Genomic DNA, 288,358 nt, shown 5'->3' on the forward strand with positions numbered 1-288,358 from the left:
TTAATATTAAATAATACATGGAGAGTACATTGACTCTTGAACAAGTGCTTGAACTACAGGGGTCCACTTTATACAAGGGTTTTTTACATGTACAGTCCTGTAAATATAATTTCTTTTCCTTACGATTTTCTTAATGACATTTTCTTTTCTCTAGCATACCTTATTGTAAGAATACAGTATATAGTATGTATACAAAATACATGTTAATCAACTGTTTTATGTTATTGGTAAGGCTTCTGGCCAATAGTAGTTAAGTTTTGGGGGAGTCAAAGTTATGTGGGTTTTTGATTGCACAGGTTAGGGCAAGGTTGGGGGTCAGCACTCCTAACCTGCATGTTGCTCAAGAGTCAACTATTACTTAAAATATTGCCTGGATTATTGAAAATATATCTCAATCTATTTTTACTATTATTATCATTTCATTATTACTCATCATTATAACTTATTAATAATTATAACTAATAATTACATTGTTATAATTATTTGGAAATATATATCAATATAATTGATAAAATTAATATATTAATAAGTTATCTGCAATAATTTATTATTAATGTTACTATTAATCATATAAATCTTCACCAAAGGATTTATTTTGGAGTAAGAACTATAGGGATCACTATGAGATTTGTTAGAGGTTTTGAGGGACTGCTACAGAGATTTTTGATACAGTAACCTTTCTAGGGAAGTCTGCCCAGAGGGATTAGTTTTTATCTCTGAGTACTCACCTCTAGAGGGGATAACTAATTTAAGTAGGGAGCAGCCAGTGTATAATTGTATACAAATTGTAAACCTTGGATTGAGGAATCTTCTTTTCCCTTTCAGGTATGACTGAGGGGCGCTGCAATCCTATCTGCCCATAGAGAAGAATGAAGTATGAAGCCAAGAGAAAAAAATGGATCTCTCCTTCCCCTTAAATACAACACAGATCCACACACATACAGATGAGCAAACAAAAACACAGACCCCCGTATCATGACACATATGCTCACGTGCGTACTCACTAAAAACATACTCACATCCGCAGAACACTGTTGGAAGTTCTTGTAGACTTTCCCATTCCTGGTCCTGCTCTCAAGAGGCTTGGCATTGTGAGTTCTCTAAACCACACTTCAGAATGCTTTCATTAAGTTAATGCTTTTCATTACTTCAGCTCCTGTTGATTTATCTCATTTGCATTTTCTCCAGAAATACAATTTTAATGAAAATACCTCAAATTTTATTGCAACAAAAAACTTGGTAAAATCTCAAATTCTCTTATTTCAAAAGTATAGATCAATAAATCAGTACAAACTTGGGATTTATTCGAACTATATTTGACAAATAGCTATTAGCTTAAAAAATTACCATTTATTTGGAGCCTTAGAAACATGATACATATGCATTGTGTTTAAAAGTTGGAGGTCCAAAAATAGTTTTAATAATAAAACTAAAAGGGTCAAGGGAGTTTATTAATGTGATTGTTTAATCTATATTAATGAAGTGGTGAATTTTGTATTTTACATTTAAATTTAATTAGTAAATAGATGATAATATGGCTCATAAGAAATTAGCTTGACAATTTTAACTGAAACAAATGAAATATTAGAACTCTAGGAAGAATTTTGTGAATTAAGGAAGTCACATGAATTGGGGACAAACTGGAAATGATTTTGCCATCAATTTATAGGGACTGTAAGGAGAGTATCCTTTTTGAAATCATCTACTATATAGGAATCTACAGCTGATTAATTGCAAAAGGCTGTGGAATTTTCTGAATAAGGCAGGTGAAATAAATACTATAACATAAAATCAGTGGTTGCTGTTACATTTTAGATAAATAAAGGTTTGTGTCTGCATATTTCACATTATTAAGTTACTATTGAAGGTTTAGGGTGCTAAACCTGGGGAATTTTACATTTCAGACTTATTAAAAATTATATTATTGTGGCTTCATTTACTGGAAATTCTAAACACTGATTCTATAGTTTTCAAAACACTGGGTAAGAGGTATATTAGCATTTTTATTTCTGATTGAAAATATAATCTGATGATTAACCATTTTAGAAAATAGATTTGGAGAGCTACTTTATAAGTTGTATGGATTTTTAAAATTTAAAAATAGAAATGCAATTCTGAGGCTGCATGAAGAAATTAACACTATCTTGTACATATATACACGTAGACATAGAGATAGATAAGACAGTTGAGTGATTTTACATTAAAATAATGATTATACTGATGCTGTTTATGTTTTCCTGCTCCCAAAGTGAGGAAAACAATTATTTTTTATATTATCTCTTTGCTTAGTTTGAAGGCAAAGATTTAAAAAGTAGATTTCCTAAAGTATATTTTAATGCAAAGAATAAAAATTATATGTCAGTATTATAATAGAGAAATTTAGTAAATATTGTAGATTATCTTGCTTTTGATAAACACTCTTCTGTGTATCTCTTACATGGCTTTTTAGCTAAAAATATAACCCCGGCAGAGTTAATTCTTTTCCAGGAGTAAACACGTAACAATGGTTTCTTTGAGAAAGAGCTCATCTGAAGAGAGTTGATGACAATGTAGTTCTCAAAATTACATTGCTATTTTTCTATAGCTTTCCTGGAATAAACATTTGCCCTTTGAGTATGTTTGCAAGCCAAAAAATGCAAATTTAGTTTAGATTGCTAAACTAGGAGATTTTCAGAAATTCAGGCCAAAGACCCTCCGGTGGTCTCAACTCTGGTATCCATTCTGCTCACTGAGATTCTGAGTTCTTCCTTTGGTCCCGTCTTCCCCTGAGTCCCTGATGTCATGTCACTCCTGGTCTCCATAGAATAGGTCTGGTCTTTACAAGCCTTCAGGTGAAGGGGATCCCAGACATACTTCCTTCACTCCCTTCTTACAGACTTATGCTCCTGCCTTCTATGCCATGTTCTACCTCCTTGTTTGGGTTCCCTTTCACATGTAAAGATGCATTTACTCCTTCCTCTGCCCCATTCTAGTCATTTACCTCTTCCCAAACTATCATTTGTTGTCTGTTGCCCTGACCTGTGGAAATCACATAATGCTTTAGGTATTGGAATGAACTTTTCTTTTATTATCTAAAACTTGCATCTGCCTCTCTATTACCTGCCCTACTTCGGTTGGCAGAACTGTTTTAAGGTCTCAGTTTCTCTATAGTTTGCCATGTGTCACTATAGTTAGAAGATCATATCTGGGTCTGGAGATTATTAGGGTGGGGGGAGAAAAGGAATAGGATCAATAATTTTGCTCAGTTGAACTCATTGTTGTCAATGTGCTTTGTACCAAAGTCAAGATTAGTGTATTTTCTTCTTTTGATCTCCACAAATCTGAAGATTAAGATGAAGTTTCAGTTTTCTTGGTCGTTGCATATAACTTACTAGGGCAATATCCAATAAGGGAGTTGGATGGACTGGGGTGTTTTGGCAAGTAACTAATGGAACTATTAAGAGTTTTAGTTAGTTCTAATTAGAGTATCTAGACTAGAAATCTTAAAGCAGATCAGATATTCTGACTATATAGCTGACTGGATACCTCTAGAGAGGACTTTTAATTTCCAAGTTGGACATAGAATGTGAATTTGGAACCACCCAATTTCTTGGAAGCGGTCAAAGGTGCATCACAATCCTGTACCAAAGGCAGATATCTAGAAGGACCCATCAGATTCAAGTGTCTTAGGATATTGATCCCAGGTTGTATTAGAGCAAAAACTAGCTGGTCTTAGAGAAACACTTTGCAGAGTATTAGCCTGACTGCTACTTTTATGTGACATAAATTAGCATTATGGAAAAAAAAAACAGCATTTCTATGATGAGATATAGTTGAGAACTGCTGAGTTAAATAAGAGCAAACAAAGTCCTTTATTGAAGGACATCCTGGACACTTTAATATATGAAAGTGCTTTGTGAATCTTCAAAAAATGAATATTTTGTGAAGCATTCTTTCAAATGTTTTTGATCACTTACCCAAATTTTATTCAACAAAAAACACAAAGAATGAATGTTTGACACTAGTGTAATTTGGGACCTAGATTTAGGAAACTTATTTGATGCAGTGTTCAGATGCAGAGGGATGATTTGCAAACACGGTCATTTACTAAAATAAATAATGTATGTTGACAAATTTAATGAATGGTCAAATAGTCATGCAAATGTTTTCTTGGGCTTCCAAGCTTATAAACTCTAAAAATAGTATTTTCTACTTGAAGTAATTATACTTTGCATAATGAAAACCCAACTTTTAGGTCTGGCTATTGATTTTGGGCTTAATATTTTATATGATGGCAGGATCTGGCAATCCCAGAGGGATGCTTAACCTTGAAAATTAATGTATTTGCTCTTTCTTTCCACTGAACTATGTTTTGTAGGGATTCATAGCCTTGCCAGTTTCTGGGAATTGAGCTTGTTTTCTTGTTGACTTATGGCAACATACCCATTGCTAAAAGTATTTCAAAAAAATTTAAAAGACGTCTTTAAATGTAAAATGAAGGGGGAAAAGGACTAGAAGAGCAAAACTGAATTCCCTATCCAGAAAGAAATTTTCAGTTTTCCCTAAACCAGTTCTATGCTCAAGGAAGCTTGTCAGACTGTTTATAATATGATACATTTTGAGCTTCCACTAAAACCAGCTTACTTTAGATATTCCCAAAGCAGAGTCTGCTCTACAAGGAATTTTTTTATTTCAGAGTATCTGGCTACTGAGAGTAGATTATCAAACATGAAGTTTTCTTCCTGTCTCTAGGATACATCCAGTCATGTTCTCTGACTTTTCTCTGTGATGAAAACCACTTTCTCTGCCTACCCAACAACAGAGGAGTAATTTGGAGATATAAGGATTTGACAAAAACAATACATTTTTAGGACAATACAGTTTAATAGAGACTGGAGGAACTGATGAAAAGTTATTTAGGAAAATGTTTGTGTTGCTTATTAAATAATAGCTAAGAGTTACTGGTGCTTACTTTGTCAGATACTGTTCTAAATGTTTTGCATATATTAACTCATTAATCATCAAAATGATCCTGTAAGTAAAGTGTTGTTATTATTCCTGTTTTCCATGAGAAGAAACAGAGGTAAAGAGAAATAAATGACCTTCCTAGGGTCATTTGGTCATTTGGACCTTGGTGGTAGAAAGAGAGCGGAGTTGAACGTGAGTGTCTTGCTCCAGAACCCAGACACCTCAAGCCACCACATCATACAGCTTCTCTTCAGCTAATGGGAGATCCTATTCTTTGCAACACATTGCAGGCGACCATGAGAGTGGATAAGATACTATGATGCTTGTTTCCATTTTTTCATGATGTAGAGTTTTAGAAAAGTGCATTGTGGCTTTGCTCATGCTGTACATCTACTTATAAATTTTCAATAACTCTGTATCACACTGCAGTATAAATCATTTCAAACCAACCAGCTTTGTCTGTATTTGTCAGTGTGTCAAGCACTCCATATTCTGACCTTTTTTTCTAACACTTTAATTCTTTATCTAATGTTATTTTTCATGGACACACCACTAAAATCAGCCAGATTTATTCAATTTATCCTGCCTCCAAGACTTTGTTCGTATTTCCATTGTAACTTCTCTTCACATATCCTCTCAGATAGTCTAATTAAATTATTTCTTCAAGGACTATTTCACAACTCACTTCTCCCATGAAAATGGTGATGTCCTGACCTGCTATCTTGACTTTGAAACTTCTGAAATAGATTTTAAATATGGAATACAGTTTGTATTACAGTGGATGTGACCTTTGAGTATAATCTTAAGGATGCTGGAGGTTCACTGGGCGGAAAAACAGCCTGGGCCTGGGCTCTGGATGGTTCTGTGGAAACTGTCACAGAAGAACAAACATGAAAAAAACATTACAAGGGAAGAGCTTAGAAAAATTGGTAGAGGCCAAATATTAAAGAAGTGTGTGCAGCTTGCTACCATTTGAGGAATGTATCTTAAAAGCAATGAAGAACCAAGGAAAGATAGTAACAAGTGCAGGACTTTTTGAAAAGTCAACACTAGCTGAATTCTGTCTTGCTATGTTTACTTTGCTTTTCTCACTGGTGACAGTGTAGAGAGGTGATTTTCAAGCCTTTAAAAAATTATTACTTTAGTTCAGGTAGGAAATATTGAAGACCCCAGTGACTGAATGAGACAAGAACAGTGGACTAAAAGAGAGGGGACATGCATAGAGATAGTTTATGGTCAAGTAAATGTGAGGGAAAGGAAGAGAGAGTATCAAGAGTTATTTCTAAATTTTGATACGGCAACATAATTTGTAACAGTGCAATTAAGTGAATGAAAGATTAAAGGGGAAGTGAGTGTTAAACTCCTTTCATGGTGGGCTATCCAAGGCAACAGGTCTGTAGGAAGTTAGGTGACAACAGACATTGGAAGTTAGAGGCATATGGCGGAAGAGAGAAGTTCAAAACGGATATATACACTTGGGACTTTAGGCTACTGGTAATTATTGATTCTATATACTTGAATAAAAATAGTCAGGAGAGTATTCAGAGTAGTAGAAAATTGAGAATGCATGATGAGGCAACTTTCAAGCTAGGATCAGAGCAGAAGGAAAAGATGGATAGATTTTCCTATTCCTCAAATCATTCATGGATCTAATTTCAGCTCCAGGTCCATTAACAATGCAAAATTAAGGAAACAAACTAGTGTAGAAGAGTGTACATATGTACACTGATTGCCATTTTTTGACTTAGTATTTGTAATAAATGTATAATCTGTAAAATAGATTTGTTTTTAAATTTTAATTCAAAATATACAGGGAATCCAGATTTGCATGTAAGTCAAAATGAATCTTCATAAGTGAATGATTTTGAATGTAAGCATTATAAATAACCAGCACTATTGCACATTTAAATTGAATTCTTTTATTTTAAATATTCACAGTACAGGAATTCATTAAGCCTGAATAGAACATCATTATTTACACATCCAAGGAATAACTCCAGTGGTAAATCAGTGAAGTACTTACATTGAATATAGGAAATATGATTGAAGAAAGAGAATTCTTCTTACACATACAGGCTCAAACCCTTTATACATTTATTTCTGCCTTGGGATCTTAGCACAGATCGCTGAAGTCACTATTAATTGCAGAACAAAATTTCAAAGAATTATAACTATACAATCACACCATATATTTATAAACCCAGAAAGACATCAGTGGGCCAGAAAAATCCACGTTAAGATGGCATTTTTAAGGGAAGAAATTTCAAATGACATCTCCAGTTTAATTTGTGGAAAACACAAGTTTTTCAAATAGCTGAATATACAGATCTCCCATGGCATTTTGCCTTGCATGGCTTATTAAAATATTTGCTTAGCTGCCATAACATGTTATGTTATTTACAAATTGAATCAATGAAGGGAACAATACAGTAGCAAACTAAGAGCCCAGATCAATTGTTCGCTGAGTGCCGTACACCTAAAACATCCTGGTCAGTGAAGTTGGCCTCCACACTATCAGCACTGGCTACTCAACATTTGGATTAATGCTTTACCCCAGGATGTAGCAAGACTTAGTAGCGTGACTTTTCACTTGGAAGAGTAGCTGGACTCAACTTTTCTTACTGTTCTACAAACTTCACTGAGGCAGTTAAAACTGAACTTGAATGAACCAAATTTCTGTAAATAAATAAATAAATAAATGTATAAATAGGATCCCTCCTGTTTCAATAACATAGCAATAAAATTACCTTCCAACAGTATAAATGCTTATATTGATGTTTTAAGTCACTGAGTGCTACGTGCTAGCCTTACTATATTATGATGAATGACTAATTTCATTTGGGAAGTGGTCATTGGTCCACATACATTATGTTTGGAATTAAGCCCTTTCAAAAGCACAAGTGTATTTTCTGAAAAAAGAACACAAAACAAAAATAAAAACGTAAACAAAGCTTCACCGAATGGAATAATTTCTGTTCTCAAAGACTACTGCAAATTACTGGCATGTAGAGGCTTGGTCTTTGCAGCCAAAATTCATATTTTCTACACAATCATTTTTTTTTCTTGATCACTCAAGTTACCAAGAAGAATATTTTCCCCCTTCTCTACCAAGTACACTGATTGGCTGTTCACACTGCCTGGATGTTCTACTTTATTGTCCAATTTACTGTTGTGCAGACCTGGCCTCAATGTTTCCCCTCCCTGGCAGTAGTACTGATTTTGGCAGTGTAAAAAAAAAAAACAACAACATACTATTCTTGATTGTAGAAAAAGCTGCCAGAATATTGTGTTCATAGTATGGAACTGATTAAGATATTTTTCACATCTTCATGCTTTTATCATAGTAAATTGCTATGCAGTAAATTGTATCATTTGTCAACAAATGATTTTATTTGTTGTATTTTATTGCCAACAAGAGACTCCAAGAAGAAAATTGGGGGTAGGAGGATTTTACCACATTATGCTGCCAAGAAAACAGCAAAGCAGCATTTTCTATTGGCTCATTAGCACTAAGAATAACATTTTCACTTTACTCAAGTTTAAAAAGAATTTTCGAAAGGACATGAATCATGCACACAGATTGAGACGAAGCCTATGTATGAGTTGGCAGTGTAAATGCCCCCCCCAAAGTTGCATGATTCACCAATGGCATGCAGTTTTTAACCTAATATAACACAACCTTAATATCTTCATATAATTTCTAACACATTTTATTTCAAACATGCACTGGCTACTAAAATAAGATTTTAAAGAAAAGCTGATGTTTGATATAAAATAATCATGTCTTTTCAAGTGTGGAAAAATACTCTACAAAAAAATAAGTAGAAAAGTGGTTTCTGATCAATGTGTGATTTTATCTATAAAAATTCAGATGACTAATTAGTGTGCTTACAACAACCCTATGGGGTCTGCATTGCAATTATACACATACAGAAAGTTAATAGCATTAAACAACTATTAGCACAATGCAATTAAGTCCTTATCAGAAATAACATGAACCTATAAACTGTACATTTGGCATTTAGGTTTCAGAGTATTTTTAAGAGTCTGCTTAAATATGACAGTACAATAGTGCAAAATCACATTACATTAATAAAACATACAATTACCACCCAAATAGTTTATAGATTACTGACCCTTAACAATTCACATATTGGCTAGAATTGGCACATTTTGTTTCACCATGAGAGTTTTGACCTTCTTTACTTGAGTATACATTGTTTTATTCAAAGTTACACTTGAACTACGTAGAAAAAGTATAGACTTATGTGTGTCTGTATGTATGTTCTTGAGGAAATGAGATAAGAGAAAACATGTAAAATCCCCACTCTTCATTTGTAAAACTCCACTACAACTTTTTTCCTTTAGCAACTGTTTAATTAGAATTCCCAAAGAAATTGCCTGGTAACTATTTTCTCTTCTTTCTTATATCTCCCAGAGCAGAGACGTGGCCACATGGAAGAGAGCAAGAAGGAAAGAAGGAAAATTCTAGAAGAGTGTATGGCAGCTCATGTCTGTGCCAGGCTAACCAAACCAGAGTGTCTAATCAGGAAATCAAGATGTAACAAAAGCTTCTCAGGTGACTCTCATGTAAAGTCCAACCACCCTGTTGGTAGATGAGAAGTCAGTGGCCCAAAAAAAGCTAGCGAATTATGCAGTAGGTTGTGCTATCTGTAATTTGGGTTCTAATCTGTTTACTACTCTTTTCCTACTTTCTGCAGCTTTGTGAACTTGAATCTACATTGAGACTTGTTAGCGCCTTACTTTTTCCCTTTAAAAATCTCTAATAAACACACAGGTTGTTTCAGATTCTGAATAAACTACATTATTCCAATGAAGATGATTTTTCTCAATAATTTCACTCCGATAATTCTGACCAGTTGCATTCCCTCCAGCAAACATTCCTTTTTACCTTCATCTTATGTATGATTTATGGAAATGTTATTTTTATATTGTCATGATTACTCCACTAAACCCTGACTCCTACCAAATCCAACATTAAATTAAAAAAAAAAAGAAAAAAAAAGGAAAAAAAGAAGGGAAAAAGTGCACGTTTTTTAAGACTGCCATCAGATAGCTCTAGAGATTTACATTTTTATTTAAGAGTAAAAAATGATATCATTATTTTCACTATGTTTTTCTATTTCCATTTCCAACACTACATCTTCCAGCACAAGAGCTCTCACTGAATGTAAAGCAAAATGAATTTTTTTTTGTCAGTAAACTCCTCGTCTCAAGTGTGATAGTCTTTGTCCTTCGATTCATTGTTTTAAAATTATATGTAAAATATTTGAGATAGGCCATCTATTATGTAAAAAAGAGACGTCTCCTACTTTTACATAGAACCAGATATTCTCGGTCTGTTCAAAGCTCTTAAAGAAGAAAACCAGTGCGTGGAAGACCTTATCTCAAGGTAGTCCCTGAAGACACATATCCTGTCCTACCAGATAGTGAGCTCCCTTTTGGCAAATGGGCCTTGGAGGAGGCTGGCATCTTCAGGATTGCCTCATCTGAGGGAATGAATGTGGCTAATGAGGCCAATCTGAGATAGGGGAGGCACTCTTGTAACTCTGGCACATATTTTTGCATAATGAGTACTACAGGGTTGTTAATTTAGCCTGTGTACCATATCCGTGAGCTTGCTTTTCTATCTCCTGCACCTTCATTAATCAAAATGTAATGCAGCCATGTGCAGTAAGAGTCACCATAGTTAACATACCTCTGAAAAAAAACCACTCTTAAAATTTTTCAGACAAAATTTATATTTGTTTTTCACATCAAACTTCCAGCAAGCTCTAATTTAACATGTTATGTATACAACTAATTCAATAACTAATAATAATTTGGTTGCCAGAAAATTCAGAAAAATAATTTAATTTTTGAAGTTTTCTAAAGTTGTATCTGAAATAAACATTTCTAATGTTCTTTAAAGCAAGACAATTAGGAACTACTTAAAAATACTATTTTGAATATTATTCATTTTTGACACATAAATATAAAAAATTCCTTTAAGGGTACTTTTTTGTTTTATTAAACTATAATTTAGAAATTGTGCAAATGAACAGTTGAGATTATTCATGTCAAAATTTTATTTATTATGCAATTAGCAATTAGAGCAATCTTAATCACAGTCTGGCTAGGAATCATTTTATTTCTGCACCACTAACCAAATACATTCCTGTTTATTGAATTTATACTCTAACATTTTAAAGCGACTTTTAGAATTTTTTTAACTTTGGGAAAAGTAGATGAAGACTTGATTCTGTTTCCTAACATGTCATTAACTAGCTGCGGCTGAGCTGATGTGGTGGATGAAGTTAAGTTGTTGAATATTTCTGGCCCTCTGTCCTTACCAGAAAATCCCTCTAAGAATCTTCCTGCTATTCCATTCTGTGACATGAGCTATGCCAACTAATAATAAACTAAATTGACTGTTAATTTACTGATTGCTCATAACAGTGAGGGGAAATTAGGCCTACTTGGGTTCCAATTATTTTAAGAAATGGTGTATGTGTTTAGTAATGCAAATAATGCCTATGTGCTACCACTGCCAGCTCCTCACACCCCTTCCATTACTTAGTAATTATAGAAGATGTGAATGCATGCTTCTACACTATATTTATTTGTTTCTCTTCTTCTGAAGATTATTCCTTTGGCTTATTTAAATTTGCAATGATTCTTATAAGCTCTCTGCTTAACATTTTTCTGTTTTAGTACTGAAATTGTGGAAGTAGTTTTTATTCCTCATAGTGATATTTTATTATAGTAAATTATTTTAATGGAGCACATTATCTATTCACTTAAATGTCATTTAATTTGTCCTCACAGAAAAATCTACACTGGGAATATGGTACCTCTACTTTATGGATGCAAAATCTGAGGCTAAGAGGAGTCAAGTAACTTGTCTACAATTAGGGAATGGCAGGTTCAGTTGTAGATCTGTGATCACCAAAAGCCACGTACTGCAGTTGGCTCATTGCATGTCAATTGCAAATGACTTTTCCATCCTTCAAGCAAGGACTTTGGGACATGGAAAAGAGGTATTTTAAAACATATCCAGTGAATTAGCAGATCAGCAGATCAGAAGCATAAAATTTTATGGCTGTAAAAGATCTTAGTAATTGGATAGTTCAGTTTTCATGTTGTAAAATACAAACATGCATTGAGAGCCTAAAGAGAATGAGAGATGCTTTTTTCAAGGTGTGTAAAATTTTCTTTTCCTAATAATTTCTCCAGGCCAAGAATTGAGCAGTCATTTGTATGCACTAGTGGTTTCCAGAAATGGCCCCACATTAGTATCACCTAAAGAGTCTTTACAATTTTTGGTCTCTGGGTCCCATTTCAAATCAATCAGATCAGATCTCTGGAGGTGGGGTTTGAACATCTAGAATTTTAAAGCCTCTCCAAGCAATCTATTTATGCCTCTAGGCCTGAAAAGTATTGCTATGAAGCAATCACAACTTAAAAGAAGATTTGGAGACTGAAAATACTGTGCCCCAAATCAAGGCATTAGCCCATACCACACTGCTGCATGACATAACTAGGCATATAGAATGTCGTGGCTCTTAAAGTAGAGAAACACTTTATTGGCATATCCAGGAAGATTCCAGGTGAATTAACGGTATTAGCTTGCTTCAGTTGAACAGAATACAGAATACACTCCATTTTATAGGTGGTTATGACAAAACCTGATAACACATCAGAACTATTTGGGGAGATTTTAAAAATACAGATTCTAGCTTCCATCTCAGACCCAGAGAATCAGAAACTGTTTCTTGTTAATACTTTTTCAAATGATTCATATGCAGCTGACCCAGGAAGTTCCAAAAACATATGTATGTTTGAGAACCACTGGCTTAGTTAGGATAGTTTATAAACTATAGCAGAGAGCAGAATAACTTAGGAAATGTATTAAAAACATGTGTTTTTTTTTTTTTACTTGTTTGAAGAGAACTGAATGAGCAAGGTTAAGGAATCAGTATCGTTCATAAATACATACCTCTGGTGATTCTAGGTCTGGTGACCCAGGAACCAGGCTTTTCAGTTACACTGACAAAGACAGCTGACATTGGAGAGATTCTCTTTAAATTCTTGACAATATTTTCAAAGTAGATTAAATGAAAAAAAATATATAGCAAGTATGAGTTAAGAATAGCTAAATTGTTTGGATATATTCAATCTGGATTACTCAAATTATGCTCCCTGTTTAATGTCATCAGGGATTTGAAATGTGCCCCTACTGCCTCCCTGAAATTTTTGCATTGATAAAAAGTTTTAAATTATTGTAACAAGAATGCGGATGGTATAGAAAAATCTATAATATCTTAAAATAATGCTCCTTATATGGTTGTTTTTCTGTAGGCAATTAAGGTCTCAGTGAGTAGTGAACACATGAGTTACAAAAGACGAGGTAGAGAACAAAGGGGAAGGAGTTAAAAGAAGTTTAGTTAATTGAGTGCTTGCCATATTCCAAGCACTGCATTAAGTTCTTTCCACATATTAGTCTAAATAATCAGTTTTATACTTTAAATGTCTATTCAGAGAAATGAGAGGGAAATCTGTTTGAAACATTTACCTCCAAAAAACGATGCAGTCATTGGAATTTCATTTGCAAATACATGTATATTGTCAATTTAGATCTAAGTTAAGAGAGTAACAGTGCCAGAAAGAACCTTGCAAACAACAAAGTCCAGAGAGGTTAGGTGTCTTTCTCGAAATGAGTTTGTTGAACCTGTAACCCAGCCTAGCATTGTCATGTCTGGTTTAGCAGGCTCTCTCTCATTTTTGTTTTGTTAACTGCTCTATCTAGTGCTTATGAATATGGATGCATTCAATATGAATTACTGAGAGGGAGAATACTTTGGATAGTAGTTGAGCTTACCCATTTGTAAAATGCTACAAAATCTTTAGATGAGAGACATCCAGAAAAAATACCATCTTAACTGACTGATGTCTGCAGTACAAAGGAGTGCAGTTAGGGAGGAAAGAAAGTGCATTTCTCTCTGTGCATAGTTTGGTAATAAATATGTGCCCTTCACAGTGTTTGCACTTTATATTCTCCTCAAATACTAATTGTCTTTCCTATTAGAAACAGTTGATGTTCATATTTGGATAGAATGTTAACATGTTCCAAATCCTTTAAAATCTTCCTTGAAGTGGTACTTCTTTTGGGGTGATAAGATGTAGTAAGATTGGAAGGACATAAAGTCTTCCTTTGTGGGACACCTGGGTGGATCAGTGGTTGAGCATTTGCGTTCAGCTCAGGGGTGATCCGGGGTTCCTGGGATCTAGTCTGACATCAGGGTCCCTGCAGGGAGCCTGCTTCTCCCTCTGCCTATGTCTCTGCCTCTCTCTCTGTGTCTCTCATGAATAAATAAATAAATCTTTAAAAAAAAAGCCTTCCTTTCCATCCAATCAATAACCTGAACAGAGAAATAAATATAAAACATAATCTTTAACTGGTACCAATAAGCTAGAACTGTTCTTACACTTTTAAAAATTCTGCATGGCCTCCAATGCAATTTCTAGTCATTGAACAAGTATTTGTTGAACTCCCTCTCTGTCACAGGCACTGTGCTTATCTTTTAGATGCCGAAGTTTTTATATTTACCAGTTTGATTGTAATTAATTCGTTACAAAGTTCCCCTAAATGAGATCAGAGTTCAAGGGAACTCAAAGATATGGTTAAGCACAAGGTCTTAATGGAAGGACCTAAGCCTTCATTTTGGTAACATTACTTTATGCAAAGACATTTTCTAGGTGATTACCTTAAGACTCATGGAATCTAGTTTGAAAATAGGCAGTAAAAAAGATATCAATAGTAGAATTTCCTATTCTTTTCATATTTAACCTCCAATTGGAGGCAAGAATTTAAAGCCCCAGCAAATAATTCCTAAATACTCTGTCACTTTACATCTCAAGTGCTCTGAGCTTTCTAAGCCTTCACAACAAGAAAACATTTCTGCATATTCTAGGATTATTAGGACTTATGTAGTAAATGTAAAAATTTTAAGATGATACTGGTTTTTCACTAGGACAATTTTTTTTTTAGTTTCTACTTCATATTGTAAAATTTATGGCTGTCATAAAATATGACTGTCATGTCTTTTTTTCAGAGTTTAATAGTTCTGGATATGGAGAACTCAGTATATATTCTTACTAAAAAGACCTATAATAATTAATATATTCTTACTAGTAAGGCCTACAACTATTAACATTTAAATATTCAGATTATTGAAGGCAATAGATTTTTGATATTGTGGAATAAAACTTTTTAAATGGTCTATTCTGTTTTTAGATCCACAGTTTATCCCTTGGCATCATTATTTGTTATTATATTCAACAGCAACCTAATTTTGTTGAATCCATATTCATTCACCATGAGATATCCTTTAAAAGAATTGCAATCCACAGGATTTATTAAAGGAGTGCCTGAGAACCATATGCTATCTTTGAATATTTCACTTAAAATGTAGTGAAAGCCCATTTCCTTCTGCTAAGGCTCAACTTCTAAAATATTTAAAACAGAAAGAATGCTAACAAGCTTGATGTTTTATTTACTGTATACTTTTTAAAAAGTCAAAGTGCTTCCACATAGAGTGTACCATTCCATAGGCCCTAATTAGACCAATAAGGCATTCACATTTTTAGGAATTGAGACATACTTTTATGGTTAGGTGAGAATTCAATGAAAAAGAATGTAGAATTAAGATATATAGCACCCTTACATTGCTATCTTACTATGTCACTAGCTCTGCGTGTGTGTGTGTGTGTGTGTGTGTGTGTGTGTGAACATATCTCTTGAATAAGTATTATCTATGGATCTGGTTAACTCATAAGCAGAATGGGGGATTGGTTTGTAAACATTGCTATAATACCATTGGGCCCTAAAACTTACAGATAAATGGCCCTAGAACTGATGGGGTAAGTTGACTCATTCTTTTTGGCACTTCAAACTCAGAAAAGTTTTTCTTCTGGGACCAGGTAATGGGTTTTCAATATACAGACGTGCCAGTTAGTCACCATTATTGCCTTGGTTTGGATCATATTATCAGCGTGTGATTATAGTCAGTTTAAAAAAGAGACCAAATTTATAGTTGACAGGGTGGTGATGCCCTCACGTTTCTCAGTTCTTTGAAATCATGAGAGCCCACCACAGCCAAGATGGGTTGTCATGACACTGATCCTTTTCTGCTTTTAGAAATCAAGTGGTTTCTAAACTTATCAGTCATGCAATTTGTTTAGGTCCCTATACTTTTTGTAGGCCCAAAAGATGACAAAGTAAGACTAAATGGATGAATTAGACTTTTTTAATCTGATGAAATAAACGTGGGTAAGATCTGTCCTTATCCATGAGGACATCCATTTCTTGATGCATTATGGTTAGAAGCAATAATATGGAGAGAAACTACACTGGGTCAAATGAGTGAAGAAAGTTTGCAGCTCAGAAATATTTGATTTCCTGAGCAATTGCGGGAAATTCCCTAACTTATTTTCATTAAATCAGCAGTGACATATCAACTCCATTGAGAGGAGTATGTGCATAAACATGGACTTGAAGAAAGCTTTCATATATCTCTCCACTTAATTGTAAATTCCTGGAGGGCAGTGATAGTACCTTGTTCATCTTTATCTCTGCTTAGGGTATTGCCTGACACAACATGCTGTTCAACATGGGCAAAGAAATGAACCTGAGGATCAAACAGTCCTTCATCTAACGTCAGAATCTTCCTCTGCTCCAATCCTTCTCATGCTCCAGACAGTTCATTCCTACACAAGGCATTCTGGGTTACGGGACATATCTCCTACTTACTGACTCAAGTTTGCCTCTATCTAGTTTCCATTTGATGTAGAAGATTGTGGATTTGTGTTCTGCTAATGTTAACATGTAACAGGACTGTTAGAATACAGTTAGATTCAAAGGATGTCATCAGAACTTTCCAATTCTTTTGATGGGTTTTGGCATGAATGGAATAGTCATTAAAGATTCTTTTGGGAAATGCTTTTCTTGAAGAATCCTTAACATCCCATCTTTTCTCACCTGTGAATCTCTGCTTATATCTAGCCCTTAACCTTGCAGAAGAAAATTGCTGTATAGCAACTGCAGGTTCAAGGATGAATTTTCCAAAAACTTATTGTTTAAGTTTATTTTGGTTCTGTAAAGCCCTGAGGGCCATAGTCACATGCGCTATATATGAGTAATTACTAAAATGAAATATAAATCATCATCTCCAGTTATTATTTCTAGGCTAGAATTGTCACTTTGTTGAAACAAACAAAAATTTCCCCGTGACTTTGAATGACATTCATTTATTCATTAAATAATGCATTGAGATTGAGTTAGCATTGTGTGTTTTCTATAGATCCCCACTGTGTTATTTTAAATCTTATATTTAATACCTTAATGATAATTTTATTTATATTCTTTCAAATGACAGGACAAACTCTAAAATTTTATGTCTATTCATCCACATGGTAAAATGAAACTTTTAAATATTGGGGCTGGGGGAAAATATTTTAAATTGATATGTTATTCAAAATTGTATATAACTGTACCACTTATAAATATGATATGTATCTATAAACATCCTTTTCTTTTGTTTGAGGAAATTATTTATTATAATAATAAGTGTAAGGATTGGGAAGAGAACTGTCCTAGGTATTCTTAAGTGTTTTCAGGATTACTTCCCATGTTCTACAAATCCCACCAAATTGGATATTTAAAAATACTTGAATAATTTAATTTAAGATCATGAGAACAAGTGGCTACATTTGCAAGTCAGCTTAATGAAAATAAATGAAAAGTCTAATAGCTTCCTGAATAAAACAGTTCTGCTTCACTATCTTTCTTATTCACTACATGAATAATTCTTCCTTCACAAAAAATGTGGTAAACAGGTAAAAAGTAGCTCAAAAGAGATAGTTATGCACTTTGTTCATTTTGAAGTCAAAGAGGTTAGAACTCAATTACAAATGCTTTTCCTTTGTTACATTATGCAAACTTGGAATAGAGGTTATATTATTTAGTGAAAATATTTCATATTTTAAGATGTGTATCTTCATCTCCCAAATAGCTTAAATAGCTGATCAATGTAGAAACAACAATCATATCACAAACTTACTTTACAAACAACTACCAAAATGTGAAAAACAATGTTTGCAAATGGTAGCAAAGAATAAATTAATTTTCAGTGCACATAATTAAGTATATACAGGATAACTTAAAATCAAAAGGAGTGATTGCTAATGCTGAGCTCTCAGAAATCTCCATCAAAATATACATGTTACCCAAGAGAGAATGATAAAAATAAATTGTGACACAAAAGCAGAATGTTGTCTCTCTTCTTATCCTCAAAACTTGGATGATAGCTCATCAAAATAATTTTTCCAAGTGTGCAAATGATGGAAAACTTTAATTCCAAAACCATTTCTCTAAATTACCAACAGATTTATATTCTTGATGCCTTTTCACATGATCACAAGCCAAGCATGCATGTGATTCCCAAAATCGTGGAAGATTCACTGTGAAATCCTTCCTCCAGTTAAAGTAACTAAGGTATAACTTATTGTTTTTGTCAACTTCTTTCAGATACTTCGCTAGCTCACTGGGAGAGTTATAATCTTCCACATGAATGAATGAATCTGCTGGAATATAATTCTCGTAATTTTCCCTAGATGGCCCCAGAACAACAGGTACAGAGCCAGCTAGGAAAGCATTGTAGAGCTTTTCTGTGATGTAATCTTTGTGGATTGAGTTTTCAAAAGAAAGATAAAATTTGCAAGTAGATATGGTAGGAATCAAATTTTTATCATTCACATACTCTCCAAATGCTTGCCCATATGTATGGATTTCAATGCTTTTGCTTAGCTCATTGTAATACTTGACCCTTGCATGCTCAGGGTTCCAGTTACTTACAACCCAGCACACTAACTTCTCTTTGCTTGGCACTTCAAACACGAAGGGGTTTGTGCTCACCGTCAAGAAGCCATAAGGCACTTGGATATCTGAGTCGCGGCGGTAAGTCAGAGTCAAGTTGAAGAGGTGCTCAATACCACTCTTTTGGGGCGTGTGAGTTGGTGATTCCAAATTCATCCAAATCCATTTCTGGAAGGGTGGCCTAGCCTGCTGAGGTAAGTTAGTCAGATCCCAACTGATGTCTCGGTGATGGATCAGAACTGCATGAGATTTGTTGTATAGAGAACGGTCTGTTGTGAGATGGCATCCTTGGATGTTGAACATTGCTTGGCAGGATGTAAGGTCAAAGGTCTGCCCAAATGGCCACACCCAAATGAGGATAGTAGTTTCATTAAAATAATCAGTTTTGGTGGAGAAGAAGTTTTTCATTTTCAGCACTGAGCTGGCTGATTCCATTGGACTGAAGATCCAGCTGTTGGTGGGCTTGATGTAAATGAGCAGACATGCCATGAAGCAGCCCAGGATAATGCAGACGATTAAAAATGGGCGGAGAATTCCTTTGGATGCTGATGTCATAATTTTTTCTGTGAAACAGAAAGAGAAAGGTAGAGGAATAGTAGGTAGGGGTAGTGATGAAAAGTTAATCATAAATATAGGTACATCTCAAAATACACTTACAAAATCAATTGTATTTTCCTGTTTAGTTTTATTTTTTAAAAAGTATTTGTGTATTTATTTATTTGAGACAGAGAACAAGCAAGAGACAGAGAGAGCACCAGTAGGAGGAGGGGCAGAGAGAGAGAGAGAAGCAGACTCCCACTGAGCAGGGACCCCCAAAGACATGGAGCTCCTGGGACTCCATCCCAGGATCCCTGGATCCAGAGATTCCGGGATCATGACCTGAGCTGAAGATAGATGCTTAACTAGCTGAGCCACCCAGGAGTCCCCTCAGTAGTGTTATTAAGCCATTGAGAGAAGCGTAGCTTTTATTAAGCCAAGAAACTGCTTTTAAAAGGAACTTTCCCCTGAACTCTATAAATAGTAAGGGAGAATTTGTCATAAGTGGACCAGCTTACCTTCAAGCTGAGTTGCATTTTTTTTTTGTCCAATGACATCTTTTCCTGTGATATTTTTATTTGCTTCTAGAAAGCTGGCACAAAGACTAGCATCATCAAAGCTATGACTAAAATTTTTAGAACTTTGAAACTATATCAGATTTGTGAACATTCCCCAGTTTATATAATCACTTATTTCCTAGTGCACTTTTTATGATTGTAATATTACTTTGCAGTTCAGATAGAATTCTTTAGAAAACCAAACATTTTAAAGAAAAAAGTTTTGTTTTAGTTTATTGGTGTAAGTTCATCTTCTCTGTCAAAAATGCATTACAATAGTCCTCTTGTAAAAAATAGCAACTTGTGTTTTTTCTTTTTCTTTTTTTAGTAAGTACACTGATGCAAAAATTTGATAAATTAAAACCTCTTTTTATTTTCCTTATAATTTTTCTTGTTTACTTTTACTAATCTGTTACTACACCCAAGATCTGCTAGATTGTGATAATAAAATGCTCTAGTGGCATTAGAAAAACATTCTCACTTATGTGGTATCAGGGCATTAAAAAAAGTTTTTCTTAGCATTAGAATATTAGTATAATAAAGATAAATGGATTCTCAAAAGAAAAGAATTATATTTCAGGGAGAACAGTATTGATTTTGTGATTTATAGCATATTGCAGTTAAAAAGATGAATCAAGTTTTTTTAATTTTTTTAATACAAGAGTCTTCAGGGTTTTTCCTCTTTGACATTCATGTTTTCTCATGAATATGAACACAAATATAAAACATGTGTTTGCAAAACTGTCTTTTGATCAAATTCTTACTGATCTTCTGAAACCCATTATTCTTCTCACCAAAATAATGTGGTCTATCAATTTCAGATTCATTAAGATGTTTTTAAATCTTGATAAGAAGCTAGTGTAGAAACATGAGGCAGTTCCTTCCAGAAAAAAAGAGAGAAATTGTTCTTTAATTACCTAAATTTACGTGAATATTTTTTTAAAAATCACATTTTTTTTTTGTTGTTGTTGTTATGTAGCTTTTCTTAAAGCATAAGACATTCCCCATGTAGTTCCCTTGATTTTGTGAATCCAAAGAATCTGGATATTGTATTCTGGAGCACTCCCGGAACAGAATTATTGGATTTGATGACTGCGACTTACCATCAAAGTTAGTTTCAGCCTGTCCAGTCAATAACATAATGAGAATAAAAAAGTGTCTACCATATATTTTCAAAAAATATTAATTAACCCCTAAGCTACAGAGAAAATAGAAAGGAATATGAAAGAAATCTCAACTCCTTAGAACAAATGATGTTGATGGCATGTCATGTCTACTACTTTCGTGGAATGTGGCTGAAACAGTACTTTATTTAAAGGGAATTTACAGGTTTGCATAGTTTTGGGGAAATTAACAAAATTGTCAACTGAACAAGCTGGACAAAGAACAATAGTCCAAAGCTAAAGAAATAAGAAGTAAAAAATTAAGATAAGGACTGAAATCATTGAAATTGAGAGCAGAAATTTGAGATAATTGGTAACATCACATGTAACTATGTGAGGTGATGAATTAACTACACTTATTGTAATAATCATTTTGATATATATATATATATATCAAAGCATTATGTTGTACCCCTTAAGCTAATATAATGTTATATGTCAATTATGACTCAATAAAACTGGAAAGAAAATACTAAGATAAACCTCATGCAAGAATAAGCAAGAAAAAAGGAAATTCAGTTTATTTTATTTTCTAAAGAAATTCAGTTTATACAAACAGTAAATGATTATGCAGCGGGAAAAATAGGAAATGACTATATGGAGTAATTTTATGCTCTTGAATTTGAAAAACTGATGAAATGAATGGTTTTTTATCTGCACAAATAGAAAAATGACAGTTTTAATAAGAAATTCTTATTAAACAAATACCAGTCAGTGAAGTATAATTCATGAATGTTAACTGAAAACAAACAGTACACCTAGATGGCTTTGTAGGAGTGATATCAATAGTTCAATGAATAGAGAAGACTACTGTCATTAAAAACAATTCTAGAAAACAGAAAAATAAAGAAGTGTAACTCATACATGAAGCCAATTAATCTATTACCAAAAGAAAATATAAGAGGTTAAAAAAAGTCTATTTCACTTATGAAGATAGATACAAACATTTAGCAATAAAGAGTATTAAAATATATTATGACACAATTCAAAAGTTGGTTTATGTAGGTTCATGTATATTTGATCCTACTTTATAAATTTAATTAGTTGGACAATCTTTTAATTTTTTCTAGATTCTGGGATCTACAGACTGAGGAAATTCACTGGAGGGATCTCTTTTTTAATGGAGTAATACTAACCTTAATATACAGGATTTGACTGAGCAATGAAGTGTTGAGCAATGAACTGAGACCAATGTTTAATACTGTTTAGAAATGTTCTCATTGATGGGATGCCTATGTGGCTCAGTCGGTTAAGCATCTGACTTGATTATGGCTCTGGTCAGGATCTCAAGGTTGTGAGATCAAGCCCTATGTTGGGCTCCACACTGAGACTGAAGCCTGCTTAAGATTCTCTCTCTCCCTTTTTCCTTCCTCCCCACTCATTTGCACTCTCTCTCCCTCTCTCAAAAGGAAAAAAAAAAAAAAAAAGAACTGTTCTCATTGAAAGTTTCCTTAAGTCCTTTTTGAATTGAAACGCAACTGCAAAAACTAAGTAAATGATGTTAATTCATTATAATCAGGTTACAACTTCAATAGCCTCTGTTTAGTAAATGCTCACTCTCAGCTAGATTTTGTGCCAAGCACTTTGCACACATCATTTCCTTTAATCCTCTTAGAACCTCTATCAAGAAGGTCTTTTGTCACCTCTTCTTTACAGATGGAAAAACTCAGGGCTGGGCTGCCTGGGTGGCTCAGTCAGTTAAGTGTCTGCCTTTGGCTCAGGTTATGATCCCAGGGTCTTGTGACTGAGCCCAGTGCCCCCACACCTGCTCTCTCTCTCTCTCTCTCTCTCTCTCTCTCGCACTCTCTCTCAAATAAATAACATCTTAAAAAAAAAAAAAGAAAGAAAAGAAAAAAAGAAAAGAAAAGAAAAGAAAGAAAAGAAAAGACCTGAAGGCCAGAGATATAAGTAACTAGCTTGCCTTCTATAATCTTCTTTGAATAAATAATACAAACTCAATTGTCTATTGAGGTACATTTGGCACCTCAAGTTTTATTGTCTTGATTTCTCTGGCCTCCATCCTTTACTCTATAACTGAGGACTATTTACCCATGCATTAAATTTAGAAAAATTTCCTTTAACAAGAATACCTGACACTTACATGATACTTATTAGTGTCAAACATTGATCTTAGCACTTACACTAACATAGATACGTACACACACGCATATACTGCCTCATTATAATCCCATTTTATTGATAAAGGAAAGTGGGACACCCAGTTCAGAAGTGGCAAAGCACACTTTCATACAGACCCTAGCTATCTAGTTCGCTTGGGTCATGATCACTACATTTTATGTTCACCAATTTTCCATATTGCTGCTAGAGAACGTAATAACCAGAATTAAGCTCTATGAAGGGCTTTATTTCTTCACTGCTTTATCCTCATCACCAGAATGCAGCAGGTGTTTAATACATGCTATTTATGTTGCATGAATAAAATAGTGGATTGCTGAATCCCCTACTATGTGCAAGATAAAATGCTTGGTAACTAGATAAGCAAAAATGAGTCAAGTATAAATGAAGAAATGTGTATTTAGTTGCCTTCTTTGTACATTTAATATGTCTACCTTTAGGGAATAACTACCATCACAGTTGACATACAAGATATATCTACCACTGAATGAGCAAAATCTCCTAGTTTTGCCTGCCTTTGTCACATGTCAGAGTTGGTATCTATCTAGAATACTTCAATTCCACGACTGTTTTTTTTTTTTTTTTTTTACCAAATGAGAAAAAAATTGGTCACTAGGCAGAAACAGTGTTCCTTTCACTGTGTGCCCCTCAGTTTTTCTGCTTCCTGGACATTTTGTATTGAGGTTCTTCTTGTTAACTCTCTGCACACCTCTCTCCTCAGCTTTTCATGGCTGTCCCGATCAATTACTGAACAGTAGGGGCAGTTACTCAGTAACCCCTGCTTTGTACAGAAACTGTCAGGAAAGTTTGCTTCTTGGAGCCTAATTGACAACCCCTTGACAGGGACCTTTAAACCTACTTCTCATAACTAAAATTCAGTTGGATACCCAACACATCTTGAACTGTTAATCGATACAACCTGTTTTTAAAGGACCCACAGCACAGTCACCTTAGCTTTCACCAGAGAGAGCAATAAATTTACAGGACAAAGCAAATTATAACAGTAAATAGTATAATTAAAACTTCTTAATGATTTTTAGTAGTCTCGAGTACTATAAAAGAATATCAAGACATTAGCATTAAAAATTAACAAAATCTGGGGGCACTTGACGGGATGAGCACTGGGTATTATTCTGTATGTTGGCAAATTGAACACCAATAAAAAATAAATTTATTATTAAAAAAATTAACAAAATCTTTGGTAAAAGTATAACTTAATGGGACTCAGTGTGCACCCAATTCTGCTTTCCATTAAGAGACTGTCTTCAGGAGCACCTGGGTGGCTCAGGGGTGAGCATCTGCCTGCCTTCAGCTCAGGTTGTGATCCTGCGGTCCTGGGATGGATCCTGGGATGGTCCTGCGGGGAGCCTGCTTCTCCCTCTGCCTATGTTTCTGTCTCCCACTCTGTGTCTCTAATGAATACATAAATAAAACCTTTTAAAAAAAGAGACAGACTACCTTCAGTGTCACACTTTAGAAATATGCTCCACTAAAAGTAAAGATTGGAAGGAAGCTTGGAATAGAAGAGGTTCGAGTGTGATTCTCAAATCATAAATACACTTGAAGGTATTAGGGAGAGAAATGTGAAGCCAAAGAGAATAGGAGGTTTCTCCATGGAATGGTAATTCTACTTTAAAATTTTTCAGGTGTGTGTGTGTGTGTATGTGTGTTTTACATTGAAAGAAACAGGGGTATATTTAGGATAGAATTCAATGCCTGCCTAAAACTTAAAAGACGAAAGAGGATAGATAGTTGGGCTTTATTCCTAGATTGCAGCCACCCCCTCACTCTTCAACCCACCTCTCTGGCTCACATTGGCAGGCACGTGGGGTTGGAAGAGAGTGTTCCTGTGCCCTTAGGAGGTTGTGAGTCAACATGTTTGACAGTCACTGTGTAGTACACAGTGTGGGTGCGCGATGAGATGATTCGTGAAGTGGTAAGACATTTCATCCATGTAAAGGAACAGAACTTTGGATCTGCTTAGGGATCTTCATATCAGTTCAGTCCAGCCTTCAAGACCAGAAATGAATCATTGACAAATTAAGTGGATAAAGTTAAAAATAGTTAAGAAAAAAAAATGATTGTCATTTATCGTGACTGTTAAATAAAATTAATAAAATGCTTCTGATGGTGCCTGGACCAGAGAAAGCACAATGTTAGGGTTTGCTGTTATGTTATTACTCTTTGTTATAGTCAAAAATCAGAGCTCTCACCATAGCTGAAATTCTTTTGGAATAATAAAACCTTCTTACATCTATGCAAATTATTACCATTTCTAACCACATGTGCACACACACACATATACACAATTTCCTCTAAGTTCAAAACATAACTCATTATTAATAAATTCTGGATAAATATATAATATAAAATATCTAATGAATATAGTCTTTCAATAGTTCATTGAATTACCCTTTTTACAAAAAGTTACTCTATAAGCATGTTATATTTAAAGGATTCCATAGCAGATATTTGTTGGTTTTTATTGTCTGGATCGCTCTCCCTTCTTCTGATAATAATGCCCCAATTTCCTATTGAGATACCACCTTCCTCCTCCTGTGTGCAATCTTTGGGATTGTAGAGAATGATATTTCCTTCTTTCCTAACCAGTGTTGGGCAGATGATCCAGATCATTTAAACTCTGTCTCTGGGGCTTGGAAACTTGAATGAAAAGGTCTGGAGGGAAAAATTTTGGAGCTGATTAATCACAGTGGGGTTCCTTTATGAGACAATTATGTAAACTCTATTACCTGCATCCAAGGAGCTGCTTGGGATCCTCCCTGCCTGGGTTTGGTTCTTCAGATATTCCTTCAGCTATAAGAGCTACTCCATAAACTTGCAATCATTTTTCTTTTTGTCTATGTTAATTATAATTGTTTTTATTACTTGAAACAAACAAATCCAAGCAAACATCCACAACAAAACAAATCCAAACCAAGTAATAAGCAAGCAAACAAAAACCCAACTAATTATTTTATCTCTTTTTTCTTCCTATAGGTTATGAATTACATACCTTGAATCTTTCAAAATATGCCCATGATTATATGTATTAAAAAACTGTATATAAATTCTCAAAACAGCAAACACATCTCTTCCTTTTATGTTAAGCCATAGACTTCATCCAGAATTTAGGTCTTGGCTGGTAGGTGGTATCTGCAAAAGTCTTCTGAATACTACCCTGAATGTTCATACCCTGAATGTTCATAATTTGAATTGCCCAGGTTTATTTAATTTTGGGGTTGTTTTTGGTATTATTTTATTTTGCTTTTACTTCTTCCTGTGACTTTTATGCTAAGATCCTTTACAAGAATAAAAATGTCTTATACTCCCAATACTTGATACCAAATTATATTCTGCCTCAAGGTACTGTAAAACTTTACATATTCATTTCTTCATTCTCAAAGATTCTCTTGACACTTCACATTCCACTGAACCTTTCTCATGGGCATTCCTGCTCTGACTTCCCACAATTCTCCCCATTACATTCTGAGCCAGATGCCTTCTGTCTTTGGGAGAGATGCCATTTACTTTTTGGCAAGAAGACACTAGCTGATCTCTGGAATGCTATCAAATTCTTGTTTGTGAACCTTTCTCAAAGACCTTTGGGTATTATCTCCAGTATTTCCAAGGGTGAGTCTCTTTTATTTCCTCCAAACACTGGAGAGGCTGTTACCAAAATATGCCAGTTTTTTTTTTTTTTTTTGCCACTTATGCTTTTCCAGAATATTCCTCAGAACGCACCCTAGCGCATATTAGGATTCCCTGACTTATTTCTGCAGTGGTTTGATCTTTAGGGATATTACCTCTAAAATACTAAAAAAAAAGTCTTTCCTTTTTTCCCCTTTTCATTTTTGTCTCACATTTGTTTCCTTTGGTGTGCCAACTGACTCTTTTCCTGCATTGCAAGCGTCTTCATCTTGAACAGTTTCTACATTCACTGTCTTTGAAATTTCTTTCCAACTCAGAGATTAACCTTTTATAGTTTGATCTTTTACCTGCTTTTTTCTCTTTCTGCTCATAATCACTAGTTCTCAATCACTGTCTTTACTCATTTTAGAAGCTTTATTTACTTGCTTTAGCTGCAGTGAGAGCAACAAGATCTGACACTGAGCCCAAGTGTAACTTGGCTCGTGTGCTACCTTCCCAGAGGGAATACCACAGGCAGGGCCGGGGTGCTCTTTGGCAGCTTCCTAGAACATGCTTTCTGGCGTTCCTTGAGGCCAATATTCTTTCATAATTTGGCCATCAGCATCAGTGCTTTCTATTATTATTGTCAGGTTGTAGCCCATATCAGCCAGCCAATGAAGGTCAAGGGAGCCTTAAAAAAAATAAAAACCTCTCATTTTGAGTTGATATATTACTTCCATTCCCAATCCTAAAGATGAGAATTTTTTCCTTCCAGATGACAACGTAGAGTAATTAACCCAGGAGCTTTTTCCTGACATCTCCCTGTCCTTCAAATCTATATCCTACCTAGTACCAATTATGCCTCCTAAATATTCCTTAGATTAGCTGACTTCTTTCTACTTCACTGAGTCCAAAATCTATCACCTCTTGTCTAGATGGCTGACCTTCCTTTCTCAGTGGTACATCTGGCACTCACGTTTGATCCATTCAATTGATTTCACGATGCAGTAGACTGGTGGTTCTAAAAATGTGGTCCCCAGGCCAGCAGCAACAGCATCAGCATTGCCTGGGATCTTGTTAGAAATGTGATTCTCCCTCCTGACCTAGATATAAGGAATCAGAAACTGGACTGCAGCCCAGCAATCCATTTTAAAAAGTCTTCTAAGTGATTCTGAAATACAAAAGGTTCAAGAATCCCTGAGGTGGAGTCTTCTTTTCAAATCACGGACCACACTGCTTAGGTACTTCAATGAATTTCAATTACTTTTAAGATAAAGAAAAAAAAAGAAAGAAGAAAGAAAGAAAGAAAGAAAGAAAGAAAAAAAGAAAAAAAGAAAGAAAGAGTCTTAATGTAGTTTAAACAGTCCCAGATGATGGGGATCTTGCCTCTGCCTCCAACCCCCGTGCATGTCAAAGTCCCTCCTGCATTCCCTGCGTGGCCATGGTTGGCCCTCTCGCAGTGATGGAGTCATTATACCAGCTCTTCCTTCTCCCTGAACCCATTTCCCTTCACTCTTTGTTGATTTCCCCTTTTCATTTTTCAGCTCTCCGCTCCACTGGCAGTTGCTTATGAAAGGATTCCTGACAACCTACCAACACCCACCCCTCTACACGCACACACTAAATCAAAGGCCCTGCATACAGGTCTCATAGTACTATCTGTCATTTTTACAAAACACTTACCATAGTAGCTAGTGTCCCTATGTTTGTATATTTGATTAGTGTTGTTGCTTCTGTTTGACTATACCTAGGCTCATATGATAGACATTGGGTGTTTTCTTCAGTCCCTAGTGTCTAGTCAGACCCGGTATATCCTTGCTTTCAATGAATGTTTTTTTGAGTGACCAAATAGTTAACAATTATCAAGCATTTGTAATGTTCTAGGCACCAGGCTAAGATTTTTATATAGATTTTATCATTTCATTTTCAGGAAAAACTTATTTCTTTTTGACCATTTAAAAAAGAAATATATATCACTTTCTACATGCCAAGCATGATTCTAAGCACTTAACAAATATTAATTCTCTTAAATCCATAATGACCAGATAAAATACACACTATAATTATATTCATTTTATAGATGAGGAAACTGATGCCCATCTATTTGTCTCATGTCGTACAGTAAGTGATAAATCAAGATGTGGACACTAGTGGCTTGACTCCAAAATGTGTTGTTCTAAAAATACATGTTAAGAATTGAGAATTCCAGGTTACAATTGCAAAGATTTCTGCGAATTATAGGATTTAGGATTTATTTTATAATATATACTGCTCTGAAGTCATATGCTCATTAGAATAAACTAGATCACCAACACTTCATCTCCACTCTTATTCTGGAAATTAAGGGCCAGAACCAGAAAACTAGGAGTTTTAGATAATTCTTCTGTCCCCAAGAGAGTGCAGAGGGATGACTCAGAGCAGGGAGGAGTCTAGCTTTGTTTTATGATTAGGCTGTTTATAAAGCAATTCCAGGAATATAAAGAATAATTGACACCCAGGCCACCCTGATAGTTGTATTTCTGATAGCCACATTCTCCTTCAGGTGAATTCCTTATGTGCTGCTTTGTTGAGTCAGCTTTGAAAATTAACTAACCTCAAAGAGCCAGGTTGCCTAAAAACAATAAAGGTAGAGAAAAAGAATTATTTCAATAAAAATTTCAGTTATATCCCAGTGTTTGTGCACATAATGTCATCAGTTAACATTTTTAAAAGGATTTATAAGTATTTAACCATTACTTCAGATAGAATAAATAATTTCTTTTCTGTAAGTTTTACGTTACAAATTCCCTGTTTCCCAGCAGGCTACTACATAAGGTCCTATGCTTTTAATGATCATATTATGATTGTTTGACCTTCATCAGTCTTACTACCAATTATCTCTTCAAAGTGTCCTTCAATTGCTTTTATAAAAGGCCCTGGGAGAGAGTTTCATATGGACGAAACCTGTCTGGCAGCAACAGTCCCCACCAACAGACTTGGCTCGTCCTTCCTCATTTGGCTAGTCTGAGAATTCAGTCAATGTGGTCTCCCTTCAGCTCCTACCACCGAATATGTAGACCTAGAATCTCAAACCTAGCTATCCCCTGACCTCTAACCCTCTGGGTACCAGAATTTCTGGGTTCCTAATACATCTGGAAGACTGTCTATTTGAATCAAACTCTGTCACTAACTCTAGCAGCTTTGAATATATCAATACACTCACAATATCTTTCCCAGAACATTTCCCTTAATTTCTGGTCTTCTATCAGCTAACTGGAGAGGGTTTAGTGCAGTTTACAAGGCAAGGAAATAAATCCATGAGAAACAAACTGCTTTATGTTCCTTGGTTCTTTCCTACATGATTTCTCTAACCCTAAAATTCTTGCTTTTCAAATTGCAAAAACAAAAATGAAAATAAAAACAACACACCATCATGTGCATCAAAAGATGTTAAGAATAAGATGTTAAGATGTTAACATCAAAGATGTTAAGATACTAAGAAGATTGCTATAATAAAAGAATATATCTACCTATAGAGGCACACCTTGTATTAGATGGGGCATTGCCATGACAACAGTTTCTGGATCAGATTTTACAGGCTGATCATCTTTTGAACTCATGGGAAACTAATTAGCACTGGCTTTACTGGGATTAAATAAAAATACATCACTGTAGTTAATAAGAAGCTTCTGAAACTTCAAGTTAAATCTACAATAAGAGAATAGGTCAGTAAGAACTAAAATAGCAAGGATAAACTACTAAGAAATCAACAGCCTAAGAAACACTATGATTAAAGTGTAGCTAAAGTGATCTGTAGGAAAGAAGCAAGTTTAATCAACTTGCCTCTGAGTAATCTGAAAATGTGATTAAGATACTTAACAAAGATGATATTATTAGAAGAAAGGTAGAAAGGAGGAATTCAGAAGTGAAAAAAAAAGAAAGAATAAGGGTGCCTGGGTGGCTCAATTGGTTAAGTGTCTGCCTTTGGCTCAGGTCATGATTCTAGGGTTCTGGGAGTCCCATGTTGTGCTCCCTGTTCAGTGGGAAGCCTGCTTCTCCCTCTTCCTCTGTTCCTTCTCCTCACTCTTGCTCTCTCTGTCCCTCAAGCAAATAAATAAACTTGTTTAAAAAAATGCAAGAGTGAAAAACTCTTGAATTTAAGATATAAATGCTCCAATCCTTGGTGGGAGGGGTGGGGGTGGCAGGGAGGACTTCCATTGAATCACCATTCCTCAGCTGGCCCCATTAGCTTCTTTCTCCGTAGCCTGAATGAAACCTTCTCAGGGGTCATCTAGCATTCCTATTCTGATTTCATTCCTAATAAATAATCTTTAATATTCAGTTCACCAAGTAGTTGAATACTCAGAATAAAGCACCATATTTGGTGAACATAGTAGAGAAAATGAAAAGAAAATACATCAACAGAGAATAGCCTTATGTTCTCTCCTCCTACCACATTGGAAAAGACAAGTGTCCCATCATTGAAAGTTGATTCCTCCTCATTAATTCTGGAATCTAAATAAGTTATGTGACCTCATTCCATTTATTATCCCTGATTTTTTTCCTAATCTTCATTTTCTCTGTCTCTAATGGTTGCTTTTCATTAGAATTTAAATATAACTACAGTTCTCTAGTCTTCTATTAAAGAACCTCAACCCCCCAAAACACTGCTCCTCTGTTTTCTTTACTCTTCACAAATAGCCACATCATTCATACACCACCTCCCTAAGCTTCTGACTAGAAATCATTATTTATTCCTTCAACTCCCTTACCCAACATCTAGTCAATTATTACACTTATTGAAATGCTGTAGTATTTATTAAATCTCACTCACCTTCTCTATCTACTGTTACTTCATTGTTTAAGACTGCCTCACTTATTTTCTGGATTATTACAATGAACCACTAACTGTTATCACTGATATGGTCTTATTTTCTTCCAATTCATAGTAAATGCTGTGACTTTTTTTTTTCTTTTTTTTTTAAATTTCTCTCATTCGAAAATGTTTTATTTTAAAACAGTATTGGGGAGGAAGGTTAAGCAGCTAGCCTGTGATCCCTCCTGATTACCAGGGAGATGCTCCTGGGGAGTGGGAGGTTAAGAAGGCAGGTAACCTGGTTCAATGTCCTTGTAAACAATGATAACTTGACCTCCAGGCCACCAGACTAATCACATTTATTGGAAGGGAGATTTGTTATCTATGAAATACTTTGAGGAAGATATTCTTGGTTGAGGATTGCTTATTGTAAACAAACCTAAACTTGGATGGATTTATGAGGCATGGCTCCCTAGAGAGTGTCACATAAACTATACAACTCTTTTAAGTATAAAATAAAGATGTTTTACTATTTAAATGTTCCCTACTCTGTGAGGTGACATTGGGGGCTTCTATTATTCTAGACCATAGACCAGATATGATGCAAAAAGGAGGGCTTATGGAGATTACTAGGATATTTCCTGACTGATTGCATTCTTAAAATATTGATAGTTTGATACTAGGCACAATCTCTGATAAAAATGAGTTTCATATGGTGTCTGATTCTTTGTATTAGCTTAATGTTTACTATACAATTCTGAAGATACACAAACATGATAAATGGAAGCAGTCTATAAAGCAATTCACAGAAATAGTAACAATATCTTGTGTGTCTTTCTTTTTCTCTTTATTGCAGAGATCTATTTAGTTATTATTCACCTCTTTAGTTTAAATTATCAAGTGTATGCTATGTTTTTACACAATAGTGAGAACTAATAGATTTAAATAATTTTTTCTCCTGCTTTTTAAATTTTTTTTTTTTTTTTTTTAATTTTTTTTCATTTATTTATGATAGTCACACAGAGAGAGAGAGGCAGAGACACAGGCAGAGGGAGAAGCAGGCTCCATGCACCGGGAGCCTGATGTGGGATTCGATCCTGGGTCTCCAGGATCGCGCCCTGGGCCAAAGGCAGGCGCTAAACCGCTGCGCCACCCAGGGATCCCGCTTTTTAAATTTTTTAACCTAACTTTAAGTTGTGAGTGTTTGCTCATATCACCAAGAAAAAAGTTGATTTTTCTTGTGGGAGGGGTGGGGGCGGTGAGGAGCAGAGGAAGAGGAAGAGAATCTTAAACAGGCTCCAAGCTTAATGGGAGCCCCATGGGGTTCAACCGAGTGCTTGACCGGGGGAGGGGGGTTATGAGGGGAGGAGGCTCGATCATGACCTGAGCCAAAAAGAGTTGGATGCTTAACTCACTAAGCTACTCAGGAGCCCTGAAAAAAACTTGATTTTTTTTTCCTAAAGGTTTTATTTATTTATTCATAGAGACACACACAGAGAGAGAGGCAGAGACACAGTAAGGAGCCTGACTTGCGACTTGATCCCGGGTCCCGAGATCACACGCTGGACTAAAAGTGGCGCTAAACCACTGAGCCACCCAGGCTGCCCAAAAAACCTGGTTTTTAATGGCTGGATAAGCTTTCTACATCTGAATATATGTTAATTTATTCACTATTTACTTATTATTGGTCATAAATACTTTTTTTCACTCTTTTCTAATACAAATATTACTACAATATGCAATTTATACAGTGAATCTATTACTATTTTTCTGATTATCTGCTTAGGATTAATTTATAGACAGAGGAAAATGGGATAAAAGAGTATGAATAATTTCAAAGCCATATATCATTTAAAAAGACATAAGAACACACATATTTCCTAAAAAAGTAGAGTTCTTATTAGAATATAGCTATATGTGCTTATTTTGCATTTGATAAGGAATATATAATTTGTTAAATTTTCATTTAATTCACTTTTCTCTGATGACTAGTGATGTAAGCTTATATTTTTTGGCTACTCATATTTATGTCAAAAGGATTGTGGATTTATCTGTTTTCCAAGTTGCTTTTACTGTGTAACTTGTTAACTTGGAAGAATTTTTTTAAAAAAAGATTTTCTTTATTTATTTGAGAGAGAGAGACCACATGAGTGGGGGTGAGGGGTGGGGGGAGGAGCAATGGGAGAGGGAGAGGCAGACTCTTTGCTGAGCAGGGAGTCCAAAGAGCCTGAGATCATGACCTAAGCTGAAAGTAGAGGTTCAATGGACTGAGCCACCCAGAAGCCCCTAAATTGGAAGAATTTTTATCATTTATATGTTTCAATGACAATATATTTTCAATTTCATATTTCAAAGTTTTTGGTAGATTGTCTTTTGATTTCCCTTTGGCATTTTTAATACACAAAGTTATTAAATTTTATGTAGTCAAATATATATCTCTTTTCTCCTTTGCTTCTCTTTGTATTTATACTTAGAAAGTGTTTCAAAACTAAAGATTAGTCAAGTCAATATGCTATTCTAGGTTTTAATTGCACATGGTTTTATATTAGAATTTATAATTCTTTGGGATTATCTTCATACTTGATACATGGTAAGGAACAAGTGAATATATTTTTCAAATACCCAGCTAATCATTCCCAATGATATTTATTGCATAATCTTTCCTCTGCACATTCCTTTATTATAGTCTATTTATCAAACAATTTCATGGGATGTCTGGGTGGCTCAGTCAGTTAAGTATCTGACTTGATTTCTGCTAGGTCGTGATCTCAGGATTGAAAGATTGAGCCTGCTATCAGGCTCCCTACTGGGTGTGGAGCCCACTTGAGATTCTCTCTCTCTTTCTGCCCCCTCCCATTACTTCCATCTCTCTCCTTCTCTTAAAAAAAAAAAATCAGGTCCGGTATATGTCTAAGTTTATCTCAAAGGTATCTATTCCTTTCTGTTCATCTATCTGTTGATTGTAGTGTTGTAGCATGTTTTAAATTGTTTTTATTAGTTTCCCCACTTAGAATTATTTTCTTCAATTGTATATCACTTGTTTATTCTTTGATATAACATTAGAATTATTTTTGTCAAGTACATCCTAAAAAACGTATGACTAGTCTTTTGAAGAAATATTTCATTATGTTTATTTAAAGTAATTGAAACAGTGGCATACCAAAAGTATTTATTTTTCTCAGTGAAAATGAACTCTGCTGTTGTATTAAAATCGTTCTGATCCCAGAGTAAAATTTGATGGTGTCTTACATATATAAAATATTCATTTTTTCTGAGATATTTCATGTTTTTATTGTCTTCTGCTATTGTGTAAAGCATCTTTCTTCCCTCTCTTCTGGGCTGATTATGTCTGAAATAGATCAAAACTAATGATTTTGCATTTTTATATTTTATTGAAACACTTTACAGAACTCCTATTAACTTAAAAAATTTGTGTTGATTTTATTGAGTCTTTAAGATACATATGCATAGCCTTTGTTTTTTTTTTTTTTTTTTTTTAGCCTTTGTAAATAATGTTTTTCTTTACAATTTTTAATAGGTAAAATATGTTTTTGTGGCTTAGAATTTTTGGAATATTATTAAATAGAAATTATGATTGGCATCTTTTGCACATTTCTACTTGTAAGAACTCTCTCACTTCTGGTCATGTATCAGAATATTATTTTTTTAAAGATTTATTTATTTATTTGAGAAAGAGAGAATGAGAGAGAGAGAGTGAGAGAAGACACGTGTGTGCAATGTGGGAGTGTGGGGAGGGACAGAGGAAGGGAATCTTTAAGCTGACTCCCTGCTGTGCAGAGCCCAACACTGGGCTCCATCTCAGGACCCTGAAATCATGATCTGAGGCAAAACCAAGAGTCTGGACACTCCACTGGATGAGCCATCCAGGCATTCCAAGATACTATTTATATGTTAAGGAAGTTGCTTTCTCCTACACTTGATTTTTTTCTCTTGTTTTTTCCCTAAAAAGTTAGATGAAATAATGCAAAGCATTGCACAATTCCTAACAAGTTGTAAATGTAAAACAAATGTTAAACAATGTCATTTATTTATTTTATGGAGCACATCGTATTATTGATAAAGTTGTAACATTAGGAATATCTTTTTTGATTTGAAACCAAGTGGTTCTGACCCTTGTCTTTTTTATATTATTGTACTATATTACATTGATAACATTTCCAATTTCTTTTATTCATGTATTTGATTTTTTTATATGACTTGAGTTAATTCTGGTCATTTGTATTTTCCCAGAATTGCCCATGGCATCAAGATTTTCAAATATATTAACATCTCATTGCATAAGGTACTTTATAAAACATAACAGTAGCCGAGGGGGAATAGTAACTGCCTCTGATTTTTTTCTTCTGTAACTTCCCTGGATCTAGTTTTATTCACTTATCCTTAAAGGAATTAGATGCAACATTACCTCCTGTTATGGACTAAAAGTTCATATCCTCCCCAAATCTATATTTCAAAGCCTTAATCCCTAGTGTTTTAGGAGATGAAGCCTCTAAGGAATTCATTACAGTTAAATGAGGACATAAGGGTGGGACTCTGAACTGATAGGATTAGTGTCCTTAGAAGGGACATCAGAGACCTGGCTCTTTCCCCCTGCCACTGCAAATCCACTAGGTCATGTGAGGACACAGCCAAAAGGTGGCCTTCTGCAACCCATGGGGAGAGCTCTCACCAGACACTACCCTGCTGACACCTTACTCGTGTAATGCCAGCCTCCAGATTTGTGAGAAAATATATTTCTGCTGTTTTAGCCACCCAGTGTGTGGTATTTTATTATAGCAGTTCTAGTGGACTAATAATGTACTTCCTCATCAAAGTCTTACACATTTCCATAGCCCTCTTTCTGTGAATGTCTGTCGCAGCTCTTATTGTATTGCTCAATAAATACTTCTTGTATAAAGGAAATCAACAAAATGTCATATCCCTCTTCCTGATGAATGAACTTACCATTCAATTACCTGTGTGTATATGTTAATGGGACTGATTATCTCTAGGTATAGTGACTGAACCATTTTTTCTGGGCATGAAAAGCACAGGCACAAATCTGAATGTCTTCCCTTTTGGCATCCAAGCCACCAGCAGATCTTCTTCAATGTTATCCATTTGTCTCTCTCCCAACTTAAAATAGTCCACATGTAGTAGTTACAAACATAACAACTCATTCACTCACACTGTGTTCATCAGATGCAAACTTGTTTTTTTACTTTGATGCTATGTGAAATAAGTACTAGGTTTTATTTTTAAAAAATATTGGGGCACCTGGGTGGCTCAGTCGGTTAAGCTTCTGCCTTCGGCTCAGGTCATGATCCCAGGGTCCTGGGATAGAGCCCCACATCGGGCTCCCTGTTCAGCGGGGAGTCTGCTTCTCCCTCTGCTCTGTTGCTCCCCCTCCTTGTGTTCTCTTGCTCTCTCTCTGTCAAATAAATAAATACAATCTTAAAAAATAAATAAAAATAAAAAATATGAAAAAGAGGAGCATCGACTGGCTTCTGGACTATGTGGAATGACACATGGCACATTGTTTTATAACTGAGAACACCTGCTCTGGACACTGAGTACCTGATTTTCATTCCAGAATCTACACTTGGCTCTCTATGAAACTGTCAGGCAACATCTTCAATCTCTCCATGTCTTAGTTATTCATCTGAAAAATAAGAATACTTACCTGCCAGATTTGTGCATGTAAGATTAATTGATACATGTAAATTACCTGGAACAGTCCTTGGCACATAGCAAGTGTTCCAGAATTAGCAGCTGTGATATTTGCTACACATATGTGTATATGTGTATACGTGTATACGTGTATACGGCTTCAGAAGTATCTTTCATTACTGAATATGAAATTGCCACAGTGGCAGTAGCAGTCAGAAACTTCATACTTCCACTGAGAGAGTTGGAGGAGACTTTTTTTTTACATGGAATAACCTAGTCAACCACTCAGCAACCAGTCACTTCTCAGAAAAAGCAAAATGCTATTTTGCAGCAGTGTGAATGTGTCACTACTTGTCATTGGCCACAATGCAAAAGGCAATTTGCTCCATTTTAATTTGATTTTGTTCCATCTTTTAGAGTAATTACTGGACAATTATTTTGTCATAAACTGTATGCTCAATGGGCAAATCTGGCTCCATGAGATTAAGAAACTCATTTTCTCTGATGTGCTTTGCCCCTCTTTGACCTTCAATTTCTGAAAACATATTTTTCAGGTGTTCTCTTTGGGAGTAAGTGATTTTTCAATCATTTTCATTCTTAATTTTCATTTTTCTTGTGTATTGAAATTCCATTATTTTTCTACAGCCAGCAAACTAACTCAAACTTTTGTATATAACAAATGATAATTAAATATTTTTGAAATTTCTATGCTTATGACACAGTGTTATAAATGGGTGTTATAGCAAATATATGTAAGCTCCCTTAAAGAACTCAAAAGCCAGAAAAACAAGTAGCAAAATAAGACAACAATCCCTAGGTTTTACAGAAGCATGAACCAAATTTATTTTGAGATTCTATTATAGTTACCTAACACAGTTTCAGGTACATGGGAGGCATAAATATCTTCTAAATGTGTAAGTGAATAAATAAATGACTGAATGGATGTTTAAGCAAATTTTTAAGAACTTATGGCTTTTTCTTTCTTTGGAGAGGAAAGAACAAATTTTCTTTGGTTATATGCATTATGAGATGATGATACTCAACCTTCCAATATCTGGAAATTTCCAACCATAACAATTTCAATGCTTTTAAGAAAGTTGTTTTCTGCTCCTCATGGTATGAAAGAAGACTCATGTTTTAGAAATCCCAAAGTTAGGGAAACTGTAAAAGTTTTGTTTTGGTATATAGCAACTCTGTGAAATCTAAATATAAATGAGATCCTTAAAGCAAAAAAAATATATAATGTTTAAATATGATTCCATGAATTGCTGACAAAAGACCTTGATGTGAAGCAAACATAAGCACAGTTCAAAAGCTAAATCATCTGCTTTGAGAAGCAGTGAGAAGAGAGATTGATGCTTGTTTACTTTTTATTATACTAAATGATTAACATACTGATAGGGCTAGGAAACCCTTAGATATTATAGTTCATATTCTTTCCATTTATGTTTCAGTTTAATAATAAATTGAATGAGAAATTGAGATTCATAAATAATTATTTCTAAAAACGATGGCATTACTCAAGGCTTGGAGTTAGTCTCCTAAATTAATGATTGTCAGGTGGTTGACAGTGGAAATATTTGCAAGACTTACATTGACTAAAGATGAAGAGATTTGTGAGCATTTATGTTTCAGGCAATAGAAAATAATTAGGAAACAATTTTTAGCTGGGTGGCATCCTTGTGATAATCTAATTTGACAGTCTCAATTTATGGCTTGATAGAGTTATGAAATAGATATGTAAAAGTCAAATTATCACTAATACTACATATTTAGTGACACAATAGGAATTTTAAGCCACATATTTGACTTCTAGTTCAAGGCTTCCCATAATACAATGTCTCTTCTCTTCATGAGATGAGGAAGCTGTGATAGTAAGAATTCAAAATGAAAAATAGCCCCAAATCACATGAATTGGATTAAAACTAAAATAACTCGAATAGAAATGTAAATTGAAAAGAGAAGTCTTGCCTGGGTATTGAATGGAACCAGCAGCTTGTCTTGGTCATGCTGGTACACATTCTTTTACTGCTTTCTCCTTCAGGACACTGCATTGTGTCCTAGACACCTGAAGCCAGGGAGATTGGGTAGCAAGGGGACCCAAGCCAAATGGTAGTGTAGGTGGACACAGAAGTTTGTTCTTGTTAAAGATTTCTTTATTTATTTGAGAGAGGGAGAGAAAGAGCTCCTGCGTGTACAAACAGGGGGAAGGGCAGAGGGAGAGGGAAAGAATCCCAAGCAGACTTTGCAGTAGAGGATGGAACCTGGCAGGGGGCCTCCACTGGGGGCTTAGTCTCACTACCCTGAGATCATGACCTGAGCTGAAACCAAGAGTTGGAGGTTTAATGGACTGAGCCACTCAGGCGTCCTAGAAGTTTGTTCTGAAGTCTGATACTCTTTAAGTCCTTTTAAAAATGGGAGGATCCCTCACCCTGACCCATATTATAAGCAAATAAAGGCTGCCTATCAAGAATTGCTTCTGCTCTGGGCAAAGATTTCTGTCTAAATATTTCTTATGGGTGTGGTTGTAAGAAGAGAGTATTTATATATTTATCAAAGATTCTATTATTTGAGGGAGAGAGTGTGCATGTGTATGAGAGAGAGAGAGCGTGAGCACAGGAGCAGGGGGAGGGGCAGAAACAGAAGCAGACTTCCTGCTGAGCAGGGAACCTAGTTGAGGGGGGAGGAGCTTGATCCCAAGACCCTGGGATCATGACCAGAGTTGAGAGCAGATGCTTAACCAAGCACCCCTAAGAGTTACTCTCTAAGTGTTACTCTCTGTCGCACTATGGCAGATTCTATACTGAGGATTTTATTTTACACTATCCATAAGATAGGAATAATTTTAATATTTACCTTATAGGGTGGTTTTGAGAATTATTATTATTATTTTATATATTTTATTTATTTATTCACGAGAGACACAGAGAGAGGCAGAGACATAGGCAGAGGGAGAAGCAGGCTTTCTGCAGGTTGCCTGATGCAGGACTCGATCAGAGGATGCCGAGATCACGACCGGAGCTAAAGGGAGATGCTCAACCACTGAGCCACCCAGGTGTTCCTAGGATGGTTTTGAGAATTAAATGAGATCATTGAGTGTTTAGAAACTGCCTGCCAGGCAGACAGGACTAGATGAAAGAGCCGTTACTATCATTGTCTCATTTAATCCCAATGATTTTAAGCAATGGCTGAGAATTCTTGAATTTGTTAAAATGGTTGGAACCGATATTTGGTGGCTTTAGGGCCAGAAATCAGACACATGCTCTTCACCATTAGGTTTCTGCATCTTTCAGGAACTGCGGTTGAATGTGAACAGGGAGTGGATCGGAGACAGGTGTAACCTCCTGTTCTCTTATGCACTAGCTTTGAAAACTTTAGCATATCCTCTGAATTGTGGTTTTTTCATCTCTAAACGGGAATAACAACACCTAGGATTGCTGTGAAGATATAGAAGGTAACATGTAACAGACTAATGGTTTGAAAACTATGTACACATTTTCCTGTTTGGACTTTGAATGCATGCCCTTTATCTGAGGCTAGCCTATCCTGGGGTGAAGTGGAGTGGGTAAGTTAGGATACATTGGAGCCAAAATAAAAAGGGAAAGGAGAATGTAATTTTCAGCTTCTGACATATAGTATAAGATGCGAGCTCACTTACTATTTTGAGAGAAGATTTTTCAAATGCCTTTATTCCCTTTTTTAAAATACCAAGATCTAAGACCGAGGGGTGCTCTCTGGACCTTGCTCTGAGTAGGAAGTGCCAGACAAATTAGTGTAATATTAAAAACAGAGGGAGGTAGGAAGACCTCTTAAAAGCCATAGGGGCCTGAGTGGCCAGCCACGCCAGACCCCGGCAAGGTTACAGCGCCAAAGAAGCTGGGGGGAACCCAGAGCAGGCACAGCAACTCTGAGTGTCCTTACTGGGAAGTCCCGGATCACAGTTCTTCTAGCCTCAAACGTAAACCAGGAGAGCAGACCAGAAGCAGGTAGACAAAAAGCAAGCATCTGAGGTTGGAAGATGTCAGACTGGAAGACGGTTTCCTTCTTTCTCTTGGCCTTTATATGAGGTTTGAGAAAAGCAGATGAAAGAAGAGAATACTTGAGAGAATAAAAAATTTAAAATGACCAAAGGGTGGGGGGTACCTGAGTGGCTCAATTGGTGAAGCGTATGCCTTCAGCTCAGGTCATGATCCCAGGGTCCTGGGATCGAGCCCCACATCAGGGTCCCTGCTCAGTGAGGAGTCTGCTTCTCCCTTTCCCTCTGTCCCCTGCCCTCCCACCCTCCCACCCCATCTTGTTCCCTCATGCTCTCTCTCTCTCTCAAATAAAATAAAATCTTAAAAAAAAAAAATGACCAAAATGGACCGTTTCACTCAAGGGCTGGCAAACTATATGCCCAGTGGCCAACTCTAGTCATAGCCATAGCCTATTTTTGTAAATAAAATTTTACTGGAAAACAGACACACCCATCCATAAGTATCGTCAATGGCTACTTTTGTGCAACAATGACAGAACTGAGCAGCAGAGGCAGAGATCCTTTGGCCCACAAAGCCCAAAATACTTACTATTTGGCCCTCTACAGAAATATGCAACTTCCTAGTTTAAAGCATCAGGTACAACTTGTTTTAACAAATAGTGTGCATTAATTTATTTTTCTTAATATTTGATGGCTCAGGTAAAAAGACCAAGTAGCTTTAAGCTACTTTATTGCTTTCTTTTTACTGCTAGTTAAATCTTTACTGCCAGTTAAATCTACATGAAACTGCACGCCCAAGACACGTATGTAAATAACCATCACTGCGAGCCACAGAGTCGATGACTGAACTTATGTTAAGTTTTCTCTGCTTCTTTCAAAGTGACCATATTTCTTAGCAGGCAACATAGTATTTGGAATGTACTTAGCTGAGACAGAAGGTGAGAGTGAGGCAGAGAAGAAATGAAAATACAGCCCCTCACCTCTCCTTAATAGAGGCAGAGCTGAATGTGCGAGTTGAGAAGATGATGGGCCTTGGCCTTGGAGAGGCACCTTTTTTTTTTTCTCATTGATGAGCTCCAAGATTTATCTCCTAAACTATAGCCTTAGGGAAGTGGGAGCCAAAAGGACTTTCCTTTAGCTTTAAATAGTTCCTAAAAGAGTCTTGATATACTGGCTGAGACATTTTCTCAAAATCCAGTTCTTAGGAAAATGTCCTGCAAACTAGCTAACACTTAATTGTTAAGGCACAGCAACACAACTGAATTAGTCCCCTGAAGTATCTCGTGTAAGACACGGAAACATTTCGGAGTCAACTACCCCTCTGGAATAGAGGAACACTTTAAACTGTCTTACAAGGAAAAAAAAAGAAAGAAAAAAGAAAGAAAGAAAGAAAGAAAGAAAGAAAGAAAGAAAGAGAGAGAGAGAGAGAGAGAGAGAGAGAGAGAGAGAAAGAAAGAAAGAAAGAAAGAAAGAAAGAAAGAAAGAAAGAAAGAAAGAAAGAAAGAAAGAAAGAAAGAAAGAAAGAAAGAAAGAAAGAAAGAAAGAAAGAAAGAAAGAAAGAGAAAGAGCATGTGTATAAAACGGTTTGCATTCAATTTCAAGGAGCTTTTGTTTCGGATGTTTCCTAAATAATTTGTTCAGGACTTCAGAAGTGGGCATATATAGAAGTCTTTGAATTTCCTATTATTCACACATTATTTTCTGTGAATGCTTCTTATCTTCCCCATTCATTTTCATCTTTTTCAAATTTTTTAACTTAGCCATACTTCCTGTGTTCACTCTACCATTTTTTTCCCCTGGTGTCAAATAAAGGCATAATGATAAAAGGGGAAAAATAAGATTATAATATGTATATCTTGTTAATATGTAGTGGTCAGCCTTGTTTAACCTCTGCCTCTCAGTAATTTTATACTTAAGTGGTGAAACAGGACTGTTCCATTTCAATAGCCTTCTCCAGTGGAGAAGATTTTTAGGTATAATTTGCATCTTTCTTGTTGTAATTTGCAACCATTTACTGTGATTCTGTCTCCATGTAGATGGAAAACATCTGGTCAACCTTTTTACAGAGCTTTTTATATTCTTGAAACCAGTTATTAACAACCCTCAGCTGTCTTTTCTTTAATAGCAATCTAAGTTGCTTTAACATCTCTTCATAATAACTTGCTGCTCCTTGTGTACAAAACTGATCGCTAGGACACAATCTGAGTTGTTTCTGGAGTGGTGAAGAGTTTGCACTTACCCAATCACATCTCCTTTACTTCAACCCCTAATGTGTGGCTTGTACACCTTTAAAGTGGGCAGAGTTGTGGTCTATGACTTCAAAAGCAAGTGAGAGATTTATTGGGGCCACAGGATGCCATACTTTCTGCCTCAACCACAGGAGGAAATCCCTCATTTAAGAAGTTCTAAGAACATTCCTTGTGTTTTCCTCAGTCTTGATTCACAGAATAAAATCTCACATTTCTCTTTAGAAAAACTACACAACAATCCAAACAAATAAATTATTAACTATTTTGTTATGCAAATAATTTTTAAAAGACATTTTAAATGACAACAATGTGGCAATCACATTTATTTAAAAACTCAAAACTCTTAACAATGCCATCAGATGATAGATCTCATTAAATAGTATTAAAGAAAACAAAAGAAAATCTGTAGGATTTACATGTTAAATTATCATATTGTAAGTATAAAAGACCAGGTGTTCTATCTTGACAAATTCGTAACTTTACAAGGCAGATGCAAAAGTATTTTATCACGTAAAATATTCATCATTTTTTTTTCTTTTGTTTTTATTGAATAGATTTTAAATAAGCAAGAATTTAGTCAAGGAAGCCTCTAGTGAACACACAGACTTTGAGAGAAGGACAAGTCCCATCTCCCACCAAGAGAGAGGTAAGAACATGTGGTTATATGTGGTAGACTCATCAATTCATTCAATAAATATGATCTGTTCCTAACTTATCTTGAGGGCTACTCAAGTTGCTGTTGATACAACAGCTAAGGAAGATAGACAAGATTTCTTCTCTCATGCAGCTAACATTTTAGTGGGGGAATGGCAGACAATACAATAAAGACAAGTAAATGAGACAGTATCAATGAAAACAAGTTGTTTGAAGAAAATAAAATTCAGTACTACAGAATGACTAGTGCCTACATAAGTCAAGGGATATCTATTATATCTATATCTAGATATCTATATCTATTATTATCTTGAATGACAAGTGGGATCCAGCTCCTCAGTGATCCGGAGAAAAAACAACATAGAGAAACTACAGGAAATAGAAAGATGCCCTTGTGCCTGGACAGAATGCTGTGTGCTTTGTGAAACTGTTCATGTAATCTTCCTCACAACGAATGCATTTCCTGTCCTTCTCCATCAATCCAAATTCAAATCTCCCATTTTCTACAAGTCCTCCCTCAATTCCATAAAACTATCTATTTTGACTCCAGCTCTTAAAATATCTTTTAAAAAATATTTCAGTGGTACTGGGAAACTTCACCCCTAATGATAGATTATGTAAATATTTGTGGGTGACTCTCATGTTCTCAGAGTATATAGTTATCTCTTCAATAATGAGAATTGTGTCTCTCTATTTATTTTGTCCTCCATAGTGACAATTCTACTGACAAGTGATAGTGATAAAATAAGAATCTTTAGCCTTGTTGATATCTACCAAGACTTGCCACTTGACCTTGAAATTATGATTTACTCCTTAAATTTTCAACCTCTAACAAGTTTTTTATAAAAAGAAAAGAGGAATGCTTCTGGGTAATTACCACAGTATCTTGCCTCAAACTGACAAAAGTGTGTTAAATAAGCATAAAGTAATTGAAGCTGTGCAGATTGGGTACATTTATTAACATATCCTAGAGAATTAATCCTTGCTTGGAGGACTTAAGCCTGATTCTTAGCTGCTAGTTGTCAGTTCTTAGCCTTAAACTTTCAATGATTGTCCAGTTTTTGTCCCCCCAGTAACAAGTGCCCTTTCTTTTTCTTTTTAAAAATTGTATTTATTTATTCATGAGAGAGACACACAGAGAGAGGCACAGACACAGGCAGAGGGAGAAGCAGGCTCCATGCAGCAAGCCTGATGTGGGTGGGACTCAATCCCGGGTCTCCAGGATCACGCTCTGGACTGAAGGCCGCGCTAAACCGCTGAGTCACCCAGGCTGCCCCTCTACTCAACATTGTTAAATTCTAGACTTTCTGGTTTGCATCCAAACAATGGAATAACATGAATATCTTTGAAAAACTGAACAATGACTCTAAGTTCACTACACTATGTTACAGCTGATCTTTAAGATCCTGTGAAAAGTTATGAACTTTCAGAAGTTTAAGCAGTACCCTTTCTACTACAACACTTCAGCTTAATATTTATTTTGTTCTTTATTTGTTTAAATATTTTTATTGATTTATGAGATACACACAAAGAGAGACAGAGACTCAGGCAGAGGGAGAAGCAGGCTCGCTGTGGGGAGCCCGATGTGGGACTGGATCCTAGGACCCCAGGACCATGATCTGAGCCAAAGGCAGACGCTCAACCACTGAGCCATCCAGGCGTCCCTTATTTTGTTCTTTAAACTACTCTTAAATATCCTAATATTTCAGGAAGTAAATGGCTATAGGACATCATTTTTGTAAATACAGAAATGTCAATGTCTTCACGTTTGGTAGCAATCTCTAAACACTGATAATACTATGCAGAAACCCACACTGTTGAAACTCTAATTTTCAAGAACGAGGGCAAAAGAATACAGGGGTTGCAGTTAATAAACTGAGAACAGTTGGAGGAGTATGTGACTCTTGATCTAGAGGTCCTGAGTTTGAGTCCTGTGTTGGGTGCAGAGATTACTTAAATAAATAAAACTTTAAAAGCAACGACAACTGATACAGTGTTTTCCAAACGTAGAGACCAAATAATGAGTTGAAATTGTTTTCCAACCCATGCACAATCAGGAACAAACATTTTGACAGTAACAGAATGCATATAAAAATGCATATGGTGGCAAATGGTGGAATCCCCAGGAAAAACAGGAAAGGAAATCATTTGTTCTAGTTAGCTCACACTGATGATTTGAAGAGCTATTTTCTGCCTTTAGAATTGTCAAATGATACTCAACCAAAAATGGTCCTAAGTATCAGAAAAATTCTTTATTCTGTTAGATGTTTCAGGATCTCATGATGGTGTTTCAGGTCACTTGCTTGATTTAAGGGTTGGAGTGAATGGAATTAAACCAAGAATGAGCATCCCTTGAGTTAATGGGAGGGGGACAGCATTTTGCTGCATGGGCCCTCTTAAAAGCTGATATTTGGATTTTTAAAGTATTTAGTGTTAAAGATATCTCTATTTTGTTTTATCTGGCTCCAGAAAAGTAAGAGTCATGCAACTGAGATAAAATCACACTGAGAAACAGAGAAGGCCATCTCCATGCTTCCCTCTACTACCTGTGGTAGATACAACCCAACAGTGCCTTTTCCTGGGTCACATACCAACCATTTACTGCCTAGAGACTTCTCTGACACACTCTTGTGTGTGTGTGTGTGTGTGTGTGTGTGTCTAACATTCTTGGGAACCCGCAAAGCATTCAGAAGTGCTGGGCAGTTAATATGTGAGGAGTCAGCATTGTCCAAATGAGGACAGGAACTGATGGATAAATGCTTTTGTCTCTCATCCCCTAGGCGCACAGCTCTGACACATTTCATAAGGCTCTTCAGAATGTGCCAGAGCCATGGGCTTGAGTACCAGTCACCTGTTTGGTGGCCACCTTGATAATGCATCCTGAAATAAGCTTCTGTGTCTTTCCTCTTTCATTTGTCCTGTTCTGTGTTCCTGTTTCGTAAGATTAGATGTTCTTCAGAATTATGAGTAATCAAGTCTTTGTCTCAGGGTATGCTTTCAGGGGACTGAAATTAAAACAGTGGGAATTTGGGGGAAGGAAGAAGAAAAAGAGCAGGAGAGAATGAACCATGTATGGTCCCCCAAACAGTGGACAGTTAATTGATTTATATGCTAAATCAAGGCTTTAGGTAACACAGAGAAGGTGAGAGAGTTTTACAAACAATTAGAATTGTCTCTGAGTTTCTACTTGACTCAGAGCACAATCCCCATATGTCCCATTCTCCAGGGTTTCAAATGTGTTATCTGAATGGAGAGCTAGAAAAATATATTTCCTTCTAATCCCAGGACAGTAGCTCTCTGTCATTATTACATACTTTATGGACTTTTATTAACTTACAACAGGAACCGTAGGAAAACCATTATCGTCAACACATAAGGCAATGATTCTAAGTGACAGTAATATTAGTTTCTTACATTATTCCTATTTGATAGTATATCTCTGTAGGTTTGTGTGTGTATAAGAGAGAAAGAGGTTTTGCTTCATTTTAACTTCATTTAACTAGTTCATTGACTATTCTTTTTTAAAGGGAAAAAAAGACAGTTTGATTTTGATACAGTGTAGTTCATGATCCTAACATTTTAAAACGTGGGTTGTTTTCAGTTTATGATTGTTATAAATCCCTGTTGTTGACATTAAATCTTATTTATAACCTATTTTAAACGTCTGCCAGAGGCATTCTTAGGTTTCTGCATTTATCAAATAACACATTTAATTCTCATGAATCACAATATCAATTCAACCTACTGTGCACACTGTAAACTACTTATACTCAATTTTTATGAAACTTAGCATCTCCATAAGATTTGAGTGGAAACTCATTTTCCTGCATTATTTCACATCAATGACTTATAAATAAGAGAAAGCTTAAAATGGCAAAGTGACTTTGAGCTTCTTGAGATGTTATTTATGCACATACATTTCCTCCTCTGATCAAAGCTTTTATCCTTGTTCTTTGAAATATTATATTTCTAATTTCATTAGACATTTCAAAACACATCAGAGTGCAAGCATTTTTCAGTATCTAATTTAGTTGAAACTGCAAATGAGTCCTATTTGTTTTCAGGGATGGTTTTATTTCATTAAGTCAGAATTGGTTGTTTTATAATTACATGTGGAAATAAATAGCCTTTTCACAGGCTAATGGAAAAAATCACTCACTCAACTTTATTCCAAATTTATTTGGCTGGCAGAATTTCAAGTAACCTCTCACTTATCTTTTAAATATATTTTTTTTAAGATTTCATTGACTTATTCATGAGAGACAGAGAGAGAGAGAGAGAGGCAGTGACACAGGCAGACGGAGAAGCAGGCTCCATGCAGGGAGCCCGACATGGGACTTGATCCCGGGTCTCCAGGATCACGCCCTGGGCTGCAGGCAGATGCTAAACCACTGAACCACCCGGGCTGCCCCACTTATCTTTACCATAAGAAATTTATTTCTCTTTCTCAACATAATAAAAAATGTGAATTAAAATTGTCTCATATCAGTTAAAATCATAAAATTTCTTTTTTTAAAGATTTTATTTATTTATGAGAGCCACAGAGAGAGAGAGAGGCAGAGACACAGTCAGAGGGAGAAGCAGCTTCCATGCAGGGAGCCCGACCCCAGGACCTTGGAACCATGACCTGAGCCAAAGGCAGATGCTTAACCACTGAGCAACCTGGGTGCCCCCCTCCCCAATCATAAAATCTCTTAAAGAATGAAGGAGAAAGGAGGTTTGAACATGAGAGGAAAAAGGTTTATTTATAATGCCTACTCATTTCAAAATAGTTCTTCAATTTAAAAAAATCTAAAGAGAGAAATAAATTATCTAAATTTAAAATGCTTATATACTTTTTTCATAAATAAAACTTTTCTCTGAAAGATAAAAGTCAAATACCCACCATTTGCTTCAACGTGGATGGAACTGGAGGGTATTATGCTGAGTGAAATGAGTCAATCGGAGAAGGACAAACATTATATGTTCTCATTCATTTGGGGAATATAGATAATAGTAAAAGGGAATAGAAGGGAAGGGAGAAGAAATGGGTAGGAAATATCAGAAAGGGAGACAGAACATGAAGACTCCTAACTCTGGGAAACGAACTAGGGGTGGTGGAAGGGGAGGAGGGCAGGGGGTGGGGGTGAATGGGTGACGGGCACTGAGGGGGGCACTTGACGGGATGAGCACTGGGTGTTATTCTGCATGTTGGCAAATTGAACCCAATAAAAAATAAATTTATTATTTAAAAAAAAGTCAATTTCTAACTTTCTAAGAGCTATGATTTTGTTCCCTTTAACTTGCATTTATTGAGTACTCACTATGTGGTCATTCTATACTGAGTATTTATTTGGTACTATTTCTTTGCATCCTTGAATAACCCCTACCTCTATGATAAAGGGATTATTTTGCCATACATAACTGGCGGTAAATTTAAAACGCAACTAAGGGGATCCCTGGGTGACTCCAGAGTTTAGCACCTGCATTTGGCTCAGAGCCTGATCCTGGAGACCCGGGATTGAATCCCATGTCAGGCTCCCTGCATGGAGCCTGCTTCTCTCTCTGCCTGTGTCTCTCTGCCTTTCTCTCTCTCTCTGTGTCTCTCATGAATAAATAAATAAAATCTTTTTAAAAACCCCAAATAACTACTTCCAGTATATAGAGGAGAAAATTCGAATGTCTCAGCTATCTATTTAACCAAGTATCTGGAGAAGTTTCAACTCTTTTTGAGAAAAAAATACTGGTTTTGCCTAGAGTCACCCTTTTTAGTAGAAGTCTGGATAAAAGTAGGCAGCCCTGGTGTAAGGGCCAAAGTAATTCTTATTCTTAAAAGCAACAATTCTAATGGGCACATAAATCAGATCTCCTCTCTTTCTTAAAATATTTTAATGGCTTGCAAATACACTAATTAAAAACAAGGAAAAAAAAAGCTTCTTGTCCTAAGTGTGAGATTTGGTCACTGTCATTTTCTCACTCTCATTTCATACTAATCTCCCTTTCATACCACACTTCAGCCACACTGGTCTCCTCACTATTCCTTGTATATGTCAAGTTATTGTCTTCCTAACAGCTTTGTACTTCCCAGAATATTCTCTCCACTCCTCAGAGGGTTTGCTTCTCATTCTTCAGGTCATGATTTAGATGCCACTTTTACACAACTACATTGACACTGTCTAACTCCTATCTCCAGAGACTCGCTTATATTTTTCTATTTATTTACTTCATAGGAGTTACTACCATCTTGTTTATTAATTTTGTTTACTTGTTGATTATCCATTTTCTTTGAGTAAAATGTGAACATTGTGAATGATGCACTTTGTATTATTTCTTTAGTATCTCTAGCATAAATATTTGCATATTAATGGAGCATCTATTATTGATGATCTTTGCTAGAAATGGAATGATCGTTATGTGATGTTCTTAAAAATGCTACTAAATAAGATCCTTTACTAATTAAAAAACTCTTCAGATGAGTCCCTTGAGAACTTGAGAGCCACAACTTTAAAACTTCTTATCTCTCACTACTAACTTCCCCGTGATAAAGAGCTCACGAGTCATATCTTCAAAACTGTCAACAACCACATTGACCAAAAGTATTCTACCAACAATCATGTGAGGCAACATAACATGGTGGTCAGCATCAATGGCTCTGAGATAAAGTCAGATAGCTCCATCATTTATCAATAGCATGATCCTGGACAAGTTACTTACACTCTAAGAGTTGGATTTCTCATCTGTAAAGCATGGAAAATAAGAGCGCCTCAAAGCACTTCTGTCAGGATTAAATGAAACAACATATGTATAGAAGTGAAAGCCAACAGGTTTTTGCCACTTCTGTTCAGACATAGTAGCATCCACACCATTATAGCCTTCCTGCCTGTCGCCATAAGTGAACTTTATTCTCATTAAAGTCAATCTCCTGATTTGACAGTAAACCCTATCACCTTTCGCCTAACCAAGAATATTGAGGCCCTTTCTTTCATTATCATTCATTTTTTACTTTCTATAGCATTATTTCCATCATAAGGCAAAGAAGTTTCCCATCTTAAAACAAGTAATCAAACTTCTCTTGACTCTACTTCTTGCCAGCCACTGCTCCATTCTTGTATCTCATCTTGTAGTAATACTCGCCAAACGAGTTGTCTACATATTTACTTTCTTCACTGTTTCTGCTTGTGTTCCTGTTAAGTACATTGTGCTTAGGCATCTTCTCTTGCTACTTCTTGAAATTCTTCCATTTGTTAAACTCAATGAAAAAATCTCAGTCATTATCTTAACTTTTACTTACAAGCAATATTTTATATAATTGCTTTCTTCCTCCAGCAAAAAGTTTTAACTCTTGGATTAAATTATCATGTTCCCCTAGTTTTCTTTCTTCTTTATTAGTCATGTCTTCTCTGCTCCTTTCTTGGCTACACCCATTCTTCCCAAGCACTCAAAATTCAAGTGTTCCAGAGCTTAGTATCTGGTTCTTATAGGCTCTTTCGTTTCACAAATATGTGTAAATTACTAAATGTGTATATCTAGACCAGACCTCACGCCTGAATTCTAAGTTACTTGAAGCTGCCTATGTGGTCATTCCATCTGGACAACCCACAGTATTGGAAGCACATTGAGTTTAACAATGAAATCATGACCTTCTACAAAGCCTGTTCCATCTGTTGCCCTTCCCATCTTACTTGATGGTAACCTCCTTCTTGCACTTGCTCAAGCTATAACTTTGTAGTATTTGAGGGATCTCACTCTCTTCTCTCACACATATATCCCATTCAGAAGGAAATCCTGCTGGCTCTACCTCTAACTTAAATATAGAATTCATTACTTCTTTCCATTTTTAAGGATACTTTTAAGTGAAGTCATTGTCATTTGTCTTCTGAAATATTGAAATAGTCCCTTCTTCTTGCTTATATTTCTATGCTCCTTATAGAGTCCCAGAAGCCAGAGGTTTAAATTGTAAGTCAGATCATTTCACTCTTGGGCAGCTTCCAGATGGATGAACACATGCAGGTACTGGGAGAGTAGTGTACTCAGTGAGAACACAGAAGCTCCAAGCTTTTTCCCACATACCTTGCCCTATGCATCTCTTCTCATCTGCATCTTTTATCATATCCTTTATCATATAATAAACTGGTAAACACAAGTAAGTGTTTCTTTGAATTTTGTGAGCTATTCTAGCAAACGATCAAATCCAAGGAGGAGGAGATTAAGATTATGGGAACCTCAAAGCCAACCTCCAAGATAACCTGGTGACCTATTACTTGCGATTGGTGCCTAAAGTGGGATTGAGAAATCTTGTGAGACTGAGCTCTTCACCTGTGGGATCTGACACTTTATCTAGGTAGATAGTCAGAATTGTGTGAAGTTCTAGGACATTTAGCTGGTGTCACAGAGAATTGCTTGGTATGGGGAACCCCTCTCCCCCACATCCTATGTCAAAAGTGTTGTGAGTGTGGTAGAAATGTGAGTAAAGAAAAAACTCATGGGAATAGTATCGGTTTTTCCAACACACTCTCCATTTTATTTAGATAAAGTCTTATGATCTTATTGCTTCCTTCTTCACATCGCTGTTCATTACTTGCTTTATCAACTCCTACATATATTTGCCCTCAGTTTGCCTTAGGCATTTGACTTAAGAACTTTCAAGATCTTTCCTTATTATTTTAATTTTCAAAACTAGAGAATTCATAGTTTTTTTTTTATTAGGAATTAAGGATCACATCCAATAACTTCCAGTCTCAGAAATAGTCTTTAAATTCTTTTTTTTTTTATAATTTTTATTTATTTATGATAGTCACAGAGAGAGAGAGAGAGAGAGAGGGGCGGAGACACAGGCAGAGGGAGAAGCAGGCTCCATGCACCGGGAGCCCGACATGGGATTCGATCCCGGGTCTCCAGGATCGCGCCCTGGGCCAAAGGCAGGCGCCAAACCGCTGCACCACCCAGGGATCCCTAGTCTTTAAATTCTTAATTATGTTGCCTATCTCAAATTTAAAACCATTTTACATTTTCAGCAATTTTTTTTCAGGCTCAGTAATGAAGATACTTAAACAGAAAGAAAAAAAAAAGGTCACAAAGTGTATGGTGTGACATATATTTATTAGGTATCTGGCACTGGCTCAAATATCACATTTTTAAAAATCAACAGTACAAGGATATTTAATTTTTTTTTAGTCAGTGGCATTCCAGGGCTAATGGTTTCTTACTGATAAAAGTAAAACAAAAATTAAAAACAAAATGATACACTTTTAATTTCAAACTTAAAAAAAAGAGGTTGTTAAAAGTGAATTATGGCTCCTGTAAGTAATTCAGAACAACGTGCCAGTCTATTTTTAAAAGTCAGATGTAACATTATTCTGTAAAAAAAAAAAAAGACATTTTAAACTACTGTATTATGCTAGAAGATAGTTTTTAAACTTGCAATGTATAGAATATGCCAACATTACTATGCTTCCTTAGCCTAATGTTACATTATCATATTTAACTGCCTTGGTAGTGTAATTACTTCAAAGATTTGATCCATTAAACCTGTCACTTACATGACATTCTTTAAAATGAAAGGTATGAAAGATCTCATTTTTTTCATTGTTTCCAAAGCAAGTCAATTCTACGCTTTCTCTTTCTCTCAGTGTCTTTATCCTTTTTCTTTTTTGATTTTATGCTTTTGAAATTAATCACCATATATTCTTGAGGCATTTTTTATGCACTCAAAATCACAAGGCAAATCTAAAAGTTTAGCTGATTAGTTGTATAAAAGATACAAAATAATATGAAGACAGCTTTAAATCCACATGTGATGATCACTTGCAGAAAATGCAAGTTGGGCTTTAGCTATGTGTGGAAACAAAAGTCTCTCAATCAGGATGGGCCTTTTTGGGTATTAGAGTATGCTTGGGTCTCAATTCAGATTTTTGACTTAAGTCTCAGAGCTAGGATTAAGTAGAGATCATGTCTTATCCTGATTACCATGGACTGTTATTGATCAGCTTTTTAGTAATATCTTTTATTGTAGATTTTTCTTTCATCATTTAGTGATTATTCAAGGTGAACCTGAGATGAAAGTTTACAATCTCACTCTAAAATATCTTACTTTACTGACCCATTTTGTCTTGTGATTCTAGTTGTCTCCTGAGATTTCTTTAGAAAATTTGTCTAGACAAGTTCTGTCTAATAGAACTTCCTGTGATGATGGAAATGTTCTATATCTGTGCTGTCCCATATGGTAATTACTAGCCACACATGGTTATTGAGTGCTTGAAACATAGCTAGTGTGACTGAGAAACAGAATTTTAAATTTTATTTAACTTTATTTAGTTGTCACTCCTGTCTTCAAAATAAGGGCAAAACTGAACAACTGAAAATCAATGACTTTTTTTGGATTCATGGGAGATCTGAGGCCACAGGGCAAACTGCTACCCTCCAACTCTAGAGAGACAGAGGAATCTTGAGAATTGCAGCCACGATCTCCTTACCTGAAACAGAAGCTGCTGGGGCCATAAGCCGGTAGGGATATTTAGTGGTAACTTTCATGTACTGCTGAGCCTGAGTGTGGTCTAGCCTGAGTGCATAACTTGTGAGGGCTGCAATCTTGGGACACCTCTACATTTTCTTGGGTTTTATCTCCACCAGTTCTCACAATGAGGAGCCAGGAGCCCTCTCCTGATTCTGGTAGGGGAAGGGGGAAATAATCATTATGAGATATACTTAGAGCGATCTCTATAACAAGGACCTTCTCTCCAAGAGAAAAGGCTTTATTAGATAGAACCTTATCTGACCTGGAGGAAGTGTGTTTCTCCCATTTCAGCCCACTCTAGCTTTCTTGTATGACCTAAGAGGAAATAAAAAGCTAAGAAAGACTCGAGAAGGTCATAGCCCAGAGACATAAGCCCATTGAAGGATTGAAATTTAATCATAAGGTTACAGAACACGTTCCCATCACCCATATCTTATCACCTTGCCAACAGAACTCTGGTACATATTAGCAGTGGATTGCTGCTGAAAGAGCTAAAAGATGCAGGCTCCATACCAGGAAGACTTCTCAGGGAACTCTAAAAGAAATGTCTAAGAGAAAAATGGAGCCCGAAGACAACAGTGGAGACAAAACAAGGACACTAGCAGAATGTGATGTCTCTGGGACTTACAGCTCTAACGATCATTAAACAACAGCCCAACTACAAGGCAGACTAATATGAAATTTCACACTAAAGTCCTATTAAGGGACACTTGGGTGGTTCAGTTGGTCAAGAGTCTGCCTTGGCTCAGATCATGCATGATCCAGGGATCCTGGGATCCAGCCCAGCATCAGCTCCCTGCTCAGTGGGGAACCTGCTTCTCCTTCCCCCTGCTTGTGTGTTCTTTCTCTTTCCGTCAAATAAATAAATAAAATCTTAAAAGTTTTATTTCCTCAGTTCTTATTAACTGATACATCATTTCTAGTTTTCAACAAAAAATTATAATGTATGCTAAAAGGCAACAAAAAACACATCCTGAAGAGAAAAAATAAGCATCAGCACCAGACTCAAATATGATACAGATTTTGGAATAATCAGACAGAGAATTTAAAATAACTATGATTAATATGTTAAGGGCTCTATGGAAAAAAATAAATGACATTCAAGAACAGATGGGTAATTTAAGCCAAAAAAAAAAAAAAGGCTCTAAGAATCAAAAGGATTCAAAACCACTGTCACAGAAATGAAATATGCCTTTGATGGACTTATCAAGAGACTGGACATGGAGAGGAAAGAATCTGTAATTTTACACCCATGCATATCATTTTCAAATTGCAGAAAACTAAAGATGGAGATAAAAATCTTGAAAGAAGCCTGAGCAGATTTTAAAAATACCTTATTTATAAGGAAACAAGAATGATAATCATAGGGGACTTTTTATCAGAAATTATGCAAGCATGAAAATAATGCAATGAAATATTTAGTATTAAAAAACCCCACTACCCTAGAATTCTAAATTGGAGAAATTTTCCTTTAAAGTGATGGAGAAATAAAGACTTTTCAGTCAAACAAAAACCAAGGAAATTCTTTGCCAGCAGATCTGTCCTCTAAGAAATGTGAAGTGTTTTCAGGGTTCTGGAAAGTGATGTCAGAAAGTGGATCAAAAAAAAAAAAAAAAGAAAGAAACTTTGGTCTACATAAGGAAGAATGACAGAGAAGGAATAAAAGAAGGAAAAATAAACTCTTATTTTTCTTATTTTTAATTAATCTAAAAGATAACTGTTTAGAATAATAATAACAATGTATTAGGTGATTTTAGCATATGTATAAATGAAATTAAGGACATTAACTGTTTCATAATGGGTTGAAGGGAGGGATTGAGAAGTCTCTTAAAAACCATCTTCACGGGACACCCGTGTGGCTTAGTCTGTTGGGCTACTGACTCTTGGTTTCAGCTCAGATCAAATTCTCAGGGGCTGTGAGTTGGAGTCGTATGTGGGCCTCTATGCTTAGCAGGGGAGATGGGAGTCCTGCTTGGGAATTCTCTCTGTCTGCCCCTCCCCTCGCTCTCATTGCACACTTTCTGCCTCAAATAAATAAATAAATCTTAAAAAACAAAAACAACTATCTTCACTACACAGCAAGTGATATGGTAGTATTTGAAAGTGAACTTATATTAGTTAAAAGTATTTTCTGTAAACTCTAGACAATCACTGGGATTTTTTTTAAAAAGAAGTATAATTGAAAAAAAAATAAAAAAAATAAAAAGAAGTATAATTGATATGCTAAGAGACCAAATAAAATCATATAAGATGCTCAATTAAAACCATAGAAAGCAGAAAAGGAGGGAAAGAAAAAGAAGTAAAGAACAAATGCAATGAATAGAAAACAGTGGGCTACATATTAATTCAGTTGGATCAATAATAATTTTAAATGTGTATGTTCTATATACACTAGAAAAAATATCAATAATATGTTGCCTACACAATCCTAATTTTTTTTTCAAGATTTTATTGATTTATTTGAGAGACAGAGAAAGTGAAAAAAGGAGAAAACAAGAGACAGCACAGGAGCAGAGAGGGAGGGGCAGAAGGTGAAGGAGAAGCCGACTCTCCCGCTGAGCAGGGAGCAGGATGCAGGGCTCAATCCGAGGACTCTGGGATCAAGAAGGACTCTGGGATCAAGACCAGAACTGAAGGCAGATGCTTAACCAACTGAGCCACCCAGGTGCCCCTCACAACCCTACTTTGAAATATAAAGACTCAGATAGTTTAAAAGTAAAGGGATGAAAGAAAAATATACCATGCTACCAGTAATTAAAGAAGCCTAGAATAGCTATCTTAATTTCAGCCACAGCATACTTCAGAATAAGACAAGTTATCATAGATAAAGATGAACACTGTATAATGATAAAGTGATCAATTCTCTAAGAAGTCATAACAATCCTTAACATGTTTGCATCTAACAATAGATTATCAAAATACATGAGGTGATAATCGACAGAATTGTCAGGAGAAATAGATGAATCCATGAAGTTAGAGACTTCAACACGCCTGTTTCAGTAATTGAGAGATGAAGCAGGTAGAAAATCAGTGAGGATATAATTGATCTGAATGGCCATAAGTAGTCACCTGTGGCTAGTGGCTGCTGTATTGAACAGTGCGGCCCTGGCCTCTTGCTATTCAAAATGTGGTTTTTGGACTAGCAGTATTGCTTTGCCCTGGAGCTTGTTAGAAATATAGGGTCTTACGCCACAGCCTGAACTACTGATTCAGAATTTTCATCATTAGCAAAACACCCAGGTGATTTGTCTGTATATTAAATTCTGAAAAATATTGCATTTGACTAACAGAAAGACTAAACATTCTCCATGATTAGACTGGCATATCTATCGTTACTCATCTTTCCACTGTGATACGTAGCATTGCCTATAGATAACTATCATCAGGTCATATCTGGGGATAGTAAATAGTGACAGCATGGCAGTGTTGTCATCCTCTGGAAACTGAAGTCAATACAGCTTTACTTCTAAGGGCTATCACATTGGAAGCATCTAAATATATCTTCTACCTCAAACCAACTACAGCTGTGTCTACAGCAGATTATGAGCAGAATTTACACATGCTCTGCATGCTCAAATCATAATATTTTATATGTAATAATACCTCAGATATATGGAGTGCATTTTCTGGATAGTTGCACACATCCAGAGGGGCATCAGAGTCAGAGAAGAGTCATGGTGGTGGTGGGGGGAGTAATACAAATAAGCATCAGTTTATAAGAGATTATGCATGTAATAGAGAAATGTAGAGGAGTAGATGCCCCAAATAATATTCATAATGTCACATCAATGAATAATAGCCCAAACAAAAAGAAAAGTGGTATTTTTAGTATGTGGCTATAACTATCTCCTCAGTGAGAACCAAGAAAGAACAGTCATAAGATAAAGAACAGAGAAAATAAAATGAAAAAAAAAATGTGGCATTTGGCCCTCATTAATAGATACAATTACAGGAAAGAACAGGCCCTGGAAATATTTGGTAAAATAAGAAAAGGAAGTCTTATTACTTGATTTGCCTCAGAGAACATTGCTGCCTTCAGGCAGCCATGCTAAGGCTGCTCTTACAGCCGATTCCAGGCTGGCTGCAGCCCTGTGGTATGGCTCCAGTGACACTCTGACATATCAAATGCCCAGCCTGTTACTTCGCCTCCTCAGTGTGGCAGACTCTTCAGAGATGCCGCAGGTTTCCAAATTTTTGCTGAAGATTTTTTCCCCCAAAGATTTTAATAACCAAATAACCATGAGCCTCTCCTGGTGGGTCTTGATGGCTTTTGTATTCTCCATTAAGATTTCCTTTAGATAGTTGGGTGTACCAGTCAAGAAACCATTAGCAAATCATGATAATACAGAATTATATAAGGGTTTCTTAGACCTCACTTCTAAATACAATGCCCCTAAATAGTAGTAAAATGCCAAAATATCCAGTCTGGAAAAAAGTTTAAACATTCTACTCTAACAAAGTTTTGTGAATCAATTGTTGTAGGTTTAAGCAGAAGGACTGGTTGATACTTGAGTATGCGAATACTTTTGTCTTCAAAAAATACATTTATTGACTGAATACATTTCATCATTCTAGATGTTTGAAATATTTTACCTTAGGTATAGTGGATATAAGCAAATGTTTTGAAAGATAAAGTTACTGTTTTCTAACTGGTATCACAAGTTACTCGTGTGCCAAATAAAAGATTCTGTTAGTAGAATGCTCTTATTTCAATTTGGTAAGGCCATTATTTTTTTTTAAGATTTTATTTATTTATTTATTGAGAGAGAGAGAGAGAAAGAGAGAGAGCAAAGCGGTGGGATGGGGCAGTGGGACAAAGAGAAGCAGACTCTCCACCGAGCAGGGAGCCCGATGTTGGACTCCATCCCAGGACCCTGGGGTCATGGCCTGAGCTGAAGGCAGACAAATGCTCAACTGCTTAACCAACTGAGCCATCCAGGTGCCCTAGTGAGATCATTCTTTTGCCACATCAACTGGTGAGCTTGCCGGGAAGAAAAAGTGCTCGTACTTTGTGATATTTCACTATCTTGCTATATGACCTCACTGTTCATATACCTGGATGTTACTGAGAATATACAATCTTATTACAAAAGAGATTTAATGGGAAATAAACACATCATGCAGACAACATACAAAAACAGAACATTAACATATAATCTTCAAACACTGCTTGCACCTGAGATTCTGTTTAAGTCAAGTACTAAGAAAAGCCTGTAGAATCTTGGGATTTGGGGTTTCAAGAGAACTGTCACTTTCATGATTTTAAAAAAAGGACAAACTTGATGAAAAGAGGCAGAATTTCAATAATTGAAATGTATAAAAAGAACCAAATGAACATTTGGCTGAACTGAAAATACACTGTCTGAAATTAAGAATTCACTTGATGTGTTTAAGAGTAGACTGTTGGGAAGAGTAAAGGACTCAGAAAATCTTCTAGCACAAATTCTTGGAATGCTGACTGTCCTTCTTCTTCATATCTCATGATTAAGGGGATTCAGCACACTTTCTTCAAGTTATCTGGTATTCACTCTATTAGTACTACATAGTTACAGGTAGTGCTGGCCTATACAATGTGGTTTTTATCTAACAGAAAATGTGAATTATAGTAGAGCTAAATGTGTGAAACTGTCTCCAGATCCTATAAATATTTGTATGGTCCATGAGTATTCATATCCACATTCAGGCAGCCACCTCCAGTACTGAAACTATTCACTACTCTTTCCAGATAAATTAAAGCCGATCTGTCTATGTCTGTGTCTGTGTGTCTGCCCATGTCCATATCTATATCCAGATTTAGATCCGCATCCATATCTACACCTATCTATTCTAGGTATAGATCTATCTGTACCTATATCCATATCTATCTAAGTTTCTAGATCTATATCTATAGCTAGAGAGCCTCTTCCTTGAGCTTGGTCTTTCTTGTGTCAATCATTATTTCTACTCTGGTGTTACAGAATTAAACTAATCCAGATTTTCCTTTACTGAAGAACTGTATCCTTCCTAGTTTACCCTACAGAAATATATGGGAGTTATCTGTGATTATAATTTGCCTTTCCATAATCATAATTTAAGAGCAGAATATTCAGTCTTTAATTTCTTTTCTCTCTTTCTTTCTCCTTTCCTACCACCCTCCCTCCCTTCCTTCTTCCTTCTCCCCTCCCTCCCTTCCTCCTTCCTTTCCTCCCTTTTTTTTTCCTTTCTTTTTTCTTTCTCCTTTTTCTCTCCCTTTCTTTCATGCACATGCACACACACATTACTCCTGATCATCATCATATTCTCATCAGGATTATTTTTATTTCTGCCACATTTAGTAAATAATAAGCACCGGTAGGATGGCATTTGTAATGCAAATGTATTTATAGATAGATCTATATTTTCATTTCCCATGCTATCACCAAAATCCATTTCCATAGATAATTAAGACCTAACTATATATGATGATGAAATTATTCAAAATTTTCAATCCATATTACTAGGTGGTTGCCCTCAGATTTTTGGACTGATTTGGAAGAATGTGGTGAATCATCAAGTTGGACAACGTTTTAGCATTAAATGTGAATAACTTAATGAATAATGTCTTGAGAGTTTATAGCATTTTATAGCTTTTAATAAACCTTCATATACATTATTCCAATTACTGTGGCCAATTATGTCACTGGATTGATCCAGGTGATTGTTAGCCAAATCAGGTAAGCAAAGCCTTTCTTATTCAACTAGAAACATAGTCATGATGGAAATTAAAGCGATTTATTCTGCAAACCCAGAATGCAAAACTATAGTATCTTTCACCAGCACAAATAGTTAGTTGCTGAAAGGCTTGGACACTCCAGAACTTCATTCAAAGTACCTTTCCCCCTCTTACCTGCAACATTTCATAGAGTCACAATCCCATCATTAACACAGATTCCAGAATTTCCAATTTTAATTCAGTATGCCAAAAACCTAAATTCGTGGTGCCCACACCATTTTAAGCTTTGATTTATATTTTAAATTGGAAAGCACAGGGCATGGCAGTATTTTTAAAAGATCAGTCAGAAAGCGTGTATGTAACTACGAGATGTCCAGATGATTCTACCTTTCTTTAATTTTATCTGATGTTCAGCCTAATTCTTTTTTTTGTCTTTTTTATAATATAAATTTAAACCAGTGGGGGAAAAAAAAATATATCCGAGGGTGGTAAGAAGTAGCTGAGGTAGTAACAAAAAGTATGTATGCTTAACTTTATCACTAAGAAAGAATGAATTAGTGATGCAATTCATCAAGACTATGCATTACTTCTAACATTAAAATAGTAAGTATCTTTAAAATCCTATTGCTACAAGGTTCACTTATGAAACTGTAACACTTGAGTCATCTATATACTCATTCAGATACTGGCTTCCCATTAGGTCCTAAAGTAAAATACTATGCTAAGAATTAAGATAATGGAAACATGTATAGATTTTGGATTCTGGCTTCAGTAGAAGATACTGTAAGGTACAAAGAGTCATTTGAAATACCATGGGAGACTTTATAACAGTAAAAGAGATCAAGTGAAACAGAGTTTATCAGTGTAATTACCCTGGCTCTGCAAACCTGTTTTGGGAGATATTTCTATAAATTATATTGTTTTAAATCATCTTACGGACATATAGGTCTACCAATGCATTTGGTCTTATACAATCCATTTTAGTTTAATATCTCATGTCTTACTCCATTCTATGATTTCTAAAGGGGAGTTCTAGAGACGAGTTGCTTTTAATGATCTTTTTCCCCTTACTAACTTAAGGGTTAGTACACCATCATTCAGAGTGTCAAGCCAGGGACACAGAAGAACATGTGACCAAATGCTTAAAAATAAATATTACGAATGATACTAAAATTCTGAGTATGCAAGCCTTGTTGGCTGATATAGGATAAAGGAGAGAGAACTTAAATTTTAGTCACTAATAGTAGAGAATGGAGTCATGGACATTAGAGGTGATGATGAGCCCTCAAAACTAATACCATGAAAGCAGCAGAAATGGTTAGAGATTCTTTACATCTCCCCAGAATAATTGGTCATCAAAAGAACAGAGCAGGTTCTTTGTCTGAGGGCTGGTCCCTACAACAAAAGGAGCGATGAAGGAATTAGAGAACAATCTCTTCTACTCTGTTGTAAATGCTTGCTACCGGAGAAATTGGTAACTCCCCTTGCCAGGCCACGAATTTAAATAGATTAATATTTGGTATCTATAACATGAAAGTTTAACTTACATTGTACAGTGTTTACTGGTACAGTTTCATACATCTATACAGTGGAGGAAATTCTTCTCTCCAGCTTGTCCATTATGATATGAGGATGATTAAAGGCCATTAAGATTTCACTCTGTTTTGAAAATATATATTAAAAATAAATCAGCAAGCGTGTGTCCTTTATTTATTTATTTAAAAACACGAAACATGAAATATAAAGTTAAGACAAATAGCATTGTGAAAATTATGGTAAACACTAATTATATATTCCTCAAATAGCAGATTGCAAAAGTACAATTTAAGTCACATTGTTGAGGCCATGCCTAATTCTTTTTTAGTAATGTTTGCCCATTAGTAATAATTAAAGACTGGATAATGTAATTAATATAAATGAAATTTCAGATTTAGAGAGAAAAATAAGTAGCACTGGGAATTTGCCAAATTTGCCAAATTTGCCAAATATATTTGCCAAAAATATATTACTTTCATTTACATTATACCATTATTGAAAAAATCTCTATTTTTTTTAAATGAGTTTGCCTTTAAAGAGAAGATAGTAATAAAATTTGAAGACAAATGATCTTTGGATGATCAAAAGAGAAAAAAATGCAAGGCAGGGTTGTTCTATATTAATAAATTATTGATTCAAAGTATAATTTTAGGACTGAGTAGTTTTCTCTAAGAAGTGGATTATTTTCCTGTTTTGGAAAATATGTATGTAAAAATAGGTTATATAATATTTGAATTCCTTAGTCGAATTAGCTTTACAGCCCTACTGGCATTTTTGAGATTTAAATGTTTAAATTCTTCTACATTGTTTTTGTTTCATTTAAAGAGTTATTGAAATATTGGTTGATTTTTAAATGCCATTATTTGTTTAGAATAGGTTCTAAACTAGAACTTTCCTTATAATTAACATAAACATCCTCAAATCTAGGAGGATTGCTTACACTGATTCAATGTACATTCCCCAAATAGTTTTATTAAGCAATCTCTTTTTCAAGAGAAAAACACACAAATTTATCCAAATAATAGAAAGATCATAAAAAGATCCATATACCTTATATTTTACCTTATTAAACATTTATTTAACAAATTTTAAGGAGCTCAAGGCCCTTCTTTGTGATTTTGGTAACAGACTTCTGAGGTACGGTGGACAGAATTGTCACACCCATTTCACAATTACATGAGGAAATGAAAGTGAAGGTATTGATAATATATAGAATCAAAGAAATAACCATATCTTATTTAGCCTTCTTAGTTAGTCATAATTTCATACTGTCTCTCTAGGACTAGGGATAGTTAATGTAGTTCCTTGGGGAATTACAGAAGCTTTGCTTTTTATTTTTTTCTCTCTTTTCTGAAACAAGAGAGCAACCCAACTTTAATGGGAACTGAAGAAAAATAAAAGGGAACATTTCAAACTAACATTTCCTATCATTATTTTATTTAATGGCAACATATTTCATTTCTTTTGTTATAGGCAGTCACATTATACATTCAAGATCCAAATTGCAGCCACAGGAAAAAGGACATATTCTATTTAAATGGGCTTAAAGGGATGCCTAGGGGGCTCAGTGGTTGAGTATCTGCCTTCAGCTCAGGGTGTGATCCTGGGGTTCTGGGATCAGGTCCCACATTGGGCTCCCCACATGGAGTCTACTTCTCCCTCTATGTCTTTGCCTCTCTCTCGATGTCTCTCATTAAAAAATAAATAAAATCTTAAAAAATAAAAAAAAAATAACTGGGTTTATGGTGAGATTAAATGAAAAGAGATATTGTGTTTAAAAGAAACAGACAAACACAAACACACAAACAGCAACAACAACAAACAAGAATATTCCTAAAGCTCCATGGGCAAAAGGTTGGTTAATACCAATGAAATTAGGAAGATATCATTGATACAGTTATGCTGGCTCATAAACTTTATCCTCAAAGTATTTGCAAGTTAGAAGGAAAATTAACCAGTCCTGGACCAGTGTAAAACTTTGAAAACTTTCTAGTAATAGTACTTATTTTACTAATGAAGAGAAACATATCAGCCTCACTGAGGATGAGAAGTATCCCTTGAATAGCAACAAAGTAATTGTTACCTTCTGTGAAATTAGCTCTCCTCACTGCAACCACAAAATCCTAAATTAAAAGGTTGGAAGAGAGAGTTTAGCTTTACAGTCTCCATTTATGTAGCTATATGCAATAACAGCAACGACACCAACAAAAGTAACCAGCTACAGGAGAAAGTCTTAGATCAGAATTAGAATGTGCCTAACAAAGGAATGTTAAGAAACAAAACTAGAAATCAACTGCTTCCACAATTAGGTTTTGTTTTGTATTTTATTTTATTTTATTTATTTTATTTTATTTATTTATTTTATTTTATTTTAGAAAGAGAGCACACGGGAGGGGCAGAGAGGGGGAGTGAAAAATCTTAAGCAGGCTCCACACCCAGCATGGAGCCAGACTGGGAGGTCTCATGACCTGAGCTGAAATCAAGAGTCTGATGCTTAACCAACTGAGTCACCCAGGTGCCCTGTTTAGGTATTTAATAGTATTAAAAGCAAACAACTTATCTGTATCACTTTGCTAGGGTTGCCATAAAAAAATGCTACTCATTTGATAAACAATAGAAATGTATTTTGTCACAGTTCAGGAGGCTAGAAGTCCAAGCTTAATGTGTTAGGAAGGTTGGATTCTTCTCAAGTATCTCTCCTTGGCTTGCAGATGGCCATACTATTACTGCCTCTTCACATGGTCATTCATTTGTGGGTGTCCCTGGTGTCTCTTCCTCTTCTTCCTTTTTTCTTTTTCAGATTTTATTTTTAAGTAATTTCTACACCCAATACGGGGGCTTGAACTGACAACCCCACGATCAAGAGCTGTATGCTCTGCTGACAGAGCCAGTCAGGTGCCCTTCTTCCTATGAGAACATTAGTCACACTGGATTAAGGCCACACCCTAGAGGCCTCATTTTAACTTAATCATCTGTTAAAGGATCTTCTGTCTCAATATGGTTATATCTGAGGGGACTAGATAATGTAATTATGGGACTTTAATGTACAAGTTGGGGGGGGGGAGGCACAATTCAGGCCATAACACATTCTCCCCCTCCCCAACCAAAGACAAGAAAGATTGCTTTCATAATAAATCATTTGACACTAAATCACCTTCCCCTCCCAACTCTCAGTTACTAACTTTCTTGATTTCAAAGAAACCTGGAAATCAGGTTTTAAAACTTTATAAAGTTTTTTTTATAAACTTTTATTTTGCTAATAGTATTAGAAAAAAAGTAGGTGTTATAAGAAAGTAAACCACAACTGCTATAGAATGGAGATGTTCTTTACTCTGTTGATTGCAGGCCTATATATATATATAAAAGGCCTTTATATATATATATAAAGCCTATGGAAATGTTAAGAAGGTATGGATAAGTATTGGGACTCTTCATGCCTCCTCGCATGTACTATATTCCTCCATATGGCATAACAGTCAAGCATTTTGAAGGATTTTGACCTCAGGAGAGAATTTCCATGAGGGCTCATTCAGTGCCAACCTCTGTCTTCTGATGTGCACAGATAGGACTTGACTAGCTATAGTGATTGATTCAAAAGTGAACACGTCAATTAATTTGATCCAAGCAGAATGAAGTGTGGAATTTTTGACTACTGGGAAAAGACAAGTTCTCTTTCTGTTTGGACAATGTACTATGTGGAAGTGATGTTACAACTGCAAATAGCCATTTTGCAATCATGGGGAAACTAAGTCTAAGAATGAAGCTTTTCCTAGAAGAAAAAAAAAAAAGCTGATTGAGTTGTAAAGTAACTAAATGAGATTGTCAGCTAATAAATATCTTTTACTTATTAATATACCTTATAATTTCCAATTAACAACCCAAGTACTATTTGTTTGCTTTTAAAAAAGTACTGTAATCCAAATAAAACTATAATATATTTTTTTTAATTTTTATTTATTTATGATAGTCACACACACAGAGAGAGAGAGAGGCAGAGACACAGGCAGAGGGAGAAGCAGGCTCCATGCACCAGGAGCCCGACATGGGACTCGATCCCGGGTCTCCAGGATCGCACCCTGGACCAAAGGCAGGCGCTAAACCGATGCGCCACCCAGGGATCCCCAAATAAAACTATAATATTAAAAAAATAAATCTTGGCCAGATAATTGTGGCTATATATATAGATACTTAAGGGTTCTAGAACTGAAAGTTCAGAATTAACAGTAATCACCATTTGAGAAAATGATTTCATCATTTTTTCCCCTATATTTCTTTCATTTTCTCTACTATCTAACTCCAAGAAGCATGATGAATATTAGTAAGGTGATAACTACAAAATACTTTGATCTCTGACTTGGAGAGTAATATAAAGTATATCATTAAATATAAAAGCAAAGAGTATGTCAAATGAGATTAACCACTGGATTGAAATAATCTATTCCACTTCTTCCCCTTTTTCACATTGAAAACTAGTTGTGAAATAAGGCTAATGAGGTGGAAACATACAGTCTGATGATAAAATCCAGAAACAAAAGATACATGTAGTAGTTCTCCCTCCAGGGAAATTAAAAATTCAATAATTTCCTCTAGGATCAAGATTGGCTGTTGGCCATCCCTAGCAAAAGAGATATTTCTGAGAGAGGCAGGAAATTAATTCTACAGCCCATAAAAATAAAGACATTCTATTTTTTAAATGACAGTAGTGATTCTTGCATAACTGAAAACCATAAAGAAAATATAGAAAAGTAATGTTCAAGACATAACGATAAACAACCTCAGAGGAGTTGGGACAGTATTTCCCATATTTTCATTTAATAAGTTACTATTTCTTTCTTGTTTGAGTGAAGGTCTTTTCAGTGAAGATTTTTGTGGAGATGGTCATTATCAAGATATAGATAACTTTCTAGTTAGGATCATATGACTGTACTTCCTTAGCTTAGTTCTATCTGATTGCTCTTACTTTTCAGGATATTTCTCAATTTCATGCTTAGAAAGGTATTTAGAAAGGATTCATAACTCTCACATTGTCTACTTATAGGAAACCCTACACACTTATTTTTTTTAAATGATAAATCAGTTTTTCTAGTTGCCCAAAACATAGGAGAATGCAAGACATCAGTCTATGCTTAATGTCCTGCTATGATTTAAAGAAGCCGCAGCAGGGAGGAATGAAGCAGTGGGCTCTGACGGGACATGGAGCAGCACATCCTGCATGAATTGAGAGCAATCAATTCTCAGATGGTTTGACTTGATGCTCTTTGAGAATTGTTTATATATATTTACAGAATTTAGATTCTTGAAAATTTATCCTACCAATTATGTACAACAGTTAAATGCTTTTCCACCAGCTTTACTGGGATCTAACATAACACTATGTAAGTTTGAAGTGCACCACATAATGATTTGATTTATATATAGATATAGCAAAATAATTACCAAAGAGAAGTTAGTTGACACATCTATCAACTCAGAGAGGGACAGTGTGTGTGTGTGTGTGTGTGTGTGTGTGTGTGTGGTGACAATATTTAAGACTTACTCTATTAGCAAGTTTTAGATATACAATACAGTTACATATTTTTGTAAGTACCAGTTTGATACCACTTGACAAAGTGGTATCCCAAATAAATGGGAAAAAATGATGGGCTTGATTTAAGGCATTCTACTTTCTTTATTAATAAGAAGAATTAATAACTCCTTTATAATACCTAAAATTTCTATGTCCTTTTGTGCTGTTCATATTTAGATTTCTATAGTTTCCCCCAGAAGATACCCAGATAAAATTTGCCTGTTCTGTGGGAGGCAAAGCCTGTTTTCCCTAAACTTTGCATGCGAGAATGAAATCATTTTTCATATTATGCTCTTTAGGTGTTGCTTTTAATGCATTTTTATAAACATTCTTCTGAAAGGCAATATTTCTCCATTTACAACTCTATCAATGGAATGGGCAGTAATATTAAATTGTTTGTACTTGGCAGCACCTTCATAGGCAAAAACACAGCAAATCATTGTCTAAAAGGACAGTACCTAGAGACTCAGCATTCTGTGACCCTGAGTAGGTAAGTGTCAGTGCAGTACCTTCATCTTAAATGTTAGTGGCTGGATAGAAGATTACATAAGGATATTTTATGAAAGTATAATCATGTAGAATTGTTCAGTCCCACTCATTGACTCATTTATTCAAGAAATACTTACTGAACAGCTGGTGTCGACCAGGACCTAGGTCTCCAAAGATGAACAAAACGGACATAGCTCAGCCCTCTCCCACCTCCCACCCAGTGAGAGAGACTGGGAGTAAAATGGGCACTTGGAGGAGTGCCGCATGGGGTGCCAGATGCCTGTGGGAGGGACATCCATGTGTAAATCTAGGTCACTTTCAAATCTGAACCTCAGGGATCAGGTCTGGGTTGAATTTATAGACTTGGGTGTCACCAGCATATCCAACATGTAATAAGTAAAACTCTGACAGAGGAGGCGATGACCCATAGGAGGGCCAATGTTCAAAGATAGAATCCTGGGTCACACCAGACTTTAAAAGACAGACTTCTTTCCCAGAGTTTTCTCAGATCATAATGCTGACCTCACCCTAAGTAAAGATGGGAACAATTTCAATGGTACTAAATATATCCCTAAAATGTTTTCTCTAGACTCTGGCATTGAGGGGACCTGTGAGTAAGAGTGTGCCTTCTGGTCTCATGTTTGAATGCTTCTCCACTTCAGCTTTCTAATTTGTCATTTGTATTTCTTCAAGATTGCCATTGTTTTCTACCTCAAATTATGGAGCTGGAGATATCCTTTTATGATGAGAAGTAGGTTCTGGTGATTAAAAATAGTTTCAAAGCTCACAGTGAGGTCTCGATTATGTAACTTCCGTTGTATTAGATGGTTGCTTCCTGGAGAAATAAAAGGATACATTATTCCTTAGGTCCAAAATATCCTAGTTGGAACTCAAAGTTCATGAGAGATGAGGATAGTGAATCTGTAGATAGCAAAACTCTGCTCACAGTTTTGTGGAACAGGTCTCTTGAGAATTTAAGGAAGTTTTGTTCTGCATACCTTTGTCCAGTGAACTAGCTGTGGATGTGCTGTGAGACCATTTACAGTGCACTGCAGTGAGCAGGAAGGCAAGACTGATGTCTTCACCTGATGAAATCTTTAACGGAAGGCTAGTCTTCTTAAATTATGTCTGCATTTGATCTGATAACGGACAAAACAATTTCACTTCACCTTAGGCAGCAAAGACAAGAAAGGAAAGTATAATTTCTCACATTCCCTTTGATGGGTTTTCTTCTCTTTTGGTTAAAATGAGATTATCTTTTTCAGAAGTTGTAATATACTTTGGGGGGAAAAAACCCAAATTTCTATTATAACTACTCTACAATGGCCTGACCCATGGGATGAGACTCATCTTGAAGTAGAAATTACCCTAAGGATGACTCGCTATCAAGTTTATTCAAAGCAGTTAAGCCTCAAGGAAAGCAGGGCTCTCCTCTCTTTCCCTTAGTCTAAATTTAACATCTATTTTAGCCTTCAAATGGCTTTGGGTTAAAACATGTTCTTGCCGTTGCCAAGTGTGCTAACTTCAGTAATCATACATCCAAGATATCAATTAATGTTCTATTTGATATCTGAAAATCTAAATTGTGGAATCACACCTTTCCTTTTTGTAGCCACACTGATAACGATAATTAGAAAGCTGGTATCAGTGGCATAGCTCAAACCTCAAGATGAATTAAATTCTTTGCTATTGTAAAATTTAGAAACCTAAGATAGGAACAACGTGGGAGTTCTCAGAATGTTATCTTGCCTCTACCCCCAATCCTAGAAAATTACATATGCCCTTTATTATCATTATTGCCATCAGGCCAATTGCACACAGCTCAAGTATAGAGAGGAGGTAATTGTCTGTGGATCTTGGATATTCTGGAAAGAGGTAGCCAGTCTTTCTATTGTGTGCTGCTGCTGCAGGTGGAATGTAGGTCGATTTTCAGTGGCACATGGATGCTACTGCTGTGCTGTTGAGTTGGCATCACCTCCTTCGATCCAGTTTACACACAGCTGCCAGAATAAATCTCCTGCTCTGTCATTCCCCTTCTCAAAATCCTCCGTGCCTCGTCCAATGCGATGATTGTAGTCCATGTCAAGCCCCCAGGGTGCTCTGCTCTCTAATGCCTTATAGCTAGCTCACTGTTCTGGTTCACACACTATGAGGCTCAGGTGAAACCCTGGAACTGCCTCCTACCTCCCTCACCCCTAGCTTTTCTTCACATTACTCTAGTATTTGGAATGCTGGATCCTCCTGCCCTCCCACCCCTGATTTCCACACTTTAAAGTCCAGGCTTACAAACAATGCTCCTTTCTCTACAATGACTTCCTGATCCCTGATTGCATTTTCTGAATTTTCATGGTATTTTATCTGAAAGTCTCTAATTTGTGCCATTTCTCTCCTCTTGTGGTGATTACTGGTTAAGTCTTATCTCTCCTAAAAAGAACAAGATTCAGGTGGGCAGAAATTATCTTTTGCCCTAGAAGTAGAATTATTAAAAGTTCAGGTGAAGAAAGATGTGCTTTGAATGGGATTCACAGCTATGTTGTTTTTCCTAGCAATGTCCATATTTCAGTAAGGTTTTTGCTGATGATTGTGAATTTTTTTCCTTTTTTTTTTTTTTTTTTTGCTTATAGACCTGATTTGAGGCAACCAAATGTCTGTGACGTGGTGAAAGGAGAGTGCTTTTTCCAGAAGGGTTATACTGAGAAGGCATTTGGTTTAGACATTAAGATATTTAACCATTCAGGGTTGAAAGCATCATGGAATAATTTTTAAGTCAATATTTTAATTTTATTTTCAAAAGGTTCCATTGTGGTTTTCAATACTTTTATTGTCTGTCTTAACCTCTGTTACATGGCATCTAAATTAGCAATCATGTTCCTCATTAAAACAAATACAGTCTGGTGGTGATAAAAGAACTAAGTTCAATTTAACAAAATGCATTTTGTTAAAAATGTTAACAAAAATGTTAATGTTAAAAATGTTAACAAAATGCACTGACTCCATTACTCCAAAATGCTATGGAGTAAGATGATCATAGGGAATTATATAATGAAAGCAGTCTACTTGCTCAAGTAGCTTAAAATCTAACAGCTCAAGTTTTGAAATACGGTCACAAAAAAGCAGTTGGAGAACATTTTGTTGAGATTTATATGCATGTGTAGTCAGAGTAAAGACATCAGATTTGTTTAAATATCCACTACAGGAGTAGATTTTTTTCCCCCGAATTTAACGTTTTCTCAACCCTAGTGCAAAATATATAATTGGAGCAATCTATATCTTGGGCAATACAAAATTTTATAATCTGAATTTCTCCAAGGCCTCTCCAGCCTTAGGAATATTTAGCTGTTCCCAGAGGGTCAATGAAGTTATCAAGAACCCAGGAACAAGTAGCCTTCGTAGCACATTTCCATAGCTTGGCTGATTGCACCACGTCATATTTACTGAAAACAAACAGTAAAATTTGAAAAAGCCAGCAGTCTGTGCCCGTTTTTGATGCACTACAGAGCATTTATACTTTATCCAACTCAGTGATGGAACTTTATTGATGATTATTTGCTCATGTTTTGATTATCTGGTTTTTGATGGTGATCATTGACTGGCTTTTATCCTCCAAACTCTCCAGAACTCTATGGAGCTCTTAGAATCAATAACTTTGGAGATAGGAGAGGCTTGGTGATCTATCCAGCCCTAATTTCCCATTCTTTAGGGAAGAATCTGAGATGTAGAGTGGCTAATTGCCCAATGTCATTTAGTAACTTACAGTGACTAGGACCTAGATTTTCACATATCTTGCTTAGTGAATGATTAGTCTACTATGAAAAGCAGTTAGGAAGAATTCTAGTTATCATCAACCTTGTGAAGTCTACGATGAGTTAAACATGATTTTTAATGAAGGATTGGCCTTCGATTAATTGCACATGTGCCGCTCAGCTTCAACACTTTTTCTTCCCAACATAAATGTTTCTTTGAAGGATTCTCTTTGTAGTTGTCTCTAAAACTAATTTTCCCTTCAGTGCTCTTTATCCCTTGTTCAGTGGTTCTTTTACCTTTATCTCTGATGTGAAACCATATCAAATGTACTTTTTTTCCCTAAAATATTAACTATGTCTCAGCCCCAAAATATCTTTTATCTAGGATGGCTGTGATATCTTCAAAGAATTCCTGCAGATTAGTTATGCAAGCCTGAATCCATCATGGCTAGTATTCATCTAGCAAAGCTTTAACACTCTGCGTGAGATGATTGTTTGACCAAACCCCTTGGGTCTTCCTCGTTTCAATTAGCACGTCCCTGAAGGATGGAGAGAGGAGAAATGACTCTGGGTTCTACTAGTGGCAAATGTCTGTATTGCTTTTAGGTCTATGAAGAAGTCTCTGTCTTTAGGTTCAAGATCTGCAATTATATGCTTCCTGAAACTTAGCCTTTCTCAAAAAACACCAATATCTCTAGTATTTCTATATCTCACAGTCGCAGCTGCTTATCCTTTTCTTTTGCTTTAGAATAAAAATGAAGATAATAGGTATTGTACAAGTTGGGAGAAAAGATTGTGCTACTCTGATATTGGATAAGAAAAAAAAGGAGTTGCTTTATCTCTTATGTGAGAAGGTAATTGTGTTTATACTGATTGTTACTCTTTGGCCTGTGAATCCTTTGCACTCTATTTAATTTCTGGAAGAGAGGTATTTGCTTGTAAGATATTTTATATTTCATTATGAAATAATAAGAGAGCTAAAGCAAGCTTGATTAAATTATAGCTATCCAAAGATAGAGAATTTCTAGTTCCAAATTTAGTGTTGTACAATAGAGCTTGTCAATTACCAGCAGTAAAAGTGGCTGGAGCAGACCCATGAGCATATTTAGCTGGCTCATGGATGCATTCTTTGAAATAAATTTAAAATTCATTTCATCATTTTATGATAAAAGAAAAACTTTCACCAAGTAGTAATGCTCTTTTATGGTGACATGGAAAAGAATGAGAAGGTACATAAAATAGAAATATAAAGAAATTCCTTTGGCTTCTTTCTGCAACAAAGTGACATCACAGAATTAATTTTTTCCTCTTTAAATATAGTTCTGAAGAGGAAAAGCAAGGAATATTTACCATATGCCTGTGCATCAAGACATTTTTTTTGTTCTCATCAAAGTAGCCTATTTGGAAATGTATTTATTTATTTATTTAATTTTTTAAAAAAGATTTTATTTATTTATTCATGAGAGACAGAGAGAGGGAGAGAGGCAGAGACACAGGCAGAGGGAGAAGCAGGCCCCCCCTAGGGCGTCCCATGTGGGACTCAGATCCCGAGTCTCCAGGATCACGCCGTGGGCTGAAGGTGGCGCTAAACTGCTGAGCCACCAGGGCTGCCCTATTTAAGTATTTTTAAAAATTATATTTATTCACGAGAGACCAGAGAGAGAGAGAGAGGCAGAGACACAGGCAGAGGGAGAAGCAGGCTCCCTGCAAGGAGCCTGATGTGAGACTCACTCCCAGGACACTCGGATCATGACCTGAGCCAAAGGCAGCTCAATCACTTTACCTCTTTGGTTAGGTTTATTCCTAGGATCTATACCCAAAAACTACAGAATACTTCTGAAAGAAATGGAGGAAGACACAAAGAGATGGAAAAATATTCCATGCTCATGGATAGGAAGAATTAATATTGTGAAAATGTCAATGCTACCCAGGGCAATTTACACATTTAATGCAATCCCTATCAAAATACCATGGACTTTCTTCAGAGAGTTGGAAAAAATCATCTTCAGATTTGTGTGGAGTCAGAAAAGACCCCGAATAACCAGGGGAATGTTAAAAACGAAAACCATAGCTGGGGGCATCACAATGCCAGATTTCAGGTTGTACTACAAAGCTGTGGTCATCAAGACAGTGTGGTACTGGCACAAAAACAGACACATAGGTCGGAACAGAATAGAAAATCCAGAAGTGGACCCTCAACTTTATGGTCAACTAATATTGGACAAAGCAGGAAAGACTATCCACTGGAAAAAAGACAGTCTCTTCAATAAATGGTGCTGGGAAAATTGGACATCCACATGCAGAAGAATGAAACTGGACCATTCTCTTGCACCATACACACAGATAAACTCAAAATGGATGAAAGATCTAAATGTGAGACAAGATTCCATCAAAATCCTAGAGGAGAACACAGGCAACACCCTTTTTGAACTCAGCCACAGTAACTTCTTGCAAGATACATCCATGAAGGCAAGGGAAACAAAAGCAAAAATGAACTATTGGGACTTCATCAAGATAAGAAGCTTTTGCACAGCAAAGGATACAGTCAACAAAACTCAAAGACAACCTACAGAATGGGAGAAGATATTTGCAAATGACATATCAGATAAAGGGCTAGTTTCCAAGATCTATAAAGAACTTATTAAACTCAACACCAAAGAAACAAACAATCCAATCATGAAATGGGCAAAAGACATGAACAGAAATCTCACAGAGGAAGACACAGACATGGCCAATAAGCACATGAGAAAATGCTCTGCATCACTTGCCATCAGGGAAATACAAATCAAAACCACAATGAGATACCACCTCACACCAGGGAGAATGGGGAAAACTAACAAGGCAGGAAACCACAAATGTTGAAGAGGATGTGGAGAAAGGGGAACACTCCTGCACTGTTGGTGGGAATGTGAACTGGTGCAGCCAGTCTGGAAAACTGTGTGGAGGTTCCTCAGAGTTAAAAATAGACCTGCCCTACGACCCAGCAATTGCACTGCTGGGGATTTACCCCAAAGATACAGATGCAGTGAAATGCGGGGACACCTGCAACCCGATGTTTATAGCAGCAATGTCCACAATAGCCAGACTGTGGAAGGAGCCTTGGTGTCCATCGAAAGATGAATGGATAAAGAAGATGTGGTTTATGTATACAACAGAATATTACTCAGCCATTAGAAACAACAAATACCCACCATTTGCTCGACGTGGATGGAACTGGAGGGTATTATGCTGAGTGAAATAAGTCAATCAGAGAAGGACAAACATTATAAGGTCTCATTCATTTGGGGAATATAAAAAATAGTGAAAGGGAATAAAGGGGAAAGGAGAGAAAATGAGTGGGAAATATCAGAGAGGGAGACAGAACATGAGACTCCTAACTCTGGGAAACAAACAAGGGGTGGTGGAAGGGGAGGTGGGTGGGGGTGGGGGTGACTGGGTGATGGGCACTGAGGGGGGCACTTGATGGGATGAGCACTGGGTGTTATGCTATATGTTGACAAATTGAACTCCAATAAAAAAAAAAAAAAGAAACTTAAAAAAAAAAAAAGAAGCTCAATCACTGAGCCGCCCAGATGTCCAGAAGTATAGATAATTAAATTAGATTATAAAAATATGGCCCTTCATGTTTTCCTTTGCAGTTTCCAAATGTGTCATCTTTGTCTTTAAATTAGAGGCACATTTTATATTTGGTTTGTAAAAGGTAACCAGCATCACGGATAAATACTTGCAGTTTTGATTGCATACTGGATATAATAAAGTAGATTAAAAGGTTCTTGAGTTGTCTACAAACCAGTAGAGTGATAGGACACTCATGAAAAAGGAAACTGGAATTGTCTTTGGAACTATGTCTATTTAAAACATATTTCTGAACCTTATATAAGAGGAACCATGTTAGGCCACTTAGGTAGGGGTACAAAACTGTGTGACCTACAACAGCCTCTTGCATTTATAAACTCACATATAATGAAATAAGGCAGGTAATTTTTCTTCTGCTCAAAATCAGCCAGTTTTCCATGTCACTCTAATTAAAAGTCAAATCTTTATGGTAACCTAGTGACCTCTAAGACTTAACAAAATAGGCACCTCCTACACCCATCCCATCCTTGATGCCTCTCTGAGGTGCTTTTCCAACACAAGCTTTCTCTCTGTTGCTCCAGAAAGCCTGCCTCAGGGCTTTTGCACATCTGCCTAAAGGCTTTCTGAGATATCCACAAAGATAGCTCCTTCACTTACTTCATTCTTATCCTGAGTCAAAACCTCTCAGTGAGGTCAGTGAGGTCTTTGACCTTTCTAAGCTTCAAACTCATCCCCATAACTCATATTCCTCCATATTTATGTTCCTTAGCATTTATTACTACCCAACATATTATATATTGTACGTTTTAATTTACTTATTACATTGTCAATTTTCAAATAGATTACAAAATCTTTGATCATTGGAAATTTTGTCTTCTACATTCCCTACAGTGTACCTGAAAAAAAAAAAACAACAACACTGTCTGCTACACCGCAGATGTAAATATCTGCCTAATGAATGAATAAATAATAAGACAAAAGAACATGTTCATTAATAACTATGACATAATAAATAAATTATAAATAGTATAAGCAGAAAATTGATATAGTCTTTAAATTATGGGATTCTACAGATCTGTGTTTTGGGATGGACTTTGCAAGTGGAATTATTTTATTCTCTGTTGTATTTTCTGTACAATGGGTTTATGTGTTTAATAAATTAGCTTCTTTCTCCCATAAATACTAATGATAGAGTGCTATTATTTCTTTAGATTTTTTTCACTATAAAGAGAAGCTAGGAATATATCTATTTTTTTCTGAGAGTAATTATGAAAATACATCAATTGTTATGAATAATTCCACTATAAAATATGCAATGTTTGATAATAGATCTCAAATATGCAATTAATTTCCTCTTTTCTAATCAGCCTCCTCCTATTTGGAGTCTTAATAGCTGAAATAGCAGAGATCCATTGTGTTTTTAATCAAATTAGCAGGCAGATTTCCTCCTTTATTGCCCTTCCATAAAAATCTATTTAGCATAAAATAAGGATGCTGTAACATTTCCAGGCAATATTTGATTATGTACAGACTTAAATGCTTCCAATTCTAACCAATTATTGGAGGGTGCATCTAATTATATCTTCACTTCTAATTCAGCAATCTGTTTTTCCAGTTGTTTCAATCTGGCATATTACTCTTTTTTCCTATCAGCTGAAAAAAAAAAAAAGATATAATAGACCTGCATAGCATTGATCAAGCAATTTCCCTAAATGAATAACTGGTGTTCTTTATGGGCAACTCTGGAAGCTGCAAACAAATATCATCATTTGTTCAACTAATTGGGGGAAAAAAATCACTAAGGAAGAAAAGGATTTAAAAACTAACTTTCCACAAAAATGAGAGGCACAGATGATGTAATAAATAGGTTGCTATTAATGAGTGTGTATGTGTACCTATGTGTGTAATAGGAGTGATTGCATAGCCAAGTAAGATTACTGAAGGGGATAAACAGGAGATTCAACTTGGACAGGACGAACACTTTGATTAAGAGGTACAGTTCACTGTTTATCTGAAGCCTTACCTCTACCCTCAGTAAGTTGAGGCTTTCTGAGACAGGTACACAACAGAGTTCACTATTACCAAGTAACAAAAGCAAAGAGATGGATGGAGTTGAGTGGGGAGGGGGAATCTGTTTAAATTATTGCCCTCTGTCATATGGCCCCTTTCTAGTTTCTAACAAGGCAGTGTGATTCCCACTTATCTTCTTTGTTCAAAAAGACACATGACTGAGCCTTCCTGCCTAAAATTTCAATCTACCCATCAGATTCATAATCTTTATATATTAAACTAATCTTGTTGTTGAGCAAATAATGGTAGTACAACAGTTGTGAAAGGCCCTGTGCTCAGCACTAAGGATATGGTATGCCTGAGGGTTGGAAGTTGGGGCATGGGAAAGAGTGTACTAAAAAGCAAGAAAGCAGATAGGAAGAATGGGAGGGAGGGAAAGGGAAGGGGGAGAGAAATGAAGGAAGGAAAGAAGGATAGATGGAAGGAAGGAGGGAAGGAAGACAGGGAGGAAGGAAGGAAGAAAAGAAAGAACTATGACTCACCTGCTTTGAAGAAAGTATCCCCTTGTCTAACCATTAATCTCTATCTTATCGGGACCCTCATCATCCTTACTCTCTGGCCATCCTGAACCGTGCTTACAGTTTTCTAAGCATGCTGAAACAGTCCCTGTCTCATTGCCTCTCCTCATTTTCCTCTTTCTGTCTGGAACACCATCTAGGAAACAATCCCTAAACCTCGAGACCCTTCCTGGTCAGAACTCTGTGCTTGATGCCTACACCATCCACTCTCCACTGTTTCTATTTTACTGATCGCAGTAAGTTTGCCAAGTGTGAGTTATATGTGTACTTTCCTTCCTTGGACATGAAACTGCTTAAGGCAAGGAGCTATACTTTTACATTATTGTTTCTCCAGTAGCTCACATGGTGCCTGGAAAATACTATACACTCAGTGAATGCTTATTGAATTCATGCCTATGAAGAAATCTCTCAATTTCTCTAAATTGTTCTATTATATTGTACAATAACAGCATTGGCAGTATTTGTGGTGCTTCCCAAAACCAACGGGCACAGTTACATTTCACATGTCATTTCATCTTTGTAACTAATTTACTAGGTAAATGGCTTTCAGTACCTGCATTTTCCAGGCATGGAACTTGGAGCATAGGTGTAGAGAGGTTAAGGACCGTGTCCAAGGTCCTTATGCAATTAAAAAAAAAAAAAAAAAAAAAAAGCATTGAAATCAGATCAGGAGACAATGTAGTAGATGAGAATTATTTGGGGTTAAAGTAGTCTTGGTGCCACTTCTGGCCGTGACATTGACTATGCCATTTAGGGAAGGGCTCCAAACTTCATTACCTTAGATTTCCCTCTTTCTGAAATGCAGGTGAAATATCTGCCCTGTCAAAATCACAGGACTTCTAACAGGTCATATGACTTAATCTATGTGAGAATATTCTTTAAAATAATATGTTGCTATGATTTTAAGTTTATTATGATAAAAACTTGGATCATTCTACATATTCTCCCCAAAGCTATGCTCTTTCTTAGGTAAAAATAACACTAACAAGAAAATAACAATAATGAGAAACCCATATTGGCATAATATACAGCAATAGAGTGCTAATATGTAAATACTACTCCCTATACATAATATGTATATTTTAATGAGATTTTTGAGGATGCACAAGCAAAATAATGTCTTGATCTATCTGGTAGCTATCCTTTTTTGTAACAAGACAACTTCTGATTTAGGATCAGATTCATTGGGATCCCTGGGTGGTGCAGCGGTTTCGCGCCTGCCCTTGGCCCAGGGTGTGATCCTGGAGACCCGGGATCGAATCCCACGTTGGGCTCCTGGCACATGGAGCCTGCTTCTCCCTCTGCCTATATCTCTGCCTCTCTCTCTCTCTCTCTCTGACTATCATAAATAAATAAAAATTTAAAAAAATGAAAGTTAGGATCAGATTCATTTGGTCATACTATAAGTTCATTAATGATGAACCTTTAAGTAGCTCCTAATTCAAATCTGTTTTGATTCTGAGATTTTCTTCTCTGTAGGTCTTCTGGGATTTGGCCTTTTGTACACTTTTGGCAACTTGCAGCCTTTTTCTCTCATACTATTTTAGATTGGACACTGACATAGCCTAGCCCTTTAGTGGTCATTGCTCTTATTTATCACTTGATCATGTTTCATTTTTTCCTATTATGGCCAGAAGGAAAATAATTTAAGTATTTCTACTATCACCGATTAATCTTGCCTTTAGTATCACTTGTTCATATAAGAGAAGCTGTACAGATGAATTTAGGAACTAGAAACTTGCCTTAGGACTAGAAAATCCTACTGGGATTGATTTTCTGTGTGCTATCTTCCTATACTCGGTTTCATCTCTGAAATCACTAGTTTTAAAAAGGATTTTATAGCTTCTTAGGAAAATTTATGAGCAAGATACTCATGTGTATAAGCTGTTTGCCTTACCCTTGATGTTAAAATACCCCTTCACAGATAAACATATATTAGTTAGATGTGTTTTAATTAAACCCTACGGAATAGCTAGAATGTAAAGTGGAGGAGCGATATGGTTAGAATCGAGAGAGGTATGTCCAGCAGACAAGGAAAAGGAGGTTATGCGTTACAATTAAACTAACCAAGTTGCATCCAGCTAAATCTCAGAGAAGACAACCAGTATCTGGAGAGGTAGCAGTATGTCAAGGACCAGTTTATTACTGTCAAATTCCCCAGGTTTCCTGGGTTCTCAGCTTGTAACACAATTCTTGAGCTCTCTCTGAAAACTCAGGGAGTTAATTCACCATGCTTCCTTTCCCTGCCATTCTGGATCACTACATAAAATGCAAACCTCTGAAAAAATTCATCTTTCTTTTCACTTTGATACTGCTCTGCTACTCTGCCTTCCTTTCTCTTGACCCAAATGCATTTGTCCTCAGTTCCCTCTGAAAGCCTTTGCTTTCTTGCCTTAATTTCTTGGCTCTTGCTTGAGACTCCTCTTTCTCCTATAATTCCACCAGCCTCAGACTTTTCTCCTCAGTATCTCTCCACTTTTTATCCTCTACTTTGGGTAAAATCTTTTTATAAATTTGATGGCTCTCCAAGTAGATTACTTTCAATTTTTTTTCTTATCTCCTATTTTCCTGCTTCTTGTTTGCCTCCAATAATCCTTCAAATTTTTGGTGTTTGACTTTCAGCTTTTCCCTTTACACTAATTCTTTTTTAATTGAGAGCAATCACAGTGTTTATACAGATGAGACATCCAACATTATGACCACTTGATTGCTTAACCACATATCTCCAATGACCTCCATCTGGATGTTCCTTCAACCATGATCCTCATGGCCAGTCACCTGACCTGTAGCTTTATTTCTGAAATCTTATACTACCATCTTTCTCAGTTCATTGCTTCCACTGAATGTGCTACTGAATTCACTTGATCTGTAAACCTTTCTAACTGCTTTGCCATCCTCTTCTTATATATATTCTATTCTCTTACTTAGGCATTTTGTCACTAAAGTTATCAATTTCCTTCCACCTTGACCCTGGGTCAATCCAACTTTCTCTCATTTCCTGCATTGGGATTGTTCAACACTTATAGAGAAAATCATGCAACCAGATGTCATGGTGTCAATATAAATTTATTGTTCCTAACTCAACTGGGTCCTCAACAGTTTGACAAAAAGTTCCTAGTTCATCCATTTCTCAGAGTGGCTCTTTCATAACCCTGAGAACCTTCCTAAAGCCCTAATGATTTAATCATTTCATTCACAGCAGAAGAGACTGCCTTCTACTTCAAAGAGAATATAAAATCCAGAAAACGGGAAATCCTTCAATATTCCTTATTTAAACTTACCAAGTTATCTGCATGTATGTTCATCATTACCATGTTTCCTGTAGACATTGTGAAAGATGCATTCCTCTAGATCCCATCACTTCTGGCTTCTTTAAGAATCTGAATTAATCAACTATCCCTTTGCTTATATTTTCATTGTTTTTCCTCTTCACTGGGCCTCTCCTATCTTAAATATAAAATAAAGAATAAATAATATTCTCTACTTATGTCTCTGTTTTTCACTATCTTACCACTTTCCTTCTTATCAAAGTAAAAAGTTGATATGTTTTCCATCTCTACTTCCTGACCTCTCACCTAATCTTTCGTCTGGTTTTTGTCTTGCTATTTCTCTAAAATTGTGCTGACCATGATCGCTAACAATTGATTCATTAATAAATTCAGTGTACGTTGTTTCATATATATCCTACTTTACCTTTGTTGTCATTTTGATAATTATTCCCTCTTTTTTAAAATTATAAAATTTTTAATTGAGATATAACTGACATATAACATATTAATTTCAGGCATACTACATAATAATTTAATATATGTGAATTTTGCAAAATGATCCCACAATAAGTAGTTAACATTTATCAACTCACATAGTAATTTTTTTTTCAGTGATGAAGAAGACCTTTTAGTATCTTTCAAATATATAACACAGCGTTAACTATAGTCATTGTGCTGTACATTACATCCCCAGGACTTATTTTATAATTGGAAGTTTGACTCAAGTTGCCCACATTCTACTCCCATGTCAGTTAACCTACAAACTTTTTTTGTATCTGTGATTTCAGGGTTTTTTTGAGGGTGGGTGTGGGGGACTATAAATGAAATCATATTGTATTTGTCTTTCTCTGACTTGTTTTACCTAGCGTAACTCACTCAAATTTCATCCATGTTATTGTAAACAAATTATGGAAACAGCTCAAGTGTCAATCAACTGATGAACAGATAAAGAAGATGTAGTATATATGTATAATGGAATATTATTCAGCTATAAAAAAGAATGAAAAAAAAGAATGGAATCTTGCCACTTGTAAAAACGGATGGAGCTAGAGATTATTATGCTAAGTGAAATAAGTCAGTAAGAGAAAGATACATACCATATGATTTCACTCATACGTAGATTTTAAGAAACAAAACAAATCAGCAAAGGGAAAAAGAGAGAAGCAAAACAAGAAACAGACTCTTATCTGTATGGAACAAACTGATGATTACCAGAGGGGAGGTGGTTGGGGTTAAATGGGTGTTGGGAATTAAGAAGTGCACTTGTTGTGATGAGTACTCAGTGTTGTATGGAAGTGTTGAATCACTATATTGTACACCTGAAACTAATGTTACACCGAATGTTAATTAACTGGAATTTATTTATGTATTTATTTTTAAAAGATTTATTTATTTATAAAGGAGAGTGAGAGTAAGCACGAGCTGGGGGGAGGGTATGGGGAGGGGAGAGAGAAAAAATCTTCAGCAGACTCTGCACTGAGCAGAGTCCAATGTGGGGCTCAGTCTCACATGTTCCTGATATCATGACCTGAGTTGAAACCAAGATGCTTAACTGACTGAGCCACCCAGACACCCCAAACTAATGGGAATTTAAATAAAAACTTAAAAAAAATAAACTTTCTTCCTTTCTAGTACTATCCTACCTCCTTTGTCATAAGAAAGAAAGGACAGGTAAAGTTTGCTGCTTACTTCCTTATCTCATTTACTGCTTGATTTTCTTCAGTCTAGCTTCAACTCCAAACACTACTAGAATTCCTCCCACTGAGGTCACTAATAACTCCAAGTAGCAAATCCAGAGGTTTTTAAATATGTAGCATTTTTTAATATTATTTATATACAATTCTCTCTTTTAAAGTGTACTATTCGATGGTTTTTTTAATACACTTACAGTTGGGCAACCATCACAATAATCCATTTTAAAAGACTTATACTCTGAAACTATAAGAAAACTATAAGCCATTCAAGATATAAATAAAGGGAAAATATTTTGTGTTCCTGAGTTGGAAGAAATACCATTAAAATGCCCATACTATCCAACCTACAAATTCAATGCAATCTCTTTCAAATTTCCAATGACATTTTTCAAAGAAATAGAAAAGACCATCCTAAAATTTGTGTGGGACCACCAAAGACCCTGAAAAGCTGTAGCAATCTTGAGTAAGAACAACAAAACCAGAGGTATCATGCATCCTGATTTCAAACTATATTACAAAGCTGTAATCAAAACAGTATGGTATTGGCATAAGAACAGATATCTAGTTCAATTATAAAGAATAGGGGCCCAGAAATATCTCACACATTAATGATCAATTTAGATCAATGGAGACAAGAATATGCAATGAGGAAAGGATAGTTTCTTCAAAAAATGGTGCTGGGAAAACCGGACAGTCACATGCATGAATGAAACTGGGCCACTATCATACCCTATGCGAAAAAAAAAAAAAAAATCAAACAAAAAGAGAATAAATACTTGAAACTATAGAACTCCTAAAAGAAAATAGGTGGTAAGCTTCTTGACATTGATTTAGACAATGTATTTTTGGATCTGACACCAAAAACATAGAAAGCAAAAGCAAAAATAAATCAGTAGGACTACATCAAACTAAAAAGCTTTTGCACAGGTTTGCCTGAGTGGCTCAGTTGGTTAAGTGTCCGACTCTTGGTTTTGGCTCAGGTCATGATCTCATGAGTAAAGGTGGAGCCCCAAGACAGGCTCTGTGCTCTTCGGGGCATCTACTTGAAGATTGTCTCCCACTGCCCCTCTGCCCACTCTCACTCTCTTTCTATCAAATAAATAAATAAATCTTAAAAAAAAATAAAAGCTCCCGCACAGCAAAGAAAACCAACAACAAGATGAAAAGGCAACCTATGAAACAGGAGAAAATATTTGCAAGTCATATTTCTAACAAGAGGTTGATATTAAATATATAAAGAAAGTCATACTCTGTCCTTTTGGGTTCTCTTTCTACACTTAGGTCCCATGACCCCGCTCACTTGTGTCTTTCCATCTGTAGCATCTACTTAGTCATCGAACTCCTTGTTCCTGTTGTGCTCTCTAAATTTCACATTCTGCCTATTGTCTCGAGTGCCTTCATTCATTACCATGACTTCACCCATTTGCGAGTATATGCCTGTGCCTAGGCCTTTTCCTTGAATTCCATAGTTCCTTACCCAACTATACACTGGGAATCTCTTGATTTTCTGTGGGTGCCTCAAACTCAACATATGTGAAAACAGATTTTCCATTTACCTCACTGAATTCTGATGCTCCTTTTACGTGCCTGATCTTAGTAAGTGGCTCCAACATCCACTAAACACCAAGACCATAAACTTCAATCACTTTTGAATTCTAACCTCTGATACTCACCAATCTTTAAATCCTGCCTTTTTCCTCTAATATATTTTTAATCTTTCTAATTCTTTCCAATATTATTGTAACTACTTTCGCTCAGTTTTTTTTTGTTTTGTTTTGATTTGAAACAGTTTTCTAAATAGGTCTCTATTCACCCTTCACATTATTGCCACAATGGTCATTTTAAAAAGAAAATTTGGAAACGTTCCAAAATTTTCAGCAAGGCATAAAAGATTCTTCATAATTTGGATGCTGTTTGCTTCTGCTTTCTTACTCCTACTGCTCTCAAAATATTTTTGGCAGACATTCTTCCTACAAGATTTACCAGTATCTTTCATATGTTAATGAAAAGAAACTTAGTGAAGACTATGGTAGGCAACATTTCTGAAATTTATTTGATCAGAGAACACTTTTTCCTTTTTTTCATAGAAATAGTTAATAATCTCTCAGAACTAGTACTTTTCCAATATTTGGGAAAATGATCTACTAGCCTATATATTTTATCTAGATCTTATTCTCAGGATCAATATTGTCAAAGTATAAAAACCAATAAGAAAAAGACATTTCAGAAAAACTAATCATTAAAGTATAGCTTCCATATTGTATTATAGATAACCTGTCACAAACATAATACTTTTGGGATACTTTGAAAAATGTCTTTTAATTCTAACCAAAGAAATAAAAATAAATCCATATTTGTCTAGATTTAGCAAAGAAAAATTGATATTCTATAAATTGAAGTGTTTTAATTATTACCCAATTCTATGGTCAATATAGGACATAAAACATTCTTTTATCTTTCAAATGTGACATTTTTTGTCAGATTTTAGTTATATAATATGTGGCATATCTTAGAGATTGAACACTAAAGTGGAAGAATATGAATGTTTTCAATGATGAAAGTAGCTTATTAAGCAAGAGTTTTGTTGTCCAGCCCATATAATGTTAATTTCCAGCCAGTAGACAATTTTTTTAAGTATGGAGATTAAGTTGAGGTTTGCATTTTCCACACTGAAGGCAATCAATAACCAGTTAATGAATTTTTTGGAAAAAAATGACCTCTGCTTTAAAGGTATCTAATTATTGTGACACTTTCTCTTTGAAATTTTAGTTGAACACTTTAAACTGTGTTCAAGTATTCCTGAAAGAGAAACTTCTGCTTTAAAAGAGATAACACGTGCCGCAGAAAGCATAGGGTTTCTTGATTAGCAAAATTCATTTGTAGACTCTTAAAAATGTCTGTATGTTAAAATGACAAGTGATATAAGAGATAGAGAGGAAGGGAAAGGATGCTTTGTTAATGAAACCAAATCAGTCCTGACTTCTGTATTGCTGACAGACTCCACACCAATATAATTTCAGCCTGCTAAGTGTGTCCTCAACCTTGTAGCTAACCATCTGTGCTAACAGTTTTTGCTCTCTTTTTTTTTGCATTAGGAAGTGGCATTTCAAATTTCACTTTCCTTGTAAAAGTAAAGTGTCAGAAAAAAGAACACATAGGTGCTTCAGTGCTGTTCCACAAGAATATTCTTTGCATGGCTTTCTTTGGAAACTATCATTTTCAATTTGTCAGCATGTGGATCTATTTTTATAAGACAACAGATGAAAAAATAGAAGCACATAAAAGAAAGAGTAAAGAATAAAAATCAAGTTAAACCTCACCTTTGTTAGGATTATCCTGCATCTTTTTTTTTTTTAATTAAATTCAATTTGCCAACATAGTAATACCTAGTTCTGTACTGGAAAACTATTGCTGCCTTTTTTTTATTTAATTTTTTTTATTATTAAGAGAGGGCAGAAAAAAAAAAAAAAAAGAGAGGGCAGGACTGATTCGAAACCGATAAGGTCTATGCCTTCTTGTAGTTTATTATTGAAAGAGGCAATAAGAATGGAGACAAGCATGCAGAATATTCATCAACAGGGTAAACTGAGAGGACAATCCAGTAGTTCAACAGATGAGCAGTAATGAACACATAGACCCACTTTACTTCTTTTAGTTATCCCTGGAACATTCCATTGATCTCCTCAGGTTACAGCTTCAGGTGCTCTGTTATACATAACCTTTTAAATAAACTTTTAATTTCAGGGTAGTTTTACACTTAGAGTCATGTAGCAAACACAGGATGGAGTATTTTTTATACTTCAAATCCAGTTTCCACTATTGTTAATGTCTTATGTTACCATGATTCATTTGTCACAACTATTTAACCAATACTGGTACATTATTGTTCACCAAACCCCATGCTTCATTCAGATTTCTTTAATTTTTATCGATTTTTTTTTTCCATAGAGTTCAGGCTGATGTAGAGTTTATCAGGTTTCAACATTGTTAAGTTCCTCACATTCTCCATTTCCATACTGTAGTATTTGGGCAGAATTCATTAAATGCAGCTCACAATTAAGGAGCTGGGAGTTTTTTCCCCCTCTCCTCTAAGACACAAATTATTTGGACTTCTGTATGAGAGATCTGTCTTTTCACTCTTATTTATTTATTTATTTATTTATTTATTTATTTAATCATTTATTCATATAAATATGCACTAATGGATATTCATTTTATACATTGAATTATACTGTAATACTACAGCATTTACTATGTTGATAAAGTTGTTCTATTTTACTTTACTCAAAATTGGACATTAGAAATTCTTACAGTTGGTTCCTTTGATAGTCTTCTATTCTTTTATTTATTTGGATAGTTCCTTCAGGCTCATCTTGTGTCTTCCTTGCCCCTGCCCTGAAATCAGCCATTCCTTCAAAGAACCTTGGTTCCATTTATTGGAGAATGATATTAGAATCTCTTTATGTTTTGAATGGAACAGGTATTGATTGAAAGTTAGGGAATGAAAAGGAATCTGGGATTGATTTTTTGTTAAGGAATACAACTGGCCAAAAAAAATGTGTCCTTTGACAAATGGTCTGACAACTACCATTTAAGATCACTAAACCTACTCCCACCACACCCCAAATGAAAACATATGTGAAAGGAGAAATTTAGAATATGAGAAAGAGGAAGATAAAACTACAAAGTCTCTGAGGAAAAAAGTCACATCTCATGGGTTCCATCCCTGCAGCACCTTACTACATGCTCAGAATTAATAAGCTCTTGATAAATATTTGCTGATTGATCTAAGATGGCCATGCATCTAAATTTTGGCCTGATGTATATGGAAAAGGTAAATGTCAAAGGTTTAAAAAAACCTTTAAGTTTCCATGTGCCCATACACTATTCTATTTTTTTCAGTATGTAGTCTATATGCTGTAAAGATCAAGTCTGATCCATGTCATATTAAAATTTTATATTCATAAGTCATATTAAATTATTTGTGAAGTGTAAGAATAGCTTTTGATTTGAAAGTATGAGCATACTTATTTCTTTTTTTCCTATTGCTTTAAAACCCCACCATGTTCTCAACCTCCTACTCACACATATTCACAATACTTAAATGATTCTTTATATTTCTTTGGAGTAAAATTTGCTCTCTTCTGAATGTAAAAAGCATTAGCATAATGTGCAAGGGCTGTGAAGGAGATATTCCTATAAGCATGACATCAATCTTTTAGCATCTGCAGACCACATAATGGATACTTAGTATGCAAAATGATTGCCAATTTTAGGTATATTAAAATGTTTATCACAATTAAAATATAAAGACAAAATGTGATAAGACATTATATAATCATTTCATAATGCATGAAGATGATGCTGTTTATATCTGACTCAAGGATAAATAGATTCTAATGCATTTTGTTTCTTAGTAAAATTAAATTCAGGCTTTCAATTATATCTATTAAGATTTACAGCAAGCATTCAGAAGCTTTGTTAAATAGTTTTGAATGCTGAGATATTTCTCCCTGAATTCAACTTCTGGTACTTCATCAGATATTAAGTCAACATATCATGCTCACAGCTAAAAGGTTAAATGATTCAACTCATTCAACCCACTGGAAGTCAAGGGTAAATGACTTTCTAATTTACTCTTTGGTGATATTTTACTCTGGAATGATTTCTTCATGATACAGCCTATAGATGTGATTTTTAAATATACCCAATGATATCCCATCTATTTATTCAATGTATCAATAGGAATATATCTATATACTCCTCAGGCAACTAGGAAATAAAGAAAATCAAGTATTAGAAAAAGTCTGTAAGTGATCAGGCCTTTTGCAGGATTTTCCTTTGGCCTTAAGGGATCCTATTATCTTTATCTCAGAAAAGTCATGTTTCTGTCAATGAGTAAGTGGTTTTGTCTATGCTCAAAACTGAACATATCACTGAGATATGCTGCTTGAAGAAGTCACTTGAAGTCACAGAAATGGCTGGTCTTGGGAAGAAATGTTTGTTTCTTCACTCTGATTTTAAATGCACCTTTGCTTTTGACAACCAGTATACCGGCAAAGAGAAAAGCAGAGTTTTACATTTGCTGTGCCTATCTTTACGCTGTATACTCAGTATCCACAGTCTTTTCATATTCCCATTGCTCATTATTTCTTTTGATGTTGAACTATGGTCAGAATTAATTAAATTTGCTGGCCAACTGATCCTTGGCCAAAGCAGTTTAAGTATTGGCATTAAGATGCAGCCTCTGGCCATTTGCTTATTAATACCCTTCCCTGGGGCATAATAACTGGTGCTTATTCATCTCTAATCCCAGTAGAATATTGTCTGAGGCTACAATATTTTTCCAATGAATAATGAGCAGTAACTAAAGAAATGTCCCTCTCTCCTAGTACATTTTTTTTTCCTAACACAAATTTTCAGTGAACAAAATGTCCTTCATATATACGAACCATATACATGCTAACACTTGATTATACCACACAGATCTGAATTTTGTGTAACTATAGACAAAAATATGAGCCAGAACACTCAAACAATAGTTTCTTTTTTTTCACATTTTTAAAGAAAGATTTTTATTTATTTATTTATTCATGAGAGACACCAAGAGAGAGAAGCAGAGACACAGGAAGAGGGAGAAGCAGGCTCCATGCAGGGAGCTGGACGTGGGACTCAATCCCGGGTCTCCAGGATCAGGCCCTGGGCTGAAGGCAGTGCCAAACCGCTGAGCTACCCAGGCTGCCCCAAACAATAATTTCTTAATGACATTGTCTGCAGTTCTTTTTTTTTTTTTTAAAGATTTTATTTATTTATTCATGAAAGACACAGAGAGAGAGAGGCAGAGACATAGGCAGAGGGAGAAGCAGGATCCATGTGGGGAGCCCAATGAGGGACTCAATCCCAGGACCTTGGGATCACAACCTGAGCCAAAGGCAGACACTCAACTGCTGAACCACTTAGATGTCCCCCATTGTCTGCAGTTCATAGTATGTGGCATTTGGTAAAGTTATCTAACAAGGTAATTTTGCCAATAACTTGTTTTTTTCTTCCTAAGGAAAATATTAGTTCTTAACTTTGCAACTGGTTTTATAAACTCCTCAGCAATTTCATGATTTGTCCCTTTGTGAAAGTGCCATAAAATTTGAATGTGTCATGCAACTAGTTGACAAGATGCCATAATAGTCAATACATTGGGAATTAGGGACAACTGAATTGCAGTTGTCCTACAAAATAGAATTTAGGTTATTCATCAAATATTAATTTTAAATTTTGGGAAACAAATTAGGAAATACTAATAAAAGGTAAGAAGTACATACTCCAGGAGAGAAGTAATATAGTGAAATGGCTACACCTATGGGTTTGGAATCAGTTTGTATTGGTTATAATTCTAGCTTTATGTGGAACTTCTGTCAAGTTATTTGTCTATATTAATACTCAATCACTGGTTTGGTAAAATGACATTAATGCTGGTACCTACCTTACAGGGTTATTATAGTAACTATGTAAATAGTCACTATATAAATAGTTACTATAATAACATATACATTATATATTATATATATAAAATGCTCTTACTTTGTCACATAGTTGTCATTCAATAATTAGTGGTTACATTTGAGAATGAAAGGAGAAATATTTAGAAAAGGGCACAGGGAGTTTCATAAAAAGATGGAAACACTGTTTGCAATCTAAATATTAGATATAGAGCAAATGTTTTTGAATAAGGTTAAAAATTATGGTTCAAACAAAGGATAGAGTTATCCTGATGCAGTTAAAACAATACCACTGACTTATATTTATTGACATAAAAATATATTGAAGATAGAGTCACAAGACTAAAGAAACTTATAAAACTCTATGATGTCATCCCATTAATAGCAATAAAAAATTATTAGTTGTAAGTATGCACAGAATATACCTTTAAAACCTATACACCAGGGCAGGCCGGGTGGCTCAGTGGTTTAGCGCCGCCTTCAGCCCAGGGTGTGATTGTGGAGACCAGGGGTCGAGTCCCGTGTCGTGCTCCCTGCATGGATCCTGCTTCTTTCTCTGCCTATGTCTCTGCCTCTCTCTCTCTGTGTTTCTCATGAATAAATAAAAAGTCTTTAACAAAAAAAAACACAAAACAAAAAGCTATACACAAAATATTAACACTGTTATTTTTATTTTTTAGTATGAGCTGAAGTTTTATAATGAACATGCTAATTTTATAATCAGAAAAATACATTTTTTAAAGATTTTATTTATTTATTCATGAGAGAGGCAGAGACATAGGCAGAGGGAGAAGTAGACTCCCTGTGGAGAGCTGATGCAGCACTGGATCCCAGGACCCTGGGATCATGACCTGAGCCAAAGGCAGATGCTTAGCCACTGAGCCACCCAGGTGCCCCCCAAAATATTTTATTTATTTCTAATTTTTAAGATTTTATTTATTTATTCATGAGAGACGCAGAGAGAGAGACAGAGAGAGGCAGAGACATAGGCAGAGGGAGAAGCAGGCTCCATGCAAAAATCCTGATGTAGGACTTGATCCTGGGACTCTGGGATCACACCTTGAGCCAAAGGCAGATGCTCAACCACTGAGCCACCCAGGCGTCCCAAAATATTTTATTTTAAAATGCATTTTCCTCTCTGTTTATATCTCTTCTCTTTACTTCTCTCTTTCAACTCTCCAAAACTTATTTATCTGATATATGTTTTTAAAAGATTTGCTTATTTATTTGAGAGAGAGAGGGGGAGACTGTGCACATGACAGGGGAGGCAGAGACAGAGAATCTCAAGCAGACTCTCTGCTGAGCATGGAGCCTGTCACAGGGCTTGATTCCATGACCCTGAGATTGACCTGAGCCAAAATCAAGAGTCAGATGCTCAACTGACTAAGCCACCCAGACACCCCCTGTGTCTGATATTTTTTTAAAAACTTGTCAATCTTATATTTATCGGGGCTTCTCTATTTAGGAGTCATGAAAAGGGAAGTACTTAAACATATCTGAAATTATTTTAAAAATTACTCTTACTTAGTTCAACTATTACAATTCTACAGTAAAAATTAAGTGAAGTAGAATTATAGCTGCCCAACAGAGGAGCATAGGAACTTGCAAATAAATATCTCTTCAAAGATCAAAAAGCAAAATTTATTTTTTGTTTGAGAGACTACTGATTTTGGAAATAATCTTAACAAGGTATAATCTATACAAACATACAAAACTAGATAAGGCAAAATAAAACTATTTTTGGTCGGTCCGTAAATTGGTGCTTGATAATCTCTTCTGCAGAGTTGTAGAACTAATAGTTAAAAGTTATTGAAATGTATTACATATGAGGTACTAAATCGCATATAGAAATTATACAGATTAATTCTGTTAACTGTCTGAGAAGACAGGGGTAGTTTTATCCTCATTTCATAGATAAAGATGTGTAGCATAGCATGGTTAAATAACTTTGTCCAGGGTTCCTCAATGAGCAAGTTGTAATTGAGCAAGCTGAGCAAGCTCAGAACTGAAACTTACTGGTCTGCTTTCCCTATTTATTAACTGAACCTCAAAAGATGTTTGTATTATTTTAAAAAGTTATTTAAAAAATTGATTACTCAAGTGTTTGCAATGATCATTACTGTTTTCCTTTTACTTTATATTCTTCTTCTAGCTGCTTTCATAGTTATTTAAGCAAAGCATCATAGAAATGAAGGTAGCGTTTTAAGAAAAGAATTGGGGTCTGAATGTGGGAAAAGTTTCTTTAGAGTTCTATCTCTCTGGTGCTATCATTTCGGGCAATGGCATTTAAAGTTTTTGACTGTGACCTAAAGTGAAACACACATATAATGCACATGCACACCAATGATCCATACAGTCCACATATATGCAAGAATATTAAAGAAAGAAAAGTCTGAACCAGAAAAAATAGTATGCTTTTTGCTTATTTGTCTTGCATTTTTAGAATAAGAGTCTGTAATAGGACTTTGATTATTTCACAAAGTTTTTGAGAGAGCTTATAAGAACTGTTACATGCTTCTTACATTTTAACACATACTATTATAGTATCTCAAAACATACTAGCAAGTATTTCCTAAGTTCAAAAATGAATGTGTCCAAAGAGAGAGAGAGAGAGAGAGAGAGAGAGAGAGAGAGAGAATGTGTCTAAATCTCTAGGAGCAGGACTTAACAAAATAAATTTGAGTTAGCAGAAATAGTCAATAAAACATGCCTAATGGAGTACTGACAAGCTTCCAAATTGCCATCTCTCCATCTTACTACCAGTCCAGTGATAGTTTTCAACATTTTTGTGAAGATATTAAAGATATTATCCTATATCCATTTTCTATCATCTAATTCATCTTCCTCTATTATCTGAACCATGTCTGCTATGGAATGCACACCTATACAGGATAACCAGATTGTAACATGCAGCTGAAATTGGAGAAGGTCAGATTCTATTTTAGGCAAAATAACTGACATTTTGCTCATTTTCAGGAGCAGCTTATAAATGCTTGTTAGGAAAGAAACAGCAGATATGTTAAATTCTTGCAAACTTTGTTTTTTACTCAATTTCCCTCAGAGATGTTGAATATTTTTGAAAATGTGTTTAGCAAAGATTTCTTACTGTAAATAAATTATTAGCACTTGTAGGAAGAAAATATAGCAGACAATACAACACACAAAAAACTTTCATATTTGTTCCAACATCAAATGATGCCAATGTATAAGACACCCAGATGACTAATAGACGTGTAAAAGAATGCTCAACATTACTCATCATCAGAGAAATACAAATCAAAACCATGAAGAGATACTACCTCACCCCTGTCAGAATGGTAAAATAACAGCACAAGAAACAACAGGCATTGTCAAGGATGTGGAGAAAAGGGAACTCTCTTACACTGTTGGTGGGAATGCAAATGCATATGAAGTTTCCTTAAAAAGTTAAAAATAGAACTACCCAAGGATCCAGAAATTACATTAGTATTTACCCAAAGAATACAAAAATACAGATTTGAAGGGATACATGCACCCCAATGTTTATAACAACATTATCAACAATAGCCAAACCATGGAGAGAGCTTAAATGTCCACTGATTGATGAATGGGTAAAGAAGATGTGTTATATATACATAATGGAATATTACTCAGCCATAAAAAGAATGAGATCTTGCCTTTTGCAATGACATGGATGGAGTTAGAAAGACAAATATTATGTATGATTTCACTTATATGTAGAATTAGAAAGAAAACAGATGAACATATGGGAAGGGGGGAAGAGAGAGAGGAAAATAAACCATAAGAGACTTCTTAATGATAGAGAACAAACTGAGGACTAATGGAGGGAAGAGGGTGGGCAGATGGGATAGGTGGGTTAAGGGTATTAAGAAGGGCATTCTTTGTGTGTGTGATGAGCACTGAATGTTGTATGTAAGTGATGAATCTCTAAATTCTACTCCAGAAAACAATATTGCACTGTATGTTAACTAAGTAAAATTTAAGTAAAATTTAAATAATGATGCAAATGTTAGTGGAAAAACATACCATGGGCAATTGGGGAATTTTGTAGAGTCAGGAGGGAAATACAATTAATGGACAAATGGCATCATTTGCTTCTACTCCATTTCATGTTGGGACTTAGGCAAATCTCTAACCTCTTTGAAGCTCTATTCAAATGAGAAATAGAGACTATATTACCATCTTCATAGGACTGCGAGGATAGTCAAAAATAATTCTTGTAATTTACTTAAATGTTTTAGGCAATTAGTAAATTTTCGATCACTTCCATTCCCCTGATTCCTCTTCATATATTAGGTAAATCATAAATCCTTTGATTGTTTGGAACAGGTGAGAAACCTCCCATGTAATAGGGTGGAGGAGAAAGATGACTACTTTTGGTTTTTGTAATATCTGAAACCAGAATGGGAATTCTGAATAAGAAACCTTTCTGAATAAGAAATCTCCATCTTGGTTTCTTTGGGGGATTTGTCAGAGTGGCTCTCAGAGGAATCAGGGAATGAATGTGTGCAAGCTGGGATTCTCTGACCACCGTCTAAGTTTCTAAACAAGCGCATTATTCCTCTGAAGGTGGATAAGTAGTAGAATGAGAAATAATCTGTCTTGATAGAGCTTTCTCCTCTGGGAATTTGGAGCAAATGCCTGATTCCTCCTTTCAGTTAAAGAATTATGATTAAGCTTAACAATGATCTAAAACAAAGGGGTGTGTGTGGGGGTGCACGCGCGTGTGTGCGCATGCATTTGGGAGAGTATAACATCCTCACACGTGTAGCCTGCACAACTTTACTGGTTACTACTAGCAGCACTTAAAATGTAGATATGGCAAAGAAGGAAAGAAAAAATATACTGAAATGAGGAAAATCAACCCAACTTTCCAAGTGTTGTTTGTACAATGCTGGGTAGCTGAATATTTGGAAATATTCAAGATATGCTCTATTTTTGTTTTGTTTTTGTTTTCACTTTTCTTCAGACAGGTGGTTGGTATGTAATTGGAGCAATATAAAATTTAAGTTAGAAAAGAGCAAAGTATAGCAGTTTGTAGTGATTTTTTAGAATAAAAGAGAAAGTGGGAATTCATGGAAGAAAAAAATAACAGTAGCAGCTCATATTTATTAAGGTCTCCATGTAATCTAGGTACTGAGACTTGCACTGACATGCATCATCACATCATCTCATGTGAACCTCAAATCCCATGATGAAGTTGGTGTTACCATTGACTCAGATTTATAAGCACAAATAATCACTATGCTATATCAACACCCTGAAAAGAGTCGGAAATAAAGGTTAAATTTTGAAGAACTTCCAAAATAGTGCAGAAATGGCTGTAGAATAGCAGGCAACAAGGTTACATTGTCACAAGGAGAAGAAAGATAAAGTTCCAAGAATTTCCTCTGACTACAGAAGAGACAGTTTTAGAATGGGTCAGAAGGATAATGAACAACTGTTCTATCTTTACACTAAGTATGAAGACATGTATATGTATAGTTCAGTTAAAATTGTGTAGAAGAATAAATACTTTAGCACATTACCCTTAAGGGAAAAAAAGAATTATTTCTGTACCCTTGGAGAAGGAATATATAAAGCCAGGTTGGATATTAATAATTGCAACAAGTGAAGAGTCTGAAAGTTTCATTCAGGCTCATTCATTGAAGGGAATCTACAGCATTTCTTTAATGCCCAAGAACTAGGGAATCTCCATTTCTTCCTTTTTGAGAGGTATTTTCACAAAAGAATAAAGGTCTATTAAGTTTTTCAAGAAACCTATGAAGACTCACAAATTGTGTTACTGAGCCATTGGAGGATGGTAGGAAGGACATGTAATTGGTGGTGTATGCCACACATTTCTACTGAGACATTTGTACCCACACCAGGTGCTATTTTCCTTTTATTTTATTTAATACCAGTGCTGAAACTACATGGATACTGATTAAGTCTTTTGTAATGTTTTATAAGATTACTCAACAAGAATTTCACTTCCAGCAGAGAAAATCAAATTTTAATTTTTTTCACTTTTTGTCAAATACAAAAATTATTTTTCAAATACGAGGGTCAGAAATTGGCCTCCCAACAAACATGCTGACTGAGATTCGCACTACCTCTCCCACCCTGCAGTGTGGTGTTATTGAGGAGGTCCTCATTTTTTTCCAAATGATTCTAATTTACCAAAAATACTTGATTCTAGGCAAAAGCAGACTCTACCAGTATGATTAAAAAATACATAATGAAGGCTTCATTATGGAAAAAAAGAGAAATATTTAGAAATATCAACTTTTGAGAACACTATTATTAATGAACTGATAATTTACCAATAAATTTTCTCTGAAAACATTTTACTATGTAGTATCTATATTTGCCTGACTCATAAAAAGTATACAAGTATTATAATAATATATTCTTTATTATTAAAATGTAAACAATTCAGGAATATATAAAGTAAACAGTAATACCCAATCTAATATTTCCAGTCTTTCAACCCTCTTTCCTCTTCCAGATATTAACCACTTTTGTTTCAGCTTGGCATATATCATTCTAGAATTTTTTCATTAACTTTATATATATTTGTATGTATCCAGATATATTTATACATTCATAGCATATATAATTTCTTTTTAGGTAATTGGGGTCATTATACTTATTTTTTTCTAAGACTTGCTTTTTATAGTGAGTGGTTTTGATACTCTATTCTGTTTTTCCATATTTATTAAATTATTTTCAATGGTTGCTTCGTATTGATTGGTAAGCATATACTGTTACATATTTTAGTCTTCTTCTATTGATTGACAGTTGATATATGAACCATATAAAATTGTATCAAAGAAAAAATATCCCATAAAAGCCCATTGCATTTTCTTGCTTATTATTAAGTAAAGGTTGGGCTTCACTTCCTTTATTTGTGGATAGTATTTATTTCTTCTTTTATGAAATGACTACTCATACTTGACTTGCCCTATTTTATTGTATTCTTTTTGTAATTTAATTAAAATTGATTAATTTTAAGTACTTTTTACATTTTACAAAATTAGATCTTTGTCTAATATGACTTTGGCAAATATTATCTCCCAATTTTTTAAAAAAGTTTTTATTTATTTATTCATGAGAGACACAGAGAGAGAGAGGCAGAGACACCGGCAGAGGGAGAAGCAGGCTCTAAACTGCTGAGCCACCAGGGCTGTCCTATCTCCCAATTTTTTAAGTTAAAAAAGCATTTATTTTGTTTATAGTGTCTATTGTTGTTACTATTGTTGTTTATTGTAGTTTAGCCTATTACTTATTAAATATATTGATTTTAAATTTGTCTTAAGAAGTCTTTTAGAGGAACACCTGGGTGGCTCAGTGGTTGAGCATCTGCTTTCAGCTCAGGGTGTGACCCCAGGGTCCTAGGATGGAGTTCCACATCGGGCTTCCTGCAGGGAGCCTGCTTCTTCCTCTGCCTATGTCACTGCCTCTCTCTGTGTGTCTCTCATGAATAAATAAAATCTTTTTTTTTTTTTTTTTTAAAGAAGCCTTTTACAATTACTTAAAGAAAAACTAGTTTCTAACAAGAGAAATTATCTCTCAGGCTAAATAATAATCTGAAACTATTTATAACAATAGATTTTTAAAGAATTATTATTTAGGTTAATAAGCATTGACCCTTGGATCTAAATTCTCTGTTCAATTATTTAATATTATTACAGACAATTGTTCATTTCTGTTTTAATCACCATTTTATACTTCTCATTCATGCCTGGCCATGTTCCAACAAGAAAGTTAAAGAATGCAGAGATGGCATTACCTCGTTCTCCATGGAATTCATTTAGATCAAATAAATATGTTTATAATAGCAAATAACATAAATTTAGGTGCAGATTGGAATTAGGAATGTATGCATATAGTGACTACACTCAATCTCCTAGTTGGAAACAGAGGCAAGAGAACCTCGCTTTGAAATGCCCCCTGAAGGAAGGGAGAAGAAATGTGTGGGAAATATCAGAAAAGGAGACAGAACATAAAGACTCCTAACTCTGGGAAACGAACTAGGGGTGGTGGAAGGGGAGGAGGGCGGGGGGTGGGGGTGAATGGGTGATGAGCACTGAGGGGGGCACTTGACAGGATGAGCACTGGGTGTTATTCTGTATGTTGGTAAATTGAACAACAATAAAAAATAAATTTATAAAAAAAAATGAAATGCCCCCTGAAGCGTAACTCCTTGCATATAATTGATAATTTTCAATATGTCCTAAATTTACAGAATAGCACAGAGTGATATACATATACGTACTTTTTATTTGAGTGAGCACTTTCAACGGCTCAGAATTTTAGGGAAGCAAATAATAATGTTCAGAAGTTGCAGAAGAGTTTTTATCTGCACATGGAGGAGAGACATGAAAGATAGGCTTAAGTACTGTTGGGGGTAGAAGGGGACTGTCTACCCTGACAACAGCATGGAGTAGGTGGGAAAATGAGCTCAGGTCAGCTTTTGCCCTGAAAAGCTTACATAGATTCCAGAGAGAAGCACCACCTATGTATGTCTTTCCTTCCTTCCTTCCTTCCTTCCTTCCTTCCTTCCTTCCTTCCTTCCTTCCTTCCTTCTTTCTCTCCCTCCCTCTTGTCCTTCCTCCTTCCCTTTCTTTCCTTTTTGAAATCCTTTATATCACTTTGTACAGAATGCATTCTTGTACAGAATGCAGCAGTGAGATTACAAAAAGAATCATGAATTAATGGTATAAAAACAAAGCAGCTAGAACCTCAAGTAGAATCTAACTCCAAAATGCCTTTAGAAGAATTAACAGGAGCCTTTAAAAGGGCCTGGGTAGCAATGGGACACAATTCAAGTAATGGCCAAGGGATATTTTAGTGAAAGGACACTGATGCAACTGTGACCCTTTACATTTACACAGGGCTCTGAGGATAGGGGTGAATATTCAGAGAACCTCAATTCCAGCTCTGCTCCCTTCTAATATGTATCTTTGGCCCAGTGACTTCATCTTTCTGAACTGCAGTTCCCTCATAAAAATATCAGAAAAAGTATTCAGTCTCTGGTATGTGATTGAAGTCACATACGTTAAATGCCAACACAATATCTCATGTTGCCAAACTAAAAAATGCTAACAGTTATTGTTATTATAATACTTATAAGTACTTTTATAAGTCATCTCACTGTTCAATTTGTCATCCTTAAAATGAAGTTAAGATAGAGAAAGAATTATTACTATTCCTAAATGAGTAAAATTAGATAAATTGCCTAATATCCCTACAGACAAAATCACTGGGCTTTTGACATTGGGTCTCCTGGGTCTTTTGGTTACACAGTTCTGAGGAAAAGTAAATGCAGTAAATGATGAGAAAGAAACATAAATAAAAAGATACATTATTTATGTATTCCTTCTGGGTAGCGACAGCGTGCTAAGTGCTCTATACATAATTTTATCATCATTACCATCTTGGGTACTGGAATTCACATTTTATAGGTAAAGAAAGGCACATAGAACTTAATTACTCATATAAGGTCATAGCAGCCAATAAATGGAAGAAATGGGAATTTCTTTTTATTCTGTCTTGCCCCAGAATACAAGCTCTTTTTGTGAGGTCAAGCTGGAATGAGTCATCTATTGATGTTGCAGGAATGGGCTGCAGAAGAGTGACAGAATGGAAGATATAGGCATCATCTGCAATGAGTTACTCTGCACCTAACCTACTAAGATGCTTTCCAAAAAAGGGAGAGAGAGAGAGAGAGAGAGAGAGAGAGAGAGAGAGAGAGAGAGAGAGAATATAATAGATCTTAGACCTTTTGGGGAAGGTTTGGCCCAAAAAAGAGAGGGGGAGATTTAGTTTTGCATGACAGAACAGAAAGGGTGGAAGTAGAAACAAGAGAGGCCAATATTTCAGAGTCTGAATGTCATTAAAAAAAGAAGACGTATTCACAATTGTTAACAATGAAGGAGAAGGAAATTTAGGAGGATGAGGGCCAAAAGAGGATTTTGGAACTGGCAGGAACAACCCTCTGGGAGGAAATGGCAGCTAGTCTACAATGAAATACCAACAAGTAACACACAGTTTAAAAGGGAAGGAGAAAGAAAGAATGCAAAAACAAAACAAAACAAAACAAAACAAAAACAAAGATCAGATACTCTAGGTAAGTATAAAATTAGAGAAAAGTAGTTCTGTGATCTAAAAAGTTTAATAAAAGTTAACAATTATAATCCCACTAAAATGTAAAGTTTTATGATTTTTTTACGTGAAATAGGAAATTTTCATTGAGAACTTTATTAACTTACAGAACTTCCGAGTTTCACTTGTCTGTTCAATGGGTATACTAACTTTCCACATTTACTTCACTGTGTGATACTGATATAGTACTTGTCAATCAGAAGACTGCATTAAGAGCAAACTTCTAGTTATTTTTTAGTCTTCCTTACTGAGAGCACTTCTTGGCATCCTTCATCATTTTCCCCAAGAATTTTTTTTCTCATATGGTTGTTTCAAATATAGCACTCCTCAAAAATGGCTGATTTTCTGCAGCTGTGGTAGCAAGTAACTATCAGGACTGGTTTTAAACCTGCTTACTCAGTTATTGACAGTTCTAAAAATCATCTGAACTGATTTTTTACACAAATTTGATCAATTAATGGCAATGCACTTCAGTAAACATGCATCGGAAAATCAACTAATTAGTAATAATCTTAAATTTTAAAAGTCAGTTGATCAGAAAAAGACTCACTTTGAACATGCTTATGAAAGTCAGCTAATCAATGATATTCTTACCTAGGTAAAAAACCACGTTCCTACAACATCAATACATTAAATACTCTGGAAATCTGTCAATCACTGAATTCCACTTTAAACCCAAACCCTGTATAATATTAGCAGCCTTCTCTGCTCTGAAAGCCTCTACCTGACTAGTGTAGTTCTCCTTTCCTTAAGTTAGCAATAAATTCAGCAGTATGATTTTTTTGTTTAAAATATTAAGGATTGGTTTTCATCCTTTTGGCAGCTAAATACTCTGGAAATTAAAAATCTGTGCAACGATTTTGGGAAGAATATAGGTAATCATTTTCTCAGCCTTCATCGTTTAATTTCTAGAAATTTGCTCAGACACCGCATTATCTTTGTAATGCATTTTTGCATGTAATGCTTTGAACAATCCTATAATGTGAGTCTTTTTATTTCCACTTTATATTTAATGAAAACAAGGCTTATAAAGTTTAAAACCTTTTCTGTAGCCACATACCTAGTTACACTCTGAATATCTAGAGACTGAGTCTTAAGTCAGAATCTACTTGCTCTACAAGAGAAAATGATCCAAAATAAGGACAAAAATATTTGTTAAAAATTTATAATAAACCATTGTTTGTATATATGAAAACCCATGAACATTCAAATATCAAAGATAAGAAAAGAGATAAGTAAATAGTCATTATAAGGATTATAAGGATAAAATAATGACTATGTATGTTAAAGTGCTTAGGATTTGGGATTGAGCCTAAAATCAAAACACAAAATTATAATTATACCATGTAAAATTATGTGTATATATGAATTGAGAATAAAAGGAAATGTGGATAAATATCTATGGGTGGTTGGATTCTGGGTGAAATACATTTTATTGAGTTTTTAAAATATTGTTTTAATATTTATGTAATCTAGGTTACTTTTGTATATTGTTTTAATATTTATGTAATTACAAAAGTAAACTAGATATAAATTGTAATCTCAAAAAAAAAATTGTAATCTCTATAATTGAAGTTCCCCATATTCTATGGGAATTCCAATGTCCCAAAAGATTCTTGAGAATTCCAAGGTTCTTATCAACTCCTGATTATTTAGTGCTCTCAATTCCTACCCTGGAAATTTAAAAATTCTACTCATGTCTTATTCACCATAAATGTTCCCTTCCTTCTACTTTGACCTGGATGTGGAACTCAGTCTCTTAATTTGCTCCTGGCACTTCATGGAGACATAGTTAGCAGGTGTTTCTGAAGTTTTAGATGGAGAAGTGTTATACCATAGCAGAGTATGCAAGTTAATATTGAACACAGATCATCACTCTCCTAAAACTCTTTGAGTCACCCAACATATCACTCATCCTCTCCTCCCTGAAGATTTACTGATAAATTCCCCTCACTTTGTCATGGAAGACAGCTCTCCATCATCAACTTCTGCTTTGAACATAATGAAGATTTGATATTGTGCATCCATAAAACCAAGGGAGCATATGCCTTTAGCAGCACAGAGATTTATTTTGATATATATTATTATATTCCAACATAGGAGTGGAGAATCATTATATTCATTTTTGAGGGTGTAAGTGACATCGATTTAAAGTCACAAATTTTAAATTAACATCCTACTGTGTTTCAAGTCAAAAATAATATGAATTTAAAAGAAATGATGAGACATTAAAAAAAGGAAGGGAAAGATTAATTTTATGATAGGAAGATACACTGAAAAGGAAGAAAAACCAAAATAGAAATAGTTGAAAACAATTAAAATTAGACTTAAATACTATAGAATGGTCACATTTATTTTATAAGACTAGCTAGAAATCTCACAGGGCTAATATGAATGATTTTAAATAAAAGTTTAGGGTATGTTTATCTCTTTCTACTTATTCTAAGTACCTACTAACATAAATATTCACACTACAGTATTTTTTCCTAGAGGAGATGGTTCACTGTGAAGTGTTTTCTGTTTATAGTGTAGCTACAGGGAAATCATAGTCACTAAAAATAAAAATTTAAGGCCAATTTGACAATAATAAATTCAGACTTTCCAGACATCTTTGTCTACTAATTCTTTCCCCAGAGCATATAATTTGAAGTATAGTCTTAGAGCTGCTTATATCTGCATATTCAAAATAAAGATATATCATTAAAGGGATGAGAAAAGAATATAAAGTAGCAGTTATTAAAGGTACAGTCTTCCATTGGCATTGACTTGACTATGCTACCAAAGTAAAGGTAAATGGACTTTTTTGGGGCAACCAAAATAAAGCAGTAAGTTTTCCTGGACACAAAGCATACAACTATTTTCTCCTCAGTTTTCTCCAAGTTATTATTATTATCCAAGTTCTGTGAAATTCTCTATCATTAGCTATTTTCTAATTCCTTTAAACATATTTTCTACTTCTGGATAAAATATTATCCCTGGTATGGGAGATATCAGGGAGGCATAACAGAACACTTTGTCTGTCTTTCCATCTATCCATCCATTCATCCATGAATTCATCTATCTATATACTCTACCTACATCTGCTATAATCATATAGGTGTCTGCAAATGTAATAGTCAATACCAACACCAGGATTCTGGAGCCAATCACACTTATGGTTCCATTTATGCTACCCCAATTACTCCTGAAATTACCTGACATCTTAAGCCTAGTTTCCTTAATTGAAAAATGTGCTCAATGGTATTTTGTTTAGAAATTCAATAGAAATTCAATTGCAAATACTTTTGAGCACCCATTATTCACCAAGCAGTACAATAAGAAGGCTTCATACAAAGAGAGAGGTCTTACAAAAATAACTTTTATGAGTAACTTCTTGAACAACAACAAAAACAAAAACAAAAAATAATAGGCTTTTACTATGGTAGAAGGGGTTTAGATTACAAGAAAGAAAATAGTGAGAGCTCTAAGCATTCAGATATGGTAGAGGTAGATTTGGAATTTTCTTGTCAATGTATATTTATGTATTGTAACAGATGTCAAATGAAATTTACACATAAGATGGATCAGTTTGATTTTGCATATGTCTTCTCTACCTACTATACTATTATTTGAAAGTATAGGGATTTTTTTCTATCAATGTATCTTCTTTTACTGTTTGTCATCCTCTTATCCAAGAGCTTTTCAAATAGCCTAATAAAGTATTTTCAAATTACCTAATAAAATAAGTTCCCTAAGAAGTTGGCATTGTGATTGGAAAGCAATAGGGAGAAAGCTTGATTTATTGATAAGTGAGAGTATGCTATAAATTTATTCCATATTAAAACTGCCTATGGATTATCAGATCACTCTTAGAGAAACTGCAGCATATAGTCATAGTGATGCAAATGCTAAAGGCAAGGATCACAATGTCCAAGTCTAGGTCTGCTTTGTTTTATAAAATTTATTTCTTCTGAAATACTATGTATAAACCTAATAACATTATACCAAGGAAGACTGTTATCTAAGAAAAGACATGATAAATTCTTTTGTGAGAGAAAGGATCATTTTATAATAAAAAAATAACTTCTCAGTTTATGTATTTTGTGACTTTTTTGGTTCTCATTCATTAGATTTCCTTAAAGTGAAAGTATACTTACGTGTAATATAAATAAATCAGCAATAGTCATTTCCAAACTAGTAATCTCAATTGGATTTTGAAGTTCAACAGAAAATAGATATTTCAGGTGAAATTTTTCCTTTAAATATGAATACTTTTTCTTTTAGTAGTGTACAATTTGTTAAAAATTTTTTAAATGAAGGGAAAGAGCTTGGTTATGTCTGAAAGTTAAGGAAAACAAGAATATACTCTAACAAATTAGAGTATTTCCATGTAGTGTGGACTTCATTATGTGGTACATAGGTCAAGGATTAAGAGTTAAGCAAGGTGTGTTCTACAGAGATGCTCAACCCTTTACAAGCTGCTTGCCTCTAGGCAAGTCACTTAACCTAGCAGAAACTTCTATTTTTTTGTTTACAGCTAAAGAATCTTATTTGAATTTCCTACTTTGCATGCTCACTATAAGGCTGAAATGTCATATGTGTACAAAGAAACCTTTATACTCCTAAAAAAAGAACAAAGGGATTTTGGCCTTGTAATGCAATATTATTGTGTTAGATAAGGTACACAAGCCCTTAAGTATCCCAATCTAAAAAGACATTACAGTTATTTTGGCCATTTATTGATTTTTTAAATATCAGAATGTATATCCATTTATGTAATAAAAACTACAGCCAGTCATAATGATTGTCAAGTTGCTGTGCCTGTGTGACCAACAAAGCTGTACTGCCAAATAATATGGAACCAAATGGCAAAATTTAATTTTAATTAAATTTAGTTAGAGCATTACAAATTAAAAAAAAACCATAATTTTGGATGGTTTAAGTAATATGAATTGTTAAAGATGCAAATCTATGTGAAGAGCTCTTATAATTCTCAATTTTTAAGTAATAAAAGAATGTTTTTATGGCAAATAAGAGCATAGGTTCTTAACAGCTTAGAGTAGATAGATAAAAATGGCAAAATGTGTTTATCACGGGGGTAGAAAGGATTAGATTACATATGAGAGGAATCTTTCAACAAGTAGATTTATCACTGACCAAGTATTAAAAACTTAGAATTCATTTTTAAAGATATTAATAATAATATATCTATAAGTAATATAAGTATAAATAATATATAAATATATCTATAAGTAATATAAATAATATGTAAATATAAATATTCTTATCTATATCTAAAAATAATATAACAATTTATAGAAAAGTTGCCAGGAGGTACAGAGAACTCCCTTTACCAGCTTGTTCCACTATCAAAATAATCATGGTACATTTGTCAAAGCTAAGAACATTGGCAAAATAATATTAATACGGCTGCAGATTTTATTCAGATTTCACCAGTTTTCTCATAAATGCCTCTTTTCTGTTTCAATATCAAATCCAGGGTACCACATTGTATTAAGTCATAATGTCTCTCTTGCCCCTTTAGCTGTGTTTCTCAGTCTTTCATAATCTTGAAACTTTTGAAGAATACTGGTATTTTGTAGTACATACTTCAATTTGACTTTGTCTCATTTTTTTTCAAGATTACAATGGAGCTCTGGGTTTGTGGAAAGAATATAACAGAAATGAAATATACTCATCACATCACACCAGAGTACATGGGGGTCAACAAAACCTATTTTGGAGATGTTAAGCATGATCATTCAATGAATGATATCTGCCACATTCTCCATGGAAAAATTACTTTTCCCTACATATCTATACTCTCTCAGGCAGGAAGTCTAGCTCACATTCAGAAGAAGAGGAATTAAGCTTCACTTCCTGGGATGTGGTGAAGTATCTACATATATTATTTGGAATTTTTCCATAATGAAGATTTTTTGTCATTTATCTTTCTAGTCAATCATTTATTTGCACCAATGTGAATTCGTCAGTATTTATTTTATTCATTAGGTTATAGCCTAATACAATCAATATTTTATTTTACAAAGTGTTTTAGTTTTTGTTACTGGGAACTCTTTCTCGTTAGCTCCTGTATCCTTTTGACATGCCCTAATCACTTTTTTTTTTTTTTGCCACTTTTTCACTTTCTAGTACTAGAAGATAGTTGAGTCTTAGCTACATTTTTCCTTCTGTATCTCCCAAATCAGCCATTTTTCCTGATGGCCTGGGTTCCTTTCTTATTTTTTAAAAAGATCTTATTTGTTTGAGAGAGAGAGCAAGAGAGCATGTGCAGGGGAAGGGATAGAGGGAGAGGGACAAGCAGACTCCCTGCTGAGCCACTGGAGGGCCCCTGAGTTCTTTTCTTAAATTGGAGAATGGTATTTAGTAACTAAAATCTGGACTTGGGGTATGCTCACTGCTACTGTGGTGTTACTACTTCTGGGACCTTTCCATAGGTAGAGTTAATAAATAGTATGTATGTATACCCATGTATACACACATATACATACTTATTTTTTTAACTGTTTGTAGGTATGCTAAAATAAAAATTAGTTCATATTGATATCTCTGCCTAGCATGATGAGGTTAATTTTAGCTATTTCCCTTTGATTATTTATAACCTCTTTCACTGACAATGAAGAACCTAGCTTTCATTATCAGCAATTCATTTATTTTCTCCACCCTAATATAATTACAAAGTAGTTACATACTCACCTGTACTCGAGGGGGAGAATTATCAAAGGGTGTACAATGTCTATGTACAATTATTTTCCCTTTAGCATTATTCATTTTAGTTTGTGCCTCTAGGAAGACTGCTTCCCAAAGTTACTTAGGCTAGACCCCTTTTTTCCCCATGGAGAAAGAGGTTATGTATTACATTTGTAATTTGGTTATATTGATTTGTCACAGTCTTTAGTCCATCTTGGTATATCAATATCCAATTGTCTTCTTATTTTTAATTTGCATACTATATAGCTCACTTTGTGTTATATAGTTCTATAGGTCTTAATGAATACATAGTCATCTATCCAAAATTGCAGTACCATGTAGAACAGTTCTATCATCCCTGAAACTTCCTCACACTATCACTTTATAGTCAACTCTCTTATATCTCCCAATATCTCTTATATATCTCCACTGATTTGTTTGTAGTTTCTTTATTTTGCTTTTTCTAGTATTTAAAATATATGGAATCATAGAATATTCAGTCATTTGGGTCTTTCATGTTTCACTTAGCAAGATACATTTAACCTTCATCCATGATGTTGCATAAATTGACAATTCTTTTTTATAGTTCAGTAATATTTCATTGTATAGTTATTACTATAGTTTCCTCATTTATTCACCAACTGAATAACATTTAGGTTATTTTGATGTCATAGCAATTACAGATAAAATTGCTATAAATACTCACATATAGAATTCTGAGTAAAAATAAATTTTAAATTCACTTGGGTAATATAGGAATGGGATTGCTGGATCATATGGTTAAGTGTATTTATTTTTTTAAAAAAACTGGAACACAATTTTCCAAAATGTTGGTACCATTTTGAATTTCTATCAGCAATGAATAAAAATCCCTATGGCTCTGCATGCTCACCAGCATTTAGTATTGTCAGATTTTTAAAAATTTTTATCCATTTTAATATGTGTCTAGAGGTATCTAATTGTGATTTCAATTTGCAACTCTCTAATAACTAATAATGTTGAACATCTTCCCATATACTTGTTGCCATCCATACATCTTCTTACTGAAATTCAGATCTTTTATCCATTTTTAAAATTTTTTAAGTCTTAAGACTTCTTTATAATTTCTGAATACAAAGCCTTTATCAGATATGTGATTTATAAGTCTGAAGCTTATATTTTCATTTTGAAATGAAATATATTTTAATGAATATATTTGACAGAGACATTTTTAAAATTTTTATTTTACTTTTTGCTTCTGAATCACTCATTGTAATTAGAAGGGCTGTGATCAGCTAATTCCTTTAGTTTCAATAGAGTGTTTACACTGAAGCCGATTTAAAACAAATTCAAATGTACATTATAGCCTTAAGGTTTAGATCTTATATATTTTCTTATATATAACTTCTCCTGGATAAGATGAGAGTGGTTAAAATTTCATTTTTAAGTCGGAAGTCTAGAATTTGACATTTTTTTCTTATTAATATTTTAAAGTTACAGGCTCAATTGGTGTGTTCTAAGATCACCTATAAAATTCATTAGGCAGAACTATGGCTTTATGTTAACATATCTCTGGAAAAGAGTTGTTCAATGTGGTAGGTATTAGCCATATGGAACTGTTGAGTACTTGAAATGTGGTGAGTGTGACTTAAGAAATCACTTTTAATTTTGGTTAATTTAAATTTAAAAACTGATATTCAATTTAGTTATTGGAATCCTTAAGTATATGTGGGACAACTTGGCTTTGTTAATCTACTTTTTTTCAACTGTAAATTTTATGAAACCTAAATACAGATCAAGAATATCCAATAAAAATGTGGTATCCTAATTGATATGTGCTATAAGTACACACAGGATTTCAAAGACTGAGTATGAAAAAATAGGACATAAAAGGTGTCTATTTTTTATATCAATCACATGTTAATGATTATATTTTGAGTACATAGGGTTAATAGAATATGTTATTAAACACCATTTTACCTGCTTCTTTCTGCTTTTAAAAAAATGTGGTCACAAGACAAATTTAAATTGCATGTTTGGCTCATATTATATTTTTTTAGATGGCACTACTTTAAAACCATATATTGTGTATTAAGTTATATATTGTGTCAAAAAGCATTCAGTGTTCTGAAATGGCATGCTAATAACCTACCCACCATCACTCCAGCTTCCACAGTATAACCAGTCATACCCCATTCCCCTTGCTTTGTAGAGAAAGATCAAGGCTCACTAAGCTCCAAATTACTGGTGGTAAATGTTAGATACTCAGGGCCCCTGTAAGGAAAGGGACAGAAGAATGGCGTGCAAGGTTTGGGGTGAGTATTGCAGATCTGGCCTTATCAAGTATTGTTAAGGAACGGCATCTCCTGATGGCCTAACCATCTCATAAATTTGGGGGACATTTCTTATTAGTGAAGGGCTCTAGCTCATGCCTTATTTTCCTGAAGAAAAGGTGTTGGGCTACCTCCTTTCCTTCCCACTGCTGTGAGGTAGTACTTTCAGCTTAGTACTTAACAACATAGTATACCAGCCTTTCATTCCCTTCCTTGCTTTCTGGCAATGTGAAATTAATAGTAAGAGTTTCACTTACCAAGCAAAGCCTTCTTCTCCTTTTTATGTAACTTATTAAAAAAACTAGACACACACACACACACACACGCACATGCACACACACACAGATGATTTAATGGTGTAGGTATTATCTTGCCAAAACTAAAATAATTTTTGAAAACATAACTAACATAGAAATAAATTGTCCAGACCTTGAAATTATATATTATATTTTTAAAAAGATAATTTCAAGATTCTAATACTTTAGCATAAAATTTTGTAGGTCCAATATTTTTTTTAAATTACATAAAACTAAAGAATAGTATAGAAATATTAAGGATATTAGATAAAAGATTTATTAAAAATATAACTAACCCTCAAAGCATATTATTCTATTACAACAGACAATTATATTAAGTTTTAACGTTGATACATTAAATCTAAATTTACAGAATATCTCTTCCTAGAAGATAAACTTCTACAACTTCTCTATACTTTGAATGAATTTCAGTTTACAATAATTCTAAAACAATTTAAGTTACCTATAAGTTCTAATTGAACACATTTCTCTCACACTCAAGCCAGCATTGAAGTAAATATATACTTACAATATAGAGAACATATCATGGGAAGCACATAAGCAGTTGTTAAGCTATTCCACTGTATTATAAAATTCTTGAATTATCACATTCTAAGCCTGTTGGGAAAGAAAGAAAGAAAAAGTATGTTAGTTAAATGTACTGGTTATACTACATGTGCAGTTAAATGTACTGGTTATACTACATATGCAGCTAAACATAGACTCTTCTCTATATATTATTGTATCCTTTGTATAAATATATTATTTCATTTAAGTTTTAGAATAATGCTAATGAGTTATATAAGTCATTTGAATATATACAGGAAATATTATTTTTAAAAGATTTCATTATTTTATTATTTATTTAATATTTATTTAATATTTATTTTATTTTATTTTATTTTTATTTTTTTTAATATTTATTTTAGAGAGATAGTGTGTTGAGTGTGAGTGTTGGGTAGGGTGGTTGCAGGGAAGGGGCAGAGGAGGAGAGAGAGGGATGAGCAGACTCCCCGCTGAATGAGCCTGTTTGGGGGATCTATCTCTCAATCCTGAGATCATGACCTGAACTGAAATCAAGAGTTAGATGCTTAACAGACTGAGCTACCAGGTGGCCCATAAAAGAAATATTATTAGAAAGAATTAATGCTCTAGTTGAAACTCTAAGGAAATAACATATCTTATTAACCAAGTATACTTCATGGTATCTATTTTTTTTTCCACCTACAGAATAAATTTTAATGTTTTTTTTTTAATTTTTTATTTATTTATGATAGTCACAGAGAGAGAAAGATAGGCAGAGACACAGGCAGAGGGAGAAGCAGGCTCCATGCACCGGGAGCCCGACGTGGGATTCGATCCCGCGTCTCCAGGATCGCTCCCTGGGCCAAAGGCAGGCGCCAAACCGCTGCGCCACCCAGGGATCCCCCAAAATAAATTTTACATGTAGACAAAACCAAAACCAAAACGCAAAACAAGAGGTTTACTTAATTATCTGGATGCTTAACAAACTAAAGACCAAATAATTAGATGATTTGTCCAAATACCTTTAATTTTCATGTTGTATGCCAGCTGCTATGTTCTGAATTTTTTTATCCTCCCCAAATTCATATGTTGAAATCTTTTTTTTTTTTTTTAATTTTAGGTAGGCTTCATGCCCAACGTGGGACTCAAACTCACAACCCTGAGATCAAGAGTCACATGCTCTACTAATTGAGCCAGCCAGGCATCCCCAAATGTTGAAATCCTAATGCCCAAGATGATGGTATTGGGAGATAAATAGCATCAGTGCCTTTATGAAGAGGATCCAGATAGTGCCCTTACCCTCTTCACCATGTGAAGACACAGTGAAAAGATAAACATCTATGAATCAGGAAGCCCACTCCAAACACCCAAGTCGCCAGGACCACAGCTCTGGACTTCCCTGCCTCTAGAATTGTGGAAAAGAAATTTCTGTTGTTTATCAGCTACCTAAACTGTGACACTTTGTTACAGCAGCTCAAGTGGACTAAGATGCTTGCCCAAAAACATGAGTGACTATAAAATGCAGGTGAGTGCTTTCAAGTCTTACTGAATTATTTATTCTATAATGAATGAAGACTCCATTGAATACAAAGTGGGAAGCTGACCCACTGACATTATCCTAACTGAGAACAAGTATAGTGGAACTATGGAATAATTTACTCAAAGTAAAATAAAGAGCAGATTTAGTTTTCTCTTTAAGATAATGCCTTCACAAGCTATGTAAGGAATGTATTCCTTGTCAAAAACGTCTTTTTTACTGTAGAACACAAGCCTCTTAAACTTAGAGGTTTCTAAGTGGAGGTTAGGAATTCCGCACTCAGTACACGTAAACACACATCCACACATGCACACACATGTGTGCATGCATGGACTGGGGGGCACATGCACATACACACACAAGCCTATCACATCCCCCTCTAATGTTCCCCAAACTCCTAACCCATTTCTTCTTCCTGAAATAAGTGGATTTTAAAGCAAAATTCAGTCAGATTTCTTTCTGGATATATATATATATATATCACACACACACACATATATCTTTGGCTTATGTTTAATAAAAAAATAATTCCCCCCAATGTGGTATTCCTCTCTCCCTATTTACACTCTAATATTGGATTCAAATACATTAAAAATATATTAAAAATAATCAAAATATTGAGTACAGATCTGGCATTTCTGTCTTGTTTTTAAATCTTTTCTCTTTCAAAGACATAAATTGCAGATGAATAGATTGCCTATATTTTGTAATAGCTGTTGAAGGTTTTTAAGTGTTTTCGATTGACATTTAACCAATATTTTAAAGTGGGTTTTATTAGCCTCATTTTATGGGGTTTCGATAGTTCAAACAAATCATTCATATAAGAAGCTGGAAGGTATAGCTGGAGTCAAATCCAGCCCTAATTTAAAAGTGTGTACTCGAAAAAGTCTTCACTTGCACATGGTTTTCCTGGACAATGTTTAAAAGATAATTCTGCCTAGACATCTACTTTAAATACTATTTGATATCAATTTGAAAAATATTAATGAAATGTTTTGTAGGGTGGATCAAGTTTCTGTGTTGAAATCGTATATATCTTAGAATTGTTAAATGAGCAAAACCACAAACACAATTATTGCATGTAACATATGTATGTGTTATTTATGAATCTTGACATAAAGATCAACATATTTAATAAATTAAGAAAAATAGAGAAAGGGCATTTATACCTATCTCAACTGGTTCCAGTCTGTTATGATACTATGATGATTTTCTGCCTCAGCATCAAATGCCATTCTTGCTTTGTTTTTACCAACCAAATCTTATTTGATGCTTTCAAAATGATCCTTGCTGGAAAATCAGAAAAAAATATTTAAAATCCTACCTAGAATGAGAGCAATAACGAGAGCCAATAAGTAGCCTGAGTTTTCTTATCTAATTGGCAACTCAGATTTGTGTATGCATGTGTGTATTTCCCAAATTATGGCTATGATTTAATGTGCTGAATAAAGTTGTGGAGTTATTATTTTTGTTGATAAAATTTTATCTAAATAAAATTATCTTTATCTTTTTTATGTATTACATGTAGAGAAATAATTATTCTTTTCCATTCTCTACATTTCTGTCTAAACTAGTCACATAATGATATGCATTTCCCTTTCTTGCTTTCCTATATACCTGTCTTTCCTTCTAGGGCAGTCAAAGCATCTGCCTGATGTGGGGTGAAGGTGGGACAAGATCCTCAGTTTTTGTCATTTAAAGGATTATTTTGACATATGGATGAAGTCAGGCAATTTGAGAAAGAAAGAATTTCTATTTTTTTTTCTTAGATTTTATTTAAAGAGACAGAGAGAACAGGGGAAAGAGCAGAGAGGGAAGGTAGAGATGGGGGAAAGAATCTCCAGCAGACTCTATGCTGAGCGCAAAGCCCTTAGACAGGGCTCCATCCCACAACCTGGAGGTCATGACCTGAGTCAAAACCAAGACTTGGGCACTTTACTGACTGAACCACCCAAACGTCCAAACAAAGGGAGTATTTCTAAATTCCTCCAGTTCCCTTTTATATATAAAGACTAAACTTCGTGGATTAGTCTATTATGTGAGCTCTTGCCCAGATCCAGAGGTTCTATAACTTAAGGATGAAACATGAAAGTGATTCATTGATTTTTTGCTTTTTTTTACTTTTCATCTTGATGTTTGTCAGTAAGCATAAATGACTACGTTTGCATATAATTTTATATAAAGGAGTTGGAAATCATGTAGAAATGGCAATGGGAAGAAGCCTGATTTGTCTATTCCTCTGACAGTGGCCCAAGAGGTGGACAGAAAGGAGAGCTCCCTGGGAGGGGAAAGTGGGTTTTCTCCTCTCAGCTTCTCAAGGCCAAACCTTTAGGGGGGACAATTTTCAGGACTCCTACTTGAGGGAAGGCTCAAGGTTTCTGCTTTTGCTTTTGGGAAGAGATTACTGTGCTGAGTAATCCCATGCTAACATGTGGTAAACCAGTAGTGTCACAAGGGTCTCACACCTGGAACAGGTCCAGTTTATGAACCCAACTCTCCCTAGGTTATCTGCGACATGGATGATGAGTGGAGAGAAAAAAAATGGGCCTATGGGGAGCAAAATGACTCAGATATAGGGGTTTGTGAGGCTTTCTGCTTTAGCCAGGTGTCGGAAGAGGGAAACAGCAATGACTGGAACAGCGGAGACTGATGGACTTGGTCGCCAAGATCCAGGGTGGATTGAATTCACAGAGCCGTTCAGCACACAAAGCTAGAAGCTGAGGTATGTCAGCTGCGGAGTGGCTCACAGCAATGGGACCAAGTTGTCATCCTGAGCAGAGGTGGTCAGGGAGGGTAAGCCTCATGAAGGAGGTCACAGCTGAGGGATGGAAAGGTCTCAGCCTCACCTTCAGGACTGAGCAATACGAGAAGGGACATTAGCTACAAAGGGTCAGGCAAAGAACAAGCACAGCATATTCAAGGAGGAAAAGAAAAAAATCCCAGTGTGCCCGTGGTATAGTAATCCAGGGCACAGTAGTGTCAAGTTGGGGGTTGGTCAGGGGGTTAGGATTGATAGACAGGTAGAAGCCAGATGAGGTTGGGCCTCAAAGGCTATTGTAAGGAGTCCAGATTTTATTCATGGTACAGTGGAGACAGGAAAGTTCATCTGACCAGTGGACTAGTATGATCTGATTAAAATTTTAAAACTTATTTCAGATATTCTGTAAAACATTTAGTAGAGAGGCAAGCCCAGAAGCAGTAGCCAATCTAAAGGTGAGAGAAATGTTTGGATTTGGAGTGTATCTGAATAAAGTATAAAATCCTACTCATTTATTTCACCATTTCACCAACACAAATGCATTTTTGAGTCATTATTATAGGGTAGGCTATATTTTTTTCTTTAGCAAAGGGTTAATTTGAAAAATAAAATTTATATAGATATTTATGTAAGATAACTGTCAATTTGGGTTAAATTTACCAAAAGGTGAAAATATGGAGACGTTTGTTTTATATAATGAAAAAGATATGTTGAACCAATTGTTTCAAGACAGTATAAATGACTAATAAAAGCACTATATTGTTCTTATAAATGAAATGATAGGGAAATAGATAAATGGAACATTACTTGTCTTAGAAAGAAGAAAAACTCTCGGGGACTCTGAATGATGTTGTTCGAAACATTTCAGATATATCCAAAATTGAATTTCATTAATAAGAGTAAGTTCCTTAATTCAATTCACCAAATGTGGTGAAAGGACATTGAATTTTGAACAACTAAAGACAATCCCTTCATGCAGTTTATAGTAGTAAGTGAGATTTGCTGCCAGAGGAGATCACTGAGCCAATTCCTGTGGCTATACTTTAAACAGAATTTTATGACTTCAGAATTACTAGACTAGGTCCTTAAGCCTTCTTTAATGCAACATACATTTTAAAAAATGTGTTCTATATAGCAGCTGCCAGGTGCTATGGCTAAAAGGGTGGCTGGAATACTATCCTGTCCTTGATGAGTTCATAGTCAAGAGGAGGAAGGGAAGAAAGAGAAATGAAGAAATCTGTACTAAATGTCTGGCTAGGGGCACAAATGTAACAGTATTCAATTTTACTTGGCTGAAGCTTGATAGTGTAAAGTGAATGTTGAATGGTGATGGGGCTGTGCAGTATGAACACAGATAAGGAATACAGAGATAACATAATTTGGGATAAAAAGTAGTGTGGCTTCCCCGGAGCAGAGAGATAGGCAGTGTGATGAAGCATAGGTAGGAGGCAGGAGAAGGGAACAAGAACCAGCCATTGGAGGGTCTCAGGCTAAAACCTTGAATCTCATTAACACTAATAATAATACCACCTCATAATAAAAGAGTGCTCACTATATACCAAGCACAATTTCCAGAGTTTCATACACATAATTATATTTTACACATAATTGCCTTCTATCAACAAGCCTATAAGATATTATTCCAGCTTTAGAGAAGAGGAACATGAAGCACAGAGAGGTTAAACAACTTGTTCAAGGTTGCCCAGTGTGGAAATGATGCAGCTAGACTGCAACAGAAGCAGACAGATTCTAGAGCCCTGTTTTGTCTTGTGAGGTCAACATTGGATAGTTTAGCCACAAAGGATTTTTTTTTTTTTTTGCATATTTTACATGGAAAGGGGGTCCTTTTCCAACCATAGAAAATGTTGGTTTGCTCTTTTTATTAGGTGGAAATGGGAATAAGAATCCTGAAATTAAAAGCACAAAGCAAAATGCTCTGCGTCACTTGCCATCAAGGAAATACAAATCAAAATGACCATAAAGCACCATTTTACTCCAGTAAGAATGGCTAAAATTAACAAGACAAGAAACAACAAATGTTGGCGAGGATGTGGAGAAAGGGGGCCCTCTTGCACTGTTGGGAATGCAAGCTGGTGTAGCCAAAGTGTGGAGGTTCCTCAAAAACTTAAAAACAAGGCTACTATACAACCCAGTAATTGCACTACTGGGTATTCACCCCAAAGATACAGATGTAGTGAAACAACGGGACACCTGCACCCCAATGTTCATAGCAGCAATGTCCACAATAGCTTAACTGTGGAAGGAGCCATGATGTCGTTCAACAGATGAATGGATAAAGAAGTGGTATGTATGTACAATGGAATATTACTCAACCATCAGGAAGGATGAATACCCACCATTTACATTGATGTGGACAGAACTGGAAGGTATTATGCTGAGTGAAAAAAAGTCAATCGGAGAAAGACAACTCATATGATTTCACTCATATGTGGAATATAAGAAATAGTGAAAGGGATTATAAGAGAAAGGAGGGAAACTGAATGGGGAAAAATTAAGAGAGGAAGACAAACCATGAGAGACTCCTAACTCTGGGAAACAAGGGTTGTGGAAGGGGAGGTGGATGGGGGGATGGAGTAACTGGGTGACCTCCCTTAAGCAGGGCATTTGATGGGAGAGCACTGGGTGTTATATTTTGTGTTGGGAAATTGAATTTAAATAAAAATTTTAAAAAATAAAAGAAAATTTAAAAAGCACAAAGCAAATGAAGAAAAGGAAGAGAAAGGGAAATTATGTTTCTTGAGCGTTTTGCTGTGGGACAGATTTACTGTGTGGCTAGATGGTGAATGGTCACCTTCCTTGGTCTGTATCTGCACAGAAGCTGGAAAAAAGTGATTATGGGAGAAGTATCTGATGTGTGCTTGCTTCTTAACTCCTTGATTGTTTTCATGGTCTGAATTTTTTCTCAGTTTAGGCTTTCCTCTTATTCCCTTCTCTTTTATGTAGCTAGCTTGGATGATCTGTCTTGACCCTTAATCCTTAGGGGAATATGATACAGATCTGTGTGAACTGCACAAAACAGGATTGGTGTTGTGGAAGAGAGCTAGCTCTGAGTATTGCAAATTCTTCCACTTGCTGAGCTGCTTGCTGTAGGAGACATGGACGATTCATAAACATCAATGTGTTGAGGATTTAAAATATGCTTGGATACAGGTTAGTAAATGCTATTATTATAGATGTTTGAAATTCTTTCAGAGTATATATATATATATTTTATCTGTAGAACATTTTTAACACACACTTTTTGAGGGAGGGTGAGCAGGGTGCTTTGTTCTCTTAAAACCTGTAGAACCCTGTAGGGCAAACTAGTGAGCTTCTCTCATCTGGGGCTTGAAACAGTACTATAAATCTCATTGTGCATTCTCCCCGGAACATTTGTTTTACCCAAAGATTTAGGAAAAAGGAATTTATTCTAAAATAAATAAAGGTCATAAATACAGTGTAGAATGTACATATATTTTTAAAGATTTATTTCTTTAACCAAGCATTTATTGAATCTCCACTATGATAGATGCTGTTCTGGTTATTGGGATTAAAGCAGTTATTCCCACATATTTATCTTATGTTGCTTTGGGAGAAAACAATATAGTATGTTTTAACATGTGTATGGGAAGTCTTTTTTTTCACAGTTTTATTGAGAAATAATTAACGGATTTCACTGTATAAGCTTAAGATGTACATCACTAAGATTTCATTTACATATGCTGTGAAATGACTCCCACAATAGGTTCAGCTGTCATATCACATAGATACAATTAAAAAAAGAAAGAAGAAAAACAAATTCCTTGTGATGCGATCTCTTAGGATTTATTTTTTTTTTAAGATTTTATTTATTTATTCATGAGAGACAGAGAGAGAGAGAGAGAGAGGCAGAGACATAGGTAGAGGAAGAAGCAGGCTCCCTGCAGGGAGCCTGATGTGGGTCTTGATCCCAGGACCCCGGGATCACACCCTGAGCTAAAGGCAGACACTCAACCACTGAGCCACCCATGTGCTCCTTACGATTTACTTTCTTAACCACTTTCCTACACATCATAGAGCAGTGTTAGCTATAGTCATCACATAGTACGGTACATCCTGTTACTGATTTATCTTTCCTTTTTTTTAACTGAAGCATAGTTGACATGAAATATTATATTAGTTTCAAGTATACAACAGAGTGATTTGACATTCATATACATTACAAAATGATCACCCAAAAGGTGTAGTTGCCATCTGTCACCTTACAAATTTATTACAATATTATTGACTGCATTCCTATGCTGTACTTTACAGCCCCATATTTATTTATCTTATAACTGGAAGTTTGTAGCTTTTGACCACCTTTCTCCTATTCCTCCTACCCCCACTCTCCACCTCTGGTAACCTTAAGTCTGATCTCCTTTTCTGAGTTTGCTTTTTGTTTTGTTAATATTTCACAAGCAAGATACTCATACCATATTTGTCTTTCTCTGTCTGACTTATTTCACTTAGTATAAAGCCTTCAAGATTTGTGTTGTTGCAAACAGGTAGGATTTCTTTATTTTTTATGGCTGAATAATATTAATGGCTCACAACTTCTTTATCCATTCATCCATTCATGGACACTTAGATTGTTTTCATGTCTTGGCTATTGTAAATAATGCTCCTGAGACCACGAAGATGCAGATATGTTTTTGCTTCCTTAGGATATATTCCCAGAAGTGGAATTCTTAAGTCATATGATAGTTTCATTTTTAATGTCTTGAAGTTCCTCCATACTGATTTTCATAGTGGCTGTACCAATTTACAATCCCAACAGCAGTGAGCAGGGGTCCCTTTGCTCCACATCCACGCCAGCACTTACCTATTGTCTTTTTGATGATGTCCCTTCTAATAGGTGTGCGGTGATATCTTATTGTGATTTTAATTTTCATTTCCCTAATAATTAGTTATGTTGAGCATCTTTTCATGTACCTGTTGGCCTTTCATATATCTTCTTTAGAAAAAAAATGTTCAGTCCTTCTTCCATTTTTAACTGGGTTATTATTTTTTTCCTGCTGAGTTGTAGAATTTTTTTTACATATTTTGGATATTAATCCTTTATCATATTAATGGTTTGAAAATATTTTTTCCCACTCCATAGGTTTTCTTTTCACTTTGTTGATAGATTATTTTGCTATATAAAAACCTTTTAGGTTGATGTAGTCCCATTTGTTTACTTATTATTTTGTGCTTTAGGTGTTATATCCAAAGATCATTTCCAAGACTTATTCAAGGAGTTTATCCTGTTTTCTTCTAGGAGTTTCATGGTTTCAGATATGACATTTAAGTCTTTAATTTACATCATTTTTTAAAAGTTTTTATTTAAATTCCAGTTAGCTACTATACATATAATATTAATTTCAGGTGTATAATATAGTGATACAACACTTCCATACAACACCTGGTGCTCACCAAAAGGGCACTCCTTAGTCTACATCACCTATTTCATCCATTCCTCCCATCCACCTCCCCTCTGGTAACCATCAGTTTGTTCTCTATAGTTAATTTGTTTTACCTTTCTTTTTTCTTTTCTTTTCTTTTTTTCTTTTTTTTTCTTTCTTCTTTCTTTCTTTCTTTCTTTCTTTCTTTCTTTCTTTCTTTCTTTCTTTTTCTTTCTTTCTTTCTTTCTTTCTTTCTTTCTTTCTTTCTTCTTTCTTTCTTTCTTTCTTTCTTTCTTTCTTTCTTTCTTTCTTTTTCTTCTTCTCTTTGCTCATTTGTTTTGTTTTTTAAATTCCACATCTCAGTGAAATCACTTAGTATTTTTCTTTCTTGGACTCACTTATTCAGTAAGCATTCTAATCTCTACCTCTATTCATGTCATTGCTAAAGACAAGGTTTCATTTTTTTTTTTTTTTGATGGTTAAGTAATTTCGAGTTACTTTGTACCAGAGGTGTAATATAAGGATCCAGTTTCATTCTTTTACATGTGAGTGTTCACTTATCCCAGCACCATTTATTGAAGACACTGTTTTTTCTCCATTGAGTACTCTTGGCTCCCTTGTTAAATATTAGTTGACTGTATATGCTTTGGTCTTCTGAGTTCTCAATTCTATTCCATCATTCTGTCTGTTTTGATTATTATAGCTTTATAGTGCAGAGTGAAATCAGGAAGTGTGATGCTCTTGCTTTGTTTTCTCAGGATTTCTTTGGCTGTTTAGGGTCTTATTTTAGCATATAAATTTTAGGAGTTTTTTTTCTACTTCTGTAAAAAAATGCTATTGGAATATTCTTAAGAATTATATTGAATCTATAAATGACTTTTTGTAGTATTGGCATTTTAACAATGTTAGTTCTTCCAACCCATGAACACAAGATGCCCTTCCATTTGTATGTTTTTTATTTCTTTCACCAATGTTTTGTAGTTTTCAGTGTATAGGTCTTTCAACTCCTTGGTTAACTTTATTCCTAACTATTGTATTGTTTTTGATACTATTGCAAATGGGATTTATTTATTTACTTTTCAGAAAATTTATTATTAGTTTAGGGAATTACTACTTACTTTTGTATCCTACAACTTTACTGAATTTGTTGATTAGAAAGAACATTTTTTATTAATATTTTCTACATACAAAATGATGTCATTTGCAAAAGGAGACAATTTTACTTCTTCCTTTCTAATTCTGATATCTTTTTTTGCCTTTATTTATTTATTTTTTTACATTAGGATTTCTCAGTACCATGTTGAATAGCAATAGTGAGAGTGGAAATCTTGGCCTTGTTCCTGATTTAGAGGAAAATTTTCAACCTTTTATCATTAATTATGATGTTAGCTGTGAGCTTGTCCTATATGACATTTATTATGTTGAGATATGTTCCTTCAATGGTTAATTTGTTGAGTTTTTATCATAAATGAATGAATTCTGTCAAATGCTTGTTCTCTTATCTATTGAGGTGATCATGATTCCTTTCATTCTGTTAATATGGTGAATCACATTGATTGATTTACATATGTTGAATTATCTTTGCATCCCATGGATAAATCCTACTTAATCACATTGAATGATCCTATTAATATGCTGCTGATTCAGTCAGCTAGTATTTTAGTGAGAATTTTGGCATCTTTATTCATCCAGACATTGACTTATAGTTACCTTTCTAGTAGTGTCCTTTTATGGTTTTGGTATGAGGATAACATTGGCATTGTAAAATGAGTTGAGGAGCGTTCCTTCTCTTTGATTTTTTTTGAAAGAATCTGAGAAGGATTGGTATCAATTCTCCTTTAAATGTTTGGTAAAATTTACGAGTGAAGCCATCTGGTCCTGGGTTTTTCTTTGTTAGGAAATTGTGGATTACTGATTTAATCTCCTTACTAGTAATTGGTCTATTAAGATTTTCTATTGCTATGGGAAATCTTTCCATGGAATTTAATTTATGAGTATTTTTCTTATAGAAATTGGACAAATAAAGTATGAATGTTTTGATGTAGACCAAGGATTAGCAAACTGTGCACTAAAGAAGCAGATGGTAAATACTTTAGGCATTACAGTCCAAAAGGTAAAGTCAAGGATTTCTGTAGCTTCTCAACTGTTTACAATTTCTGTCATAATTCCTCAATTCTGTTGTAGTGTGAAAGTAGATAAATAATATATAAACAAATGGCTGTGGCTGTGTTCCAGTAAACTCTTATTTACAAAAACTAGCAGCAGGTCAGATTTGGCCCATGAATCATATTTGCCACCTTCTGGCTTAGACCATAATTAACTTTTAAATAAAATTTTACTGAGATATGGGTATAGAAATAGTTTCATTTTTCCCATCTTTAAATTGAATCAATAAAGTTTAAGCATTCTATCTCCTCATTTCTCTAGCTCTGCTGGGAGGTGGGAGAGGGTGGTTCTTGAGGTAATGAATCCAAGAAGAGATAAGCCCTGACTTATGATGTGACAGGCCAAGGAAAGACAGGCCAGTTGGTAGCTCAGGAACTGTGATGAACAGGATGAGCATTGGGCTAAGCTCCAGTGACTGCTCCCAAAAAGCAAGTGCACTTTTTGCTTGTTCAGATGGTGTTTTGATTTCTGATCCTACTTCTTAAAACCTTCCCTGGAAGAAGAATCTGGAAATGGGAGCTAGGAAGTAAAGTCAAGATAAAGATTGTATGATACTTATATCCATCCTCAGTCACACACATCTAGGAGATGCATGACTGGAACCAAAGATGGGAGACAGGCCAGGGACAGATGGCTAGTGACACTGGTTCTTTTCTTCTTTGCCTGTGACAATACCAAAAAAAAAAAAAAAAAAAAAAAGGAACATTTTATTTTATAAATACCTGTTGTAAGGATGTTCAGTGAGACTGAGCTAGGTGGAATAAGGGAGGGTTTTGATAAGCTGTCTTTGCCGTCTGGACAACCTCCTCCCCCCAGTTCTTCTGACAAAATTAGTGAAGGCATTGAGAAAATGGAAAAGAGTAAAGCAAGGATGGAAAACAGAAGAGAAGCAGGGGAATAGGGGGAGAGAGAAGGAAAAAGGGAAGAGAAGTCTTTGAATATTTCTCTTAGGCTCCAAGTGTGCTGCCTGCTATCTATGGCCAGGATCCCAGAACTCTGGGGACATTGGGAGGTGGTTCAGGCTTTCACTCATGTCCCTTGGATGACTTTCTTTGGAAGAAGTTGACAGTCACTGAATAGATTTTCCCGGTATACTGAAAAGCATAGAGATCACCAGTGTTGAAAAGGTTAGGATTCACTGGTCTATCACCTTTAATCCTGGGTTCTCACACATTAATAAGGATAAAAATTATCTGATTGGCTTATTAAAAATAGATTCATGAACTATTTTTCATGAGATGCTGATAAATAGATTTGGGATAGGAAACAGAATTTCCACATATAACAAGCCCTCTACTTCTCAGTAGAATTTGTTGCATATGTTTGGGGAACCACACTGTAAAAAGTCACAACTAAGTCAGTTCCAGATGTATGTAATTAGTTAGGCATTAGCAAGGAGGGATAAAGGAGATGCTGGTCACACCCTAGGAACCCCTCCCTGAGGCTTAACAGCCATACCTTCAGAGTTCTCTTAGGGCTCACAGAACAGAAAAGGCCTAACCAGAAAGCTGGCTCAGAAGCCACCAGGGAGCTTGCAAGAGCTGAACATGCATACAAAAGGTGCATCTTGGCCTTAAGTTCACTACAAAAGCTCATTAGAAACTCATATAATACATAAATGAATACAGTCATAGCCGAATGCATCATGGATAGGCACATGCACAAAACTCAAAATGTTATGTATCAAAGCCAAATTTACATGTACACAAAGTAGGCTTAAGAGGGAAGCAGCTAGAGCTTTTCAGTGCCATTGCTGCTCTTGCATCAGCAATGCCCACTTTCTCTCTTGAAAGAGTACCGTACTTATCTACTCAATAAACTCTATATTCCCATTCTGGTCTCGGGTCTCCAATTCTTTCGTGCATCTGGGACAAGAACTGAGTGACCTGGTAACACAGAGTATTTAAAACAGTTGAATAAAAAGCACTATAGAAACTCATATGATTACTTAAATTTTTTCTTGAGTATAAGTTAATTGCATGAAAAATAAATGTTTCACTATAAAGTTTAATTATAAAACTTAGGCTGTAGCTTTTTAATTCAGATCAAAGTCTCTTGGGAAATCAATAATCAAAATAATAAAATTTAGAATAATATGTTTGTAGTCAACAAAGAAAAAATGCTAAACCTAACAAAAATGTAAATGGATATTTTAAAATGGCAACTTAATTTAGAGTAATGTATTTCCTTTTTTCTAAAGTGTTAAAACTGATGAAAGATTTTTAAATAATAGAATTTCTTATCAAATTCTGAGTCTTAAATAATGTTCTGAGAAAGAAGAAATCCATTCCAATTTTAGCTGCAATTTCTACATTAAATACAATCATTTGAGATATGTATTGATCACATGCAATTTATGAATAAACTAAGTCGTTTAAAAAAGGAAATACATTTATTGTTCAGAATATAGGCCAATTTTTACAACAAAGTTGTACTCTGGAAAGCATTTTGCATACAAGAAAAAGCATTTTGTTTTAAAATGCATTCATTTCCTTTTGAATAATTGTAAAACTTGAATTTCAGGACTTTAATGGCCTAAGTAAGTTATCATATCCTCTGTCATTATGGTACTCAGGGATAGTGTTCCAAGATTGTGAATGCATGCTTACTCTACCATGAAAGCACAGAAGAGTCCAGATTATCTGACTTAAACTTTCCAAAGACTCTTTTGCTTTGTTTCTTATCCTTCTTTTCATCTTCTTTTCATTCACACTTAGGAAATAATTTGGAAGAAAAGAAACCCAGGCCTCCCCAAATCATTTACATTTGTGTAGTTTTCTGTTGCCAGAATTTTTGCCTGGATATCCTTCATGTTTTCCATATATGAGTCTAAATCCACAATAACATGACAAAATTAAAATGAGATATAAAGCCATTATTCATATAAATTGATCCAAAGAAAATACTTAAATATTTATCATAGAAGCAAAAACATTGCTAAAGGAAAATAATAAGCTACACAGCCTAAGTTTTCTGCATAGTATCTCCATTTTGTAGATGCTCTACTCTGGGAAGTGGGTCTTTTTGTTTGTTTGTTTGTTTGTTTATTTATTCAGGAGAGACACAGAAATAGGCAGAGGGAGAAGCAGGCTCCATGCATGAAGCCTGATGCGGGACTCGATCCTGTGACTCAAGGATCACGCCCTGGGCAAAAGGTAGGCATTCAACCGCTGAGCCACCCAGGTGCTGAGAGGTGGGGGTGGTGAGGTAGATCTTGATCCATGGGTTTGCTGAAAATGAGGAGCTGGAAACTCAGGAAGCAGGTACAAAGATTGTTCTGATCCCTATGATTCTATTCATTATTGTTACATTTGTGTTACAAAGTCCTTCTTTAAAAATGCAAACAAACCTTAGAGTTACTCTGACTTTGATATAAAATTATTTAATTAGATGGATCTGGTAGCCCTTCTAAACAATTTTCTAAATATTAGCTTCCCCTACTGTAGATTGAATTGTGACCTGAAAAAGATCTGTTGAGTTTTAGCCCTCAGTATTTGTGAATGGGACCTTATATGGGAAAAAAGTCTTTGCAGGTGAGATGAAGTTAAGATAAGGTCACACGGGATTAAGATAGGCCCTAAATCCAATACTTGTGTTCTTATAAGAAAAACTTTGGAGACACAGATACATACAAAGAAGAAGGACTGGTGAAAGCAGATACAGAGATTGGAGTTATGCTGCCGCAAACCAAGGAATGTCAAGGATTGCTGGCAACCTCTAGAAGCTAGAAGAGGTGAGGACAAATTCTTCCTGGAGCCTTTGGAGCTTTGGAGGGAATCTAGCCCTGCCAACACTTTGACTTTGAACTTCTAACCACAATAATTTTGAGAGAATAAATTTCTATTGTTTTAAGCCCCCTGGTTGTAGTAATTTGTTACAGCAGCCCTGTGAAATTAACACAATCTTCACAGATTTAACTTTGATTTGGGTAAGGAATTACTTGAGGTTATGGTGGGATGCTATAGTGAGGAGTTCTTGATTAACAAGAAGGTAGCGGGATCCCTGGGTGGCGCAGCGGTTTAGCGCCTGCCTTTGGCCCAGGGCGCGATCCTGGAGACCTGGGATCGAATCCCACGTCAGGCTCCCGGTGCATGGAGCCTGTTTCTCCCTCTGCCTCTCTCTCTCTCTCTCTCTCCGACTATCATAAATAAATAAAAATTTAAAAAATTAATCTTTGAAAAAAAAACAAAAACAAGAAGGTAGCATGACAATTCTGATCACCTGGGAAATGGAAGCTAAGGGCAGAGAAGAAGGGAAGTATCTTAAAAACTACATACACATGAATATGTGTGTGTATTTATACACACACACACACACACATATATATATATGTATATGTATATATTGACTGAACTTACACTCTTCCCAAATAAGGCTGTTACATGATAATATTTCTGAAGTATTCACTAGGCTCTTTCCTTAGCACCCATTCAAGTGTTTAGGTCATAACTTGGTTAACTGCCTCAGCTTATGTTGCAGAGCTGAAAGCAGCTAGCCTATATGTTTCCTCCTGTTATTTTCCAACAGCCCAAAGCCTTAGGGAAGCAAAAGGGGGTCTAGATCGTGCCCACTATTTTCTTGGTCTTCTTCATTATGTTCTAGGCAGTCCAACCTTTTATCAATTCCTCAAAGTGCTTTCCCATCTCAATACATAATCTCTATTGCCTTGTTTGGTATGTCAAATATTCTAGTGTAGCTGTATGTGTGGAAGGAATATAGGCTTAAATTATTCTCTAGTGTAATATGAAGGTGTTTTTCCATCAGATTTGTCATAACGGGAAAACATAATTTCTATGTGCTATATGATGTGGGTATCAAATCCAACTACATTTATAAGATTTAATTCAAATTCAGTGAGACATATGTAATTATAAACCAAGTCACACATTTAAGACTGTTCACATATACAACTCTAAGTTAAAGATGATTGTATTGTAGCAAAGCCTGTCTCAAAAAGTAGACTCATGCACCATTTGGAACAGCTTTGAGAGAAAGAATTTATAACTCTTCTTGAAGAGAAGCACCTGATCATGAAAATCTTATTGGCTACAAATAACTCAAAGCAATGTTAGGTTCTAGGATTTGCATAAGAGGAAAAAAAGCAAGTATCAGAAAATTATCCTAGAAAGGAGATATCATATCAGTTTATTCTGTTTAATGAATGTTTGACCTGATAATCAGTTCTTTTTTAACTTAGGTGAATTCCTATTTCTACATAAAGTTTTTCTGATACATAGTTCTTACTTTGTCATTACAATAATATGATTATGATATACATTATCCTTTAAAGATAAACTGTTCTCTAGCATATGTCATTTTCAAGAAATAAACAATGATCCTTGCAAGAATCCCATTATCTACTTCTATGTATTGATGTAATATTAGGAAGCTGTTATCTGCATATAATTGGATAAATCAGGGAAGTTTCATTGTGTTTTACAGAAATGTCCACCAATTACCTTTTGAGGCTTTACTTGCCACCACACATGCACTCATACACACACAAATGCCATATCAAATGAACTGAAATAACTATGAATAAGTTCATATATATCTTTATGAACAATGCAGATATATCTTTATATACATACATTTCTTTATTCATCATAGGCTAAAAAGATGAATTCCTAGTGACACTAACCAGGTAGAAAAGGAGAATGGGAAAGGATAAAGACTGTTCTTCTGCTCCTCAACTCAAGGAGAAAGATTGTGATCTCCTTAATGAAATAATTGGTCAAGTAATGAAATTTTCTTTCTCTCTCTCTTTTCTTTCCCTTTCTTTCTTTCTTTCTTTCTTTCCTTTCTTTCTTTCTTTCTTCTTTCTTTTTTCTTTCCTTTTTTCTTTCTTTCTTTCTTTCTTTCTTTCTTTCTTTCTTTCTTTCTTCTTTCTTTTTCTTTTTCTTTCTTTCTTTCTTTCTTTCTTTCTTTCTTTCTTTTCTTCTTTCTTTCTTCTTTCTTTTTTCTTTCTCTTTTGTTTGCTCTGAAAAATTATTCTTGAAGATCTTTTGGTAAAATAGAACACACACATATGCATAAACTGGAAATGTTTACTTAGAGATTTATAAACAAATTTTTTTATAAACTTAAAATTTTTCAGGGTTAAGAACACTCAGATTAAAATTAAATGATTAGATATGAAATATTTAGTTATATTTAAGATGAATACCTACTATTTGCTTTGATGTGGATGGAACTGCAGGGTATTATGCTGAGTTAAAGAAGTCAGTCAGAGAAAGACAATCATCATATGGTTTTACTTATATGTGGAATATAAGAAATAGTGAAAGGGATTATAAAGGAAAGGAGGGAAACTGAGTGGGGAAAAAACAGAGAGGAAGACAAACCATGAGAGACTCCTGACTCTGGGAAACAAACAAAGGGTTGCAGAAAGGGAGGAGAGTGGGGGGTGGGGATGGAGTGACTGGGTGACAAGCACTAAGAAGGGCACTGATGGGATGAGCAATGGATATTTTACTATATGTTGGCAAATTTAATTTTTTTTGGCAAATTTAATTTAAATTAAAAAATTAAATTAAAAAAAGAATGCATATTTGTTGTAGTTAAAAGCAAATAATACTGAGTAGCAACCCCACTGCCATCTTTATTTTCCTTAACTTCCACTTGCATTCAAAAAATCAAGTCCTACTAACTTTTAACAATTTTTCTCCCTCCTTTCAATCCCACTTCTATTGCCACAACTCAGAACTTCTTCATTTACACTAGGGCAATTACAGTTTTTACACCTTCTGTGTTGTCACCAGTGAAAACATTCTAAAACACTGATAGATACTCAGGTTCAACTCATGCCGTTCTATACTTCAAATTTTTTCAGTAGTTCCTCACTGCCAGAAGCTAAAGTCCAAAAATTTTAACATGGAAAGTAAGGTCTTCAAATTTTAAACTCCCATCTTTATTTGTGGGCTTGTCTATCATGATTCCTTACTTTATCCCAGTCACACAGGGCTGTCCTCCATTTCTCAATTACTTTATATCTTTAGATATTTTCAGAGCTCTTGCCCATATTTTTGTTTTTGCTTAGAATATCTTTTAAAACTTGTGAAGTTATGCTAATCCTCCAATGCACAATTCAAATGTCTCCTATTTTATAAAACTTCATCATTGAATCCTCTATGTTTCCATAGCATTATTTCAGATCAATGTCAAAGTATTTCCCTTACTTTACCTTGTATTTTAATAAGTGAGTTCTCAATATTTTGTTTCTCCATTAGACTATAACTTTTTTCAGAGCATTGACTGTATTTTTTATGTTGTCTTCTTAGAACCCATAAAAGCTCCTTAACCATAGTATTTGTTCAATATAAATATTTATTAGTGTTTTTAATTCAAAATTTTAATTTCTTTTAAGAAATTTTATAAGATGGTAAGAAATTACAAACATGGTCAAACTCTTATGTGCCCATTGCTGTTTTTTAAAAACATTCCCCTGATTTTATTTCGAAATATTTTTCCACGTATATGAGTTAAAAAATCACTTTTCCCCCTTTAGTAGTGCTTTACAAATGAATTGAATCAATTTTAACCCCACTTTAGCATTTGCAGAATGAATTAATAAATATAAGAGGATTTACTGGTATTCTATTGACCCTTCTGTTGCAGACTGCATAAAAATCTCAAGGGCTAGTTTAGAGTTCAATTAATAAAGATTACACATAAGGTACAAGGTCACTTTGTTCTCCCTCCATTGAGCTTTTTAGTCTGAAGTAGATACTAATTACTGAACCTATGTGCAAGAACACTGGGAATTTTATCTGTATCTTCTTATATAAATTGGCCTTGGAAAATTGGATCTGTATCTTGCCATCAAAAGGCAACCATCAGATAAGGGCATTTAATTATCCAAATACTCAAATAAATGTATTAGTATCAGGCAAAGTATCAGAAAGTTCAACGTAAATTTTATATACCTGAGTGCATATATATTCAGAACCATTGTGATTTTGTTGCATTTTATCATTTTCTTATGATTTGGAAGGAGGCACTCCAAGTATCAAATCTATGAATGGAAACATTGGCAACTGTTCTCTGAGAGGTGTTAATGAGATACTGTTTTTGACATTTTAAAAAGAAATACAAAAGATGCAGTATAAAAAGAAGAAATGAGAAATAACCATAATAACACATCCAGTTTTAGCTTTAAAAGGATGAAATTATCTTTCTGTAATAAAACCAAGTCACATATTCCATATGTGCATGAATTTAAAATAGTAAGAATGTTCTAAGTGAGGCACAAAGAGGTGAACTGGCTCATCTAAACCCACAAATTGTTGTAAATTATTTTTAGCAATGTGCTTCCTAGAATAAGCCCAGAGAAAACTGCAACCTTTATACAGGACGAAATATCCTGAGGTAACTTACGAGAATCTCTCTATTATTAACTCAACAGTTTGACAAATATTTACTGAATAACTACTACGCGCACGAGGTTCTGAGAATGCAGAGATAAAGGAGGCATAGAGTCATTCTTCAAGGACTTCACAGTACTTGAAAAGATAGATACAAAGGAAATTTGGTATATTGTGGTAATGACTGTGATAGGGACTTGCACAGGATTTCATGGGAACATAAAGAAGGTATGCACTATTGAATCACAGGGAAAGACTTCACAGATGATGTGATACCTCATTTGAATCATCTAGATTTCAACAAAGCGTTTAAAATAATTCCTATATCTTTGTGGTTAAGGTGAGCATTTGTTGATAGTATTTTTGTGTAGTTTGTTGAATTTTTAGCTGATAAATCTTTTCTACAAATAATACAAGTTAATATCTTTGTGTCAACTGCAGAAGGCTTCTTGTTTGTATTACTGAATGTTTATTTGCATTATTTTGAAATCAACTATTTGATGACATATTGACATGCTTAATAAATTTGGAGGCAAAAAAAAAAATTTGGAGGCAATTTTAAAGAGTTCAAGTTACTATGTCATAAAATTTACAAAAATTTTTTCACAGACTAGAACAGTGAGTTGAAACTGACAAGGGAATTAAATAGTAAAAATAGAGAGTTAGGTTTAAAAGTCCACTGAGAAAGTAGAAAAATGTAATGGCTTTAGCTTAATCAACTCGCAGGTGACCAAGACCTAGAATTTTAGCTAAATGAAAGATCATTGAGGCTCATGGGTGAGGCAATGTTGCTTGGAACAGTAATGAAATCTTGAACTATATATTCCAGGGGAGAAAAAAAAGGCTATAGCTTGACCCTCTCTATCACAAATCAAGAACATTCAGTTTGGTATCATAAATGATGCAAAGTGAAAAATTATCCGAGTACGGTGATCTAAAAATTATAGGTTTTGAAAATCATGCTTTATAAGTAAACAGTAAACAAAATGAAAGATGTTTTGAAAAAAGGATCTCAGGGGTAGTAACGCACATCTAAAGTAACTAATTATTTGTTCCATTCATTCATTCAATCTAGAAGTCTTATTTTTTCTCTGTGTTTTCTATTTTAAAGTGCCAGTGTGCCAGACTCATGCTGGAAATAGGAAATGAATTCAACAAATAGCTAGCTCCCTAAGGTCCTCTTATTCTAGCATAGAATATCTGTCCTAACCCAGGCCTAGGGGCAGCACTTTGAATTTCCTCTGGAAATTTTATGAACGACTTTATATGTCATTGCATTTTCACATGGAGGTGACACTCTTAAAAGAAATTGTGGTTTAAAAATATTTAGGAAGCATTTGTCTAATGCAAGAGTCATAGGCACATAGTGATGAAATACAAAATAAGAATACATTATGTAGGGTACTTGGGAAGAAATATGAATCGCAAATTTTTTTACCCCAGAAGGAAGCAGGACTTTACCTAATTTCCTAGGATTCCCTTCTTTTGGAAGGTTTTATTGGCAGTTGCTGAATATCCTTTTAAAAAATGATTCTTTATATAAAATTTCTTCATAAAGTATGAAATTGAATTATAGTCTATCCTAAGGATCTTAATTTTCATTTTGTTTGTTTTATAATGTTCATTGAAAGTTATTTATTTTCAGCTTTCACCTTCTCACCTCTTCTATATCACAAATGAACTAAAAGATGTCTTGATCTATAATCTCTCTCTTATAAATTTTACTAATTCCTTCACTCATGTACCAAACATCTTTTTTTAAAGATTTTATTTATTTATTTATTAATGAGAGATACAGAGAGAGAGAGAGAGAGAGAGAGGCAGAGACACAGGAAGAGGGAGAAGCACGCTCCATGCAGGGAGCCCAACGTGGGACTTGATCCCCAATCTCCACGATCACACCCTGGGCTGAAGGTGGCGCTAAACTGTTGAGCCACCAGGGCTCCCCACCAAACATCTTTTTAAACTATCTTTTATGCAATGGTATGCAAGGTAAATATTCAACAACCAGCTCTTGGGAAAAAGATCCAATTTGTAGTGTTTGTTGATTTCCACAGTGCAAATACTTCCACTAAGGCCAATTCCAAGTTACCAAAGTATGTCACTGAAAGAAGAGTTGAGAGAGAGGCACATAAGCTGCTCTGGAGCTAGGGAGCTGCTCTTACGATCACATCAGTGCTTTTATGATCCCAACACTGTAGTAGGTACCAGTTTATAAAGATGATTAAGACTGTTCCTGCTCTCAAGGAAGTTCCCTTCTACTATGGAAGAAGAGTATGTAGTACATGACTACTCATCTACTATCCTCCACAAGTTACATACTGGTTAATCATGTACACACTAGATGCTGACCTGCAACCTCTAACTCTGTGGTTTGACTTTGGATACCTTCAGCAAATTATTTCCTATTTATCATGTGCTTCACAGTGCATGTTCCTTCCATGTCTTACACATAGACAATATTCAATAAACAGTTGTTAATTTGAAAGGCCAAAATGCTGAAAAGAGCTGCATAATTTATACACTCTTCATTAAACAGCTGCTAAAATAATATTTTGGAAACTCACTTTTTGTAGATTCTTCCTCACTTAATATCTTTGAAGCCACTTTTATTTTTTTCTTAGGAAGAAAGATAATTAAATGCTCTTAAATAATATAGACATAAAGAAAGGCATATTTCAGTGTTAGTCTTTGCTACAGAGATCTTTTCTGTTTTATATCCTAATATGTAATACATAATTTATTAACTCTTCTATGCAATTCCTTAATATACATTTATGTGTTAATTGCCAGGATTGGCATATCCTTACTACTTGTCTGGGACATGCTTCATTCAATCCCCATGGTTCTAGTTGGTGTTGTCAATCATAGTATCCATTCCTTCTCATCTAGGGAGAGACACTTAAACTGCATCAATGGTATTAGGCACATGGGAAAGAAAGTGGCAACATCAGAAAGAAAAATGTTTCAAAGGAATTACAATCCAATAAACACATTTCATGAAAAAAAATGACTTCCAATTCACTCACTGATTTAACAAATATTTGGTAAACACCTTTAATCTGTGAGAATTATAGTAAGTACTGGGGATACACTGGTTAGAAAGCAAGATGTAGTCTCTGATTTTATGTGAAGGAGGTAAAAACCTAATAGGAGGACAGATATTAATCACACAATCTCATACATAAATGAGAAATAACTGATATGGTGCCCAGAAGAAAGAAATAGTATGGAATATGATAAGAGTAAAATATGTCTCCTGAATAAATGAAGAATGGGATAAGAGATGAAATCTAAATAGAAATTATGTAAGTAAGGAGAAGTAAGTCTAGGCTATCGCAGAAAAGAAACAACACGCAAAGACCGTATAGTGAATTGTGACATGACACATTCAAGTGTGTGAAAGAAGCCAGGAAAGGCCGGAGCACACAGAGCTAGAAGTATAATATTTGACAATTTAGAAATGCTGGCAGAAATCAGATCATGTAGAGCCTTAGGATCCATAGTAAGGATTTTGGTATTCATCTTAAAGCTATGAGAAGCCACCAGAATATCATAAGCAGGGGATATGCTCTGAACATTCATATTTTCATATCTCTGCTTTAAATATATATAGCCAGAAACATGCTCTTACATTTTTGTTCATTTTTAAATTTCACACATGTAGTATCAAATGTTAACTTTATTGGTACACTCAACATTATGTTTCATTATATTTCCATGAAGATGTATGCAGGTCTAGTTCATTCATTTTATCTGCCATTTACAGCTATATTGTAAAAATATTTTGGAATCTATTAGATGATTATAAGTGGTTTTTAGATCTGTTAATTTGGTAAATGTGTTGATCAGTTTTTTACTGTTAAAATATCACTGAATTTCAGGGTAAATGTACCTTGCCATAATGTATTATTGTTTACTGAACTGCAGGTTATAATTTGATATCTTATTAAATATCATCTCTGTATTATGTTTATAATAGCATACTAAACTTTACATTTTCAAACTGTCTTGATCTGATTTAGGTCCAAACTGTCTTGATCTGATTTATACTCACATGATAATATTAGCATGAAAACTTTATTTCTTGGGACGCCTGAGTGGTTCAGCAATCGAGCATCTGCCTTCGGCCCAGGGTGTGATCTTGGAGTCCTGAGATCTAATCCCACATTGGGTTCCCTGCATGGAGCCTGCTTCTCTCTCTCTCTCTCTCTCTCTCTCTCTCTCTCTGCCTGTGTCTTGGCCTCTCTCTCTCTCTCTGTCTCTAATGAATAAATAAATAAAATCTTTAAAAAACAAAACCTTATTTCTCAAAGTATATTCTCCCTTAAGAATTCCTTTTTTTTTTTTTTTTTTTTTTTTTAGAAAAGATTCTATTTATTTATTCATGAGACACAGAGAGCAGCAGAGACATAGGCAGAGGGAGAAGTAGGCTTCCCATGAGGACCCTGATGCAGGACTCGATCCCAGGACCCAAGATCATAACCTGAGCCAATGGTAGATGGTTAACCACTGAGTGACCCAGGTCTCCCTCCCTCAAAAATTCTTAAAGATATAATGAAACTTGTTTATAAAGCCATCTTATCTTGGTGTTGTCCCTCCCTATGAACTTTTTATTTGGAAAACTCTCAAACTGATAGAAATGTTGAAGTATTATTACAAAGAACATCTGCATACCCTTCAATGAGCTTCACTGATTAACATTTAGCCATATTTGTTTACTCCCTTTTTCAATTCTCACTCATCTGTTCTCTTCAGTCTCTCTCTCTATCCTTAACTACCTAAAAGCATATTGCTTGATTTCATGACACTTCTCAACTGGATATTTTGAATTAAATATCTTAAGAAAAAGAGCATGCCATTATCATATCTCAAAAGGCAGTAATAATAGCATGTCATAAACTGTGGCATTGATGTGTAAAGTTTTTTCAATTGCTTCCCAAATGTATTCAAAACTGCTTGTTTTTTGTTTTGTTGTGTGTGTGTGTGTGTGTGTGTGTGTGGCGCGTGTGTGTGTGTGTGTGTGTGTGTGTGTGTGTTTTAGCTAGAATACAACCAGGGCTCATGTGTGACTTTTGGCTATTGTCACTGTTTAGTCTTCTTTAACCTAAAATCATCCCACTGACTTTTGCTTCTTTATTTCTTCGCTTTATTTCACAAAATTGAAGTTTTTGAAGAGAATACAGTAACTTATTTCATAAAATATCCAAATTCTGTAATGTTTTCTCATGGTTAAACTGAAGTTGAACATTTAGTGCAAAACTGCATATATAATGCTTTACACTTCTTATTGCATTGTATTAGGAGTCAAATAATGTTAGGTTGTCTTGAATTGGCAAAACTATGCCTTGTCACTTGGTTAAGATGATGAGTTCTATGCTGTGAATGTACGTTTTCCCTGGTTTCTTCTCAGTGCTGGCAAGGTACTATTTTAATACATGTTATTGGATTGAAAGGCATTTGTGCCTCCTGGTAATATACTGAAAGCTCAGCTCAGCTTCCCATCTTGCTCCAGGATAAGACCTTGTCTCTGCTATTAAAAACCCAGACCATTATTGTACTTTTGGCCTAAATGCAGGAATATGGACGAGATTAATCTTCTAGACTCAAACAACAACAACAACAAAAAAGAAAGAGAAAAAATATATCAAACAACAGTTTAGACATTAGATTATCAGGCAGCACAGGACAGTGATCCCTGAGAGGGGAAGAAAAAAAGCTCTATAACTTCCCACAGATCCCTGCGTGAAAGTTTTCAGGTGAAAGGTTTCAGGCTGTAGCATGAGGAGGGGGAACCAAGGTGGAGCTTGATGGTCTTCCAGAGTTAAGGAGAGAAAATTAGGAGTTCAGGGAGGCCAATAGGCTAGAGTTCTCAGGGATAATTATCTGAAAGGAAAAAAATTCCATAGCAAATATCTGAAGATAAGCAGAAGGCCCCCTCAGTTGACCATTAATCAGCAAATATCTATGAGGAAACCCCCCCACGGTGGGAAGAAGAACCTCCTAAAAAGAAGACAGGGAACAATCTCATATATGGCCACAAATAGTTTGGTTTCACCAGACCGAATGGAAAAAAAAATCTCATAAATCAAGAGGCATTGTGAAGAATATTCAAAAAAGCATCAGGAACAAAATTAATCCTTGAAAAAAGCTGTTCTGATCTTGTCTAACAAAACCTGAAAGCAAACTTCAAAATGAAAAAGTTAAACAGTTTTCAAATAACTTAGATGTGCTCCTCAATAAAGGACAACATTTATAGACAAACAAAACTATTCGATATCCAACAAAGTAAAATTTACAATACATGGTATCCAATAAAAAAAGAATGCAAGGAAGCAGGAAAATAAGATGTTCCATATGTTTAAAAAAGATAAGGAAATAACAGCATGTTAGAAACATACAAGATTTTTTTTATGTCCCATATCTAACTTCCAGAGGTAAAACTACAATTTCTGAGATTTTGAAAATACACTATATGGAATAAACCACAGATTAGGTATTGCTGAAAACAGGTAAGTGGAATTGAAGATATAACAATAGAAACTATTCAGTATAGAACACAGAGAAAAATTAACGATGCATCAGTAGCTCTGAGAAACCTTAAGCCATCTAATATTCATGTAGTGGGGTCATGTAGGAGGGTCCCAATTTCTAAGTCTAAATAGGAATGAAAATTTTTCAAATGCAATGAAAGTGATGTCTAGAGAACCAAGAAGTTCAATGAACTACAAGTACAAAATATATGAAGGAAACTGTTTCAAGGTATATCACAATGAAATTTCTCAAAAATGAGAAGATTTTAAAAACAAAGAGATAAACATATCATGTACCAAGAAAAAAATAAGAATTACAGCAGATTTCTCGTCAGAAACAATAAAAGCCCAACAACAGTGGAGGAACTCTTTAAAATACCAAACCCAAAAATTTATACTTAGAAAAAATATCTTTGAAAAATAAAGACAAAATAAAGACTTTCTCAGGCATATAAAAGTTAAAACCTTCACCATCAATATCGTTAGTATAAAATATGTTAAAGGGAGCCCTTCAGCAGAAAAAAAATGATCCCAGATGAAAACTTAAATCTGTATCAAAGTATAAAGAACACTAGAGGTAATAAATATATAGGTAAATAAAAAATGATTTTCTGTTAATTTTAATCTCTATAAAAGAACATTCACTGGTTAAAGCAAAAACAAAGATAACAGATTGTAGGACTAATACAGGGAAGTAGAATGTATGACAACAGTAGCACAAAAGTTTGTGGGGGAAAAATAAAAGTCTATTATTGTAATGTACTCATACTATATAAAAAGTGATATAACATTACTTGAAGATTGATTGTGATAAGCTAAAAGCATATACTATAAATTCTAGAGCAATAACAAAGAATTTTAGCAGATAAGTCAAGATAAAAACAGATGACAAAATACATTTAAATAACCCAAATAAAGGCAAACTTTCAACTTTAGTTTCTGAGTCTATGAGAGTGGCTTTTTTCTCCATCAAAAAACAAGGGCTAGATTTTCAAAAACCGGTATTACAGGAAGAACAAAGCTAAGAATTGACCTTCTCCCACATGCATAATTGTTTGGTTCCTTTCTGATCACCATGTGTTAAGAAGGCATGTGTCCCTCTGTCAGTACACGGGAGGCACAGGTGCTAACCAAAAATTGGCAGACTGCATACTCCTGAATTGCAGGAAACCTATATTCTGTGACAACAGGGTCCTGCTGCTACCCTGTGCCTTTCAATTCCTGAATGCAGACAGTTTGTTCTTTTTGTGTGAGTGCTAAAAAGAGAGGCCAAGTAGAGGAAAGTATTAACTGAGAAAACACAAGGGTTCTTGATAGATGAAGGTTTCTTAGTTTGAGATTAAAGGTTAGAAACAAAGTCAAGAACTCTGTGGTCAAACTGAGCTTTTCCATTAAAAAAAAAAAAGTTGGGTTCCTAGTTTAAGCTAATTCCAAAATTAAAGTCCAGATGTATGATAGTTCCTAATTATGAAAGGCAAAACCATACAGCCAGTGGAAAAAAATATAGGAGGATACCTTTCTGACCTTTATATAGGGAAATTCTTCTTAAGCAAATTACATATAGCACAACTAAAGGTAAACAACAAAAAATTTAAAAAAACTAATTGATTCTCTATATCAAAATTCAGAATTTCTGTTCAGAGACAAAGCTAATAAGTGACAAATTGAGGGAAAAGAATTTCTAAGTCTAAATCTGATCCAATGCACATTTATAACAGAAAAAAAAAAGTTGTGAATCCCAAATTAAAAGAACGAAAGCAAACAAATATGTGGAGATAAATGAAAATGGAAAAACATTTAACATATCAAATTCTAAAACTAAAAATTTGAAAATGCTAAGTATTGTCAAGGAAGTATGAAAAGAGATACTTTTTATGCACTCTGGAGAAGAGACTGGTATATTAAGTGTATGCATTCAACCTATGATTCAGAAGACTCTATACCCTGGTTTGCCCATGTTTTGGCTCATGCTGCCATCCCAGAATAATTATTAAAAACGCCCTCTTCCACTCACAGAGTTATTTCAGTATGGACACTAAGTTATGTGATTGCCCTACTGATGACCAAGCTATTCAACACCCAAACTGCTGCTGCTGCTTCTTTTTCTTCTCCTTCTTCTTCTTTCTTCTTCTTCTTCTTCTTCTTCTTCTTCTTCTTCTTCTTCTTCTTCTTCTTCTTCTTCTTCTTCTTCTTCTTCTTCTTTCTTCTTCTTCTCTTCTTCTTCTTCTTCTTCAAGATTTTATTTATTTATTCATGAGAGACACACAGAGAGAGGCAGAGACATAGGCAGAGGAGAAGCAGATTCCTTGCAGGAAGTTCAATGTGGGGCTCAATCCCAGGACTCTGGGATCATACCCTGAATCAAAGGCAGACACTCATCCACTGAGGCAGCCAGGCATCCCCAACACTGAGCTCCTGAGGGAAATTCACACAGGACTGCAAGAGGATATGTATGAATACATCCATCACAGTGTTATTTGTGGTAATTGGAAACTGAAGGCAACCTTTATGTCCATCTTTAGGAGAATGACTAAAAAATGCTTAAGGATTGCAAACCATGAAATACTAGCAACAATTAGAAACATTAAGTTAGATATATATTATGAAGGTATAATTTATTTATAGCTGTACTGGGAAACTATTTCAGGAGCACCTGGATGTTTGGATTCTACTCTTGGCCAAATAAGGGCAGTGGGATTTATGATGTACTAGAGATCCTCAAGGTCAGTTTCTTTAGTGGTGCTTCCAACTGATCTACAGAGCTTTGATAAGCCTTGCTTGTTTATGTGTCCAAACCAGAATTACCCTTAATCATGACAATATAGGCTTTTTCCAGCAAGTTCCTCAAAATCTTTCTAGTACTAACCCATTACACAGTTCCAAAGCTATTCCACATTTTAATTAATACATTTGTTATAGAAGCACCACACTTCTGGTATCAATTTCTGTCTTTATCAGTTTGGGCTAATGTAAGAGAAAAGCATAGACTGGGTGGGCTTATGAACAATCAAATTTATTTCACAGTTCTGGGACTAGAAGTATGAGATCAAAGATCTGGCAATTTTGGTGTTTGGTGAGGGTTGCTCCTGGTTCACGAAAAACAAAACCAAGGGAAAAATAAAACCAAGCAACATCAAAGGGACGCAAAATTGCTTCCCTAGAAACTTCTAGTTTGAGCTTTCCCAGAAATGGCACCCTGCACATGGGATATCTCTGAGACCTCCAATGCTTGCCTGCTCTCTCTTTCCGTTTTTGTACTTGTATATTTTTCATTTAAATAAAAGTCTTAGGAGGGTATGCTCTGTGAAGTCTGTCTGATGAGTTTTTTCACATAATCAAACTAAAGAAATCTTTACATACATTCAGTTACCTGGATAGTTTTTAAAGTAAAACAAGAAACTGAACAAAATATCATACTATGCATCATAATATTCTCTTATAAATTAATTTAAAAATATGCACACACACAAAACTGTATATATTGCAAGAATACATATATAACCAGAGTTATATGGCATATATCAAATATTAGAACAAGTATCTATGGGGAATGGGAGGAAATAAATGGCGATCAGTGATCAGAACATTGCAGATACTAGGGATCATAATGTGCTGATAAATACGAGTAAGGCAACTCTCAGAATATGGGGCTTCAAGATAATTTCTATGATTTATAAGCCAAAACCCTCTCCACTGGGTGTAAGTTTTATGACTTTTTTACTGCTAATCAGTTTAGTCTTATTTCTATAGGACATGTGTTTATATCTGTTAAGTGTCAAATTTCTTAAAACCTGAGTATTAGAATGGTCAGTCCCAAATGAGTGTGTAATAAAATTAACTTTGCCTTCCAAAAAAAATACTACTCAGCTTAAAAACCAGCTAAGGTCAAGCTTTGATAAGTATATTGATAAACTCTGGAAACTTAGATAAACATTTTCAACCGACAAGGATGATTTGGGGCAAAATTGAAGACTGAAATGCAATACAATTTTTGGTTTTAGTTCTTTATCCAAAAATCCTTTCTTCTTCATCAGAAAGCTAAATCTAGTTTTAAAAAATACATAGCACTTCTGAAATATACCAGATGGTCTTTCCAGGAAATTTAGGATTTTTTTGACAGAATTCTCTGGAAGAATCAACTCAAACTTATTTTGGATGTTAAAAGAAAATGGGAAGATATGATCTTCTATATAGCCTAATTTTAGTGTGATTAAATACTTTAGTGTCTCATTTAAAATTTTTTCAGGTTGCTATGCAATTTTTGGAAAAAAAAAAACAATTCCATCATCAGAGATAGAATGAGAGGCTCAAAGGCTCCACTACATATCTATCGAATTGCCAAATACATCCTAAAAGGTTAGAGCTTAATTTTGGGAGTTATATAATGTCATGTGAGAAGCAATGTTTTCTGAAATTACTATTGCTCATCTCTGCTATGCTTAGCACATGGTAGACACTCCAGAAATAGTAGCTGAAAGAATTCATGTATGAAAGTAAAAAGATGTTTTGGCTAAATGAGAGAAAAATTAGTACATTACCTAATAGGTTACTTAAAATACATGAAGAGTTATCTTGCCAAAAGAAGTTGAATTTGTTTTTTGAAGATCTTGTGGCTAAAGCTCAGTTCAATGGTGGTGACTCAAGAGAAGTAGAAGTTAGTTCAGTATAAAGTACTCTGATACAATGAGAGCTACTTGAAAATGGAATGGAAACTTGAGGAGAGAGTGTGCTGCCTGATAATGAAGAGTTCAAGTGGAAGTCCTGTGGTCACTCCACAAAGATGCAAGAGAGGCACGAGTACACTGGATAAAAAGCAGAAAACTAGGAGATCTGTGATCAACACAATTAGGCTGCTCTGTGTCCAAAGATCCACAGTAAATGATGTTTTCTGCATCTAGGAACCAGAGGAGAATAGACAGTCATCAATTTCTTTGATATTACCTGCTACCCATAAGTATTATCGTCTGGTTTGTAATTCCATGATTTTGGCCTATCCTGATTAATTAATAGACCAAACAATCTATTTATTTTGAGCAAAGGAAAGCCCTCATGTGGACTTATGTATTCTGATATATTAGCAATATATGTGACTCACATATTAATGTATTCTACAATTTTTTACTCAATAATTCAATATTTTTTAAAGTGCTCACTTTATTTTAGACACTGGTGATACAATATTGATCAGAAAAGACAAAGTTTTTACTCTCAGAGAACTGAGTTTTAGTAAGAGAAAATAGGTAACAAACACATCAAAAAATAAACAGAAAAATTCCAGGATGTAGTAAGTGAGGAGAATGGGAAGTAAGGAGACAAAAGTGGAAATACTGAAACCAGCTAAGAAATTTTGGAACAATTCTTATTTCTAGCACTTTGGTAGATTAGATAACCAGAAAAAGACCCTCCTTGTTAATGCAACCAATAACATAAAGTATCTAAGAACAAACAAACAGAAGTAAGTAGGTAGGTAAAAATATATAGAGGCCCTTTTGGAGAAAATTATAAAGCTTTATTAAAGGACATGACAAAAATCCTAAATAATTTGAAAGTTATGTCATATCTTTGAAAAAGGCTCGGTATATCAAAGATGCAGTTTTTCCAAAACTAGATTATAGATTAAATACAATTTTCTTTAAACTTATTTTTTAAATAATAAAAAACTATTTAAAAATGTATATAGAGTAATAAAGGGACAATAATAGCCAAAACTCTAGAAGAAGCATCAGGTGAAGAAACTATACAAAACCTCAAGACATATTATTATGAAGCTTTAGCTATATAATTAAGGCAGTGTGGTATTTGGGATAGAAAGAGCCTATAGAAGGAAATAATCTAAAAGTGCATCCACACATGTATGGAGACTTGATCTGTTTTTGTTTTGTTAGCAGCCACTGGGAAGGAATAGGTTGCTTAAGAATAATGCTAGAACCTGAGTATCTGTTCAAAGGGAAAAATAAAATTAATTCCCTAATGTGCCATTCACAAAACTTGTCTTAAGAGATATAAAATACTTAAATGTGGATGGAAAAACTTTAAAAGCTTTAGAAGACAATATAGAAGAATATCCTTAAGACTCGGTTTGGCAACATTCTCTTAAAGAAGTTAAAAAAATCAAGATCCCAAAGAAAATTACTGAGGTTTCCCTCAATTGAGATGATAATCAGAAGATAGCATAAAAATAGTAAAAGGATAGGACCAGAACTGAAAGAAAATATTTATAATTAAGTTGGACAAAAATACAAATATGAAATTTCTACAAATCAATAATTACAAGACAATCAACAACAACAATAAAAAGCTTAAATGACCAAATATGCATTTTAGAGAAGAGGAATCATGAATGGCCATAAATATAAGAAAGATGCTCAACCACATTAGTAATCAGTAAAATGCAAATTGTAAGTCACAAACGGATGGCTCCTTACACTCTTTATACTCTTCAGATGGGCAGAAATTTAATAACTGGAGCTAATAATGAATGTTGATGAGATAGTATAGCAACAATAATTCTCATCCACTGTTATGTGAAAGTAAATAAGCACAAACATTTAAATAGTTTGGCTTAATCCATTGCATTTGGATATTTGAAAACCTCAGGACTTAGTTCCTACATTTTAGGTATGTACTTTGGAGAAACCCCATCGCATACTCACAATAGATTTATTATAATAATGTAGCAGCATTGTTTTTAACAAAAGATGACAATAATAAAGCATCCAGAAAAATTTGAAAACCATCCAAATCTTCGTACAAATTATAATCAATATGTGAATTGTGAGATACTGAAACAATTGCCTAGTGTAAAGCAGTAAAAGTGTATGAACTATAAATATACACAGCAATACAGACAGATCTCACAAACAAGATATTGAGAGAATGCAGGTTGCAGAAGAATATATACCATACAACTCCATTTGTGAAAAGTTCAAAAAACAAAACTAAACAAGGTATTATCCAAGATGAATATACATAGGAAGGAAAATTTTTTTAAAAAAATAAATTATTTTAAAAAGAAATAATGAGCATATGATTTTGAGTACTGGTTACCTCTGGGAGAAATGGAGGACAAATTGATCAGTGAGGGCATTCAAGATATTCAATTCTTATTGTTCTATTTTTGAAATTGGATACTAATTAATAAATATTTCTTAAACTTTACATATATATTTTATATATTTCTTTAATGAAATATTCCATAGATATTAAAATAAAATAAAAATAAATGACTGCAGTTTGGTTAGAATTTTAGCAATGAGGGTGGAGAGAATGAATAGATCTGATATATGTTTTGGTGTTACTGTTGGTAACACTTTATAAAGGGTTGAATATACAAAAGGAGTTAAAAAGTGGTATCAAGAAAGAACACAGATTTTGGCTTTGAAAAAAATAGTACATATTCCCACTGTTTATTCAAATGAGGAACAACTGAAATAAGATTTCTGATCTGGACATGCCATTTTTGAGATGTGTAATATACATATCCAAGCTGACTTAGATAATGTTAAGCTGACTGCTATTACATGAATTTTGAGACAAGATTTATCAACGCTGTGATACAAATTTAGGAGTCCAGGGCATATGAATGGCATTCATATTAAACAATGAGCCTAGATGCAATTTTCAGGGAAGAGAGTGGATTTTAAAAGAAGGAAATGTGTGGCCAAGATGTGGTTCTCCAACTATTCAATATATGAAGTATGTTCATTTTAATTGACACTGAAACATTTAAATACCTTACTTGAGGCAATCATAATTTTCTCAATACAGTGATTTATTTGTAATAATTTACTTTAAATTAGTTTTTGGAATAGGTGAAGCATACATATATTTAATAAATAAGCAAATAGATTTTTGTTTGTTTGTTTTTGTTTCACTTCAGTCCATTATTCTTTCACTAAATTGCTTTAGGCATGGAAAAATGCACCTGAAAATTTCATTTTATTGATCTCCTCACTGTTCTTATGTAAGGTCGCCAAAAATGAGTCCTATATTCTAAAAAGTATTAAAGAAGTTATACATAATTACACTTAAATATTCTCTAATAAATGACCATTTTTTAAAAAGTATTATGTCTTACATTCCAGTTTTTGTTTTAGAAGTACAATTAAGTTCTACAGACAAGTTCTGACAAATAGATTACAACAACCAGCATAAACAAAAGATTAAAAATTTGTCCCATGAATATTTTATTCATCATGGTTTATTTAAATATTATTTTAAAAACAATTTAAGGACATACATACATACAAATTTGTGTTTCTTTTGATATTTAATAGCCTGGACTTATTCTAATTCCTGAAGTACAACATTAACATTGATAGATACATTGTTGCAAAGATGAGGATTTTCTTTTTGGTGAAAATCATAACTGTTTTTCCATTTTTTACAGCTGGATCCATTTTTGTTTTCCCACAATGGGCTTTCATTTTTCTCACAGTTCATTAATTAGTTTTTCCTAAAATATTCAAATAATCTACTCATTCCCTTTATGTTGATGGAGTTCCATAGTAATCTTTTTTTTCCCTTGTAGTAACTTTTTACCTTAGGACAGTTCAGCCCCTTCATACAGGTTATGGACTGAAATTCCAGTTCTGGTTATCTCCCTTTTTTTGAGAGGTCATATTTTACACTAGAAATAGACTGTATAATGATAGAATTTGTCATCCTAGAGGTCCTCAGCAACATTTGTCTATATATTAGAAGGTGACCTGATGGTGCCATTATCTGGAAAATTAATAAAGTTATATTCTATTATAATGGTGGATTGATTTCAAGTACTTATTTTCTCTTCTTCCATTAACATCACCAAAATGACTGTAAAGGAATAAAAAGTTTTAAATTCTCAAAGAGAATGGGAAATACAGAAGATTATCAGCAATGAGAGATTTCAACAATTTCAGGAGAAACCATAAGACAATTGGAAGAGTAATAACTGGCTTAACTTCATGGAGAAGGACTCCACCTAAATGCCTAAACAGAGAATGAGTGATAAGAAGATTATATCTATGGTATCTGGAAAGCTCAATATTTGGACATACAGGGTACTCTGAAAATTTGAAATTACTGAAGATAGAGGGTTAGTGGAAAGAACGTGTGTAGATTTAGTGTTTTCTAGTCCCCCTTCTCCACCTTTAAAAATAAGATGACTACCAACAGGGAAAAATAACCAAATGCATATTTCCAAAAGAAATAAAACTAAAGGGTACTTGGATGCCTCAGTCAGTTGGGTGTCTGACTCTTGGTTTCAGCTCAGGTTGGGATCTCAGGGTTGGGGTTTGAGCCCCATACCAGGCTCCTCACTCAGCAAGGAGTCTGCTTGAGGTTCTCTCCCTCTCCCTCTGTCCCTCCTCCTGCTCTTGCTGTCTCCCCCTCTCCTGCTCTCAAATCAATAAATAAGTTTTTTTTTTTTTTTTTTTTTTTTAAGAAAAAGAAAGAAGGGCAGCCCTGGTGGCTTAGCGGTTTAGCGCTGTCTTCAGCCCGGGCTGTGATCCTGGAGACCTGGGATTGAGTCCCACATCAGGCTCCCTGCATGGAGCCTGCTTCTCCGTCTGTCTGTCTGTCTGTCTGTCTCTCTCTCTCTAATAAATAAATAAATAAATCTTAAAAAAAAAAGAAAGAAAGAAAACCACAATGCCTCTGAACATGGGGGCAATAACAAGACAAAGCAGTGAGGAAATGAGGTGAAGATCAGGGTTAAATATAGGGATGCAGTTGGGAGGGGGATCTGAAAATGTATTGGTAAGATACTTTGATCCCAGAGCTTCAGTCACAGGTATATAACTCCCATGAAATAGATTGAAGAGTCTTCTTTACAGAAGCTGAATAGTTAAGAGTAGGGAGCAGAATCTAAATATTGATGTCTTTCAATGAAAAGACCAACTCCTTGATTACTCACTATAAATGAAACACACCCAATAAATAAATCCTATACAAATGCTGGGAACTTCAGTTATCTTTGGTCAGCCTTACTTTCAAATATGAATGCATAACTAAGACTTATGGGACATTTCATTAGCCTCTAATATGAAAGAGAACAAAGCAAGCCCACTGGAAAAATGATCACGGGAGAAAAAGTATGATGAATATTTCAGAGATACAAAAGAAGATGCATCTATGAATCAAAAGCAGAATGTTGTGAAGTTAGAGCAGCCAGAGAGCAAAAAAAAATTCTTGGAAATATTTCCAAAATTAAAATTCCAATAGAAATTTTGAAAAACAAAGTTGCAGGAATCTCCTAGAATAAAGAATAAAAATGAAAATAAAAAAAGTTGGGAGGGGAAAAAGAAGTCAATTCTGAAGGTCCAGCATTGATTCAAAAGCATTCCAGAAATAGCACAAAGAGGAAATAATTTAAAAATTCTTTTTAAAAACAACAAGAAAGTAACAAAGGGCATGATTGCAAATGTTCGTTGAATCCCTAAAACAATTTTATAAAGAAATTCACACCAATGTGCATTATCTTGAAATTTCAGAATTCTTGGGATAAAGAGTAAATCATCAAGACTACAAATAGAGTATAGAGCAGATCACATAAAAGGAAACAGAAAAAAGGAACAGCTTCTGAATTCCCAACAACAAACACTGAATATCAAGAGACATTTAAAATATGGGGGAAATGACTGTCAACAGGCAATTCTACAACCAGTAAAGGTATTAGTTGTGTCTGAAAGGGAAAAAGGTAAAGAGCTCTAGAAGGAAAATATACAATACTTAAAATTTGTAACATCAGTAGTTCAGGTAAAAGGGATGTGTGTGTGTGTGTGTACACACAGTTGTAAGAATCCTGATCTCATTTACCATAACAGAGTCAAAAATGAGCATAAACATTGATTAATTCATTGCAACATAAGGAAATTATACTAGAACTATGTCTCATATTGTATATTTGTGAGTCTTGCATCTCTGGGGTGCAATCTGGGGAAAGACAAGGCCTAGGGAGAGAATTGTAGTTTTTCTTTACAAGATTTGTACTATTCAATGGTTTTAAGTTCTGTTAGCAACTTGATTAGATCAAAATTTTAGAAATTAATGAAATAGAGCATGAAGAGAAGCATTAGTGAGCTAGTAATTAAGATTTTCTTATTATGGTCTATTTGTTTATATGGATATAAACCTGACAAAGTGTTCCAATTTGTGAAGCAGGGTCAACAATATTTGCTGCTGAGCACTTCATGTGGTGGCTTTGAGAACTAAATAACTACTATTAGAAGCACTTCAACTATCCTAGGGGAAATAATAACACAAACACAAAACAACATTATAGCATGCCTATTCTAAATTTTCATTTTATTAGGAGTTAAGTGCTTATATTTTTATATGCCAAACAGTATAATACACTGTCAATAATTTAAGGCATTTATTTTATACTTATGAAGCCAATGCCAAGTACTATGTCAGTCTTACTAGCACAGTTTCTGAATAAAAGAAGATCTGTTTGCCAGATATATCCCAAATAATGAAATGCTAAATACAGGGAAATCTGAGGAGGATTTTTGCTTTTATGAAAGAGTACTTGCTTGTTTGATTTATGCCATTTTGGCTTAGGTAAGGTTTCATAGGAAAGCTCTGCTATTCATTTTTTTTTTTTTTAAGATTTATTTATTTTAGGAAGAGAGAGAGAGAGAGCATGTGCATGCAGGCAGGAAATGGAGGGAAGGGCAGAAGAAGAAGGAGAAAGAGAAACTCAAGCAGACTCCCTGCTGAACACAGAGCTCCAATGTGCAGCTCAGTTCCAGGACCTTGAGAGCATGACCTGAGCTGAAATCAAGAGTTCTACACTTAATCCACTAAACCATTCAGGTGTTCCATCTACTGTTCATCCTTTCAAAGGACCTAGCTAAAAAAATAATTTTAGGTGAAAACTCAAAAAGTATGTCCATATTTGCCTCCTTGGATGAAGAAAGACTAATTTATATTCACAAGGTAGGAATAAATTAATTCAGGAGTCACTTGAAAGCCTTCAGGTAATTTCCAGGTTACCAGTAATTCTGTGTATTAAGTGAATTTGCCATCCTTGACATTTTGTAAAGATATTTTAACAATTGTTAATTTTTCCTCTTCTAGACCCCACTCCCCCCCAAAAAATGATCTTCCTATATTTACTGGAATCTCAAGATCAATTTATTTATTTATTTATTTATTTTCAACATCAATTTAAAAATAATACCACTCGATGGAGAAAGTGCAAGCACTCTTTACTTGGTACCTGCTCCCAATGAAGGGCACTGAAAATCTGTGCTGTTTCTGAATCCCATGGAATTGTGATCTACCACAAAATTGGCTGTCCTGAGTCATGGCTCACTTCAGATCACTCTCCCAGACATTTCATTATTTATAGTAAATAATAGGCCAGTGACACAGTGTGAATAGCATAGCTTGTGTAAATATCCTTTTCTGGTATGTTTTAAGAGGTTGAAGAACAAAGGCTGCTCTAACAACAGGCTATTTGGGGCTATAAATATTTGTTAATACCTACTGCAAAACACGTAGGAGGAGAAAAGAAATATCATTCTCTTAATCAACTTAATGCAATATTAAACTTTAAAATCCAATAGGGATCTTTCATTGAGCTACTGTCAAATCAGTTAGTGGACTTACAGTTAAATGAAATTCAAGGAATCAGCTAACTGACATTAATTCAACTGATGAAGCAACAGACTGAATAAGATTGGCAGTTTGAAAAGTCTAAAAGTTTAAAATGTGTTTCAGTTTCCATTAGATTCACTTACACATTCATGTTATAAGAATATTCTAGTCTTTACAATATATGACCCATATATTTTATATATATTATATTTTGAAAGAATATATATATTCAAATATATAACTTCAAAATATAATTAAATAAGTAAATTACTAAAAGTTAAGAAAATGAAAATTATACATGACTTGAGTTTTCATATTTGCCAAACCTCCTTCTACAAGAAAGAAAACTCATATATTTATTTACCAGAAAATGGGGATTCATTTCCAAAGCACAGAATTCCAATAATTTTCCTCCTAAATGCTAAATATGAAAGAATAAGTTAAAATTTGAGGATTTCATTCTCTCTCAAGTTTTCTTTGCATCAAATCCTAGTCTATAACTTTGTTACTTGTTATTTATATATCCAAGGAGACCATGTAGGCTTGGTTGTGTCCTACTGTTTAAAATTTTCGCCATCATTAATTTCAAACCTGGCTCCTGATAGAGACTAATTTTTTTGTTGTGTTTCTGTTTTATGTGATGTAGTAGCTTTTTGCTAGTAGCTGAGTCTTCATAAGACAGATACATATTTTACATATATACATATACACATATTTTGCATATATTTTATATACTATCCAGAACTAAGCTCTAATTAATCTGTTGGCTATATTTTTATATGGTTTCAATATTTAATTACACAAGCAAATTTTTAGTGGTGGAAATAATTTTCTTCTAAAAATATGGTTATGAGGGTTGATCACATTATTTTTAAATACCCTGTTTTTGACCTTCAATATTCAAAAGAACAAGAGACTCTTTCTGCAATGTTTTTTAGGAATCCTCCATGGAGTAACTAGGTGAGAGTCATTACCATCCTATCCCTTTTACAAAGAAGCAAAGTGACATGCCTGAAAGTTAATTTTAGTTTCTTCCAACTAACATAATTGAACAAAAAACTGACTTCTAAGTAGATATCAATAAACTAGGCATTTTCAAGAAATTCATGTTCACAACTCAGTCTTTCTTTCATTATACCATTTGCCTTCCTTCCAAGAAATGACTGATTTTAAATGCTATGTTTGTATTTTAACAAACCAAAGAAAACAGATATCATCACGTTTCATGTAAACTGTTGTGCTAATGGCCCCTGTGCAGCTGCCAGGCAGGCAACATTCTCAGGGCTGGGGACTGTGTGAATATTGTTTGGTGCAGTAAAATTCTATGTAAAAAAACAACCACAGCAAATATTCACTGAGATAATAGAATAATAAGTTTTCAGAGCTGGAAGGGACCCTAGGAACCATCTGGTAAAATGGTTTGCAATGTTTACACAAGTAAAGATTCTCTCATTATTTTAGTCACAGACCCTAAATTTTATAGGATTTAAAAGCAGTGAACAAGCTGCAATGTAGACTGTTTTTTTTTTAATACTAAAAATCATATGGAGTTTTAATTTAGCTTGAAGAACTCCAACACTACCTTTGAGGGCCCAGGTTGGGAACAAATGAGCTAGCTTCATTGTCTCCCTCTACAGATGACAGAAGTTGTACCAGTACTGCAGGAGGGTTGTTCAAAGTTACAAAGAGAGTAGCACTGGAGAGAGAATTATGTAAGGAGGATCAATTTAGCATTTCTTCCTCAGAGTATCCTCTTTAATGTTTGTGGTCCCATTGTCATTTCCAGTATCTGCTTCTTTTTTTTATAATAAATTTATTTTTTATTGGTGTTCAATCTGCCAACATACAGAATAACACCCAGTGCTCACCCCGTCAAGTGCCCTCCCAGTATCTGCTTCTTGTGCAGTGCAAAAATTTTAATTAATAGCTAGATATTGATAATACTCAACCAATTTTTAAAAGATTTATTTATTTATTCATGAGAGACACACAGAGAAAGGCAGAGACACAGGCAGAGGGACTCCCCTTGGGGGAGCCTGATGTGGGACTTGAACCCAGGACCTGGCATCATGACCTGAGCCAAAGGCAGATGCTCAACCACGGAGCCACCCGGGTGCCCCTCAACACATTCCTCTAATCCAATCTCTCTCTTGATATTCAGACCTACATTTCTTATATTGAATACTACACATACACAGGCTGTTAGGTTTTTACTTGATTTGTATGTCTATCAGCAATACCTCCCTCTGTTCAAGGCTTATTAAAGCATACGAAGCCATGAGTATTGGAGCAATACAGATTTCATCTTCCATGAAATGTCTCCTGATTTCCATCTTTCCACCATGTCCGGGAAGGGATGATGTGCTGTTCCCCATGTTTATGTTAGAAGTTATAACGTTTATCTTCTTTTCTAATTGTTTCTTCATGTGTGTCTTCTCCAACTATTGAAAAGACTCCTAAAGATAGGAAGAGCTTGAGGCTCACCTAAATAATTCCAGTGCCTACCTATGTCTGGTTTCAATGTGTCTGCCAAATAAAGGATTATGTGGTGTATAATTGTGATCTATTTACTGTACTAAAATTATCTTTTTTCCAGTTTTAGCCAAATTCAGAGTAACCATAAACTTTATTTAGTTATATTTGTGCATATCTTATGTACACCAAAATATTTTAATCAAAATTAAGTACAAGGGCAGCCCCAGTGGTGCAGCGGTTTGGCGCCGCCTGCAGCCCAGGGTGTGATCATGGAGACCCAGGATCAACTCCCTGCTGGAGCCCGTTTCTCCCTCTGCCTGTGTCTCTGCCTCTCTCTCTCTCTCTCTGTGTGTCTCTATGAATAAATAAAATCTTAAATAAAATAATAAAATAAAATAAAATAAAATAAAATAAAATAAAATAAAATAAAATAAATAAAATAAAATAAAATAAATAAAAAAATATAGTACAAAATAGTTTCAGATAAATTTTACTCTTTACCACTGAATTAGCCATTGAATTTCATTATTCAGTGAAAAAAAATGTGATCCTTTAATTTTATAATAAATTATGGCAAACAAAGACATTATAAAAATAACTATCTTAATACAATTTTGAAATATGTACCAAGCTTACAGCAAATTGCAAATGTCAAACCAGCAAGGGCCAAAAATTTTCAACCTAATATTCTCCACTAATTTTTGAAAGATCTCAACATTTGGGTACATTGAGAAAAATTCTTTAAGTAGATACGTTCATTAGATTACTGCTTTCTGCCCCTGGACGCCGCTGAGTAAGCATCGTTAAAGTCTCCCCTCCCACCGCTGTCATGTCTAAGTCAGAGTCACCCAGAGAGCCTGAGCATCTGCGGAAGCTCTTCATCAGAAGTCTGAGCTTGAAACAACCAGTGAAAGTCTGAGGAGCCATTTTGAGCAATGGGGAATGCTTGTGGACTGTGTGGTAATGAGAGATCCAAACACCAAGTGCTCCAGAGGCTTTGGGTTTGTCATGTATGCCACCGTGGAGGAGGTGGATACAGCCATGAATGCAAGGCCACACAAGGTGGATAGAAGAATTGTGGAAACAAAGAGGGCTGTCTCAAGAGAAGATTCTCAAAGACCTGGTGCCCACTTAACTGTGAAAAAGATTTTTGTTGGTGGCATTAAAGAAGACACTGAAGAACATCATCTAAGAGATTATTTTGAACAGTATGAGAAAATTGAAGTGATTGGGATCATGACTGACCGAGGCAGTGGCAAAAAGAGAGGTCTTGCTTTTGTGACATTTGATGACCATGACTCTGTAGACAAGATTGTCATTCAAAAATACCATACTGTGAATGTCCACAACTGTGAAGTAAGGAAAGCCCTAGGGAAGCAAGAGATGGCTAGTGCTTCACCCAGCCAAAGAGGCCGAAGTGGTTCTGGAAACTTTGGTAGTGGTCGTGGAGGTGGTTTTGGTTGGAATGAGAACTTTGGTCATGGAGGGAACTTCAGTGGTCGAGGTAGCTTCGGTGGCAGTCGAGGTGCTGGTGAATACAGTGGCAGTGGGGATGGCCATAATGGATTTGGTAAAGATGGAAGCAACTTTGGAGGTGGCGGAAGCTATCACGATTTTGGCAATTACAACAATCAATCCTCAAATTTTGGACCCATGAAAGAAGGAAATTTTGGAGGCAGAAGCTCTGGCCCCTATGGTGGTGGAGGCCAAACTTTGCCAAACCATGAAACCAAGGTGGCTCTGGCAGTTCCAGCAGCAGAAGAAGCTATGGCAGTGGCAGAAGGTTTTCATTACGCTCGGAAACAAAGCTTAGAAAGAGAGGAGAGCCAGAGAAGTGACAGGGAAGCTACAGGTTACAACAGATGTGTGATCTCAGCCAAGCACAGTGGTGGGAGGGCCTTGCTGCTACAAAGAAGACATGTTTTATACAATACTCGTGTGTATGGGCAAAAAACTCAAGGACTGTATTTGTGACTAACTGTATAACAGGTTATTTTAGTTTCTGTTCTGTGGAAAGTGTGAAGCATTCCAACAAAGGGTTTTAATGTAGTTTTGTTTTGTTTTTTTATTTGTTTTTTTGTTTTTTTTTCTTGCACCCAGCTGTTGATTGCTAAATGTAATAGTCTGATCATGACGCTGAATAAATGTGTCTTTTTAAATGTGCTGTGTAAAAGTTAGTCTACTCTGAAGCCATCTTGGTAAACTACCCCAAGAGTGTGAAGTTAGAATTCCTTCAGGGTGATTCCAGTTCCATTCAAAATTTATTTGCAACCTGCTTGGGCACAGAAGCCATTGTCTCCACAAACCTTGGTGTGGTTGAACTGACAGTTAATATGTTGTGACCTGGAGTTCACCGTTAAAAGGGTCGACCAAGCAAAGTCCTGGAGTTTATTTGGTTATTATGATTGTTGGCACATTCTATGCAATATATCTAAATAGAATTATAGTATCAGATAAAATTATAGAAGGGATTAAAGCTTGTATATCATCCATTATCATGTGTAATCAATAAACGATTTAATATTCTCTTGAAAAAAATTCTTTAAGTATATTCAACAAAATCTATAGGGCAATCTACTAGGTGGTTGTAGAAAATAACAGTCATTAAGACACAACTTTCTATGTTGTCAAGTGAATTAAATAAACATCTCACATGCTTGCAACTAGCTGTTAATAAGCTCTAGTTTCTTAGAAAATATATATAGAAATAAAGTATAGTCCAGTAGTTTTGAGTTCAGGATTTGCAGTCAGTTGGGTTTGAATCTTTACTCTGCCAACTGCTATCTGACCTTGAGCAAGCTAATTAACCTCTCCAAACCCTAGTTTCTCATTAAAAATGAAGCTTATAATTGAACCTGCTTTATAAAGTCATTGCAAAGATTAAATAGAATAATGTATGGAAAAGATCTTGTACCAGAGTTAAATAGTAACAATAAACGAAATATTGTTGCCGTAACTGTGAAGTGGCTGTAATTGGAATTAGGGTCACAGAAATTTAAGAATGGAAAGGATTTAGTGATAATTTAAAAACAAATCCCTTATTTTACAGTTGAGGAAACTAAAGTTTAGAACAACTGTGAATCTTTCTCAAGTTTGTTTATGCAGCAGGAGTTAAACTGGCAAAGCTTCCATATGTCTGGAATTGTAGCTCAGTGCTCTTCATACTCTTCAGTAAAATGACTACTATACTTCATTTTCTACATAATTAATTGTCCACAAACAAAACGGTTTTCACTTCCAGATTTTTTTTCTTGTGATCTTTTATTGGATTGAAGAAAAGTAGTAGAAAATTAATAATCATGATATTTAGGCAAATACGTGAGAATTGTTTTGAATGCTTAAATTCACATCTTGTTTTTCATCATCCTTCTTACAATTCCCACCTCCCAAAACACTCGATCTCTTGTCAGCCAACTAGAACAAATTCCTCCTAAGGTATTTTGCTCCCAGACAGGTCCACATGAATCCTCATTTAAGGATACTGTTCTAGGATCTATTCCTCTAGAGAAGAACCTCTAACCTGCAGTTCCTACTGGAGACACATCAACTGTCAGAATTTGACCACTTGCTCTGATTCTGGAGACTCTTCTACTACCTTTTGAACATCTTATTTACTTTAAATTGGTTCATAAAATGCAAAATTATATCTCAAAAAATTTTATTCTATGTGTATTAATACTTTAATTAACTGGCATTGTTTTAATATCATTTTTTGTCAATTTTTGGAAAATGCTTATATTTATTTTAGTCTAGAGAGTGGTATTAAACAGTTGTATTTAAAAAAATAAACAGTTGTATTGAATTTAAGTGAGTAGGCTAATAGGTATCTGATAAACCTCTAATTACATACACTTCAATTTTTCTATTTAAATTACTGTATCCTTAGCAAAGCAATGCATAAATCAGATTCCCTTCCCCCCAATGGTTGAAATAGCTATGATATATTACATATTTCCTGGTTTAAATCAAATTGCTTATGTATTTCTGCATCTAGCTTTTTACTAAACATTTTTTTCATAATGATTTCCCATGTAATTATGATTTTAATGCCTGCATAATATTGCATGATATGGATTGCCATAATTAACTTTTCTTGTTTTGTGGGGCATTTAGATTGCTTCCAATAATATTTTGCTATTATAAATAATGTTTCAATAAGTACTGCATATTTAAATAAATGTCTTTTTTATAATTCAGTTTCCTTAAAATAGCTTCATAGAAATATAATTACAAGGACAAAGAACATAAACATCTAAAGTATATTGTTATTTTTGTCAAATATAACAAGTATAACAAAATATACCTCTCCTAAATCAATTAATCAAAAAAGGAAAAGAATATTTCTCACTGTGCTTTTTATTTGTATATCTTTCATTATTAATGAAGTTAAATATTCTTTATTTCATTAGCTATTTATGTTTCTAAATTAATGAATAATTTATAATTTATTATGAGCTGTGCTCGTAGAAATTTTTAAATTTTTCTTTAATTTCTGAGTTTTAATTATTTTTTAATGTGTTTTAGTAATTTGTTCTCTCTAGCTATTTACTCATCTTTCTCCAAATTACCTTACCAAAGGTGGTTTGCTTATATGAATTTTAGGATAGATTCTTAAATTTCCTGAAGGTATCCTATTGAGATTTTGATTAAAATTAAGTGTAGAAAAAAATCTGATAGTAAATATTTTTTTTCCAATCTTCCCATCAGGAACTTCTTTATTCATTCCATTAAACCAAGCAAAATATACTAGGTATCATTATTTCTTGTTAAAGTGATTCTTAGTGAACATATTTCACAGTTGTTCCTATAAATGAAATCATTTTTCCACTGTAATTTCGAATTATTACTTGTGTACAGAAAATCTTAGTTTTTTTTTGTTTTTTTGTTTTTTGAAAATCTTAGGTTTATTTATGTTCTTATATCCAGCCAGTTTGACTCAAAAAATTTACTTTTCTTTCCTCCATAGTTTCTCCATATAGGAGTGTTTTCTTTCAGCCTATGAACAAAATATGCTGACTCATATACTCTTACAATGGTGAGAATAATAGTATGGAACAAATTTAGATAGCACTATAACTCAATTTATTAGGAAAATCTGTCTACAATTATATTTTTACCAAAGCATAGCTTTTCTCATTTCTTCACTAATAACTTAGCCCACTGAAATCTAAACTGCATACCTAATATTGCTTAAATTGCTTTTTTAGTCTAATATTTATTTTCAGTGTATTCACATGCCAAGTGATATGATAGGAACAGATGGAAATAGCTTGCGATGTCACCAATGACTTCTCAATTATCAAATTAGTTAATTACTTCATTCACCAAAATCATTTGTTGAATTCCAATGAGCACTCTTCAGGTTTCTTAATTTTTTTAGGGGGGTGGGGAGCCCTATCTATTTGGTTATCTTACTCATCTTTCCACATTCTTCCATTGTATCTCTGGTCTTCAGGGTACTATGATGGCTTATTTACTCATTGCTTAAATATTAGTATTTCCATGAAGACTGATTTGTTTTTCATAATTCCTCTCTTCTCTTCTTTTTTAATATTTTCCCCTTGGGCAATCCAAGCTATTTCATAGCCTCAAATGTGACCTGTATATGGCTGACTTCCAAATTTATATACTAGCCATCATCTCTTTCCAGAACTGTATTTCTGATAACCTACTTGTCATTTCTAACTTAGATGTTTAAAGAAAATGTTTGATCAGTCCAAAACGGGATTATCTTTTCCTCAAAATCATTGTCTTGGTTGAAATTCTTTATTTTGTGTAATGGAATCATGGCAGTGATAATAATGATCTTCTACGATAATAATAATAATAATAATAATAATAATAATATCAAGGAGAAACATTTATTCAACATTTACAATATTCCAGGCACCATTTTAAAAGGACTGCATAGATTAATTCATTAGTCCTCACAAAAATCTGATGAGTTAAAAATAATTAGTATACTTGTTTTATAAGTTAAAAAATTAGGCACAAAGAGTTTGAGCAAATTGCCCAAGGTCACACTGATAAAATAAGTGGTGAAACTAGCTTTAAAATCTCAATGCAAAGTCTGTTTTTATCTTTTATTATTTACTTATTTATTTTTAACTACAATTCTATGGTTCAAAGCTAAAAACATCAGAGTCATCCCTGAGTCATTCCTTCCTCTTACATCACTAAATCATTTACCAAGGCCTGTCAATTTGGTATCTTATATATACTTAGTCAATGTCCTTCTTATCACCTCTACTACTGCTTTATTTTTTCAAGTAATCATCAACTCTCAAAGAGTGGCAAAGACTTAAGATCTCTAATATTTTATTGCTTCAATGATTCCTTCAGCATAGCCAGGCATGATACAATCATTCCTAATTTTAAAATCTTTCCTTAGCTTTTTGTTTCCTATAGAATACAATTCAAGCTCTTTGGCATAGTACACAAGATCTTTTATATTCTAAAGTTGTTTTCTATTTCCAGACATATCCCACTTGCTCCTCAACTCTACTACAAACATATGCTCACAGTTGTACTGAATTATTTATCCTTACCTAAACATATATGTACATATGCATATGTATGTGTATATATGTGTATATATATGTGTGTGTGTATATATATATATTCACAGCCTAATGGAAAAAAATACATACATATACACATATAACCCTAACCATTGGGCTAAGAATTTCTCAATGGAAAGATTGTATAGTATTCATTATATATTTTTTACCTTAAAACATATAATATCTCACACTTCACAGTTACTTGATGTGTTTTGGTTGAAAAGATGAATGAAGGGGATCCCTGGGTGGCGCAGCGGTTTGGCGCCTGCCTTTGGCCCAGGGCGCGATCCTGGAGACCCCGGATCGAATCCCACGTCAGGCTCCCGGTGCATGGAGCCTGCTTCTCCCTCTGCCTGTGTCTCTGCCTCTCTCTCTCTCTCTCTATGTGACTATCATAAATAAATAAAATTAAAAAAAATTAAAAAAAAAAAAAAAAAAAAAAAAAAAAAAAAAAAAAAAGATGAATGAAGGAAGAATGCAATGAAAGAAGGACCTAAAAGCTTTAGGTAACCATATTTTATGGTCCCTGATGTTCATTAACCCAGATCAGCCTCTCTTACAACTGAAAGAGGATGAGTATGAAAGATGCAGGAATTGGGCAATTCTGGAATGTGTACACTATACTCAGCCACCTTAAATACAGACTAGAAATGTTTTTGCTATTTTTATACTCTAAGTAATGTCATTATAAAGTAGTTCTGGAAATATATACTTGTATTAGTTATACAAAGATTTCCCCCATATGCTTTTAGCTTATAATTACTGCGGGTTTGCTTTCCATTCGAGGAAGCAGGTCTATGGAAGTTAAATGGATTCCAAATTCACCATCATGGTTGGAACATAGAAGAACTTGTTAAATTAAATTAGGAGAATGGTGGTCTCTTTTTACAGTAATTTAGGAGTGGTGATGGGCATAAATGACTACAGGTGACAATAAAGCTATCAGGATCAAATGATACTGTGATTCAACAGGCCACACCTGTCAGGGACAATAGGCGTAGAAGCGATTGCTCTGCTTGTTAGAATCTCTATGCCTATATTAAAATAATTTTGAGTATTATTCTCCTCAGTTATAGCCTTTATTTGAATTTCTACCCTACTGATCCTTTGAACATGCATTTTAATGTGAATCTTACTAAACCACTTTTAGGTAATAGATAGGGCATAAAATTATTCTAAGTGGAAAGAAAAAGAAACTAAAACTCAGCCAAATCAATTAACTTTCTTAATTATTTTCTTACTATAAGGTATTTATTGAACTAAACAAAATCATCACTCAAAAAATCAAGGTTATATAATTCTAAATAAGGTGGCAATGACCCAAGTCATTTAGCTGCACAAACATCTGGCAGGTGAAATGACAGCATCTAAATCATACATCAGCTATGATGAGAAAAATAAAATTTTTGGACTAGAACAGTTGCTTGATAAATGTATCCTACTTTTTGTTCAATGTTTACTTTTGATAAATGGCCAGACTTTGCCATGACTTTGCCTTGACATTTATCTCACAGTCAGTGGCCATTATCTTGTGACAACACTCTATTTCTTTCTGTTATCTTGCAACTTGTAAAGATTTCCAATCAATTTTGTAATTTATGACATACAAAGCCAAACTTTCAAATAAAGTATTTCAGGCATATGGTTTATAATTGAAATTAAAAAATAATAGACTTACAGCAGTTTTTGTGGCTGTTGTTTACATATATATTACATACGTACAGGAAAAATGTTGTGGAAAGCAAAGCAAACACTAACATTTTTAAAAATTCAAATTTCTTTAAATTGTATATAAATTCCTGAGAAGGTTTTAGACTTGGAGCTCAAAGAGGCACAACAATATTTTGCTCATTAACATACTGATCACATCCCATTTTATTAGATGGAGTAGCCACCATTGCCAATTCCTTAGAGTACTGAGCAAGTTGCCAGGAATATATAAGCATTGGCATTCCCCTCATTGAACATATTTTTTCCTTCCCTATGTTTTGCTACTCTTGTGGCAATAGGAATCTTCCCAGAGCATACTAGAAATGACAGAATTGCAAGGCAAATCATCTAAGAGAGTATTTTTTGTTTTGATAATTCGTTTTAAAACATTTCATCTGAGCAACGAGATAATGAATTGTACTAGTAACACCTGGACTAGTTCTCTATGTCCGATTTAATTGCTCTATTTTTAGATGAGGAAACTCAAACCTGGAACTTCTTTATAACTTTTCTAAGTCTATTTAGATTTAAAAAAAAACACTCATGTGATAGTAATCTTTTCCATAAACACCTAAACCAATGTTCTTTCTATTGATCATTTTTCATAGAAGTTACGTGGAATACTTGATAAAAATACAGACTTGTTGATTCTCCAAATCTGGGATGAGGCCAAGGAACCTACATTTTACAGTCTAGAATATTCTGATGTCTAGGGCATTCTGATGTAGCCAAACTAAGAACATATTTTGAGAACAGTTGTCCTATGCCCACATTTCTTCATAAATATATTGCTTTGATTACATACTAGATATCTCAATGATGCGATTTCATAGCCATTCAGCTTTAAGAATATCTAATGCAGATTGAAATGGGAAGGAGATGGAGGTGTGTATCTGTGTGTGTATGCGTGTGTGTGTACATGTTTGTTAAGGTGAAAACTAAAGATGAAGAATGCCTTTGGTAGGAACTTGGTCACAAATAAGCTGAAAGCATCATAGAATATTAATCAAATTGATTCAAGACCCAGACATTTTTATATATAATAACTACTTTTTGCATACATATTTTTTGGAATGTAGATAAGTGTGCATGCTGGGAGCCAATGAAAAGTAACTTCAAAGGGGAGGGAGACCTTATGCCAACTTCTCCCATAGGAGGTGAAAAGACTGCTAGAAGCTCCTTGCTATAATGATGCCATCCACATCTTCATTTTTTCATTGCCGTCCTTACCATGCACTCACGTGCCAGTTCCAGACCATTTGGACATTGCCAATAAGGGATGATCAATCCTCAGAGGAAACATGCGTCACTTTCCACATGATCCTGTATGATGCTTTCTGTGACCTCCATTCAGCACTCATCTCTAGCAGACAGGTGGTGCTGTGGTGGTCATCTCTTAGAAAACTTGTTTTCCGGGGAGCTATGAGACCATAGTCAAATATCATGGTGATCACATTAATAGTGAGGTGTAGGATGAGTTCTCTGTCATAGACAGCAGGTATGGACCAGCAACTTCTTCATTAGTGGATTACCCAAGCTAACAATAACATGAAGTAATTGTTTCACTTTGATGCCAGTATTTCTGGATCTTTACACCCAAATTCCTTGTGCATTTGGCAGCAATTGTACCTTATAAATTGGAAATGGATCCAGATATGCAGCAATTCTGTTAGTGTAACCAAGAGTTTGCAAGTTTAAATATTCAAGTCATACCATTGTCTCACTTTGAGGCTTTTCCAGTGAGCTGAAATAACAAAAAGAATTACTTAATTGGTCTTATATAGATTGTTTTTTCCCATGAGTTACTTGCCAACCTGAATCTACATGGCAATTTTTGTTAATGTTCTATTCTCTAAAGGATTGGCTGAGGTGGTTTGGTGCATCTACCTTGTGCACAGATTATTGATGTCATTTGCAGGATCCTTCTCCAAATTCTCTCTCCAAAGGAAAGACTGATTGCTCCCCACTTTGTATACCCCTGGATCCACAACTTCATCCATCCACAACCCTGTGATGTTTCATTGTCTTTATTTGACTAAATGGGGCATTTAGGTTCTGAAATAACTATATTTGACACCCCAGAGAGTCAGCAAATTTCCCTATTTCTCATCCTCTTTAACCTACAGATTCTCGGTTCATTGTCATAACCCTAAACCAAGAATATCCTGCTAAGAGCATTTCATATATAAGATCTCTTTTCTTTGAAGTAGTATTGGTTCATTTATTAAAAGATTAAGCCAAACTACCTACTCCCCACCTCTGCCCACAACATCCTCATTTTTGCTCTTTCACAATGAGAGTGAATGGATCATAGGCCAGCTACTTTAACTCCTTCCTCCCTAGTATTAAAAGAGATAAATTAACCAAAGACACTTAGAACACTATCATAACACTATTATAACTGTGGCACAATTATAAGTTAAATTATTAAATTAATTCAGCAACTCCATGGGAATGATTAAAATCAATTTGACTTCCAGAATATAGATCAACTAAGACAGAGTAGTATCTCCAGCTTGCTAGATAATCCATAGTGCTTCTGTTTTCAGTAACTTGACAGTAGCATTGGCTCACTTTTTCTTTTTAGTTTCCTGGGAAGAAGTATTCTGGGAAAGTGCTTCTAATAAAATAGAGGGGAAGCTAAGAGCCTTCTGAATTTGCTGATAATTAAGTATGATTAAATTAGAAGCATCCAAGAGGAGAGGATTACAACATAAATAACATTAACCATGTAGAGTAGTTAGATACTGTAAGAATGAAGAACACAGGGACGCCTGGGTGGCTCAGCAGTTGAGCATCTGCCTTTGGCTCACAGCGTGATCCTGGAGTCCCGGGATCGAGTCCTGCACTAGGCTCCCTGCAAGAAGCCTGTTTCTCCCTCTGCCTATGTCTTTGCCTCTCTCTGTGTGTCTCTCATGAATAAATAAATAAAATCTTTTTTTCTAAAAAAAAAAAAGGAATGAAGAACATAAACACAAGGCATAGTTTGACAGCTACATAGTATGCAAGAAAAAGTTCTCAGAATCATGTAGTGCAAGCAAGTTTCACAATATAAAATGAGGGGAAAAAAGAGAATAATATATACAAAGCATCAAGAAGTTCCATGAGACTTTGAACAATTCTAAGGTGATAAGAAGCAGGTGATTCTAAGCAGATAAGAAGCAGATGCTTCTTTGGTATAGACAAAAAATGAAAAGAACAATGTAAAGAGGGAAAGAGTTTGTAAAACTAGATACATGAGAAAATAGAAATGCTAAAAATATCTAGAGCAGAGAAGGCTTAATGATCTCTAAGACAATCTATGGCATGATTATTAGAATTTACCCATCCCCAGAGAGAATAGTTTAAGAAGTGTCATGAGACTTTTAAAGAACAATAGATAATAAATTCTTGCCAGGAAATGTAGTCAAATACTAGAATGATCTACTAAAACATGTTGTAGCATTTACTTCAACAACACCATTATAAAATAGATTAATACTCATGTACCATAATAGGTGAATTCTAAAATAAGACCAAAAGCAATATGTCCTCTCCTATTCCCGTACCTGTGTGATAAAATCCCATGGGATTACTAGTGAACTGCAAGTTTAATACTAGTTAGATATAAAATACATTGTAATGTGTATCTTACATGCCTATGCTATGGACTTTTATAATAATTTTGCCAAATCAAAGCAAAACAAAATGACAACACTTATTTACTTTGTTTAAACTCTGTCTCAATGTTATAATGGTCTTTTCTTAATTGATTGAATTTGTGATTTCGGTGCAATAAATGCCCAGCTGGTAATATTTCTGGAGATGTTGAGAGTACTGCAAGCCAAATAGCCTTTGGAAGGAGAAGGAAGAAGACATTAAGGATTTCCTTAAATATTTAATTCCTTTTTTGAATATTATACTGACGTTAATGATGTTAAGCACTTAATTCAAAATAATCTTTGTGTCTTTAATGGTTCTAAGTGTTTTATGTTGTATAAATTGAAATTAGAATGTAACTGTTATTGATGAAATATTCTTTGGTATTTAAATTAATTTAACTAGGTATTCATATTCTGTGGAATACTTTGGGATTAGATAGATTTATTGAATTAAAGAGTTTATTTCCAAGAAAAGACTCTCCATAAGTGAGTTTCCATCTGTTCAATTTGACACTAAAGAGAGTTTTAATTCAGATCAGGACCATTCCTTGTGTTTAGATAATTGAGCAAGAACAAGATAAAATTTTGTCAGACTCTCTTTCACCAAATGAGATCTACTAACAAAGAAATCATGTTATTGTTCTGTGCAAGCAATAAACACATGCGCTTTTACCTATGTCTTTCTGTATTAAAGTTACTAAAGTTCAGTATTAAAGTTCAGCATGTGATTATAGAGATATATGAGATTATAAAATGAGCACTGAAATATCTTTCAGAATATTTACCTCATAAACTTACTCCAGCCATGCTGCCATGATGTGGAATATTTTGGCAACTCCATTTTAGGAACTGCTTTTAGAGATCGGATATGACTCACAAAAGAAAATCAGTCTGGTTGCTTTATTTTCACACTTTGAAAAAAAAAAAAGAGGTAACATTTTTCCATACAGAGGAGATATTGTGGGGCAGGCTGAGAAATCAATTCACATACAAAATTCAAAATAAGAAGCAGAAATTAGTGGTGTTCCAATGTAACGCCAGTTAGAAAGGAGCCTCAAAGTGAAAGGTAATGTAATGTGATGGACAGTTGATTTAATTTACTCTCTTCTAACCTTAAGATTCTGTTGTTACTGGTATTCTTTCCTGATTCGGAATTCTATGACACTCCACCATATCAGTTATTCCTCCCGTCTAGACATTTATGTTTTAACTGACTTATTACTCCTCTGCAACATCTACACGGTCCAAAGTGAAATCATTGCTCCAAAGCAGACCTCTAGTAGCCTGCTCATCTCCGCATGCGCAGGTGTGCATGTGTGCAGGTGGTGAGTCTGACATTATTCTCCAACTTTCAGCAAATTGAGTCATTTGAGGTTGATAGAGAAATGAGTCTAGACAAAGTTGGTGCGCGCACACACGCGCGCACACACACACACACACACACACAAACCCACCACAACTCATTGGAATATTTAGAGAAGATTGCCTGCAACTGATCTACTAAAACTATAAAGTATATATATATATACCACATTCAGCAGAAAACACATTCTCCTTCAGCGTGATAAACACTCAAGGCTCTTTCCATTTTAGGTCTCAACCTCCAGTGTCCTCGACACACATTTGCTTTTACATCAAAGTTATCCAAATATCGATGATTTCCATACCTTTTTGCTAAGAAATACCACATGTAGCAAGATATTAAAATTTCATATTATGTGTTCTATTAACAGAGCTAAAATCCATTCCTATATTTTCCATGTAAATGCAACTGCCTCGACTGTTATTATAAGTAATATATAAGCTTGTTTAATGTATCATTAGTCACAATATGAAAGAGTGGAACATTTTTATAGTTAAGTCTAATTATTTTGCCTTCACCAACGTTAAAAATTTTGTTTGCCAAGTGCACGAAATTCTACTGAATAAGGGTGATCGATACAACTAATATCATCACTGTGAACCAGGCAAAGCATTCAAGACACAAAATAACAAGAGGTAAAACTTTGCCAGGTTTTTCATTTGTCTCCTCCAAGTAACAGCATTGCTAATGCTAAACACACATTACCAAGGGGTGCTACTGCTTGGTCTCACTACATTAAACATTTATAAATTCATTACTTACTACTTCAAACATTCATTTATATTTTCTTACATGGAATTATTATGCATTTAGCTTTTATTCATTTAAAAAAGTTCCACTGCATTAGGTCTTCAAAGGGATTTCCAAAGTGTTCAATTACTTCTTCTAACTGTGGCTTTTTCTTTTTCTTGGAAAAAAGCCAGGTTCCCAGTCTTTGCACTTTCACTCTTACTCTCTTCATCCACTTGTTTCAGGGGTTGTGAAAAGAGGTTTTCTTTCATGACTGCCTCAACAGTGAGGGTTCCTTTCTAGCTTTAAAAAATTCAAGCTTAAAAAAAAATTAAACTGGCATCTTTATAATGCTGTAGCTTTTGCTCAGTGCAGAATCAAACCCTTTGAACAATGAATGCTTGTCTAAAGCAACTATTCACAGAAGGTACTGCCTTCTGGGGAATGGGAAAAGTTTCTACCTACTGACAAACGGGAGTAGCATAACAGAATAGAACTGAACCCAACGTAAAGTGCCTCACGTTCCCAGTGCTGAAATGAGGAGATCAGTTACAGCCCCTCTGCTACTAACCCATTCTAAAAAGAACGCTAAAGAATATCAAACAAGATCAAGCAGCAGTTCAGATGAGATCATGTGAATTCCTTTTATATGTCTTTAATTTACAGATTTTTAAAATGTTTGGAGAGGTTGGAGGCTTATCCACACGTGTGAACTGAAACTCGACTGAACTCTAGTGAGAGCCTGAGAGACAAAAAGAATAAATCCTGAGAAAATTGTCTAGTATATAAAAATAGTTTTAACAGTCACTTCAAAATTTAGTTTTATATCATTTAGATCATAAGACTTTTAAAGGCCTCTGAAAGAAATATGGACCTAATGAATCTTGTTTGTGTCATCTTTGCACAGTTTATTAGCCCCTCTCATCCTGTGAAGGACACAAACCTATTAGAAATAAATAAAAAAAATGTTTTGCTTTATCTTTCTCACTAAAAAAGTGAGCCATCGCATCTGCTTCTTTGTGTCTAAATGAGAAAATATTTCAATTTCTTCATCCTGTTCTTGATTCCCTTGGCTAAAAAGGTGACAGGGTATGGAGAAGTTGACAGGGTTGGTGTGCTCTCACTTTCTAGGATCTCCTGGCTGCTTCTCCCCATTCTTCTTCTTATTTCAATCCCTCCCTAGTGCTGCAGGTGGGCTGCAATGGTCACTATGGAGACTTTAAACTGGATTCACTAAGGAAGAGGGATGGAGAGAAAGCAGGGGAGGAAGGTGGCACAGACAGGAAACAAGAGTGCAGATGTGGACAGATCAAAAGAGGCTTTCCGGCAAGAAATGTGGGGAATTTTAGAGTAAGTTGGGACCTTAAATTCCTTCCAATTCTGTGTTACGTTGGACCCTACTGTTAGTGAGTGGTAAAGTTAGGACTAGGAAATATCAAGGTATTTTCTATTATGCACAAACACATCAAATTCTTGGACATGACTTGAACAGACTCCTAGTACACAAAGGGATACACCATTATTTTCTATGAACATGAACCAAAAGAAGCTATTTTTCCATTAATTCTATTCCTTGAAAAGGAGAAAATTATCTGATTATGAGGTCCCTTAAGTACATATATGGAAAGTGGGGAAGGTGAAACCTTTACTTTAGATTCTTTCCCATACTTTTCCTTACATTTAATTATATGTATCTGTAGGAGTAGCTTTTGGTTGTTCTCCCTCTCTCTCCTAAAGGTTTCCTCCCCTGGAGTCTAATGGCACGGCTGGTAATTACAGTTTTCTTACAGACAGCATTAGATATAAGAAAGGCTGGGTGCAGAGAATCTTCGTAAATTGCTGAACACACCTGATTTATCCAGAGTGGTGCTGGCTCTTTGGCTGTCTCATATTCAGTTTTTCTTTCCGACAGCAGCATTCCATGTATATACTGCTTTTCATCCTGTGCTTCCACTAACTTTCTATCGCAAAAACTGTAGGAAAGAATTCCCCCAATTCAGCCTTTGGAAGGAACAGATTTCAACCCAGTTTTAGGGCCTTGAGGAAGAACAACTTAGAGCTTTCCAAATATATGTTTATAAAATCAACAAATGTAAATTTTGCCCATTGTTGAGTCTCTTGGAAGCGAGTGGCAATATTAGTCCTTCAGTAATTCCACTTTTATTTTTCTGTCCGTTTCTCTATTATTCAGGAAATGGGTGTGGAACATATGGTTTACAGAGGCTTCTTTCTCTGTCTTCTAGAATGGTCTGGTTTACTGCTCTTTAGCACTTCCTTATGTTGGATATAAAATGAAAGAAGTGGACACAAACTAGAATAGCTTACTACTTTTCTAACTTTTTAAACATTAGAAAAAGAGAGGACTGATAATAAAAACTAAAATGCAATTCTCATCTATCCAAGCTCTCTTTTATCATTATTTCCATACATAATCAAGACATATGTAGATTGTAACCATGTGAGGTATAATTACTGTATTAGATGGTTAGTTAAAAGAGTTTAGGTTTTTAGATAATAGATATATTTGCTTACATTAAGTTGTGTTTTTTTCTCTACTAATAATACCTTCAGAATTCAATCAGCAATAGGCAAAAAAGGTCTTAAAACACACTTTTCATTGATTGAGAACTATTAATCTAAGTTACATGAATTAATAAAAGCAAACTAAAAGCTGATATGCATATTTATAGGGCTAATTCTCCAATTAGAATTCTCTAATTCTTAATGGTTTTGGCAAAGAAAAACATTTCTAGATCTCATACATATTACTTTGAGGTTAACCAAATTCTATCTATCTTTTCCTACTGCCCTCCAATGGGAAGCAAGGATTTGCAAATTGAGAATTTTAAAGCAGACTGATCATTGTTTTAGTCTCAGGCAAGATAGATTGCAAGGCAAAAAGCATAAGAAGGGGCAGAAATTATTTATTTAACAACAGATAATAAAGATATAACAGGTATGAAATTTCATGAACTGGCAGAGACCAACATATCTAAAAGAGAAATTCTTTAAAAAAAACAGAACTTAAACCACATATAAATAGAACTAAAATGCAAGAATTCAACATACTTAATTCAAATGTTATTTTGATATTTTGATCTTAAGTTGACAAAATTATAATAGAAATATAAACCCTGTATACTAAACTTTGCACCATAGAACTATAAGGTGTTTTTTTTTCCCTAAATATCTGTTGTCTGTGTAGTTGAAAACTGACTACACCACAAGGAATATCTAAATAAATTATAAAAACAGAGATTGCACATGCCATAATTTTTTACTAAGATGTATTATAATTAGATATTAGCCTAAGTTTGAACCAGAGAAAAAAGAAAAGTAAAACCTCAAACAACCATTAACTAGAGATTTAAATCATTTTCCTTAGTTACTGGGTCAATGAAAAAATTTAAAAGATTATCACATCTATTTACAAGTTAATGAGCATATGTATACTGTATGTCAAAATGTATATGGCTAAGGCTACATTCAAAGTAAATTTGTAACATTACATGTTTTCATTATTAAATAAGAACGAAAATAAGTTAATAGCTGCACTATGCACACGACTCACAATTCATAAAGAGAATAATCATTTAAATTAATGAGACAAGGATCATCATTTTTGACACAGTATAAGGAAATTTAAGGAACTCTTGAAATCTAATGAAGGAAAGGGAAGCAAACACAAAATCAAGATATATAAAAATGAAATAATAACTAATATTCACTTAGTATTATGTGTTGGGTACTCTTATAAGCATAGTATCTGTTTTATCTCATGAACATTGCATTTTTAAACCCTATGAGATAGAAATTATCCCTTTCCTTCTTTCAGACATATGAAAACACTGAAACACAAACAAAAAGAGATTAGGGACACACTCAAGATCAAAAGGCAATATGTGGCTGGAATCTTCCATGTTCTGATAGAAGTACTTCTGCCTAAATTTCTTCTGGTATGCTGGGTGCTTCATGTGTGAATTAATCACATATAAATTTTCTTAAATTATTCACTGTATTGTCATATGCATCCTTTAAAATGCTGATAGTTGTGGATTTATTTTATTATTATGCTTTCATCAGATTGTAAGTCCTTTAAAAGTAGAAGGATTTAAAAGAAATCTTTGTAGTCCAAAGATCTAGCAAGACACTTGGGCCACAATATTACTCAAAATTGTTGACTGAATAAATGAATTAATGAATGAGTGAATTCTGTAGGACACATCTCAAGTTGTGCACTAGCATGTGTATTTGGTCTTGGATGGTAGTACCTGATAAACTATAAATAGCTTCTAGGCTGTATGGTTCACAAAGGCCAACACCATGTCTATCTCTTCCATATTTGTTATAACCCCAGCACTGAATATAATAAAGCCCAGAGTAAGAGCTAAGTAAAGAAGGGTTGAGTTACGGAACGAGTGAATTAGTTTGTCCAGTCATCCTCCAAAATAAGGACAAGACCTCTAGCCTTCACAGCTGTAATCACTTGATGAAGTGGACCCCGAAGCAGCCAAAGAATTATTCTTCTTGCTACTGCACTCGCTATAGTAATATTATGTTGTGACACCTTGTGATAGCCTGTGCTTTATGTAGCAGTATTAAAAATATCCAAAAATGAGAAATAAATCTGTTTAGTCTGATTTGTTAATTCTATATATCATATTTTGTTTACAAATAATACAGTTTCACACTTTCCCTAAAGCCATAACTTACTGTTAGAAATAAATATATATAATATATAATTTATGCTACCTGTGTATACAATCAAATATCGAATAGCTTTCCAAGACAACATGGCAAAATTGATAGTAAATATACAACATGTGATATTTTGGTTAGTACTTAAGTGATTACTTATTTAAATGTATCTGTTAACAAATGTATTTTCCTCAGTTAAAATGGTTCAAGATTTTCTTCTTTTTTCATTTTTACTAGTGAGTAGAAAAACTTCCTTTTTATACTTAATATAATCACAGGTCAACTGTACTTTGGATACCCAGTTAATCCATGAAAAATGAGGGGATTAGGGTGTCTGACTCCCATGCAGTCAAAAATTCATGTTTTTAACTTTTGGCTCCCCCAAAATGTAACTACTACTAGCCTAGTGTTGACTAGAAGCATTACCAATAACATAAACAGTTGATTAAAAATATTTTTGCATATGTATTACATACTGTATTCTTACAATAAAGTAAGCTAGAGAAATGAAAATAGTATTAGGAAGGTCATAAGGAAGAGAAAATACATTTGTCCAGTCATCCTCCAGTACATCCCTATACTGTACCTATTGAAAAACATGGACATGTGCAGTTTAAATCATTTTGTTTAAGAGCCAACTGTAATAGATTTAAAGTTTCTAAACTACAAAAATAATGAAATGAGCAAATGATTGGGAAAAAAATACATTGCCTTAATGCTTCTTAGATCTGTAAAATCTCCAAAATCTAGGATAATCCTCAGGACAGTATAAAATAAATTAGTTTTATGGAGATATAAACTTCTGAGTTATTTTGATATCTTTTAGATCTATGTAGAAATTAATCTTCCATGGACCAAGAAAAAGTCTTACTAATTAATCTGACTTGGTGCTCGGTTTCAAAAGAATTAAAAAATTACTTTGCTCTTGGTAAATTTTCAATGAAGGCTGAGCTTTGCGATGGCTTGCCTGGGTGGTGATTGAGTGAAGACACAAGATTATTTTCAATACTTTATTTTTATAGTTTTATTTTTTTGATCTCATTAAATATTAACTTGCTCTCTAATTTTTCTTCAAATATCCCTCTCTACATACCACCTTCATGAAGAAAAGTTCACAAGTATTTTCTTCTTCAGAGATTCTTTCTTGATGTTTCAAGAAGTATCTTAGGTATTAAAAAAGCAAAAGCCTTTCAATATTTCAATATAGTGCTAGAAATAGGTATCCATTAACACCCTAACATCTTTCAGATTCTTGGCAACTGAGTGGTCATAGTGAATTCAAGTTGTTTCCATTTGGAAAAACCTCTGATTGTCTCCTTGTTCCCATTTCCTTTCTGCAGCACCCTGGCCAGGTTAGGGAGCACACAAGATTTGGTTGTTCAACTTTCTTTTTGCTTCTTTCTTGATTTAATCAATTGGGAGTTGAGGAAAAGGCAACGTGCTTAGTAGCAGTAATTGCCATACACTTGGAAACCTTGATAAATTTTCCAAAAAGCTCTGGAGTGAAAGAGGGAATAACCAGCAGAAAACTCTGTGGAGGATAAGTATCATTAAGAAAGAGTGACAAAAGCAGCCAGACTTTCCAGTTCTTTTTAGTAACTTTTTCCAATGCAACTGCACTTCTCAAAAGGTTCTGGAAAGCCAAGAGTACTTACTAGAAGACATTCAGTGGGTCTGGATGCTTGCTTTTCCCCATCAGAATCCTAATCTAAGGAAAAATCATTTATTCAATACATAATACTGATTTGCAAATTTTAATTAACTGTTTCTACTATTACTTTATTGTATGTAAAAGGATTTCACCTAAGTCATGTGAAAATAGATTACCAAAAATTGATTCCTCAAAAATCATTTACAACTATTTCATAGGCTAGAAATGTAAAAGAGACATGGCAGTTGCATGTCCCTCTATCATCCATAATTGAATTAAAAGACTGAGATAATATTTCCAATCAGTGCCTTACTGAAACAATCATCTTTACAATTAGAATACAATTATGATATCCTTCAGATCAGTGCTACACAAAATGTGGTATGGTATGTAAATTATTTGTTCCAGAGCAAATAAGATAAGTTGAGAAAGAGACAATAGGCATTAACATACTTTTAGGGCAATTTAACATGACTAGGATATTCAAGTAAGTGGTTTTGTGTTTTACGAAAATATCAGCTGGTGATGGGCATGGATGCAAAGGATAAACTGTTCCTATTAAGATAGTCTCAAAGCACAGGACTTGATAATGAACAGTGTAGTTGCTCATGACTAGAACACTAAACCACAAATCTGAACATGGGTTGCATTTTTAACTGACAGAAATGTTGATAAAAAGAGCATTGTCTCTATTAGAAATAAAAAGTAGTGTTTTGATAATCTAAAAATATTGACTTTTACATCATGTTGAGTTGGGTTAAAACTGGGACAGCTGCATGGGCTTTTGACCTGTGCAATTATGCAGGATTCTGCTATCAGAGGGCCCCATACTTGGTTTATTGCTCTGTGGTTGCTGCCTTGAAATTCTTAATAACTTTATTTTTGAACTTGTGTATTTTAAGTGAAATTCAATAATTGTGATAAGATAGTGGGCAATAAGCAGGGGAGATACATGCAAGATGTATGGCCACCATTCCTTGCAACTCTGTTTGCATGTAGCCTTTCTGATATCTTCTGGGCACAGAATCTTGGTGGACCCACAAGGTGTGAGAATTCAAGGAGACTCAAAGTGAATTCAAGGTAAAAGTGTTATGTCTGACTAAAGGAAGGGGGTGATACTGATACCACCAAGTGGCCATGCTTTCCATGTGATCAAAAACTTGCTTTGAATACAGACAGAAGACACTATTGTTTTAAAAAACACAACGAGGAATCCTATCATACTCCTTATTCCTGTTACTTCTCTATTATCAGCCAACCATTTACACTACGGATGACATAAAAGAAAAGGTACAGATAGGGCATCTCATAGTTTCTTTCCTTTTCAGTTCTTTCTTATTCATGAATAAACTGAAAGTAGAGCATTGGTCGAATGTCTATATGTATCAAGAAGTAAAATAAAAACACTTGAAATAATTTTTCATAGAATTTCCATTGTTCTATTTTAACAGTGGAATATATATATACATATATGAAAGGATGAGCTATGAAATATGACTTATAATTTATAATTTTGGGTGATTTTACATACTAATTAAATGTTCTGATATTTACATTGGGACAGGCATTACCTAATATAAAGATGAATAGTAAAACTTATGCTGATAATTTAAAATTTTAATTTTCTTTCCTTAGAACAACAGTAAATAGCAAATAATAAACAGCATGACATGTTGAGAGAGAGTGTGCAGGAAAAGGAAAAGCCTTTAATGGTACATTTTTTTCCTGCTTTTTTGAGTAAGAGCCTCCACATTTTTATTTTGCACTGGGTCCCACAAATTATGTAGATGACCCAATTAAACATGATGTGCAATGCTTAAATTGGTGCCATTTGCCATTATCCAGCCTATATGGTCATATAAGTTTAAGGATAATTACTTAAGGATTAAATTGGTGCCATTTGCCATTATCCAGCCTATATGGTCATATAAGTTTAAGGATAATTACTTCACCAATATTGTTTAAGGATAATTAAACAATATTGTTAATTACTTATTGATATTGATAATTACTTAATATTGCCATTAATGCCATAATTTGCCATTATCCAGCCTATATGGTCATATAAGTTTAAGGATAATTACTTCACCAATATTGAACAGGCTTCAACTATGGAGTTTCCTAAAACCCTTAATAGGCCAATGTACATGCCCTACAGGGGGCATGAGGTATGCTACACATCCTTCCTCATTTGAGTCCTGGGCCCTTTCTCAATATTTCCAGAGATAGATATTTCTCTGGACATATTGGGCAATTCTGCATCGATCACTCATTAGCTCTGTAAGTCACTTAACCTCTTTGAATATCAGTTTCTCCTGCAAATGGAATGCCTAACTTCGTATTTGCTGTAAAGATAAAATCTTCTAACATGTGCCAAATACCCAGTAGGTTTTTAATTTTATTACTATATTTTCCCATGTTCATCATTGTTCTAGTGGGAGCAATATAGTTAGGTTTACACCATAAATCCTTTTCTAAAAATTTTTGGAAATCTTGTTCACTATGGAGTAACCAAAAGAAAACATTGAATATTTCATAGGAATAGAGATCATTATTCAAAATTGCCTGCATGTATTAAGGGCTTAATAAACATGATAGAAATGAATGAATAAAACAATCATAAAGCAAAATAAAAAGTATCTCAAGGACAGACTGGATTCAGACCGTGGCTTCTTCTATTAAGCAGATTACTTTCTCTCTCATTTTCCTCATTGTAAAAATGCAAGATGGAATTATTGTAAGGAGTAAATGTTATAGTATTTCCATATAGTGCCTGGTGTATAATAACTGTTCAGTCTATGTTCGCTATGCCAATATGTTGAGAATTTTACCCTTCCTCCAAGATTCTACTATAACCCATGTCTCTGGTTCTCTCTTTTCTGTGAATGAAAATAGAGAGATACTCAAAGAATTCATAACCCAAAGGAAATAATAAAAATAAATGTAACAGAAATTAAAGAAAAATTCAAAACAATTTTCTAATTCATGTTTCTCACTCCAAAACTTGAAAAAGTTGGAGCCAGTGTCTGGTAGATCTCCTGCTTATTTACACTGTATCACAAATGGACAAGTATTAAAATTCCTTCCTTTTCAAATTTTATTTCTGATGTTTCCCTTGGGTGTTGACTTTGAAATAGAATGGCCTTATATGAGACATGGAGGAAATAAGAAGGTACTGTTTACTGACTTACTGATAGGACTAAAATATGACTCCTTTATTAGACTGGGTTACATAAGTTGAACATAAATGTTTTTAAGATGCAGTTTAAATACTGAATTTTATCAGTGAGTAGCATGTGTCTTGGTATATAGGTGACTGGCTTCCCAGGAGACTGGATGTTACTACTAGCTTGTGTAATCCTCAGAAAGATGCTAGAGAATAGAGAAGCCTGGGAACTAAGGGTTCCAAAGAACAGTAATGAGAAGGCTGGTAAAGAAGATATTATTTTCTTTTCTTTTTTTTAAATTTTTTATTTATGATAGTCACACAGAGAGAGAGAGGCAGAGACATAGGCAGAGGGAGAAGCAGGCTCCATGCACCGAGAGCCCGACGTGGGATTCGATCCCAGGTCTCCAGGATCACGCCCTGGGCTAAAGGCAGGCGCCAAACCGCTGCGCCACCCAGGGATCCCAGAAGAGATTATTTTCTGAGGCTCTTTATGTCCCCCTCAACTTCCTGTCCTTTATTTTCTAGTTTAGATCAGCCAATCTCTTACTTCAAGAATATCCTTCCCTTAATTGCTTTCTTGCCTTTCCACAAGTATAATTAGTATCCATTTAAAATCTACTGCACGTCAAGCACTGTTCTAGGAAATTTGTGTATTAACTCACAACAAAACTATAAAAAAGGTATTTGTATTATTATGTCCATCTTAAAGGAAAGGAAAAGGAAGCACAGTAAGATAAAATAATTTGCTGAAGGTGATCCTAGTAGAAACTAACAGAATCAAGACTCAGTCACAGACAATCTGACTTAGAGTCCCTGCTCTTGATCACTTAGCTTTACTACCTCTGTATCATCCATACCCAATGGAAAAGTAGACACTGAATCAAGTCCAATTGTACTTGGTCAATTCCCTGTCCTATTCTCCATGTCAGGCACTCAGGAGGTTTTCAGAAATATTTATTGAAAGAGTAAATGTGTGCTATTAGAATCTCCAGTACAGATCTTTTTGTTTATTTGTTTTTTTTTTTTTTTAACTTTAGTCCCATGGTAATACACAGATCCTCACCTGTGTTTAGCAGAAGTATCACAGCAACCTTAGGTCAGTGTGAACTTACCATCCAATCTTCTCTCCTTTCACCTCTCTCTTCACCAGTGGAACTACCGTTTATCCTTGTGCCCAAGTCAGAAACTTGGGAGTAGCTTTCTTCTATTTTTTATCCTTGGCTCCTCTTTGGCAATCCTTCCAAACCATATTATACAGCAAAATCTTCTTCTCAAACTACTAACATTTCCTTTGAATACTCTGTCTTTTCCTTCTTGAATAATGGTGGTGGCTATGGCCACCTTTTTGCAGGACTTATCTTTCAAAAACTCTGATCATTCCATTTAGCCACTAAGGTAGGCAGATGTGCAAAGAGGTCTAAGTGCTAATCCCCCAAACCTGTGAATATGTTACCCGATTGGCAAAAGAAACTTTTCAGATATGATGAAGGACTTTAAGATCAGTGATATCTTGGATTTTCTGGTGGGTCCAATGTATTCATATGGGTGTCTAAAAATGGAGAAACTTTTCTCAGTTTTGGTCAGAGGAAGATATCACTACAGAAGAGTCAGAGAAATGTAATGTCGCTGATTCTGAAGATAGAGGAAGAAAGCCATGAGACAAGGGATGCAAGCAGCCTCTGGGAGATGGAAAAGACAACCAAACAGATCATCCCCTAAAGATCCCAGAGAGGAAAACAGGCTTGCTGTCACACTTTAGCTCATGGAAGCCTATGTTGGACTTCTGAGTTAGAGAACTGTAATACAATACATTTTTATTATTTTAAGTCACTAAATTTGTGGCAATTTGTTACAACAGCATGGAAAACAAATGCACCCTCTATAATCATCCAGCAACTCTTAAGAGATTTCAAGATTTCTTTCTTAATGCCTGATGTGTGGCTTAAGTCCCCTCACATAGTACCCATGGTGTTTTTCTCTCATAGACCTTGTTTTACTTTCATATTGGTATAAAGGTTTCAGGAGTGGAACAGAAAAGGCTCCTGATCAACTGTAAGTGAGAAATACATTTCCTTTCTGAATTTATAATCACAATTTCATATGTAATGAATACAATTAGCTATCTCAGGGACTAAACCAAAATTTTGGGGTTTAATGTTATGAAGGGACATTTGGGAAATACCACAATTCTCTTCAAAATAATGTGTTCCTAGTCTCAAGCAGGAAAAAACAAGATGGGATTACAAGTCAGTAAATGGAAATTATAAAAACTACTTTACTGTAGAAAACATATTTTGTGACTAAATGTGCACCTAGAAGCAGAGGCAGATATAGTGTGATGTGAATGACACTTAAACATCATTGGCCTCCTCACTAGCATGCCTTTTCAAAAGCTCTGAGAGAGAATTATACATTCCAGTAAAATTTGCATAAGTGAAATATTCCCACTGCAATCCGTTAGGACAACTATTCTTACCATTTCTCCAACGCATTTTTCTATCTGCTGGGTGGCATTGGAAGGACATATTATATTTGTCATTTTTCTATTCTAAAAGAAGGCCCCCAAACCGTATAAGATTCAGACCATGAAAAACTTAGATCCCTTTCTGCTTAGTGAAAAGTAATGATCAAATAGAGTTTGGATTTGCCATTAAAGCACAGTGTGAAGAAGAAGGGGTCCTTCCAGGTTCAGAGACATGGTTTTCTAGTCATAGGAGGGGGCATTATTAAATAATAAAGCATTATTGGGATGCCTGGGTGGCTCAATGGTTGAGTGTCTGCCTTTGGCTCAGGGTGTGGTCCCGGGGTCCTGGGATCGAGTCCCTCATTGGGCTCCTTGCATGGAGCCTGCTTCTCCTTCCTCTGTCTATATTTCTGCCTCTCATTCTGCGTCTCCCATGAATAAATAAATAAAATATTTAAAGTAAAGTATTATTAAAGATACATTCTTTTTGATGCCACTTAAGTCAAAATACATTGTTAATTCCCCTCATTTTAATAATATTTTTTGTAGCATGCCCTTAGAGGGAGGACACAATATTCTTTGGATAATGCAGGTTGACTCCAAATGGTATTCTTTTTTTTTTCTTTAAGATTTTATTTATTTATTTATGAGACACACACACACACACACACACACACACAGAGAGAGAGGCAGAGACACAGCAGAGGGAGAAGCAGGCTCCATGCAAGGAGCCCAATGAGAGACTCGATCCCGGGACTCCAGGATCACGCCCTGAGCCAAAGGCAGGCACCAAACTGCTGAGCCATCCAGGGATCCCCCCAAATGGTATTCTCATTGTAAAATAATCCTTGGGAATTTTAGAAGAGATATACATGTATAATAGACAAAGCATATATGTTTATTAACCACTTGACACCATGCCAGGATTCATAAGGAGGCAGCAGTGAAGAAAATGGGCTCTCCTCTCTTATGAAAAACTAGGTAAGGGGCATAAAATAAACAAGTTAACAAATAAATCGTCAGTAGCTTTGAAAGTCTTTACACTGGGTGAAAAGGCAGGCTTCTTTGCAACAATGACATTTGAGTAGAAACTTGAGAAAAGAAGAAGCCATTTCTTTTTTTTTTAATTTTATTTATTTATTCATGAGAGACACAGAATGAGAGATTGAGAGAGAGAGAGAGAGAGAGAGAGAAAGGCAGAGGGAGAAGCAGGCTTCATGCAGGGAGCCCAACGTGGGACTTGATCCCAGGTCTCCAGGATCATGCCCTGGACTGAAGGCGGCGCTAAACCACTAGCCACCGGGGCTGCCCAGAAGAAGCCATTTCTGTAGAGATCTCTGCAGGAGGGGTTTAAGACAGAGGGAACATCAAGTGCAAAGCTTTAGACAGACTTGAACTATATGGAGTTTATAGATCAATGTTTTTCAGACTATGGTTTGTGACCAATCTGTGGGACTTAAAATCAATCTAGTAAGTTGCAACAATTTTTAAAAAATGAAATAGAATAGAAAAGAGTAAAATAGGAAAATCAGAGTGCATTATATACTTCAAGAATACATTTTTCATCAAATGATGTTGTGTGTGTGCATGCACGTGTGGGTGTGTGTGCATGCGTAGTCATGCACATGCTTCTGAGTGCATATACGAATCACAACATAAAATGTATTTTTCCCTATAAGGCTCAAAGAAGAGCTTGAAAGACACTATTATACAGCTATCAAAGGATATGAATACTACTCCACGTGGAATGAGGCAGAAAGGGAATTTTGAAACCACATACATACATACAAAGGAAGAATGAGCTGCTCAAAAGCAAAAGCTGGATCCACTGATCCAGTCCCATTTCTTTAGCAAGATCAGATTTATGTATTTAGGAAACTAAAAATTGGACTGCAGGTCATGGTGTGTTTTACATCTGGGCTGGCCATTCGGAGGTTCAAGTAGCCATCCACACCTATTCTGCATTGAACAGCCTTGGGCAAACTACAAAAAGGTGCCCCGTTGGCATGGGCAGATTATAAAAGAAGTTATCTCCTCTGAGGTAGAGTGGAATGGCAATGACCTCTCCAGGGTAACTAGGCTGCATTGCTTGGCAGGTGACTTTTACCCTCCATCCCCCACTTTTTCCATAGCTGAGTAGCTTTTACCTTACAGGGTCTATACAACTGTATTTGGAATCCTTGGATATTCCCAGAATCTCCTGTGCTTTGCATCCCATCCATCAAATTCCAATAGTATTTGCTATCTTGGATGGTAATTATTTACTTGTCAGTCTTTAGGATTTTTAGGCAATATCAGTACCTAGTACAGAGTCTAGTTCAAAATTATGTTAAAAAATGAAGCAAGTAGTTGGCTAGGAATTGACGAAGTGAATGAATATATTAGACATGGATATGAGAAACCACACAGAGCTTGCACATAGAACAATGTGAAATAATGACAAATGGAAGAATGTCTGAGGATCAGGCCAAGTTCTAATGTACACCCTGAAAGTTCCTTTTAGCCCCATCTACCTCACTTATTCTTACTTCCCGATTTTTGCTCTTGCTTTTTCCTAATAATCCATTTTCTTATTTTCAGTTGGACTATTGTTGGTGGCTGAGCCCCTGCTCTGACATTTCCACAAGTCACTTTGGTCTAGCATGATTTGCTTTTGCTTTTTCACATCTTGGTTTTTCCTCTATGATAACCAATCAGCTGGTTTAGCTAATCTCATACCACTGAAAAATCCGTCTGTCACATGTCTAACTTCTTAAGTCCTGACATTCTCCCTCACAGTGAGCCTGGCCCATTTCACCCCTTTCATGTTACCCAATTTAGACTGACTTCCCATATTGTGCCTTCATTTATCAAATGAAATTAGTCACTTGGCATATCAAGCATTTTGAAATATTCATATGCAGGCATAACATAGAAGTCTGTACATATCAGCAGTAATTAATGTTAAAATAAACAGGGTAAATTTACTTATTCCAACATTGCCATTATTATTTAATTAAAATAATTTATACAGTACTTTTATACCTAGCATAGTAAGCATATTATTTAAAATTCACGTGAATTATTAATATAGTAAAGAGCTGTGAAGACTATTTCTTTTTTTATGATTTTTAAAATTTATTTATAAAATAATTTTTATCATGAAGACCTGGCACAGAGTGTGGTTATTAATAAGGTGATTGTAGCTGTGTTTAAGTCAGGCAAATAACCTGAACAAATTATTGACCAAGATTCCAGTACCTAATCCAAGAACTTCTTTTTTTTTTTTTTAAGATTTTATTTATTTATTCATGAGAGACACAGAGAGGAAGAGACACAGGCAGAAGGAGAAGAAGGCTCCCTGTGGGAAGCCTGATGTGGGGCTCCATCCCAGGACCCGGGGATCATGACCTGAGCCAAAGGCAGATGCTCAACTACTGAGCCACCCAGGTGCCCCCAAGAGTTTCAATTAATATTTTGCTAGTTGAGAGGTTCTTTGTCAAGTATGCAAATATTAAACAATATAAGAAGAAATATTCCACATATTTCATTCAGCTTTACTGTTGGAAAATAAAGTTTGTTTATTTTTGTTTGTTTTTTACTCTAGTTTATCAGCCATGATTGAGCTTTTCAAAAGATATGGATTTTTGGAGTATCTCCATTCAAATCTGAGTAATTGTAAATGCAAATAGGCCTGTTAAATAAGGTCTGTCTCTTTGTGCCAACAAAGTGAAATGACTAACTTCAAAAAATTCAATGAGGAATCAGAGTCAGCTTTACGGACAATTATTTAGGTCATGCTGCCTTAACTTGGTCTTTGCTCAAAGAGTCATTCTTTCAATTTAGAGCAAATTGTAGAAAATGGAAAAATCACCAAGAATAAGGGCTTTTGTTTGTACACATATGCACAAATTTTCTTTTGATTGTAGGACATGTACACAAATTATGCTGAGTATGATGTCTATGACACTTTTGTTCCTCCTCCTACCTCACATTCTGGTATTAAAAAAATATTATCATGGTTTTGTTTTGGTTTGTTTGTTTGTTTTATTTAAATTTTAGTTAGTTAACATCTAGTGCAATATTGTTTTCTGGAGTAAAATTCAGTGATTCATCACTTATATAATAATCAATGCTTATCATAACAAGTGCCCTCCTTAATACCCATACCCATCACCCATATAGACTTCTAAAATGCTGAGTGCATATTTTATTTGCAAGAGGGGAGCTTATAAATTAAACCTTAATTATTACCTGCTCTAAGCTCTAATATATATATGTATAAAATAGGCATAATAATAGGTCCATGTGATGAGAATACAATGGGCTAATACACCCAAAATCTTTAATACGGGATCTGTCACATACAGTAATTGCTCAATAAATGTTAACTATTGTTATTACTGACAGAGTAGTGTTTGAGGCTTCATTATATTTAAGATTTGATTCATTTATAAAATATCCATCTCTCAAATCCATATTAACTATCTCAAAGGAAAAAGAAAGTCATAAACAGATATATATGCATGTTAAATTGTACAGTGAGGTTTAGTGACGTCTGCAACTTACTTTGCATCTAAAAAAAAAAAAAGATGAGTTGAGAGGTGGAGAGAGGGATGAATTAGATGGATATCCAAGCATAAAGCAAATGTAATAAATGCTAGTTGTAGAATCTAGGTAGTGGGCATATGTAAAATTCTTTCATATTTTCTATGTGTTTTACATTTTTCAAAATAAAATAAGAGAAAATTAAAAAGTGCAATACTTTCAGCACCTATTAATTAAAAGAAGCTATCAAATGCAGGTATTTTTCCTAACACCTACCTGGGAGTTCCAAATTTCTGTCTAAGGGTAGGATTTCTGCTGTTTTGCCTCCGGGTACAAAATTGCTAGTTGTGATAGTGCCTCGACAAGCAATTTGCCCTGCTGTACATCCAAGGCTGTGGGAGGCCCTGGTGCCTGTAGGCCCCACCTGGCATCTAGTTTTGACTCATTTGGTCAGGCCAAACCTAGGGACACGTGAGGGCAAGTACAAGCAGGCTCTGGAAATTGGTCTCTAGTCTGGACTCAAGTTTTTGAAAAGCAGCACTGATATAATTTGATGATAAAGTTCAGGAAAAACAGAGCATTAGTCGCAAAACTATGAAAAACAATAAAAATGTGCTGATTATATAACTTGCTACAAAACACTTGGTATGGTTCAGTTTTATTTCTGTATTAAAAAGTTTATGTGTGTGTGTGTATGTATACATATAAATACACATACATATATACTTTTATCTTAGACTCCTTATGGCTCTGTAGAGCTATAAAATATTTCATAAAATGTTGCTATTTTTCATAATTCTTCTGTTCTCTTTATAACCTCAGTGCTAAATTTTTGTTTTTCAACTATTTGAGACATTTGTAGTGATTAAAACCTAAAGAATAACTCAGTGTGAAGTCAGAGCCAGTCATCGTATGAACAACTGTCATGTCACCATGTAAGAATTATTAATTTATTTTAAAAATTAAGGAAAAATACTTCATTTATTTTTTTTAAAAATTCAATTAGAAAAAAATGAGGTCAATTACGTAAATATTTGTCATTCTATAGAAAGTTTCTAGGTATTGTAGTGATATGTCTTCCTCTGGATGCCTACTATTTTTTGTTTTTGAGTAGGACATCAAAATATGAAATAAATCTGTATAGTTATATCTTCCACATGTGCAGATAATTGAGCAAAGAACAACTTCAAGCAAAAATAATTCTGCTTTAATCAATGGATGTTTCTAGTAAACCTTTCCTTTTGTGAATTATACAGATAATAATCGCCATTCTTTTTTATTTCTATATAAACATAATATCAGAGAGAATGTTATTCTTCAATAATGTTTTTCCACAATGAGGTTAGGTCATGACAAGGAGAAACTCATCAGGATTACTAAGAGATATAAGTGGTGACTATAATGTGCTAATAGATTGCTTAGGTCCTAGATAGAGTTCAAAAAACATAGGTCAGAGAAATTTGCAGTTAAAGATGCCCTTAGAAATGTGCTTTTATGAACAAGAAAACTAATGTTCAGGACAGCTAAAAGATGCACCTCTTAAGTGCATCACAGAGCCAGCTAAGTGGCAGGGTCAGTTGCCCTCTAAACTGCCAATACCTCTTCAGGGTCGCTATTCTTTTCCTATGTAGCAACATGACTTTTGAAGGAAAACCATATGGAAAATATTTAGTTTAATACGGGTAGATGTCTGTTTATATTCAGGGACTAGTAACAAGATTATATTTAATTTTGAATTATTTATACAAGATGTATGCAATTTACATATAGATTACAAATCATGTATTCTAAAAAGCACAGTAGGGAAGGACTAAGAGTGCTAGAGAATTCTTCACTCTGAGTTTTGTGGCTTGAGAACACTTAAATAAGAATTCAAAACACCAAATATCTATTTTCTGTCAGACACTTTGGAAGCTGCTTTATGATGGTAAATACAACCTTGCCTTCCAGGAGTTGGTAATCAACTAAATAGATGAAGAAGATTCTGGTATATGAGTAGCACTTAAAAAGCTATGTTTTGCAAGATTTATGAAAGAAGTGAAAACAGAGAAGTAAAAAGGCACAGACATACCTTAGGAAGCATACTGGCCATATACTGGACAGAAGCAGAAAGGCTAAGGTCCGGGCAATTGATGGTGGGAGAGTGGGCAGGGAATGGCAGGCAAAGAAGAAACACTTTAGTTCAAAACCTGAGAATTCCAATGGATTGATTTCTCTTCCTCTCTCAGCCTCTCACTATATTTTTTACACATTAACAAAAACAAACAAAAATAATGGAATTCCAGGATGAAAAAAACTAGTGTAACATCAACCTCAACGTACCTGACCCCCTTCTGGTATCCACAATGCCTAAACCAGGGAATCATCATAGATTGCTCCTGACTTTCCATCCCCCACATTGCATCATTCAGGGTAGGATTTCTGCTGTTTCAATAATATTACCTCAAAAATGGGCATTTTTACATGGACTGCCCTCCATCTACACTGCACCATTTTTGCCCTCCTCATCTCTTTCATTTGGACTACTGTATTTGGGCTTACCCTCTCCAAACCCCTTCCTTCTTTCCCAAGATCCTATAGAAGAGGAGTCATCACCTACAAAATAAAATTTAAACTCAATTATCTGTCACTAAAGATATTTTGTGATCTGATCCTTACCTGTATCAGCCTACCTCAAACCACTTCCTTTCCTTCTCTACTACCATCTTTATTCTCCAAGAATATTGGATATTTGTAGTTCCAGGAACATGCCATGATTTTGCACTGCTATGCCTTTTCACTTGTGGAATACCAGCTGCTAAGCAATGCTTTATTTAGACCACATGACCTCATTAGTGAGTTGATGAATAAATAAATGAATTTATTGTTATCCTTCTTGGTTGGAATTTTCCAGAGACTCTGATAGTTTGTGTTTTGTTCTCCTAAATGGCCCTTAAATAGATAGACCATATTTTTTTTTTTTTATGATAGTCACACAGAGAGAGAGAGAGAGAGAGGCAGAGACACAGGCAGAGGGAGAAGCAGACTCCATGCACCGGGAGCCTGACGTGGGACTCGATCCCGGGTCTCCAGAGCCAGGGCCAGGATCGCGCCCTGGGCCAAAGGCAGGTGCTAAACCGCTGCGCCACCCAGGGATCCCCTAGATAGACCATTTAAACAACTACGTACTCACACTTGAATAACAAGGGGAAATAATTTATAATATCTGCCAATAACACACACAATATTCAGAAAAACTTAGAAATTAAAAATATTTTATTTAAGGTCATATTACATAATATGATGCATTAGCTATTGGTATCTGGTATGTAATATGAATCTATTAAATATTTGAACTAAGAAGGAAAGAAAGCAGAAAAACAAGCAAGTAAGCAAGAAAGAGAAAGAAAGAGACAGAGAAATTGTTTGAACTTAAAAATCCAAGAAGTATCTTCTCACATATTATTAATCCAAGAAATCTTTGTAGAGACAATATTTAATAAGAAAACCCAATATGGAAAGGAAATATATTATTCATTCCATTAGATCTACAAATACTTGTTGATCATTTGCTTGGACTGTGTTAGAGACATAGCAAAGAGCAAGATCTCTATCCTCTTGGAACTTTATTTCTGGCAGTGAAGATAGGTAATAAAAGAAATTTTCAAATGGTATAAGTAATATGAAAATGATAGAACAGGATATTGTGATTGAGAATGATGATCAGGTAGTTTCGTTACTTTGGATACGGTTATTGAGACAGCCTCTGTGAAGAGGAGGAGGTAATGTTTGAGATGAGAGCTGAATAGCTGAAGAAAAATTTGGACATGGAAAATATCACACACACAGGCCCTTTAGTGGGAATAAATTTGTCAAGGTCAAGAAATGGAATGAGTGAAAACCTTCAATTTTATTCATTAATTCCGCTTCCAGGTATCTATCCAAAGGAGATTAATCCCAGATATTGAAGAGACGTTTGCACTTTCATGAGCATTACTCACAATCCCAAAATATGGAAATAACCCAAGTGTTATCTTGGGTTATTTTCCACCATTAATCGATGGATTAATAAAGAAAATGTGATATTTATATATACAAATTTATACATATATATGTGTGTGTGTGTGTGTGTGTGTACACACACACACACAAACGGAAGGAAATCACACCATTTGTGACAACATAGATGGACCTTAAGAGTATTCTGTTTAGTGAAATAAGCCAGATAGAGAAAGGTAAATGTTGCATGGTAATATTTACATATGAAATTTTTACAAACCACTAAAACTCAGAGAAACAGAGTAGAAATGTGGTTGCCATAGTAAGAGGGGTAGGGAAAATAGGGAGAGGTTGGTTAAAGGGCACAAACTTTAAGCTACAAGATAAATGAAGTGAGGATGTAATGTAAAACATGGTGACTAAGTTGTATCGTATAGCATTGTATTATATAATTTAAATTGCTTAGACAATAGAAAGTTCTATTGAAAAGTTCTATGTTCTCAACAAAATATAGTATGTGAGGAGATGAATGTGTTAACTAGATTGTGAGAATTCTTTCACAAAGTATGGGTACATCAGATCACGATGTACACTTTAAAAGTCCTACAATTTTGTCAATCATACATCAATAAAGCTGAACAAACAAAAGCACCTAAACCTTTCCTGAGCACCTACTATGTTCCCCTCACTGAGCTTAGTGATAGGGATACAAGATGAAAAACATACTTCTTGTTTTAGAGAGTATATAATATAGAAAGAAAGAAAAATATTAACATACTTTTTGAATGTAGGGATATTGAAAGATTGGGATAAGGATCAATTATCCTAAAATGGTGACTGGAGGAAGGTTTCCTGAAAGCGTTTTGAGTTAATTGACTAAGCCAAACAGGGTGCTCCATTTACAAAGAAAGTGTAAACTAAAGAAAGACAAGTTTTCACATAGATGGGTGCAAAGGAGGTCTTTCAAGTCAGTACTACTAAAGCTAAAAATAAGAACTGAGTAGAAAATAAGATTTGGAACATAAGCAACAGAGCAAGAGAGATTTCAAGGCCATTTCAAGATGTTCAAATGCTATCCTGAGGTCAATTAGAAGCCATTGATGAATGTTGAAGAGTAGACTGGACCTAGTCAGATTTGCATTTTAAATAGATCTCTGGCAGCTGGTAGGGAACATCTTGTATGTATTTTTACCCAGCTACTATTCTGGAAGAAAATTGCTTTTCTAGAAATGTCAAATCTCTTCTGAATTCTTTAAACACCTTTTAACTGTTTAGAACAGTTTTTAAGGGGATTACTTAATATTTTCCTTATAATCTTCAACATTTTTCTTTTTTGAATTAGCTTTATAGTTTAAATGCGTAATGGCAAAAAGGGAGGGAAAAAAAAGTGGTCTGTGGTTTGCCTTGCTAGCCAGACATTTTGCTAACAGAAGACTGAGGTGTCTGTGGTTTTCTAATATTACTCATGTCTTAGATCCCAAGATAGCAGTGAATTCACCTGACTCAAAGGTGACAGAGGATCCTCTCTGATGAATATTTGCAACATTTTTGCATCTTTTCCTTTGAAAATCTTTACTCTTCTGATTTGATTCCATAATTGGAAATTAAAAGGAAAGCCCATACCTTCTTAAAAATCTTATAACTATAAATATTGCATTTCTTTTATCAGAGGTTGTCTACTTTCATGTTGTACATCTTTTTGACCTTTGGGCACTGAAGCATTGGTCTCTGTTCAAGGCAGCACACACCTAGGGTGAAGATTCAGGTCTCGTGTATGTTTCAAGTGTCTGTATTAAGCTCTAATTAGCTATCCTGTCTGGAAACTTCTAATGCCTTTAAAACCATAGCCCAGCTTAAAGTCTTGGCCAATACTGATATACAGGTTTCACTGATATTATAAATACATTATTGAAGTACTGTCTCATTCACCTCACCTATTACTGCAGTAATTCTTTTAAGAATCTGTACTTCTGTCATTCTGTATTCACTTGGATTAATTCATAAAATTCAATTTGGCATAAGTGGCTAATGAAAACAATACCACTTGTGAGTACATTTCTCTGGAAAGAAGATTCAAAATTTTTGTTTTCTTCTTGAACATGTAATAATTGATTTTTTTGACATTAGAGACTAATTATTAAGCATTTGCATAGTGTTAACCAGATAGAGATAAAGATAAGTTGAGGAGTTAATCTTTAAATTCCATCTTTGTTGTCTCCATTCTCCTTCCAGCATTTGATATTCCCCAACTTCCTCCATACCAAAGCCGTTCAATATCATTGATACTATCAGTTTCTCCTCCAATCTAGGCCAAGGCTAAGGATGCTTTATTCTACAAGAAAAAAAATTTAAAAGCCCAATACCTCATTTACAAGATTACATTCATATTCACTTATTATTACTTCATTATTTCATTTATTTACTGAATTAAATTAATCCTCCTTTTTCTCTAATGAAAGCTTGAAGACCAATCTATTATCATTAAAAGCCTCTGAGTTAGGCATCAAAGATCTGGTTACAAGTCCTAAATTTGTAACTAATTGTGTAAGCCAGATAATTTAGGCACCTTAGACCTTAGTTTACTCATCTAAAAATGGAGCAGATTAAATCAGTAGTCACTTATCTTAATTAGGTCATAAGCCTCTTGCAGAATCTTATAACCATGAACTCTGCAGAAAAGAAAAATATTCATATCCACATATATAAAAGTTTTTGCATTTGATTTCTTGAGACCCATGGAATCCTAAAACCTGTGTATGAATGCTTGGGTGATTCATAGGTTCCTGGTTATGAAACATTGAAGTAAATGACCTCTACCTTTAGTGTTCCATAGAGCCTTGCTATTCAGTGTGGTTCAGAGAGCAGCAGTTCACCTAGGAGTTGGTTAAAAATCCCCGGTCCTGCTCCAGACCTACTGCATAAGAATTTGTATTTTTGGTGGTTCATATGGATATTTAAGTTTGAGAAGCACAGCTATTATGTTTAGTTTAAATAAATTCCATGTAAAAGCAGAAAGGAAGATAATGGTGATTATTAGAATGGTTTAGAGGTGCCTTTCTCTTGTCTCCTTCCTCCTGTCCCCAAATACAGACAAAACACAGCAAGGTTTTAAGCATGGACTCAGATCCTTGAAAATAATGAAGAATCTTTCAATAAAAGAAACTTAAATCTTTGGATCTTGTTTTATTCATGGAGGAAATTTTTCTTTATGTTATGATGTCTGTGATAATGATAACATGATTAAATGTACATGGTATTTGGCAAAGCTATCACTCCTAATGGCCCCATTGACAAAATGGGAAGAGAAAAACCAAAAAGTTAGTTTGGTTATATAAAAGTAATTCTAATGGCAGTCATTTATGTGAGCCACTTAGCATTTATGCATAATAATCACGCAGTATAATAATGATTATGCAATCCATGGATGGACTCAATGTATTAGATTAGCATTGCTGTGGGTTTTATTTAATCACAGTAGCAAAGCTCAGAGATACATTTAGTCTTCATAATTTGTTATTCTTGCAGCATGGGAATCTGCTCAGAATCTTTCAAAATCAGGTTACATATTAGTTTAAAAAGACATGGTAAAGATGAAAATTAGTGTTTTATACTATGCTATTTAATGCTTATATAGGATCTCTATTCTAAAGTGCAAGTGTTCTGATTCAAAACATAAAGGAAATTTAAAACCATAAGTATTCATTTGCAGATGTCAGACTTGGACTTTATATTATATCTTTCTAAAATTAATGTATTTTTTGAGGTCCTCCTGGGTAGATGCCACATTAGTCTTCAAAATTGTGAACTCCTGTATTTCCAAAATGACTTCTTAAAATGGAATAACTAAATGTGTTAGAAGCATGGAAGATATACAGATGAAGGAACAAGAAGAAACCAAGTATGATAAAGAGAAGAATAAGGTTATGGGTGACATGGGAAGTAGATATAAAACAAACAGAGTAAGAATCTTCATGTACAAGTGCAGAATGGCATTTTACTGAGAAAAAAAGAAAAAAGAGAAAGAAACAAACAAACAAACGAAGAAAGAAAGAAAGAAGAAAAGAAAGAAAAAGAAAAAAAGAAAGAAAGAAAGAAAGAAAAAGAAAGGAAGGAAGGAAGGAAGGAAGAAGGAAGGAAGGAAGAAGGAAGGAAGGAAGAAAGAGGAAAAGGAAAGAAAAAGAAAGAAAGAAAGAAAGAAAGAAAGAAAGAAAGAAAGAAAGAAAGAAAGAAAGAGAAAGAAAGAAAAGAAAGAAAGAGAAAGAAGAGAGAGAAAGAAGAAAAAGGGCTCAAAATAAGATGTTTTTAAAGTGTTCATGCATCTTTTTGTTATACTAGTAATAGTTACTCGATAATGCTCCATAATTAAATTAATATCTTTCTCCCTTTTTATCTGAATGTGTTATAGTAGTAGAGTCTCTTGGATTTCAGAAAGTGTATAATATACTAAAGATGGTGTACATTGTATTTCCAACAAAGACTCCATTAGTAACTCTATGATCTCATGTGAGCTAATTGAGTTGATGGTTACTCATCCTTTTCTGATCAGAAGTTTTAGAAAACTGTAGCTCATTTGTCTATGCCCTTATTTAAGTCATTTGCTTATCTCCTCTTATCTAAGCCACTTGAGTAATGGTCAGTTACCGCCAAAATAGCTTTTTCTTAAAAGTTGAAAAAGCAAGAAAAACAATTTCTCCTTCTTCATTTCTAGTTAAGAGTTTTGATAACTTTCTTTGCACTTACTAAGCAAGCATTCTGGGTTTGATGCAAGGGCAAAGTATGGGTCCAAGGAGGCAAGGGTGAAAGTGTATAGGTGACAGTTTCCCAACCACAGAACTCAATTGCCTCAGTGAATAATAAGAGTCAGACAAAGAACCGATCTGTTCTGTTGCATCTCAAATTGATTTACGTCAGTTTATTCATTTGCCAGTCTAGGGCATTTATCTTGCACTGCAACATTCACATGCTAATTTAATGGACATTTGTTGAATAAAGATAATAATTCAAGCCAATGATAGAAGAACATGCACTGTTCTAAAACTCTATAGTCCATTTAAGTAATGATTTATTATTTATTTTTTCTACCTTTTTTGCTCTGCAGATTTGATTTTATATTGGGTATAATTTCCTAGATAAAACATGGACTATATAAGTGGGTAATAGGGTTTTATAGTGCCTAACTATAGTAACACATACAATTATCTTTTAATAAGAGTTATAATAATGATATACTCCCCTACTACTTTTAATAGTTATGATGATATATTTCTACCCATACTCACATAGATGCAGAGATTGCGTTTACTCCTTGGCCTGCTTCATTCTGAGGGTTGGTATGCTTGAGGAAGGAACTAAAGGACAGGAAAAATCCACAAGAATCAAGAACTAAGATAGAAATAAGAAAATACTGGGGATTCTGGGTGGCTCAGTTGGTTAAGTGTCTGACTCTTGATTTCGGCTCAGCACATGATCTCAGGGTTGTGAAATCGAGTCTCTGTGGGGCTCTGCATTGTCGTGGAACCTGCATAAGATTCTCTCTCTCCCTCAATCTCTACCTTTCCCCACCTCAAAAAAAAAAAAAAAAAGTGAGAGAGAGAGAGACAGAGAGACAGAGAGACAGAGAAATAAGAAAATACTGGGAAAATAATAGAAACAAAAATTAGATTTACCCTGCCCACTGAGCTCTGTATAGGGTTTATATTTGTCTTCTTATTTTCCCTAAGGTTTCCTCTCCCTAGTTGAAAGTCTTCGCATTTGTCTTTATAGAAGATTTAGGAATTAACATTTTCTGAATATAGAATAAAGAGGTTAGACATGCGTATGTGTATGTCTATGCATACGTGTTTATATTTACCTAAGTGTGTTTATGTGTAAATAAATATATTTACAAGTGTATGTATGTGTATTGCATTTGCATGTGTGTATATTTGTATATATATTTACATATTTGGCAGTTTGTGTTTGTATGCACATAAGTATGTATATATATGTGTATATATTTGAGTATCTATGTATTTATATTTGATATATCAGAAGACAAACAAATTTGAGAAAGTAAATAGCTCATCTGTAAAATTGCTAGGTTTAAAAAATTTACTTTCTAATATATTCTGGCCTGGTCTAAGTCAATAAATTTTTTGTGTGCTTCAGGAGAATAATTTTAGAATGAAGAGAAATCGACCTTGGACAGTTTTCCATGGATTTGGATAATTTCCAGGCTAGGTTATTAATTGTGACTCGTATGTTTTCTGGACCCTGCTGTATCAATTGAATGAGGAGTCATTTTCTTTTATAAGCAATTTTTATTCCATCTGTGGATTGCTATACTCCATTTTAGAAATGACTCTGTCTCGCCAGCCAAAAAAAAAAAAAAAAAATGCTTCTTTTCAAAGAAGTCCACTGTTTAGTAGCTTTAATTAGTGATCAAGAGATTTTCAATAAGTCTTAAAGGTGAGGTCACGTAAGCTAAAAAGTTTTACAATTACTTTTTCTTCCATGAAATTCAACACAATAGAACAAAGATTAGCAATGGTTATGAAACCTCTGATAATAAACGGGCTTTCAATATTTTTCGTATTCTCACTAGTGGAATGGCTTGTTTTTTAAACTTCATTTGATCTCCATAAGGTATAATTAATTATACAGAATTTCAAATCCCAATGTGGAGAGCTGAAAACCACATGGTAATTGTTCTTAATAGTTGGGATTCTTTTCCTGGTTAGCAGCACAGAAACTTCTTTCTGGGAATCACAAAATTGTCATGCTGAGTTGAACAGGATGCAAATCTGGCCTGAAGTTTTCTTACAATTACTATAAAAATATGTACTGTTCATCTACTCCTCAGGTTATCATTAGGAATAAAAGCGTATTATCTCAGTAGGATGCTGTTATCTCTCCAGTTACATGGCCTGCCTACAGACAGGGGCCGGCTTAAATCGGGAACCTGAAATACTGAGATCACATGGGCATAGAGATAATAATGAAATGACTCCCAGTGCTCATATCTGTTTTGGAACAGGTGCTTCTGAGTGGAAGAAACATGGGTAAATTTTATTGCCTGCTTTTACATAGAGAAAGTTATAGTAAATTTCTTCCTGCTATATTTATTTTTTAAATCGAAATTTTCAACATATTTTTCACAGAATCTTTTCAACTAGGTATCAAGGACAACACAATGTAATGAAGAGCTAATATATATTAGATATATTCAGATATTTAATATACAATATATAAGCATATCTGAATATATTAATTTCTTCATTTCTTCCTTTCTTCTTTCCTTCTTTTTTTCCCTAGTACTTATCATCTTTCTAGTTGCACCTTACTTTGCTACAAACTTAAATGCATTATGAGAAAAAAATATAGAATAGGGTGAAAGACATGAAATAAAGCAAGATCATTTTTAAATAAATAATATAATTAAAAAATACAGACTATAAACCTCTTTATAGTTATTAGGGATATATATCTAACTTTGGGCTTCTTAAAAACCATTGAAATAATTGTTCATTTAATATGGTTAGTAATAAAATCAGTATGACTCCTCTGAAAACGTGTGAGAAATATTTCTCTTGCAGATCATCATAGATAACCCTGTATGAGGTAGTGAACTAGATTTTTAAAATAATATCCTTATTTTAGATACAACAATATATTCCATAGGGTTCAATGTAGACTGAAAACATAATGGTAAAGTATAGTTCTGTGAGATCAATTCTGGAAAACGTGAGAACAGTGCACTCCCAATGCATAGGTTTCAAATTTATAATATTTAAAGGCAAGATTGGAAAGTGGAAAACGATAGGACAAGTTTGGCCACAGATCTATTGCATTTATCTAATCATTTTTATTTCATTAGATGTAATGTCTAGGGATCAGTGCCTCTCAGGCTAATTATAGTGAAGCACTACTTTTGTTTTTAAATATCAAGTCCCTCATGAATCAGTTTTATAAAATACAATTACAAATATGTTACTAGAAAAAAATTTAAAAAAGACTTAAAAATACAAGCCTGTATTTTCTTTTGTTAGGTTGAACAGATATAAAATAATTCCAATTTACGATAAAATTCTCTAAATGTTTCCTCTCAGTGTCTGTATTTCTCATGAATCTATAAGAAACACTTTGCAAAACAGTGTGGGCCTGCATGTTTTGAGTAGCACCTTTATCTCCAAGATGCCCATCCTTTCTGTTACTCCACTTTCCTCCATGACCCTGTGTTTTACCCAGACCCACTTTACTCATTTACATTTTAGATTTAGCAACTGGGGTTAGCTAAACTTTGGACCCTGGGGCAATAGTCAATTCTCAAAAAAATTCTAATTCACATAACCAAGCTTTTAATGAAACTAGATGAAGTGGGGTCAAAGTTATACTTCCTGTCAAGTTACCAGGGTACAAATATTCTGTAGTACCATCTAAGGATACACCGCCTGTTAAATAACAAAGGTATAGTTGGTAGAGGTAGTTAATCTTTTAAAGGGCTATATTGTTGTACTGGGTTTTATTCTTCGAAGACACTCACCCTAACTCTGCATGGAGTTATAGTTTGACCTATTATAAAAGTCCAATGAAATAATGTGTATCAACACTTTAGAGTAACACAAAATGTATTTGCATAAATTAGGTTATTTGTTTACATACAGGTACAAATGTTCAAATGGCAAGTAATTAAAAATAAGTGAATTAACCATTATTGTAACTCTATAATTTTTGAGGTATCATTGACATATACTCTACTTTTAGATAGATTACAAAGTCCTCAATATATTGTCTCTTTGTCAATTATCTATTGTCAATTATCTTTAAGAGCAATTAAAATTTTTAAAAAATCTTTGATGTTTAACTTTATTTTTACCATTACTGAAGCTCTTCATGGTTTTATGTAGATCCATGTTTCTGTCTGGTATTTTATTGTACCACATGAAGAACCTTTTTAAAATATATGTGTACTTTGTATAGTTCTCTTATGTGGAGTTTTCCTGACTTCTTGGATATGTAATTGATGGATATGTAATTTTTATGTTTTCCTTTTACTCTTTTTGTCTCTGTTTTTGTTTGTTTTTGTTTTTCTTTTCAGTTTGGCTAATATCTAATGACCTGTCTTCAAGTTTACAGATTTTTTTTTCTCTGTGAGAAAAACTGAGTCAACTAACAGGCACATTGAAGAAGTCTGCGACCTGTGATAACTTATGTTTTTTCTAGCATCTTCATCTGAATCTTTACCACAGTTTTCATTTTTCTGCTAAAATTTCTCTGTGTTAATGCATATTGTTCACCTGTTCCCTTAGGCCCTTTTGCTCATTAAAAATGGTTACATTAAAGTCCTTGTCTGAGAATTCCAACTCTGGACTATCTTTAAATCTAGCTTTCTCTATTGCTTTGACTGTTGACAATGATTCTTTTTTCCTTTCATTTTTGTATAGCTTATAATTTGTTATTAAATGCCAAAAATCAGGTGTAAAATAGTTGAAACTGATGAAAATTATTTATACCTGGACACAGGTCATGCCTCTTCTATGCTAAGCCTATTAGTTTGGGCATTGAACTTATCTAGTTAGGAATTGATGTTCAGTGAACAAAAGACTTCAATGTCCTCTAGAACTGCTTAGGATAGAACCCGAGGGTTTGGAGGGGGAGTAGGATTTTGTGATTTACCTACAGTGATGGCCAATCTTCTACTCTGTATCTACTTTAATGAGGGAAGCTCCACTTGTCTTTTACCCTGCTTCTAATTTTTCTTACAAGCACCTGAGGGAGGTCTACATGAAGGCATTGGTGAGTTCAAAGTCCCCTTGTGTCACGTTTATAGAGGTCCTATATTGTCATTTTAGACCACATTCAACCTTTATCAATTTATTACATTTTTAGTTGATTTTTTAAAGCCACTTGTATGATGAGCAGGTCTCCTTTTGTTCTCTACCACATATCACACCATCCCCATGACTTACTGCTCCATGGAGGGATCTATCCCTGGGTTAACAACTCTGGAATTTATTGTCAGCTTTCTGATGAGTTCAAGAAAAGTTATGATTTTGTAGTTCACTCAATTTTTTTTTAAGATTTTATTTATTTATTCATGAGAGACACACAGAGACATAGGCAGAGGGAGAATCAGGCTCCATGCAGGGAGCCCGATGTGGGACTTGATCCCAGGACTCCGGGGTATCATGCCCTGGGCCAAAGGCAGGTGCTCAACTGCTGAGTCACCTAGGCGTCTCTCACCCAGTGCTTTTTTGTTTTGTTTTGTTTTGTTTTGTTTTGTTTTTTATTGTTAAGGTAGGATATATACTCTTACAAGCTTTGTTTAGCCAAGGTAGAACAAGAATCCTTCACTTCAGGAGCTTTAATTCTTTGGGAAAAGTTTTACACCACACTAATCAAATAATAATTAAAGTGCAGAATTTATTTTCCAAGTATCTACTTAATATTGTCATAAAAAAGTATGATTCTAATTAGCTCTCCAGTGCTCATTATATGCTGCTTCCTGCATTACTGTATACTATTCTGAAAAATCAAAGATTTTCTAGTGGCCTGAAAGAATGAATGTCACTTGCTAATTATCTAATTGGAAAGTACACTTGTTTCATTTGTTACAAACTGAAATGGTTATGTCTTCTCAAATTAAGTATGGAGAAAACATAATATTTACCAAATGAGAATTTATGGTGCCAATCAGTGTTTTAGGGATTTCTACATGTTACTTAATTCTACATTCACAATAATTATGCAAAATTTTTACATAATGGGCAAAGAACGTAAGAGAACTAGGAAATTTGACTTTGGTGTCTTAGCTAGTAAATAGTCAGATAAGAATATAAAACCCAGTTATGTCTGAATACTTTGCCTCTATAATGCAGTGTCTCCATAGAGCTCCATTTATAGCATAGGCAAATATTGTTTTTATCAGTGTATAATTTGCTTCTTTATCCCTCTCCTCTACATTGTTTTTATGCTCTCCTATTGTTCAATATCTTCCAATTTTCTTTTGTTCAAGTTCACCACTGTCATGCTCCAAACAACCCAAAGTCATTTCCTGACCTTCCATGCTTTCCATAAAACCTTATCTGTCTCTTATCTAATTCATTCCACCCTTTTTATTTTCCTAAATAACGCTAATATTTCATTGGTTCTAAAGTATTCATGAATGTAACAAGGCAACGTAGAGACAATATGGTCACCAAAGACCTGTTTACTATGAGGAAAATAATAAAAATCTGGTTAATCAAAATTCAGTAATATAGAATTCTTAAATTTCCAAAATGGCTCTGGAACAAAACCAGAAAATTACAGCCCCTGAATTGAAATGAAGTTGCAGTCAGCCCATGAACAAGCAATAAACACCGAACAAGAATCACAGAGCCCATCATTTTATTTGATTCTTCAAGTTCATGGCAAAGAAGGCAGCTGTCCCTTAGAGAAAGGCTTTTATGTTTTTTGTTTTTGTTTTTATAACATGAGTAAGAATTGGATGCAAAATAAATTGAAAAATTGGAGAAAAAAGGCAGGGGAGAAGTACACCAGACTTCAGGGTTGGCAGCATTGGTTTTAACAATAGTGATCAGGGTGGGGCAGTGACAGAAAACTCAAAGGCAGGCAGGCATGAACAGCAGACATCTGAACAGCAGAGAAAAAAACATGATGACAAAGAAATGAAGAAAGAGCATCTGTGCATCAGGGCAAGAGGTGAAAAGAGGTATGCTCATCTTTAGTCTAACCCTTTGATAAAGGGGAAAAGTCAAAGGCTTTGAAGTTTCTAACTGAGGGTTAAAAGAGAAATCTGTCCTGGATAATATAATCAAAGACACCAAACTTCGATAATCAAACAAGGGCTTGCATTATACTTTGTGATGTTCCCATCAATTTCTAAAAGTATACAAACTACTAATTTTAAGGTTTCACAAAAAAAAACATGATATAATTTTAAATGTTTCAGGAGGTCACAAAACTAGGAAGAAGCATCAGAATTTGGATGTTTAACACAGCTATAACTAAACCAAAGGCCACTAAGAACTCTTAAAGATTTTCCCAGCTCAAATATTCTACATATATTCCTTTTAGTTATTACTTGTGGGAGATAACTTAATAAAATATCCAATGTTAAGTTCAATGTTAATGGACTTTGTTACCTTTTGTTCACCTCCATAAATATTGACCTACTATGCATCAATTAGGAAGCTGAGCACTAAGGTTTTGAAGATTAATAAGCAACCAGCTTCAAAGTAATCCAGTGGGGGAACCACATATAAATATATCATGCCAATGTGATCTTGTAAAGTCATAATATGATACAGATAAGCCTGGGCATTATACCAACATACAGAAAAGGCATGTGTCCTAGCCTAGGGTATAGGAGATGCATATTAGAGAAAATGATGACAATGCTCAATCTTGAAGAAACAGTCTACAATTAAGCAATAATAAAACATCAATGAGCCTTTTTCCTCTGATTATTTGGAAAAGTTTAGGCAACCTTTAAAGTGCAAAGTATCAGAGAAGCATTAAGGCTATAGGAAAAGATTCACATACACCATTTTTGTTTAATGATTTTTACTTATGATCTACTATAATTACTCAAAATAGACATTTCTTATATCTTATTTCTTATATATGTATTTTGGGCTCAGATTTTTAACTTCCTGACCTAGAAATGCTCAGTTCTTTAGTCTTTCCTACACTATATAATTATCTAGTCTATAGAGCATAGCCCATATAGTCAGGAGCAACTAATTAAGAATCTAACATTGTACTTTATAAATGGAATATATTTGCTTTAAAAGTTTCTTTCTTAGTTTATGTCTTAGTGAGGGATTCATCAATCTCAGGTTGCACATGTTTAAAGCACTCCATCATTAGGAAATAGCAACGATGAACATAGATCAAACCATAGATAAAGAGCCTATCAAAACAAGCATTTATTGAAATCTTCTGTCATTGTTAGGAGACAATTTCCTAAGGGTCTCTCACGTTTCTGCACATCTTATGAAAGAAGGATTGGCTGCTTTTGTTCTGAACTATTTTTAAAAGAAGTTTGTAAAGCAAATAACCTTGAAGATAGAACTAGCATCTCCTTGTAAAGTAAGGCATAATCATCCATTATAAAAGATTTGCACTCCCTAAGTTCAGGATCCCTTTCTTGCACTGTTTAAGCATCAGCCGGTCTGTTCTGTGTTTTCTTGTGGAAACTAGGACTTAGGGAACCACTGCAAAAATGCTGAAACTTTTGCTACTGCTATGAATAATAAATTGTCCTTCATCTCTGACCCTAATGTCTTCTGCCACCATCCATGAATCTGTGGCAGGTTTTCATGTCAGTTTGAAACTAGAGTAACATCTCAAACTCTTCAGAGTTTTTGATCATTTTGGTAATAAGGATGGGATGTTGACATACATAGACATGGCTTTCTTTCTTAAAAAAGAAGGATGAGGGCCTCACAGGTCCATTAATGAATTTGAGGGTAGGTCTACGGGAATCAGTAGCAAATAATATAATCTATTGGCAATAAAGGTCCTCCACTTTTTTGCCTGGAATTAAGTAAGCTAAGTAGCAGGAAGTAGGTAAAATACAGATGGCAAGATGCTGTTCTGTTGTTTATCCTCCTCTAGGTGGAAGGACTTCTTGCAATCTGGTGGCCAGCCTCTGATCTGCAGCACAAGTTACAACTAATACTAAGATTTGTACTGGGTAGGCAGAAGGTTGCTTCCTATTTCAGACAACAGAGGAATGCACACACAAATTGAGTATGAAAGGGAAAATTCCATAACAGAACCCAGGTGGATCCTTAGAATTTTGACTGGCTCACATGAGAAAGAAGGAGCATGGAGAACAGGGCTTATTAAGCAATAATGGCAAGTAGTAAGTTGTCTTTTTTTTTTTTATTTATTTATGATAGTCACAGAGAAAGAGAGGCAGAGACATAGGCAGAGGGAGAAGCAGGCTCCATGCACCGGGAGCCCGACGTGGGATTTGATCCCGGGTCTCCAGGATCACGCCCTGGGCCAAAGGCAGGTGCTAAACCGCTGCGCCACCCAGGGATCCCCAGTAAGTTGTCTTATAGCTATCTCTCTCCTGCATTCTATTATGTTAAATATATTCATCTGGAAGTAACAGTAAAATTGCTCAGAGTTTTGGTTTCTGTTTTTGTTATTTTACAGTGGGTTTTGGTTGCTATAAAAGAGTTTTACCTTTCTTGGGGATATTTTGCAGAGATAGAAAAACTCCTTTGGGAGACCACAGATGAGGCTTTGACCAGTATCTGAACTCTTACTGCCCTGGATTGAGTCTAGAATTCTGATGAAGTTGATCTACTGGAGGATTAGGAAGAGACCCAAAAGAAAAAAAAAAGAAGAAAGAAAAGAGGAAAGAAAGAAGAAAGAAAGAAAGAAAGAAAGAAAGAAAGAAAGAAAGAAAGAAAGAAAGAAAGAAAGAAGAAAGAAAGAAAGAAAAAAAGAAAGAAAGAAAGGGAAAGAGATCCAGGCAAATCTAGATAAATTCTTGAGATCACAACCACTGTGCAGGAAAACTCCCTCAGCCTTGATGTTAAAGCCATTAAAAACTTATGAGGTATTATCTATACAATAGGGCTGCTAATGCTCCTAATTAATATGGAGTCCTTAAAGAAGGTCACCATTGTGTGAGCCAAGACTTAGTCAACCAGAAGTTACTAGCAAAATATCAGTGCAGCTGAGGTTTCTGAGTCCAGGGATTTCCGAGGCTGAAACGGATAGTGTCAGCCATGAGGGTCTTGCTCCTCCACATACAAAGTAACGGATGTACCAAAAATATTCAGATTTCATGTGGTTATGCCATGAACCACTGCCACATTACTTGAAACTAAAATTGCATATGAAGTATCTCCTTTTCTGCTCCCGATTCCTCTCTGTCCCTCTACTTTGACTAATGATTTCAAGAGAAACATAATTAGAGGCCAAGGTATCTCTATCCTCAACAGGGATCAAAGGACATACTCATTCACCTGAGTATGCTAGAAAATTTCAAGTGGAAGGGGGAATTAAACCTACATAGATGTGTTGGATATGAATCCTCAAGTCACTTTCTTACCTGGATCTATAGAACACTCAGAGTTAGGTAATGGCATCGAGGCAGGGTTCACAATGGAAAAAGCAGGATAACATGATCCTGTGGATAAAGACTTTGGGGCCAATTTAATGTACTATTTTTGTTGTTTTAGACTTTGTATGATAAAAATTAATGTGTTATATACTTATAGTTCATCATCCATAGTACTGGAGAAGATAGTCACAATTGGGGAAGGCTGTATGTAGATAAGTGTTTAATGGAAGATGTAAATCATTTTCCAGTGTTTTTTCTGTTTCTTCCCAGATGGTCCAACAAAACCAGTGTAAAATCCCAGGAGAAAAGGAAATCACAGCCCTGATTACAGACCTAAAGACAACATGAGTAATAAGAAATGCCATATCTTAATGCAACAGCTCAATATGGATAATGAAAAAGACACAACTGGAAGCCTTGAATGGATTATCACTAACTGCTCATGTAACTGAATCCATTGCACAGACTAAACACTTGCTATATTACACTGGACTGTGCCAATGCTTTCTTTTCTATCCCACTGGCCCCTGAAGACAATGTGTCATGGTCACGAATGCACAGTTGCAGTAACTCTTCAAGTTCCAACAGGTTATCTCCAAAACTAGCTAAATTCCTCTGCCACTTGCCATCAATAGGTGAGCAGGATGAGTGCTTCTACCTCCTATTGTACAATGCTTTAACTATATGATATCCTATTTATGACACAGTCAGAAGCTTCCATTAGCAATGTCATGACTGTGGTATTATTTACACATATACACACACACATACTAAAGTGGCTAATAAACCCTGACAGAATTGAGAGCTCTGCTTGTCAAATAAAGTTTCTTGGGACTGTATGGGCAGATTTGTAATATTCAATCCCTCCAGCAGTCAAAGACAAATTTCTGTCTATTCAACTCCACCAACAAGAAAGGTATCTAGAATCTTACTGGAATCTGGGAGTATTAGAGATAGTCTCTATGTCACTTGGATATTTTACTTGGACTTTCACATCAACTAATCCAAAAATTGGCATCTTTTGACTGAGGTCAAATCCATACTCTCTGTTGGAAGTTGTCAAGCAAGCTGTTGGATGCTCTCTACATTTGGGGTCCCACATCCCTAATAAATCTGTGAGATACAGGTCTCTGTGACTAACACTATTGCTGACAGAAGCCTCTGGAAAGGGCAGACGACTGCTACTTGCAGGTCCCCCTTGAGGTTTTGGACTGATCACCTCCCTAACACAGAGGGAACATATCATTTGGGGGTGAGTCAACTCAGACTCAGTGACTAACACTGTGAGAAAGGGTTCATTTATCACATGGTAACAGTATATTCAAGCTCTCAGCTTGCCCAGCTCCTGTGGCATCTCAGTTTTACAAGAAAAAATGGCTCTCCCAAACTGTTACAAGGGTCCTAAATTTAACTCTGCTGAATCTGCCATTCCCCGCCAGACAGCTCTGACCATGCTTTGATCTATATTCCCTATTTCTCTTAATCTTAGCAAGGAAATGTGTTAGAAATAGCACAGGATGGCCCAGCTTCTGCATTTCCCATGTAAATACCTGTCAACACCTCTAGATGTTTTCTTCTCCACTCTCATTTCTGTAAGTACTGCTTAGCCACTTGGTGGGGCAAATACTACCAGGCTATTGACATGGACAAATAGGACAAGTTAGATTGACTGCTCTCATTGGGTCCCTCCAAAACAAGGTCTAGGATTAATTATTCATGCTTAGAGAGTAAAATATCAGACTCTTCGTGGGTTTTGAAAGTCAGCAGGAAATGGCTATTGAAATAGCCAGCTGTCTCCTAGTCAAAGCCTGAAGCTATCATTATCATTAACACCATGTTCCTTTGTATCATATCTTCTACCTGCTCAATAAGTGTTCATTATTAGAGTATATGATACAGAATTTTAAAATTACCTCCTTAAATATATTTTGCTAAAGCAGTTTGTGAACTTTTATTGTTTAATAGATATTGCATATATTGTTCATTGTCTCCATTTCTTCTGTCTTTTGTACATTTCCCTTGAAATATTCCTTGAAGATTTAAGTTTCTTGAAAGACAATCTTGATATTTCAAATCATGTTAAAAGTATCCATTTAATCACATTTCCTTTAAAAAATTACCCTATGACCTATGAAGATTAAATCCATCATTGGCTCCATTAGTATGGGGCTATACCTATATTACTTCATAATAATAGGCTCCTGCATTATCAAAACAAAAACCTTCGTCAGAGTTAAAATTAATACGGGAAGCAATGGAAACATATGCTTTTTAAAGGACATGGATTATTTTTATGCCAGGATTTAGTCATGGCAAACCTCCATCGATTTTGGCAAGGCATATTAAGAATAAGTTGTAGTCTTTTTGATTTTTTTCTTTGGACATCCTTGTTCAATAACTTGGTGGCTGCCGTAGGTGTAGGTTAAGGCCAGCTGGTATCCTATTGTTCCTTTCTGTTTGTTCTTATCTGTCTCTCCAGTTATACTGTAAGCGGCTTGAAGTCAGAACCTGCATCACATTCATCCTGTGTCTGTAGTCACCACTTCAGTTCTTGCCACGTGGTAGTCCCTCAATAAGTGGAGGCTGAATTACATTCCAAAGCAATTAGGCTATGGGAGCCTCAGAGATGTAGTTATTCCTTCAGTTAAATCTATGTCTTAGTTGGTTTTAAAAAGGCCATTTCCTAAGCTGAGGCTTTCCCCCTCAGCCTCTGAAAGAGAGACACAGCCGTCTGAAGCCACAGATTCCCCTAATTTCAATCAACCCAGGCACACTTAGACAACACAGTTTTTTTTCCAGATAATGTAATTGAGAAATCAATCTATATTACCATGTTGCTCTTCCTAGGTGAGATGGCTCTGATAAGCCACCATCACTAAGAATACATTTGAAAGTTTATCTTTGACCAGGTAATGATGATGGTTCCCCATTGATTGAGTCATTCACTTTCACTGATCTGTCTGGTCACCAGTGAGGGGGGAAAGCTCAAAGTGCCAGGATTTTCTATTGCAGACTTGGAGCTTTGTTAAAGAAATTTATCTTCCCTGACCAGCTGAGCTATTCACAGGCTACAGTGATGAAACAAAAAACAAGTTTGTGTGGGGATGCATAGACTTTCTCTGTGATGCCAAAAAGACTGTACAGAGATGAAACTACAAGTTTATTTCTCGTTTTAATTACGGAAGCCGAAATCTGTTTTTATGAATATTTTTCAATGAACTATCTATTAAAAGTTAAAATGGAAGTATCCAGGACATATAACTACCATGAAAGAAACCTATACAGGTGAAGAATTTATGGTGAAAATTAAGCAAAAATATTAAAATATGTTTAGGTGAACCAGTAACAGTTAAATTTTCAAATATTTCCCAAGTTTTAAACCTACAGGTGGAAAAGATTGTGCAGAAACATATTACTTTCAACTATGATGGTGACAGGACTGGGCATTTCCTAAAGAAGTACAGACTTTCATTTAATTTCAGTTTTCTTTGATACTCAAACTGATTTTTCTCTTATTACCTTCTTAAAATAAGAAGGAAAATTGACTTTTATTTTATAGAAGGACACATACATCATGGAGTCAGGAGACCTGGATTCTAATTCTGTTTCGCCTAACTATTTAAGAAACTTGGGTAAGATATAGTAAAATGATAGGGATGGAATGCCCCGTACATCCTTTAATTGATATCTAAATTCTGTGATTCCTTCTATTAAGAATGCCAAACATTTTATTTGCAGCCTCATGAATAAAAGTGAATCTCACACATGGTCACATGTAAAATCACAGACTCTAAATATTTCTAATTAAATCTAAATATGTCTCTTCTGCAAGAATTTCAATTGTTTAATTCATCTTATGAGAGTGCCACTTTGAAAGCACTACTAAACTTTGGTTAGATCATCATGCTAGTTTTGAAATATTCATTTTGCTCATTAATTCTTTGAGAGTTTGTTATTAAATGTTCTCTTTCCCTATAGAATAAGGATAGAAAGCATAGCCATTTGTAAACATTGATGTAATAATTTGATATTTACAAGTAAATAGGATTGTTTTGAATTTTTAAAATTTGACACGTTTAATAAAATACAGATCCTTGTAAATTGTAAATAAAAATGCAAAAATCCATAAAAATGGATAATACACTCAGAAGTGTAAGAAAAATATATGAGATATTGTATTAAGCTATGAAAGAATTTTATGTAGTTATCCTTCAACTGAATCTTCTTGCCTTCATAAAACATTAAATCACCTGGCTCTTTATTTAATATTGTAATTTTAGATGTATGGGAACATGTGTGTTTTCCTTCTTTCAAGATTTTGTTTTTAAATTTGTCTAGAATTTTATTTAGGTCAATTAGTTTACATAAGAGAGTTTGCTTATAATCGGGTTTTACTGAATAAAATAAATGAGCCACTTCATTTTTAAAAATGGTATTTTTATTGCTGTAATTAAAGAAACAGTTCTTAAAACCCAAGTTGGAAAAAAGCTGTTATTCCAAATACCAAAATAATAGAACCTGTATTTAGTTACCTGAACTTGAAGTAAAAAATTTAAGCAAGTATCCATAGCTTTTTATCCTTTATCTCTCCCTTCTTGCCTGCTTTCTCTTCCTTAGCACACCCTCCCCATACCACCACACACAAGCCAAAAAATGGTTTCACATAATGGTTTCAACTAATACAATCTATTGGTGAAATAATCTGTATCATTTCCACATTTTTAAATTTCTCTTCACCAATTTAAATTTTTTTTTTACCACTCTAAGCATTTACTATACATTTAATATACACCCATCCCATCCTCTAGGTGGCACCTAATAGTGAGCATTATAAGATATAACTTAATGATAGTCAAAGATATGCCATTCAAATATTAGTATGCCTTATCTCTGCAAGTGTTATATTTAGCTGTTTTGCATAACAACAATGACATTAAATTTAGGCAGATCTTGAGTTCCAGTTCATCAAGAGTTCTTACCCAAAAACCATGCCATAATTTATGGCAGATTAATTATTTGCATTTTCATAGACAATTCTGAGACCTTTTTAATATTGCACGTGTATAAGCATACATACTCACAAAAGGTATGTTGAGACATTTTTGACATTGTCTAGAATTTGACATTAATTAGAATTATGGTAGCACATGTCGCTTGGACTTATCATTTACACAATTATGGGCAATAGCTGATCAAAGTCAGCATTGCTCCTTGCTTTGCTTTTCATTCAGTTGGGATGTATCTTTTCCAATATAGATTCACTGGTATTGTGTATATTGCATACAGCAAGCATCTACTGTTATCCAAAGGTTTTAAAGGCATGTAATGAAAAGGAAATGACCTTTTGAGTCAGCTCATAACTTACCTACTATCTATTCACCTCATATGTCCACAAGTACATATTTGCAGTAATTGTAAGTGTAAATACTTGGCTTTGAATAGTCTTCTTAGTCAAGCATTAGGTTTAACAACTAAAATTTCCAAATTTAGAAAACCAACAATAAAGTCATTACTCATAGCTTCTTCTGACTTTAGAAGCAGCTCTCAAGGTTTACTTAACACCATCCCTTGTCAGTGACTTGCTGACTGCATTTCTGCCTATGTTACAAGAAAAGGGAAATAAACACTCCCATACAGTCTTAATTAAAACAAAATTTAAAAAAAATTCTTAACATCGGGTAAGGCAAGATGTTAAGGCAATCCTCACGAGACAGATTCTCTAAATAATTGCTCATCTTTTCCTTTCTAGTTCTTATGTAGGCAGAGAGCTTGCTAGTTTAAGGTGAGGAAAGCATGCATCTCTCTGCATCAACTGCGAGAGCAAAAAAAACAATTTAATTTTATTTCTTCAAAATTAGTCAAAATAAAAATAATATTACCAGGATTTGTATATTCACACACTACATACTCAAATGGGGCACCTTTTAAAGTTCCAACATTTATTTCTACACACTCTTGTCTGCATGGATTAGAGCACAAACCCTATGACCAATGGTGTATACAGTAAAATATGCTGAGATCAATCTATTTTCTTTACTTCCTTAGGAAACTAAATCATAAACCGTGTGTGAGCAGTTTTGCTTTTTAAGATTGCAATAAATAGGGAACCGGGAATACAGGTTTTAGTATTTGGATAATCTCTCCCCGAGCTCACTCATCCCCCTCCTGTCCGTTGCTCATTCATTCATTGAACACAACTGCCTGTTTTCTCTCAAGCCAACCAGAAATACTAAAACGTTAAACATGGTTTCAGAAAGAAAGGTTTCAGCTGCCCTAAGAAAACTTCTTCAGAAAGGCTGTGTGGATGCTAAGACACTACACAACACCAGTACCCAGATCGCAGCGGAGCTTTTGAGTACACATTTTCTGACCCTACTATATCCATTAAACTAAAAGAGAAATAAGGGCTTTGGCTTACTGCAAACTCAAAGAAGATTTTATTTATTTTTTTTTTTTTCAAAGAAGATTTTAAAGAGTGAGTTTGGTGCCACTCTCCTCCTCTCCTTCAAGGAAAAAAGCTTCTTCTATCCTCAGGACTTGCTGAGCTTTAGAGAGTGAAGAAGATTCATCACCCAGGCAAGGGGCAGGGCTCTCAACCTGGAACCGAGACCGATTCCGGAGAAAACAGGTAACAGAGGGGCGTTCCCTGTGTCAGCCAAGAAGCCTTGAAAACCGAACAGAATCAATCTGAGCGGCTTCCCAAAGGTGTGCTCTTGAAAACAGCAATAACAAAAAAGTTTGGCTGCAAAAAGGTTTGCTTTTTTGTTGTTGTTGTTCTGTTTTTGTGTTTGGGTCTTGCTGTGTTCACGCTCGATCGTACCCCCCGCCGGCCCCCCGCGCCCCGCGCCCCGCGAGCCCAGGTGCTGAGACACACGCCAAGCGGCCGTGCGCCAGCCAGGCTCACCGCGAGCCTGTGCCAGTGTCCTGGGGCGACCGTCAGAGCGGCGGCCGGAGAAGAGGCACCGCTGGGGAGGGAACGAGGGCAGGACTCGCCGGCCGCACCGCGGCGGGACAGCGGGGCTCGCGAGCCCGCGTGCAGGCGGAGGGAAGGGGGGTCGGGGCGGACTTCGCGGAGCTGGCTTTGTCGGCGACGCGGGGAGGAGGAGGGGGGGGCAGGGGGCGGCAGGGGCGCGTCTGTCCGCGGACGGAAGCGGGAACGCAGGAGGGAGACACGCGGGGACGGTGCGGGGCAGGGAAGACCCGGTCGGGGCCGCGGGGAGGGCAGGGCCGCCGCCGCCGCCTCCGCCTCCGCCGGGCGAGAGCCCGGGCGCCGCGAGCGAGGCGGGACGTTGGGGCGCCCTCGGGGACCCGCGGCCAAGGGGGCTCAGCCCGCCCGCGGCCGAGTTGGCACCCAGCGGCCCCCCCGCCCCGCCCCGCCCCGGGGACCGGGCATCCCGGCAGGTGGCTCGCGGCACCTCCTCCGGCGAGCGCCGCTCACCCCGCGCCCCCCCGGCCACTCACCGGTCCCGGGAGGGAAGCGCCATCCGGGCGCGCGCCAGGGCTGCGCAGCGCAGGCGGCGGGCAGGGCCGGGCCGGGCGGCGGTGGCGGCGCTGTCCTAGGCGCGGGACTGGGGCCCGGGGACGCCGAGGCGGCGGCAGCGGCGGCGGCGGGGACGCGGGGAGCCGCGGGCGGGGACGGCGGTGGATCCGGAGCTGCTGCGCCGCGCGCGCTCTCTGCCCATCTCCGGCTCCGCGGGAGGGAGGGGGGAGGGGAGGGGAGGGGAGGGGAGGGAGGAGGCACGCGGCCGGGAGGGAGGGAGGGACGGGGGGAGGGGGGAGCGAGGGGAGCAGGGGAGATGCTCGCCCCGAGCAGAGACGAGCGGGGAGGGAGGCGCGCACGAGCTCGGCGGAGGTGCCCACCTGCTCCGGGAGGGGAAATGCGAGAGGAGACGGGGACGCGGGTCACTCCCTCCGCCGCCCCCGCCGCCGCCGCCGCCCCCACCCCCACCCCACCCCCTCCTCCTCCCTCCTTCCCCCTTCGCGCCCTTTCCCGGTGTAGCTGAGGCTGGGGGTTACCCAGGCCCGGCCGGAGCCCCGGCCTCTGCGCGCCGGTGACAGTGCCGAGCCCCGGGGGCGGCCGCGCCACCGGCCTGAAGCACCTGTGAGCGCACCCCCCGCCGGCTCCATTGCGGCGGCCGCCCGGCTTCCCCGTGTGCTCGGATGAGGCCCTTGCGTGTGCATTCGTGACAGCTGTTGGGGCCCCTGCTGCGGCTCGCTTCCTGGGCGCTCCTGGGCGCTCCTGGGCGCTCCTGGGCACGCGGGTCCGGCCAGAAGGCGCCGGCGGGGAGCTCAAGGCAGGCAAACCAGCGCCAGCTCCTGGGAGCGGTTTCCTGGATGAGGGTGGCGGTGTCTGCTTGCGGCCGGGGTGCACTAGCTAAGGAGGTTACCAAAAAAAAAAAAAAAATAGAAGAAGAAGGAAAAAGAAAGAAAAGAAAAAAAAGAAAAAAGAAGGAAAAGGATAGAAAAAAGAAAAATCGTATGACCCGATTGCTGGGGTCCTGTCCTCAGTGATCTAGGAAGGTCTTAAAGGGCTCAGGGGCAGCTGGTTATCTTCTGCCCTTGGTTTTCCTCCCTTTCCCTAATGTCCTAAAAACAAACAAACAAAACAAACAAAAAAACAAAAACCGGGACACAGCTTAGCACGTTTAATGGAAACATTTCTCAATCTTTTTATTGCAGAGCATTCCGTTTTTACTCCGATTTTCCCAGCGTTGGCCTCGCTGTCCTATTGTAGATTTTCTTTGCTCTGTTCGAATGTGAATCAGTCTTGTTTATTCCTCAACTACAGAGACTAGCATGGAAATGGGGACTGTATCTAGCGCCTTGTACATTCACGAGACCGAAGAGGTGAATCCACACATTTGGTAAATATAAAACAATCGAGACATTGTTGACTCACTTCCATGAACCATAATTTTGTTTCATGATCTTCACGTGCTAGTTGACGGTAAGGAGAAAGCGAAGTAAATGATGTGTGTGAAATGACTAGAAAAAAAGTCAAGTACAACTCTCCTCAAATCACATAACGTTCGAAGTGATCAAATCACTCCCTGTGAATACACTGGGGACAGTTTTTGATACTATGTGTGTGTAATTTTAGTAGTCTTTCAGTTAGTTGAGTCCTTTTTTAAAAGCCTAAAGGATTTTATCCTTTAGTGTGAATAAACTGGGCACTTTATTTTACCTAAATATGTCTTATGTAACAAATGTAGCTATCTTAAAATACTCTCAATTGTAAATGCAGAATGCAGAAACATTTTTAATGCATAAAGCATACCCTCAAATTGATGAAAAACCTCTAGCTCTTCCCATATATACATTCACATGAGAAAAAACAATGTTGGTAATGACGTATTACTAGATGGACTAGATATCGTTGACTTTCTAGAATCTTTTCTGTGGAGCACAACTGCTAATGAAAATATTTGGTTTCACATCTACCTAATAATCTGAATGAGAGAAGCGTCTCCTCATTAAGGGAACAACAGATATCAAACTCTTCCAATACACCTCAGCTTTAAAAGGCATGTGTTACTGTCTCCAGATGCTCAGTGTTGCACCATACAAATTCACCATATGCTATTCTTTCAAAGAAGACCATAGGAAGAAAATAGTGGGTGAAGACTTACACCTTATTTGACTTTAAGAATTCTCAGTAGTGTCTATATTACAGACATGAGCAGTAAATTTTCCAAATCCTAGTGGCTACTTGGGCAGGGAGCTATTACCAAAAATTGAATCTCCATTTTCTCATCCCTGTTTAAGATAGTCCTTACTCTTCCTTTACTAATATAATTCACCTTTGAAAATTTTTATTATTTTCCTCCTACATTTGATTATGAAACTGGAATAGCAGTATCTATATAATCTCATTTTACGACTAGAAAAAGACAAAAAAAAAAAATACGAAAAACAAATGGAAATGAAAATGCCTTAAAGCCAAGCAAAGAGAAGGGATGACATTTAGAGCACAGCAAGGAAACTTTTTAACTCCTCATTCCTAACCACTTGGCCCACCGGAGACAAGAATAGGTGATAAAAGATGGAATGGCATTCCAGTTCTCCTACTGGAGGAGGAGATTTTCAGGCTGGGTAAAAACTTTCCTGCCACCTCTACCACCACCGCACTCTCTTTTGTATTTCTTTTCCCCTTCTACATCCACAATAGTGTTGCACTGTATTCTTTTTACAACATGGGAGGGCAAATAAATAAAATAAAAAGCTTCATTTTAAACACTAACCCTTTGCATTTACTTACTTGAAAACAAATACTTATATTGCAATTTTCTGAAATCAGAAATATTGTAAATCCTATCTTTGAACAACTCTGGCACTCTGTACCAGAGACAGTTAGCAAAGGAAATACCATTCATCTGTTTATTGAGCATATATGTTTAATAACCGCCACTCTGGATAAGCACCATTTTAGTCCCTAGAGATATACCACAGTGCAGAGAATTGGTAACTGGCCTTTTGAGACTTACAGTCTAATGATCCAATAGAAGTGCTTTATCACTAGGAAAGATGTTGATGATGATGATATGATGGTGATGATGGTGATGATGATGATGATCATGATGATAATGATAAATTTCAAGCCCAAAGAAGAAATACTTATTAATTTAAGTATAGGCATTAACAAGATTAGGAGCAAAGGAATACAGATTATTCGGCTCTGCTTGTAGCCAAGTCTTATATTAGTTGTTGAATAAAGATGAAAAAGAAGGGTTTGGGGAAACAAACAAACAAGAAAACATTTGTTGTAGTGAAAGGAAACTATAGAATTTTTTCAGACCAGTGAAAATTTTCACGAGCCTCAACTTTCAAAATAAATATCTGCTATTATTGGTGAGGAAAATAGAGAGTAACAAATGTCTTTTTTTTTTTAAAGATTTATTTATTTATTCATGAGACACACACACACAGAGGCAGAGACTCAGGCAGAGGGAGAAGCAAGTTCCCCATGAAGAGCCAATGTGGAACTCACTCCCAGAACCCCAGGATCATGCCCTGAGCCAAAGGCAGATGCCCAACCACTGAGCTACCCAGCACCCCTAATAAATGTCTTTGAGGTTATGGAGACTTCTTTAGAATTAGTATGTAATACATATGATTAGTACTGCTGAATACATGGACAAGTTCTAGATGATGATGATGACAAAAATCAGCCATTTTTCCCTTTATTTTCCTGAACAACATAGCAAAACAACAAGGGGGATTAAAACAAAAAAATCTGCAAATTCTAATTTTAGCAAAATCAGGAGATAGATAATCTGCAGTTTTCAAAATGTGTGTACAAGATGCCCAAACTGCTGAGATCAACCAGAGCTTGAAGAAAAGGAAGTAAAGAGAAGAATAGCAGATAGTGAGCCCAATGTTAACTAATCTTAGAAAGCATTGATAAAAATATCATTCCTGAAAGTGAGAGTTTCACTTTGAAGTGCTAAAGCTCTTTCTCTTGGTTGCAGCAATGGATGGAGAAGCTGAAATTGGGGTATTGCTACAGAAGGAGAAAAGAAGTGTGACAAGTGGAGACAGGGCTCACTTGTGGCTAATCTAACAAAAGCCAAGAAACGTATTCTTCCCAAAGGTGAATTGCTCATCTTGACTTGCCAAACCTATGCATCTTTGCAGAAATCAGTGTAGAAACTAAAGTGAGTGGGACTGATGACCAGAACCTTCTTTTATATGTGCTGGGGGATGAAATGGAGGGCAAAATGCAGATTGAACAGAGGAGTGATATTTGCAAAAAGCAGTCTATCTCTTCATCAGCAGAGAAGCAGAGTATTTCTAAATCTCAGATGGCTATTTCCTCCTCTTTTCTTCTCAGGAACCTAGAGGAGAAAAACTTAGCTAATTATGAGTAATAAAAAAAGAACGGGCAGAGTATCAATACAAAAATAATATAGGAAAAGACTTACAGAGGAGCATCAAAATGTAACAATTGCTAGAGAACACATATCCTAACAGTGTTGCCAAGGAGAAGTTGAAAAATTTGTCCCAACATTTTGCCATGAATTTTCATAAGGGTGCAATGAAGGAATTGCTTCTGTGAATGAAAGCTACAAGACAAATATGAGAACTTGGGGATGGTTGAGGAGACAGTAGGAGCTGATGACCCAAAGTTGGCAAAACTTGGGGAAAGAAGTGGAACTAAAAATAAAACATTACAAATTAAGAATGGATATGAAAGAATTACAAGGTAAAAATATGCACTGAGGTAAACACAGTAAGAGAAAGAGAATGGAAATGAGATAAATTGGCACAATGAACTGGAAATAGAGATGAATAGGATTAGAGAGAATATGAAAGATGTACAAGATTAGCAAACATAATCCAACACATACATAATTAGAGATCCTGTAGAAGAAAAATAAATATAAAAAATTACAAATATTTAAATACATTGTTAAAGAAAGCAACATTCTTGAAATGAAGGATCAACAATTTCATTTTTTTCTTTTTCAAGTTTTTATTTAAATTCCAGTTAGTTAACCAATAATGTAGCTTTCAAGAGTAGAACTCAGTGATTCATCACCTCCATATAACACCTGATATTCATTACAGGTACCCTCTTTAATACCCATCATCTATTTAGCCCATTAGAGTCTATGTCATGGTTTGCCTCTTTTTTTTTTTTTTTTTTTTTTTTTTTTTTTTAAGAGACACTTGTCGGTAGAACATGCAACTCTTGATCTTGGGGTTGTGATTTCAAGCCCCCTGTGGGTCTGGAGCTTACATAAAAAAATTGTAATAACAAAAAAAAGCAATTTCATTTTTAAAGGACACAATGATGATTAGGAAAATTGCTCCAGTATTATCACCTTCAAGATATATCCTAGTACAGTATCTAGAACTTAAATATAAAAAGAATCTTTTAGTTATGCAGGCAAAAACAGTAACTTATAAAGGAAAATATTAAGAGTGGCCTCAGAATTCTTCACTGCAACATTGATAGCAGAATAGAATCAGTCAATATCAGTGAAGGAAAATCCACCAGATACCAAAGAAAATAAAGTGAGAGCTAAGGAGTATTTTTGTTTAGCCAAACAATCCTCCAAATATAACAGGTACACATAGTTTTGAACATAACTAAGGGAATATTATTCAAATGAACATGTCTTCAGGGTGGAGAATGGAATTTAACTTTCTAGGAGATGAATGGAAGAGACATTCTGGGTTAAAGACTGATTGTCAGTACTAAATGTATTTAATCATGGATCTGATATGTGAGACCATGAGAATTAGGACAAAATAATAGAATATAAATTTCATAGACTCTGACAATATAGAAGTGATATATCTAAACAAAATTTGGATGAGAAGGGCAAAAGAAGATGGGATATGAAGGCATTGACTGTTTAATGGCCAGGAGTCAAAGGAAATCACTTAACCAAGTAGTCCAATGTATTTAACAACACAAAGATAAGCTATAATCAAGATAATATTAAACAAATTATACAATAGAAGAGAATATAATATTATAATATATTACAATATATTGTAATTTATAATAGAAGACAGGAACAAAATATTAATTTTTATTATTATTTATTTCAACAAACTAATAAATACAGTCTATAAAAAGAGAAATGCAGTTAATTATAAAGGAATAAGTACAAAAGTAGCAAAGAACAAAATGAAAAGCATAGAGAACACACATATACAGAAATAAAAAGAAAATAGACCTCAGAGTGAGGAAACTTTACAAAGTTAAAAAATTAAAACATGACACAAAACAGTATGGCAGAACCAAGAGCAAACATATCTTTCATATAACAACCAATTAATAGAGTTATCTCATTTTCTATGATGAAAGTACGATTTTTAGATTGGATCACAAACAAAATAGAGTTTTATGTTTTATATCTATAACTCAGAAAACTCAGAATGTTTGAAAGTTAAAATATATATATATATATATATATATATATACACACACATACACACACACACCAGGCAGAGGCATACAAAAAGTAAGCGGGAATCACAATCATAAGGGAAAATAAGGTGTCATATAAACCAAAAACATGTTAAACAAAATGAAGAAGATGGGATGCCTGGGTGGCTCAGCAGTTGAGCGTCTGCATTTGGCTCAGGGCATGATCCTGGAGTCCCGGGAATGAGTCCCTCATCCGGCTTCCTGCACGGAGCCTGCTTCTACCTCTGCCTGTCTCTACCTCTCTCTCTCTCTCTGTGTCTCTTTCATTAATAAATAAATAAAATCTTTTTTAAAAAATGAAGAAGTGTAATTTATGATTAGAGTAATAAGCACCTTCCTATGCATACAAAACAATTATGAATATCTATGTACCAAATAGTGTAGCATCAACATAACTACATCAGATATTATATTTGCAAGAAGATAGCTTTAAGCCCACTGATTAGTAAGAATCATAATACTCTTATTCATGAAAGTTTGCAGGTACAAATAATGCCTAAAGATGTTAAAGATTAAGTATCATATACTATTTACAGACTAATCTTACTTAAAAGCATTGATGGAGGGCAGCCTGGGTGGCTCAGCAGTTTAGCGCTGCCTTCAGCTCAGGGCTTGATCCTGAAGACCTGAGATCGAGTCCCACATGAGGCTCCCTGCGTGGAGCCTGCTTCTCCCGCTGCATGTGTCTCTTTCTCTCTCTCTCTGTCTCTGTCTCTCATGAATAAATAAAGTCTTTAAAAAAAAAAAAAGCATTGATGGAAAGTCCTAGTTAAAATAGGAACAGATAAATCCTAGCAACACATTAAAAGAATACAATTTCATCACCAAGAGGGTGTGTAAAGTGTTTTATCCAAGAATGTAAGGAATTTTCTATACTAGAAAAGCTATTAACATATTTCATCACTCTCTTCATCTATAAATGGAAATAAAACATCAATACTCACTTTACGGAAATTTTTACAATGATTTAAAGAGTTATGGCATACAAAGTCTTTAACAAGAATGCTTGGAATATAGTGAGCCCTTCATAAATGTTATCTGTTGTGTTTATCAGCTTTCATAAGATATTAAAATATGACTATGCTTGTGATGGTAATATAATTCTTATTTTCATTTTCTTGAATAATAAATTTCTGTGTAAATTTATTAATGTTGTGTTCTCATCTTTTGTCCCTTTTCCTCAAGGTTTTCATAATTATTTTGAAGTCCTCTGTTCCTGTTGTATAATTATTAAAATCCTGGCAAACATTAAAATCAATTTACAAATTCCGATTGTATAGCAGATGATCTATTTAAACATAATTTTGAATATAATAGTACCATATGAGTACATTCTCTCTTTTAATAGACTATATTTTAGAGCAGTTTTAAATTCACAGCAAAATTAAGCAGAAGGTGCAGAGTTTTCATATATCCTTTGTCCCCCTCTGCATACAATTTCCTCTGCTATCTATCTACATTCTGCACCAGAGTGGTTCATTTGTTCCAACTGAGGAACTTAACATTAATACATAATCACCCAAAGTCTATAGTTTACACTAGGATTCACTCTTGGTGTTGTACATTGTATAGGTTTTGACAAATGTGTGTGTGTGTGTGTGTGTGTAATATATACATATATATATGTGTATATATATATATATATCCACCATTAGAGTATGTTTATATATATATGTATATATGTATGTATACATATCTACCATTAGAATATCATACAGAACAGTTTCACTGACTTAAACATCCTTTGTGCTCCATCGATTTGTTCCTTCCTCTCTCCTTGACTACCACTGATTCTTTTCATTGTCTTTAGTTTTGCCTTTTCCAGAATGGATTGGCTTCTTTCACTTAGTAATACGCACTTAAAATTCTTCCACGTCTTATAATTGTACCAAAAAGAATAAAATACCTAGGAATAAACTTAACCAAGGAGATGAAAGACCTGTACTCTGAAAACTATTAAACATTGATAAAAGGGGGGAACCTAGGAGGCTCAGTGGTTGAGCATCTGGCTTTGGCTCAGGTGGTGATCCTCGGGTCCTAGGATGGAGTCCTGCATCGGGCTTCCTGCAGGGAGCCTGTTTTTCTCTCTGCTTATGTTTCTGCCTCTCTCTGTGTGTGTCTGTCATTAACAAATAAAATCTTTAAAAATTGATTTAAAAAAAAGTAAAAAATGACTATAGAAACGAAAAGATATTCCATGCTCATGAATCAGAATAACCAATACTGTTAATATTCATACTACCCAAAACAATCCACAGATTTAACGCAATCCCCATCAAATACCAACAGTATTTTTCACAAATATTATTAAAATTTGTATGGGCTATAAAAGACCCTAGCTAGTCAGAGCAATTTTGAGAAAGAAGAATAAAGCTAGAGATACATAATTAAAGATTTCAAGATACACTACAAAGCTGTAGTAATTAAAAAAAAGTGTAGTTCTGGAACAGAAAGAGACACATTGATCAGTGGAACAGAATAGAGAACCCTGAAATAAACCCATGCTTATATGATCAATTAATCTATGACAAAAGAAGTGAGAATGTACAATGGAGAAAAAGTCTATTCAAAAAATGATGTTGAGAAAACTGGGCAGTTACACACAAAAGAATGAAACTGGACTAGTTTCTTACACCATACACAAAAATAAACTCAAAATGGATTAAAGATCTACATGTGAGACCTGAAACCATAAAAATCCTAGAAGAAAACATAGGCAAGTAATTTCCCTGATATTAGCCTTATAAACATTTTTCTAGGTACATCTCCTCAGGCAAGGGAAACAAAAGCAAAAATAAACTACTGGGACTACACCAAGATAAAAAAAACTTTAGCACTTTGAAGGAAACTGCTGACAAAACAAACAGCAACCTATTAAATGGAAATAGACATCTGCAAAATGATATATATGATAAGAAGTTAATATCCAAAATATGTAAAGAACTTGTACAATTCAATACCAAGAAAACAAATAATCCAATTAAAAATGGACAGAGGACCTGAATAGACTTTTTTTTTCAAAAAATGTGCAGATGACCACAGACACATAAATAATGCTTGACATCACTAATCCTCAGGGAAATGGAAATCAAAACCACCTTACACCTGTCAGAATGACTAGAATCAAAACAAACACAAGTGTCAGCAAGGATGTGAGAAAAAGGAATGGTTGTGCCCTGTTGATGGGAATGTAGATTGGTGCATCCATTGTGAAAAACATTTTAGAGCTTCCTCAAAAAATTAGAAATAAAAATATCATGTGATTCAGTAATTTCACTATTGGACATTTACATAAAGAAAATGAAAACATTAATTCGAAAAGATATATGCACCCCTATGTTTATTGCAGTATTATTTATAAAAGCCAAGATATGGAAGCAACCAAACTGCCCATCACTAGATTAATGGATAAAGAAATCACATATATATCATATATATTCAATTTTTATTCATCATACTACTGTTTTCAATTTTTGCTGAGGGAATCTGTTGGTACTACTTTCTAAATATGTGTTTTTTTTCTAAATACATATATATATTCAAGAAAAAAGATAAAACAAATATCCTTTCAGATATATAAGGCTCATTGAAATTATGTGTATCATCTATCTATCTATCTATCTATCTATCTATCTATCTATCATCTATCTATCTACAATGAAATATTGCTCAGCCATAAAAAAAATGAGATCTGGCTATTTGCAACAATATGGATGGACCTAGAGGGTACAATGCTAAGTGAAAAAAGTCAGGCAAAAAACATGCCATATGATTTCACTTGTATAGTGAATTTAAGAAAAAAAAAAGGGAAAAAAAAAGAGATAAAAAAACATACTGGAATACAAAGAAGACTGGTGATTGCCAAGAGGGTAGGTGGGTGGGACATTAGTGAAATAGATAAAGGATATTAACAAGTATAAACTTCTAGTTACACATACAAACTTCTAGTTACAAAATAGTCACAGAGGGGCAGCCCAGGTGGCTTAGCAGTTTAGCACTACCTTCGGCCCAGGTGTGATCCTGGGGACCCAGGATCAAGTCCCACGCTAGGCTCCCTGCATGCAGTCTGCTTCTCCCTCTCCCTCTGCCTGTGTCTCTGCCTCTCTCTCTCTCTCTTTCTCTCTCTCTGTGTGTGTGTGTGTGTGTCTCTCATGAATAAATAAATAAGATCTTTTTTTACAAAAAAGATTGTGATAATGTTGTTTGGTTATAGATGGTGACTACATTTCTCATGGAGAACATTGAGTGATGTATCGAATTGTTGAATAATCATGTTGTACATAATGAACAGTAAAACTAATAGTAATGAATAATAAAACTAATAAGTGATGAAACTAATACAATATTGTACATAAATTACACTTCAATAATTTTTCTGCAATATTTTTTTCAAATCAGAATTAAGACATTTATTTATACAAAAACTCAAAGACCAAAAGCGGATTTTCAGGGTAAATCCTATTGTTTAAGGGCAAAATAATACCACTGCTGCATATTCTCTTTCAGCAAATAGAGAAGGGGCAAACATTTCCAAACTCCTGTTAAAAGAGTGTAACACTGTTGCCACAAGTCAAATAGGTGATCAGGGAAGAGAAATATGAGGAAATGTCTCTCATTGATACGGAGCAACAACAAAATGATTTTTATGTCTTTTTATAGCTTCTTTCTCCTTATTGAATTCTACTTTTTTAAATATTAATATCGTCACTGGCTTTGTTTTTGCTAGTTTGGGGTTAGTATACCTTGTAGTATCAATATATATCAAATTTTCAGATTTTTTGTTTTGTTTTGTCTTGTTTTTTTGAAAGTGAGACAGAGCCCAAGGTAGTGAGTGGTGAGGATGAAGAGGAAGAGAGAGAAAGAGAATCTTAAGCAGATTCCATGTCCAGGGTGGTGCCCCACAAGGAACTGTCTCAGGACTCTGAGGTCATGATCTGAGCCAAAATCAAGAGTTAGATACTCAACCAACTGGACAACCCAGGTACCCCTAGATGACTTTAACTTTATTCTGATTAAGTATATTCTCTTTGGACTCATATTTTCTTATTATGTTCTATGCTTCCTTCTTTTTCTATTTTTTCTTGTATTTTTGACTTTTGTTCTATTTTTTGCTGGTTTGATGTTTATTTTCCTTTTTATTTTATATTTCTTTTCATTGCAAAATTCACTTTCATTCTCAAAATTTTGACATAAGTATTTATGATGTAATTGTTATATCAAACACAAAAATTGATCATTGGCAGTATCCTACTTCTGAGAAAGAAAAATGTGACTATCCTGATAACTACCTCAACATTTCATGTTGATCCATCTCACTTCTTGCCCTATCACACTTCCATTCATGTTTTCTGTTTTGGAATTTGGTTCTGAATCATTACTAATATTTTTCATCATTATTTATCAAATTTCAGTAAGTTTTATTTATTTTTGTTCAATTTTTATTTATCCCACTATTATTTTCAGTTTTTGCCTAGGGAATCTGTTCATATTACTTTCTAAATACATATTTTTCTAAATACATAAATATATATATTCAAAAACAAAGATAAAACAGATATCCTTTCAGATATATAAGGCTCATTGAAATTTTATGTATAAATATAGTTTAAGGGATCCCTGGGTGGCGCAGCGGTTTAGCGCCTGCCTTTGGCCCAGGGCGTGATCCTGGAGACCCGGGATCGAATCCCACGTTGGGCTCCCGGTGCATGGGGCCTGCTTCTCCCTCTGCCTATGTCTCTGCCTCTCTCTCTCTCTCTATGACTATCATAAATAAATAAAAATTTAAAAAATATATAGTTTAAATATAAAATTTAAATATATTATATATTTATATATAATAGTATATGTAACTACATATAACATTTTATATATAATTTATATTTTTATATAATTTATATATTTTAAAGGATGTAGTTTATAATGCATACCAATTTATGTCACAACAAAAACTGTAATATATATTATATATATAATTTCAATGGTTGTATATCTGAAAAGACATTTATTTTGTCTTTGCTTTTGAATTACAAAAAACAAAGTTATTATAATTTATAATTCTAAATTCATCATTATATTTCCTCAGAACATTAACGGCACTCATCTTTTTTTTTTTTTTTTTTTTTTGGTTTCCAATATTGTTAGTAGGAAATCTAATACAATGAATGTCTTTAAGCACCATTTAGTTCTGTTTACTTTTAGGAATTTATTTATTTATATTTGTCCTCAGAAATGTAGTTTTTCTGTTTTATAATGTTTGACACTTGGTAGGTTTTTTTCCATCTAGAAACTGGGTCTAGGAAATTATTACCAATAATTGTTTAACACACTTTCCTATTTTTTCCATTTTATTCTTTTGAACAATTAGACAAATATGAAGAAAGTATATAAATATAGCATATATGGTTTCTCAGTCATAGCTCTATGTGAGCCTGGCTCCATGATTGACTCACAATTCCTTTGAAGGTGACCCTCAGAAAGTCCTTTATGTTAATGATTAAAAATATTCTTTGACATACCTAGAGGAATGGATTATTCAATTCTAACTTGTCAGAATAACTTGTCAGGATTACCTGGCACAAATATCAAGCTTGGTAATGTGCACCAGTTTCATTGTTGAGGCCCTGAGTTTCCATTACCATAAATGATTGCTTAGCAGATATGCCTATGTGACCAGACCCATAAAAGCTTCATACTCTGAAGACTTGAGATGGTTTTCTTGAGCAGAGACATTACCTACAGGCTCCTATGGTTCACTGCTAGAGAGAAAGTACTGCCTGGGCTGAGACATAGAAGGACTCAGAAGACTGCACCTGATCTCTCTGTATTCCATTCTGAATTCCATTCCATTCAGAAAAAAAGCCAGTATTTTTCTTACTACTTCTACTCTTATCATTTTGTTGCAATAAGCCTTAATCATGAGTAAAACTTGCTTGAAATCCTGTGAATCACACTTGTGTAGTACTGAGACCTCTAAACAATAAATCTGGAAACATGTGAATTCATTTTTTTGTTTTTTTCTCATTTTATCTTTTCATCCTTGTTATCATTTGAAATGATGTCTTAATTTCGTAGTTTACCAATTTTCTGTGTAATTTTCTGTCTTCTATTTATCGTATCTATTGAGGCGTTTTGTTTTTTTTAATAATAAATTTATTTTTTATTGGTGTTCAATTTGCCAACATACAGAATAACACCCACTGCTCAACCCGTCAAGTGCCCCCCTCAGTGCTGGTCACCCATTCACCCCCACCCCCGCCCTCCTCCCTTTCCACCACCCCTAGTTCGTTTCCCAGAGTTAGGAATCTTTATGTTCTGTCTCCCTTTCTGATATTTCCTACCCATTTCTTCTCCCTTCCCTTCTATTCCCTTTCACTATTATTTATATCCCCCAAATGAATGAGAACATATAATGTTTGTCCTTCTCTGATTGACTTATTTCACTCAGCATAATACCCTCCAGTTCCATCCACGTTGAAGCAAATGATGGGTATTTGTCATTTCTAATGGCTGAGTAAGGGCTAGTTTCCAAGATCTATAAAGAACTTATTAAACTCAACACCAAAGAAACAAACAATCCAATCATGAAATGGGCAAAAGACATGAACAGAAATCTCACAGAGGAAGACATAGACATGGCCAACACGCACATGAGAAAATGCTCTGCATCACTTGCCATCAGGGAAATACAAATCAAAACCACAATGAGATACCACCTCACACCAGTGAGAATGGGGAAAATTAACAAGGCAGGAAACCACAAATGTTGGAGAGGATGCGGAGAAAAGGGAACCTTCTTACACCGTGGGTGGGAATGTGAAATGGTGCAGCCACTCTGGAAAACTGTGTGGAGGTTCCTCAAAGAGTTAAAAATAGACCTGCCCTATGACCGAGCAATTGCACTGTTGGGGATTTACCCCAAAGATACGGATGCAATGAAATGCCAGGACACCTGCACCCCGATGTTTCTAGCAGCAATGTCCACAATAGCCAAACTGTGGAAGGAGTCTCAGTGTCCATCGAAAGATGAATGGATAAAGAGGGGTTTTGTTATTGTTATTTATTTTAATAATTACATTTTAAATATACAAGATCTTAATTTGGTTCTTTGCAAAATTTCTGATTCTTTTGTACAATTGCCTCTTCTTGATTCACAGTCACTTGTTCTTGTTACATAACCTACTATTCTAGCTTCGTAAATATGATTATATACCTTATCTCTGTGTAGTCAGTACATAGATTATTTAAATTTTTTTTCAGATTGTTTTTATTACCATTTCAACAAGAATAAGTTATTCTTTTGTTAAGAATGTTGTCTCTTTTTGTCTGTTGGCCATTCTATGACGGTTGTGCCATTGTGTTCCGCTGGAAAATAGCTGTATATATTTAGGTATGTTTTTATGTTTTTATCTGTGTATAACAATTATTTGGCAGGAAGAGAAGTGATGGCACTATGACCATGCAATTCCTAGCTACATAGTGTGGCACTGTTTCATTTTTGGCTTTGGAAGGGAGACATCGGGAGGAAATAGGAGGAGGGAATTGTGATTCCAGCTCCCATGTTTGAATGGCATTGGACACCAATGCCATGCATTCTGTGACATCTCAGCCACCAAACTGGGTAAAATTGGGTTGGGTAACATTGGCCCTTGCTTATACCTGTATTTTCTTTAATATTTATATTTCTCAATCATGCAAATTTTCTTTTTTCATTATGTTTTATATGAGCAATCATAATGCATATTAATTTATGTTTATTTAGATTTTTCTTGATCTCCAGGAATATATTGAAGCTATTCAGATACCTGTATATACATCTGATTTACCAAATCCCCATTATAATTTTTTTTGTCCCACTACTTGCATGCTCCAAATTGTATTACCTTCTCAGACAGATTTGATGTTGAACAGTGACCAGTGATTGTTTTTGACTAATACCCTGGGGAGAATATTCTTGCTATTGTTCTAATATGAGTGGTGAGTCAGGTCAAGCAAGGAAAATCTCCGCTGATTAGAACTTTTTGAGATAGAGATCAAATATTAAAATTTTCTGGGCATGAGATTCTTTGTGGCTCATATCTACCTCCTCTAGTAGCTACTAGGCAGCTGGTTTTTTGCAGGTAGTATGGTTACAGAACTGTTGATTTTAAAGCTACCGCAAAGCTGGAAAGAGGGGAATTAGAACAGAAGAAGTTAAAATGTGGCAAAACTTCTTAGAGAGATTCAACCGTTTTTGTTCTTTAATGACTACTCCTCAGATAGTTGCAAGCTTTTGGTTAATTCCTAAAGTTCTGAGAAAGTTGATTTTTGCAATTTTTACTGGGCTTTCTTTGCTTTTTTTTTTTTGGAGGTGGAGATTTTCAGTGATCCTTATTCTGTGTTACTGTAACTCCTGGCCCCAACTCCCTGCCTCATAAATTCTTTCTTTTTATTTTGTTTTGGCTGAACCAAATTCCATGCTTATACCTAATGGCAAGTGCACAAAGAAGTTCCATACTACCATCTTCCAAAAAGATAACTGGATTTATTTGGTGAATGGATCTAATAAATACCAACCACTACAGTGAATGTGTTAGACAGTACTTGAAAAATTAGTTTGATATAATGTATTTCAAATTACTTTGTTATGCTAACCCCTATCAATACAATTATAATAGTCGTATTTGTTTAGAAATATCATGTTTCTAATCAGAAAACTATTTGTAGTTTTTAACCAATAACAAAATATCTCCACTCTTAAGGGTATTTTTATGTATATTAAATTATAATATTAAAATTTGATCATGGGCAGCCTGGGTGGCTCAGTGGTTTAGCACCGCCTTCAATCCAGGGTACAGTCCTGGAGTCCCTGGATCGAGTCCCATTTCTGGCTCCCTGCATGGAGTCTGCTTCTCCCTGCCTGTGTCTCTGCCTCTGTGTGTGTGTGTCTCTCATGAATGAATAAATAAAATTTTTAAAAAAATAAAATAAAATAAAATTAGATCATAAACATTAAAATGAATCATTATACCATATTGTTATAATCCAATTTGTTTACTCTTTTGTGCAGTTCTTACGTCATAAGAACATTTAAATCTGAATCTTGTCTGTTGTTACAGAGAGAATGGAGTGTATATTCTAGTAGTGCACTTATTTTGAAAGCAGTTCTTAATTAAAAAGCAGGCAATGATGTAATTTTCATAACCAATGGAAACATATATATATATATATATATATATATGTTCAAATATACACACAGAGATAGCAAAACAGCCTTTACTCCAATATTTGAAAAAATGTAAAGCAACTTCCCTGAAAAGTTGTGTTTATTATATATAACAAATTGGGATAGATTGATTCTTAAAGATTCTATTGATTCTATAAAGAAACTATAATAAGTTTCTTTTTGCATATATATAGACACACAAATAATATATATATTCTTAATATACATATATACACACACACACACACACACACACAGAGACTTACATATTTGTTTGAGTGAAACATTTATAGAACTGTTGAAACACCTCATAAACTCTCAGGCTTCCAAAAAATAGACTGTGAGCCCTGAGACCATTTTTCTTGTGAATTCCTCAAAGTGAATGCATAGCCATAGGTATAAATATGGGAACACATATGTGTCTCATATTTATAGCCCTGAGGCTATTTTTCTTGTGAATTCCTCCAAGTGAATGCATAGCCATAGGTATAAATATGGGAACCTAGAAAAGATAAGTAAGGCAAAGTTCAAACATGTTGAAGTCAAAAGTAGACAGTGAAGTAGCAGTGATAGAAATGATCAATTCAAATGGCATCTCTGTAAATATTACCCAGTCCTCAAAGGTAGAACTAACAGCTCTTTTTTCTTGTGTTCCTATATTACTTTATTCCCAACTCTTACTTCCAACCACTGCCTTCCTTGTGGTATAAATAAGTTGCCGTTTCTCTTATGAAATTGTGAGGACTGCAGAGGAAAAACTAATTTTCAGGCATATGTTCAATACCTTCATCTCTAAGATATAGCAAAGAAAATACTCTTGAAATATTTGCAGAATGAAACAGTAAATGAATATGCAGTTGATAAAATTAATCAAATAATCCTTTCCTAAAAATGGAGCAATTTATAGTTTAAAGACTATTTTACAGCCATGAAACTGGTGCTTAAAATTCTAAATCATTTTTCCTATGGATAATCTACTTTTTTTACATCATTGACAGTGATGCTATTGAAAAACATTGTCATTTATAAGCATAATATTTGTGGGGGTGGGGGTTGGGGTGTAAATGGAGATGATAATGACCTCATGTTAATTACAATTTCAAATTAATAGCCAAAAGTGTAGTTTGTGTTTTTAACAAGGTAAAAATAAGAAATTCATGGAGAAAATAAGTTTTCAATTAATAAATGTCTTTAGAACCAGAGAAATATTATTACTATAAAAGGAAACTATATACTAATTAAGGAATATACAATAAAATAAAATTATATTATCTCTAAGACCCTTAAAAATTATGAATACTTATTTTATGTCTTCCATATTAAATGAAGACTAAGTCTAATTTAAATCTGTATTTAGTAGAATTTTTAAATAGCTGAATTCCGTAGGATGTGGGAAAAGAGGACACTAGAAGAATAAATTATGTCTTCCTCTAGAAGATCAGAAATTGACTTCTTTAACAATGAACTTTAAGGCTACATGAAGCTGGTCATGAGGATAGGGTGGAAGGACTATAACATGGTGTGAATAGACTGCCATTTTCCTACATTAGGAAAATAACAGACCCATTATATATTAAGATAAAAGCTTGGGAAACTTCATTTTGGTCTTAGACTTTATTATAACAGTAACACAACAACACAGTAACAATTTATAATTTACAGAGTTTCCTTTATATTATTGGTGCTGTGATAAACATTTTACTATATTCTTTAATCCTTACAATATCTTACTAAGTTGCCATTGGAGAGTAATTCTTGCCTTTTTTTTTAAACATTTTATTTATTTATACATGAGAGACACACAGAGAGAGGCAGAGACATAGGCCGAGGTATAAGCAGGTTCCCTGCAGGAAGTGCAATGCGGGATCCCATCCCAGGACCACGGGATCAATGACCTGAGCCAAAGGGAGATGCTCAACCACTGAGCCACCCAGGTACCCCCAATTCTTGACTTTCACTTAATTTTCTTTATCCTTGAATATCTACTCTTTCCAGGAGAGGACACTATTAGAGAGAATATTGTTGGTCGCACTTCCATCCTACCTTTTCACTCACTTCTCCTCATGGAAAAAGAAGAGCCCAGAAGAGCCCAGCACATCTGGGATACAGTCTCTCCTGGGGTCCTACACATGGTACACATTCTTTCTCTCTTGTTCTGTAAGGAAAGTGCTGAAAGTGTTCAACTTTTTTGCCTCAATGGAAGGAGAGTAAAAAGGTACCTAATTTTGACTTTATAATTTAATCAGTGTTGTCTGATCTAGATTACCAAGATTTAAATGGATATTCTAAAGTCTTACTCTGGATATACCTTTTATTTGGATTTAAATTTAAGTAATAAATATAAGTAGCTATATTTTGGAGTTAGAAAAACTGTGTCTCAGGAGATTAAACCATGGTTAAGATCAAACAACTTATAAATGGTGGGTTGGGGTTTAAAATACAGATCTCTCTGAATTTCCTGTTTTCATATATTACTTGTAATCTCTCCACTCTTACCCCCATCCCAATGCCAGTATCACTGAAGATAAAATTGGGAAACTTGACTATGTAACATGTGCCCATATATACTTTTATTGTCAAATTGCCATTTTCAGGATGTGTAGCATAAAACTGTAACCATTGTAAAAGAAAAAAAAATTAGAACAGAATTATATGAACATGGTGCTTTTAGTCCTGATGACCATATAAGCAGTTTAGTTAGTTTGGGTGGACCATTATACTACATAATGAAGTCATAAATACATATACCATGTGTAGACTAGATGTTCTGATTTTCAAGAAATAGACTGAGTTTTATAGTGTTGAGTCATATTTGCATTAAGGTAATGCTGCAGCTCTTCCCAGTGGCTGAAGAGAGACATATCTGGAATTGCAGCCCTAAGTCCTTCTGTAGGAATCAACCTGGTCTCTCTCCACTGCAAAGTCTATAAGAACTACATCTAGATGGCATCAAGACAGGGTGCAAGGCAGCAAAAAAAATATTTTGTAAGATATAAGAAGGGACTAGGATCAGTATCCTTTAGGGAAGGGTAGTGTGTGTCTGACTTGAAGAAAGGGACAAAAATATTGGAGGATGAGGAAAGAAGTTGGGAGTGAGGGCAGCAAAGAGAATATTAGAAGGGGGGTTGGGATTAGTGCAGTAAGGTCATTTATTAGTAAATAAAGACTACAGAATAACTCCATGAAGTCTAGTTTCCTTTATTTTTTTTTCTATCTATTTAATCATTACCAATATGGCAGCTCACATTCACATTTGTTCCTACCTAGCCAGTGATTTAACAAAGCCCCTTTGCACCTAGGATAGGGGAGAGAGCATGATAATAATGGTGGTTCTTTGTTCTGGGTTTCAGAGATATATCTATTACCACACTTAAACTTTGCAAAATTTTGAGTAAGTCCTCAAGTATTTTATCCTCTTTGACCCTGAGATAAGTACAATTATTATCCATATTACAGATGAGGAAACTAAAGTTTAAAATGTTTAATAGCTTGTCTAAGGTCACACAGCCAATAAATTGCCTGCTGCCAGAATTCAAATCTTGGAATAGCCTGATCCCATATATTTTATTATTAACCATTATATACTATTTTCCAAGGAAAAAAGAAAATACTGGGATAAAATACAAGTCTTTTCATTTGGAACTTTATATCCTTGGATTGTACCAAGAAAATTCTGAATGGAGGAGTTATTTCAAAATGGAAGTGGAAGGCATCCTCTTTCTTGCCACTACTAATTTCTCATCATACCATTTTCTGGGATCTTGTATGTCCCAAATCAAAAGAGTGGGAAGCAACCCAACAATATTACTGATAGGGAATTTTTAAAATCAATCTTGGTAAGTGAGATTTGAAAATATTTATAAAAATAATACAGCAATGTGAAACTTATGAAATATCAACTATTATGGAAAAACTCATATCTATTATATTAGTAGCAAAGGGCACGTTGTAGTGGACCAACCTTCACTGTCTACATATTGAGGTTTGCTCTGCCTTTGGAGACATAAAAGATTGAGTTCATTACATTAGACCACAATTTTCTATCCTTTCCCTTTGTACCATATTGGCATATGAGTTCGACTTTTTTGCCAAAAAAGAATTTCAAACAAGTCCAGTGATGGTGGGACATATGAGGAACAAGTTAGAAAATGAAGCAACTTTCTACAACATGGTTATCTGAAAGGATCTAGACATGACTCCCCAGTTACCAGATAATTAAAAATTCAAACTCAGACTAATGTTCCTGCTCTATTTCTTTTCAGAGGATAAAGAATGCTCTAATTGTTAAAAACAGGTCTATCACAGGGTTTAATCTTTAACATAGAAATGAGGATCTTGAGCCTGAGAAGAGAAAATAATGTAATCTATGTCATTTTCTTTGCAAAGAAAGACTTAATACAAGAGGTCTAGGTTTTCAGCAGGGTAATAGGTAATGGGATTGAAGAGGAAGGCTGAGGACTGGTACATGGAGAATCCTATAGGTCATGATAAAGAGTTTAAGTTTTGTTTTAATTGGAATGGGGATATCACTGGAGAATTTAAATGGGATGGTGAGGTTTTTTGATTTATAATCATTTGGTTACTATGTGGAAAATGGGCTTTTAGGGGGAAAGATGGAAATGGGGTGGCTGGTTGTGGCAGTCCTTGAAATTGATAATCACAGCTTGTTATAGCACCGTAGCAGTGGAGACTAAGAAGTGGTGGGATTCAGAATGTAGAGTGGTAGGGTGAATTAATGCAGCATTAGTTCATTGGGTCATAACAGCTTACTACACTAAGGAATACCTCTGAGAAAGTGGCGGGTGCTTGAATGTTGGGATACTCAAGCCACTACCAGATTTCATTTCTTCGACGTCAAATTGAGCTGAAGAGTAAAGAAAGCCTTTCTGCTTTCTGCTGAGTTTTCTTCAAGATGCATAGACTAGGAAGGAAAGCTTGAAATAAGAAAAGGTGTCTAAAAGAAAACTATTGGAATTAGACAAAGAAAACATGGTGAAACATTTAATATCTTGCATTCTTGCTAAGTTTGTCAATGGCCTGTTAAAGATTTTCAAGAGATATGTATATAAAAAAACTTTTATATTGCCTGTCTAGGAACAGAAAGTAGGGTAACAATCTGCAACACACACATACATACACACAGCCTAATTTTCTCTAGTCTAAGCACTTTTATTCATTTTTGTAACAAAGACCTCCAAATTAAAGTTCAGCTTTAGTCCATCCAGCTACAGACTATTTCACAGTCTCTGTTGGAGCCAGATATAACTATATGACTATCTTATAGAAGGCTCATGGATTGAAGGAAACGACATATGCAATCTTACAAAAGGTTACAAGCTTTAAAAAGGAAATTGCTTCCTATCCACTACTTTTTCCCACTCTTGGCTGAGACTAAAGTGTAGAAGTTATGGTATGGGTTTGCTGCCATCATGTAGATAAAGACACTAACCAAAGACATGGTGAAGCACAAAGGTGGAAATCTGTAATCCTAAATAACATCATAGAGCAGATCTATTCTGATAGGTTTTCTACCTAAGGCTATTCACATAAGAGTAGTAACCTTTCATTTTTGCTTGGAGAACTGTATTTTCAGGCCTCTTAGTTAAAGTAGCACAGACTTTACATTACCTAATACATAATTTTTATTTATTGCAATAAATTTAATTCATAATTAGACGAATCATTGTATTATATTTACACTACCATTTAAAGAATGATAATCTTTTATAACATCCACTTTTTATTAAGTGTATGAATCTTCTAGACGATTTTTAATGGTGGATTACTGATCACTTTCCCACACAGTATATGAGATATTGAGGGCTAGCTAGATTTGGTGTACCTCCAGAAGTTGGTGCCAATGTAAAAAGAGTGTGCCCTTCACATTGTATGCAATTACAATCAGTAAAAAATAAAATTACTGCCTTCAAAAGTAACATTCTGAAATACGATTTGTGATTGTATTGCTGATGAAAATTTTGTTTCTCTGGAATCTTAGTGAGTACACTAAAATGTAACTAGTGAATTTATGACCTAATTAATTGTTATATGCCACCAATAGAACTGTGGTGCTTAAAAGGGATATAAATATTTTAAAAGGAACAACAGAATGAATTTCTCTTATAGAGTCTTATAGAGCAGTAGACAAAGGAAGATGTAACAATACCACTCAGCATAGGCACAAAAACAGATGTTATTGGGGAAATTTATAATCAAAGGGACAGTAAAATGAAGCATGCTAGCATGATGTCACTCTTGTTTTCCCTTGAGGAGCCATGTAGGAGTGAAACTACAGGGAGATTGCAAAAGACACTGTAGTCTAGGAAAAGGGCTCCACTACCCTCTTATTCTAACAGTTTATAGGTCTCCCATGAGAATGGCCTCTCACGTGCTTTGTGAGGGACTTAGCTGCCATGTGTGCATCCAAATACTTGGAACACTGTTTAAAAAATTGTTTACATGGTGATGACAATATCTGGAAACCCTATGATTGGCTGACACTTTTGCAGTCCATTCCACTAGGGTAAAGATTTTTCATTTTTTAAAAAATTTATTTATACTGGTGGGTAAGGGCAGAGGAATAAGGAGAGAATCTCAAGTAAACTCCCCACTGAGTGCAGAGCCTGACATGGAACTGAGAACATGACCTGAGCTGAAACCAAGAGTTGGATGCTCAGCCTACTAAGCCACAGGCCCTTCGAAGAGGAGTATTTTTTTTTTAATTTTCTTACTTAAGATAATGTCTATTAATTCCATATTTGGTAATATATTAGCACATGCATACATAAACATGGATGACTAATTAATGGGGAAAAGAAACAAAACACTCATGCAGGAGAATTCCAAATTTATGTGATACTCTGGCAATCACTACTTCAGCCAAGTGATCAAGGTCAGCATTAACAGATAAATCATATTGATTGCTTGTACCCTTGATATGAGGTGATGAAAATGGCATTTTATCTCTGACCTTTCCATCTCAAACCTATACTCAAGTCCTACTATGAAAAAAATATAAGACAAATTCCAATAAAGTGGCATATAACAAAATATCTGGCTAGTATTTCTCAAAACAGTCACTGTCACTAAAAGTAGGAAATTCTGATAAATTGTTATAGTAAACAAAAATATGGAAATATGACAACTAGTAATATTGTACATAAGATCCTGGAACAGAAAAGAGATGCTAAGTAAAAACTAAGAAAATGTGAATAGACAATGGACTTTAGTTGATAATAATTTATCAATATTGACTCATTAATTATAACAAATATACCATACTAATATAATATGTTAATTATAGGAGAAACTGGGCATTGTGTATTGGAAATCTGTAATATCTTCTCAATTTTTACGTGTGTAAATTTAAAACTGTTCTAATGAAGACAGTTTTTAAAATTTTCTCTCATCTTCTAAAATAAAATATTTTTGCCAACTTTTGTGTTGCTTTATCTCCTTCAAATTCTCTTCCCTTTTTTACCTTAAATCTTCAAAGGAGTGCTGTTGGGGCGTGCTAACATTAAGGAAGAAAAGTCAAAAGAAGACATAAATGATATCAAAGAGTGCATAACTCTGCTAGATCTAGTTGGAATTTGCAGAAAAACATAGGCAGAAACAATTCTTCTCCAATGATGAAGCCAGGCCTAAAATGAAAAAGAATAAAGAAAGATTATTCCTGACATTTGCTGAATCATATAACGTATCTCATCGAGATCGACACACAATTTCTATCCAAAGAATAAGATATTTACTCCATTTCTCATCTTTAGAGAATAAAGGAGTTGATGAATGAAACAAAATAATCTGTTCTTTATGCCAAATGTCAGAAACTTTCAAATAATTTTGCAGTTTTCCCTAGGGAAGAAAGAAAATTAAATATCAGATATAGATAGATATAGATACAGATATAGATATACAATAGATTTGGACTGGGAAAATCTTGGTGACATTCAACCAAGTAATGGTGCCAGTTGCTAAAATCTCACTCTTGGACTCCATTAGAGGAAATGTTGAAGATTTGATTATATTAAGAGAGAAAGGAGTTTTGAGATCAATGGAAAACTACAAAAATAATTGATTTCTTACACTATGTTCAAACTTATCTAACAGAGTGATATGATTCAAGAAAAAAAATGACCTCTAAATAACTTGAATTATTTTATGCCTATATATATAAGAGGCTGCAAAGTAGCCTGCAAAGAGAAAAAGTGACCTCTGTGCATGGGCATCACACTTTTTTCAAAAATAAAAAGAGATGCAAAAACCTTTAGTTCTTCCCTCACACTACAAAACTGGTTGGTCAAGGGTTGAGAATCTCCTGAAGCCCCAAACAGATAAACAATTAACTTTCACAATTTAATTTTAACAAGCCTAAATGTCTCCGTTCTTCGCAGAGAAATAATGATTAAAGGACTGCTTTTTTCAACTACTTTTCTCCCTCTGCTCTGCTTGACTACTTCTCTGTATGGTCATGAAAAATGTATCAGCATCATTTCAAAGAATTCTGTTGGAATCAAAACAAATGTATTGGATAATGATCATTAAACAAATTTGAGAGAAGTAAAATGTCACTGATTGACTTTTAATTTAGTATTTTGCCTTTGTTTTTATTTTTATATTTTCTCTTTTGTAAATTAGTGCTCTATCTTTATTATTTTTATATAAGTACATATTTGAAATATATTTTAACAGTTTAATAAGATTATTCATATTCTACTCCCTGAAAAACTTCTTAATTTCTCAAATTAATAATACTTCTACCAGTTTTAAAAATCTAACCCTGAGATTTGAAGAACTTTTAAAATTATGGCATATATTCCAAAGACATAGTTATTTACTTCTACAAAGTCTAGAGGGGTTTTTTTTGTTTGTTTCCAAAATAATTTGTAATATGGCTACTTGAAATATTCTCAATTCTTTATTACATTCATAAACAGGAATAAAAATTTTAATTGAAGTTAAAAATGTCAGAATTTCCCCAGATATAAAATTCAATGCTATGATTTTTTTTTGCCACAACACTGCTCACAAATTGCAATTTTTCAAAATTATGGTAAAATATGTAACAAAATTTGTTATTTTACCCATTTTAAGTGTACAATTCAGTGACATCAGTCATATTTACAATGTACAAAAATCATCACTATTTTCAAAATGTTTTCATCAACTTAAATAGAAATTCTGTAACCATTAAACAGGAACCAATTCCCCATTACTTCCTATTCCCTAGCTTCTGGTCACCTCTAATATTTCTGTTTCTATTAATTTGACACTTTTAAATATTTCATGTAAATGGGTTCACAGAATATTTGGCCTTTTTTGTCTGGCTTATTTCATTCAGCATATCATTTGCAAGTTTCTCCCATATAGTAGCACATATAAGAATTCCATTTCTTTTTATGGGTGAATAATATTTCATTGTATGTATATAACATATTTAATTGCAGTTTTTGATAAGAAAATCCTTCTAAATTCATGAAATGTTGAAATTCTTTCTGTTGGGGAGAAATTTAGTGATAAATAATAAGAATGTATTGTAAACTGTTTTGTTTTTCAAGAAAACCTATGGTGATGGGCAGCCTGGGTGGCTCAGGGGTTTAGTGCCACCTTCAGCCCGGGGTGTGATCCTGGATCCAGGATCGAGTCCCACGTCAGGCTCCCTGCATGAAGCCTGCTTGTCCCTCTGTCTGTGTCTCTGCCTCTCTCTCTCTCTCTCTCTCTCTCTCTCTGTGTCTCTCATGAATAAATAAATAAAATCTTTAAAAAAAAACTATAGTGAAAATTATAGACTAACAAAATCCAGATTATGAAATACCTTGTCTGGATTTTCATTATTATTTTAATGTTGCCACTGTCTTTTCAGTTATATTTGCTCTTGAAACATAAACCAAACGTAGTAACTCAGTGAGATTAACTAGAACCAGGAAAGTTATATACCTCCTCTTCCCTAAATTTAAGCTTTCTATGATATGACAAATGTTTGTAGACTATACATAACTCACATCTGACAACACTACAAAATTTCTACTCAAGATGGATCATAAAATTTCAAAAAGATCTATCATTGCACATAGCTCAGTATATCAACTAAATTGAGAGAACTGCAGAGAATAAACTTCGAGGATTGATTGTGGATTATGCTACTGATGGTGCCAGTTGTTTTTTTTTTTTTTTTATAGTAAGTTTGTTACTAAGAATGTATTTTATTCCAAAAAAGTAGTTTCAGCCAGGTGTTTGAAGCTTGGAGTATATTTCCCAATGACATTGGGTTTGAAAAACTAGTTAGGCTTCCTATCAATCCTACTAATCAATGATATAATAGGATATTATATAAATTATCAATAATATATTTAATATATAAATCTTAAAACTCCAGGTTTTATCACACCAAAGCTACTGTCCAAGTTTGTTTTTTCTCCTAAAGATATTCCTATTAGTGATTTTGAAACAACTTTCTTTCCGTTCATTCCAACAAGGATTTCAGGACTCTTGCCACCAGCATCCATATCTTATTCTTGGAAGGAAGTGACCTATTATTTGGAAATGTCATAGAAACAGGGTTTCACTGGAAATAATGACTAACGTTGGATATTTGCTCAATTTAATTCAAGGAAATGAATTAATTACACTCAGAAAACATCATTTATATGTTTTCTACTGTGTTAAGTGGTATGGAAAATAAAAAGAGAAATATGACCCAATCTCTGACCTCAAGGACCTTTGAGTTTACGGAGGCACAGAACAGATTAGGATTCCTCTGACAGAAGACCTGGTTTGGAAAGCAGGTTAAACAAGTGTTAAACAAAATTGTATGAATGAATATATTGAGTACATCTGTTAAAGGAACGGTGGAGCATTAATATAGCAAGCAAGAGTAAAAATGGACCTTGAATAATTTAAGGACTAGAAAAATCAGAGTTGGGCATTTGGTCCCATTGGGCAGGAACATTGTGTCAGTAGTTATACATGGAAGGTTTTGAAGTAGAGAGTAGCTTTTCAGTTCCTAATCCTGGAAGATGTTAGAGAATTGAAAATGAAAATTAGAAGGCAAGAGAGCATCCTCTGGATGCATGTTGTCTTGCCAACACTTGTGACTGTGACAGGCCTGTTCATGGATTTCAATGAGAAATTAAAGCCAGATTTGGAATGACAGAAATTTTTGTTTATACCTGAACTGTTCAATTGAATTCAACAATGAACAGGGGGATAAATATGTACTTTAACAAGCCTTTTCCCCACTTTTCTCATTAAAAATTACATAAGTAATTCATGTTTGCTACAGAAAAACTAAATACCAATGGGAAAAAAGAAGGAATATTTACAAATCAGAGTTTTAGTAAAATACATCAATATAAGAACAAGCATTCGGTCTATTTTTTCCTAAACGGTATAGCCATTAAAAAGTAAGAATATAAGAAATAATTTACTGACTTTGCAGCTAGGGGAAAGGCTAACACAATAAACTTTGAGCAATTTCTGTTAGCTGAATTACAGATGAGACCTTTTAGAATAAGTCTCCAGGTGCTGAAGGAAGATAGTTTTTTTTTGGAAAAATAAATATAAGGATAACACCACAAGTAGTCCTAATTTGAAAAAGAATGAAGGCCAGAGGAAAAGGGAGGTAATAGGAGAAATGTAGAGTTTAAGGTTAGGATGGAGTAATCTGAATGTGAATAAACAGCAAAATTTCAGTACCTTAAAAAAAAATTTCTCTCTCATCTGATAGTCCTGGGCTATTATTCATATCGATAGCTGACCATTCTCTATATAGACATCTGTCTGAGTGATGGCTACTCCATCTTTAACACATGGATTCCAAGGTTACTGGGCCCATTAACATCTCTAAAAGAGAGGGGTGTGAGAGAGGATTGTTGATGGAAGGTTTATATGGGACAGTCTTGGAAGTGGTACACATTACTTCTCTTTACAGTCTGTTCACTAAAACAATCATGTGTCTACATGTACCCAGTAAATGGGAGACTGAGAACCACAGTCTTAGAAAAGGCAACAGACATGCATTTATTTGGTTATTATAACTGTTTGATGCACAGCTAGCTATCTGCAATAGAGATTATTCTAACTTTGATATCATATACTATTTAATTATGGTGATACTAAAGAAAATCTCTGGGTGGACTAATATTTTCTGCTTTGAATTGCATAACTTTTTGACAGGAAATGTACATTACTAGTATAATAACAGTTTAAAAATCAGTGAGGTGAAAAATCACCCCAAATGTCATGATCCAGAATATATCTACTTAATATTTGTCTAATGTATAGATGTCCTTTTTGATCTATCATCCATCTATCAAATTTGTCAAAAAATTTAAGTTTAGATAAAGATTTTAATTGTCCACAATGGTGTCAAATATTATTATTTTAAACAAAAATTGATTTATCTTAAGATGTTGGAGAGTTTACAGACTCATAGGGAATGCTGGAATACCAGGTTTTGATGTTACAGTTGTTTCCTACTGGCTATTTAAAAAGCTATTTTTATAGCATGTGTAATTTCCAAGAGTTTTTCAATTTTTGTATGCTTTTAAGATAGGCAATCATATCTGCAATATATTTATCTCTTCCCTTCTAATACTTATACCTTTTTTTCATTTCTTTGCCTACTGCATTGACTATTTTACCCAAATAATACTAATTAATACATACTTTTTCAAGGCCTCTCTAAATAAAACAGATAAGTACCTGATGACGCTTGTAGGCATAAAACTTATTTTTAGTAAGATATTTGATGATAGGAAATTACTGTTGGCCATAAATATTTCACTGTCCCTGTTTACTTAGGGAGTTATTTTTATGGTGTATATAAGAGAGAGCCAGAAGTTCTGGAATTCTAGCATGAAACTGCCATGTAATTAGACTAAATGTTTATGCAAAAATAACTTTTATTATAGCAAAATTACTTCAAATATAGATTACTAGAGGAGAAAATAAAACCTACCAATGATTTAACTGTTTAGAATGATCTGATAATTATGTATTTATATTAATATACATACCCATACATACACACACATTTTTAAAAACTAGATCATATGGTCATTTTGCTATGCCACTTAATAGTAAATAAAAATTGTATTCTTTTTTAAAATTTAATTTTATTTAAATTCTGTTAATATATAGTATATTATTATTTTCAGAGGTAAAGTTCAGTGATTCACCAGTTGTATATAACACCCAGTGCTCATTACATCATGTGCCCTCCTCAATGCCCATCATCCAGTTATCCCATCCCTCCACCCTTTTCCCCTCCAGCAGCCCTCAGTTTGTTTCCTATAGTTAAGAGTCTCTTATGGTTTGTCTTCCTCTCTAATTTCGTCTTATTTTCCCCTCCCTTCTTCTATGATCCTGTTTTGTTTCTTAAATTCCACATATGAGTGAAACTACATAAATTTCATTCATCTGTCAATGGACATCTGGGCTCTTTCCACAGTTTAGCTATTGTGGACATTGCTGCTATAAACATTGGAGTGCAGGTGCCCCTTTGGATCACTATCTTTGTATCTTTGGGGTAAATACCTAGTAGTGCAGTTGCTGGGTCATAGGGTAGCTCTATTTTTACCTTTTGAGGAACCTCTATACTGTTTTCCAGAGTGGCTGTACCAGCTTGCATTCCCACCAGCAGCGTATGAGGGTTCCCCTTTCTCTGCATCCTCACCAACATCTGTTGTTTCCTGATTTGTCAATTTTTAGCCACTCTGACAGGTGTGAGGTGATATCTCATTGTGGTTTTGATTTGTATTTCCCTGATGCCAGGTGATGTTGAGCATTTTTCATGTATCTGTTGGCCATTCATAGGTTTTCTTTGGAGAGATGTCTGTTCATGTCTTCTGCCCATTTCTTGACTAGGTTGTTTCAAGATTATATTCTTGTGTCAATAAATCAATCATAGCATTTTATTGCAAAAAAAATGCTAAAATGTATTTATTCCAGAAAGTCTTCAATTCAAAACACAAGCTGATGGTACCTGATGTCTGTACATCTGAATATCACTTTATTTTACATTTTTATAAGTATCAGTATTTTAAATTTAATAATCTTCTGATTTGAAGTCCTTTACAGCTGAAATTCTCTTTTATTTAGAATACCAATAAGCATTTTATTGCAGGTCAAAATATTATTTTAAATCACTATATGTTTATATTTTGTCATGTTGACTAATTAGCAAGTAAGTACAATTTCTTTCCTTTATTTTGAATTTCATTGGCTTATAAGCAAAATAGTTAAACTGAATAATAAATTTTAAGTTCATTGTCTTTTGAAGGGTAATGATGCACAAAGGAAAGATTAATCCAAATAAGAACAGATGTTAAAAACATTTTATAAGGTTCCCATAGCACATAGCTTCTGTAGAACTTTGTGAAAGTTTTCCATTGTTATGTTACATCTTTATAATGGAACATCAGTTATTGTTTGCTAGATGATGTCAATTAATAATAGAGGACTACCTTTGTTTTAAAGGTTTTAGATAGTATTGAACAATTCTAATTTTTTTAAAAGATTTTATTTATTTATCCATGAAAGACAGAGAGAGAGGCAGAGGCACAGCCAGAGGGAGAAGCAGGCTCCATGCAGGGAGCCCGACGTGGGACTTGATCCTGGGTCTCCAGCCTCACACCCTGGGCTGAAGGCAGCATTAAACCTCTGAGCCACCCGAACAACTCTAATTTGAGTTATAACTCAAAGTTCTGAGTCAAATTGGGTGGTCTAGGCAAATTTATGTGGCCAATTGAAAGAACAAGGTAGGAACTTTATGTATACTTACATGCAGAATTACGTTACAGAATTTGTAACGTATTTTGAACCAAAAGTTTCAACTGTCCCTCTTCAGGGCCACTGGAAATCCTGTTTGTATTGACTTTGATCTAAGTATTCTGGGCACAACACATCAAATAGCACTTTAAAATTCTTGTCCTGTATATAATGTATAATAATATACGACTTTAAAAGTAGCTGGGAAAAAAACCCCAAACTAATAGATTTTGGGACTTTGGAATGTAGATAAGTAAAATATTCAAAAATTATTCCTAATTTACCACATACAACATTAACCTTTTAGAATATTACCTTCATATACACACACAATGATAATGTACTAAAACTACTGTTTTATAACATATTATTTTCACTTAATTTAAGAGCATCTTTTGATATAATTAACTTTCTTTGAATCATGATTTTTAGCAACTATAGTTTGAGCTATTTTGTTCTTTTTCTCAAAATTCATATGATATTTTTTCTCAAAATTTTTGTGTTTATAAAGAAAAATGTATAGAAAGTCCTGACAGCTAAATCTTTGCATATGTTTTCAGTTATTTTCTCATAGTATATTTCTAGGATTGGAGTTGTATAGAAAATTATTTAATAAGGATGCCTGGGTGGCTCAGTGGTTGAGTGTCTGCCTTTGGCTCAGGACCTGTCTTGGAGTCCCATATCGGGCTCCTGCATGAAGCCTGCTTCTCCTCCCTTTGCCTGTGTCTCTGCCTCTCTCTGTGTCTCTCATGAATGAATAAAATCTTTAAAAAAAAGAAAAGAAAATTATTTAATAGAATTTTTCATATGAAAAATTTACTCTAAATTACACAGAATATATTTGTTGGATACTATGCAATTAAATTAAAAGTCAAGCACAAGCAGACAAATAGAAACTTACATATATTTCAAAATTAAGAAATTAAACACAAAATACCTAAACTCAAGCCAAAATATAGGGCCTACAGGAAATGTTTTATCTTATTTTTCTAGGGATAAACCTGCAAAGGGAATAAATAAATAAGTAAAAGTAACAAAAACTCATGGTCTGATTTCAGTTTCATGTAATCATTGAATAAAAAAGAAATGCCAGGGATCCCTGGGTGGCTCAGCGGTTTGGCGCCTGCCTTTGGCCCAGGGCGCAATCCTGGAGACCCGGGATCGAATCCCACATCGGGCTCCTGGTGCATGGAGCCTGCTTCTGCCTCTGCCTGTGTCTCTGCCTCTCTTTCTCTCTGTGTGACTATCATAAATAAATAAAAAAAAAAAAACTTAAAAAAAAAGAAATGCCATATATATAAAAATGAGTTTGAAGACATCTGGATAGTCAGAGGCTAATTGAGGCAATGCATATTGTAATAATAAATCTGACTTTTTGGAGAACTGCTAATATGGCTGGTTCCATTTACCTTGGAGAAATACATTCCAGAAATGAAAGCAGAAATCAAATCATGTATTTCAGCTGAATGGGGCCACTCTGTGTTATCCTATGGGATGACTTGGAAATTGTACAGAAGCTATGCTCTATTGGCTGAACAAACTATATACATTTTTAAATGAGTATGTTCTTGACTTAGGGATAATAAAACAATTTTACTGACACTGATTTTATTTTTTATTATTATAGGGACTATAGGCTAACCACCTTAAAAAATGAAACCAGATCTTTAGAATTCATATGGCCCAATCTGATGAGAGTCTCTCTTAACAGTCTGCATAAACACTAAAATTAGTGTTTTCAGGACTTGAAAAAACTGGCAAATAAAGCAAGAATAGTTCCTTCATGATCTGATTTACTTATAGTTTTATAGACCTGGACAAAATATTGATTCAGTTGTAGCAGTGACTTTACTTTTTACTCAACTTTCCTTATGCTTTTCCTCTAATGAGGTTGAAATTATTGTCTTGATTGTGGTAATGGTTTCATTGATGTATACATAAGTTCAAACCCATCAGTTAAGAAGCAGATTTTTTGTGTGTATGTGTAGTTGTTTTTGTATACCAATCACACTTCAATATAGCTGTTCATTAAATAGTAATATTTATATAACATATTCACAGGGTAGGAAAGGTAATCCATTGAAAACTAGCTGTTCATTTCATCTGTTTTCATTCATTCATTTGTTCTTTTATTAATTATTATACATTCTGTGTTCTAGGTACGGAATTAGACACTGGAGATGCCAATATGAAGACATTGTATTTTGAAGAAGACAAGCGTAGATTTCCATAATAATATAATGTGCTGTATTTGGGTGCTGTAACTGAGAGACAATATTCTTAGTAGCTTCAGCTCTCAAGTAATTTGGTAGGAATTTAAAGCCTACTCCATATCTCATCAGGTTAAATATTTGTCCAAGACAAGTTTTTCCACCAGTTTCCTCATTTGTTAAATGACATTGATAACAATACCTACATTATAAGGAGGAGTAAATTAGGTAATGTCTGTCTCTAGAATAGTGAGTGACATAATTACACACTGATATTAGCTATACCTAATACTGCTCTTGTTGTTATAAAAGAATTATTGTACTCAAAGGCCAAAGAGGAAGAAGTGACTTATGCAAGCTAGGAAGGGAAGAGGATCATAATTAAGTAGAGAAGGGAGGGAAACAATGCAAAGAGGTACGAAAAAAAGCAGAGCAGGTCCAGAGAACAATGACTTTTCAGAATGTAATTGAAGTGAAATGATGGGAAATTTGGACTATATATATTTGAAGCTCCTAAGTCTTTCAGAAAAGAACATGATCAGATTTGGCTGTGGGGAGCATTGATGGGGGGAAGGGGAAAAAGTATGACAAGAGACCTGGAACACAGATCTGACTCTGGGCAGATGAGATTACAGAGAATTGAGACTCCATCAAATTGTCTGGATGAGACCCTGAACACAATCTGAAGCTGGAACATTAAAGATGCAGACTGAGGTATACGCTTATAAATTATTTTAGACATATACATGATGAGAAGGTGGGCTTTAAGGCGGACTCATTTCTAATTTGTGTAACTAGAGTAAATGAGTAAATTTACAAATGAGTAAGTGTCTATTAGCTAAGACAGGGGACACAATGATACTTATTACAATTTTTAATAAGTATAATAACAATTATACTTATTAATAATTTAATAATAAGAGCTTATTTAGCTCTTAATTTGTACCAGGTTCTGCTATAAATACTTATAATGTGTTAATTTATTTAATTATCTTAATGACGTTACAAGAAACTTGTATTATTTCCGTTTTTTCAGATATGAAAGCTGTGGGACATGGAGAAAAAGTAACTTTTCCAAGGTCACATAGCTAGCGACCAGTACAGTGGGATAGCAAATGTGAGTGAATAGTTGAAAACACTGTACCTCTGAGTTCTGTGTTCTATAGCTTCACTAGTCAGGAGAAGAACTAGCTCTGAGGAGATAACTGGGAAATAAGATGAATAAAGCTTAGCCTTAGGAAGGAACTCAAATAAAGACTTCACTATTCTTTCTGCAGCATTCCATACATTTACAGTGTCAACACAGCACCATTATAAATTCCTCATTTTAATTACTAATCAACTTGATCATGTCTTTCTTACAAATGTGTATTACTTTCAACCAAAGGCTAGTCTGGAATGATTTCTTATTAATTAATATATTCTTGCTCCTTGTGGTCAGGTACCCCTTTCATTTTGGATGTTAATATTTTCTATTATGCTGAGCTTTATCTCATTATAGATGGAGACTTATTTATAGTTATGTCTATAAAATTAATTAGATATTTATTTATTAATGTAGATCTGGGTGATGGAAACTAAATATAATCCTAAAACTGTGTCTCAGGAAACCAGTGAGGATCCTCTCAAAATTCCATATTGGCTTATCATTATATATTTGTGTTAACTGCCTGCTTTTATCCATATTAATAAAGTCTTAAATATGCTAATGAACAACTCTGTCTCTACAATATTCTTTGATCTATAGTATCAAGGGGCCTATTTATTACATACATCAAACTACAGAATGTTAGTATGTTATTTTACTTAATAAATGATCACATGTATTAAAATAAACTCAAAAGCTAGGCAATTTTATAGGTCTGATGGGAATTCCACCTTTTCTGATTATATAGCTTCCAAAACTTACAATTCAGTGATTCCATTTTTCCTACCAATAATACACAAATCTAAGACATCAACGATATGAATACAGCCTTGAAATTAATAAATGGTTTTCTCCAATGATGTGAGGGGAACAAAACATACAACTATTATTGATGTTAAGTTTAATAATTAAAATGTTTATTACCAAATTGTGCTTTTAAAGTAGAACAGATAAAAAAATAAAAATACAAATTTGACTTGCCCTAATACTAGACCAGACTGCAAATGCATTCATTTATTAATGCTCTACTTGAATCTGAAGACTGGCAATCTTGCAGAGCCTGTTAGCTTTCCTTTTTCATCCTCCACAGAAGTCGTGTCAAATCTCCATCCTCTCAAATCTATGAAATCAGGGCCTTGCTCATTGTCAGAAAATAAATTTGCCTCATAAGTATTAGAGAAGTGAGAATCACAGATAGGAACTATTCTATTTCCTACTTTCCTCTTACTTCTACTCAAGTGTCTCCTCCTGAGGCCATTCTCTGGGTTGGCATTCCTTGACTTCTCCTCTAGGACTTGCTCCATCAGTGTCTCCTTTCTCATCTGCCTCCATCTCTGGTGACCCATTCCCAACATTTAAACCTACGGGCATTCCTAAATGTATTAGTTTCCTTGGGCTGCCTTGACAAAGTACTATAGAGTGGCTTAAACAACAGACATTTATGTCTTACAGTTCTGGAAGCCAGAAGTCCTAAATCAAGGTGTCCACAGGGCCATGGTCCCTCTGACATCTGTAGGAAATCCATTCTTTTTCCTCTTTCTTTCTTTTTTTAAAATTGATTTATTTATTCATAAGAGACAGAAAGAGAGAGGTAGAGACATAGGTAGAGGAAGAAGCAGGCTCCCTGCAGGATTGCAGGATCCCAGGATCACAACCTGAGCTGAAGGTAGACACTCAACCACTGAGCCACCAAGGTGCCCCAGGGAAATCCTTTCTTGCCTCTTCTCCGGCTTCTAGTGGGTTGCCTACAGCTTGGGAATTTCTTGGCTTGCAGCTGCACACCCCCGATATCTGCCTTCATTGACTCATGAAATTGTCCCTGTGTGTATCTGTTTTCACGTGGCTGTCTTCTTGTAAGTACATCAGTCATATTGGAGTAGAGGCTTACTCTATTCATTATGACCTCAACTTAACTAATTACATCTGCAATTATCCTATTTCTAATGATGGTCTATTCTGAAGTACTATGGGTTAGAACTTCCAGCTTACCTTTTTTTGGGGGAGACACAAAGCAACCCATAACATCATCTTAATAAAGCACGATAACTAAATCAAACTTTAAAAGATTCTTTAGCCAGACTTCTTGTTTCAGTTACCATTTTTATCTTTTTACTCCTTTATGATCAAACTTTTGAGGGTTTTGCCAAAATTCTCTGCCCTTAACTGCCCTTCTAATCCATTCACTGTTCATCATGCTTATAAAGAAAATTGGCTTTCCTCGTATATGCAAGTGTGTAGGTGTACATTTGTCCTGATTAGGAAAAATGTTCATTCAAATTGACAGTTCTATTTCTCAGTGGCAAGTAATAAATCAACACTCAATTTATATATAACAACAAAGCTATTATGTATTGAGTTTTTATTGTTCCAGATATACTGATAAATATATTATCCCATTTTATTCTCACCCTTTTAAAGATAAAAGATACAAGCAAATTTGAAGCTTTTAGTTACCTTTGTTCATGTAGGATTACCCACTGGAAAATCTATTCTTCCTTGATTTGCTAATAAAATTGGTTTTCAGAAAATTATATTTCAAAACCCATGTGAGATACAGATTTAGAGTAGTGTGGTAAATTCACCAAAATAATGTTACCCTGTAAAGTTTCATGGAAGATAGCCAGCTGGCCTTCACTTGGGCTCGATGGCTTTATTTTGAAAGTCAAAAGTTTGCACATAGTAATATGCAGTTTATTCAAGTCACCTTTACATTCACTGATACCACGGCAACAGTCTTCTATATGTCCCTGCCTCTAGTCTTACCCTTTTCAATATAATATATAATAATAATGTAAATATATATTATTGAGACCATAGTATTAATATAGTCCTTTAGGCTTAACGTTACATTGAGTTAATAAAAAAAATTGAAAACCTTGTTTTTCAAGAGCTGCATAATATTATATGAATATTATATTTCATTATTTTAAATTACTAAATACAAACTAATATCCAGGTTTAAAAGGGTTCTTAGAGACACCTGGGTGGCTCAGTGGTTGGGCATCTGCCTTTGGCTCAGGGCGTGATCCTGGAGTCCCGAGATTGCGTCCCACATGGCTCCCTGGGAGGAGCCTGCTTCTCTTTCTGCCTATGTCTGTGCTTCTCATGAATAAATAAATAAAAATATTTAAAAATAGGTAAATAAATAAATAAATAAATGGGTTCTTAAATTGGGTCTTTTATTAGACTATTGAAATTATGTGTGAGATTTCACATATGTATATATTCCTCTTTTTGTGTCCATAGATTTCATCAGAAAGTCTCCAGGCCTTGGATTTCTGCAGGTAACCAAAGAGTCTATGATGATAAATCTGAGAACTACTGTTAGAGTTTTACTTTAAATTTTTGATTTATGTCTTCATTATAATCACTAATTAAAACACTCATCAATAAAGTGTATGAAGATAAAATGTGCATGACTAAAAAAGCACAGGTATCCATACAAATTTTTTCTTAATAAAAAAAAGAAAATGCAATAGATAACCGAGCAGATATTAGAAGACAAAACTTTACTAGTATAACTTTTTAAATTAAATTTTAAAATTTTATTTTAGACAGTTTTAAATACCTAAATATTTCATTTTTGGGGGTGCCAACTAAATGATATTATTCTGTTTTTAATTTCAAATTCCACTGTTTATTGTTGTTATAAGAAAGTTGGGATCCCTGGGTGGCGCAGCGGTTTAGCGCCTGCCTTTGGCCCAGGGCGCGATCCTGGAGACCCGGGATCAAATCCCATGTCGGGCTCCTGGTGCATGGAGCCTGCTTCTCCCTCTGCCTGTGTCTCTGCCTCTCTCTCCCTCTCTCTGTGACTATCACAAATAAATAAAAATTAAAAAAAAAAGAATTTATATAAAAAAAAAAAAGAAAGCAACTGACATTTGCATTTTAACTTTGTATCCTACAACCTTGCTATGTTGCTTATTATTTCCAGGAGATTTTTTTTGGTCAATTCCTTCAGTCTATCTAAATGTTATAGAAATGGATACATGTCATCTGCAAACAAAGATAATTTCATCCCAGTATGTATACCTTTTATTTCCTTTTTCTTTTCTCATTGCATTAGTAAAGATTTCCAGTATTATGTTGAAAGGGGAGGTGAGAAGGGGCACCCTCACCTTGTTCTATTTTTTTTTCCTTAAGATTTATTTATTTATTCTGGAGGAGAGAAAGAGTGCACCAGCAGGGGGAGGGGAAGAGGGAGAGAGGGAGAGAATCTCAAGCAGACTCCTCATGCAGGGTTTGATCTCAAGATCCCAAAATCATGATGTAAGCTGAAATCAAGAGTTGGATGCTTAACTGCCTGAGACACTCAGGTGACCTGCCCTCACCTTGTTTTTAACCTTAGTGGTTACATTGAATTTCTTATTATGCAGTTTGACATTAACTATAGCTGTTTTTGTGGTTTTGTGTGTGTGTGTGTGTGTGTGTGTGTGTGTTTGTAGATATTCTTTATCAAGTTGAAAAAGATCACCTCTATTCCTAGTTTGCTAAGTGTTTTTACTATGAATGAGTGTTGGATTTTGCCAATTGCTTTTTCTATATCTATTGATAAGTTCTTGTGATTTATTCTTTAGCTGTTGATGTGATGGGTTATATTAATTGATTTTTGAATAAGACAGCCTTACATACCTGGGATAAATCCCACTTGGTCATAGGGTATAATTCCTTTTTCACAGTTTAGATTTGATTTGCTAATATTGTGTTGAGGATTTTTTTGCCAGGATCGTAGAAGATATTGGTGTGTGGTTTTCTTTTCTTATAATGTCCTTGTGTAATTTTGGTATTAGGCTAATGCTAGACTCATAGATTGAGTTAGAAAGTATTCTTTCTGCTTCTACATTCTGGAAAAGATTACAGAGAATTGGTATAACTTCTTTCATAAATGTTGTTATAAATCACCAATGAACTCATTGTATCTAGGCCTTTCTGCTTAAAAATGTTTTTAGCTATTGATTCAATTTCTTTAATAGATGTCAACCTATTTAAGTTGTCTATTTCTATTTTGTGTGTTTTGACAAATTGTGTCTTTCAAAGAATTGGTTCAATTCATCTAGGTATACAGATTTGTGGCATACAGTATTCCTTTGTTATTTTCATTTCCATGTGATCTGCAATGATGTTCCCTCTTAAATTTCTGCTTTTAGTAACTTGTGTCCTTTCTCTCTTTTACAGTTAGCGGGCTAGAGGTTTATTGATTTGACTGATCTTTGCAAAGAATCAGCTTTTGGTTTTATTAATTTGATTTGTTGATTTTTGGTTTTCTATTTCACTGATTTCTGCTTTCTCATTTCTTTTCTTCTGCTCACTCTGGATTTAATTTATTCTTCCTAGTTTTCTGGATTTAATTTATTCTTCCTAGTTTTCTATAATGGAAATTTAGATAATTTATTTTAGGTCTTTCTTCTTTCTGATAAATGCATTCAATGCTATAAGTTTTCCTCTAAGCCCTGGTTTCACTACATCCCAGAAATTTTGATGTTATGTTTTGATTTAGTTAAAATATACATATATATATATGTGTGTGTGTGTGTGTGTGTGTGTGTGTGTGTGTGTGTATAGTTAAGGATTTATTTATTTGAGAGAAGTGGAAGGGAGGGAGAAGGGACAGAGGAAGACAGAGAGAGAATCTCAAGCAGACTCCATACTGAGTGTGGAGCCTGACATGGGACTGTATCACATAAACCTGAGGTCATGATCTGAGCTGAAACCAAGAGTCTGATGCTCAACTGATTGAGTCACCCAGGAACCCCTAGTTAAAAATATTAAGTTTTTTTTTTCACAATTTCTTCTTTGACCAATGTGTTATTTAGAAGTATATTGTTTAGTCTTTAAGTATCTTGAGGTTTCCCAGCTACCTTTCTGTTATTGGTTTCTAGTTTAATTTAACTGTAGTCTGAGAACAGGCATTGTATAATTTCTATTCTCTTAAACTTGTTAAGGTACATTTTATGTCCCAGAGTTTGGTCTATTGGTAAATGTTCCATGTGAGCTTGAGAAGAATGTGTAATCTGCTATTGTTGGATGAAGTAGTCTATTGATGTCAATTATATCCAGTTGATTGATGGTGCTGCTGAGTTCAACTACAGCCTTATTGATTTTCTGCCTGCTGTATCTGTCCATTTATAATAGAGGGATGTTGAAGTCTCTACCTATGATAGTGAATTCATCTATTTTCCCTGCAGTTCTATCAGTTTTTCCCTCATATATTTTGATGTTCTGTTGTTCAGTACATACACATTAAGAATTGTTATGTCTTCTTAGATTATTCACCCTCACCATTTATGGTGCCCCTCTTTATTTCTAATAACTCTCTTTGCTCAAGTCTTCCTAGTCTTCTTTCTGTGAAATTAATATAACCACTACAACTTTCTTCTGATTAGTGCTGGCATAATATATCTTTCTCTATCCCTGTACTTATAATCTATTCATGTCTTTATATTTAAAGTGGGTTTCTTATAACCAACATATAATAAGATCTTGATTCTTTATTCATTCTTACAATTTCTGTCTTATAGCAGTATTTAGATAATTCTTAAAATGATAGATTTTTATTAACATTTCATATTCGTTAGTTTTCTATTTGTTACTATTTTCCATTTGTTGCCCTTGTTCATTAGTCTTATTTTTGTTTTCCACATGTTTTCTGGCTTGTAGTTTTTAATTGAACATTTTGTATAATTCCATTTTCTTTTTAGCATAACAATCACACTTTAAAAAAATTTTTTAGGAAGGGAGAGAGTTGGGAAGAGACAGAGGGAGAGGAAGGGAAAGAATCTTAAGCAGACTTTGTGTGCAGCATGGGCTCAATGCAGGGCTTGATCTCACAAACCTGAGATCATAACCTGATAATGTCCTAGAGATTGCAATCTATAATTACAAGCAATCTAAGTCCACTTCCAATAACACTCTACCATTTCACAGATAGTGCTAGTACCTTATATTAATAAAATGTCCCTAATATTTCTCTCTTATCTTTGTCCTTGCTGTCATTCATCTCTCTTATACATTAACAAATATAGCCTTTTATACACTAAGTATATATTGTTAATACTTTATTGCTATTGGCATTTTGAACAAATTGCTACCTGTTAAATTAATTAAAAATAAGAAAAATAAAAAGTGTTCATTTACTCTCATTTATTACTTCTCTAATGCTCTCTGGTCTTTACATATACCTGATGTGCCTGAGGTATATAATTTTTCTTCTCTATGAAAAACTTTTAAAAACATTTCTTGCAGGGCAGGCCTACTGGCAACAAAGTCCTACAATTTTTGTTTGTCTAAAAGAAAGTTCTTCTTCTATTTTGAAAGACAGTTTGCAGACTACAGAATTCTAGGGGTTGTTTTTTTTTCTTCAACATCTTAAATATTTCACTTCAAGTCTTTTCTTGCTTGCATTGTTTCTGAGATGCTGGATATAATTTGATGCTTATCCCTCTGTAGGTAAGGTTATTTTTCCTCTGGCTTTTCCAAAACCTTTTCTATTTGATTTTCTGAAGATTGAATATGAATACCTATGTGTAGATTGTTTGGGGCATTTATCCTGTTTGCTGTTCCTTGTGTTTCCTGGTTATATGATTTGTTGTCTAGCATTATTTTTTGGGGGAAATTTCCATTATTGCTTCAAATATTGCCCCCCCTCTTTTTCCTTTTTCTTCATTTTCTGGTATTCCCATTGTATGTATGTTATATCTTTTGTGCTTATCCTATAATTCTTGGATATTCTGTTTGTTTGTTTTAGTCTTTTTTCTCTTTGCTTTTCAGTTTTGGAAGTTTCTATTGTCATAGCTTTAAGTGTAGAATTTTGTCCTGAACTGTTACTGAACAACTAATGAGTCTACCAAAGGCATTTTTCATTTCTGTAATAGTGTTGTTTTTTTTTTATCTCTAGCATTTCTTTTGTTTCTTTCTTAGAATTCAATCTCTTGCTCACATTATCCATCTATTCTTGCACATTAACTACTTTTTCTATTAGGAAAAAGCCCTTACTGTATTAGTCATACTTTAAAAAAAATTCTTGATCTGATAATTTCCAACATTCCTTCCATAGCTGACTCTAGTTCTGATGCTTGTTTAGTATCTTCAAACTGTGATTTTTGCTTTTAGTATGTCTTGTAATTTTTTTCTTGATAGCTAAGTAAAAAGAACTCCTATAAATAAGACTTCACTAACATGATGTAAATGTGTAGGGGGAGAGAAAGTGTTCTGTACAGTATGATTAGGTCTCAATCTTTACGTGTGCCTGTGTCCCCTGGACACTAAACTTCACTAGTGCTTTTCAGTTTTATTTTCCCCTTAGAACTGGATGACTAAATGAGACTAGAGTTGAATATTTTTCTTCCCATTGGTAGGTTCGATTCCAATAAAATTCCAGCATGTTGAGATCTAGTAAGATAGTTTCTCTTAAGAGCAGGCCTTGCTTATAAGAAGAGTATATTCCAGTGTATTTCAAACTGAATACTTTTTTCTTCCCCTGAACAAGTGGATTTTTCTCTGATTTTCATAATGAGGACACAGTTGAGCTCCTGGAGGTAAACTCACAAAAACATGGGGGTTCCCCTATGATTGGGTCTCCGGAGAGTCTATAACTCTCAGATTTGTCCTCATCGAGCTTCTAGCAATTTATCAATTACAATTCAGATTTTCTTATTCTAGCATTGGTTCTGTAAGAGATTTCTGCTTATGGATTTCTCTGCCGGTAAACTATGATTCTTTGCATTCACCCCTCTAATTCTTATGGCAGCAGTGTGCCCTATTACTACTTCTCTGATGAATCTAAAAAGAATTGTTTATATTTCAATCTGTTTATCTTTTTACTAATTGTTAAGATAGAGTGGCAACTTCTAAACTCTTTCCCTGCTAGACTGGAGCATATGGAAATTTCCTACTATAGCTTTTTATAGTTAATATTCATTAACGTTTACATAATATTTACTCTTTTCATTTCTTGGTTTTCATGCATTTTAGGTTTCCAGTTGAAATAAGTTTTCTTCTGCTTAAATTATTCCTTTAGTTTTTCTTTTAGTGTTGGACACTCATGATACATCTTATTTTATCAGAAATTATTTTAATTTCATTTTCACTTTGAAGACAGCCTTAGAGATCAAATCAAAGCTGAGATTGTTTTCCTTTAGTGTTGTTATTATATTATTTTTTAAAACTTCTCAACTGCTTCTGTCAGCTTTGTTTATTCTATGTTAAATATAGTATAACTTTTTTCCTAGCTGCTATTAAGATTTCCTTTTTGCTTTGATTTTCAGTAGTTTTACTTTGACGTGCCTAAGTGAGATTTTGTTTGCATTTATCTTACTTGGCTTGTAAAGCTTTTTAAATTGATAGATTAAATTCCTTCATTAGTATGCAAAAATTTTAATCACTGTATCTTTGAATATTGGCACTACTCCATTTGCTCTTTCCTCTCCTTTTGAGTCTCCAATTACATATATTTTAGAAATCTTTCTTTTGTAATAACTTTTGTGAAAGTTTCTAAATATTTGGGGTATTTGGTAGGTAATTTTGTCACTAATACATATTTTAATAGCTGTCAGCAGAAAGTAATCTATATGATTATGATGCTCTGCTTTTTGCTATCATTTACTGTTTATAATTTAAATACAGTTTTGTAAGCAATATATTTTAATATGCTAAAAACATGCATACATAAATTGCAAGATATGGAGTTCTGTATATTTTTATTCAATTTTGTTAGTTATTTAAATCTCTTAGGGCATCTGGATGGTTCAGTCAGTTAAGCATCTGCCTTTGGCTCAAGTCATGATCCATGGGATTGAGCCCCGAACTCCCTCTTGCTTGTGTGCTCTCTTTCTCTCTCTCAAAGAAAGAAATAAAATCTAAAAAAAAAAAAAAAAAAAAAAACCTCTTATACTATACTGGTTATTTCCATTCCTCAACTTATTTATTATTGAGAGAGAAGTCTCACAATCTTGTTTGATTTCAGATGTAATCATTTCCCTCATAGTAAGCTTGACTTATGTATTTTAAGGTTACACTACTTGGGGAATACAAATATAAAACAATGTTGTTTTAATTCTACCATTTCTTCTATAATATTAGGTGATATTCTTTTGTAATGTAGAACTTTTTTCCACTTACTAGAACTACTTACCATGAAATATAACTCCTAATGGAAAAGATGATGTATGTTTACTTCTTTTATTTAGTTACCAATTTTACAGTATGAGAATGTTTTATCAAATGTTGATCTATACATTTTTTTTTCTGACTTTATTGTTTTTTGAGTACTAATTCTTGGACTTTCAAAGATTCTTTCATTCCATTACAGTTATTCTTTTGGTGTTCAACTTTGGTCAAAGAGGGCTCCTTAAACCTGTTTGCTTATTGTTTTGATGTTACCCCACCAGTCTTGAAGACACATTGATTTCTGGCACAACAAAATGCTACAGCATCACATAATACCTTTTTTGCCCTTGACAAGGAATTAGATAATTCTCCAAGGAACTCTTATTTCTACTAGTTTTTCCCATATTTTTTTCTTTAAGTCTTTACATTTTATGTATTTCCCTTTTTTTTTCTTTTTTTCCAAGATACATGTTCATCTTAAACAAAGTGAGAATATGTATATAATACATGCATAGATAGATTTAGGTACAGAAAATTCTGGTGTCATTCAATATTATAAAATGAGGACATTTAACCCAAATTATTATCTATCAAATTAAATGTCTCCCTTTTAACTGTAATGTAAGCTTCAGGTTGCTGAACTTCTAGATCTTAAATATGAGAAATCCAAGATTATACAGAAAGTTAATCTAGTTTATGAAATTAATTATGCATCAGTAGATATCATGATAGAAAAATAATAAGGATATATATATAAATAGTCTGTTTATTTTTAATTATTTGTCTGATTGCTCTTATGTTTAATGTCCTGTTTCATATTTTGAAGAACAAAAAAATCACTTAACTAATTTCTTTACAATCATACATCTTGTCTTTTTATTAATATAGCATCCAGCCTATTAATATTTTAAGAGCAATATCAGCTATTTCATAGAAACATTTTTGTTAACTTTTCTCAAGTAGAAAAATAAATTGCATTTTTATTTTTTTATTAGATAGTAGTTTTATTTTTTAAGTTTCCATTTAAATTGCAGTTAGTTGATATACAGCGTAATTTTAATTTCAGTTATATATTATAGTGATTGAATATTTTCTTGCAACATCCAGTGCTCATCACAGCAAGTGAGCCCCCTAATCCCCATCACCTATTTCACCCATCCTCCTGCCTACATCCTCTCTGGTAACCATCAGTTTGTTCACTATAGAGTGCATTTTTTTGTTTGCCTCTATCTTTTTTGTTTAATCTTTTTGCTCATTTGTTTTGTTTTTTAATTACTCATGTGAGTGAAATCATATGGTATTTGTCTTTCTCTTATTTTACTTAGCATAAAACTTTCTAGCTCTATCCATATTGTTGCAAATGGTAAGATTTCATTCTCTTTTTTGGCTGAATAATATTCCGTTGTATATATGTACCACATCATTTTTATTCATTCATCAGTCACATGAAAAGATACTCAACATCACTGATCATTAGGGAAATGCAAATCAAAACACCAATGAGATATTACCTCACACCTGTCAGAATGGCTAAAATAAACAAGACAGGAAACAACAGATGTTGGTGAGGTTGTGGAGAAAGGGGAACCCTCTTGCACTGTTGGTGGTAATGCAAACTGATGCAGTCACTGCGGAAAACAGTATGGTGGTTCCTCAAAAAGTTGAAAATAGAACTACCCTACAATCCAGCAATTGCCCTACTGGGTATTTATCCAAAGAATACAAGAACACTGATTCAAAGAGATACGTGCACCCCAATGTTTATAGCAGCGTTATCTATAATAGCCAAATTATGGAAAAAGCTCAAGTGTCTAAATATTCCATTTATATTTTTAAAAAAGATTTTATTTACTTCTTATTTGACAGAGGGAGAGAGCACTAGCAAGGAGAGCAGCAGGCAGAGAAAGAGGGAGAAGCAGGCTCCCTGCTGAGTAGAGAGCTGGATGAGTGGCTTGATTCCAGGACCTTAGGATTATGACCTGAACTGAAGGCAGACACATAATTGACTGAGGCATACAGGCACCCCTATATATTCCATTTTTAGATTAGCAAAAACAATGAGTATCTGCCTTGAATGTTAGATTCAAAATTGGAGAATTTCAAATAAAAATACTAAAATGCTATGTTTTGAATTACTCGTATCTCAAAAAAATTCTCCTTGAATATATGATAGAATGTATTCCTTTTCCAAAGTTCTCCTTTAATCTAACCATTTTAATGCATTTTGGAGTTATATATATATATTTTTATACCTGTGTTACTACCTATGGTTTGCATTAATGTATTATGTTCGTCTGTATTGTGCCTGCATAAAAGCAAATGACATGGCATTTTGATTTTCTTTACAAAATTAGAACATGTCACAGTCATTAGTCATTATTTGCCTTTATCTAATGTGAAATAATAAGATTATAATAAAGCTATTACTCTTTCTTTGGTCACAACAAAAATGCATTTTTCTTTTCAAAACAGTCATTTCAACGGCAATACTTGTTCTCCATTAGTCTGTGAGCTCATATTTAAACAAAAAAGTGATAATTAGAAGAGTCTTAAGTCTAGATTTCTGTCTTCTTAGAACATTCTTCTCTTTCAATCTCTAAATGTCTGGACCATTATTCATTGTGGAGTGTAGGAGGAGCAAATTAGAAAAAGAAATCTATATTCAACAAGTATTTAGGAATTATCACATGAAAGGTCCAAGTAAAGAAAAAGATTTTAAAAAGTGATACAAAGTAAGAAAATTATACAACTAGCATCTTATATGCATGCAAAAGCTCAATCTAAAGGTGACATTACTCCTCATTTTTCTCACTTTAAAGCATATGGCACCATTTTTAATAGACCACTTAAGAAATTTGAAAAAGACCTTTGATATGTTTGTTTCCTTCACTCAGTATACAGAACAGATAACAGATCAACAAATACTGTTGATTCGAAAGTTCTTCATCTTTCCTCTCCATATAAAGTTCAAATTCTTATATTTCTAAAGGATAACTGCGATAACAACAATTACAACTCTAGCTTTGCCCAATTCAAATCCATTTCTGCTCACTTTTCTGTGGTTCATTTTTTTAATAAAAATTTATTCCTATATTTCCCCTGATCAAAATATTGTAATGTTGTCCAAGACTTTTTAATGGGGTATTAATTCATGAGTTTGCTCAGCTTTCCTCTTCAATGTAATTTCTCTCAGTTCTTTTTTTTTATCTGCATTACTAAAGTATTCACTCCAGCTATATTAAAAAGTCTGTGGTTTCCCACATACCTCTCTGCTTAAATGAAACAACCTCCTCTAAATACCCTCTACCACTAGCTACCACCTACAAATTTTTCAAGACTTAGCTCATGTGCTGCTAGAAAGTTTAGGTAGGAAATACTACTACATCCCCCCAGTATGCTGTGTATCAAGTACTGCTTTGATTATTGCAAATAAACCGGGCAACACAAGAGATGGGATCCTTGTCCAGTGGTGGAAGACGGAAGAGAAAAATGAGACAAATAATAAAATAATCACATATTTTATCAATATTTTAAAGGAAACAAATTGAACACTAAAATAAAAATGATTATAGTGAAAGTGCAGATGAGTGATCTGCTTTAGACAGGGTGGTCGGGGAGAGATGACATTTTAGCTGATACCTCAAAGATAAGAAAAGAGCCATTCAGAGTTAAAACAAACAAACAAACAAACAAAACAAACAAAACAATGTTTTAGGGAGATAGAGGAGAATTATGACATAAACCTTGAATCCTGTTGTTACCTGACAATCTGCTTCCTCCAGACACCTTTTCTCCAAAGGGACAGACTGTGAGCTTCTGAGAGGCAAGGATCTTCCTCTTTAGATTCCCCATCCCTAGTACACTGAATATTCTTAGAAGGTACTATCTATTGAATTAAAAATTTATTTTGGAGATCCTTGTCTGTATTGTTTGTTATTGCTTCTTATGTTTTTCCTTGTATTCCACTCATCATATAGTCTGAAGAATGCTAGAGCATATTTTCTATCAGCATTTCATACACCAATCATTTCTGTTTTGCCCCAACTTTTGATGGTGTGCAGAAAGAATCTGTTTAGCTATGCAATTTTCTCAGACTCATATTTAAAATTCTTACAAATTAAACCCATACTTTCAAATTACCTAGTTTCATCTGAATAAGTGTGTAGCATTCCAAAAGGTATTGTCAAGATTTCTTTTGAATGTAAGACTACGCAATGTCTACTGGAAAACATTACCAAAAATGTCAAGGACCATGTTAATAGAAATGACAGGGGAGCCTAATATGCAAAGGACTGGGTAAAAGCCATTTAGATGCATTAATATCTCTAAAGTCCTTTAAAAAAATCCTCTTTGATAAATTGCCTCTTCTTCAATGATTCTAAATGTTTATGTTGTGAATTAAGTAAAATAGAGGAGATTGATGGAAACAAAAATGGAGAGATGCTTCCAAAACAAAAGGATTAAATGATGATCCTATACTGATTGATGAATTCAGAGATACCAATCCTTCTCTGTTACTGTATTCTCGGGTCCTTACCTTCTAAGTGGGTGACTGGAGGTCCCTATGGGGGACATGACTAGGACCAGAGGACAAGCGTGGAATTCTGATATCACAGATTCTCCCTATATTGGTGAACCAAACTGGCTTATCCTTAAACAAGGCAGAAACTAAAAAAGGATATATCAAAGAGGAGATTTAATATAGGAAGCAGATAAAGAGAAATTCCAGTAAAATGATGAACATCCAGTTGTGCCCCAGATTAGATTAGAGAAGAGTAACTCAAGAGATAAACATGTTGCAGTGTGCCTTAAACAACTTCCCACTGCCACTGTGCTATTATGAACCTGAGGGCAGAATTTTCAGGTAGAATTTGACCCAGGGTCTCACCTGTATTTGGCTGATGTTCTGCTTTGACCGATTCAGGGAGCTAAAGTTGGGCTGTAGTAAGCTGAGAAGCAGAAAATGCGGAATTGTCCACTCTTTCTGACCACAATTCTGTTGGAAAACGCCAATGCCTACTTCTTACATTACTGTAACTAGGTAGTCCAAGTGGCATGACCCCTGTTTTTCATAACTCTTATGGCCTCATTCACTAACTTTCACAGTAGAGAGTATTTATACTCTCAGAAATTCTAAAGCCCTATCAGCAGAGCTTTTCCTGGAAGCCTTCCTCTAATAGTGACAGTGACTCTTTATTACACATCTAGCTTGGTGCTTGCTACTCAGGTTTTTAAAACTATATATTCCTTCCTAGATGGTAGAATTTATATGGAAAAAAAGAATGACGAACACAAAAGGCATTCTGGAGGGTGATAGTGATATGATTTGGTAGTACTGCACGATCTCTAAGAGACCAAGAGTGTTCTATCTTTTGACCTTGGTGGCAAGTCCCATGATGTTTATATATTATTCCTTAAAAACCTATATGTATATTTTATACATTTTTTTTACATATGAGTGTCTTGGTCCATTTAGGTTGTTATCACAAAATTATCATAGACTAGGGGGCTTAAACAACAAACATTTACTTCTCACAAGATCCAAGATCAAGGTTCTGGCATATTCAATGTCTGGTGAAGGCTTAGTTCCTGATTCATAGATGACACATTTCTCATTGTATCCCCACATCATAGAGAACAAAAAGACATCCCTGGGATCTCTTTTCTAAGGGCACTATCCCATTCATTATGGTTCTACCTTTATGACCTAACTACCTTCCAAAGGTCTTATCTCCTAATATCAACACATCCAGGGTTAAGATTTCAACATATGAGTTTCTGGAAGACACATTTAATACATGACAATAATAGATTAAACAATAATTATTTTTAAAAAAATTAGTATTGGCAAATATGCAGAAATAGGTATACCTATTTTTATACCTAGGTATAGAAACTTGTATACCACTGGTGAAATATTATGTTGGGATAATATTGAACAAAGGCACATTGTACAAAGGGGTTCTATTTAAAATAATTAATAGGACAGTTTATGCCACTGACCACTGAGCACACACTTTAAGGAATATATTTTAAGGATGACTGGGTGGCTCAGTAGTTGAGTGTCTGCCTTTGGCTCAGGTCGTGATCCTGAGGTCTTGGGTTCGAGTACTCCATCAGGCTCCCCACTTGCTTCTCCCTCTGCCTATGTCTCTGACTCTCTCTCTCTGTGTCTTATATGAATAAATAAATAAAATCTTTTAAAAAAAGGAATACACTTTAGATAAACTTCACATGTGTACACAAAAAGGTGCAGAAGGCTGTTTGTTGCATTTGAAGCAAAAGTCTGTTGTTTATTTGTAATAGTAAGGTTTGGGGGCATCTGGGGAGCTCAGTCTGTTAAGCATCTGCCTTCAGCTCAAGTCATGATCCCAGGGTCCTGGAATGGGGCCCCATGTTGGGCTCCCTGCTCAGCCATGAATCTGTTTCTCCCTCCTCCTCTGCCCCTCCACCTGCTTGTGTTTACTCTCTCTCTCACTCTCTCTCTCTCAAATAAATAAATAAAATATTTTTAAAAAGAAATTGTAAGGTTTGATATCTAAATATTCATCAATAGGAAAACAGATAAATAAAACCTAAGTATATTATTATGCAACTGTTAAAATAAATCAACTAGATTGCATGTCAAGTTGCAAAATGAAAGTCATAGATTCATTTGCCCAGCGTGATACCATTTATGTAGATCAACAGATAATTAACTAATGTTAATTATGGCTTATAGATAATATAGATGTACTAAAATAATTAAAAACACTGTCTGGCAGGATGCAGTCCAAGTTCATGATAGTGTTTGTCTCTGGAGAGAAAACAAGTTGATCAAGAATCAGAACATAGGAAAATTCAACATTATCTGTAAAGTTTGCTTCATTATATAAAAAAAGAAATGAAGTAACCATGCCAAGATGTACATCTTGGAGGTTTGCATCCCAGGTTTGCTATTTTTTTTGATACATTTTGAAACAAGAAAACAAATTAAGAGGATCATCTAACACTGTGAGATAAAACATTATAAGATCATTTTAAAAGCAATGCAATGAGAGGAAAAATTTAAAAATATATAATGGCAAGCAAGCAATGACAAGAAGTGCTAAACCAGCAAAGTAAAAAGGTAAAGAATTCAGTGTATACTTAGAATATGGTGATTCTTGTAGGCCTAGACCCTGGATTTTAATGGAGTTGTTCCTAATACACAAAAGCTAAAAGACTGAGACAAGTGTGAGGCTTTGAAATTAGACAGACTAATTTGTATCCTGCTCCAAAATTGTTAGCTATGATCTCAGCCAAATTTCTTCACTTTTTTTAGATTCATTTTATTTTTAATGTAAATCTTATTTCATTTAAATTCAATGAATTAACACATACTATTGGTTTCAGAGGTGAAGGGCAGTAATTTATCAGTCTTATGTAACACCCAGGACTCATTACATCGTGTGGCCTCCTTAATGTCTGTCCATCACCCAGTGATGGACCAATTTCTTCACTTTTTTTTAAATTATTTATTTATTTATGATAGTCACACAGAGAGAGAGAGAGAGAGGCAGAGACATAGGCAGAGGGAGAAGCAGGCTCCATGCACCGGAGCCCGACGTGCGATTCGATCCCGGGTCTCCAGGATCGCACCCTGGGCCAAAGGCAGGTGCTAAACCGCTGCGCCACCCAGGGATCCCAATTTCTTCACTTCTAAGACTGTACGTAACCTGTATGTCATGGAGAGATACAATCATGTTGCAGTTGTCTGTGTTGTTATTTTGTTTTCTTTTTAGGTTAAAGCAGAGAAAATCCTCAGAGTTTAGTGGGTTCTAAGGGCTTCCAAGTTTCAAGTTTCGTGGTTACTCTTATTGCTCAACTGTAAACCATTGATTTTAATCTTTACATAGTTAAATACATGTTATGTGAGTCACATATATACTGATGCATCCAATAATAACAAGTCCTATAGAAGACTCTCCTTAATGAACAATTCAAAAGTACTTTTTTTTCTTAACAAATGGCTCGAAGTATGTACCATGGTTCAACATAATAGTCCTTTGTTGAAAGTCATCTATTTTTTTTCCTGTGACATTGTATACTTTGATGACACAATATATTAGGATGCCCAGTATTGGTATCCCTCCTAAAACAATAGTCCCATCTGTGGTCCTTTTTATTACCACACAGGCAAAACAGTGTGCAACATTTAGTAACTGGCTAACCAGCCACAGTCTCTGCAATGCACTCATTCAGAGCTACCAAGAAGCACAGATGGATACATTGCTGTGATAATATTGGACTGTGTTTCTCTCAGATGAACTGGAAAGTTGCCTTACTCATTGGAACCCAGAGAGCCATTCACTGTTATTCCATGTCTGCACTATTAGCTCATACTCAGAATCAGCCTATGTTTTGGCCTGCAGTGTACAATAACTTGTGTTTTAGAGGCAACCATGCTGTCACTTGGTTGAACAAAGTATAACAATAGAACAAATACAGCCTATTATAATTTCTTATACTCAGTTGACTATGTTTATGACAATAACTTAGTGACTTGCATTTAGCTCAACAGAAGTGATGACATAAATATAAAAATACAGAAGGCCAATTAGATTATTTATGGTTTAGGGAGCTGTTTATAGTAAATCAAGAGGACAACCAATAACAGCAATCCTGGACTATAAAATCCTGTAGTATATTTTATACAAAAAAACTAATAGGGTTATCATATCTACCTACCATAGCAATGTGGATATAAGTATAATAGCATCTCACCTAACCATGTTATAGTGTGGATTCATTTAAATAGGCTTTACCAAACTCGGTTAAACAAAACATTTTTCACATGGTGCACATTAGTGGATTATGCCTCGTTAGTAAAATACAGCCTCAGATCAAATAGGAACGGTGGTCATTTATTGCTTTCTTCACTGAAATTGCAAATTCTAGAATATCTTCTAGGGATGTTTTTCCTAAGAAGTACACCAAATAACAACTTACTCCCAGATAATAAAGCACAGTAATTCAGTCACAGTTCACTGAGACCACATACATATGTTAAGAGACTGTATGAAAAGACATAAATTATTCCAGAGCAGAGGAATAATTTCTGTTCTCCTGAGTCCAGAGAGCTGTATGCCATAGGAGTGGGCAGCTTTAACCACAGCAAGTCCAGATAAAAGGCAGCGACATCTTGGATTTTATCTAAACTTCCATATGAAGACAGGACATTATTGCTCAACTGTACCAAGCCACACAAAAAAATATTTTAAGTATAATTGATCTGATTCCCATTGCTCTATCTAACAAAGTACAAACAAATGGTAATACTCAGGGAGATTGGAAAACTGATGCAAAAATTTATATAAGCAAAATTGCAAAAGTATGACCATATTTTTCAAAAATAAAGTGTAAAGAAGTAATAGTAGCAGGCAAAATTTATGGAGTGTTTATGACATGATACTGATGTATTCAATTTATATATACAGTAACTAATCTATTTATAATAGTCAATAGTAATCTTATAATCATAGCGATTGTACAATAATGATAATAATCCTATAGTCTTACTGATCTTGCAGATAAGAAAGGTACAGAAAGTACAACTGACATGCCAGTAGGCAGAAAGCACTAAGACCAGGACTGGAAAAAAAAAAAAAAAAAGACCAGGACTGGCGCTGGGATCTCTATTCTTAACTATTATGCCACGTGTATAGGGCAGGGAGTGGATTCCTGACATATACTTTAATATAACACAGAGCTAAAATAGCACAATATTGTTTCAGTAATATATCAATTATATTGAATTGGGAGAACAGAAACAGATAATATTGATGTGAGAATTTAATATATGTAAAAGACTGAATTTGAAATTTGAATTTCAAATTAATAGAGAAAGTAAAATCAAGTATTAAATGAAATAGGATGGACGTTTAGTTGAAAACAAAATTTTTTAGATAGCTACCTCATACTATAAAAATTACTCAAATCTAAGTATTTTAAAAAGTAGGGACACCTGAGTGGCTTAATGATTGTCTGCCTTCAGTTTAGGGCATGATCCTGGGGTCCTGGGATTGAGTCCCCTGGGAGCCTGCTTCTCCTTCTGCCTATGTCTCTGCCTCCTATTCTGTGTCTCTCATGAATAAATAAATAAAATATCTTTAAAAATTTAAAAAGTAATAAAAAAAGCTGTAGAAGGACATTTATAGAATGTAAGGATAAGGATAAGCACCAGCCGAGCGGGCGGGACAGCGAGGGTGGCCCCCACCGGCGTTCACCTCAGTAGAGACTTGTCCGGCTCTGCTTGCCAAGGGACAGCTCACTCCACACGGTTCACCAGCCCTCTCCAGAACCTTCCATGGAGTCCCCCCCTCCCCCTCTTTGGCCTGCCTCGATTCGATTCGCTGGCTGAGGGGGCCCACCACTAACAGCAGGGACAGACCTAAAGAAGATGCCAAATACAGAATACGTGGATAAAAGATTAGAATTCACTGCATGAAACTTAAAATTATTAAGAGACACCATAATCAAAGGTAAGCACAGGCTTGAAGAAAGCACTTCTTCAGTATAGATGCAGCAAATGACTAATAATCATAGTACACAAGAAGTTTTTTGATCCAACAAGAAAATGACAATAAGAAAATGGACGAGTGATAAACATATTTTACAGAAAATAAATACAAATGGCCAATACATACTGTGATAAAAGTTTAACCTCACCAGTAATTTGTAAAACCTAAATTAAAGCAATAATGATACATACAAGCTGTATAAAACTTAAAAGGTTAATATTCCCAAAAGGAATTTATGGGCAAAAGGGACTTGCACTGTTGAAGGGAGTGGTAAATTATTCAGATTTTTTGAGGGTGACTTGAGGGCATCTACCACTATTTAAATTGCTTATATCTTTTGATCTAATAATTCTGCTTATAGAAACTGTTCTTACAGAATTACTGTAACAGACTTAAAAAATACAGGTATAAGAAAGGTTAATAACATATCATTTATAATATTGAAAAATCAAAACTACTTAGGTAGTCATCATGCCTATAAAATACTCTGCCACTATTAAGAGGCATGAAATAGTAATAAACATCAGTAGATTAAATGATCTCCAAGATATAGCAAGTGAAAATACCCAGTTACAGAACAGCATATTTGATCCAAGTTTTATAAAAATAAAGCTATATGTGTTTATATAAAATAGCATATGCATATTCTTTCAACACATTCCAGTGTAAGTTGGAGACACTTGGCTTCTTTGTATAGAACAACGATATGTTCTTAAATCATCTTATATTATATTTTACATCATTTTATATTTAATCCATAGTCCCTATCCAGGTTTTATCGATTTCTCCCAAAATGTTCTTTATAGTTCTTGTTTTCTTGGTCCAGGACTCAACCGAGGATATTTATTGCAGAAGTATACATATTTCTTTAGTCTCATTTATATTTTTTTAAGATTTTATTCATTTATTCACCAGAGACACACAGAGAGAAAGAGGCAGAGACCCAGGCAGAGACAGAAGCAGGCTCCATGCAGGGAACCCCACATGGGACTCGATCCCGAGTCTCCAGGATCACACTCTGGGCTGAAGGTGCTCTAAACCGCTGAGCCATGGGCTGCCCTTTAGTCTTATTTAATTGGGAAAAATCTAAAGAGTTTTTCTTTACATTTCTTAATCTTGACATTTTTTAAAAAGATTTTATTTATTTATTTATTCATGAAAGAGAGAGACAGACAGACACAGGCAGAGGGAGAAGTAGGCTCCATGCAGGGAGCCCGATGTGGGACTCAATCCCGAGTCTCTAGGATCACTCCTTGGGCCAAAGGCAGGTGCTAAACCGCTGAGCCACCCAGGGATCCCCTTAACCTTGACATTTAAACAAAAAGTACAGGTCAGTTATTTTATAGAATTTCCTTCATTTGAGTTTGTCTGATGTTTCCCTCTCATTTGAGTCAAGCTATGAAATTTTGGCAGGAATACCACTGACCTTATGTTGGATCCTCAGTGCATCCCACCAAGACACACTTGGTGTTTTTAGTGTTGTTGGTTTTTTCCAGTATTGCTGATGTTAATTTTGATCACTTATTTTTCACCTGTCATCAAGTTCTATGGCTTTCTCAGAGGTAACTAGCTCATATTCTGTGGGAACTTCTTAGAGGAAGGACTGATTTCTTTATATATTTGTACACCCTGACTGTGGCAGTCACACCACATCTATATTTAGCATTCACCATACTTATGAACAATACATTTGTCCTGGTGTTAAGTAGTGAATTTTTTTTTTCTGGCATCATCTTATAGCTATGGTCTGTTTGAATTTGAAATCATTGCAAAAAATAAGGAAACTAAGTGCTATCCTTGAAAATTTCGGAGGTGCTATTTCAGGCCACCCATTTCTGATACTGAAAGTGATTCATTCAAGCCACCTTTCCAGTGATACATAAAAGCATTATATTTGATGTAATTAACTCACTTGTAGGTAATGGCCTCTCACCTGCTGGATTTGTCCCAAGATGGGTATGAATGAACAAAAAGAATTTCTTGTTTCTGAAATATGGCTTAGGGGATCCAATTTCCTATAATTCATTGATTAATACGTGTTTAGTTCATGCCAAAATAAAAGGCCAATTTTGTCAAACAAATGGGATCAAACAAGAGCAACAATTAAACAAGAGTAATAAATAAATCATTTAGTATTTTTGAGATGAGAAATCAGGCTGATGAATTTTTAAATTTTGACATGATATTGATGCATTCATAAATACCACCCAGAAGTTTTCTAACTCTTTATAGGACCAGAGATCTTTTAGGTCTTTAAATTTTACTGAGGATAGAAACTTGATACTATCAAGTACAAAAGTAGGTTACATTGAATTTTATTTGAGAAACAACCATCATCTTAAGGTATGGCTGATTTTTAACTCAATTTCTATCAATATTTTACATGCAGAAAGCCACTGTGGGATACTAGTGACTTTTTACTGTTTTTCTATCTCTTAAATTCCCTGTTTGTGACTGTAGCAGTATCATGATTTAGCAGTTAAGAATTTTTACTTTGGAGACAGAAATAGTTTGAATTCTGGCCCTGTCATGTACCAACTGTGTCATGCCTTATTGCTTAATCATATATATGGATTGACCATATGCAGCACGAAGAAAATGCTGATAGCCCTGATAATACCACTACTAAAAAAATGGATCCAGGTGGCTTGCTGAGCTTTTGACCAAATCTTACCCTCACTGACTGTACTCTCTCTCTGCCTCTCTCTCCCTCTCTCTCCTTCTCTCTCCCTCTCTCTGTCTCTCTGTCTCTCTCTCTCTCTCTCTCTCTCTCTCTCTCTATATATATATATATATACATACCCAAAGATTAAACTCTAGTTTTTCCAGTTTTTAAACAAGGAGAGGCACAAAGGTTAGAGGTCAGCTACAGTCTTTAGGAGAAAAAATGAAGAATGATCCTTTGTTTACTCTATATTCTTTACAGTTTGTTATATATGAAGTTAATTATATCTAGTTCTCAGTATGGATTTAACTATTGCATATAATTCCCTTTGTTCCTACAGAAAATGCCAGATTATAGGTCCCTATAATTTTTTCATTTTTTAAATAAACATGTTTGGTCATGGTAAACTCTATAAACCTTACTTTTATAGTGAAGATATAGGCAGGTAGCATTTAGTTCCTTAACTACTAGTAGCATTAACATTCTTTAACAGCTAGTACATCATGGACACCAACCATCCAGAGTAGATGTCTGACCAATCATATAAGATGCTGGTCCTTTGACACCAACGGTATGTATTGCCTATGGGCAAGAATATAAATTTTGTTTGATAACCATATATATCAATACCATTGCTTTTTAGTAGGAAAACACATGCTGTGCCAATATCTACTAACTTCTTAACAGTAGGATAATAAACTATGGAAAATACACCTGATTAAGTTAATGCATTTTTGTGCTACTGTGTATATTTATATCTTTAGTTTTCTGTTTATCTGGATATTGAGATCTTGTGGAAAACCACGGACTTCAAAATACAAAAAAAAAAAAAAACCCTTAAACACTGTATTTATGTTTTACTGGTTTTTTAAATCAGGTTTTCTCTCTGCTGAAGGATAGACCTCCAAAATTACTACTTTTGCTTCTCCGTTACATGAAGCAGTTGAATTTGAATTAATAGATTCTGTTCAATAATGTGGGTTGGATGTTTGACTCAACTGACCACTTCTCTAGCAATGCACTAAGATCAAACATTCTAAACTTGAAGACATTAACCTCAAAATGAATTTGTCCTAACAAAATTGTTTCCTCTCCTTACTATTTCTCCTGCTCATTTTACTCAATGTAAGTACATGGCATTAGTATTCACTCAATTCCTCAGGCAAAAATACTATGTCATCTTGTATTCTTTCCTTTACATGCCACCTCCAATCCAATAAAATTTCCTGTTTGCTCTAATCTCACATCTGAATACATCTCACTAACTCTGCTACATGAAGCTGAATTCAAACCAAATTATTTGTCAGTGGGATATAAGTAGTAACTTCTAGTTGGTCTTCCTGTTTAAACTTTTCTTCTTTAGTCCAATCTCTGCTTAGAGTTCAATTTGATATTTTGAGAACATAAAGCATATTATGCCACTCTTTTACTTAGAAATATTCAATAAAGAGTGTTCACGTTCCACTCTGCTGGAGAGAGTACTGGTTTGCTCCTATTGTTCTGGACTGATTATTAATAGAATCTTTTTTTCCACCGTCAAAAGTGTCCTGGTTTGGATGACAGGTTTATCTTTACCCTACTTTAGTGGCTTCCCACTGCAATTCAAGTCAAATATAATACATTCCCATTCCCTTAGCCTAGAAGACCTGACCCAGTTGGCTTCTGCCTATTCAGTGACTTCATTTACAGCCTCCCTTCCCTTAATTTGGTAAGTACCAGGAACAACGGTTTTTCCATATTTCAAGCAAGATCATGGTAGTCCTTACTTTGGGTCTTCATGATTTTCCCTTTGCCTAGAATGTCTCTCCACTAGAACTTTTTTTTTTTTTTTCCTCCACTAGATCTTAACATGATTGGTTCCTCCTCAGAAAAGACCTTTTTAATCTCGGTCTTTCTGAATCATCAATTGATCTTTTCTCCATAGCTTTGGTTTAAATTTTCATTGAATGTATCCTATGTAGTTGTTTACATAACTTCCATTTTTAATTTAATACATTTTATTTACTTTTTTGGTCTATATTTCCTTGTTTGAATATAGTAACTAGAATGCGGCTGTCAAAGGCAGTTGGAGCTTTATCTTTAGAGCTTTACCTTTAAAGAATTCTTAGCACAGAGTATCTCCAAAAATATTTGTTGATTATGTGGATTAGTTGTAGATACTCAGAAGTGATAATATGATTGATGACTTTTATGTAGAAAGTTGCAGCAGAATACACTGATGCTTTCTGATAATAGTACCATTTACTTACATTCAAAATACACTGAAGCAAATATTCCATGAATGATTCAATAAATTTTAGGCCATAAGAGAATATATTTGGAAGTAAATAGAACCTGTTAAAACTTTGCTAAAGATAAAAATGTATTCAGTAATTCATTTTTCTATTTTTTTTTTTACTTAAATCTGTAGGCTTGTCATGACTATATGTTCATGTATATAAAACGCTGCCAGGATTGAATAAATCCTACTCATTTTTTACCATCTATCCTTTGATTCTTTTTTTAAACTTTTATTTCATCAATTAACACTCAGAGAAGGCAAAGTCAAGTTCTTATAAATTGGGAATTATACAACTTTACAAATAATCCTTAACAAAGTACACAGAATATTTCATTTTTGTTAACATACAATTTTTATTTTTCTACTGCATAATGTAATCCAAAGTACTTATGAAAAACATAGAGTTACTGGCAAATTATGAGATAGAGTGAACATGAGACCAAACCTTTAATCTGAGAAAGAATTGGTTTCTTAAGCCAGAGTTCTGCAACCCATAAAATACATTAGTGAAATCCATGACATAGTGGTTCTCTTTGCCGGAGCAGATGCAGCCTCAATGTGTTTATTGAAAATATCTACATACAGTCAGTAACCTTTGTGAGATAACTTTTGTAAAGTACTTACAAAGTGTCTGGCACAATTAATTTGAAGTTCTTTATTCCTTTCCTTGTTGCCTTCAGTTAAATTCAGTTCAACGCATTTATAGGGAATCTGTCATGTTTTAGCCTGATGCTAAATGCTGGAGACTACAAAATGAAGAGAATTTTATTCCAGTCCTGAGGGATGTCTGTTATTATAAACTTAACACTTCACGTAACTCTATGAACTATACATCTTATTGAAGATTTAACTGAGCCAGTGAAGTCTGTTCCCAGTCTTTAGCTAGGGAAAAATATAATACAAAAATCTAAATCAACTTCTTTTCTAAAATTTCTTTTAGCTTTAAATCACAAGGCAGTCTTAATACTCATTTATTGATCAGTCCTTTATTATAACAAAGAACGAGGTCAAGAAGATTGAGAAGAAAAAGAATAAAAAGCTAAATTATTCGTAGTGAATGTGTTGTCTTAGTGGGCAGCCAACCATAAGCATGATTTTGAAGTATGGAAATAATGGATTCTATGCAAAACAGCATTTTTATTGCTTGAGAAGTAAGAATAATCTAATCTGCTTGATGATTGAAGTTTTATCTACAGAGCTCCAAATAATAGGTTGAAAACATAAGGCAGTCATGCAGTAATTTTTTTTTTAATTTTTTTTTTAATTTATTTATGATAGGCACACAGTGAGAGAGAGAGAGGCAGAGACACAGGCAGAGGGAGAAGCAGGCTCCATGCACCGGGAGCCCGATGTGGGATTCGATCCCGGGTCTCCAGGATCGCGCCCTGGGCCAAAGGCAGGCGCCAAACCGCTGCGCCACCCAGGGATCCCTGCAGTTATTTCTTAAGATGTGGATTTTAACATTGTGGAAAGTAGCAATTTGGATACCTTTTGACAAAGCTGTAATATTCTGAAATTAAAATTGGAAGCAACATTAGATATCTTCCATTCTAACAGATCACTTTGTAACCAACATAGCTTAACCAGCTTTCCAAGATCCCATTTTTTAAATAGTAATAGAATTTTAGCTAGAACTCAAACTCTAGCTGTTCATTGTTTTTAAATTTTAATTTATATTACCATTTCAAGCTCATTTTTAATTTTCATCTGCATTTGTACTGTCATATAGACTGCATCTGTGAGTTGAGAGGCTAAAATTCTTGGAAGGAAAGCCGTTGACTTTAATGAGCTATGCTTTTGACAGACATTAGTAGATATTTAGTGGCTGATTTTTTTCTTTAAATCTCTTGCTTATTTTAATTCTAAATTAATTAGGTGCAAGACATCTTGTATGAAGTAGAAACACTTTGATTTCTTACAACATAATGAATATGTCAATAATGAGAAGATGTAGAATAAAAATACATCTTCTCCAAATTGCTTTCTTTCTCCCTAAACTTCATAGTCAAATTAGAGATGTATTTGTTGCCTTATGTTTTTCTTGATGAACCAGGAAGAAATTTATGGCTAAGTTTTGTCAGTACTCTTGCAGTGGGAATGGAAAAGCCAATGCTGCTCCCCTTGATTTCAGTACTAAAGCTATTGTTTTTCTTTTTAGTTGTGGGTGCAACTCAGAAATCCAAGAAGTTAAAAAAAAAAAGTATTATTCAACTATGATTCTGCAGAATTCAGGCCAACATAATGATAGGGAGATCTATAGATGGAGAATGGAGAATGAAGCATGATATATCTAAGATATAGATTTTCCTCATTAATCTTTCATAATTGGCTTAATAAATGAGGACCAAAAATGAAGAAGCAGAGCTTCTTGCTTAAGAACAGCAAAATTTGCAAAACAAAGTCAGAAAAAGATGAGCCCATAGTTCCCTAATTTCAATTCAGTGATTGTTCCTTTAACTGGAATGAGAAGAAATCTGCCCAGGAGTAGAAAAGCATTCACGCTGGTGCTCAATAAGCCAGTCATTCAATCCCAGGTGAGCTGAGGTGGGAAAGCAGGAATAGGAAGGGAAGGTTTCTGCATCACATTTAGGTCCCCAATCTGGTTCTCTTAGTTTTAATTTATTTTCTAATATATAGCTTCAGTTACCAGTGGATGAGAATTTCCATTGATACCCATTTTCTTCTCTTTTTTCCTTTTTTTTTGCTTTATCTTTTTCCTTCCTTCTGATTTAAAATATACTATTTATTATATACATAATATTTAGCATTTTAATCATTTTTCAGTGTACAGTTCTGTAACATTAAGTGAATTCATTCACATGGCAGCACAATCATCCATCACCACCATCATTGCCATCTATCTCCAGAACTTCTTCACATTCCCCAACAGGGACTCTTTACCCATTAAACACTAAGTTTTCATTCTTCCTTTCTCCAAGCTCTGTGAGTGATCATTTTACCCTATCCCCATTTTCAATAACATTATTATCAGATTTCTTAATTCTTCAGTTTTACTGAACTAGATCATGTTAAATATCATTTTATTGTTATCATGTGCTCCATTTTTTTTTCAGTGTGATTGAGCAACCTTTCATAAGTGCATCAGGACCGTTTTCATTTTTGTGAAATAACTAATTAAAAATATATCAGCTTTACTTATTTATTTTTTATTATAAATTTATTTTTTATTGGTGTTCAACTTGCCAACATATAGAATAACACCTAGTGCTCATCCCATCAAGTGCCCCTCTCAGTGCCCATCACCCAGTCATCCCCACTCCCCACCCACTTCCCCTTCCACCACCCCTAGTTCATTTCCCAGAGTTAGGAGTCTTTCATGTTCTGTCTCCCTTTCTGATATATCAGCTTTATTGAGATATAATTCATTATGATACAACTCACCTATTCAACATATACAATTCAATTCTTATGAATATATTCAGAGTCATGCAATCATCATTATGATCAGTTTTAGAATGTTTTAACCACCCTAAAAGAATCTGTACTCAGCAATAACTCCAAAGTTCCTTCTATACCCTCAGTCCTAAATAATCACTAATCTATATTCTGTCTCTATACAGTTTCCTGTTCTGGACATTTAATATAAATACCATCATAAAATATGTTGAGTTTTGTGACTGGCTTTCTCATTTAGCATGTTTTCAAGGTCCACCCATGTAATAGTATATATCAGCACATCCTTACGGTTTTTTGCAGAAAAATATTCTATTGTATGGATATATCATGTTTTGTTTATCTGTTGTTAACACTTGTTATTATCTGTTCTTTTAAATTGTATCCATTTAGTATCTCATTGTGGCTTTGATTTGAGTTGTGGTAATTACTAGTGGTGTTGAATTTTGAACAAAAGTATTTTACTTGGTAGGTAAGAGTAACAAAAGTAAGGAATAGAAAAGTAGGACAGAGACCGGAAAAAATCTAATGAAGGATACACTATCAAGCAGATGGACCCTGTGTGCAACTGGACTTACACTATTTTATAATTTCTGATAGTTTGACCCCACAAATTAACATAATCATCATCATTATGATATTTAGACCTTTTTACAAAGATTTACCTATATGATTAATGATTTTTACTGTTGTTTTAAATTTTTAACCATCTCAGCCTTCTTTCTGGGATTATCTTTTCTTTCTGAATGTTAGTCTTTAGAATTTCTTTTATTGAAATATCCTTGGCAATAAATCTATATAAATACCCTTAGTATATACTAATCTAAAAAGTCTTTTATTTCATCCTGTCCTTGAAAGATACTTTTGCTCAATACATAATTTTAGGTAGACAGCTATTTTCTCACAGTAGTTCAAAAATATTTTACTATTCCTTGTATTCCATTATTGCTTTTGACAAGTCTATTATCATTATAATTGATCCTTTTATGGATGATCTATCTTTTCTTCACTACTATTTGTATCGCCATTTCTTCCTTTGCCTCTCCACTACTCTCTTTGTCATTAAAAAAATGCTATGAATAACATTACTGACTACTATTAATGAATCCCTAGTATGAACCAGGGATTACACTAATATACATATTTCTCTTCCATCATTAACATTTACAACATCCCCATGAATTACTATTCTTAGACCCATTCTACAAATGAGGAATTGAGGCACAAAGTGCTAAATTCTCAAGGCTATGCAGCCTTGGTGGAACAGGTATGGGATCTGAGTCTGCCTGATTCTAGAAGCTGTGCTTTTAGCAGATTTGCAATCTTTAGGTGAATTTTCACCCCTGCCCTCTCATGCACTGCCATTGAACCTCAACTGAGCTTAAAATAAGATAGGTATTTCTGATGATAATTTATGTGCAGTTCAATTAATATCTCCTGCCAAGCTAAACTAAGAGTCCTTTTAAAAAAGCACACTCTTAGAAATAGACACGGTGGGGACTGTAATAGGATTATGTCGTAGAAAATTTACGACTAGGATTTTACAACTGTTTTACAATTTCACTTTTTAGACAGTGGAAAATTTATTTCTAAAAGCTATTGTCAGGGGGCACCTAGGTGGCTCAGTTGGTTAAGCATCTGCCTTCGTTCGGCTCAGGTCAGGATACCAGGGTCCTGGGACCGAACCCTGAGCAGGGAGCCTGCTTCTCCCCCACCCTCTGCTGCCAGACTCAGTCTCTCTGTCAAATAAATAAATAAAACCTTAAAAAAATTCATTGTCATATATTTGTAAAATTCCCTATATTTATATGATTATATTTATACACTTTTCAAAGAGATTCAACTGAAAAGATGTTTTTTATTTTTTAAATTTTATTTTAGCATAATGTGGATTTACATATTAAATTCATTGTTGCAATATTTTGTGGTGTTATTTAATAACTATGTGATATAGTAATTAATTTTATTTTATTTTTAAATAATATACAGAAACTCATTACATTTATATATGAAGACATAATGGCTCTTAGCCTTTAGGAGATCAACAAAATAAGTTAAATAAGACAGTGATGATTACCAATTCTGTGTTTAAATTATCATTTCTAACTATAGCTGCTTAGTACTTTTTCCCCCCTAGAACTAGAAAAACTAGAGACTTATTTTATTAGCTGGAAAAAAATGAAGTATAAAAGAAATGCAATGAGCTTCATTTTTTACACATATAAATAGCGTGAAATGTATATCCTATCTAATGAAAACAAAGAATGTATTCATCTTAGTGCAAAAAACATTTAAATTTTAGAGTTAGAACACCAGTCACCTTAAAGTATGATTAACCAAAGACTAGTTATTCTATTTGTTTGTTAGACACTTGCTTTCTTCCAGAATTCCTATATTTAGACAATATCTAGACTTCAAACATACTTACTATGTAATTCCATTGTCTAATCTCATCTATGTTATCTCTGAAATCCTGAAATTCAAATAAATCTCAACCAAATCATATACTCTTGGAGCTTTGAACAGATACAATTTACTTTATGGGGGAACATATTATTAGTATCACTAAATATTCAGTGGTTACATTAAATTATTACAGTAATCACAACTGTATACCTAGATATCTATTTTTATAGCAAATGGGAATTAATCATTTTGAGTTCTCTTTGTCTGAAACACTGAAGTGCTGAAAATTCTCATATATTTTGTCTCTACTGTCTATATCCATTGATTGCCTTGGTAAAGTCCTTCATTGTCTCTTGACTGAACTGTTGCCAGAGCTTCTAATTAGTCCCTGCCTGAGTCTTTCTACCACAACCCACTTACAATGTAGAATCCTATAATATCTCCATAATAATCCCTCATGTAAAGACTTTTAATGGCTCCCTGTTACCTCCTTATTAAGGTTATTATCATATTGCCTTTGCAATCTCACCTCAACATAATTCTCTGTGGATCTCTGGACCTTTTAAAATATTTTTCCAAAGTATCCAGAAGGGAAATCAAATTAAACATTTCCTATCACTTGAATATATCATGGCTCTAACAATAGCTTATCTTTTCACATTTTTTTTTTGGTTGTTTCATCATCTGCTTTACTTGAGTAATTTTTACATGTCTTTCAAGAGCCATCTCAAAGTTTACTTTCTTAGTTATGTCTCCATGGACACTCCCAGATTGTTTGCCATACTCTCCCATGTTTCCAAAGCTGTTGGCACAAAATTCATCATAAAATGCTTTACATTTTGGTGCACTTACATATCTGTCTCTTCCACAGGTTTGTGAATCCTTTGCGGGCAGGAATCATGTCATATTCACCTTTGTATTCTTTGTACCAAATAGTTTTATGAATAAATTAAATAGTAAAGAATGATCAGAGTTTCCTTGTAATAGTTTTGTTAGATAGAAACAGTAGCTATGGTGATCCTTTATGTTTTAAAGTGGCCACCTTTGGATACATCTTCAGCATGACAACTTTATTACTTAGACAAGCCAAATGCATAGGCTGACTATATGATCTCGTGACACTCTAACGTTTTCCTATGATTGTTTATTTTTAACTTTATTGACTTTTAAAGTGTTATTGTCTATTTTCCCTTCTAGACTGTAGACTCTGTCAGAGAGGCAATCATGTCTACCTAGCTCATCGGGTATTCTAGGACTTTGCACAGTGGTTGATATCAATGTCATTGAATTCATTTGTTAACTAGTTAGTCAGTTGGTAGATGATAAAATCAAGAGTCACAAGTGTGGGTTCCATTCCATCTCAATTCTTTCCTAGTTCTTATGCTGCCACTTCCAGATTCTCTAAAATCCCATTATCTCATGTGTAAATGAGGCAAAAACACCTGCTAACATGACAAGATCTGGAAGGATCAAGGGAGAAAATAATTATAAACAACTGACAAACTGGACAAGATGAAAAAATATGAAGTATTATTAGTCTTACACAGAAAAAGACTGCAGTAAAGGAAAGTCTAGCACAAATTAAGCTGGTGCTTTATGGTGTAATTATAAATCATTCTTTTCATAGCAGAAACTTTTTTTTTTCTTTTAAAGATTTTATTTATTCATGAGAGATAGAGCAAGAGGCAGAGGCAGAGGGAGAAACAGGCTCCCTATGAAGCAGGAAGCAGTTCAGGTCAGGATCATGACCTCAGCCAAAGGCAGGCATTTAACCAACTGAGTCACACAGGTGCCCCAAGAAACTCTTGATAGACACATTTTAGGTACTGAACTTTGAGAGTGGGAAAGTTCTCCAATATGATTTCTAGATAAATTGAGAAAACTGAAAAATAGATTGAATTGAATTTTTGTATTCCTCCAAAATTTATATGTGAAATCCTAACCCTCACATGATGGATTAGGATGAGGGGCCTTTGAGAGAGAATTAGGTCATGAGGGTAAAGCCTTTGTAAATGGGATTAGAACATTTATAAATAAGACCACATGGGACACCTGGGTGGCTCAGCAGTTGAACATCTGCCTTTGGCTCAGGCCATGATCCCGGGATCTGGGATCGAGTCCCACATTGGGGTCCTTGCAGGGACCCTGCTTCTCTCTCTATGTCTCTGCCTCCCTCCCTCCCTCCCTCCCTCCCTCCCTCCCTCCTTCCCCCCTTCCTCTCTCTCTGTTTCTCTCTGTGTCTCTCATGAATAAAATCTTTCAAAAAAAAAAAAAAAAAGAAAAGAAAACCACAGAGAACTCTCTTTCTCCCTTTCACCATGCAAGTACACAGCAAGAAAACGGGCAATCTATGATCCAGGTTCTCACCAGACATCAAATCTGCCTGCCCTTGACCTTGGATTTCTCAGACTCCAGAACTGTGAGAAATAAATGTTTGTTATTTAAGCCATCCAATCTATGTTTTTGTTGTTGGTAGTGATGGTGGTGCCCTTATGAGAGATAACAAAAAGCTTGCTCAGGCACTCTCTCTGCCATGTGAGAATACAACATGAAGGTGGCCAGAAAGCCAGGACAAGACCCCTCACTAAAACCCAACCATGGTATTGTTAAATCCACCCAGTCTATATTTTTTTTGCCATAGCAGCCCAAACAGACTAGTATATGGTCCACTATAATTCTCTAGATCCTTTACAAATATTTTTTATAAAATCAGTTTCCTTAAAATTAAACTGATATTCTATAAAAATGATCCAAAGTTAAAAATCATAATGCCTTTCTCATGACCAAGTATATAGATAGAAACTAAAATTCAAAAATGTAATTAATCCTTTACTCTTGTCAATGTTTAAGATGTTAAAAGCCTAACACTATTAAAACCTAAACAAAAGTAAGAACAGTTTGTTTCTAATCAACTTTTAGTTCTTTTTTTTAACTATTTATTTATTTATTTATTTATTTATGTATTTATTTATTATAGTCACAGAGAGAGAGAGAGGCAGAGACACAGGGAGAGGGAGAAGCAGGCTCCATGCACCGGGAGCCCGACGTGGGATTCGATCCCGGGTCTCCAGGATCGTGCCCTGGGCCAAAGGCAGGCGCTAAACCACTGCTCCACCCAGGGATCCCAACTTTTTGTTCTTGGTCTTGGATAGGGATCTCATTCAGATTCTCTGTGCAGAGCAAGCGTAGATAAAACCAATCAGTCTCTCCAGAGAACATTATGTGTTTCACTTCTTCATAGAGCATGTAACACTATCATAAAGCTAGCCCTGCAAATAGTAAAGTTAGCAGAAGTTAATCTTTGCTCCTAAAGAAGTTATTACAGCAAAGATGATGTCCCTGGCTCTACTTAAGATAAAAGCAGAATATCAAAAAAGGAAGGTGGACATGGAAAAATCTGGCATTTAGCCTCATCATAATGCTGGTCAATTTGTCTTAGGTTTATAGAATGTATGATCTGTGAGATTAAATAAATTGGGAAAAGGTATGGCTACGTATTTGTATTAGCTTTCTATTGTTACTATAACAAATGACCAAAAATTTCATGTCTTACACCACCATAAATTTATTCTGTTGCAGTTCTGAAGGTCAGTAGTCTAAAAGGAGTCAGCAGGACTGCATTTTTTCTGTAGGCTCTAGGAGAGAACTTATTTCTCACCTTTCCAGCTTTTAGAGATCATCTGCTTTGCTTGACTCTTGGCTGTTTTTCTTTCATTGTTATATCTTCTCTGAGTCTGACCCTCCTGCCTCTCTCAAAGAGGCCTTTGTGATTACATTGAGCCAATCCAGATGAATCCAGGACAATTTCCCCATTTTAAGATGCTTAACTTTAATCACATCTGAAAAAGCCATTTTGCCCTATAAAATAATATATTCTGAAGTTTGGGGAAGTAGGACACAGATCTCTTTGGGGAGCCACTATTCTGCCTACCATAATATTTACCATTTAAGAAGAAGACCAAAAAAAAAAAAAAAAAAAAAAAAAAAAAAAAAGACTGCTAATGTATACTTATTTCCCATTAAGTGTTCCCAAAGAAACTAGAATTTTGCCCTTGTAGCATCCATTATTTTGAAGCCTTTCTTGCTACTCCTTTCTAAATTCATCCTCTTAATTTTTATTCTGCTTTTAGCCTTCTGTCTCCAACATACACCAATGCTGAGTTGAACATAAGGCACAAGAACACAGGTTGCACTCTCCCTGATGAGTACTAACTAATAGCAGAGGTTTACCCTTGCTTTCTCCAAATTTCCAACATCTTGCTTTGGTCTCCACTTCACCTAATTATAAAGGCACTTTCTAGGAGATTTTCCATCATTTGTATATTTCTATCATTCGGGGAATCATCATCAGCATACTCCTGAGTCAAACTACAGTTGATATACCTGAAGCTTATGCTCACATGTGACTAGAGAGGACCAATATTTCAGCCACATGTTCTTCTCTAGACTTTTTTCATTCATTCATTATCTTTAATATTTTACAGGTCTTAAATAATTTTTATCACCTCAGTGGTAGAGCATTATACCCATCTATTTCTACTATTCTCTTCAGAACTGGACTATGACTCTGGTAAATATTTCTGATTTTAATCTTCAACTACTTTCAAAAAGACTCAACTGAAATTTTTAAAAGGCCTAGCCAGCCTCCTAATTTTCTTATAGGGCTACAAATCTTTACTGAATATGAAAGTCTTTTTTCCTTTATCTTTGTTTTGGGATGCAGACTTTTTTTTCTACCAAAGTATTCCATTAGATTTTATATTATGAAGTCTCCGGTAGTAATATATATGAAAGTAATGAATTCAAGCTCTCTAAAATGTAAATCCATTGAAATAAATCTTAGTCACCTTCACCTCCTTGAGTGGATAATACTACCTAGAAGGGTTTTCTCATGATATCAATATTGCAAAAAATCAATAAGCAGACTGTATTGAAATATTTGTATAGAAAATATAAACCAATTTTCTCTCTGGATTTTCAGATGTTTATTTCAATGGTTACTTCCTATAACTGCATCATTTTCAAAAATCTTCAGGTTAAGCCATTTACTACAATTTATTATTAATCATGCTTCTCAGTGACAAAATGATTCATGCATAGCTATTTCATCAAAATCATTGGTTCAATCTCTATATAGGCTATATATCATAATCATAGCTAGCTGTTGTAAAAATATTTATTATGGACTATAAGGGGTCTTTGGAAAGTGAATGTAAAAAGATAAGTGCAATTATAGCACTGCTATAGGAAATGATCATTAAATGTATTTATGCTATAAGTCTTCATTTTATTACATCAGTTTATAAAAATAAGTTAAAAAAACTGTCTTTTGACAGTTTATGAACCTGTATAAAGGATGTAAAGATTCATAAATAAAAGCAAGATAAGGAAATAGCTTTTCCAGATAAATACAAGTAAATCTGTATGTGAGATTTTCGGTTGATTACATATTTCCCTTCTATACATTTTTAATCATTATGAACATAATTATATTAATTTCAATAGATAGAGTTGAAAACTTCAAAGACATTCCAGTCAAGATTATTATCGAATTTCAAACATTAATCAGTCACTTGCAACTCCAAACAAACAGCAATGGTAGAAATATATGCTTAAATGCATTTAAAAGGTATAGTTATAAAAAAAAAGCAAGCTATACATCTCTAAGAACAATGTATGTAATATAAAAAGTACAATGGTTAACAGTTAAAGCTGTATCCCTACTGGGTTTTGGGGAATGAACATAGGTAAAGGTGCTTGAAATTGTTTTTTCTCCTTTGAGTTACTGGAATGGAAAATAGTCCACACACGTCAAGGGATGAGAGCCAGGCTAAAGATGGAACCAGTGGCTTCCACTTCCATCCCTCCTAGAAAGGAATGCTGGAAAGAGCTGAAATTGTTGCCCAGGTCTAAGCTTTGAAATTCTCCCTGAAGAAATGGAACTAAGTGGATACAGTTGCACAGATAGGACCTAAGTAAAGTTGGTAAATAGATCTGTGAAATCACACCTGACTAGGGCTGAGAGTCACAATGATCACCGTTTCTAAGATGAGACCCCCAGGAAGCTAGATAAGGGTTATAAAACTCTAGATGAGGAGGATAACTATTACTCAAGATAAGATAAAAATCAAAGTTTTAAAGTACAAGTAAAAAAATAAGTGCTCTATATGTGATAAAAGATAGTCTGAAACAATTAGAAAAATTTATTCTTAAAGTGATACAATAATAGAACAATAATATTAAAAGATTTACAATAATATTAAAAGATTTAAAAATGAGTATTTCTTTATATAATCCTGATGAGAATTCAAAATGGTACAACTACCTTGAAAAATTGGCAGTTGATAACCTGAAGGAAATTAAGCATCCAAACCCCTATGACCCAGAAATTCCATTCCTACATATTTATCCAAAATAAATGAAAATCTATGCTCAAAAGTCTTGTACAGAATGCTCACAGGCTTATTTATAATAATCTCAAATTGGAAACAATTCATATAGGAGAATGCGAAAGCACACCGTGGTAAATTCATATTATTATTATTTTTGAAGATTTTATTTATTTATTTATTATTTATTTAGAGAGCATGAGTTGGAAGAAGAGCAGAGGAAGAGGGAGAGAGAGAATTTCATGCAGAGTCCACAATGGACTGGGAAGCTGACTGGGGAGTGCAGAGCTCACTTGGGCTCGATCTCACGACCCTGAGCTCATGACGTGAGCCAAAGTCAAGAGTTGGACACTTAACCAACTGAGACACTGAGGCACCCAGTTAATTCATATTATAAAATATTACTGTTCAGCAAAAAAAACAAACAACTGATACACACAACAACATGGACGGATGTCAAAATGATTTGTTGAGCAAAGTAAACCGGAAACAAAAAAAAAAACTACATGCTGTATAATTCCATTTATTTATCAAGAATAGACAAGAGTGAGGCACCTGGGTAATTCAGTTGGTTTAACATACAAGTTTTGCTCTTAGCTCAGGATCTGATGGTGGTGAAACTGAGCCCCTAGTCCTGCTCCACATTCAGTGGGGAGTCTGCTTGAGATTCTCTCTCCCTCTGTTTCTTCCCTGCCCCTCCTGCTCTCTCACTCTCTCTAAAATAAATAAATAAGTCTTAAGAAAAGGACAAGAATGATCTATAATGGTAAAAATCAAAGCGGTGGTTGCCTCGGACTGCTGTCAAGGGACACAGTGGGACTCACAGTTGTTACTGTTGTCTTGATTAGACTAATGGTAACATCTATATATATATATATATATATATATATATATATATATAGTCAAAATTCATTAAACTATGTGCTTAAGTTTTCTCTGATTACTTATGCAAATTGTATTCAATAAAGTTTTGTGAGCATAAAAAGTTCAGATAAGAAAGGAGGTAAAAAAAAATTGCATCCATAAAGCAATAAAAAGAAATTATGAAACATGCTAGGCAGATAGGACCCAAGAAACATATAAGTATATAATAGAACAAATTAGAAATCATGGAGAAACAAGCAATGGAAAGGAGACTAACTGAATGTTTAAAATTATTCAAACACTTGATTGATAAAGATAATGCAATGCATTCTAGACCAGACCCATCAGAAAGAGATTTTGTTAACTAGAATACTATAATGAAGGATTCATTCAAAATGTACCCCAAAATGATAGAGATAAAAAAATATATACTTCATGGTAAGAGGTATAGAGAATAGTATAAAGGGAATCAGAATTCATAGAAATTAGAAAGTAAGATAATAGAGGCAACCTCTATTCAAAAACATAGCGTATACATTTTTCCAGATCTAAATAAAGCTATAAGTCTCCAAATACAAAGTGTACCATGAGGCAAAGCAGGATGAACAAAAGTCCACACTTAGCCACATGGTGTGAAATTGAATATTATATAACTAAAATATTGCAAACTAATATTAAAGAAGGAAGAAATACTGTAACAAAAGATCAGATGTACCTCAAGTACAATGTTTCATTAATAATACTAGATAATAGATAATATTAGATCAGTATCTTAAACTATTAACCAGGACACCTGAGTGGTGATCCTGGAGCCCCGGGATTGAGTTTCACATCAGGCTCCCTACACGGAGCCTGATTCTCCTTCTGCCTCTTTCTCTCTCTCTCTCTCTCTCTCTTTCTCTGCTCCTCATGAATAAATAAATAAAAATCTTTAAAAAAATCTATTAACTAACAATTCAATATTCTCTTACTATGGAACAATGAAGATAAAACAGAGATACTTTCGGGGCACCCGGTTGGCTCAGTTGGTTAAACATCTACCTACCTACATGGGTGAATAATGAAATACCAGGCTCATGCTAACAAAAGAAAATGGATATAGCAGCAGTAATATTAGTTAAAATAAGACTTAAGCAAAAAGTATTAATGGAAGTTAAATTCTATATTATTTGATTATAATTAAATCAGTAGAATTAATAATTAAATAATCACTAGAATTGACCTATAAGGAAATTAGTATATGTAAGTATATTATAGTATGTATGGGTTCAAATATGAAACATCATATAATGTTTGTCCTTCTCCGACTGACTTACTTCACTCCGCATAATACCCTCCAGTTCCATCTACATCGAAGCAAATGGTGGGTATTTGTCATTTCTAATGGCTGAGGAATATTCCATTGTATACATAAACCACATCTTCTTTATCCATTCATCTTTCGATGGACACCGAGGCTCCTTCCACAAACATTATATGGTCTCATTCATTTGGGGAATATAAATAATAGTGAAAGGGAATAGAAGGGAAGGGAGAAGAAATGGGTAGGAAATATCAGAGAAGGAGACAGAACATGAAGACTCCTAACTCTGGGAAATGAACTAGGGGTGGTGGAAGCGGAGGAGGGCGGGGGGTGGGGGTGAATGGGTGACAGGCACTGAGGGGGGCACTTGACAGGATGAGCCCTGGGTGTTATTCTGTATCTTGGCAAATTGAACACCAATAAAAAATAAATTTATTATTAAAAAAAAACAAATATGAAACATGATCCATATATAATTTATATCACATTATTTGTGCTGTACCTCACATAACTTAAAGTGATATTTTTAGCTACCTCAGTTATTTTAAAGTCAACCTAAAGAGAAATTGTTACTTTGTTTACAAATTACAAAACAAATTAAGTAGAATGTTTTTGGCGAGCCATAGACAACAAGGTATCACAATAATACTTAGTCCTTGGTCATCCTGGCTGTGCAAACATGGAACCTATGCAACTTAACTGGCAGTATGTTTTTTAAAGGGTAGCTTTTTTCTTTTTTTCTTTCTTTTAGTCTAGCTTCCTAACTGACATCAAATTATTCAAAGCCTCCCTAGGCACAATAAAAATTTATTAAGGTGTACTGCTATAATAAAAAATACCAGCTTGTAGATTTTTACATGGTAATTCATATGAGAAAACATAAAAAATAATCTTAGAAAAGTGCATTCTGAAGTGTATTTTTTAAATATTCCAAAAGGAAAATGAATACTGTAACTTTCTTTTCTTCTTTTGAAATGTTCGCATATATTTTATAAAAATGACTACCCTAAGAATTCCAAACACATTTTAATGTAAATATATACATTCTATTTTATATTTACATAATGCTATTATTTAGGGAATATAAAATCATATGAATACTGATGAATTTATTCCCACATTTTTCTGAGAAATGAAGATATTTCAGAGTTTGATGTGGAATCAAAGCTTAAGGAGATGTTGCATGAAAGGCAGATACATGCAAAACAACTTTCAAAGGCCAAAAGAAAAAGGTCAACAAGTCCAGCTTGGTAAGAAATGGTTTAAGGGGATTTATCTATGGACAGAAACATGTTTTAGGCAGTGGCAAGATTAGATTTTTGCAATCCCACCTCTCATAAAACCTGCTTTTATACCCCTAAAGGCTAGGAAGTTACTGAAGACAATTCCTTGGAGACCACCCTAGATGAAAAGTTTGAGAATAGGTGTGTATCATAGTTGTAGCTCCAGAACAGATCAAGGATGTCATGCCCTTAGGGTGTACTTAGTATATTAAACAAAAGGAAAGAATGTATATGTGTGTGTGGGGGCGGGGGGAGGTGGAATTCAAGAGGGCTTCAGGTCAAAAAGTGGTCATCTCAGTGGATTTGTCCAAGATGTCATCAGTCTGGTTCAGATAGGTGATGAAATGTATAGGGGGTTCTATCCCTGAAATCACACCCTTTCATTCTGTTGTCATGACTGTTTTCCTATACAGTGTTACTAGATCTTATTAAGAAAGGTCAAACAGACAATTCGTAATAGTCAAATCGATTGTAATTTGAAAGGTAGACATGTTATATAATTAAATACTTCATTTGGATTTTCTTTTATTTACTAAAATTATGTACTATATCCTACGTCATACCCCTAGAAAGTAGGACAATTTTCCCCAGGATGTCTGAAGTTTGTTTTGAAGATTACATCTATTTCGTAGTAAAGAGAACTGTTTTTTGGAAAGTTAGTTTTAGGGACGCATGGGTGGCTTAGTGGTTGAGCACCTCCCTTCCACCCAGAGCATGATTCTGGAGTCCTGGGATCGAGTCCCACATCAGGCTCCCTGCAAGGAAGGAGCCTGCTTCTCTCTCCGCCTGTGTCTGCCTGTCTCTGTGCCTCTCATTAATAAATAAATAAAATATTTAAAAAAAGAGAGAAAGGTTTTAAATTAATTTTTGAAAATTCATTTTTATTTAAAAAATTCAGTCTTATTGAGAGAAAAGTATGGAAGAATAAAAACATAGTCAAAAATAATTAATAAGGTACAAATATTTACTAAAAATGGATGAGGATTGAGTAATGGTAACACTAAATAAATAATATTCATTAAATACATTTGTTGAAATAGTGGATGAAATTTTCATTAAAGCTAGAGATTATTTAGTGCTAGTTATTAATATTACTGAAAACTTTAACTTTGAACTGAGTCAAGAAAGTAAAACATTATCCAAATGTGAATGCACAGCAGAAGTACTCAGGAGGGCCGAACGCTTCACTGGGGCAGTCTCCACATATCATGGGGAGATAGACGCTGCTGCCTTTGTTTGGCCTTGGTCCTCACAGCTCCAAAAAGAAACAGGATCTCGATAAGCTCTATGAGCTGAAGTCCAAAGCTCGGCAGATTATGAACCAGTTTGGCCCCTCAGCCCTAATCAACCTCTCCAATTTCTCATCCATAAAACTGGAACCAGCCAGCACCCCTCCACAAGGCTCCATGGCCAATAGCACTACAGTGGTAAAGGTACCAGGCACTCCTGGGACAGGAGGGCGTCTCAGCCCTGAGAACAATCAGGTATTGACCAAGAAGAAATTACAAGACTTAGTAAGAGAAGTGGATCCTAATGAGCAATTGAATGAAGATGTGGAGGAGATGCTGCTGCAGATTGCTGATGATTTTATCGAGAGTGTGGTGACAGCAGCCTGCCAGCTTGCTCGGCATCGCAAGTCCAGCACCCTGGAGGTGAAAGATGTCCAGCTGCATCTAGAACGCCAGAGGAACATGTGGATCCCGGGATTTGGCTCTGAAGAAACCCGACCCTACAAAAAGGCTTGCACCACAGAGGCCCACAAACAGAGAATGGCATTGATCCGGAAAACAACCAAGAAATAACACACGGAGAGGTCAGGGGATGGACAACAGTGTATTTGGAGATACTTGAGCTGAGACCTCAGCCATCTCATCCTTGGATTTTTTTTTAATGCTTTACAGAGAAGCATATATTTTTTATTAACAGTGCAGCAATATCTATAATGACTGAGAGGATCTGCCAAAAGAATAAAACCTCCTACCCCAACTTCCAGTCCCTTTTTCCTGACGTCTCAAAGAAGAGCAACGTATCTTCCAGAGAAGATTTTATTTGTGGTTTATTATATAAGTGATTGAATATTGGACGAAGCATTATGGTCTTG

General features: G+C 34.8%; 1 protein-coding gene and 1 pseudogene across 4 annotated transcripts; one reads left to right on the plus strand and one right to left on the minus strand.

Moving 5' to 3' along the window:
• Nucleotides 1-6,850: 6,850 nt before the first annotated feature.
• Nucleotides 6,851-129,010, minus strand: FUT9 (fucosyltransferase 9). Of its 4 annotated transcripts, none has more exons than XM_072832031.1 (4): nucleotides 128,861-129,010; nucleotides 111,361-111,449; nucleotides 62,978-63,089; nucleotides 6,851-19,446 (listed from the first exon to the last, which is right to left on the minus strand). In XM_072832031.1, the coding sequence occupies exon 4, from the start codon at nucleotides 19,436-19,438 to the stop codon at nucleotides 18,359-18,361; it is 1,080 nt and encodes a 359-aa protein (XP_072688132.1). In that variant the 5' UTR covers nucleotides 19,439-19,446; nucleotides 62,978-63,089; nucleotides 111,361-111,449; nucleotides 128,861-129,010; the 3' UTR covers nucleotides 6,851-18,358. The 4 variants fall into 4 exon arrangements, with proteins under 4 accessions (XP_072688132.1, XP_072688131.1, XP_072688133.1 ...); XM_072832030.1 differs by lacking the exons at nucleotides 111,361-111,449; nucleotides 128,861-129,010 and adding exons at nucleotides 69,733-69,856; nucleotides 70,020-70,154; XM_072832032.1 differs by lacking the exon at nucleotides 62,978-63,089.
• Nucleotides 129,011-287,439: 158,429 nt separating this feature from the next.
• The window catches only part of LOC140636239 (transcription initiation factor TFIID subunit 12 pseudogene), a 1,051-nt pseudogene continuing 132 nt past the window's right edge, over nucleotides 287,440-288,358 (plus strand).

The sequence above is a fragment of the Canis lupus genome, chromosome 7 (assembly GCF_048164855.1).
Source record: "Canis lupus baileyi chromosome 7, mCanLup2.hap1, whole genome shotgun sequence".
NCBI lineage: Eukaryota > Metazoa > Chordata > Mammalia > Carnivora > Canidae > Canis > Canis lupus.

What these genes read in the sequence shown, in the direction of transcription:
- FUT9 (XM_072832029.1), bottom strand. Translation starts at nt 37,051, where the DNA reads ATGTGGGGCTCTATCCCAGGACCCTGGGATCATGACCTGAGCCGAAGG. An exon ending in TAACCGACTGAGCCACCCAG is followed by an intron (nt 19,447 to 36,975) that starts GTGCCCCAATAT and finishes TCTGTTTCACAG; the next exon opens with AAAAAATTATGACATCAGCA.